Source organism: Sciurus carolinensis, chromosome 8 (assembly GCF_902686445.1).
Source record: "Sciurus carolinensis chromosome 8, mSciCar1.2, whole genome shotgun sequence".
NCBI classification, from domain to species: domain Eukaryota; kingdom Metazoa; phylum Chordata; class Mammalia; order Rodentia; family Sciuridae; genus Sciurus; species Sciurus carolinensis.
In genome coordinates, this window is record NC_062220.1 from 123,145,081 (window position 1) to 123,388,890 (window position 243,810).

At 46.2% G+C, this 243,810-nt stretch overlaps 5 protein-coding genes and 1 non-coding gene across 39 annotated transcripts; 1 reads left to right on the forward strand and 5 right to left on the reverse strand.

The window, feature by feature from the left end:
* Window positions 1-366: 366 nt before the first annotated feature.
* On the reverse strand, window positions 367-85,106 carry Gnb1l (G protein subunit beta 1 like). 4 transcript variants are annotated; one of them, XR_007109721.1, is made up of 10 exons: window positions 85,091-85,106; window positions 84,714-84,811; window positions 49,770-49,917; window positions 49,168-49,293; window positions 41,451-41,613; window positions 37,678-37,776; window positions 33,095-33,310; window positions 17,694-17,984; window positions 1,278-1,531; window positions 367-619 (listed from the first exon to the last, which is right to left on the reverse strand). XR_007109721.1 is itself a non-coding variant. In XM_047560043.1 (9 exons), exons 3-8 carry the CDS (start codon window positions 49,895-49,897, stop codon window positions 17,733-17,735), a joined length of 984 nt encoding a protein of 327 aa, XP_047415999.1. In that variant the 5' UTR covers window positions 49,898-49,917; window positions 84,714-84,811; window positions 85,091-85,106; the 3' UTR covers window positions 1,408-1,501; window positions 17,694-17,732. The 4 variants fall into 4 exon arrangements, 3 of the variants coding, with proteins under 3 accessions (XP_047415999.1, XP_047415998.1, XP_047416000.1); XM_047560043.1 differs by lacking the exon at window positions 367-619 and having other exon boundaries at window positions 1,408-1,501; XM_047560042.1 differs by lacking the exons at window positions 367-619; window positions 1,278-1,531 and having other exon boundaries at window positions 15,924-17,984.
* Window positions 60,981-61,087, reverse strand: LOC124992061 (U6 spliceosomal RNA). Its single transcript, XR_007110058.1, has one exon. It is a non-coding gene; the product is annotated as a U6 spliceosomal RNA (small nuclear RNA).
* On the reverse strand, window positions 79,430-85,130 carry Rtl10 (retrotransposon Gag like 10). Of its 5 annotated transcripts, XM_047560038.1 has the most exons (4): window positions 84,962-85,091; window positions 84,714-84,811; window positions 84,397-84,483; window positions 79,430-82,681 (listed from the first exon to the last, which is right to left on the reverse strand). In XM_047560038.1, the coding sequence occupies exon 4, from the start codon at window positions 82,468-82,470 to the stop codon at window positions 81,280-81,282; it is 1,191 nt and encodes a 396-aa protein (XP_047415994.1). In that variant the 5' UTR covers window positions 82,471-82,681; window positions 84,397-84,483; window positions 84,714-84,811; window positions 84,962-85,091; the 3' UTR covers window positions 79,430-81,279. The 5 variants fall into 5 exon arrangements, with proteins under 5 accessions (XP_047415994.1, XP_047415992.1, XP_047415996.1 ...); XM_047560036.1 differs by lacking the exon at window positions 84,397-84,483 and having other exon boundaries at window positions 85,091-85,130; XM_047560040.1 differs by lacking the exon at window positions 84,397-84,483 and having other exon boundaries at window positions 79,430-82,471; window positions 85,091-85,128.
* A 16,766-nt stretch (window positions 85,131-101,896) lies between these two features.
* Window positions 101,897-168,447, reverse strand: Txnrd2 (thioredoxin reductase 2). 5 transcript variants are annotated; one of them, XM_047561825.1, is made up of 19 exons: window positions 168,325-168,446; window positions 164,524-164,592; window positions 157,361-157,417; window positions 156,763-156,907; window positions 156,030-156,104; window positions 154,211-154,289; window positions 153,535-153,597; window positions 149,300-149,370; window positions 139,913-139,932; window positions 138,984-139,075; window positions 138,356-138,530; window positions 125,894-126,030; window positions 122,420-122,515; window positions 121,966-122,058; window positions 119,991-120,062; window positions 119,689-119,786; window positions 115,970-116,176; window positions 115,530-115,637; window positions 114,462-114,722 (listed from the first exon to the last, which is right to left on the reverse strand). In XM_047561825.1, the coding sequence occupies exons 1-17, from the start codon at window positions 168,428-168,430 to the stop codon at window positions 116,053-116,055; spliced, it is 1,572 nt and encodes a 523-aa protein (XP_047417781.1). In that variant the 5' UTR covers window positions 168,431-168,446; the 3' UTR covers window positions 114,462-114,722; window positions 115,530-115,637; window positions 115,970-116,052. The 5 variants fall into 5 exon arrangements, with proteins under 5 accessions (XP_047417784.1, XP_047417781.1, XP_047417780.1 ...); XM_047561824.1 differs by lacking the exon at window positions 115,530-115,637 and having other exon boundaries at window positions 168,325-168,445; XM_047561826.1 differs by lacking the exon at window positions 115,530-115,637 and having other exon boundaries at window positions 164,524-164,589; window positions 168,325-168,442.
* Window positions 168,448-184,427: 15,980 nt separating this feature from the next.
* Comt (catechol-O-methyltransferase) lies at window positions 184,428-192,918 on the forward strand. 2 transcript variants are annotated; one of them, XM_047561829.1, is made up of 5 exons: window positions 184,428-184,537; window positions 184,969-185,257; window positions 186,223-186,416; window positions 186,776-186,907; window positions 191,026-192,918. In XM_047561829.1, the coding sequence occupies exons 2-5, from the start codon at window positions 184,969-184,971 to the stop codon at window positions 191,224-191,226; spliced, it is 816 nt and encodes a 271-aa protein (XP_047417785.1). In that variant the 5' UTR covers window positions 184,428-184,537; the 3' UTR covers window positions 191,227-192,918. The 2 variants fall into 2 exon arrangements, with proteins under 2 accessions (XP_047417785.1, XP_047417786.1); XM_047561830.1 differs by lacking the exon at window positions 184,428-184,537 and adding an exon at window positions 184,607-184,625.
* Window positions 189,082-242,900, reverse strand: Arvcf (ARVCF delta catenin family member). Of its 22 annotated transcripts, XM_047561819.1 has the most exons (20): window positions 242,746-242,900; window positions 237,107-237,160; window positions 213,628-213,854; window positions 205,166-205,324; window positions 204,448-204,974; window positions 202,949-203,448; window positions 201,836-202,019; window positions 200,861-200,978; window positions 200,387-200,558; window positions 199,691-199,708; window positions 198,550-198,621; window positions 197,002-197,129; window positions 196,626-196,776; window positions 196,153-196,351; window positions 195,957-196,068; window positions 195,770-195,860; window positions 195,335-195,388; window positions 194,906-194,991; window positions 194,209-194,328; window positions 193,554-193,692 (listed from the first exon to the last, which is right to left on the reverse strand). In XM_047561819.1, exons 3-19 carry the CDS (start codon window positions 213,835-213,837, stop codon window positions 194,221-194,223), a joined length of 2,889 nt encoding a protein of 962 aa, XP_047417775.1. In that variant the 5' UTR covers window positions 213,838-213,854; window positions 237,107-237,160; window positions 242,746-242,900; the 3' UTR covers window positions 193,554-193,692; window positions 194,209-194,220. The 22 variants fall into 22 exon arrangements, 20 of the variants coding, with proteins under 20 accessions (XP_047417767.1, XP_047417772.1, XP_047417771.1 ...); XM_047561812.1 differs by lacking the exon at window positions 194,209-194,328 and having other exon boundaries at window positions 190,823-193,712; window positions 195,257-195,388; XM_047561820.1 differs by lacking the exon at window positions 199,691-199,708.
* Window positions 242,901-243,810: the final 910 nt, after the last annotated feature.

The window sequence follows — 243,810 nt, forward strand, 5'->3', positions numbered from 1 at the left end:
ACCTTGGGAGATCTTCTTGCAAATGGGGCTCCCCAAGTGGCCCTGCCCTTCTGAGACATGGTTTCTCATACATTTCTTGGTACCCACTCCCTGCACACATCCAGTCTTCCCTGTCTACTTTTCACTCTTCCCTCCCATTCTAAACTCAATTCCTCTCAACATTCCCACCCCCATTTCTAAATAGATCTTTTATTCATATGGGGTTTCTAGATCTTTCTCCAATACAGTTTCTCTTACGATATTATCATACAGTGAAGGTGGAAAAAATAGCCAGAGCTCCCCAAGTCCACCTGGCTGCATAGAGCCACAGATTGAATTTTTCACCATTGGTCAGTACATCCCCAAGGGCATAGCAGGGACCTTCATTACAGTGCTGAGTCTCAGAAACCCTGGACTACCCCCTCCCCCTGCCAGATCTCCTTTGTGATAAGGGACAACCTGGTAGACTTGGGGACACAGTCCCTCTTCCTTGATGTCCCTGAGAGCTTCCCTTTTTTGGTCAGCTCCTGCTAGGTCTGCAGGTGAAGGTGGGGGCTGTGCCTACAGAAGCCCAGGCAGCACAGAGTGGCAGGCAGTGTCACTGTTGATTTCCAGATTCAGAGCTGTGTGAGCTGTTGGTCTGAAGCAAAATAGAAAAATATGAAAACAGCCACTTCAATGCAAATGATCACCCTTCTGATGACAGTGAGTAAAGTCTTAAGGAATGAAGACAAATGAGCCCCTTTCCTGAGCAACTGACCATTCAGAAAGCTTTAGAAAGTGCTGCCTCCTGGGACAGTCTATAGGGACTGCACTTTGGGAAGGAGGGGCTACCCCAGGCTCAGGCCTTCATCTCAACATTCAGGACACAGCCTGAAGGGAGATAGAGGTGGGGGATTGAGCCACAGGGATCACAGAGGCAGAGTGGGGAGCAAGCAGGTCATACGCTATGGCAGAGCCACAAGGTAGACACTAACACATACATCCCCAAACACAATTACCCAGCTGGAAAGGAACGCCTTGCTTCAAAGAGGACTGCTTTTGGTATTTCCCCAGCACCCTATGGAGGAATTTCATAGTGGTCCCTTCTGTTTGGCTGAGTGGTCCTCCTTGTCTCTAATGGTCAAGTCCTCCATCAATGTGAGCAGCCAACCTGTGTGGGGTAGCATTTACAGGCAGGACCCAGGACCTATTTCAGGAGAACTGGACACCTAGGTCACAGCCCAGGAAGTTTATCGTAGGGCTGGACCCCTATTTTCCAGCCACCACCTGCTCTCTTAAGTCCCAAGATTACTCACAGAGCCTCCAGGCTTCCAGGAATCCTTAGGAGGATGCTGCCAGGAAAGGTCTTGGGGTTAGCCGGGACACCTAGGGTCATTGTAGCCTCCTTGCTTAGGCAGTGAGGCTGATCTGCTTCTCGAAGTCCACTTAGCTCCTCTGACTTCAGCAGCTGTTTCCCTTGATTTCCGTGTTTCCCAAGCACATGTCTCACATATCTCATCTCCAATAAGAATTTAAGTGTCTGGAAGATAGAGATCCTATTGCATGATTTCTGGTGAATAAAAATACCTGGATTAGATACCATTTTACACCTATTAGGATGGTTACTGTTTTTTATAAAGGATGTAGGGATATTGAAACTCTTGTGCACTATTTGGAATGTAAAACAGCACAGCCACTGTGGTTCCTCAAAAAATTAAAAATAGAATTATCTGTGATACAGAAAGGTCACTTCTGGGTATATACCCCAGACAATTAAAAGCAGGGACTCAAATATATGTGTACATGCCCATTTTCATAGCATCATCATTCATAACAACAAAGAGATAGAAGCAACTCAAGTGTTCATCAATAGATGAATAAGCAAATGGGTCTATCAACACAATGAACTTTAAAAAAAATTTTTTGGTTGTTTATGGACCTTTATTGTATTTATTTATTTGTACGTGGTGCTGAGAATTGAACCCAGTACCTCACACATGCTAGGCAAGCACTCTACCACTGAGTTACTACTACAGCCCCACAGTGGACTTAAAAAGGAAGGAAATTCTGACAAATGCTACAACACAGGCTAACTTGACATTATACTCAGTGAAATAAGTCAGTCATAAAAGGACAAATACTGTATGACTTTACATATATGAGGCACATAGAGTAGGCGAGTCTATAGAAACAGAAAGTAGAATGGTGGGTGCCAGGGACTGGGGGAAGGGAAGAATGAGAATGCTTAATGGCTATCTTGTAAAGTTTCAGTTTTGCAAGATAACAAATTCTGGAGGTGGTGCCTGCTGCATGACAACGTAAATGACCGACACTTAAAAAGGGTTAAAATGGCAAATTTGTCACTTACGTTAATCTTGGATTGATCAATTCCTTCCCTGTCTCTAAACCATGTTTTATTTTTTTGTTTATGAGTTTCCTTGTTTTGCAATACTGGGGATTGAACCCAGGACCTTGCATATGCTAGGCAAGTACTCTATCATTGAGTTGCACCCCCAACTTCTTAGCCAGTACTTTTTAACAGGAGTCATTTTGTCCCCCAGGGGCATTTGGCAAAGCCTGGAGACAACTATGGTTGTCACTCAAGGTGGGGGTTGCCTCTGGTATCTGGTGGGTTGAGGCCAGGGATACTGCCCAATACCCTGCAATGCACAGGGAGGCCTCCTCACAGAGTCATTCAGCCTAGGTGTCACAGGGCCACAGTGGAGAGGCCTGTATGGACCTTTCCAGAGAGCCATACATGGTATGGACAAGCCAATAGCTCAGAACCAAACATTCTGATCCCAGAAGGCCCTCAAGTCCCACTTGGCATGTAGCTTCCCCTCCCAGTAGGAGTTGCTTCTTTTTCTGGATCAGAGGTGCTCTGGGGCACTCTCTGCAGGTCTCCCCTTGCCCAGGTGGAACTTGATTTGCCAATGAAGCCAGTGCTGAAGTGGGGATGGCTGCAGTGGGGTGGCCTCAAGGGGCTAAGAAGGCTGACAACCCTAAAGGGGGCAGAGAACTATTGGTGCCATTCCCTGGAGATGACATCTCCAAGTGCCCCTGCCCTTTGCAAGTCTTGCTGGTTCCAGAACAGAAGGTGTACGTGGGGCAGGTGTGGATGGAAGTTAGTTTGCATCAACTGTGATGTTGGCACCTCTGAGACCATCTGCAAAGCCCAGCGGCGTCCCCAGAATGGTAGAGCTCCCAGACAGAGCTCCTTGACACTTGTGGCCTGGCTGTGTGCCTCCCTCTCTGAAATAGTCTCTCTGTTCCCTCTTCCCCATAGTGCAGTACTCTAAAGATTAGTTAGAGACTGAATCTTTAGGAGGAGGACAGCAAAGCCACTTAGTTGCTCAGGAAGAACCCAGCCTGCCCTTGCCCAGGACAGGCAAAGGTACAGAGCTATGGGTGGCTGAAGTCAAATCATGGGCATGTCACACAATTCTGGATGGTGAGAGACACAACTTCTGCTCCAAAAAAGTTTATGTTCCATAGGGAGGGACAGATGACTTCCTCAGGATGCCTAGACCTCTGTGGGGGTGGAGGGACAAAAGGGCTCAGCAGAAACAAGTTCAGGGCAGGGGTGGGCAAAGGGGACCTCTGTCTTCCCTAGAACCCAGCCTGCCACCCTGCTCAGGCATCAGGTATCACACACCTGAGGTTCACTGGAGGAGTGGGCAGCTGCTTCTCAGGGGCAGCTTACATGTGACACAGCAGGTGATGAAGTTGGTTGGGCAAGGCTTGGAACATAGAGGCAGAGACACATGCTCAGCATCCATGGTAGCGTCTGCCCAAATCAGGACATAACCCAGGTGTGCTTCAGGACGTGTGTGTATGTCCCTGGAGCACAACTCAGCAATGAAAAGGAGGGAACTGCTGAGGCAAGAGGACCTGCAGGAGTCTCCATACATTGCACTGAGTGGAAGAAGCCAGGCCCTGGAGGCACCACACTGTGGGACAAGGGCAAAAACACAGTGATGAAAGACAAGCCATGCCAAGGGCTTCAGGGGTGGGAAGGGCGAACCACAGCACTACAGGATTATACCAGGTAATGGAACTTTCATCAAAAACTTGTAAAAATTCACAAAACCCTATACTAACACGGGGAACTTTATTGAACAAAAGTTCTCTCATATATTAAGAATGACTTGATGGGACTTTAGCTTGCTCTTTGTCTTGTTTTGACCCCATTCTAGTGTGTTTCCTTTTCCTTCTCCTTTCTTGCTCTTGTTTGAATATGGTTTGTCCCCTCTGAAACTCATGCTGAAATTTGATTGGTGTCACGGTGGTACTGGAGGTGGATACTTTAAGAGGTGATAGGTCACTAAGACAGACTAATGCCTTTCAGGAGTGGGTTTGTTATCTCAGGAGCTGGTTGTTTTGCTTCTTGTATTCTCTTTGCACATTCCTGCTTGTCCTTCTGCTTTTAACCATGAGTTGAAGAGGCACAGGCCCTCACCAGATGTGGCCACTCAATCTTGGACTTGCCAGCCTCCAGCCAAAATAAAACTTTTTTTTTTTTAATAAATTACAACAGAAAATGGATTAAGACATCTCCATCCTCCACCCTCTTGACTGCTTTTGCTGAGTGTCACAGTGTGCTTTAGGATTTGTCTTCATTTCTTTTGCAGCGCTGGAAATTCGACCCTCACACATGCTAAGCAAGTGCTCTACCACTATACTACACCCTGGACCCAGAATTTGTTATTCTAAACTAGGAAAATAGCATATTCCTGTTCCTTATTTCTAAAGTAGGTATGGGGATCTTTAGTTTCCTAATCCAACTTATTTCCTTTGGGTCACTGATTACTGTTGCTGAAGCTGGGCCTGGTTTGGCTACTGGACTGGGCAACTATTTTTTGTAGACAATCCTTCTTTGGGGTAGATCAAGTTCTACCTGGTCCTTCCATATAATTCAGACATGTGACATTCATCTACTGTCTTGTCTCATCTACTCAAAGAGACATACATCTCACAGAGCACTTCTGTCTACTCTTATTGGATGGAGTTATCTCCATGTTCAGGCTGGAAAAGTGAAAATTCAGAGGTGTTCCAGGAACACACCTCATGGATAAGTGAGGCTCCTGAGGGATGAAGGTGGCTATGTGAACCTGAAACTCCCTGACCTCCCAAATGCTAACCCTTCAATGTTCTGGAGCCTGGGAAAGATTGGTGAGAAGGACATGAGTTTGGGGTGTGACTACCAGAAAGACCTTTGTTTAATGCTGAAGGTACATGTTTTCCCTTCATTTTGGGTTATGTTTGAAATTTCCAAAACTAAAGAGAAAGATAATTGTTCAATAAATGCTCAAGATTTATAAATTATGTTGTATAATAAACAATTCTCTGTATACTCACACTCGAACTCAGCTGAGAATCCAAATTCAAATATTATGGATGTAACAGTAAATTTCTGCTGACACTTCTTTTTTGTTTCCCCTTGCCCCAATATTTAAACATTGATTGCAAAATTTGTTTTATAAAATCACTAGCAGGCTGGGTGCAATGGCATATCCCTGTAACCCCAGCTAGTCAGGAGGCCAGCACAGGAGGATTGCAAATTCAAGCCCAACCTGGACAACTTGCCAAGACCACATCTCAAAATAAAATAAAAAGGGAGGTATAGCTCAATGGTAGAGCTCTTGCCTAGTGTTTTACTCAACTTTTTGTCACTGTGATCAAAAACCTGATAAGAACAACATAGAGGAGAGAAATTTATTTAGGGCTCATGATTTGTGATCTCAGATCATAGATGGCCTATTCCATCACTCTGGACCAGAGATGAGGCAGAACATCATGGTGGAAAGGCATGATGTAGAAAAGTAGCTCAAGACATTGCAGTCAGGTAGCAGAGAGAACATTTAGTTAGGGTTAACTAAATATATACCCCGAAGTCATACCCCAAGTGACCTATCTCCTCCAACCACACCTTATCTGACTATAGTTGCTGCCCACTTAGTTAATCTCTATCAGTGGATTAATGCACTGATTGGGATAAGGCTCTCATAACCCAATCATTTCACCTCTGAACTTCCTTGCATTGTCTCCCACATGAGCTTTTAGGTGATACCTCCTATCTAAACCATAACACCTAACATGCTTAAAGCCTTGACTCAATCCCCAGCTCTGCAGAAACAAACAAAAACTCATAAATATTAAATGAAAACAAGATTAACATATCCAATCTGAAAATATCCTAAACATTTTAGGAAAGACACATACACAGTTTGAGAATGATTCACTAAAATTGGTTCCAAAAGTACTAAACTATTTTTTTCCTATTATTTCTTAGGTGTGTTCTCAGGACCTTGCCAGGAATTGGCATTCTAATCAACCTGAGAGTAAGAGCACCTGCCAGGTCTATGGCTAGGGGGCACCGTGGAGGGACCAAGTGCTGTCATTCAGTGAGGTTGACCCACCCCAGCCTTATGCACTTTTTTCCCAAAAATCTTTTGAAGCAAAATACATGTAATATAAAATTTACCATCCCAGTCATTTCAAAGTATACAGTTCAGTGAGATTAAACACGTTCATTATGTGGTACAACCATCACCACCATCCATCTCCAGAATACTTTGCATCTTCTAAAACCAAAACTCTGTTCCCATTAGACAATAATTCCCTGTTCCTGCTCCCCGGCAAACCACTATTCTACTCTCTGTCCGTGAATTTGACAACTTTAGGTTCTTCCTATAAGTGGAATCATAACAGTATTTGTCTTTTGGTGACAGGCTTATTTCATTGAACATAAGATCTTCAAGGTTTATCTATGTTGTAGCATATGTCACGATTTACTTCCTTTTTAAGGATGAATAATATTTCATTGTTTGTAGATACACCACATTGTTTATTCACTTGTGGTTGGAAACTTGGGCTGCTTTCACCTCTTGGTTATTGTGATTAGTGGTGCTATGAACATGGACATATAAATATCTCATTGTGACCCTGCTTTCAATGATATGGGGTATATACCTAGAAGTGGCATTCTATTTTTAACTTTTTGAGGCCCCACCATGCTTTCCCATGGTGATTCCACCATTTTACTTCCCATCAACAGTGCACAAATGTCGTAATTTCTCTACATCCGTGTCAACACTTGCTAATTTCTGGTGTGTGTGTGTGTGTGTGTGCGTGTGTGTGCATGTGTGTATGGTACTAGGGGTTGGACTCAGGGGTGCTTGACCACAGAGCTACATCCTCAGCACCTTTTACATTTTATCTTGAGAGACAGTCTCACCAGGTTGCTGAGGCTGGCTTAGAACTTGTGCTCTTCCTGCCTCAACTTCTTGGGCTTCTGGGATTACAGATGTGCACCACATCACCTGGCTTATTTTCTGTTTTTTTTTTTTTTTTCTTTTGATAGTGGCTATCCTAACAGGTATGACATAGTAGTATCTCATGGTTTTGATTTCCTTTTCCTTAGTGATGTGCTTTTTGGTTATTCCTACATGGTCTCTGGAAACATGTCTATTCAAGTCCTTTGCCTATTTTTTAACTGATTCATTTTATATACATATATATTCATTTATATATATATATAAATTTATATATATATATATATATATATATATATATATCCCTTATCAGATACATGAGCTGCAAATATTTTCTGCAACTCTATGGGTTGCTTTTTTTAACCATTGATAGTATCTTTTTTTGATAGTATCTTTTGATGCACACAATTTTTAAATTTTCAAGAAGTCCAATTTGTTTTGTTGCCTCTGGCCTTTGGTATTGTATCCAATAAATCATTGTTAAATCCATTGTCATGAAGCTTTACATTTAGGTCTCTGATCTATTTTGAGTTAATTTTTGCATATGATATCAGGTAAGAATCTGGCTTCATTCTTTTGCATGTGGTTATTCAGTTGTCTCAGTACTATTTGTTAAAGACTGTCCTTTCCCCATCGAATGGTCTTGGCATCCTTTAAAAAAATCATTTGACAATATATGTGAGGAATTATTTCTGGATTCTGTATTCTATTTCATTGGATTATATGTCTGTCTTTATGCTACACCTTACCACACTGTTTTGATTATTATAGGTTTGTAATAAATTTTGAAATCAGAAGGTACAAGTCCTCCAGATTTATTTTTTCAAGATTGTTTTGACCATTAGGGATTCCTTTGAGATCCCAAGTGAATTTTAGGATAAACTTTTCTGTTTTTACAAAATATATCATTGGGATTTTTAAAATAAATATTGCATTGAATCTGTAGATTGTTTTGGATAGTATTGATATTTTAACAATATTAAGTTTTCTAATCCATGAATGTGGATATATTTATCTTTACTTATGTCTAATTTCCTCCTCCCTCCCTCTCTTCTTCCTTCCTTCCTTCCTTTCTGAGATTGAACCCAGAGTGCTTTACCACTGAGTTATACCCCTAGCTCTTTTTGAACAAGTTTTATTTTGAGATAGGGTCTTGCCAAGTTGGACAGGCTGTCTTTGAACTTTCAATCCTCCTGCCTCAACCTCCCAAGTAACTGGGATTACAGGCATGTGCCACCCGGACCAGCTATGTCTTTAATTTCTTTTGGCAATGTTTTGTAGTTTTTAGGGTATGAGTTTTTCACTTCCTTCATTAATTCATTCCTAAGTACTTTATTCTTTCTGATGCTTGAGTCTCTTTTTACAACAAAACTTCTTGTTATGAAACTATTTTTTGGGGGGGGGTACTGGGGATTGAAAATAATGGTGCTTTCCCACAGAGCTACATCCCTAGTCCTTTTTTTTTTTTTAGACAGAGTTCACTAAATTGCTAGGGCTGTCCTTGAACTTGTAATCTTCCTACCTCAGCCTCTCAAGAAGCTGGGATTACAGGCGTGCACCACTGCGCCAGGCTTATGTTGAGGAATTCATTACTACAGCCCATCTTTCATATTTACTTTCAGTAGTTGACATTTTGGCATCTCTTCCTGAGATGTGCAATTCTTTGGGGTTTATGTGGATGAGAGATCTCAGTTCATATGGAAATACTGCCCTGATATGTTAGGATGACAAACCTTCCTTCCTTTTTTCATTTCAGTTCTTTTCATTGTAACACACCTAATTGGATGAGTGAGGGTCATAATGATCACTGCCTCTGTGTGTGTGGCCATGCAAACCTGAGTGGGTGTGCAGCTGGAACCTCCCATCTTCTGATGGTGTGTGAGAACCATTCATACATTCTTCCTGTTTCTGGAGTCTCAGTTGTTTGTGCTCACTTTTTCTGGCTACATAAAGAAAAAGGATGAGCCTTAGTTTTTAAAGTCTGAAAACACTTAGACCTTCCACCAAGATTTGAGATCTGTGTTCCTTCCTCTGACTTCAGGGCTGGTCATAGAAGGTTCTGGGCTCTACCAAGCTTGCTGGCTTTGCTCTTAGAGCCCCCATGTAAGGAGTGTTGACTCCCCTGAGAGGACTTTGAAAGGACACACAAAGGCCCTTGTGTTAATGGTCCCCACTAAGCCCAGCCTTTTGGTGGTCCCTGCCAAAGTGCCTGGCACATGAGCTCAGAAGCCTTAGTGGAAGTAGATATGCCAGCTCTGGCTGCCACCATGTGGAACAGAGACAAACCACATACTTGGAGTCCCTCCTGAATTCCTGAATATAGCCTTCAGGTGCAGAGAATGACTGCATCACATTGCAGAGTTTTTGGCGATATATCAATGCAGTCACAGATAACTACAACAGAATGAAACCAAATGACTCAATTTCTCAACATTCTGCATCTATAAAAATATAAATAAAAGCATCTCTCGGTCATACTTGTCTTATGTAAATATCCCAGCATCTTTCTTCTATACATTTAAGTTTTTCCTGTTTGTTAGTGAGAATTCCTAGTCTGTCAGTTTCACCCATCTTGACAGACTATAGTGAAGTCACCTTGATGTGTGAACCATCTTGGCCTCACGGAAGAGGCCCTTGGAGCTCCAGTGCTGCTCTGACATCTTGGACCACATTCATATTTGTGGCAGTGACCGAGTTCCCCCATGTCTGCTCATCACATGGAATCTTTTTTTTTTTTTTATCCCCTTGTGGTACCCAGGATCAACTCAGGGCTTCGCACACACTAGGTATGTGCTCTCCCCTGAGCTATATCCCTAGGCCAGCAGCTATTTTTTAAGATAGGGGTCAACACAAGTCTCTGTGAAGGACCAGCTGATGTTTGTGGTTCTGAAGTCCCCATGATCTCTGATGCTGAAATACAAGGGCAGTTGTGGCTGGGACACAGGCTGTAATTTATTGTATACAGTAGGCAGCAGTGGATGGATGCACTGTTGATCGTAGTGTTCCTCCCTCCGGCAGTAGGGATAAAATATGAAAGCAGCCCATTTAAAGGCCATGAACAACCACTACTTTTTTTTTTTTTTTGGTGGCCATGTCCTACCTCTTCATGGTCCATAGTTTTATCCCTTAGTTGACCTTTGGAGTAGAGCCTTGAACCTCTATCAGAGATCTGGCCAGCCTCAGCCTGGGGGACCATCTGCTCTGCTCAGCAGCAGGTGCCTAGTCCTTCTCATCTGACCCTCCTGCCTGGCTTCTTCACAGGAGCTCACTAAGAACCAGCACTGGGGATGGGGGCTGAGCTGCAGCTCACTGACCTGGGTAAGCTAACAGTGAGAGGGGGAATCTCAGAAGGGCCTCATCTGCTGAGTTTCCCAAGAGGCCCCCCATTCCCAAGGTAGATGTGGAAACCACCCCTGGGAAGTGGATGCTGGAAAACCTGGTGTGAAGAGGTGGGGAGCAGCCACATCTTCCCAGAGCTGTGGAGCTGGTGGGGCTGGTGGCTTGGCTGCATGGTTTGCCTGCACAGGGCACAGGTGCACAGCAAGTTCAGCTTTAATGTTGTCATCAGTGCCAGCTTGTTGTCTGCCATGCTAGGTTTCCATATGAAGTTATAGCTAGTTGAGAATCAAGCGTTTCTAAAGAACCCCCTGAAGGGATGTTTTTTCTTTGTGCAAACAGTCTTTTGTGAAGAGGGAGTTCTGCAGCTTCTTGGCAGACACAGGTGGGAAACACCTGAGTGAACATCACTACGTGAGGAGTGTGGAGACACGCACCACACGTCAACACAGCAAGCCCCAGGCAGTGGTGGTGGCTTCCCTGGATGCATTGCTCTGGGAGTCCTTCCTCAGATAATTTCATGGTGTCAACTAACTTAGCATCCAAGTGTTGAGTCCAAGCCAACATCTGTGGGGTTACCTGTGGCCAGATGCAGGGTCCGGTATGCCTATTCCCAGAGTTCATGACTGGGATCCTGTTTGGGACACTTGAGGGGAAAAGGAGAAAGCACTCCCAGGGCCATTTTTCAGGGAGGGACAGTGTAATGCTGAGTATGTGCTGCCCACCTGCTGGGTGGATAATGACTGCATCCATGTCATAGGGTGACCATAGGGCTGAATGAGTGGCACATAGTAACACTTAATATTAAGGTAGGAGGTCCTTGGTACTGGCAGCAGATTCCTCTGAAGGCAGAATCCTATCATGTAGACATGCCAGACTCTGCCTTGGTGCCCCTGTCCAGAGCTGCACACCTTCTACTGTTCCTATGAGGAGCCCCTACCCTGTACCAGAGGTAGTAGCTGACGATGCTGGATCTCCCTGGTAGAGCTCATTAGCTTTGTAGTCTGTCTGAACCCCACCCTGGGTCACCCAAGTCACTAAACAGAATATCCCAAGACCACCTTGCTTGCTGTGAAGATATACTACTATTCACAGTGTACTGATGAGGGAGGCCTAGGGCAGGTCCTGATCAATCCCCTGGAGCTGAGAGCTCCATCCTGCAGCCACAGGATCTGAATTTGAATAGGAGCCCAGGCTGCTGTCACTCCAACTGCAGCCCTATATGGCCCTGAGCCGGGATAGTCATACCACGACTGTGTTCTTGACCCACAGAAACTCTTCCAATAAGAACATTAGGGAGCTGGGCATGGTGGTACACTCCTGTAATCCCAGCGGCTCAAGAGGCTGAGGCAGGAGGATCACAAGTTCAGAGCCAGCCTCAGCAAAAACAAGGTGCTAAGCAACTCAATAAGACCTTGTCTCTAAATAAATACAAAATAGGGCCTGGGGATGCAGCTCAGTGGTCAAGTGCCCTGAGTTCAATCCCTGGTACAAAAAAAAAAAAAAAAAAAAAAAAAAAGAAAGAAAGAAAGAAAGAAAAAATAAATAAATGGTAGACTACACCAGATTCAGTACTGAATACAAGAAATGTCTATTGCTACCTCCAAATACAGGTTTTCTTTGGTTGTGGGTAGCCTCCCCACATTGGAATGTTATGGGAGAACATTTGGAGAGGCAGATAAATGAAATCTGTGCCTCTCTCAGTTGATAGGCTGGATGCACTGGGAAATGTCTTACTGCATGCTTGAGGCTGGGGTCCAACATACTGCCTCCAGAAGCCATCATCCCCGGGCTCATCCCAGGGACACTGCACAGAACTCCAGGTTGCCACCTCCAGGTGTGATGGGGAAAGGGAAACAGTGGCCTGCCCAAGTCTTGCTGTGTAGTCTGTGTCTATGAGATGGATGACCACCATCCTCTCCACTTCCCAGGAAGGCCTTACTGACTAATCCAGGGAGTAGCAACACCTCTAAGGAAAATAGGCTGTTTTTATTATGGTAAAGTGGCAACTGGAGAAACTCCACTTTGTGGCATTGAATGGGAGGACACCTGGGGACCAGAACATCACACATGTGGCTCAAGCCCATGACCAGAGATAAGAACCTGGGAGGCATCTCCCCTGCCTAGTAGACTGGGTTCCCACTTTTCAGGCTGCTTCCTTTAAACAGATCAGTCAAGCATTTGCCTGTAAACTTAAAGCAACCCACACTTTCTTTATATATGTGTGTGTGTGTGTATATATATATATATATATATATATATATATATATATATATATATATATAAAATTAGTTGTGCTCTTTTTGCCTGACTCTCCATTCCTGTTTTGCATGATCTGGGGATGGAGAACTGTCCTCCTGACTCATTGCACCCTCCCTGCCCAGGAGGATCTATAAGTAATAATCCTTAGTTTGGTGTTTCATCATTTTTTTTTTTTTTGGTGTGTGTGTGTGTGTGTGTGTGCGCGCGCACACGTGCTGGAGATCAAACCTAGGACTTCATGCATTCCAGGCAAAAGATCTATCACTGAGCTACATCCTCACCTTTTTGTGGTGAATACTGAATTTGAACCTTCCATCAGAAGAACCAGGATCCTGGGCTTTTTCCTTTGGGATGCTAGGGTAAGGGGCAGGGAGGGACCCAAGATTAGGTTCCCAGTGCCAGAGCAATGGTCATCAGGTGGGACATAAACTGAACAAACATCAGTCAAGACTCTTGGATTCCAGTGCTCTCATAGCATTGGCTTAACTGCTATTCCAGGCAGCTCGACTGAGCAACCAGAAGTCCTGGGCCACCAGCTATAATGCTTTGGAGGATATGAATCTGCCTGAAGGGTAGGACCCAACCTGCCTTATCCACCCATACAGGGTTCATGGCTGGTTTGTAGGAGCAAAAACCATATCAAGCATGCAAGTTTTAGGGGCTGTTCACTACCTTTGTCCCTGAACATCAAGATTCAGCCACAGGACTGGGGTTGTAGCTCAGTGGTAGAGTGCTTGCCTAACATGTGAGGCCCTGGGTTTGATCCTCAGGACCACATTAAATACATAAATAAAATAAACTATATATATAAAAGATTCAGCCACAAGATGTGACCAGATAACTGCTCGACACTGCATGGGCCTCAGAACTGACCCAGGCTCCCAGTCAGCAGTCTGTTTTACCCTGCTTGTGCCCTTAAGCAGTGGGCGTGGGGGTGTGGCTCGGCAGTAGGGCACTTGCCTAGCAAACAGGAGACAAAAAAGAAAAAAAAAGCAAGGGCCAGGGATCAGATGCGAGGTGTGTGTCCCTGCCAACACCACCTCTTTACCATCTTTTGTCTCCAGGTGAGACGCTGGCAGTCCATGAGCAGCAGCTCTCCTTAGACATTTTAGAAGAGAATTAGAAGAGAATATTTCTGCATTTAGCAAATTTCCCACTGACTCACAGCATTCTTGTTCCTTTGTCTGGAACACATGCCTCATGGCTGTTGGCCCTAATCTTTTTTTTTACCTCCAGAGCTGGGGAGTGAACCTAGGACCTCTACCACTGAGTTATATCCTCAGCCCCAGCTCTATTCTGTTTATGTGACTATAGTGATGATGCCAAAGACAACAGGGACATAAATGGAGGTAGGGTGGGGTGGCAGAGGCCCCCCCATGGGGTCTTGTGCCAATTCCAGAGGTTCTCAAGAATGTACCCAACACCCAGGGGCCTCAGGGTCAGAAATGAGGCAGGGCAGATGCTGCCTCAGAGGCTTCTGGAGGCCTGGGAATAGTACAGGCAAGGCTGCAAGAGGGTGACCATTTGTGACACCTGCCCCCCACTTCTGCTGTTTATCTCATCCTTCCAATGCCATTTTCTCTAGAGCACCCATTGAGGATGAGGATGACAAGGACAAGGATGGGCCATTAGGGCTGGGGTTGTAGCTCAGTGGTAGAGCTCTTGCCTAGCATGTGTGAGGTTCTGGGTTCGATTCTCAGCACTGCATATAAATAAAAAAAATAAAGGTCCATCGACAACTAAAAAATTTTAAAAAGAGGATAGGTCATTAGGTACTGTGTTCATGACTTTGTTTCAGTGAGGACAAAGCTGTTAGAGCTTTTTGCTCTTTGGCATCAGCAAGGTCTAACCTGTACATGCTGTCACCTTTTGGTTGAGTCACCAGGACAGGCTAGTGTGCCCTAGATTTCCCTGGTAATGGCCTGGAAGCTTTGCAAGAGGTGTTGGGGTCCATGGGTGGAACAAGTTTCCAAAATAATTGCCTACAACCAGGTGCTGTCTGTTTATGGCTGTGTTAGCTAACAGTGCTTCATGTGGAGCTAAACTGATCCAAATTCTGATCAAGGCACCAAGACTGCTCCCAAAGATGAGGCCCCTGATCCTGGTGGAAGCTGCATTTGCTGCCCCAGGAGCACAACCTCTCTTTGGAGCTTTGGTTTGACTTCTTCAACAAAACTTCATACATCCTTCAATGTCTCTAGATTCTCAGCCACTGTCATAGGAGAATTAAAACCTGACAATTGTGACAGAGTTGACCAGCACCCACAGCAAGGCTGTCCCAGCACCATCCTTTGGTGCCTAAGAGATCTAAGTCACTGCATCCTAAATCAGGTTCGCTCCTTCTGGACATTTCAGTGATGTGAAAATGTCTCTGGATATGTCCCCCAACATCCTGGCAGCTGGCTACAGGATGCTCAACATGGGCTCTGGAGATGTTCTGGACATGAGCAGCTACCTCTAACAGTGCTATCTGGACCAGACCAGTGCCCAAACAGGGAGGCCTGGACATGGGTTTGCCTTCCCCAGTCAACACTAGGACCTCCTGGGACAGTGTGGTAGCCCCCAAGGAAGGCTGGAAAGAGAATGAGCAGTATACACAGTTGGCAGTATAGGGGGCTTTCTTTAAGGAAACCATACTCCCTCCATTGGAGGGGTCTGGGTCTGTGATCAGGAGGCTATTGCCTCTTTTTTGATGACCCAGGTCAGACTTCTGCTTATTAGATCTAGAACACATCTGCTTATGTGGATCAAGTCAACTTTGTAGGTGTCTCATTGATTCAGTCTCCAGAGACTAATGTCAACTGGTCCCATTGTAGGTCTCTGCCAGGGAGACTCTTCTGATGGAGGCTCTGACTCCACTGCCCATCTTGGGAACCACTCCTGTCTTTGGCAATTAAGTGCCACCACTTGGCCCCTCCTACACTGGATCCAGTGATTCTCATTGCATTTAGATATCCCAGGCTAGAAGCATCAGTTCTCACTGTAACTTCATGCATTTATCTATTTATCTACCTATCTATCTACCTATCTACCTATTTATTTATTTTGGTACCAGAGATTGAACTCCAGGGCACTCAACCACTGAGCCACATCCCCAGCCCTATTTTGTATTTTATTTAGAGACAGGGTCTTACTGAGTTCCTTATTAGCACCTCACCTTTGCTGAGGGTGGCTTTGAACTTGCGATCCTCCTACCTCAGCCATGTGAGTAGCTAGGAGAAGAGAAACCCACCACACCACCTGGCTCCCATCTTAATTTCTTACCTACAGAGAAGAGTGATCACAGAGTACTTTGAGGATGATGGGCCTCCCCAGTAACTTCATCCTTCCATCATGGGAGTGAAAGCCTTAGGACCCTCTAGCAGCAGGTAAATAGATCTTAGGTGACAAATCCCTTTTCAACATTCCAATCCTCCAGCCTCTGGATCCCTTCCTCTTCTGTATACCAAGGCAGTTGGGCACTTCAACTTCACATATGTGGACACCTTTTGGGGTCCATGTTTCAGCCAACCTATTACTAATCCAACTGTGGGCCCTTTCTAGAAAGCCCCTGAAGCTGCAATGCAAAGCCCGGCTCTCTGCTCAGAGGGCCTGTATAAATGAATGACCTGACCCATTTCATACTCCAGTCCCTGGACCCCACATCCTTTATTCCCAGTTTCATGCATGTTCTCCAGATTTCTGTTTATAAATAGGAGATACCAGGCCATCCTATTGCAATATGTTGCTCTCGGCACAGGACACACTTTGCACTTCACCCTCTGCTATGCTGGGAGTAAAGTCTAGTTATAGCACTGAGTTCCAGAGGGGAGGGGGGGTCCTGAATGTTAGTGCATTGTAGGGCAGCACCTGGGGGCTATGCCAGTTCTTCAGGTAAAAGGGGCTGGCTGCAGGTAGGACTGGCAACTCTTCTGGCAATAATGGCAGAATGGAGAGGTCTGAGGTCTCCTGTTTCTTTGAGGTCTGTCGGTCTACTCCATCCCCACCTTTGAGGTCCCATTTCTTCCCAGTTGATTCTACCTTAGAGGGTGCTCACCAGATCTGAGCACCCTCTTGGCTCTGGTTGCCCATTCCCAGTTTGTATGGCGTTGCTACTTTATGCACATGTAGCTGCACTTATCTCCATGGTTACCATAAAGAGCCAGTGGCCTTTCTCACTTGATACCCCTATGCCTTCTGTCAGGCTCACTTGGAAATGGCCCTGACCTAACCCTGTTTACAGGGGGATCCTGCATCTGGCCTTGCTCTATGCACCATGAATTCCTTCTGTCCTGAACACGTTGGCCACCTCCCATTGGCCCCTTTTTCACCTCACTCTTCAGGGATTTGAGTTACATTCTTTTCCAGATTCTGGCCTCTGTCCTGAGTGACAGGAGCTCCTGCCCATCTCTGGAGGGAGGAACCCTGTGGACATCTGTAGGAGGCCACACTAGGGGTTCTGTAGCCAAGGTCCAGCCCTCAACATGCTTAGAGTTAGTCAATAGCAAGACTGAGGAATAGGCTTGTTCAGGGGGGATCTGAGGGCTCTGACACTATGTGGAGGGCAGGTGTCAGGGGATGTCTCCTTTGATGGTTCCTACCTTGAGCTTGCAGGTTTTCAATGGAAAATTTATTGTAAAATCCCCTTAGCCTGGCAATATGGCCAGGCTTCAGCCACACCTCTCACCAGGTCACAGGTGCCAGGTATCTGGCTGGTCACCAGAGTTATCATCATATGGACATTATGGTTTGTGAAAGGAATAGCAAGTCTCATAAAGAAAGTGAGAACTCCATGCTCTTTGGACCAAAAGTTGCTGGTCCTCAGAGGCTTTGAGGGTCAGTTTTCACATGATTGGGTCAAGGCTGGAGTGAGATGCCCACCTTCTGTCTTTTGAGTCTTTCAAGAAGAGAGTAGCCAAGTTATGTGTGTGGATACAGAGACCAAATGCTGATGCGCTGGTCCTTGGATCCTGCGGCCAACAAGCCGTCAGCAGCAAAGGCCACACAGTGGACAGAAGCACTGTGGAAGGCCAGCACAGCCAGTGGCTTCATTGTTCTCCAGTGAAATATGCGAATACGATGGTCCCAACCTGCCGTGGCCAGAATCTTGCGGTCTGGCCGGATCATGATGTCAGCAATTCCAGGATTGGTGAGTTCATGGATGTGGCGCACCTGTAACAAAATTGTTAGACTGTTCCTAAGCCTGTGGTAGACCTGGTCATAAGTATCCCATTGCCGTGTCCCCTAGTTGAAACAGGAGATAGCCATGGGTTCCCAGACAGCCATGTGCTCCCTGTGGCTGGCCACCTCTTCCTCCTATTCTTCCATGGAAGTCGTTTGCTCTTGGCCATGATGGGGGACTTCAGAAATCCCTCTGGGTAGCCTGAAAACCTGCAGAGTTGCTCCTTCCCTGGACCTGCTCTGACTTGCTGATGTGGGTGACATCAGCAAAGAGCCCTTGGGTCAGCAGACAGAGAATCCCCAGCCTTCAGGGGAGAGCTCAACACAATTGGGTCCTGGGATCCCTCGTAATGAGAATATACTGCACCCCGTATCCAGTGAGAGGCCACATTTCTAACTTGAATGCATCATGAAGTCAGTATTTTTCCTGGAGGAACCTTGGCCACTACCCCAATGTTCCAGGGGAATAAGAAACACAAACTTCATCTTCAGAAAGACTAAGAGTTAAGTGAAATACAGAAACATGGAAGGGGGAGGCTGGGGAGATAGCTCAGTTGTTAGAGTGCTTGCCTTGCAAGCACAAGGCCCTGGGTTCAATCCCCAGCACTGCAAAAAAAAAAAAAAAAAAAAAAAAGAAAGAAACATGGAAGGGGTTAGAGAGCTACCAAGCATAGGAACCAACAGGGTGCAGACAGGGTCCTGTGGTTTCAATATGTCCCCCAAAGTTTATGTGTTGGAAAATTAATCCTGAAATTCATATGTTGATGGTATTTGGAGGTGGGACCGTTGGGAGGTAATTAGGATTAGATGAGGTCATGAGGATGGGGAAATTGTGATGGTTGCTTTATCAGAAGAGAAAACGACTTGAGCTAGTATACTTGCTCTGTGTCACCATGGGATGCCTTCTGCCATGGCGTCATGAAGCAAGAAGGCCCTCACCAAATGCTGGCACTATACTGTAGGATCTTATAACAACCAAAACTGTGAATTGCTGTTATTAATAAATTATCTAGTCTCAGATATTTTATTTTAGCAACTGAAAGTAGAGCAAGACACAGATAAGGGAGAGATAATACTGAAGGTGGCAAGAGAAGTCATATATATAGTAGTGCTCCTCACTGAGCTGTGGGTGAAACCTACTCTCTGGTTGGTCCTGATAAATGGGCAGAGCACTGGACAAAACAAGGAATTACACAGGTATTTTCTACCTGCATGGAGTTAGCAGAGAGTTGGCCTCCTCTAGAGGCCAAGTGCCCCCACGTTCCTTATTGGGTGAATGGGAAGCCTCCTGCCTGATCCCTCGCTGAAACATGCCTCCTGGAGTAAGGAATCAAAGCTGCCTGTCACAACATGCTATGGTTTGAGTATATTTAAGTATGTGCTCACTAAAGGTTTCTGGGTTGCAAGCCTGGTCCTCAGTGTGGTGATGATGGTATGGAATCTTTAAGAGTTGGGGCCTAATGGGAGGTCATTAGCTCAGTTGGGGATGTACCCTTGAAAGGAATTTTGGAACCCTAGCCTCTCTGGCTTCCTGTCTGGTAATATAATCTATTCCTCTACACAGGCTCCCACCACTGGGCCCTCACTGAGGACCATCCAATGGGGTCACCCAATCTTGGACTTTGAACCTCCCCTCCAGAACTTTGACTTAAATAAACTTCTTTATAAAGTTGGCCTACATGACAGGTATTTTGTCATGTATTAGTAATGAAAAACTAACTATTACACAGCATTCTTGGTTATGTAGAACAGTACCATGCTTTGCAAGGTAACTGGCATCTCTCTTCCCACACTTTAATGACAAAGGCACTTTGCTAACATTGTGACACCATTTCTTCCACCAATTGCTTGTACATGTGGTCTGGCCCTGGGCACCATGAACTCTTTGTATCAGCCTCTTTTCTTTTCTTTTTTTTGGTGGGGGATACTGGGGATTGAACTCAGGGGTGCTCCACCACTGAGTCACATCCCCATTTTATTTAGAGACAGGGTCTCACTGAGTTGCTTAGTGCCTCGCTGTTGCTGAGGCTGGCTTTGAACTCATGATCCTCCTGCCTCAGTCTCCCAAAATGCTGGGATTAGAGGCATGCTCCACCATGCTCGTCTCTTTTTTCCTTAAGAGCCTCCTAAGAGAGTCATAATATCTTCAGTTGAAAAATCACTATTTCTACAAAGATAGCACAAAGAAAAAGGAGGAAAGAAACAGGAAAAGCAAATGACAACATTCATCAAAGGCGATGGAAATGGTCACTAAGCAATTTATTCATAAATTAACAAAATAAAACTTAATAAATTAAATTACCTCTATAAAACAGAAAAATACTGAGGAGATTGGAAATAGCAGAGCTCAGGAAATAAGTGGAAGAAAAAACTCAAAGAAATGAAGGGGAATCAGAAACAGGAGTAGACCCTGAAAAAAGAGAGGAAGAACATGGAGGGTAGGAAAAGATGAAAAGTGAGAAAAATTAGGAAAACAAAAAGTTCAAACGAACAAGAGAGAATATGGGAGGATAATGAAAGATGAGATGTTGGAATATTGGTATTCACTGATTTAGAAAAGCAACATTAATTTCTTAAAATTGAAGTATTATAATCTAAATCCAAAGAAAGACTATATTGCAATCAACATTAAGATATGCTCTAGCCAGGTGCGGTGGCACACACCTTAATCCCAGCAGTTCAGGAAGCTGAGGCAGGAGGATAGAAGTTCAAAACCAGCCTCAGCAATTTAGAGAGGCACTAAGCAACTCAGCAAGACCCTGTCTCTAAATAAAACATAAAAAATGGGCTGGGGATGTGGCTTAGTGGTTAAGCACCTTTTAGGCTCAATCCTTGGTGCAAAAAAAAAAAAAAAAAGAAAGAAAGAAAAGAAAAACTATGTTCTAGTAAAATTACTAGACCTAATAGCTAATAAAGTCCTTTTGGTAGCCAGGTAAAAAGATAATATTGATTATGAGGGTAAAGTGTAGGCTGTCCTCAGAATGTTCTATGGCTACATCTGTGCCAACAGACAGTGGAGTAATGCCCACAGGGGCTGAGAAAGCAAGTGTGGTCCAAGAATTTTATATCCAGCCAAACTGTCACTCAATAAAAACAATACATAGACATTTTTGAACATGTAAGAACTCAAAGAATATTGCTCCCATAAGCTCTTCTGGAAGAACAAGAAGATTAGTTTTACTCATATAAAAGATAACTGAAGAACTATGGCAAATGGTCTGGCAGATAGTACTGAGTCTACTTACCTGCAGGATTAAGTCTAAAACATGGGGATTATGGCTATAGAACTGGTTATGTAACAAACAGAAATATGGGGGGGGCAAAATGAGAGGAAATTATTAGTTAAGTTCACTTGATTTGCTCATCGTTTGTCATACAGAGTCAAAGACACAATAGTCAACCTCCCACTTGAGAGATTATCGGACATCCCACCATAAATAATGAAAAAATCAGCATTATTTCTTTCTTTTCCACCTGACATGAACTACCTTAGTTTCTTAGTAATTTGTTCTGTATATTTGCATAAAATAATAAAAATACAAATATCCTCAACAATGTTATGGTCAGATTCCAGAGTTAAATCCAGATCTCTGCTATGTATGAGACTCCATAAGGGTGACTGGCAGATATACCAGGAAAATGCAAACAAGAGAAATAGGAGCCCATTTAGTAATAGAAAAATTTAATTTAGAGCTAAAACACTAAGACCACATATGACACTTAAACAATGATAAAGAATACAATTCGGGCTGGGGTTGTGGCTTAGTGATGGAGCATTTGCCTGGCATGTGTGGGGCACTGGGTTCGATTCTCAGCTCACATATAAATAAATAAAAAAATAAAGGTCCATTAAAAAATATTAAAAAAAGAATATAATTCACAATGAAGAACTATGACTAGCAAATAAATAGGTTTATCCTTCATAAAGCAAAAACAATAGGAAAGTGGCTACAATAGAGCAACTAGTACCACACTAGTCATCTCACTGTAAACAACCATAAAAGTGAACAAAACACACAAGGTAACTGATTATAGGCAGATAACAGGCAGAGGAGGTCTGCTGATGAGCGAGCCTCCCTAACGCCCAAGGGTGTTTGCCAAGGGACAATGTTCTGGCCACAAATTCCAGGTAGAACACAGCAGTCATGTTAAGCCGAGGTGGCAGAGATCAGAATTTGGGGAAGCTAGAGGGCTGAAATCTAAGGGGATGAGGTGGCAGAATGAATGGAGCTGGGGGTGTTTTGGAGGTGCTGAAGACTGGGGGTTCCTCACAAGTCCCTGTTCAAGGACTGGGCTATGCATGCTCAGAGAACACTATGTGGAGCTTAACAGAGTGTGGCTGCTGCAGGGTTAGGTGGAATTGGTATGAGAGGTTAACAATGACGGCCTAAGACCAATTGAGATGCCAGAATAGCCTCACTATACATACTATAATAAAGCTAGAAACCAAACCTTGGCAAGGTCTGAAGCGGAGATAGGTTTGGGAGTTGAGTTCTATTACACTAAAGGAATTGGGAATAACTTTTCCACAAACCTGCCTTAACAAAGCACAAAGCCAAGCCTACACAAGTTCAAGGTGAGCAGCAGTAACTGAAGTGCTTACTAGAAAAAAAGGTTAACATTCTTGAGAGCAAAATAACAGAATTTGGAGTCTCTATAATTTATCATTTATGTTGGACACACAAATATCATTAGATATGCAAAGAAGCAGGAAATAAGACTCACAGTCAAGGTAAAAAAAAAAACAAACCCAACTAGTTAACAAAAACTGATCCCAAAATGGTATAGATATTGAACATAATGAAGACTAGAAAGAAGCTATTTAAATTTTTTTTAAATTAAGGAAAATGTATTCAAATAATTACAAAAAAAATTATCTGAGTGAGTGAGCAGATAGGAACTATCAGTAGAGGAATAGAAATTATTTTAAAAAGAGAAAATAAAGAATTGAACATCTCAATAACTGAAATAAAAAATTTACAGAATAAGCAGCAGATTGGGATTATATTCTCATTATTTATTTATTTATTTATTTATTAGGAAATTATTTTCTATAAAGTCAGTGAATTAAGAAAATAGATCAATAGACATTATCCAATCTGAAGAAAAGATAAAAGGAAATGAACAGAACCTCAGGACCAATGAGACAATGTTGAATTGTCTAAACTTACTTACTGAAGTAACAGGAGGTTAAAAAGAAATAAAAAGGGTAGAGAAAAATTATATGAAGAAATAATGACCAGTAATTTCCCAATTTTAGTGAAAAACATCAATTTACAGGTCAAAAGCTCAGCAAAATACAATCATAAGAAAAAAACACACCAAAGCAAATAAGTTGAATTACTGAAAACCACTAATAAGAAGGATAAGGTCTGGGGATATAGCTCAGTTGGTAGAGTGCTTGCCTTGCAAGCACAAGGCCCTGGGTTCAATCCCCAGCACCACAAAAAAAAAAAAAAAAAAAAAAAAAAGAAGGATAAATTTTGGGCACAGCCAAGGAATATTGGACACATTGTATACATGGCAATAATGATAAGAAGAAAACAGCACTTCTTATCAGAAACAATGGGCCAGAGCTGGGCGTGGTAGCAGATGCCTGTAATCTCAGTGACTCAGGAGGCTGAGGCAGGAGGATTGCAAGTTTGAGGCCAACCTCAGCAACTTAGTGAGGCTCTTAAGCAACTTAGCAAGACCCTATCTCAAAATAAAAAATAAAAGGGCTGGAGATTTGGCTCAGTGGTTAAGTGGTTCAATCCCCAATGTCCCACCCCTGCCAAAAAAGGGGCAGCAATGGAATAAATTGCCATAAAATTATCATCTGCAAATTCTACATCCAGGAATCTTGAAAAAGGAAGAGGTGCTGGGGGTATATCTCAGTAGGAGGGTGCATTCTTAGCATGTGTGAGGCCCTGGGTTCAATACCTGGCACCAAAAATAAACAAACAGGAAGGAGAAATAAAAATGTATTCTATATAAACAAAAGCTAGAACAGGTGTAGTAGCACATACCTGTAATGCCAAACTCAAGAGGCTGAGTGGGGAGGATTGTTAAGTTCGAGGCCAGCCTCAGCAACTTAGCAAGATCCTGTCTAAAATAAAAAATTAACAAAAAGGCCCAGTGGTAGGGTGCTCCTGAGTTCAATACCCAGACCCAGTACTGCAAAAACAAAACAAAAAACTAGGGAAATTTTTTGCCAGCAGAACTGCACTACATTTCTTGGCTGTTCTTCCAGTTAAAGAAATTTAATTTTATAGGAGGAACACTATAAATGGTAAATTAAGTGAGTAAGTATAAAACACTGTATTTTTAAATTTCTTATTTTTTTTAAAAAAACAACTGATGCCTTAAAACTAATATTGTAAGGTGGATTCTGATATGTGCAGAAGTCAAATATATAGCAATAGCAGCAGTAAGGACTGGGGGTGGAGAAATGGAATGGTACTAATATATGATCATTTCATTTGTGAGGTGGGATGTGGACAACACTGACTATACAGACTTTGATAAGGATGAATATTTTTAACTCATGAGTAATCACTCAGGAAAAAAATATACAAGAGGTATAGCTAAGATGCCAAGAGAGAAAATGAAACTAAATACTAAAAATGAAAGGTAGTCATGTGCTACCTAATGATCTTTTGGCCAGTGATGGACCACATATTATGATGGTACATGCCATGGAGACCTAGGTATACAGGTATACCACCTAGGTTTGTGAAAGTATACTCTACAATGTCCAAATAATGATGAAAATATCCAACAATGCATTTCTCAGAATGTATCCCATAATGCACAACTCTATTTGATTAACATTAGAAAAGGCAGGAAAAGTACACAAGAAGGGTCAGAAACAGAAGGGACAAGTGGAAAACAAATATCAAAGATGGACTTATTCCCAAATGTTTCAATAGCTACATTAAATGCAAATAGATTGAATGCTCCCATTAGAAGGAGAGATTGTCAGAAAGGATCAAAATGCAAGATATAACTACATGCTGTCTACAAAAGATACTTTTTTAAAACATGAAGAGATTAAGTTGGGGTTGGTGATGCATGTCAGTAATCCCAGTGACTGAGGCAGAAGGACTGCAAGTTTAAGGCCAGCCTCATAAACTTAGGGAGACTGGGACTCAAAAAATAAAAAGGGCTGGGAACATAGTAAAGCACCCGTTGGTTCAACTCCCAGTTACAAAACAAACAAAAAATAAAATAAAATAAAATATGAAGACATCAAAATAGGTTGAAAATAGAAGCATGGAAAAAGATGTACCATGCAAAGAACAAACCTAAGAAAGTTGAAGTCAAAGTGACTTTAAGACAAAGGACATCATTAGCAATAAAGGAAGATATTTTAGGACTAGAGATACAGCTCAGCCTAGATATTTTAGGACTAGAGATACAGATCGCTTACCTAGTATGCATGAGGGCCTGGGTCCTCTGCAACACACACACACACACACACACACACACACACACACACACACACACACACGGACATTTCATAATGAAAAAAGGGTCAATGGAGGCGGTAATCATCTGAAGTGTTTATATATATAACAACAGCTTCAAAGATCATGAAGCAAAACTAGCAGAACTGAAGGGCGAAATAGGCACATTCACAATCACAATCAGAGATTTTAAGACCCCTTCTTCAGGAACTGGTAGAAAAGTAGACAAAAAAAAATTGGTAAGGATGCTGAAGACTTAACTACAGACTGCCTGGAGTGACCTAACTCATGCTGACAGAAGACTCCACCCAACAACTGCAGAACACCCGTCCTTTCCAAGAACATGTGGTCTACTCCCCAAGACACACCACATGCTGGACCAAAAAACAGCTTCCATAAATTTCTAAACACTGAAATTGTACAGGATACATTCACTGACAACAGAATTAAACTAGATTAAAAATATCTATAAAATCAACAAATATTTGGAAATTAACTAATATACTTCTAAGGAACCTATGGATCAAAGAAGAAATTTCAAGGGTAAAGACAATATTTGGAACTGGATTAAAACAAAGATACAATATGTCAAAATCTGTGGGACAGGCCCATGCGGGAAGGTTACTAGACTGGGAGTTGACTTTTCAACACCCAGCACAAGCAGAATGTAGAAGTAAGGGCCCAATGGCTGACTTTCCAGAGCATGGCACCATCCATACCCAGGTAAACAAACCCAGAGGCTACTGGTACTGGCTACCAACAGGCCCCACCAAAGGAGGGCCTCCTTGGAAGAGGGTCTGAAATGAGAGAATGTCCTGGGCAACTTCACAGTACAAAATGCAGTCACCCAGCTCAGTAAGATGTATCTGTAGCTGAAGGGCCAGGAAGGATGAAGGAAAAGGATCGAAAAACTAAAATTGATAAAAGTAGTAGTAACCAAAAGAAACTCAGTCTGAGCCATACTAATTAGTACAAACAAATAGGCTTTTGGGCAAAAGTCCTTTCTGGAAATAATGAGGGTGACTAAAAACAGGACCAATTAACCAGGAAGATTATCATTTTAAACTTGCATCTTCCTAAGCTAGCTTCCAAATGCATAAAGCAAAAATGGACAGGAACTCAGGGAAAAGTAACAAGATGGGCACAGCATGAGATCTACCTTCAGGGACCCTGACCAAGCCCACAACCAGGCCTCTGTGCCTGATCCAGTGTTTATGTGTGCAGCTGTGTGTCTAACAGCATGAGCACTTTCTTTTCAAGCACATATGGAATACTTATGCAAACTGGACAGGCCCTTCAAATTTCAAAGAACTGATATCATTCAGACCTTGTTCTCTGACCACAATGTAATTAAGTTAGGATTTGAAAACTAAAAGATAACTGGAGTTGGGGGGAGAATCAAATAAAACATTTGGAAACGTAAAAACACTCTAATCAGCTGGGCAGTCAGAAAACAAATAAAAACAGGGTTTGCCTACAAGTGAGGGATGATGAAGACGATGACATCTCATGATATAGGACCCAGAAAAAGGATCACCCAGTGGGAACACACAGGCAAAGGAAGGTTGTGAACTGACAGGTTACATAGAGTGACAGGGCAAACCCAGACAACACAGAAAAAAGGAAGAGACAGATAAAAACAGAAATGATGAATTAGAAAAATACAGACTTTCAAGATCAATAAAGATTGTAATCTCAGTAACTCAGGAGGCTGAGGTAGGAGGATTACAAGTTCAAGGCCAGCCTCAGCAACTTAGCGAGACTGTCTCAAAATATAAAACGACCCTGAGATCAATCCCCAGTGCCAAAAAATAAAAAGAAAAAAAGAAAAAAGAGAGAGATAAGATTAATAAGGCACAATATTGTGAATATGGCAACAATTTACATATTCATTATGAACAACTACAAAATGGTCATTAGGAAAATACCTTAAAGATTTTTATTCCTATAGACAGATTCCTAGAAAAATCTTCCCTTAAAATCAGAAAGCCAAAATAAATCCACAAAAATTGAACCATCTCTTCAGAGAAAATACCTGCCCTAAGTGCTACAGGCAAAGATTGACCATGGCCACTCAAGCAGATTTCAGACTGGTTATAGCTCAGTGGTAGAGTATTTGCCTACCATGAATGAAGTTCTGGGTTCCATCCCCCAAATAAAATAACAATGAAGCAGATTCTTCCTGCCCAGAACTATTTAGCAATTAGATGAGAGAGGGGTTGCTTGACTACCAATTTTAGGGTTCCTGGCCTTTCCATACCATTTGCATAATCAAATGAAAGAAGAGAGCAGGTACTGGCCAATCTAAGGCCCTGAACAACCCCAACTAAGCACAGCAGAGTCAGAAGACAACATGCTAAATATTAGGTTATTTTAGGACTTTTTTTCTTTTGAGACAGGGTCTTGTTATGTTGCATAGAATAGGCTGGTCTCAAATTCCCTGGTTCAAGCAATCCTCTTGCCTCAGCTTCCTGAGAAGCTGGGACTACAGATGTGTTCCACCACACTTTATTTGGTTGCTATTAAAAAACGAACAAACAAACAAACAACAACAAAACCCTGAACAACGAAACTCACTAAATTAAAATTCTTGGAGAAAAGCCTAACCAGTCTGATAGATGTAGTAAACGCATTTGGTAAAATCCAGTACCTATTCATGATTCAGATTCTTCCCCCATAAGAAGGAATCTCACCTGATGAAAACCTGTCAATAACCTGCAACAAACACAGCCTCCCTGTTGAACCAGCCCAGTCTGGGATGTCACTGCCTTTACATGAGGCAAGTTCTGGGTTCTGACCTGTACAATCAGCACCTCAACTGCTTATCCTTCAATCACCTTATCACCTATTTTATATCTCATGGCCAAGGACCCTGTCAGCTCAACCTTCTCTCTTCTAGTCATCTCTCCAATGCCTGGTTCCACCTATTTGTGGACCTGCCAACGTCCCCAGCCTACCAGCCCTGACCACCCCTCATGAGCTCACCCTTCTCTGGCTGGCCATCTCAGCCAGCACTGTCCCTGTCTACAGGACACTTTGCTTGCCTTCTGTTGATCTTATCTGTCAGAACCCTAGCTCTAGGAAATCTGTGTGCTTCCTGTCTATGCTTGCATACAAGCAATTGAACAAGTGTTCAACTCTGTGACCATAACCCCAGATGGGCCCTCGGTGTACAAAATGCCCAGCTGCTGGGCAGTCCCCTCCCCTCTACACGTCCCCCCTTTTCCCCACATGGCTACACATACTAGCTGCCCTCAGGAGCATTCCCATGACCCATCTGATGGCCCATGCTGGGTAAGACTATGAGGCAGTGCAGGTGTATGTGGGGTGCACCTGCATTTGTCTACAGACACAAGCCCCTTCCCTGATTCCTAAGGCAGAATAACTGTTGGCCCAGGGAGCACTGGAAGGTGGGAACCAGGACAAAAGGCTGACTTGATATCATCTTTTCCTTTTCTGTCCCGTGAACTCTGCCCTGGCTCAGTGATAGGGAAGGGATCTCTCGGTAACAAGCAGTAGGCCTGGCTAGGAACCCTTACTCAGGGGCTCAAGGTCACTTCCTTGCTATTCCCTCTTTCTACAAATTTCCTAACTGTGTGAAGTTTTCCCAGGAGAAAAGTGCTGCTTTTAAACCTGACCCCTGCTGCTCCAGGGCAAGTAGAAGGGTTCAACAGAATCTTGAACCATGGTCTTCACAGGCAGGGCAGAGGGCAGCTTAACACCAGTCTTCTCATGCTTCCACACTGGTGATTTCACCTGTGAGGGACTAAAAGATCCAGCTTCTGCCTAGGAACTTGGCTGTACTGAGCAACCAGCTGAGTAGCCACTGCCCTCAGGGATAGAAGTGACTCCACATCCACCATAGCCACTCCTGAAAATGAATGATGGCATCAGGCAGAGACAGCCTGGCAGGACAGGGTTCCTGGTAGCCAGTGAGGGAGACACAAGAAGTCTGTACAGAGACCTAAACTGGAGAAAGGTCAGCATCATCCTGGGGGCTGTATTCCCAAGGATGAGGAGGACCTGGCTCCAAGGGAATGCAGAAAGATTGGCCAGAGCTCTGTGCCCTCATCCATGTCTCCTATTAAAATGGGCACAGGAATTCTGGATGCATGGGTAAGCTGGCCCTGGGCCCTGCAGTCTCATTCCTGGCTGCCATAGGTAGCTGTGCTACTGCCATTTAAAGGGAAGCCCCTGGCAGAGCCAAAGAGAGGGAGGGGAGCAGCCACCACTGTGGTGCAGCCAGAATGTTGACCGAGTATAGCATGGGGAGAGCACAGTGGGTCCATTCCCAGCCCAGGGCTGACTGGGGTGGAGAAGCCTCATTATTACTTAAAGACCTAAAAATACTACTGGCTGTAAATCAGTCCCTGCTTCAAGGCTGTGGGCCCTGCCCCAAGTGTGAGAGGAAGGAGCAAGGCCTGCATACCACCTGTTTTTGACGACAGCCAAGGCACAAACCTGATGGCTTATGGGAAAGTCACCTGGGTAAGGCAGGCCCACAGCTCTGTCGTCACCAAATGTCTCCAAGGCAACCCCTGGGTATCATCCTGAGCAAGTAGCCTCTTGGTCACCACAGCAGCCTCTGACCAGGCCCTGGCCTGGGGCAAGACCCTCCAGAAAGGATCTCTGGCCACCAGTGGCTCTTATAGCACATGACCTCAGGTGCCAGGAATGCACAGCTTTGGCTGCCATCTGGTTCTGATTACCCGTGCTCTGTTGCAGGGAACCTCATCCATGTCTGCTCCCAGCGCCCGCCTGGGAGAGATTGATTTGGGCTCATTAGAGGTTTTAGCAGAAGGACATGAGGAAGGCACATCTGTGGTATGTGGCTCTTAGGCCAAGGCAGGCAGCCATGATGTAGCACTATGGCATAGATGAGAATGCCTTTGGATGCTGAGGGCATGAATTATCTCATCTGCTCCCAGGTATCAAGGCTGCTCTCAGATGGCTCACATCCTCAAAACACCCTAGTATGCTTACTCCCCAAAGGCCTGGGCTTTAAGGAAATTGAAATTTCCAGGGCCTATGGGACCAGCACTGGATATGCCATTAGGTAAAGCATAGAATATCTGCCTTTACCCTCTCCATGGGGCTGTTCCCTCCCCTCCCAGGATCTCTTTCAGCAGCAGGAGCAGTTGGTGCTCAGTGGGGGTTGGGGGAACTCTCCTCTTCCTTTGATGTAGGAGGCTCAGCCAGACCTGCCCAAGGCCCACCATCACCCCAACCACTTCCAAGCTGCAATTCCTGGTTCCCTTCTGCTTTAACTTTTCAATTCATTAATTCCTGCTTCCCCCTTCTGCTTTAACTTTTCAATTCATTAGTAGAATAAAAGTTCATCTCTGGACTGGAACGTGCCCCATAAATTTAAATCTTAAGTTCCAGCAGCTGTTTCCCAAACATGCCAAGAAAGACCAAGTAGATCTGGGCCAGGACGACCCCTTCCCAGAATACTGGGTGCAGAGAAGCCTGGGTGGGGGAGCCACAGAGATCTTGGGGAAGCTGCCTGGTCTTCAGCTCTTTACAAAGTCAGGCTGATGAGGGTCAAGTTACAGGGGAATGAACACTGGAACCCATGAGGGGTGGCACTGCTGGGTCTCCCCCATCGGGTTTGAGGAAAAGGAGGGAGGGGTATGAGGGAGACCTCCCCTGCCCCTGTGCCTACCTGGTAGTAGTTTAGGACATGCAGAGCCAGCACGTGGAGTGGCTCAGCCTTCAATTTGTACAAATGACTTTTAGCATTATGGTTTTCACGCCCAATCACTACCCAGGTCCATGATTCTAAGGCCTTGGAGACCTCTTCCTGGGTGGGTCATGAGAAGCTCTGCCCTCACAGCAGGGCTTCTGAGGGCCTCTCAGGGACACTGATGGACTAATAGATGGACAAATATAACAGCTTACTCTGAGTTCACTGTGTGCCTGTCATAGGCTGGTCACCCAGGGAAAAGGTTGTACACAGGGGATGTGAACCTATATTCTATTTTGAGTATGACATGCACCTGCCAAACCAGCAGGCCCCACACTGCCATCTCTCCCTTTTCCTTACTGGGGTCTAATTGGGCATGACCCTGCAGGGCTCTGCTCAGATACTACTCAGCAGAGATGCTAGGTCAGCCTCATACCAAGGCAGTGTGCACAACCTCATGGGTTCTGCTGGCCCCTCACTATAGCTCTATCCTCCATTTCCAAAGGGGCAGTCCAAGATCTTCCCCTGCTTGACTTTGGTACCTGTCCCTAGGCTATCACTCTGTCTTGTCCTCTCAGGAACCCCTTTTAGCTTTGTTCCATGTCAGCCTCCTTACCCAAGACTCCTTCCCTATCCAATGACCCCTGCCCTTGCTATCCTTACTTGATCCCTCTTCCATATGACTTTAGGATGATGCCCCTAGTTGCACTCCAAGTTTGGTGGCACCCATAGGGGCCTGGATGCTGTTTAGCACCATCTGTACCCCTACATTTACTCAGGGTCCACCCCTGATTCATGTGCCTCAGGACTTTGCCAGTGCCTACTCAGGGGTAGGCCTAATGGGCCAAAGGTGAGCTCATTCCCCCTGGCAGCAGGGTCTGGGCTGGAGAATGCTGAGTTTGCTGAAAAAGGCCTCCCTGTCTTGGGAGGGGCCTTGGCAATGTCCTCTCTGTGCCTCCTGGAAGAGTGTGGGAAGCCTGGAATACCACACCCCACGGAAGAAGGCAGGCATGAGCCCTGTCCTTGGTGCTCTGGGTTCAAAAGCCCCAGTGGGGCTGGGAGCTGGGCCTGCTATGGCTTCTACTACCAGTCACCCCAAAGGACACACAACTCCCACCAGACCTGTTTTCACAGGGCTACTTCCAAAGTTTCTACTTGCTGGTAGAGGCCAAGTTTGCCTCCTGAGACTCCTGGCGAATGGGGTTCTTTGCCCACCCCCAGAACTATTATATACCTAGGCCTCTCTCTGGCAGGGCTTGTGGCCTGCAGCTCCCCAGAAGACCTGCACCAGAGAAAGGTCTGGGCATGTCTCATATACCCCCAACCCAACCCAAACCCTCCTATCTCAAATGAGGTGAAGCATGCAGGCCAGACTACCCTGTGCTGGGCACTGTGGCCATAGGTTCAAGCCTGGATAACAGGTAATCCTCAAGCCATACCAACTGGAACAGTCTATAAGATATCATGGGGAGATTTCCAATAACCCCCACTCAGACCTGAGGCCTCATATCCTGTACAGTATGCTTTCCTGCTACCCATGAGCCACAACCTCCCTAGGGTCAGCTTATAGACCATTACTGGGGGCTATGGCTTAGTGTAGTTTTTCAGAGTTTGGTTTTTGATTTTTTTTTTTTTTTTGATTAATCAGCTCCTTACTGACAAAATTCCTCTGAGTTTTCACAAAGGGGTTTGAGTCTGCCTGGACTCTACGTGCCTTTCTCTAGATGGACAAGACGTGATGGCTGTTAACCCGAGATCTAGGAGAAACCCAAACCATGTGAATAGCTGGCCCATGCCCATGCCCCTTTCCCCCTGCGCCAGCCGTGGACAGGCCCTCCTGCACCACCTCCAAGTGATTAATTAGCTAGGGATCTGCAGCAGCTCCTCTTCATGCCTAAATATTGTTTCAGCCTATCATACTGTTAGTGCAGAGCAGGATAAATGATGTACAGGGCCGGCACACTGACCTGTAGGGCCTGCTGCCCATCCAGGCTCCAGACAGCCAGCTCCTTCCCTGCAGAGCCTGAGATGCCTCTGGCCTTCTGGGAGTCAAAGTCAAGGCCCATGACAGGCTCCCCATGGCAGGCAATGCGGCTGCACACCTTCCGCTCTGAGATGTCCCACAGGGCCACTGATCCGTCCTCATAGCCGACCAGAAGGAGAGGGCGGAGGCTGGTGTCAGCCTGCAGGGAACAACGGAATGGTCAGCTCCCTGAAGTTCCCTACCTTCAGTGAGTTACAGGAAGACAGTGCTCTGGAGACAGATTACCTCTCCTGCTGGGCCCAGACTTGGGGTAGACCAGCCTGGGAGTGGTTTCCCATGCTCTCAGGACAGTCTTGAGGCTTTGTACACCCAGTGTCCTGCACCCCCGTCTACTGGGTGACTAATACAACACATATGGGTCTTGGCAGGGCTGCTGCTAAGCACCTGAGGGTCTGGAGGGTTCAGCCCTGAGTATACCAGCCAAGCCCACCAGGCTTCACATGGCCATGCTGCTTCTTGCCAGTCCCATGACACAGCAGCTGCTGGTATTGCATATTGCCCAAAGGGGCATATCTGGGTATCTGCCAGTTCCTTGGGGCTGATGGCAAACTATCTAACTGCCTCCACTCCTCAGGTCAGAAGCTCAAGGCCACCCCTCACTGGGGTTGGTTACCTGTCTATAACCACCAGCCAGGAAGATTGCAAACTCCATCTCAATGAAAAATGAACTTTCTGTGCTTTGTCAATGTGGCTGCGGAAGCCCCCACCTCTGGAAGCCTGGTGTGAGTGGGCTCTAGCAGTCCTTGCTATCATGATGAATGAGGGAGAGGGTCAGAGGGCTTTGCGCCCTGGGCAGATGCCTCGTTTATTTAGCCTCTGAAACAACTACAGAAGAAGAGCACAGCAGGATTCCAAGTCACCCTGGGGGATGCAGCCATCAGTCCTGGCCAAGAGCAGCTACCCAACAGAAACCTTGCATGGTTGGGCAAGGAGGCCTGGGTTAACTGGAGTCTAACAAGTGGATACTACATCCTCAAACAGCACAAGTACCATGGCTTTCCTCAGTATCAGTAGAGACAGGCACAGTGGAGCACACTGTAGTCCCAAATCCTACTTCAGAACTTTAGGCAGGAGGATAACTTTGAGTCTAGGAGTTCAAGATCAGTGTGGGCACTATAGGAAAAATTAAAAAAATGCTGGGGCTGGGAAGCTAAGGCTGGGGATATGTGATGATGGGAGCTGGGGAAGCCAGGCCTGGGGCCACTACAGGTCAGCTCTGATCTGGAGGGATGGCTGCAGCAGAAGTGGGAAGGACAAATCACCAGGCTTATACGTAGACACAGCAAACCTGCCAAGGCCAAAGTTGGTCTAGAGGCAACATACACATGTCCCCAGAAATGGCTTGTAAACAGACTGCATCCTGATGGTAATTCAAATTCACACATACAAAACAGGAAGAAAGGAGGATCCTGGAAGGAGGTACTGGCAGCAATTCCCCTGAAGCATCATCTGGAGTCATGCCCTGCTCCCCTGCCAACCCCACACTGTGCTCTTCAGCTCAACCCAAAAGGCAGGGCTGCCTAGGGTCTCTGAGTACATGTGCCCTGTGCACTGGCCCTGCCTCCACCTGGCAGAGGCTCTGGTGGTGCTGCTGTGCTGTTCCTGTAGTTTCATCACAGGGAAGAGTTCCCTGCTGGTGCTTTTCAGACCACTTGCTTGGAAATGATTTGTGCAGACTCATGTCACTCCTCTCTCAGATATGGACATAGAGTGTGCCAAAGTAGAAACCCTCTATATATTACAAGTCTGTGTGGGCAGTCAAGCCTCTCTAGATGTGCCTCCCTGAGCCAACAGCTGTATCTGTATCCAGGTCAGGGTCAGGGCCAGGTCGGAGAAGTCTGGAACTCTGCATCCAACCAGGAACACACACCAACCCCTGACATCAGTTGAGGTGTATTTATTTGCTGGATACTGCCCCAGAAACCACTCTACAGAACTTGCTTGGGGGTTCTTGGATCTACTCCCCTAGACTAGTGCTTTATGGTGGTACCTACCCCCAATTTTGGAGCCTTAGCCAAGCCTGCCCTTCCCCTTCCTCCATGGGATATTTTCCTTCTGTGTTTTCCTTTCTGTGTTTTCTGGTCCAGGGGCTTCTCTTCATCACTGAAATTGGTTCTGGCCAGTCTCTCAGTGATGCCTGTGGTCTCTTGAGGGCTGAGCACAACAGCTAATTCAAAGGCTTGGTATGATAATCCACCTGTCATGGTTCCATGGGGTGTCTAGAGAAAGAACCAGCCCGGCCTGGAGGGGCTTGCCTGGTAGTTTTGGTCCCTCCCAGTCACTACCACTGGTCCAGCACCTGGCCTTCTAGCTTTCTACTATGCCCCAGGTTTTAGACACCCTGGGTCAGACAGGCTATCATGGTACAGAGGCCTCTTTGGGGATCAGGAGCTGAAGTCATCCTGATCTGTATATCTCTGGTTCTCTCCTCATCCCCAGCTGAGATCTGGAGATAAGAACTCACTCTGTAGTCCCTCCTGTCCCTTGGCATGCAGCCTGCACATCACAGCAGGCCAGAGTCCCATGGGGAGCCCCCAACTCTCTGTTTCCCAACTCAGGTGGGGCCAGAGGGAGGGGGCCAGAGACTGGGGAACTGGGAAGTCCTTGCTCTGAGGGATGGTGCCAATGATACTGCCTCCAGCCTGATTTAGATCCCAATCTTTTATGCAATAATAAACAATGTAGTTCAGTTGCTTTGAAGAGCAAAATAATAGACCTCAGTGTTTCAGAAAAAAATATCCAGTCTGATTACTCTGCCATACTCAGGTTAATAAGTTTATAACCCAGATCATCAGGTTTGGGTAGAAAAAGTGGAACATTCCAAATTACTGTATGCTTTCCTCAGCTGAACACTTCATGTTGGATCCATATCACCAACAAAACCGTGATTTGTCCTTCTGTCAACTATATTAATTACCTTAACAAGTTTGTACATCCCTTTCTACACATTTTTCTGTTGGAATTTTTACATGATTGTGCAATGACCCATATTTCTCAGGGTGCAGAATAGAAGAGAGTACAGCTACGGGTGTCCTGCCCCAGGTTCTGGGAGCATCATGGTCACTGCCTATGGCACGTAGGGGTGAGTGTGGAGTGGGAGGAGGGGGTGTTTGTCTTCCCAGGAAAGTACCCATGAGCCTTCCAGGGAACCCTGTCTGGACACATTAAGTCCAATGACCTAGGCTCCACTGCAATACCTAAGGCCTGGCTGCAAATGTGACAGCTCTAGGCACTTCACTTTCATCATTTCATGAGTCTCATGAGTCTCTCAGAAGCCCCCACGTCCTCAAATTCCCTACTGGCTTCTCTCTAAGAGGCTCCAGCAGCAGAGGGAACACCCAAGATCAGCTTTGTGAAAATCTTGAATTCCAACTTGGACCTGCTCAGTCAAGAAACTGCAGGGGGCACCAACTGCCAGATAGGCCAGCAATCTTTCTGCTCAGGTGGATAGACAGAAATACTTGGGACAGGGTCTCTGGGGGTGTCTGCCCCAGTGGTTCTTGTGGGATATGCAGATACTTCCAAACTGCAGAGACTCATCTCATCTAACTCGTAGACAGAGTTCAAAGAAGCAACAGGCACAAGGCAGGAATTGCTTCTGTCTGACCAAGGACCAGCACAGGGTTTTTCTCAGCACCTAGGACTAGGAAGATGACCTGAGGTTGAGCAATTGTTCCTGAGATAGGTGCTCTCAGTGATCTGCCAACCATGGTTTCTGCAATGGCAAAGCAGTTTCTGGGATTCTTTGCGAATGGACACATTAGACCATCCACTCTGCTGTTCCAGTGACCCCAGGAGGAGAAACACTGAGCCAGTGATGACCTAGGCATATGGCTAGGAAGGAGGCCTTACCTCCAAAGGGGCTGCCTGGGGGAGGATCCATCCCAGGCCCTAGACTGAAAAACTGGGGTCCCAGTTTCTGTTACCAACACCAGGAGATGCCTCCTAACTCTCTCTAACCAGAAAATACAACTAAGAAGAAAATGACTGCAGATCAGAAATTCCCAGGTGGTGCAGGGAAAGTCAAAGTGTCAAGCCCACTCCTACCTCTAAGAGAGACCCAAGAATTAATTCCAAGCACATTGAGGGCCATGAGGGGTTGCCAAAGTTAGTTAAGAACCTGGGACCAAGGTGTTGAGGAGAGGGTTTGAATCCCCACTGGAAGGCAACTGACCCTACTGTGCCCTCTTTACCACTACTAGCAGGAGGGTACTCTGTGAGGTGAGCCCAATCAAGCCTGCAGAGTATAAGCACCAAAACCAGGGTTCTCTGTGAAATTTGCAGGAGCCCTTTTGAAGTAGCAGCATCAGCAGCTGGGAGTGTGGAGATGTGGGGAGAAGAGCAGAGGCCCGGCCAGGGACATTGGGGCTGTGGTAGCAGGTATACATATTCTCTGAAGGGGGATACTGTCCAATTGGTTTGACAACAAATCAAATCCTGAATGGGGCATGACTCACAGTCTGGCGGGTGTGGCAGCAGGGCGTGGCTGGTACGCACTTGCCTTACCTGCCACAGCCCCAGGCACATGGGCATGCCTGGCTTGGCATCTGCCTCTGGCTTCAGGGTGCACACCGACGTCTTGGATGGCATCTCCAGAATCTGAACCTGACAGTAAGAAAACAAGGTGATTTGGGTCAATGCCAAGTTGAGTTTGTGCTATACAAACAAGAGACTTTTAAGGCGATTAACCAAGGCTGCTGCGAGTTTCTGTCTGTTCCCCTCCCTGTGGGGACCTGGAAGCTGAGTCTCCTAATTAGGTTGCACAGGCTCGTGGGCTTGGGTGCTGCCAGGGCCATTGCGAAACAAATGTTCGCATCATTCCTGAGTGACCAGCCCATTACCAACTGATGGCTGCCTTTGGCCTCTCCTGATTTTGCCATCTAGGCAGAACAGGCCTAGCTCAATTGACCCTGACTTACCTTGGCCATTATTCCTCCTGTTTGTCTTTCTTTCCTGGCATAGGTTTTATACAGGAACCACTCTGAACCATCTAGACACATCAAGTGGTGCAATGACTTGCATAGGACCTAGGATCCACCACCAGCCTACAAATGAGCACAATATGTGGGTCCCTAGGGCAAGTTCATTTGGATCCTGGCTTTCCAGTCCCTGAGTACCTATCCTGCATAGATGCCAGGCCCTCTTACAACCAGGTTGGGAGACATACCTTGTGGCCAATATAGTCCAGCCTCATGTGCTGGCCTGTCAACCTGAGTGAACTACCCGTCTGACCAGATAGGCTAGGCTCTACCCAACTCTGTCCCTAGAAGATAGCCAAAGCCACAAGAATTGGACTTGGGCTCTGAAGCATCAATGGCCAGAGTCAGGTCCCTAGTTGTTCTGTGTCCCTGAGTCATTGAGCTCCCACATCATCTAATGGGGACAGGGCAGCACCTCCTCTGATCTCAGAGGAATAAGGGGTTCCCTCAAGACACATGTAGCATAGAGCTGGCCAAATGCTCCTCCTGCCTTGTATTTTGCATTGTCAAGTAGTTCTATAGCAAGTGAGGCCTGTTTGTACCTTCTGCCATCACTCTGCAAATTGGGGGGGGGGTCTCTGCTGGCCCTGAATTTATTTCTCTAGGTACTGATCAGAGTGGATCTCTATCAATAAAGTAACAAGCACATTGATATTCAGTCACCCTGAAAAAAAAAAAAAAGGCCAGCCAACACAGGCATCCTCTTGTTTGCACATTAGGAATCTAAGGTCCAGAGAGGTTGGAGGTATCAACTGGACAGAACTTATATACCTACTGACTCAGCCTCTCAGGCTGGGTTGGAGGACAATGTCTGAGGGTCCAGTGCCCATGCACGTAAGAGCTGCATTGCTTTCACCAACCGTCTAGCACAAGAGGCCTCGGTCCCTAATTCTGAATTCTAGTTCCACCATGCATGTGCTGGTAGGGCCAAGTCCAGAGTAGTCTCTGGGCAGGGTAGAGTACTGAGCAGCCTGGGTCTTCAGCTAGAGTCAGCCAATGCACCTACCACTGGCAGGCTAGGCTCTCTGGGCAGGATGCTCTCATCAAGGTCCCCAGTGCTTCAGTCTCAGCTTTCTCCTTGCAGAATCAACCAGTCACTGTGTGAAGAGCTATAGGTACAGGGTGTAGCCTGTAGGGAGCAGCCAGCAGGCAAGGGCTAGAACTGCAACCCAAATACAGTGGACAGGAACAGATGCCACAGTACATGCATGTGTAAGGAGGCAGAAGTTCACACAGCCTACATGTCAATAAAGGAGGGCCTGTTCCCATCTTCAGGCTCAAGAAGACTCCTCTGGTTGCAGTGAAGTGGGGCTCAAGGATAAGGGGACTCCAGCAGGTCAGAGGGCAGGTGTGAGTCATATAGCAAGTCTGTTCTTTGTCTAGGGAAAAGGGGAGAGTAAAAACCAGGGAGGTCCTGAGAAACTAAGCTGAAAATTGTGGGAGGGAGGATGGGGGAGTGGCGATACCATGACCCGCAACTTGTGTGCAAGACAGCAGAGAGCTCAGGGCCTGGGCACCTAAAGTAAGCCCACATCTACCTGGTCTGGGAGCCCCAGCCCAGGCCTCTGAGGGGTTACAGGAGGAATTCCTGACCTGTATTCAGAGCCTCCTACAGAAACCAAGAACTTTCCATCTGGCACCCGACTGCAACTTTTGTTTCCAGAAGGAAAAATGTTGAGTTTGGGCAAGTGTGGCCACCCAGACGGCCAAGCACGGCAGGAGCATGCTCCCCAGGCATTGTCTGGGCACAGGCCAGCAATACTTTTCCAGGGCCCAGTCCAGGCAGATTCCAGGTGGGAATGTGGAAACAAACCATTTTCCCAGGATATACATAGTCCCCAGACTGGTTGCTCCTGAAAAATACCAATACCACCTGTACTGGGAGAGCCAGGGGCCAGGAAGCTGGTTAAAACCATGTAGAGATGGATAGCCTCCAGGAAGAAAAATGGTAGGCTGACTGTGTGCTGGCCAGTGACCTAGGGGTGGCTGAGATGAACACAGAGGATGGCCAATAGCACCACCTTGGGGAAGAGCTTTCACACACTTCAGGATGGCATTATGTGACTATGTAGCTCAAAAGGATCTGGCATGAACTGTTCAGGGGGAAGCATGCCCCTCCTTCTCACATTAATAAAACTTTTAACAGGTTTTTGGCAAATTGGCAAGAAAAGTGTATGTAGTTCCTAATTGGTGATTTAAATGCAATCATGAACAAATAAATGCCTGTTCCTATCTCATTATTTATGAACTGGATCTACTTGAAGACAAAATGACTTTTCTTGGGTGGGGGCCAAGTCTAACTAAGTACATGGGGCTTCATCTGCCAGCACCAGTAGGAGCCACCCTGCCCAGCACCACAGGCCACAAAGGCCCACAGGCCCACAGGAGACAGGGTGATAGACGAAAGTTCCCTCCTTTTCCTCTCCTACCCTCTGGGCCCTGGAGCAGCTGTGCTGCACACTTACCAGGCCAGACGATCACCACTCTCAGGGTTTTCTCCACTTTCCCTTCATCTCCCCCAGAAGCTGAGTCTATAGCCCCACCCTACTCCTGTACACCACCCTCCACCCTGGTTTCCTGCTCCCTGCCCTTCCTCATGTCATGGATACCCCTTCCCTTGGTGGACTCTGCTTCCTCTGATCCTGGGGGTTTGGATACCACTATGCAGCTGACCAATCCCTCATCACCAATGCCTCTGGTCACTCTATGACTTCCCTGCTCCCATTGAACCCTATCTTCCTGCTTACCTGCCCCTGCTGCAATTATGATTGCTGCTGTAATGCCCTTCCTCTAACTTCACCGGGACCTTGGTCTCTTGTCCACCACTTTTTCCCATCCACCTAAGCATTCCTTCTGCTCTAGTCTAATACCCCTGAGGATGTGAGCGGTTTCTCCCCCAAATGCCCTTGGAGGCCTTGGGCCTAAATATTTAGCCATTCCAAGCACTCCTCCATGGATAACAACGTAACAAGGGTAACAAGGCCTGAGATACAGGCCCCTCTTTCTGGGCAGGCCCCTTTTGGATTCTTATCACTCCCCTGGGAGAATGGCTTACCACCAGGGCCACCTCACAGGTGAACAGACCAAGGTGGAGCCAGCCATGCACTAGTTTGAGGTCACTGGAGCTACAGTGAAGTTGATAGTTCCTAGACCTGCACCCAGTAGCTCCACAGAGTCCTGCAAGCAGCAGTGTGTCCCCTCACCAGGGGACACATACCTGATGAGCATACCTGTTAAAAGCCCAGAGCCCAGAGCCAGAGGCTCTGTTCTCATGGAACAAGGAGCCTCAAGGGTCCTCACCTCATCATTGTCCTTCCCTGGCACAGCAAGCATCCAGCGCAGCTGCTCCTCAACCAGGATGGAGCTCCTGCAGAAGCCCACACTTTTCAGGTGCACGGAGTCCACAATGGTGTTCCTGCCCTCTGCCAGGTCCCACAAGCACAGCTGCAGGTCCCGGCCCTGACTGGCAAATCATGAGGAAATGCTGTGAGACGTCCAGTGAGCACAGACAGGCACACCCACTTGGACCAACATTGAGCCTTCAGTCCCCCAAGGTCAAAGGTAAACATGTGTCCAGAGACAGCAGCTGTTATGAATGTCAGATCTCCTGGTATTCACAACTGAGTCTGCATCCAAGGCACCCAATGTCAGGCACACAGATGTTCCTTGTGGCTTTGGGGAAGGGGGTTCATGACCATGCATCTGCTAAACCTCTGGACACCCCCTCCTCCCCCAATAAATTTCAATGTATGTGCATTTAAAACAACCAGCCAACCAAGCAGCATATCAGAGGCCCCAGGAAGGATGGTGCACTGTGACAAACTGGATAACACACTCGGGCGAGAGGGTAAACAGAAGTCAACCAAAGGAATTTGAGGAAGTGTCCCAACTGTAAAGTTAAAGATAACCCTGTAGAGACATGGTGGTCCAAATGGTGACTTGGTTTCTCACAGCGGGTAGGTAGCAGTTCTGAATCCTTAGTACGTGTCTGGCAGGATGAAACAAATACTTAAATCAGTGGTGGATGGCCAAAGCCTTGTTTGCCTTTCACAGAGAGTTATTACAAAGCAGGTAAGCCTGATAGACCTGTGGGGCTGTATCAAAGTCAAGAGGTCAGTATGAATGTGTATGTAGTTACATACATGTGCAGACATGGAGATAAATGTGGATATGTATGCGAGTGTGGGTGGCATGTCCCCAGGTGTACTAGCACTGCCCACTGGGAGACCTAGAAGCAATGAGCACATTTGTGCCCCAGGTTCAGTTTCTCCTATTCTCCAAATACAGGATCCAGGTTTCTGGAGAAATAGCTGATTCTAGAGCTGGGGTAAGGGAAAAACAAAGATGAATTTCAGCATCTAATGCTAGAAAGTAAGGAAGTACTTTTTAAAAAATAAAATAAAGGATAGGGGCACATGAAAAGGATGTAGGCCCCAGAGGTATAACAATTAAGTAACAAATTTTGATAATATTATATTTTAACCCAAAGAATGAAGCAAATCTCCCTGAGCCCCTTCTTTTGAGTGAACATATAAATAAATGTGGAAGTAGGAACAAACCTTCCTTATAGGTTCCATAGTTTCAACTACGTAGAATTCTACCAAAAGGAAAATGAGGAGAAATGATAGAAATAAAAGGTCCCCATGAGAGCCAGACATGGTGGCACACACCTGTAATCCCAGAGACCTAGGAGGCTAAGGCAGGAGGATTACAAATTCAGTCAGCCTCAGCAACTTTGGAAAACTTGTCTCAACAGGGTGGGGAAAGCTGGGGATATAGCTTAGTGGTAGAGCACCTGAGTTCAATCCCTACCCCCTCCCAAATAAAAAGCCCCCCATGAGAATATTCCAGTATAGCCACTACAGTGGCAGAATCCACTCACATTAGTGGGTGAAATCTTAAGGAGACATAGGGCATTTGTATAGGCTCAAAATGTCTTCCCCTAAATATTTCTTAACTGTGTTGGTTTTAACAAAAGCCTGCATGTTCTTGAACCTCCTCCCATCAGGATTTAGAACACAATTCTCCTCACATGAGTGTGGACAGGACATAGTGATCTGCTTCTCAGGAACCCAGGGAGCAATACAGGATGAGGACCTCTTATCCAAAATTCTTGGGACCATAGTATTTCAGATTTTAGTTTTACAGATTTTGGAATATTTTCATACACTTCACTGGTTTGGCATTCTTAATCCAGAAATATCAAACTTGAAATGCTCCAAAATCCTAAGTATCTCGAGAGCTGACATGACACTGAAAAAGTTTCAGACTTCAGAGCACCTTGGACTTTGGATTTCTGGATTAAGGATGCTCATCTGTTAGATGTTGACAGTAGGCCACAGCAGATACCTCCCAACTTAAGTGATCAAGGTCAACTTCACCTACAATGAGTCATGGAGATGCCTTCTTGACAAGAAGGGCATTTGACTCTGTGGGTTTCCTCCCCCAAACCATGACTCTCTTTTAATCCTGAGGAAACCGGAAGGGCATCCTATGAAACACCTGAGCAGTGCTTTTTAAAAATGTCAAGGTCATGAAAAATAAGGAACAGAGAAACAATCTCAGTCCAGAAGGGACAAAGGACCCAGGAAAACTCAGTGGACCATGCTGAACAAGAAGACATCAATGAGAAACTGAAGAAATTGAACAAAGCTGGACTGAATTTCTACATGTACCAACATTGTGTGAGCAATCTTATGTGAGATGCCCATGCTTCAGAGAGCCTGGCACTGTGGAGGACAATCTCCCTATGCTGACCCAGAGCAACTCAGTCTCAATCTTTACTTGATGTCTGGAGAACTTGCTAGACTGAAGTTTAAATGTACCTGGACATTAGGAGAATTAATACTCACATGGCTTTCATGATGCTCTGCTGGATGGTAAGGTCCAGCATAAACCTATGACAACAAGGACAACAGGAAGGTGTCCTTGACACAAGGAAGCCTAAGATGGAGAAGGCAGTTATGCTCACACCTGGAGATAGCAGGTAGACCAGTGTGTGTACCAGGCAGTGAGCAAAGGTACTAATCTATTTCTCAAGTACATTGTTTCTCTGTATTGGTGGGGTCTGAATCTGTGGATTCAACTAACTGCAGATTAGAAATGACTTTGGAAAAAAGTTTGTGTCTATACTGACCATGAACAGACTTTTTTCTAGTCATTATTTCCAAACAATACATCATAATAACTACTTGTATAGCATTAACATTGTACCAGGTATTATAGAGATGATTTAAAGTATACAGGAGGAAGTGCATAGGTTATATGCAAATACTACACCATTTTATAAAAGGAATTTGAATATCTACAGATTTTGCTATCTCCAGGGGATCCTGGGACCAATCTCCTGTAGATGCCAAAAGATGATTGTAACTTCTTACATCAGTTTTGTACTCGTAAGAGAATTGTGAGAAGAGTATGAAGGCCTTCTGCTTAGTGACTTACTTATCCCAGCTCAGCCCTTCTCCAGCCTCTTGTCTGTTCCATATATATATATACTTGTGCCCATTCTCTCCCTGTGCCCCTCCTCAAACAAGGACACCACCTCATCACCAACATCCCCCCTCTAGAGGTAGCCCCCGGAGGCACACTGTTCCAGTGTCTTAGTGCTGCCCATCAAGCCCCACATGGGATGCACACTGCACTGGCTGCCGGTACTCATTTGCCTCCGACAGCCTGCCACAGTCCCTCCTTTTCCCACCTATCATGTCCCTGGCATACCTTTGTTCCTTAGAGTGATGCTGCCTAGTCACAAGTCACAAGCCACGTTTGGGGGATGGGAGACAGACCATGAGGACAATGCTGCACCTGTCTTAGTCATCTATCTAACCAGGGGGCACATGATACAATTTGCCCACTGCTGGGGATAGCAATCCTGTCCACTAGGTCAAAATGGTCCCCACTAGGCCTGTCCACAACAAAGCCACCATTTCCCCTTGTCTGATTATGATTCTGTAGGGGAAGATATTCTGATGTTATGACAACCTAATCCTCAAAGGACCTCAACCTAAGTACTCACTAATGCCACCTCCATGTCACCCTTCTCCCCTTGCATGTTTGTAACTCTCTTCCCTGCACAGGAAAAACCCCAGTTCCTATTATTTTCCAGACATTTACTGACATGCCCAACTTGTGAGGTTGTTTGTGTGATATGATTGACCTCCAGACTTCCCAACCTGCCCACCTTCTTTCCCAACCTGGCACCATCCTTTCCTGTCTGTGACCTCAGAGGTCAACATGGCTGAATCTGGAGGGGAATGAGGGAAGGGAAAATGGGGCCATCAGGTTTTCCTATGGAAACACGGAACACACTAGCAGTGAATTCCAGAGAAACTGGATCTACAAACGAATGGTGACAAGAAAGGGAGGGGCCTTTCATGGTAAGATTCCGCCATAAGAACCAGAAGCACAGACCAGGAGGGGCAAGCCTGGCAAATGTGACTCCATTAAAATGAAGAACTTTGGTTCACTGAAGACACCATTAAGTAAATGAAAAATGTAAGCCATCGTGTTGGAGAAAGAATTTTTGATATAAAAATTCTATCATATCTAGACTATGAAAAAGAACTCTATACATCAGTAAGAAAAAGGCAGTCAATATGACAGAACAGGCAAGAGATCAAAGAGGTATTTAAGAGAGTTTATTCCCAATGGCTGATAAACACAAGAACAAGGTCCACTGTGATTAGAAAACTCAATTTGAACTGTACTCAGAAATAGCCCTGTCCTGAATGGAAGCAGAGGAATGAGGTGCTCTTGCTCAGGGGTACAGATGAGTATCTGCTGACAAATCCAATGTGTGTAGGCACTATGGCCCAGATATCCCAGCTTTAGGTGCAGAGTTCCAACCCATAGACATGTTTGCATCTGGCACCAGGAGACTCAGACAGGAGTCATCCTGGCAGTTTCATTTACAACAGCCCCAAGTAGGCAATCCAGATTTTCACCTACAGGAGCATAGTAAACGATACAGGCAGATGCATCTAGTAGGTACCAAAAAAGAAAACAGCCACAACACAACTAATTGTGGCTATATGTACCATGGTAGACCTTGCAGAGATGAGGACAAGTGACAGAAATCAGGCACAGAGGAAGCTGTTCCTTATGGCAGTTTTTATTTTAAGTTAAAAAAAAAAAAAAAACAGAAAAAACTAATCTATACTTTTTTGAGACACATATTAAGAAGGAAAAGCAAGGGTTGAGGACATAGCTCAGTTGGTAGAGTGCTTGCCTTGCAAGCAAAAGGCCCTGGGTTCAATCCCCTGCACTGCTAAAAAAAAAAAAAAAAAAAACAGCAAAGCAAGAACAAGGCATAGGACCACCCTTTGCCATTGGGGAGGGCAGATAGCACTTATAAGGGTGGCAGGTGGGATTGGGGGAGTGGGGTTGCAGGACTGGCAACACCCAGGTGCTGCCTCTTTGATGATGCAATGGTCTATATACTCATTCTTTCACATTGCTCTAAGTATGTTACATTTAAGTATAAAAAAAGTAAAAGAAATGTCCTGCTGAGGCAGCTGTCATGGCACAGGTGCAGGTAGAGTTGGGTATTATCTTCTAGTCTCCCCAAAACATGAAAGTGCATGGCCCACTTCAAGGGCCACTTGGAGAGACTTGACTTCCAAACTCAGCTGATTACAGGCCAAGTATAGCAGGGTTGTAGTCTCTAGAGCAATGTAAACGCACCTGGGCATTCCACACCTGCAGTTGCCATCTGCAGGCTTCCTGACCCATGGCCTGGCCTACTTGGAGAGGAGCCCTACTCAGAGAGGGGCCCTGCCTGGAAAGGGCCTGCTGAAGCACCATCCTAGCTGGGAGAAGAAGCACCATCAAACACTGGCCCCAGGCTGCCCTCTGAGTATGCCTCCCATGGCTCCAGCCCAAAGGACTGCCCAAGGTCACCCAGGCATCTGGGTCCAGGAGGAACAGAAGGCCACCAATGGCCTATCTCTCAGCTAAAAACTCAGGGAGAACATTTACAAATGACCACTCCTCATGCAAGTGGCTTAGTGGCTATATGGAAATTAGGTCTACTCTGAAAATCAATGAAAGATCAAAACTACACAGAGTTCTCTATGCCAAAGTGGGGAGAGCTGGGGCAGCTTGGTCAGAAAGGAGTTAAGCTCCCTCAGTAAGGACTCTACAAGCACAAAGGTCAGAGCCATCACCTTCTTGGACAACTCTGATCCCTCAGTCAACTGCCAGTCATCTTTGGGGTGGTGATACAGCCTGAGTCAGCCACAAAAGTGCTCTGCAGGGCTGGGTATGTAGCTCAGTTGGTACTTACCTAGCATACATGAGGCCCTGGGTTCAATCCCTAGCATCACAAAAAAAAAAAAAAAAAAAAAAAAAAAAAAGTGCTCTGTAGACTGTCAGAGGCCAGATAGGCCTTGTACTCTGGGGCCTAGACTCCACAGCACCCAGGAATCCTGGATATCAAGTCTAAAACAGGAAGACAAGCCTGTCCTTCTGGAGTTCTGGGTCATGAAGGTAATGGCAGATGAATGCCTGAATGTGAAGGGTGCCAAGTCCCAGAGGGTAGCACAAAGCCCATGAGGGGTCATAGGCTGCTCAAGAAGGTAGCAATTTCACTTGGTGTACTTCTGGGCTGACAACAGTGGTACCTGTGCAGGGGCAGATATTCCTGTGATTGAGGACAATGGCCTGCTGTGGCATGCAGGTAGCCCTGGGAAGAGGACTTGTTGCTAATTCCCTGCATATTCTCCCTCTCCCCATGATGCTCTGTCCTTTCCTCTCCCCATGGAAAGCCTCTTACCCATCTATCTGCCCCTTCCTGCTCCTGCCTGGCCTGCCTAGTGTCCCTGGTTCCATCATCTCCACAACACTGCAGTGACAATGCCAAAATGCAGTCCCAGTCAAATACCAAGGGTTGCCTCTGGCTTGAGGTTCCTGAGGTTGCCCAGCCCTAAATCCCTCATATCCCCTTATGATGCTCACTGGCCAGGCTCTCTGTGGCCTCTGCACATGTGGTCTCCTCTACAAAGAGATCCTGCTGGGTTGAAGCCACAGGCTGGCACCAAGCTGCAGGAAGAGTCATCCTTATACATTTATCAGGTTCTTCTAAGTAGTTACCTGTCCAGATAGCACCACAGTTAAGAGTGTCGGGTGACCAGCAGCCAGTACACCCTGAACACACTGCCTGGCAACAGACCCTTGTACCAGAACCCCCCTCTTGGGCTAGTGAATATCTCGATGGGGATAGGCAACCTCTATGGTCCTTTCCAGCTGTAGTGAAGCCTACATAAATGATGCCCAAGTGATTTGTAGGAGACAGAACATGTACACAAACACACACATAGTCTCTCACACATGGGCCCAGAACTTTGGAAGGAGACTAAATGGGCAAAAAGCACAGGAAATGCTGTAGGGCCTATGGGTAGGTAATTGGCCCCATCACAGCACCTACTTCAGAAGTACACCAAAACAAAAGACAATGTGACAGTTAGGTGGCCTATTATAACTTAATAAAAGGTCACAAGGCCAGGGCTCCAGGTCCAGTCTTTGACTTGCTGTGTTCACTCATTTCCTTACCTACTCTTAGTCTCCAAACGTATACTTCATTCCACTCCCTTCCTCTCAATATGTGGTGCTGTTACCTCTGCCTATCTCCAAGCCACAACCTGGTGCCCTCCATGAAGCCTGGCCTTCACCACCTCACACCCAGACTGACAGCAGGCCCTTCAATGTCACCAGCTCCAGCTTTCTGATCTCCTGAGGTATCACCTCCCAGACCCACCTCAGAGCAGCAAAGGGTCCCAGTGAGGATGATGGTGCTTCAGAAATCACATCTGCATGCCTTCCCAAGGACAAAAGGTTGTCCCTGCACCTCCGCATGGTGGTTAAGTTGGCCGCTGCCCCCTGACCTCTTTAGGTCACCCCCATTCTTCTCTAGCAGCCAGGTGGGAACCTTAAGAGCCTCTGACAGGGAGCTCTTGCTTCCTGCTAGATGGTCTGATGGGACTCCTTTGGGAACTTACTCACTGCTACTATGACCTACCTGAGGAGCTGTGGTCCCTGGGGCAGTGTCTGCAGCCAGGTCACACTCTGACCCCCATGGCCATCCAGGGTGGCGACTGCTCTCCGTGTTTGCAGGCTCCAGATATGCACCAAGCCACTCTGAGACCTGTTAGAGAAAAGCCAAGCATAGGTTAGAAACAGGTGCTAGAGTCAGGTAGACATTCTGAGCTCACTCTGGGGCTGACCTGGACACCACACACAGCTGGTAGATATGGGCTCTTCAGTAGATAAAGAATTTAAGTGTTAAAAGCTGACAGCTTTAACTGTGAACCAGGGTAAAACTGACTTCTTTACAAGATAGGGAGGAGAGGGCCTTTGCCTGGGAACTTGGGTGGTATGTGCTACTCTGAAGTAGAGGGTGGGCCATGCCACAAAAATGTAAAGACCAAGTAGGAGCAAGACCATGTATCCTGCTCCTCCTAGGGGTTCCCAAACATATCAAACAGTCTCTAAAAGTTCAGTGAGCATAGGTGACAGTTGGTTGAAACTCTCTGCCAGCACCCAAACAAGTGATGGGCTCCATGCTAGCCCATGACTACTTGACTTCACTCCTGAGCTTAGGTAGAGGCAGCTGCTACTCACCCTGAGAAGAGGAGAGGGCACCCCTGAGCCTGGGTTCCTCCACAGAAATGAAGAGCATTCACTGCTGACTGTGTGCCTCGGAGGACAAACTGGGGATCTGGTGGTGGCGGTAAAAGGGGGGCTGCCATGCTAGGAAGGGTGTATTCACCTGGAAACAAAGGAAGACATATGAGTGAGAGAATCCTCTCTCCTTCTCCAGGAAGGGAGCCTGGAAAGAGGTGTTTGGGACACTGCCCTGCTTAATGCTCCTGGCCTTCCTCGGAGAAGGAGACTCCCTGTTCCCCAAAAGTATTGAATGGTCCTGTGGTTGTAGAGGAAACAACCCTTGCATGGGCCACTGGAGTCTCTGCCATAGGTTAAGAGGTTCACCATTTCCCAACAGCCAGCTTCTTCTAGTTGCTTCTCCTGGGATCTGGGAACCCTCCTTAGACATCCTAACCCCATCCTGTCTGTTAGCCTCTGCACCCAAGTTCCCAATCTGTACCTTCCCTGGGCAAGTACAGAGCACTCATGCCCACCCCTGGCCATTATGGCCCTGGGTGTCCTATACAGAGACCCATGCTGTCTCCAAGGCTTCCAGTCCACTGCCAGTGGTGAAGATTCTTTTCTTGGAGCTGGGGGTATAGCTCAGTGGTACAGCACTTGTGTAGTAAGTGTAAGTGTAAGCAATTGTACAAAAAAAGATCCTTTGCTTAATTCGGGCTCCCGAACCTTCTCCCAGGCCTATCTGTGCACTTCTTTGTAAAATCCAGTTTCAGCAAGAATTCTGCTAAGTTAGTTAGGCAAGAATCCCCCTCTATCCCCGACCCAATCTGCCTGCCCTCCATATCTGATTAGGTTTCTCAGCATCTCCAGATGATGACTCTGACTGCTCAACCCTGCCTTCAGTGAGAGTCCTGTTAGGTTGGTTTAGTCAGAATCCCCCTGACCCCTGATGTTTCCTCTTACTCATTCATCCTCATTCTGCTCTTGACTATACATTCCTACCTAACTGTATTCAAAGTTGAGACTAATTTCTCTTCTCTGCTGCTGTCTCATTGCCATGATCCCTGTACCTATCTAGACAGTCCTGAATAAAGTTTGCCTTACCATGCTTTAATGTCATTCAATCATGTTTTATTTTTGCTTTTGTTTTGTTTTGTTTTGACACTGGCTGTACCCTCTGGCTGCCCAGATTCTATCAATCACACCTGTATTTCTCTGCTCCTGCCCCCTGAACACTGGAGTTGCTTGTCCAGATACTGTGCCAGACTGAGTCCTATCCCCATCCAGTGTCTCCCTCAAAACCCCTCCCCTCTTCACCTTCCTGAAAAGTTCCATCCTTGAGTACCTCTTCTCTTCCCTATGGTAATAATGTGCCAGAACATGCTGCCACTTCTGCCCCATGGCCAGCTTAGGGAGCAGGGCCTGTGAAGGACTACTCCCTCCCCTAGCACCCACTCAGCAGATATGTGCTGAACAGACAGAAGCCACACAAGGTCCCAGTGGGACTGAAGGAGAGGTGTCCTCCTCACCTCTAGAGCAAATAGCCTCACTGGGTCCTGGGATGAATTGTCACAAATTTCTAATTATTACAACCAAACTGTGAAGAAGCAGCACTCCTTGACTTTGGGAAATTTGAGACAGGAAATAGTTTGGGTGAGCTACCCCAGGCCCTTTGGGCTTAGGTTTTAGTGCTCTAGAGCCTGTGTGCCATCACTAAGGAGCACAGCAGCCAGCACAGCAGTATATGGACAGAGGCCAGAGCAGAGTTGCCTAGCTGCTTCCCATGGGGCTGCTGTCACAGATAAGAAGCCACTTCCCAAATTGTAGGGTCTGTGTTTAAGACCTGTTAAGATCCACCCCACAAAGGAGAGGCTTCCAATGTTCCTTCAGAGCCCACCCCACTCATTTAACCCTGCAGAGCCTTCCATGCCACCTCAGTCCCACAGGTAGATGCTCTTGACAGGCAGGGGTAGCCCTAGAGCTAGAAGTGACCTGTCCCAAAGGCCAAGGGCACATGTGTCGGTGCTGAGTAGAGGGTACAGAGGAAAAGGGCAAAAGTAGATAGCTGGAGGGCTACAGCAGTGTGTCTTGGGGGCCTTTTCCACTTGGCTCTGGAATAGTCCCAAATCCACCCTGTGCAGGCAGCACCCAATGGGGAGGAGTAGCCCTGCTCCACTGGGGAGGCCACCACAGCCATCAGAAGGACTGTGGCAAGTAAAACAAAATGGGAGCAAAGAAAATAGAAAGAATTCCTTCAAAACCAAGCTTTGGCTGGGAGGCCAGAGCAGTGTGTGAGAGGAAGGTAGAGGCCATACAGTTGAGGTCACATACAGCACATGAGTAGATAGAGAGAAAGAAAAGGGGAGGAACTCTTGAGTGGGCAGCCCACATACAGCACCTTCTTTCAGCTATGTCTCCACCACCAAGCCCTGCTACTTACCCACTAAAGTCGGTCCCCAAAGCTATTCTAGGCCCTTATCTCTCTCTTTCTACAAAAGAAGGAGTAGGTTCCAAGATGCACAGAGCATAGAAAGTAGGCAATGGCCAGAGCAAGGGTCTCAAAAGATCACCAGAGGCTGGGCAGAGTGAACTGCTGGGCATAAGAGGCTAGGGCTGCAACCCACAAGGCCAGGTCCAGGAACAGACTCTAACTCCAGGGTGAGTGTCTGCCTTTCTTGGACCTCAGGTGGCAATCCAACACCAAACCTGCTTCTCTCAAGGGCTTTCAAAAAGAATGAGGTTGCTGGGAGGGGGTTTTAGTCAAACAGCCCCTCTCACTTTTGGCTAAAAGTCAACTAACTTTTCCCAAATGCAAGGGTGCTTCTTGCAGGAGGAGAGAGATCCAACCCCACATTACTCCCAGGACTCACACCCCCACTTTGGCCCTTGACAGGGCTGTAAACACTGGAAGGACTGCTCCCAGGCAGGCTGGCCTGGAGGACAAGCTCAGAGTGGTAGCTTTTGGGCCCTGAGAAGTGGATGCCCTGCCAGATCCAAAGCTGTAGGTCTCAGTTCAAAGGGGCCCAAGAATGCTGCCCCCGCTTAAGCAATTCAACCTACAGGAAAGCACCAAGTCAGGATGAGCATCCCTCCCACCATGGTAGTCCAGGCAGCAGGCTCTGACAGGTCATCTCTGCACAGGCTCTCATGTGTAGCCCAGACAATGTTGGAAAGTGTGCACACACATGCATGTACACAGGGCACATACACATGTGCATAACTCACGCATAGGACACATACAGGCACACACATACACTCATATTCACATGCATACATGCTTAAAGTCTTAAATTCATTTTATATATATATATATATACATATATATACACACACACACACATATATATATACATGCTTATACTCACATATGCACACTCACACACCCACAGATGTATACCTATATGCACTCATACATGTACTCATGCACACACTCATGCAAATATACACATAGCTACACATTCACAATTCATACGTATCCACACAGGCTCACAAAAATACACATTTCACATATATATAAGAATGCACACGGGCTGGGGAGATAGCTCAGTTGGTAGAGTGCTTGCCTTGTAAGCACAAGGCCCTGGGTTCGATCCCCAGCACCCAAAAAAAAAAAAAAAAAAAAAAAAAAAGAATACACACACACACACTCACAGACGCAGCATAGTGGCCTCAGGCAGTGCCAGCCAAAGCCCGGCCCACACTTGCCACCTGCCTGCGGCCTGGTGGGAGTTTCCAGAACCTCACAGCAGAAGACTCACTGTGAGGTGATGAAATCAAGTTCTCCTCTATTGTTTCCCCAGAACTTCAGGGAACAAACCCGTCACGTTGTTACAACAGCCAAAATGCTCAGGCCAAAATGATGCATTAGCAATTAAGGGCTCCATCATTTCAAGCAATTAAAATAAACGCTTTATTTGAAAACTAATTAATTCTACCTACATATTTTTCCCATGACAATATCCTATGATTATTTGATTTATGACATCTAATTATTCTTTATTAATCTAATTGAGAATAATCGCATTATCCTATCTTCTCTGGCACCAGGCCTCCTGGGGTGGAGGCTGCAGCCCCTGCATACAGCTTGTCGGCAGTACCAGCCACAGGGTGCTATGCAGTGCCTGGTTCTAGCCCTTGTCTTTTCTTCCCAAAGGGCAAAGGAACAGGAAATTAATCCAGAGCACAACTTTGGTTCTTCCTACTCTTCAAAATGTCAAAGTCAGACAGATTCTTGCAAAAATTAAAAGGAAAGAATCTGATACAATCTGTATAACTCTGACAGACTTTCTTAAGGTACTACAAATACCCTGAAAGTCCCACAGGCCCTTGGCTATGGCACACAATGGACCATGATAGTATGCTGTTGAGACACCACAGCAGCAGCAGCCCAGCAGGCCTCAGGGTTATTCCCTTGGAGAGGAGACCCCAACAGTGGGTGGCTGGGGACAGGTTGCATCCCACCTTTCTAGCCTGGACAGGCATAGCAGCCAAGGTGATCCAAGGACAACCCCAAGAGGAAGGTAGAGCAGGTATGCAAATGACCAGCATGCTGACACAGACCTGTAGCCCATGGGGGGTTGGGTACAGTCAACTCAGACAGATTCATGCAATTCAAGGCAGATAAGGCAGGACCTGAGGTGTGGCTGGTACTCAGAGACCACAGGCCCAAGACATTTTCTTCAGGTTGTTGAGGTTTAACCCATGTGCCCCATAGCCTGACCCAGAGAGGCAGGCTAAAGATCATCCCTAGGCACCTGTGCCACAATCAGGGTTGCATTGTCCTGTGCCCAGCACTCTCATTTCACTATAATAGGACCACTGTTCACTGGGTAAGTTTGGAAATCAGCAAAAAACACCAAGAAGCAAGCCAAACCGGGGCGTCACCACCCAGAGACAACCTGAGCACTGCCCCTGCCTGCTGCAGTCCACCAGTTTCGTGTGTGTGTGTGTGTGTGTGTGTGTGTGTGTGTGTGTGTGTAATGACACCAAGACAGACTACATAGGATGCAGGAGCACCTCCCATGGAATCCTCCAGGCCCCATCACTGTATATGTATGTGTATATGTATCCACGGATTCAGTAGATGGCACTTTACAGCAGGATGGATGCTTTGATGGGTCCTCCACAAGTAAATAAATAAAAATGTTGAAAACATAGAAAACAAAATTTCCAGTGCAGCACAAGTTGACACAAAAGGTCTGAAACCTTCAAAGGCCAAACACTAAGTAAAAAATGCAACCTAGTGGGGTCTGCGAAGCCTGTAGCTGGCACCTTCTCTGAGTGACCTGGTAACCTGGGATTTGGGTTCTGATGGCCTCCGGGATAACAAAAGACAAAGCTTAGGGCCCTCTCAAGATAGTCTCATAGGAGAACCCCAATAAAGATGAGAACCTACAAGGATATATGTTCACTTCATGCTTAAGCTAAACCAGAACTAAACTTGCATCATCCACAAGTGCCAGAAAGATGCTGGCCTGAGGTTTCACCCTCAATTCACATCACCTTGGAAACTCTCCAAAAGTCTTCTCAGAGACTCCACCTTCCACCCAGGTGTCAGTGAAATCACAGATATAGTCTTGTGGTCAGAAATCATAAAAACAAACAAGGACACAGGGCACCATGAGTGAGAGCCATCAGAAACAAAAGGAAGTAGAACTGGATGAACAGAGCAAAGCACTCGGGTATATAAAATAAGAATGTTTCATAGTTTTAAGTAAATAAAAATAGGGAACTGTAGCTACAAGTAGAAAGCAAGACAAAAAATCACCACAGATTTGAATAGGATCCAATTTGGTAAAAGGTTGCTGGGGAACTGATTTGCATTATGCCAAGGTGTTACTCTCCAGATTATTTACTAATCGCAAAAAGAAAATATCTTTACAATGGAGATATCTGGCTGTCACCACCTTCACCAACTGATAGAAGGTGGCGCTGCCAATAGCAAACAACAGGCATCACTTATCTCCTGACATGATGCAATAAGAAATCATGGCACCAGCCTTGCATATCTGTGCCAACAATGTTCAACTTGAACCTGGTCATGAGGAAACAATCAAATACATGCAGATATGGGACATTGGACAAGATAGCTAGCTTAGACTCATGAAAAAGGTCAAGATCAGGGGGGAAAAAAGCAAAAGAGAGAGCACAACCAAATGCAACATATGATCCTAGATATTAAATTAGATCCTGGATCAAAAAAGGGGGGACTATAAAGGACATTTTTGGGACTTTGGGATAATCTGAATATAGACTACAGATCATGCATAATTATTTTCTTGAGACAGACAACAGCATTGATATTTCATATAGAAGAATGTCTGATTCCTAGATGTATGCTAAAGGATTTAGGTGTGAATAGTCATCATATCAGCAATTTATTTCCAAAACGCTTCAGAAAAAACATCTCTTGACCTGCAACTATGTACGTATAAGTAATGTTGTCCCTCAGTATCTGTGGGAGATTGGTTCCAGGACATCCCCTGGCCCTACGATGTGTATATCAAAATCTAAGGATGCGTAAGTTTTTTATATGGTTTAGTATTTGGGTGGAACTTATGTGCATTTTCCCATATACTTTAAATCATTTGTAGATATTTAGAATACTCAATATAACGTAAATGCAACATAAATGGTTGTTATATTATTTAGAGGATAATGACAAGGAAAATGCCTATACATATTTAGTACAAACACAAATGGTTGAATCCACAGATGTGAGACCTATGAACACAGGGGGATAACTATGTACAGGCACAGAAATAAAGCAAATGTTGCAAAATGCTAACAATTGGTGAATACAGGCATTTGACACCACATTTGAAACTTTTCTGTAGGTTTAAAAGTATAACAGCATCCTAGGGGACAGGGATATAGATAAGTTCATATTAGACTCATTCAGAATACACAGGTCAATGCAATAAAAGAGCAAACACCAGAATGGGGGTGGAGGAGCAAACCCAAAAAAGAAAAATGAGCAAAAGACTTGAACAGATACTGCATAAGCAACATAAATGTCCAATAAACATAGGAAAGGATGTTTAAGCAAGTTAATAATCTTGAAAATGCTTGTCAAAATCACAATGTGGTATAATTATACTCCTGACCAATTAACAAAATATTAAACAGTCTGTCAAATGCTGAAAAAGATGCAGAACAACTGGAAGCCTTCTACCATGCTGAAAGGAGCATAAATTGAAACAACCATTTTAAAAAACAATCTGGTACTATCTTGTACACTTTGTGACTCTTAAATACACTAAAGAAATTCTCAGATGTGCACAAAGAGACTCGTAAATGAATGTTCACAGCAGTATTGTGCATAGTAACAAAAACTAGAAACAATCAAAGTGGCTATCAACTGCAGAATAGGATTAGTTTAGTAAATTCATATACTAGAATACTTCATAGAACTGAAAAGAATAAACTCCAGTCTTACATGGATGAAGTTCAAAATCCTAATTCTCACCAAGAGACATTACGGAAGTGGAAAAAAAAAAAGAGGCTACAAATAGGAAGAAAACATTCATAATACACATCTGTTAAAGAACTCATGTTCAGAATATACTACTGACTCAGAATATATGTCAATAAGAAAATGAAAGTAAACAAAACGCTAAAATTAGAGCTAGGCAAAGGTATATGAGGCAAACAAATAATAAGAAAGGGTTGAAATATTAATATCACACAGCTGAATTCTAGCCAAAAAGCTTTGATTGACAAACCCTAACACTTTGAAGTTTGTGTTCCACAATGAAGACACAACAACTTTGAATATGAATTCAGTAAATAACAGATATTGCTTTTTAAAAAAATATTGTTTTAGTTGTAGAGGGACACAATACCATCAATATTTATTTATGTGGTGCTGAGGATTGAACCCAGTGCCTCACATATGCTAGGCAAGCACTCTACCACTGAGCCCCAGCCCCAGCCTGAAATCACTTTTATAAAACAGAAACTACAGAAGATGCAAGGAGTTACAGAAAGAAGCTTACTAATGATTAGAGATTATGACATATTATTCTTAGTACAAGTCAGAAAAAGTACACAATAATAATGAGATGACCCAAACAACACAAATGACAGGGAAGAGATCATGAATCTATGTTCAATGTACACTCTGATATACAGCCTATACCTTCTTCTCAAGTGCTCATGAAACATGTAAAAATTATGTATGAGGCCACAAAGAAACATCAGTGGGTTTTATAAAAAAAGAAATAAGTATCAATAAGATTGTATGATGCCAATGCAATAGAATATGGATTAACAAAGTAAATACCAAAAGGCACCCCCCAACTAGAAATTAAGAACCATTAATTAAATCAACTCTTAAGTAAGTGAGGCATAGTGGTGCCTACCAGCAATCCCAGGTACTAGGGAGGCTGAGGCAGGAGGATCACAAGTTTGAGACCAGCCTGAATAATCCAGACCTGACTTAACATAAAAAATAAAAAGGAGGGCCGGGGAGATAGCTCAGTCGGTAGAGTGTTTGCCTTGCAAACACAAGACCCTGGGTTCGAACCTCAGCACTGCAAAAAGAATAAAAAAATAAAATAAAAAAAAAAATAAAAAGGGTTGGGGATCTATCAAAATGTATAAATGCATTCTACTGTCATACACAACAAATTAGAACAAATAAAAAATACTAAAAATAAAATTTTTAAAAAGGGCTGGGTATGTCACTCAGTGGTGTAAAAAAAATCTGAAAATGGAAATGCTTAAGCAACATAAATGTCCAATAAACACATGAAAAATAGTCCATAGGTGAAAACTGACTCTATGATGTACATCTAACTTTGTGAAATTCCTGCTAACACAAACCATTTTTCCAAAGATCCTACCTATACTCAATCCAGGATATGTCTAGGATATAATCCCAAATTATTGAACATTCAAAGAACCAGGAAAACTGAGAGCAATTCTCAAGGTAAAGACAATTTATAGATGTCAACCTTGAGAGGACTTAGAAGTTGGAAATATCAGAAAAAGATTTTTGTATGTGTGGGGGGTTGTTACTGGAAATTGAATCCAGGAGGGCTTTACCACTGAGCTATATCCCCAGCCCTTTTAATTTTTTTACTTTAAGGCAGGGTCTCATTAAGCAATTTTCTTATTACTGCTTAGGGTCTTGCTAAATTGCTGAGGTTGGCCTTGAATCTCTGATCCTCCTGCCTCAGACTCCAGAGTTGCTGGGATTTCAGGTGAGCACCACTGTACCCCATTCAGAAAAATATATTAAGGTAGTTTTTATGATTATGCTTCATGAGGCAAAGGTAAACATTCATGAATGAACATAGTTCTTTTTTTTGTCATCTTTTTTTTATTGTAAACAAATGGGATACATGTTGTTTCTCTGTACGTGGCGTAAAGGCATACCATTTGTGTAATCATAAATTTACATAGGGTAATGTTTGATTCATTCTGTTATTTTTTTCCCTTCCCCCCACCCCTCCCACCCCTCTTTTCCCTCTAAACAGTCCTTCCTTCCTCCATTCTTGCCCGCCTCCCTAACCCTAACTCTAATCCTAAAACTAACCCCTCCCATGCCCCATTATGTGTCATCATCCACTTATCAGCGAGATCATTCTTCATTTGGTTTTTTGAGATTGGCTTATCTCACTTAGCATGATATTCTCCAATTTCATCCATTTGCCGGCAAATGCCATAATTTTATCATTCTTTATGGCTGAGTAATATTCCATTGTATATATATACCACAGTTTCTTTATCCATTTATCAATTGAAGGACATCTAGGTTGGTTCCACGATCTGGCTATTGTGAATTGAGCAGCTATTAACATTGATGTGGCTGTATCTCTGTACTATGCTGATTTTAAGTCCTTTGGGTATAGGCCAAGGAGTGGGATAGCTGGGTCAAATGGTAGTTCCATTCCAAGTTTTCTAAGGAATCTCCACACTGCTTTCCAGAGTGGCTGCACTAATTTGCATCCCCCCCAGCAATGTATGAGTGTACCTTTCTCCCCACATCCTCGCCAACACCTGTTGTTGCTTGTATTCTTGATAATCACCATTCTAATTGGGGTGAGATGGAATCTTAGGGTGGTTTTGATTTGCATTTCTCTTATTACTAGAGATGTTGAACATTTTTCCATATGTTTGTTGATTGCTTGTAGATCTTCTTCTGTGAAGTGTCTATTCATTTCCTTAGCCCATTTGTCGATTGGATTATTCGCATTCTTGGTGTAGAGTTTTTTGAGTTCTTTATAGATTCTGGAGATTAGTGCTCTATCTGAAGTATGATTGGCAAAGATTTTCTCCCACTCTGTAGGCTCTTTCTTCGCATTGCTGATAGTTTCCTTTACTGAGAGAAAGCTTTTTAGTTTGAATCTATCCCAGTTATTGATTCTTGCTTTTATTTCTTGTGCTATGGGAGTCCTGTTGAGGAAGTCTGGTCCTAAGCTGACATGTTGAAGATCTGGATCTACTTTTTCTTCTATAATATGCAGGGTCTCTGGTCTGATTCTGAGGTCCTTAATCCATTTTGAGTTTAGTTTCGTGCATGGTGAGAGATATGGGTTTAGTTTCATTCTGTTGCATATGGATTTCCAGTTTTCCCAGCACCATTTGTTGAAGAGGCTATCTTTTCTCCATTGCATATTTTTGGCCCCTTTATCTAGTATGAGAAAATTGTATTTATTTGGGTTTGTGTCCGTGTCCTCTATTCTGTACCATTGATCTACCCGTCTATTTTGGTACCAATACCATGCCGTTTTTGTTACTATTGCTTTGTAGTAGAGTTGAAGATCTGGTATTGCGATACCCCCTGCTTCACTCTTTCTGCCAAGGATTGCTTTAGCTATTCTGGGTTTTTTATTCTTCCAGATGAATTTCATAATTTCTTGCTCTATTTCTGTAAGGTACATCATTGGGATTTTAATTGGAATTGCATTGAATCTGTATAGCACTTTTGGTAGTATGGCCATTTTGACAAAATTAATTCTTCCTATCCAAGAACATGGGAGATCTTTCCATCTTCTAAGGTTTTCTTTAATTTCTTTCTTTAGTGTTCTGTAGTTCTCATTGTAGAGGTCTTTCACCTCTTTTGTGAGATTGATTCCCAAGTATTTTATTTTTTCGAGGCTATTGTGAATGGGGTAGTTTTCCTAATTTCTCTTTCTGAAGATTCATCACTTATATATAAAAATGCATTAGATTTATGTGCATTGATCTTATATCCCACTACTTTACTGAATTCACTTAAAAAATATGGAATGCTTCACGAATTTGCATGTCATCCTTGCGCAGGGGCCATGCTAATCTTCTCTGTATCGTTCCAATTTTAGTATATGTGCTGCCGAAGCGAGCACTGAACATAGTTCTTGACAGAGAAATAGAAATTACCTTTTAAAAAACAGACATTTCAGAATTGAATAATACAATATCTGAAACTAAAAAAAAATCTGATAATAGAATGGCAGATGACTGAGAGAACACAAAGATTGATCAATAGAAATTATTCAGAATAAGATCAGAAAGAAAAAAGATTGAAAAAACAATAGGACTATTAGGGATTTGTTAATACAGTAGAAGTCTAACATTTAGGATAATGGAGTCCAAGAAGAGAGAGAATAGAGCAGAAAAATTACTTGAATAAAAAATGTCTGAGTCTGTCATGGTGTTGTTTGCCTGTAATCTCCCTACTCAGGAGGATGAGGCAGGAGGATCACAAGTTCAAGGCCACCCTGGGCAACTTGTTGAGGATCTAAGCAACTTAGGGAAACCTTGTCTCAGAATTAAAAATTAAAAGGACTGGGGATGTGGCTCAGGTCGTTAATTGCCCCTGGGTTCAATTCCTGGTAAAACAAAACCAAAAACAAACAAACAATTAAACAAAAAACATGGGAGTACAGATCTCTTCAACATATCAATTTCAAAAAAAAAATATCAATTTCATTTCCTTCAGATAAAGACCCAGTAGTGGAATTGCCAGATTATATGGTAGTTTTGTTTCTAATTTTTCCAGAACTCTCCATACTACTTTCTATAATGGCTGCACTAATTTATATTCCTACCAACAGTGTAGGAGAGTCCTTCTTTGTCCACATCCTTGCCAGCATTTATTACTTTTTTAAAATAACCACTCCAGGGTGAGATAATAATGGTTTTAGTTTGCATTTCCCTTCTTTTAGTGATGTTGACCAGTTTTTCATGTTCTTGTTAGCCATTTGTATTTCTTCTTTTGAGAAGTGTCTGTTCTGATAATTTGTCCAGTTTTTAATTATATTACTTGTTTTTGTATTGTTTTAGTTGTTTAGTTTCATATGTTCTGGATATTAATCCCTTGTCAGATAAATAGTTTGCAAATATTTTCTCCCATTCTACTGCTTGTCTCTCCACTCTGTCGAATGTTTCCCCAAAAGTTTGTGTTTTAAAGGCTTGTTCCCCAAGGTGCTGCTACTGGGAGGCAGGAACCTTTAGCAGTTGGGACTCTGTGGAAGGTCCTTAGGTCATCGGGTGCAGGCCCTTGAAAGGGAACTGTGGGATCCTGGCCTTTTCCTCTTTCTTTTATGCTTCTTGGCCCTGAAGTAAACAGTTTTCTCTGCCATGTGCTCCCCCACCACTACCATCTGGCACACCCACCAGAAGCCCAAAGCAATGGGTCCGCCTAATCTTGGACTAGAACTTCCAGACCTGTGAGCCAATAAATAAGCCTTTTCTCACAAGTTAATTACCTCAGGTATACTGTTACAGTAACAAAGTTAACTAGTTATATACATCATGAAAGTGATCTAGTTTCATTCTCCTGCCTATGGATATACACTTTCCTCAGCACTCTTTATTGAAGAGGTTGTTCTTTGTTTAAGTTTCCTTTCTTGGTACCTCTGTTTCCTATTTGCCTCCACTGGCCTGTGTGTCTGTCTTTATGCCAGTACCATGCTATTCTGGTTTCTACAGCTTCATTGTACATTTGGAAGTCAAGTATTATGATGCCTCCAGTTTTGTCTTTTTGCTCAGGCATATTTTGGCTATTCAATGTCTTCTACAGTTCCATAGGAATTTCAGGATTTTTTTCCATTTCTGTGAAGAATATCATTGATATTTTTATAGGGATTGCATTGAATCTGTAGGTTGCTTGGGATAATAAGAATCTTTTAACAATATTAATTCTTCCAATTTAAGAATATGGGGTGTCTTTCCATTTTTTAGTTTCTTTCATCAATTATAGTTTTCACTATAGAGTTCTTTCACCTCAGTTAAATTTATTACAAGGTATTTTGAGTTTTTTGTAGCTACTGCAAATGAGATTGCTTTCTTGACTTCTTTTTCATCTAGTTCATTATTGGTAAATAGAAACACTACCAATTTTGTGTGCTGATCTTATATCCTGTAACTTTAATGAATTCATTTATCAGTTCTAACACTTTTTTGGTAGTATTAGGTTTTTCATGTCATCCATAAATAGGGATAGTTTATCCTCCTCCTTTCTAATTTGGATGCCCTGTATTTCTTTATCTTATTTAATTGCTCTAGCTAGGACTTCTAGTACTAATTTGAATGAGAGTAGTGAAAGTGGTCATCTTCGTCTTATTGAAGGTCTTAGAGGAAACACATTTCCTAGTGTTATGCTGTTACTTATGGGTTTGTCATTTACTACCTTAATTGGGCTTAGGTATGTTCCTTCTGTACCTAATTTATTGAGAATTTTTATCATGAAGGGTTGTTAAATTTTACCAAATGCTGTTTTCTGTATCTATTTACACAATCATATATTTCTATCATTCCATTGATGTAATATATCAAGTTAATTGATTTGTGTATATTGAACCAGTGTTGCATCCCTGGGATAAATTCCACTTGATCATTGTGTAAGATCTTTTTGATGTGCTGTTGGATTTGGTTTGCTTCTATTCTGCTGAGAATTTTTGCATCTGTGGTCATCAGGGTATTGGTCTATAATTTTGGTGGTGCTATATACTTGTCTGGGCAATAAGTTTGTAAGAATGAGAGGTCGAGTTTTTGTTTTGTTTGGTTGGGTTGGGTTTTTTTTTTTTTTTTTTTTTTGTATTGGGAATTGAATCCAGTGGGTATTTTACAACTGAGCTACATCCCCAGCTCTTTTACTTTTTTAAAAAATTTTGAGACAGAGTCTCAATAAATTGCCAAAGTTGGTCTCAAATTTGTAATCTTCCCATCTCAATCTCCTGAGTAGCTGGGATTACAGTTGTGCATCACTGTTTCTGGCTAGGAGATTTTTTAAAACTACTGATTCAATTTCATTGCTTGCTTTTAGTGTTTAAGTTTTCTATTTCTTCATGTTTCACTCTTGGTAAGTTATGTGTCGAGGAATTTAACCATTTCTTCTAGAATTTCCAATTTATTGGCATATAGTTTTTCATAATGTTCCCTTAATCTCTTTTGTACTTCTGTGGTATCAGTTGTAATGTCTCCTTTTTTTTTTTTTTTTGTCATTTCATTTATTTGGGTCGTCTCTCTTTTCTTATTAGTCTAGCTAAAGATTTGTTGATTTTGCTTCTTTTCAAATAACTAGTTTCAGTGATTTTTGTGTCTCAGTTTCATTTATTTTTGCCTTGTTCTTTCTTTCCCTCTACTAATTTTGAGTTTGGTTTGATTTTTTTTTAAAATTTATTTGGTCTTTTTAGATATACATGACAGTAGAGTGTATTTTGGCATATTATACATAAGTGAGGTACAACTTATTCTAATTAGGATCCCATTCTTATGGTTGTACATGACATGGAGTTTCACTGGTCATGTATTCATACATGAACATAGGAAGGTAATGTCCAATTTATTCTACTGTCTTTCCTACTCCCATCCCCCTCTCTTCCCTTCATTCGCCTTTGTCTAATCCCATGAACTTCTATTCTCTCCCCTTCCCTAATTATGTGTTAGCATCCACATATCAGAGAAAACATTCAGCCTTTGGTGTTTAGGGATTGGCTTATATCACTTAGGATGATAGTCTCCAGTTCCATCCATTTACCAGCAAATGCCACAATTTTATTCTTTTTTATGACTGAGTAATATTTCACTGCATATATATATATACCACATTTTCTTTATCCATTCATCTGTTGAAGGGCACCTAGGTGGGTTCCATAGCTTAGTTTCTGTGAAATGAGCTGCTATAAATATTGATGTATGCAGTATGCTGATTTTAAGTCCTTTGGGTATAAGCCAAGAAGTGGGATAACTGGTCAAATGGTGGTTCCATTCTACGTATTCTGAGGAATCTCTATACTGCTTTCCATAGTGGTTGCACCAACATATGAGTGAACCTTTTTCCCCACATCCTAACCAACTTTTATTGTTATTTGTTTTCCTGATAATTGTCATTCTGACTGGAGTGAGATGGAATCTCCGTGTAGTTTTAATTTGAATTTCTCAAATTGCCAGAGATGTTGAACATTTTTTCATATTTTTTTTATCATTCATATTTCTTCTTCTGTGAAGTACCTGTTCAGTTCCTTTGCCCATTTATTGATTGGGTTATTTGTTTTTTCAGTGTTAAGTTTTTTGAGTTCCTTGTATATCCTGGAGATTAATGATCTGAGGTTCAAATGGCAAAGATTTCCTTTCATTTTGTAGGCTCTCCACATTCTTGATTGTTTCCTTTGCTGTGAAAAAGCTTTTTTGTTTGATACCATCCCACTTATTGATTCTTGATTTTACTTCTTGTGCTTTAGGAGTCTTGTTGAAGAAGTCAGTTCCTAAACTAAGATGATGGAAAGTTGGGCCTACTTTTTCCTCTAGTAGGCGCAAGGTCTCTGGTCTAATGCCTAGGTCCTTGATCCACTTTGAGTTTTGTGCAGTGTGAGAGATAGGGGTTAAATTTCATTCTACTACATATGGATTTCCAGTTTTCCCAGCACCATTTGTTGATGAGGCTATCTGTTCCCCAACGTATGTTTATGGTTCCTTTGTCTAGTATGAGATAACTGTATTTATGTGGGTGTCTCTGTGTCTTCTGTTCCATTGGTCTGAGTTTGATTTTGCTTTTTTAGTTCGAGTTGTTGCACTGTTAGATTGTTTATTTGAAATCTACTTTTTTGATGTAATCATTTATTACCATTAACATCTTAGTACTACTTTTGCTGTATTCCATAGGTTTTTTTTTTTTTTTTTTTGGGTGCTGGGGATCGAACCCAGGGCCTTGTGCTTACAAGGCAAGCACTCTACCGACTGAGCTATCTCCCCAGCCCCCATAGGTTTTGTTATGCTGTTTCAAATTTAATTTGTTTCAAGAAGTTTAAAAAAAAACTTTTAATTCACTGACCCATTCGTTATTCAGGAGCCTAGAGTCTAATTTCCATATAGTTGTATAAATTCCACAGTTCCTCTTGTTGATTTCTAATTTTATTCCATTGTGGTCAAAGAAGATAAATGATGTGATTTCAGTTTTTAAAAATGTATTGAGATATGTTTTGTAACCTACCACGTGACATATCCTGGAAAATGTGCTAATGAGAAGAATGTGTATTCTTCAGCTATTAGACAAAATAATCTATGAAGTATGTCAGGTCCATTTAGTCTATAATATAGTTTAACTCCAATGTTTCATTGTTCATTTTCTGGGTAGATAATCTGTCCATTGATGAAAGTGGGATGTTTAAGTTCCTAACTATTATTGTAGTGGAGTCTACCTTTCCCTTTAGATCTAGTAATATTTACTTTACATATTTAGGTGGCTCGGTGTTGGGTACATACACATTTTTTATTGTTATAGTCTTTTGTTAAATTGATCCTTTTATTATCATATAATGACCTTTGTCTCTTTTTACAGTTTGTTCCTTTTTTCTTTTTTTTTGGTTTTGGGTTTTTATGTGTTTGCAGTGGGGGGCAGTTGGTGCCAGGTATTGAACCCAGGGGCACTTAATCACTGAGCCACATCCCCAGTCCTTTTTTATATCTTATTTTGAGACAGGGTCTCACTAAATTGCTTAGGGCCTGGCTAAATTGCTATATCTAGCTTTGAACTCAGCATCCTCCTACCTCAGCCTCTCAAGCTGATGGGATTACAGGCATGTGCCACTGCACCTGGCTCTTTTGACTTAAAGCCTGTTTTACCTGAGTATGGCAATTGTTGCTCACTTTTGGTTTTTTGTTTTGTTTTGCTTTTTGCAGAACTTGGAATTGAACACTGAGTTACATCCTCAGCCTTTTTTTTTTTTTTTTTTTTTCCTTTTTTTAAGGTACATCCCCAGCACTTATTTATTTTTTTAAATTTTGAGACAGGGTTTCACTAAGTTGCTTAGGGCTTGCTAAATTGCTGAAGCTGACCTCGAACTTGCAATCCTCCTGCCTCAGCCTCCCAAGTTGCTGGGATTACAGGTATGCAGTCACTGTGCCTGGTTTCACTTTTAGTTTCTGTTTGGTTTCTTTTTCCATGCCTTCATTTTTAATCTGTGTGTATCTTTACTAGTGAAGTGGGTCCTTTGTAGGCAGCATAGAGCTGGGTCTTATGTTTTCATTCATTCAAGTAGTATTTCTTTTAATTTGGGGAATTTAACCCATTTACCTTTAAAGTAATTATTGATATATAACAATATATTCAAGTCATTTTGTTCATTGTTGTCTGGTTGTTTTGTATATTTCTTGTTCCTTTCTTCTTCCCTTATTATTAATATTTGTGATTTGATGGTTTTTTTGTAGTGATAAGGTTTGCTTTACTTCTACTTTTTTACCTACTCTACTAGTGAGTTTTATAATTTTGTATGTTTTCATGTTGGTAGTTATTGTCATTATACTTCTAGTTGTAAAACTTCCTTAAGCATTTCTTGTAAGGCTAGTCTAGTGGTAAGGAATTCCCTGTTTTAGCTTATCTAAGAAAGACATATTTCTTCTTCATTTCTGAAGAATAGCTTTGCTAGGTATCGTATTCTTGGCAGGTAATTTTTTTTCTTTCAGCACTCTGAATATATCATACCATTTTCTCCTGCCTTCAAGGTTTCTGCTGAGAAATCTCTTGGTCTAATGGGGATTCCCTTATATGTGATTTATCATTTTTTTCTCTTGCTGCTTTTAGAAATATATCTTTGATTTTTGACAGTTTGACTATAATGTGCCTTGGAGAGGATCTCTTTGGGTTCAGACTAATTGGGGTTCCTTGAGCTTCATGGATCTAAATGTCCAAATCTCTCCCAAGACTTGGGAAGTTTTTAGGTAATATTATGTTAAATATGTTTTTTGTGACTTTTTCCACTCTTGTTCTTCTGAAGTTCCTAAAATGTGAGTATACGTTTACTTAAAGGCATCCCATAAGTGCCATAGGCTTTCTTCACTTTTTCATTCTTTTTGTCTTTCTGTTAATCCTAAAGATCTGTCTTAAAGTTCAGAAATTACTTTTTCTGCTTGACTAGCCTGTTGTTGTGGCTCTCAGTTGTATTTATTTTGTATTTATTTTATTCACTGAATTCTTTTGCTGAAAGACTTCTGTTTGATCCCTTTTTATAGTTTCTTGTTAAATATCTCATTCGAATCATAAAATCCTTTCCTGATTTCATTAAACCATTTGTCCATATTCCCTTGTATCTCACCAAACTTCCTTAAGATAATTATTTTTAATTCCTTTTCAGGTACTTCATAAATTTCCTTTTCCTTGGGTTCTGTTACGGGAGAATTATTGTGTTCCTTTGGGGGTAACATGTTTTCTTCCTTTTTCATGTTTCCTGTGTCCTTATGATGATATCTGTGCCTTTTCCAACTTTATGGAGAGTTTACTGCCCCCACCCTGGTATGGAGGCTTTTTCCTATGGATACATGTGAGAGTGTCAGTTCAGTATGATGTGTTAGAATTGATTCTGAGTAGAGACAGTAGTGTGGTTTCTGTACAGTTTCTTCAACTACATCCTCTCAAGTGATCTCTGGTTGTTTGTGGGTGATTGTAACTGTGGTGGTGTGGTGGGCTTTTGCTAGGAATAAGGCTGCTACCTGGCAGGTTGTTAAACCAAACATGGGGTCCACAGATGCTGCCGGCCAGTGGTTGTGTGGCAGGCTCTCTACTTGGTTGGCTAACAGGTTGGGTTTGCATAGTTATGGGCTAGCTAACTATGTAGTAGGCTCACTGGAGAGGAGGAGTTGCCACCTAGATGGCTGTCAGGCTGGGTTCAGGTGTACCATGTTGTTGCAAGCTGGTCAGCTATGCAGCTGGTCCACAGGGTACAGGATGAGGCTGTTACCTTGATAGCTGTCAGGCCATGCACAGATGTACAAAGAAGTATCAGGTCCCTGGTTGTGTGTCAGCTCTCCCTTTGCAAGTTCAAAAGTTCCCTGGGACATGGGGTACCAAGAGGATTTGGAAGCCAGGGTCTCTGCCTTTTTTGATAGACCTGGGTTTTCAGTAGTTGGGGTTGTGGTTCTGCAGTTACTCATATGAGCATAGCAGAATGATAGCAGAGTCTCAAGAATGAAGATACACTGTGGCCCCTAGTCCTCTAGGTGACAGGCATTCTAGCAGAAGATCCAGTTTCAAGATGGCAGTAAGACATAGCAGTTTAGGTCATGGTAGTTAGTGTACAATGTGAGATCCTATGACAGCCTTGTGAACTGTGGGCAACTCTCCAAATTGTAGGAAGTATTAACACACACTTCAATGTGAATAAATCTCGAAATAATCATACTGGATGAAAGAAGCCAGAAAAAAAGAGTGAATACTGTGATTCTATTTATATAAAATTCTAGGAGATGCTAAGTGAGCTAGAGTGATGGAAAAGCTGATTAGTGAAGACTTGAGGATGGGAAAATGAGGGAAGGGGAAGAGAGAAACACACAAAGGGACAGAAGGAAACCTCAGGGACAATGGACACACTCATTATCTTGGGAGTGGGGATGGTGTCACAGTTGGTGAAAATTTTAAATATGTGAAGTTTATTGTATATAATTATACCTTGGGTAAAAAAAAAAGCCATTAGCATTAAACAAACCAATTAAAAATATACAAAAGATTGGAATAGTCATTTCACCTAAGAAGATAAAGATCGCAATTACAAAAAGATGCTCAACATTAGCTGTTAGGGAAATGTAAATCAAACCCATAATGAAATACCACTACATACCCATTTGAATGGTTAAAATTAAGGGGAAGAAAAAGAAAGAAACCAAGGGCTGGCAAGAATGTGCAGCAACAGGAACTTTCATACATCGTTGGTGAGAATGCAAAGTGCTGTGAGTACTCTGAAAAACAGCTTGGCAGTTTCTTACAAAAATAAATATGTGTTCTACTACCCAACCACTCTACTCCTGGATATTTAGAAAAAATGAAAACTTATGTGCAAATGAAAAACTGTACATGAATGTTTAGTTTCTTTCATAATCACCCCAAATAGAAAACAACCCCAACGATCATCTTTAGATGAGTGGAATACTATTCAGCAATAACAAAAAAACTACTGATATACACAACAACGTGAATGAGTCTCCAGAGAATTATGTTGAGTAAAAGTCTACAACTCTACAGTTCTATTTAGATGGCATTCTGAGAAAGGCAAAAAAGAGAGTATGAGGACAAATCAATGGCTGCCAAGGGTCAGAAAAGGGGAAGGGGCTCACTGCCAAAGGCCGCAAGAGGGAGGATTTTGAGGGAAGGGGCAGTTTTCTGTGTCCCAATTGAGATGGTGCTGGCAAAGATAAGTGTTAAGACTCATTGTAAGTGTATCTAATAATAAAATATTCATGAGTCCATATCGAGGTAAAGAAATAACTGAATAAATTTTAAAATGAGGAAGGAAAACAAATTTCCCATGCAGAATTCCACTTTATGTAGCTATTCCTCTCTTAAGGAAGGAGTGTACAACTGTTACCCTTCAAGTATGGACTATGAAGTGACTTTTTTTCCTAAGAGTACAGTAAGAAAAGGGGGGAAAACAGTAATTTTACAGTGGAGAAACCTGGTAAACACTACTCCACCAGGTCATCAAGGTCAATATCAACAGTGATAAGTCATGTTGATGATATGAATCAATGATATGATATGAAAAAAAGAATGGCACTTTATCTTTGTGGTATTTCTTCCCCAAACCCATAAGCTCAGTCTAATCATGAAAAAGTAGATGACAAAACCCAACTGAGGGACTTTCTACAAAGTACCAGACTTTTGTGTCTCAAAATTGTCAAGGTCATTGAGGATAAGGAAAGTTGAAGAAACTCACAGTTAAGAAGAATCAAGGGATTCATTCTGTTATTTTTTTCCCATTTGTTTACAATAAAAATGAATTAAAAAAACAATAAATAATTGTTCCGTCAAATCAACAACAACAAAAAAAAAGAATCAAGGGAGACAAAAGACTAAATGTAACATGAGATCCTGGGCAGTATCTGGGAACAGAAAAAAAGGACATGAGGTAAAAACTTGGGAAACCTGAATACAATCTGGGTTTAAGTCATTAACAATGTATGGATACTGGTTCCTTAGTTATACCCAATGTAAGATGTTAACAAGGTCAAGAGGGCTCAGACAGGCTTCTATGTACAAGTTAACAGTGGGCCCCTGCTCTCTTGGCCATTTTCTGAGAGGCTATCTTTCAAATAAAATATGTGCTATCCTTGTGCTATTTTTCTTGTGCTATAGTTAATGGTGTTTAATTTACTACTAACATTATGAAAACTCAGGTTTTTGGCTTTAGAGACAATACCTAATTCTGCTCAAGGTGACTATAAACAGATTAAAGTTTTCAATTTTAAGTGCTTCTCCTACATAAAATAATTCATCATTTTATTTCTGTCCAAATGTAATTTATTCAAATTATCAAAAGTGCCTCCTCATTTGGTGAAGCATATTAGCAATGACTTTTATCATTGTTTCTTCCAAAAGACACCTTTTTCTAATGTAAGCAGAGCATCAGGGCTGGGGATATAGCTCAGTTGGTAGAGTGCTTGCCTTGCAAGCACAAGGCCCTGGGTTCAACCCCCAGCACCGCAAAAAAAAAAAAAAGTTTGTAAGCAGAGCATCATGCCAGGCAAAGAAAGAAGGCCCATGTTGTCTCCTTTAGCCTACTCCACTTTATCTGTCTTTGAGATAGACTTAAAACCGATCAGGTTTGCAGGCCAGCAAGGACATGGCAACAAGGCTCAGGGCAAGCATGTAAGTGGCATTCAAGTAGGAAGCAGGGCTTCCTCCTACCTCCTGATCCTCTCCCAGGCTACACCTGGAACAGGAAAGGTGCTCCCTTTCCTGTTGTCCTCCCCTTGTCTTCCTGATAAGAACAGACAACACCCTCAGAACTGGCCCCACACTATGGCCTCAGCCAGCATTTTCACTCTTCCAGCCAGCCCCACACAGCTCACCCCACGGCACTGCATCACAGATAAAGCCCTGGGATGTCTAGGCCCGCTCACTGGCACACTGCACATTGCCGCTGCGTCAAACCAGAAAACCCAGAAACACCCCTCCCCGTCTTTGAAATGCGTGGAGATCCAGGGGAGTCAGTGGGCATGCATATAGTCCATCAGAAACCAGCTCCAACTCCTTTATCAAAGTCTGCCCACGAGGGATCCCAAGGTCAGTATCACTTCCATGGCCTTAGCTCTGAGCCCAAGATGAGTGGGAAGAAACCGAGAGATAGTGAGGCCCCTGAGGAGTGGTCCTGCCACTCCAGGCCAGACTTGCCTATGTGGGTTATAGAAAGACTGTATTCCAGATGAAAACAAGAGAAGGTACAAGCCTATTGGGATGACAAGATCACTATGCCATTACCTGCCACCTATGGCCACAAGAACTAAATATGCTCCCAGGTCGAGAAAAATACACAGTACACCCTGCTTGGGCACATGGGCTGCCAGAGCCAGCCATGAGGGACACCCAGTTCTCTACTGGTATCACCCAGCTAAGGACCAGCCTGGGAAGGATCTAAGTAAGCAGTCCCACCACAGCATCAGCCACAGCCACAGTCCTGCCCATGCCCACACAGTTCTCCCTCCTGGGTCTTAAGCGCGGGAAGCAGGTCTGGCCATAGTAACTCAGACTACACAAAGAAACCATTTCTGGAATGGGGCTCTGTTTGGCAATTCAGAGTCAAAGGCGCACTTCATAGCTCCTTTCCAAATCCTATGCATTGTCAGGGCCCTTTCCCCTTTGAAGCCTCGCTGAGTGATTGAAGCGTCTACTTTCTGAGGGGCAGATAGCACTGGGCTGGTAATCTGACTCTAAGCCACGGGATAAAGGTAGTTTGTTTCCTCTCAGCCCGTCTGTCAACACCTCCTCAGTAATTAGCCCTAATTATTACAAAGGGCCGGCCTCCCATTCGGTTATTAAATCAGAAATAGTATCATGGTCGGGCATCTGTCAACGCCCTGACTGGCGACCTTCGATTCATTGAATCCTCTGTCAGTATCCACCTTGGGAAGCGCCCAAGCGGGCAGGGAGGTAGCAGCTTCAAAGATGTGGATCCTGGGGAGGAATTCCGGGGATGCAGGGAAGCAGGGAGGGTGAATGCTTTGCAGCCCAATACCAGTGCCAAAGGTGGGAGCTAGGCACCTTCCACTGCAGGGCAGTGAGGACACACCCAATCACAGTCACTCCCACCTGCCAGGGCTGACTGATGTCAATCTTTGTGCTTATGGAGGGGGGTGGGAGTTGATAAGGCCCTCAATAGCTCCTTCTCCTGGAGGACAATGTGGCCCCCCAGGCCTGCATCTAGCACATCCATTTCCAGAAGAGGCAAGCAGACTGCAGCCTTGACTGACAGCTTGGCCTGAGGCCCAGTGAGGCCCTGCACCAGCTCAGTAAGTGTGTTCAGGAAAAACACCTAGAAAGAAGGCCAAGCCTCAGCTTCAGGGAACCCTATTCTGAGGCCAGGCAGTTATCCTGGGCACCACAGTAGACAGGGCATCTCCTGAGAGCTGGTATATCCAAAACAACAGAACTTGGACTGGCATAGTGGCACATGTCTATAATCCCAGTGACTTGGGAGGCTCAGGCAGAGGGATTTCAAGTTTGAAGCCAATCTCAGCAACTTAGTGAGACCCTGTCTCAAAATAAAAAATAAAAAAAGACTGGGGATGTAGCTTAGTGGTAAAGCTCACCTGGGTTCAATTCTCAGTCCCAAAAACAAAACCAGCAAATAACTTGGGTTCTAGTCATAGACATGATTTCCATGCTGGAGCCAACTGTAGTCCTGAAGGACCTGCTGGAGGAAGTAGTCATCCTTCCTGCAGGGCCTGGGCCTGAGCCTCTCCTTTCACCCAGGGAAAATGGTCTGTTTGCTCCACCACAGAAGCCTTTAGCTACCACAAACCACCACTCTGGCTACCTGAGAAGATGCTGCCACTCTAAGCAGGTCAGCACCTGATACAATGCTTGAACACCTGACTGGGTCTGTACATGCCCCTTCCAGACAGGCCCCACTGATTAGGGGAGGGGGGCAAGTTACAGCCCTGTGTTCCTGAATGGTCTCCTCTGCTGAAGACATGGCCCAAGTGGGCTAATGTCAAATAGAATTGATAGTAGTCCCCCTGCCAGCCCAAGGCCTGCTCTTCTCCCCAGTGGTGACACCACCAAGTCCCTGTTGGGTATTCAACCAGCACTGAGATCTTGTGGCTACCATCATGCTGGCCAGCTGAGGTAATTGGAGTGACCTCATGGAGACCTAGGTATGGGTTGGTTTTCTTCCTTGGTGAGGTCTGGAATCCTCTTGGCTGGAGCATGTGAGAGGTTATGGGCTGGTCAGCTTCAGTTGCAAAGGCAGCCTGTAGTTTTGAGGGCACAAGTCACAGACTGGGGTCAGAAGAAATGCAGGGTGAGGGGCTGCTGGGTTGCAGGAGCAGGTAGGGGGGTATCTCTCCATGAATAGGGGACTCAAGCTGAGGCTGAGGACATCCATCAACCAGGAGCAGGTTTGAGAAGCCTGTGAGACAGTAGGAAGGAAGCCTGACTGAGGGGGGATTTTTAGCAGTCTGCCTCCAGGCACTTATGGGCAGAGGTAGGAACCCAGCCAGCAATGGGTCACCAGCTTTACTGTGTCTAGAAAACATGGGGGAAAAAAATTAGTGCTCTACAGAAAGCATGACCATTTCCATGTGCTAAAACCAGCTGCAGCTCACCATGGTGAGGATGCCCAGTCCACCAGAGGCCACTGCCTGTCCCATCAGAGAGAAACACTCATGTAGGGTAGGGTTGGGGGCCAATCCCCTTGGAGATATGCCTGGGCAGCTCAAGGGAACATAGTCTAACTTATAAGAGGGACCCCTAACCACAATGGAGGTGACACATTCTGACAAATACTTGCATATCTGGTATCTCCCATGGTAGAAGCCATCTAAGGTGGCAGGAGTTCATCACACTCCTGGGGACAGTGTGGCCAGCTGTGTGCCTTATGGACTCCAGAGTACCCATACCTGGTGCACTTCTGGTTGTGCACATGCTCACACATTCCACGGCAATATGTCTACCACACCCATATTAAAAAAAAATGAGGGTGAAACTCAGCCTCCCTGAGCACTGTAAGCAGGCACTTCCCTCACTGAGGGATCCCTACATGCACAGCATGCAACAAAGGACCCACCTCTGTGGTTCACACAAACCATCACCCAGCCTCCAGGATGATGCAAGATACTCTGGCAAAGTGTCCCCACTGGGACCCCATGATGTGGTGGGCTCTCAAGCACCCAGTCATGCTTCCACTGTCCACCTGCCCTCACAGGGATAGGGCTACTCCAAAAGCCCAAGACTGGGCAGCATAAAGACACAGAGAAACAGAAACAGAATGGGGGTGGTGGGTTCAGACATCCCTTTCCACCCATCTAGTGGCCCAGTCACTGGAAGGACATAACAATCTGGCAAGTATATACTCACTCCCACCACTGAACCCAGTCCCGTACTGTGGGACCCCTGAGACCAAGAGGGAAGAATTCAGCTGCTGAGGAAACCCTGCAGGTCAGGGCTCTTCCACTACTGGCCACCCAGTGTCTCCTAGTGATGTGTGGTCCCTCTACAGAGGACACTATGGCCCAGAAAAAAAAAAAAACTATGGGAGCTCAGGGCTCCCTCTATCCTTTCTGAGCTTGGCTAGGCTGCCCATAGGCATAGCACTTCCAGGGACCTGCAAGGCATTACTGGAGCTGGGCGAGGGGCTCACTAGCACCCATAGTACCCTATTGTGTTTGTGATCAAATGTTTTTAAAATTAGCCAAAACAATCTGGAGAACAAGGGCAGTGGTGGACATTTCTCTACCAGAAAATCAGCACTACTTATAAAGTCAAAATAACTAATATGGGATAGACCAGACCAGAGTTCTATTGATTTGTGAGGCTAGGATGGCACTGAGTGGCTGATGGCCTGGGCAGTTCCATGCCTTATGGAAAAAGGAGAAATGAGATCCTCTACCACTCAAGATATAACAGGTTATGCTCTGGAAAACACAAGCCCCCAACTTAGCAGCTTAACACATCAAAAATTTATTTCTTGCTCATATTACCCATCCATTGAAGTTGGCAGAGACACTCTGCCCATCACAGGCCCTCAATGATGTCAACAGACTCTCCCTCCACCAGTTACACTGATAAGCAGACTCCAGGTTTATTGTAAAAGACAACACCTTAGATAATGTCTTTGAGCCCCATGAAGGAGAAAATTCCTTAAATTTAAGTAAATTCACGGGCAGAAGAGACTCAGCAATCCTATGCCTAGGCAAAGGCATCAGGCCCTGGATGAACCCTGTATATAGCCACAAAGGGCTCTCATAATAGCAGTCCAAAACTGTGAAAATGAAAAACAAAACCAAAGAAACACATATTGAACATTGTTATTAGCTGAATTTTGCTCCCCTAAATTCTTATGTTAGAATCTTAACCCTCAATTCATCAAAACATGACTATATTTGGAGAAGAGGTCTTTAAAGAGGTGATTAAAGTAAAATAATGTCACTAGGGTAGGCCCTGATTCAATATGCCTGGGGTCCTATAAGAGATTAGGAAAGGCATATAAAGAAGGACTGTGTGAAGACACAGGAAGAAGACAGCCACCTACAAGTCTCAGGCCTCAGGAGAAAACAACCCTGCCAACACCTTGACTTGGGTTTCTTGTTTCCAGAACTGTGAGGAAATAATTTTGTGTCTAAGTCACCCAGCTTGTGGTATTTTGTCATGGCCTACGCATATTAACTCAGCCATCTTCCCATAGGCCCATGCCTTTTTCCCGCCTTTCTTCCCTCCATGGCAACACTGTTCAGTGGCTCACCCATCTCAGTACTGAGTGACCCAGTTCACAAAAGGACCCGTGGCTTCCTTTGGCCATAGTGGTCTAAATGGGATGATTCATATCCTTTGTGGCTCACTGTGGTCTTTCCCTTGCATCTGTGATTATGAAAAGAATTATGTCCAGATGGAGATCCTGACATGGGTTACCAAGGGAACCCAGAAGGCAGAGTATATCCCAGACCATCCCTACTGGATATGTGGCATGCACAAGAAATCAGTGGTAGCCACTCCAGTTGCTAGGACATTGGAGGCTTTTGTCACTGCAGCACAATCTGACTCATGCCAAAAGACACTGCCAGGGTAAACAGTTTTATCTGCTTTACCCCATATTGTTGGATCTGTGGGCTATCCCAGTTTTGCTGATAATAATGCAATGACATCCATGAGGCAGTCATAACAGCTCAGGCCCTAGGCAAGGCACTGCAAGAACATCATCTTCATTAGACCCTCCTGAATGCCCAAGGACAAAATATTTTAATAGTCAGGTGAGGAGGCCAGATGTAACCAAGCACAAGTCCACCCTTGGAACCCACACACTATGGCGGCACCATGCCACAACTACCTGTGGTATGAGCCTCCGTGCCTATGGGCAGGTATGATCAGAGTACATGTGTACCCAGAACTGTTTGGGTAGAACTGAAGGGTTTTATATACCCACCAACAGCAAGACAAAGTCTGCTTCTCCAAACCTTCACCTTTAGCAATTCTGCCTACCTAAAACTTAAAATCCTGGAATCATAAGAAAGAAAAAAAAAAAACCACCCATAATTTTCTGCAATACTTTTATTACTTTTTTAAAATGTTGCTATATTGATATATTTAGTACATCTGGAATATACATTGGCCCCAAGAGGTACTAAATATTCAGTTTTACTATTTTCCAGATGGTGAACCAGTAGTTCCAACTGATTTTACTAAACAACTCATTTTACCCCACATCAATTTGAAATAACTGAAGAATATACTAAATTTTCCTATTTATGTGGTTCTATTTCAGAGTTCACTATTGTCTGTTCATCTCTCCATACAGATACCCAACTTTGAATTATATAGTTTTATAAAATACTCTCAACATCTTACATGACCTTTCATCCTCAGTACTTCCTGTTTTAAGATTTTCCTTGGAGACAGATACTTTTAAAAAAACCCCTATGCTAGCACCTTCCACATTTTATCTTTAGGGAATAAAACCTCTGGGTATTTCTAAGAAAGGTGAGGAACAGACACATGGAAGGCAGGATCAGTACCTACATCCATCCCTGAGCATGTCTAACATCATTTGCCCTGTATACAGGTGCCAGCGGGAGCAAATGACCCAAGGTCTCCTTACATGGGCCATGCATGCATAGCCTTCTCTCAAGACCTTTGGTTGCCTTCCTTCCCAAGGAGTTGGAGAGCCACTCAGTAATTGCCTCTCACTGGCAGGTGCAGCTGCTTCTGGTAACTAAGGCATCTTGCAACAAGGGCAAGTTATAGTCCCCCATTCTTTCCTCCACACCATCTACATAGGCACTCAGAAATGGACAACCTTGGGACTGCTGCTGCAATGCCCACACTCCTTTTCTTTTTTAGACAGCCCAATCACAATGAATAGGACACATTTTCCAAATTAAAAACAGCTCATATGAACTCTCCTAAGTATTTGTCTTCCCTGCCTAGATAGAGGTATGGTGGACTATAACCAAGCCTTGAGGAGCTGCCCTCAAGGATATCAGGATATCGAGATTTCTAAATGTCAATCAAGAAGGCACATCAGATTCTTCTGTCAGGTTGCTTGTTTTGTTATCAGGTTTATATCTGCTTCCTAAAAATAGCTTCTCACCTACTTCCAAGATTTCCAGCTGAAATAACACACATAAAACCATCTGAACCCGGAGCCTTTTAAAATAAGTAACCAAATAAAATAATGCCAATTTCTACTTTTCTGAAAATATCTTACCAGATGTTTGCTTGTTACTGTTTTTTCCTAAAATAACTGGCTGATCTCAATTTTAGTGTCCACTTTTTTCATCTTACTTTCCAGGAAGGCATCTTTTTTTGTTGTTGTTTTTTCACAAAGGTAAAACTGAGTTTGAGACTCTTGTGTAAGCACCTGAGTAGGCACACACTGTACACTGGGATGACTTGAGCCCCCATCCTCAGGTAAACTTGGTTTAAAGGCGCTTCCACACTCAGCTGTCACTAGAAAACCCACTCCGTGCAGAACAGGTCTTTCTTCATTCCAATCCCTGGCCAAGGGCCTCCAAGCTCTAATCTGATGCCTGCTACTCACTTTACCCACAGCTCTCAGAAGTCAGTTCTCAAGGCCATCCTTCACCTGCCAAGCCTCCCATCCCCTCCCATTAGGCCCCAACTCCTCCCACCAGATCCCTCAATCCTCAAAGTACCCAGTGGGAACCACACCTGTGACACTGACCTGGGATGCTTAAAGCTGGGCCTCTGTTGACAAAACAAGGAATTCTATTAAGCAGCAACCACCACATCACACATTTAGCAGTGGATCCAACATATCTTTAATGAGCACCAATTATATATGAGGGACACAAAGCTAAGACTGAGGTCCCTGCCCTAGAGGCTCACAGTCTGCTGGGAGATACAAGTTATTTACATCAATGGGGTTTTAAACGCTGCATCAACAATAGGCAAGAGTACATGGGGGAGGGCATATACTGCTTTAGAAAAGGGAGAGGGGGCAATAAAGAATGAAATTGTTATTTACAGGAAAATGGATAGAACTTGAGAATATTAAGTGCAATATTCCGAACTCAGAAAGTCAAGGGTTGTGTATTTTCTCTCATGTGCAAATTAGAAAAAAGCAAAGGTGGTGGTGGTGGTCAGGTGGGAATCTCATGTAAACAGAAGAGAGCAGAGAAAGACCAGGGGAAGGATAGGGAAGGGCAGGTACTAAGGAATGAAACTGACCAAATCATAGTTATACTGTATGCATACATGAATATATAACAATAAATCCCACTATTATGTATATTTATAATATGTTAATTTTAAAAAAGAAAAGAAAAAAGGGGAGACAGCCAGGTGTAGTGGCATGTGCCTATAGTAGCCTCTTGGGGGGCTGAGAAGACTGCTTAAGTTCAGGAGTTTGAAGACAGTCTGGGCAATACAGCAATCCACCATATCAAAAAAATTAAAAAGAGGGGTGGGGGGCAAGGAGTAGCACATAAACATTGAGATCTGTGCCAAATTCTTAAGAAAACTGGTGTGGCCATGATATTAGTATACGGAGGGAAGAATGCCTAGAGTTCAACCTGGCAATGGGGCCTGGATCCCACTTTCAGCTGGCTTGGGCTGCTGGTAAATCCACAAGGAAGCCAAGATGCCATCTTACTCATTCAGGATTCAGGACATTGATTGCTGCTTCCCCATTATATACAGAGGCCAACGTATGAAATCAACAGTGCCCACTGATGGAAGAATGGATAAAGTAAATGTGGCATTTTTACATAATGGAATATTATTCAACCATAAAAAGAACAAAATAAAGCAACACAGAACTAGAAAACATTTAGTGAAAAAAGCCAGGCACATAAAGACAAATACCCTATGTTGTTGTATGTGGAAGCTTAAAAAAGTTGATTTCATAGAACTAGGGGCTGGGAAGGATGGAGGCAGGAGAGACGGATGGAGGTTAGATAACAAGTACCAAAATACATTTATGTAAGAAGTTGTTCCAGTATTCTATGACACAGCAGGGTGCCTAGTTTATAATAATGTATTGTATAAAGAACTAGAAAAGGAGTTCAAAGGTTCACAACACAAAGAAATAATAAACACTTAAGGAGATGGAAATGCCAATTGTCCTGATCATTACACATGTACACGTGTTTATCAAATTATCACACTATATTCCATGTAAGTATGCACAGTATTTTTAAAAAGTGGCCATTTCCTCCACACAGCCTTTCTTAGATTCCAACCGGGAGCTCAATATGCCACAGAGAACAGGAATGTTGGGGGTAGGGGACAGAAGCACAGACACAATGTAGGGACCATGTCCAAATAGGACAGACATGACAGACCCAGTCCAGTCCCAGCTACTGTTGAAAAATGCCAAGGGTGGTGTTTTGTGGGAGTTAACAGGTAACATGGGTGGTGTAAATATCTGAGGGGGCTAATCTACAGAACTATCCAACTAGTGGGAATGGGCCCAGTAAGACAGTACTCCCAGACAAAGGGTGAGAACACAGCTGGAAACCCAGCAGGAGCAAAGAATGAGAACACAGGACAAAGGCCCTTGTTCTGCTTGGGATCGGGGGTACTGCTTGTGCTCCAACAGGGAGAAGTCCAAAATGGGTACATCTACTAACCTTGCTATGAAGTTGTCTGGAGTCATCTGGGGACACCACTCTGTCCTGACTGGGGATTGTGGAGCTCCTTAGCAACACCAGCCACTTGATCACAAAGTGCACTATTGCTCCTGCTGGGGCTATGTTCTGAGCCCATAGATGCATGCTGGCAAACAGGAGAAAATGGTGTCTCTTCTGAGGTCTCCACCACCCCCTGTGGTGCATCTAAGGATACATCCTGGACTTCCTCAGTCTCAGAAACTTCCTCCTCTATTTTCTGGGTTTCTGAACCCTCTGGGTAAGCTATGTCTGTTGTCTGGGCAGGGGCATTAGATTTTGAAAGTGTATGGACAGGTGTGGGGTTTGCCTCCTCTGGCTGGAAGGCAGCTAGCCCAACAGGACCAGGATCAGGGCTACAAGCAGAACTGGACAGTGAAGGGACCTCCTGGGGCCCAAGGGTGCTCTCCTTCACCAGAACATTTCTGGATGTAGAAAGGGGCCTAGACACAGCAGGGGTGGCCAGAGCAGCTGAGACAGGCCTAGGGGGAGTGCCCATGTTGAGTGCCAGGGCCTCTGAGAACCTAGCTAAATACTCTCTCACCACAGGCAGCTGCGGGGCCACTGGTGGCTGGCTTGAGGCTGGGGGCAAGGGACAGGGCACTGCAGCATGGTACTCAGCAAAATTGTTTGGGTCTTGAATAACTTCCTCAAGATCCTGGCAGAACAGCTCATAATCATCAGGCAAGGGAAGGTCCCCATCAAGGTAGGGGGCTGCCCATGCCCTGGCTCGTCCAGTCAGGCGTCCAAGAATCTCACAGACACGGCTTAGGTTGTCTTGGTAATGCTCAAAGCGGAAGGACATGTAATCGCCTAGCTGGGCCAAAAAGCGGTCCAGCAGCCATGGAGAGCCGTCAAAGGTGCCTGGGTCCGAGCCGGGCACCCAGTGGAAGTCCATCCTGAGGGGCCAAGGGCCGGGCATGCGTGCAGCCGGGACGCCCCTTTCTGTGGGCTTACCACCAACAGAATCACTAGTTGTGCTCTTCTGCTCCATGGTTGTGCGTACACACACGGGGTCCCCACAGCAGGGCCGCTCAATCCAGGGATCCACAAGGGGAGTATATGCCACCCCAGGAGAGGCCTGGTCCATCTGCTGCCAAGGGTGTGCGTTGGCATAATTGGCAGCTGCCCGGATGGGAATGCGAGGGCCCTGCCGACGGCGACGACCCCGAGGCATGCTGGAAGCAGAGGGGAGAAAGGAGGAAGAGCTGGCACAAGGAGGGTGTGGACCCAGGCAGCACAACAGGATAGGGATCGGCTGGACAGGATGTGGCAGACCCAGCAGTTCCAGGCAAGTGCTGAGGACCAGAGGAGCTGACAACTGCGACCTCAGGAGAGCAGAGGTGAGCCGAGGGGACTGTCAGACGCAGACCATCATCCAAGGCAATCTGTCCAAAAACAAGGTGAGGAAGAGCAGGAACTAGGCCCAACCATCACAGGCTGGCAGGAGAAGGCAACAAGCAAGCAAACCCCTGGCACCCAACTAAGAGCTCTGAGTAGAAGGAAGGGCCTAGGGGGTTGGCCTGGGATGTCCAAGAAGATAGGAAAATGTCACCTGTGACTTTCAAGGCAAAGGGATAATGACAGATGCTGTTGATCTCAGGAGAATAAAAGGGGTCAGATCAGAACTACTGGGGAATTTCAGGACAATGAGAGTAAAAACCTTTACAAGAGTCCTCCATTTGAGTCGAACATTGACCCCTCCTCCCCTGCCATCAGCATGAGGCTGGTACTACTATGGTAACTAAGGAAGAATGGTGAAGGGACTTGTTCTGCAGCTACACACCAACTAGTAAGTAACAGAGAAAGCAGTGGAATAGGGTTGTAGAGGCCACAGGCCTAACCACAGTATCATACAGCTTATAGACTACGCTTCAGTCTGCTGAGTAAGCTCCCGGCTCCCCCAAACACTATAAACTAAGTACACACAGTATGTCTTAAGGTTCTTGCACATCCCAGCACCAGGCACACCCAAAAGAAGCAGGGTCCCCAGCTATTACTTGCTCCCTCCAGCACTGTCCTCTCTCATGCTTTTTACTGAGTATCACCTACAGGCAATGCTACCCCTACCCCAAACACATCTCCCTACATTTGCTATCCCAGTCTACAGTCAGCACCTATGAAACCATGGAATCCCTTTTACTGCGTCGGCTCCCACCATTCCAATCACCCATGCCGAGGGCCTGGAGAGACCCTCTCACAAGGCTGAACTGGCCTCCTTCCAAGCAGAGGTCACCAAGGAGGCCAAACCATAGGCAACTACTGTTCTCTTCCAGGACAGGGAATCCTCTGGGGCTCTCACTCTGTCCCAGTTCCCCCCCAGGCTCTCTAGAAATAGAGACGCACTCATGACCTCCATGAAAGTCTCTCTGCTTCATCCCTGCATACATATCCCAATCTTCTACTAGTTCACACCTAGGAGCACCATGGCCTACACCCATCTTTATGTCCAGTTCCACATATAGTAAACATATCTCAGGTTCCTCTGTGGAGGTACGATTATGTTGGTCTTTCTACCCAGTACCTCCCAGGTGGTCTGCAACACTCAAAGTTTACAGGACTACCAGCACCAAACTCTGCCACCCAAGCTCTCTGGAATGCCTCAGAAACATCCCCCATTTCACCCTGAAAGCCCAGCCACTGACCCTGGCTTCCCAACCTACTACAAGAAAAGATACACTAGGCCCTGCAGCAGCAGTACCCCACAAGACAGCCTATGAGAGGAGTTCATTCACGAGTTCAGTCCAGTTTTTAACTGAGTTCTAAAACCGCAGTATCTATAATTCAGGCCCTAGTGCCTGCCACCTGCCTAAGAATAGGTGTCAGGAGACCACCCACTTCAAAATCATATTCCATGCCATGGGATGATCTTAGTACTACCCAGACCTCTGTCAATCCTTCTTCCCTGTCTTCAACTCCCACCCACACTAGGAAATTTAGCTGTCACCCTGCTCACTCACCTGCATACCTGTATGCCCCTTGCAGCCTCAGGGAGAGGGATACCCTGTACCAGTCAGACAGCCCTGCTTTGCTTTAAGCCTTCCTAACATTGGACCAGACTCTCATCATTTTGTAAACCTTGGCCCTCCCATGCCCACCTCACCTATCGGTATGTTGGTCCCTCTTGCTTCTCTCCCCTCCCTGCAAGGCACTGGGGAATTTCAGTCCTTCTCCTGAACTGGACAGCGCTCTATTAAAAAAGCAGGAATCGTGGCGCGTGTGTATTTACCTCCGCAATGCCAAAGGTAGTACCTAGAATGCTGAAGCCTTCTTCACTCCTTAGAAACCCAGGGAAAGAAAATGCCCAAAGCCTCAAAGCAAGTCGAAGGCAAACGACTGCACCGCTCGCCCGCCCGCCCCCAAGCACCCGCCATGCAAGAAATATGAGCTCAAAGCCCCACAGTAATTAATCCCAAGTACCTGCAAATACGCGAGGCACCCGCAGAGAGGGTCCAGGGATTCGAAACTGAAGACCGCAGGGACGGGCCTCTCTTGGAGAGCGAAAATCCACGCGGCTCCTAGAAAGCAGAGAACAAGAGGAGCCTGAGCTAGGCAAGGCGGAGGCGGGAGCGACGTCCCGAGACGGCGGGAACTGTCCCCAAATCTCCGAGTGCTCCCCAGCCCCCGGCGCGGACCGAGAAACTGAGCCCGGAGGGCCCGAAGCACACCAGAACCCTGGCCGCGGACGCCGAGCGCCCCTCCGTGGACCAGGAGTTGAGAAAGAACAAAGAGGACTAAGCTGGGCGTGAACACAGTATTGCCCCGCCGGCCTCCCGGGCTCGCGCAGCAACACTGACCCTTCAGACAAAGTCCTGGACGCCCGCTAGTACGAGCGAGAAACCCAAGAGAAAACCGCGTCGTGCAGCCACGCCCCCAGCGTGCGCGCGGCCGCCCCCTACGTCCCCGCTCAGGGTCCCGTGACAGCCCAAGATAGCCTCCCTGCCCTGCCGCGCGCGCGCCCTCTCCCCTCCGCGTCTGCGCCTTGCGCCTTGGGGCCTCTGCTGCGCAGGCGCTTCTGGGTCTTGCCAGCGCGGCAGCGAAGCGCGGGGCGTGATGGGAGCGCGCGCCCTTTACCACGCCGCGCCAAGTGCCACGAGAGCAAGCAGGGCCGCCTGCGCAGGCGCAGGTCGGGTGAGCTGTAGTCGCCCCTGGCTGTAATTCCCTTGGACCCTCCTGCAACTAAGATCTAGAGGCGGACCAATGCCTTCTCAGTCCGCGGTACTGAATCTGTTGGACACTGATGTGAGCAGGACTGCTGGATAGCCAGGATGCTCCTGGCGGGGGGAGGTTTGGGTATAGAGGGGCTGCTGGGCCTATACTTAAGAGCTTCCCGAGAATGGCAGGCCCACAAAAGTATTACTCACCACCCAGTGCCCGTGCTCGAAACCTAGTTGGGACATGGATCTACATACTTCCAGCCTAGGTGCGAGAGGGAGGGAGGGCTGGCTGCAAGGACTGGCCACCTGAATGCGTATGGTCTTGTTGTGGGTGTGTGTGTGCTGCCCTGCTCCAGCTGAGGCTGGACCCAGAAAAGAGGGCATACTGCCAGGGCCTTGCCACAGGGCCATAACCAGTCCAAGTGTACCGCCCAGCATTGGTGAGCCCCGTCAGAACCCAGACCCTTCGAGAGCCAGGAGGGGATGAAATCCTGTACTCTTCCTTTGCCTGTGCACAGGCTGTCCAACACTACTTCCCTGCAACTTCGCGCTACCTAGAGAACGGATGGGAGAGGATACCAGCACCCCAGCCCAGTACCTAATGATCATGGGCCAAGGACCTGGATGTAGGCGGGCAGAGGTTGGGGGGTGGTTCTAGGGTTAGGGGCAGCAGAATTTGCTGAAAAACAAAGCTTCTAAAGGCACACACAATATATCAGCTCCCTTTTGGCCCTGGTCTAGTGACTCCTTTCATGAAAGATCTCTGAAATGTTATCTGCATTTACACCCAAACTCACTTGCTTTGATCCTTGAAACGCGAATCAAAGATCACATTGTGCCTTCTCTGGGTCTGTGGGGCTTTCAGTCGTCTGGGCCAAAAATAATAAAAGTGGCACCCAGCCAGGAAACGCCTCCTTGAAGTGTGAATGAAACTTGGATTTTTCGGTTGTATCTTTCCTAATTGACCTGATAATTTAAACTTCCTCCCTCGAGGGAGAAGGGCAGTTCCTGTGAATTCAGCTTACCTCAAGCTCCAGGCAGCTCAGGCCAACTCAGGGCCTACAGCAGAGTGGGCAGCAGGCTTGTGCAAAACACTAATCCAACAAGACCAAAAAAAGAGTCCTTGTTGCTTTTTTGTTGTTTTAGGCCATTCTCCCCACCACGTGTATGTGTGTGTGTGTGTGTTGTGGTAAAATATACATAACAAAATTTACCATCTTAACCATTGTTAGGTATTCTATTCAGTGGCATACATACATCCATATTATTGTATCATCACTACTATTCCCAGCCCTTTTTCATTACCCCAGAAACTGTATCTCTTAAACACTAGCTCCTCATCCAGCCCACCCCAACCCCTTGCATCCACATTTTACATGAATTTGACTATTCTAGGTACCTCACATTATGTGGGCTCAAGATATTTGTGGCTGTCATATTTCACTTAGTATAATGTTTTCAAGGTGCACTCATGTTGTAGCATGCGTTGGAATTTTATTCCTTTTAAAAGGTGTTGCGCCTATATACATTTTGTTTATTCACTCATCTCTCCATGGACACTTGGTATTGTTTCCACCTTTTGGCAATTGTGAATAATGCTGCTGTGAACATTGCTGTACAAAGTTCTGTTTTGGGTCCCTGATTTCAATTCTTTTAAATACTTACCTAAAAGAGTGGAATTACTGGATGGTATAGTAATTCTGTATCGCTTTTTTCCCCCTTTATTGTATTTACATATTTTTATTGGTTCTTTTTAGTTATACATGACAGTCGAATTCATTTTAACATAATTATGCAAGCATGGAACCTATCTCATTCTAATTTAGATCCCAATAGCTCTCCTTCCCCTTCCCTCTCCCCCACTCTCTGTTCCCTTCCTTCTGTTATTCTTTCTACCATTTACCCATAGTTATTTTTTTAAATTAATTTCTTGTGGATGTTCACAGTGGTGAGATTGACTGTGGTATACTCATATATGTACACAGGATCTGTATCACTTCTTGAGGAACAACCAAAGTGTTTTCCATTTCCATTTTACATTCCCACCAGCAGTGCATAAGGGTTCCAGTTTCTCCACATTCTCCCCAGCACTCGATTACTTTCTGGGTTTCTCAACAATAGCAATCTTGATGGACATTATGTGGTATCTCATAGTGTTTTTTTAAATTTTGTAGTTGTAGATAGACGGCATGCCTTTATTTTATATGTTTATTTTATGCGGTGCTAAGCAAGCGCTCTGCCACTGAGCTACATCCCCAGCCCCTCATAGTGGTTTTGATTTGCATTTCCCTAAATGACTAGTGATAGTACCTTTTCCTGTTATTGTCCATTTGTATATCTCCACTGGAAAAAAAAGTCTACTTAAATCATACCTATTTTTAATTGAACTTTTGTTTATTTTTAAGTTTTAAGAGTTTTCTATATATTCTAGAGAATTATATGTATATAGATATAAATATAGATATATATTTTGCTAATATTTCTGGTTGCCTTTCATCCTATTGATAGTGTCCTTTAATACAAAGAATTTTAAAACTTTTTGTGAAGTCCAGTTTGTCTACATGTTTCTTTAGTTGCTGTACTTTTGATGTTCTAACCAAGAAATCACTGCCAAATCCAATATTGTGAAGCTTTTGCCCTATGAATTTCCTCTAAGAATTTTATAGTTTTAGGTTTTAAATTTAGGTCTTTGATCCATTTTGAATTAATTTTCTTTTTTCTTTTTTTTTTTTTTTTTTTTTTGCGGTGCTGGGGATTGAACCCAGGGCATTGTGCTTGCGAGGCAAGCACTGTACCAACTGAACTATATCCCCAGCCCTTGAATTACTTTTTGTGTATGGTGTTTGATAAGGGTCTGGGCTTCGTTCTTTTGTATGTGAATATTCAGTTCTTGCAGCACTATTTGTTAAACAGACTTTCCTTGCCCCATTGAATGATCTTAGTACCCTTGTCAAAATCATATGTGGTGGGCATAATGGTACACTCCCATAATCCCAGCAGCCTGGGAGGCTGAGGCAGGAGTATCACAAGTTCAAAGCCAGCCTCTGCAACTTAGCAAGACCCTAAGAAACTTAGAACTTGCCTCAAAATGAAAAATAAAAAGGGCTGGGGATGTGGCTCAGTGATTAAGTGCCTCTGGATTCAATCCCTGGTACCAACAACAACAAAAATCATTATATGTGAGGGTTTATTTCTAGACTTCCTATTTCCATTGGTTTATGTGTCCTTTATTTTTTAACTATTATTATTATTATTATTATTATTATTATTATTATTATGTACTAGGGATTGAACTCAGGGGCACTTTACCACTGATCTACATCCCCAGCCCTTTTTTACTCTAAGAGTCTCACTTAGTTGCCCAGGTTGGCCTTTGGAGTAGCTGCAATTACAGGGATGCACCACTACTTCTGGCTATGTTTCTCTTAATGCCAGTACCACAATGTTTTGATTACTATAACTTTGTAGTAAGTTTTCAAAGAAGGAAGTGTGAGACCTCCCAAGTTATTTCCTTTTTGAGATTGTTTTGGCTATTAGGGATCCCTTGAGATTCCATATGAATTTCAGGATAGTTTTTTCTATTTCTGCAAAATCACCATTAAGATTTTAATAGCAACTCATTGAATCTGTAGATCAATTTGAGTAGTATTGACATCTTTACAATATTGGGCTGGGACTGTAGCTCAGTGGTAGAACACTTGCCTAGCATGTATGAGGCCTTATGTACAATACTTTAACTCTGGGGGGAAGTTATTTTAGTCTTTTATTTTTAGCTTTTATTTTATGCCTTTTCTTTTTATTTAGGTTTTCTTTAATTCCTTTCAGCAACTGGGGGGGGAAGGTGTTACTGGGGATTTAATCCAGGGAAATTTACTACTGATCTTCATCCCCAGCCCTTTTTATGTTTTATTTTGAGACAGGGTTTTGCTAAGTTGTTTAGGGCCTCACTAATTTGTTGAGGCTGGCCTCTAACTTTCAATCCTCCTGCCTCAGCCTTCCAAGTTGCCGGGATTACTGGGGGCACCATCACCCCCAGCTTAGTAGTTTTAATGCTTTCAAGGAACTTCAGGGTTTCTAGGTAAGATCATATCATCTGTGAACAGCAATCTTTACTTCTTTCTTTCCAATTTGGATTTTCTTTTCTTGCCTAATTATTCTAGCTAGGACTTCCAGTGCTGTTTTAGTCAGCTTTTTTGCTGCTGTGACCAAAAGACCCAATAGGAACAATTTTAGAGGAGGAAGCTTATTTGGTGCTCATGGTTTCAGAGGTCTCAGACCATAGATGGCCCATATCTTTGCTTTAGGCCCCAGGTGAGGCAGAACATCTTGGTGGAAGAGTGTGGAGGAGGAAAACAGCTCAGGCCACAACAATCAGGAAACAGAGAGAGCTCTGCTCACCAGGGACAAAATATAAAGCCCAAAGGCGCATCCCCAGAGACCTACCTCCTCTAGCCACTCCACCTGCCTACATTTACCACACAGTTAACCCATCAGTGGATTAATGTTCTGATAAGGTTAAAGCTCTCAAAACCCAATCATTTCACCTCTAAACTTTCCTACATTGTCTCACACATGAACTTTTGGGAGACACTTCATCTCTAAACCATATCAAGAATAGATGTGGCAGAAGTGTGCATCCTTGTTTTGTCCCCTGTCTTAGAGGAATAGTTTTTAGTCTTTCATCATGGAATATGATATTGACTGTAGGTTTTTCATGTATGAGCTTTACTATTTTGAAGAAGCATCCTATTGTTGAATATTTTTGTCTTGAAAAGTGTTGAGTTTTGTCAAATACTTTTTATGTATTGAGATGATCACACAGTTTTTTTTTTCTTTTGCTCTACTAATGTGATGCATCACATTGACTTCAGTACATATATTTCCAAATAATTTTAACTTGCCTGTGGGTTGGGTCCTTAATAGGAAAGCCACCTTTTCAACCACAGAGTGGGGAAGCAAACTTTGCTGAGAGCCCAACACATGATGACAAATTTCTCAAGGATAATAAAGCAAGAATGAGTTCATTTCACAGATGGCCAAGACTTAGCCAAAGACTAACAATCTTGAATTTCATACCCAACCCCCAGCCCCTCCTTTGGAAATCCTCTTACTTGTATGGGCTGTTGGATGTGTTTGAACTGTAAGAGTCAGTGAAGGTGGTCACCCAAAGGACGTTGGATTGGACTTTGGCTCTGAGATGTTTCAGGCTGGTGTCAGCCCTGTGGCCCCCTACAGCCAGGGGCAGCAAGAAACAGGCATAGGCAGCAGAGAGGGTTGACACTCCCCAAGGACTATCAGCCCCCTAGCCCCCTAGAGCTACAATGTGTGATTAGTACTGAGTTAAGATGAAAAGTGGCTAGGCACAGTGATGCCTGCCTGTAATCTGAGCAACTCAGCCTCTGCAACTTAGCAATACCCTCCTGTACTTAGTGAGACCCTGTCTCAAATAAAAGGGGACTGGTGTTATACTTAGTAGTAAAGTGCCCTGGGGTTCAATTCCCAGTACAAAAAAAAATGCATTACATTTATGGGTGGGAGACATAAAAAGAAAATCTACTCATAGCAGAAAGTTTTGAACCTATAAGACTTCAGCAAGAGATCCAGTAAAAGGATACCAAATCATTTACATAAGACCACCGTATATTGGTATAGTTGTTCTATTTTATTTTTAGTTATTGTTGTTAATCTCTTAGTGTACCTAATTTGAAACTTAAACTTTATCAGAGGCATGCACGCAAAGTATATGTAGGATTTAGTATTACCCAAGATTTCAGGCATCCACTGGGGGTCTTAGAACATATCCTCTAAGAATGCATTGTACAGTCACATTTGTTTTGTACATGTAAACTACTGGCATACACAATTAAGCTATGAACATTGCTTTCCACAGAGTGCCAGTATGCTCTATTCTTCACAGTCACTGTTCCAGTTTCTTCTCCATAGTTCTATTTCACTCATTCTGGAACTTCTAACAAATAGAACCCAATAGTATGGAGTCTTGTGTCTGACCTTTTATGATCAATATAACATTTGTAAGATTCATCCAAGTTGTGGTTTAGTGTGTATCATTTGTTTTTATTGTTATATAGCATCCCATTTAATGTTTACACAGTTTGCATGCCCATTGTTTTATTGATGGACATTCTGGTTTCTGGTTTGGAGCTATTAGAAAGAAAGCTGCTATGAGCATTCTTGTGCAAGTTCTTTTTTTTTTTTTTTTTTCTTTTTAAAATTTTGTTCTAGTTAGTTATTTATACACATAAGTTTCATTTATTTTGGATAATATCTAGGAGTGGACTTGCTGAGTCACAGGATAGGTGCATATATTTAACTTTATAAAAAACTTCCAAGAGTTTTCCAAAGTACAGAAACTTTTATACTTCCCTTAGCAATGTATCAGGATTCCAGCTGCTCCACATCCTTCCCAGCACTTGATATGGTCAGCCTTTTAAATTTTAATCATTCTGACAGGAGTGGAGTAATATCCATTGTACTTTCGGTTTGCATTTCCTGATAACTAATGGTGCCAATGCTTTCACATGATTGTCATCTTTTATTAATTTGTAAGTTATTGCATACATTTTGAATGAGTCTTTGTCAGATACATTCATCAAAAATACCTTTTCCTGTCTCATTAATGAATCAAAATCAGTCTATAAAAAATAAATAATTTAAAAAAATTTTTAAAAGAAAGCAAAAAACCTTTTTTCTACTGTCAATTGCATATTCATTTTCTTAACAGTGTCTTTTGAAGAGAAGTTTTCACATTTGATGGCTTGAGATTTTAGTACCCTAAGAAACTTCTGCTTCCCCAATGTCATGAATATTTTCTCCTATGTTTAATTTTTAAAGTTCTACTGATTTATCTCTTACATGTTAATCTATGGTGTATTTTGAATTGATTTCTTTGTGTGATATGGGTTGAAGTTCATTTTTCTCCATGGATACATCCTATTGTTTTGGCACCATCTGTTAAAATTTGGTGGGGAAAATGGTGTCTGTACTGAACATGTACCGTCTTGTATTTCTTGTTATTATTTCCAAAACAATACAGTGTAAGTATTCTCTTCCTCACTGAATTACCTTGACACTTTTATTAAAATTCAGTTCCATTGGGCTGTGGGTGTAGTGTAGCTCAGTGGTAGAGCATATTAGCATGCACAAGACCCTGGGTTCAGTTTCCAGCACCAATAGAAGATAAAGAGTTCATGAATATAAATGCCTTAGGATTTTCCATGTACATGAGCATCTTATCTATGATTAAAGATAATTGCAAACTTCTTGAATATACATGTGCATATTCAGTCCCTTGATATCTACAGGGTATTGATTTCAGGATCCCACCTTGGATACCAAAATCTGGAGATGCTCAGTTCCCTTATATAAAATGGCATAGTATTTGCATGTAACCTACCCATATCCTCTTGTATACTTTTTTTTTCCTTTTAATACAGGTTCTGACTATGTTGCTTAGTCTCCTCTCAAACCTCTAGGTTCAAGTAATCTTCTTGCCTCAACCACAGTCATACCCATCTCTTATTTCTTATAGAAATCATCTCTAGATTTCTTATAGTACCTAAGACAATGTAATTGCTAGGTAAATACTTACACTGTATTGTTTTGGAAATAATAACAAGAAATACAAGACGGTACATGTTCAGTACAGACACCATTTTCCCCACCAAATTTTCCATCCACAGTTGGTTGAATCTGTGGATGTAGAACCCAATATACAGAAGGCTGACTGTGCATAGGACATTTCTATATAACTGTCAATCTATAATGTGTGCATCATATACACATATGTGTATATAAACACATGCATATTTTATATATATATACATATATGTGTATATATATATATTTTGTTGTTGTTGTTGTTTTCTTTTTGCCTAATGATAGCCAAGATCTTTAGTAACAAAGTTCAACAAAGGTGGTGAGAGTGGGTATCCTTGACTTATTCCTAATCTTAGAAGGAAAGTTTGATCTTTCACCACATTAGCCATAGACTTTTATCCTAGATGCCTTTTCAGCAGGTTAGGGGAGTTTCCTTATAGCTCTAGTTTGTTAAGAGTTTTGTTTCTAGTTGTTAAGAGTTTTGTTTTCACATAAATGTATGTTGTATGTAAATGTCATAGGCTTTTTATTGATTTCATCACAATATTTTTATTTATCATTCCATTAATGTCATAAATTTTATTGATTAAATGTCAAATATGAAGCCATCTAGCATTCCTGGGATAAATCGCACTTGACCATAATGAATTCTTTGCATGTATTGCTAGATTCGGTATGCTCATATTTTGTTAAGGACCTTCACATCAGTGTGTGAGGAATATTGGTTTGTTATTTTCTTTGCTGTAACGTTTTTGTCTGGTTTTCATATCAGGGTGATAATTTGGGAATGTTTCTCATCTATTTTCTGAGATAATTATCATAAAGATTGGCATTATCTCTTCCTTAAATGTTCTATAAAATTGATCAGTGAAACAATCTGGGAGCTCCAAGATGGCGGATTAGAGGGAGGCTGCATTCCTTGTTGCTCCCTAAATTAGGATTCAAGCAGAGGAAATATTATTTCTCTGTGAGGCAGTTGTTGCTGCCCACTGATCTTCTGCTGTTTACCCCATTCATTTTCCTCAAACTGCCAAAGACCAGCATATCACCTACCTTTTGAATGTGGGATCGCTCACTGACCACCACCTATCTTCCATCATTTGCCTGTTTGTCTGCCTCTTGCCTGCCCATCATCCGCCTTTCACCTACCCATCATCCATGGCCCATCACCTAACGTCCACCCGCCCATTGTCCATTGTCACAGTACCCACAGGTTTGGTTACATGTGGCTGCTGCCATCTCGGGAAAATAGCCAGGGCCTTCAGGTTTGCCACTGCCACATCTTGGGGTGTGGCCACCTCAGTCTGGGGACTCAGGTCAGGGCCTGGAGATACATTGGGGTACCTGCAGGTCTGGTTGCACCTGAAGTCTTTCTGCTCATTGTGGTAGTGGCTGCCATCTGGCTGCCTCTTTGCAAGGTTGCTCCTTTGTGTGAGAGCATCCCTGGTGATCTCTCTGCAAGTTGAAAGGGCATTGAGACCTTGGGACTGCAGCAAGACAGGGCCTAGGAAAGCCAAAGCCCAGGTCTGTCAGATTGCAGCCAGATTTGTGTGGGTCAGTCTGGGTCTGGCAAGCCTGTGGAAAGTCCAAGACTAGGGGCGGTTCCCTAAGGGGAAGCATGGGTTGAAGAAACTGGAGAAAACTGGGCTCTCTCCAGTTCAGTGAATCCTGAAGTGTGCAGAAATGGAAGGGGCCAGCTACACAGGTGGGAAGACTGTACGAAGGTGTAAGGGCAACTTGCTAACGGTTCAGCCACTGAACTGGTCCACCAACCAATGGACTGGTGCCAACATCAAATTTCAGACAACCCCATCTATTGGCGGCAAAAGGAAGTTGAGAAAATTTTTGAAAGCCAATGGAAGTAATCATTCAATTTTCCATTGAGACGTTCCTCCTGATTTTTTCTTTTTTTGCCCTCTCTCTCTCTCTCCCACTTCTACCAAATTTGAATCTAAGTATTTTTCATGCATCAATTTATTGAGGAATGGGATGTCTGAATACTACATGATGGTTTTGTTGTGTATTCTTATATTTTTACTTTTAAAAAAATCTGTACATATTTTTTTCTCTCACTACCTGTCTCCCTGAATTCTTTTTCTCACTTATACTAACATTCAACCTCTATTAATTCCTCCTTTGCTCTTACTATAAATTTTTACCTCTATCTTCTCTTCCTCTCACTCATAAACATCACATCTTACACTACTTCTGTTCTCTCATTTGAAATGGTAAGCCCTTTTAGCAAACTCATTGTTTATACTGTAAACAAAAATTGAACACTTCATTACTGTCTATTGTGACAAAACTGTAAATACCTTAATAGGAGCCGTTTGGTTTAAGGTGGTTTATCATTTGCATTGGGTGCTGTTAATACTGATGTCCTTGTTAAAGGTACTAGAAGCCTTCAGGGACACTATAATACTACAGGGTAGAATCTTTACTGCCTCAGCTCCATCCGTTAGATGAGAAGACACACAAACAACATGAAAAAACAAGAAAACAAAGTGCCTCAAGTAAACCAAGAGTTTCCAACAATAGAATCCATAGACAACATAGTAGAAGAAATGTCAGAGAAGGAGTTTAGAAAATGCATAGTTAGATTGATATTCAAAATAAAGGATGGTATTGGAGAGGAAATACAGGAAGCGAAAGATCACTTCAATAAAGAGACAGAGATTACAAAAAGGAATCAAGCAGAAATCCTTGAGATGAAGGAAACAAGCCAAATTAAAAATTCAATGGAAAATATCATGAATAGATTAGACCACTTGGAAGACATAACCTCAGACAATGAAGACAAAATATATACTCTTGAAAATAAAGTTGACTGCATAGAAAAGATGGTAAGAACCATGAACAGAACTTCCAAGAAATATGGGATAACACGAAAAGACCAAATTTAAGATTTATCGGAATAGACGAAGGCATGGAGATACAAACCAAAGGAATGCACAATCTTTTCAATGACATAATGTCAGAAAACTTCTCAAATATAAAGAATGAAGTGGAAAATCAACTACAAGAGGCTTACAAGACCCCAAATGTACAAAATTACAGCAGATCCACACCAAGGCACATTATAATGAGAATGACTAACATACAGAATAAAGATAGAATTTTAAAAGCTGTGAGAGAAAAAAAATCAAATTACATATAGGGGGAAACCAAGTCAGATCTCATCTGATTTCTTAGCCCAGACCCTCAACACCAGGAGGTCCTGGAATAACATATATCAATCTCTGAAAGAAAATGGATGCCAATCTAGAATTTTATATCCAGCAACATTGAGCTTCAGATTTGAAGATGAAATAAAAACCTTCCATGATAACAAAAGTTAAAAGAATTCATAACTAAAAAGCCTGCACTACAGAACATTCTCAGCAAAATATTCCACGAGGAGGAAATGAAAAAAAGAAAAACAATGAAAATCAGTAAAGGGAGGAACTACACTAAAGGAAAAGTCAACCAAAGGAGAAACCAAGTCAAGTTAAAAACCAAAAATAAATCAAAATAACCGGGAATACAAACCATACCTCAATATAACCCTGAATGTTAATGGCCTAAACTCATCAAACAAAAGACATAGACTGACAGATTGGATTAAAAAGAGACCCAACAATATGCTGTCTTCAAGAGACTCTCTTCCTAGGAAAAGACATCTACAGACTGAAGGTGAAAGGTTGGGAAAAAAATCATTACTCACATGGACTGTGTAAACAATCAGGGGTTTCCATCCTCATGTCAGACAAAGTGGACTTCAAACCAAAGTTTTTCAGAAGGGATAAGGAAGAACATTTCATACTGCTTAAGGGAATCATACACCAACCAGACATGACAATCATAAATATATATGTCCCAAACAATGGAGCATCTACATTTATCAAACAAACCCTTCTCAATTTCAAGAATCAAAAAGATCACAATACAATAATACTGGGTGATTTTAACACACCTCTCTCACCACTGGATAGATCTTCCAAGCAATTTAAAATAGAAACTAGAATTAAATAATACAATAAATGATTTAGACTTAATGGACATATATACAGTATTTCATCCATCATCGAGTGAATAAACTTTCTTCTCAGCAACACATGGGTCCTTCTCTAAAATAGACCATATTTTATGCCACAAAGCAACTTTCAGAAAATACAAAAAAACAGAAATACTACCCTGCATTCTATCAGATCATAATGGAATGAAACTAGAAATTAATGCTAAAATAAAAAATGGAAGTTAATCCAACACCCGGAGACTAAATAGCACACTACTGAATGATGAATGGATAAAAGAAGAAATCAAGGAGGAAATTTAAAAAATACTTAGAGGTAAATAAGAACACCAGTATGACATATCAAAATCTGTGAAGGCAGTGCTAAGAGGAAAGTTCATTGCATTGAACTCATACATTAAAAGAATAAAAAGCCAACAAATAAATGACCTAACATTACATCTCAAAACCCTAGAAAAAGAAGAATAAATCAATACCAAAAGCAGCAGAAGACAGGAAATAATTAAAATCAATTGAAATCAAAGAAATTGAATCAAAAGAAATAACTCAAAAATTGACAAAACAAAATTGATAAACTCTTAACAAAGAGAGAGAGAAAACAAATTACTAAAATTCATGATGAAAAAGGAAATATGAAAGATACTATTGAGATTCAGAAGATAATTAGAAACTTTTGAAAAATTTATACTCAAATAAAATAGAAAAACTTGAGGACATTGACAAATTTCTAGAGACATATGATCTACCCAAACTGATACAGGAGAACATTTTAACATACACAATTTAAACAGATGATTAATTTCAAGCAATGAAATAAAAGATTCCATCAAAAGCCTACCAAGAAAAGCCCAGGACCAAATGGATTCTCAGCTGAGTTCCACAAGACTGTCAAAGAAGAATTAACACCAATACTCCTCAAATTATTCCATGAAATATAAAAGGAGGGAACCCATCTAAACTGATTCTATGAGGCTAGTATGAACCCTTATACCAAAACCAGACCAAGACACATCAAGGAAAGAAAACTTCAGACCAATATCCCTAATGAACATAGACGCAAAAATGCTCAATAAAATTCTGGAAAATTGCATACAAAAACATATTAAAAAGATAGTGCACCACAATCAAGTGGGGTTCATCCCTGGAATGCGTGGTTCAACATATGGAAATCAATATATGTAATACATCATATCAATAGACTTAAAGACAAGAATCAATGATTATCTCAATAGATGCAGAAAAAGATTTGACAAAATACAGCACCTCTTCATGTTCAAAACACTAGAAAAACTAGGGATAATAGGAACATACATCAACATTGTAAAAGCTGTCTGTGCTAAGCCCATGTACAACATCATTCTAAATGGAGAAAAATTGAAAGCATTCCCTCTAAAAACTGGAAGAAGACAGGGATGCCCTCTTTCACCACTTCTGTTCAACATCATCCTTAAAACTCTAGCCAGAGAAATCAGACAGATGAAAGAAATTAAAGGGATACAAATAGGAAAAGAAGAACTCAAACTATCACTATCTGCTATGACATGATTCTATCTTTAGAAGATTCCAAATATTCTACCAGAAAACTTCTAGAACTCATAAATGAATTCAGCAAAGTAGCAGGATATAAAATCAATACCCATAAATCAAGTGCATTTCTATATATAAATGATAAATTCACTACAAGAGAAATTAGGAAAACTGCCCCATTCACAATAGCCTCAAAAAAATAAAATACTTGGGAATCAATCTAACAAAAGAGGTGAAAGACCTCTACAATGAAAACTACAGAACACTACAGAAAGAAATTGAAGAAGAATTTAGAGGATGGAAAGATCTCCTATGCTCTTGGATAGGCAGAATTAATATTGTCAAAATGACCATACTACCAAAAGTGTTACACAGATTCAATGCAATTCCTATAAAAATTCCAATGATATTCTTCATAGAAATAGAAAAGGCAATCATGAAATTTGTTTGGAAAAATTAGAGACCTGGAATAACCAAGGCAATCCTTAGTAAGAAGAGGGAAGCAGGAGGCATCCACACTACCAGATCTTAAACTATACTACAGAGCAATAGTAAAAAAAACAGCATGGTTTTGGCACCAAAATAGAAATGTAGACCAATGGTACAAAATAGAACACACAGAGACAAACCCACATAAATATGGTTATCTCATACTAGACAAAGGTGCAAAAAAATGCGTTGGAGAAAAAAGAGCCTATTCAACAAATGGTGCTGGGAAAACTGGAATCCATATGTAACAAAATGAAATTAAACTTCTATCTCTCATCCTGCACAAAAATCAACTCCAAATGGATCAAAGACTTACACACTAGAACAGAGACCCTGTGCCTAATAGAAGAAAAAATAGGCCCAAATCTTCATCATGTTGGCTTAGGACCTGACTTCCTCAATAAGACTCCTAAAATGCAAGAAGTATAATTAAGAATCAATAAATGGGAAGGATTCAAACTAAAAAGCTTCTCAGCAAAGAAAATAATCAATAACATGAAGAGAGCCTACAGAATGGGAAAAAATCTTTACCACAGGCACCTCAGATAGAGCACTAATCTCTAGGATATATAAAGAACTCAAAAAACTTAACACCAAAAGACTAAATAGCCCAATCAATAAATAGACTAAGGAAATGAACAGACACTTCACAGAAGAAATACAATTGACCAATAAACATAAAAAATTGTTCATCATCTCTTGCAATTAAGAGAAATGCAAATCAAAACTACTCTAAGATTTCACCTCACTCAGAATGGCAATTATCAAGAACACAAGCAATAATAAGTGTTGGCGAGGATGTGGGGGAAAAGGTGCACTCATACATTATTGGTGGAACTGCAGATTGGTACACCACTTTGGAAAGCAGTATGGAGATTCCTAAGAATCTGGAATGGAACCACCATCTGACCCAGCTATCCCGCTCCTGTTTATAGTGAAAGGACTTAAAATTGGCATACTACAGTGTTGCAGCTCAATTCACAATAGCCAAACTATGGAACCAACCTAGATGCCCTTCAACAAATAAATGGATAAAGAAAATGTGATACATTTACACAATGGAATATTACTCACCCCTAAAGAAGAGTGGAATTATGGCATTTGCAGGTAAATGGATGGAACTAGAAAATATCATGCTAAGTGAAGCAAGTCAATCCCAAAAAACCAAAGGTGGAATGTTTTCTCTGATAAGCGGATGTTGATCCATAGTGGTGGGTGGGTGGGTAAGGAAGAATGAAGGAATTTTGGATTTTGCAAAGGGGAGTAAGGGAAGAGTGGGGCAGTGGGGATGGGAAGGATGGTAGAATGAGATAGACATTATTACCCTATATACACGTATGAAAAAATTTTTTGAAAAGTAATATATACATGCATGTCAACATTACATGGTACCCCATTAATATGTACAGTTTTTATGTTTTTATGTAATAAAAAAAGAAAAAAAACAAAAAAAGAATGTGGGCCTGGAGTTTTTCTTTATGAGATGTTTTTTTGTTTGTTTTATTTTGTTGTTTGTTTTTGGAGTACTAGGGATTTAACCCAGAGCCTTATATACTAGGCAAAAGCTCTACCACTGAGTTAATAGCCCTAGCCCTTATTTTGAGACAGGGTCTTGCTAAGTTGTACAGGCCATCCTTGAACTTGAAATCCCAACTAGCTGAGATTATAGTATTTGTCACCACACTCAGATTATGAGATAGTTTTAATGAAGAATTTAATTGTTTTAATAGAGGGCTACTCAAATTTTCTACTTCTTGTTGAGAAATCTGTCAATTTCATCTCAATTGTCAAATTCGTTGAATTAAATTTATTTGTAATATTGCTTTATTATCTTTTGTCAGTGTATGTGTGTGTGCACATGGGCAAGCTTGGGGATTGAACCCAGGACCTCATGCATGCACAGCAAGCACTCTACCATTAAGATACACTCCAACACTTTTATTATTCTTTTAATGCCTATAACTTTAATAGTAGCTTTTCCTCCTTCATTCCTGATACTAATTTTATTTTTTCAGATAACAAACATTTTATTTTGTTAATTTTATTCATGATTTTTCTACTTATTGATATCCACTTTTACATTTATTATTTATATCCTACTTATGTTGGTCTTTTTAAAAATTTTTTTTAGTTGTTGGGTTTTTATTTTATTTATTTATTTTTATGTGGTGCTGAGAATCGAAACCAATGCCTCACACATGTTAGGCAAGAACTCTACCACTGAACTACAACCCAATCCCTTATGTGGTCTTAATTTGTTCTTTTTCTGGTTTAAGGAAATTGCTTGTTTGCTTGAGGCCTTTTTGTTTTTGTTTTTGAGATGGGGTCTTACTATAGTGCCCAGGCTGCTCTCCAGCTTGTGGTCTCAATTAATCCTCCTGCCTCAGCCTCTAGAGTCATTGGGTTTACAGGTGGGCACCACTGTATCCAGGAGCATTCTTATAATATTAAACATGTACTAATTTTATGACCTAGATACATCATTCCTATATGTCCAAGAGAAATTAAAACATTAGTTTACACAAAGGGTACATCAACATTCATTGCAGTTTCATTGCTAATAGCCCAAAACAATTCATGTCAAATATTCATCTATAGGTGAATGGATAAGCAACATTGGCACATCTGTTCCATGGAACATTACTTATCCAAAAAGGAGAAGGAATAGTAGGAGGAGAGGAGGAGAAGGAGAAGGAGAATCAATCAATCAATCAATCAATCAATCAATAAGGTATTGATACACAAAAACTGAATGAAAGAAATCAGACTCAAAAGAGTATATACTGTATGAGACCCTTTATATCAGATGTTCCAGAAAATGCAAACTCATCTTTTATTGACAGAAAGCTGATCAGTCCTCACCTGGAGCAAGGAAGTGGAGGAAATGAAAGACCAGCAGGGCATGAGAAAATGCGGGGGGAGGCAAGGGGATGAAAAGTTTCTATATCTTGATTTTTGGGGTGACTTCTGAGTGGTTATATTTGTTAAAATTTATCAAATTGTACCATTTATATGAATATGATTTAAGCTCAAAAACATTACTAAAATTTTTAACATAACTCTATCATAGCAGCTAGTCATTACAGTACAAAAGAAAAGTGACCTATTGAAAAAAATTAAAAATGGGAAAATGTGTTCTGCAAATGTCAGTTAGATTTAGGAGGTTGATAGTGTCTTCAACTCTGAATTTCTTAGCTGTATATCAATTGCTGATCAAGGTATTAAAAATCTCTGTGTGAATTCATCCTCCTATCTATTTATCTATCTACAATTCTGGGATCAAATCTACAGTTTTGTCATTTCTCATTTTAATTTTGCAATTCTGGTTGACTGCAGTGGTATAAGCTTGTAATCTCAGTTGATTCATAAGGCTAAGGCAGGAGGATTTCAAGTTCAAAATCAGCCTCAGCAACATGGTAAGATCCTGTCAAAAAGGACTGGGGTGTAATTCAGTGGTAGAGCATCCCTGAGTTCAATCTTCAGTACTGAAAAATAAAAAAAAGAAGCAATTCTGTTAGTTGGTACATATATTTATGAGTGTTAGGCTTTCCTGATGGATTGAGCCTTTTATTATTATGAAATGTTCCTCCTTTATCTTTGGTGCAATTTCTTTTCTTGAAGTCCATATTGTTTGATATCAACAAAGATACATCAGTTTTCTAGTGCTTTCTTTTCAGATGTATATATATACATTTTCCATATGTTTACTTTTAATCTGGATGTGTCTATATGTAAAGGTATCTCTTGTAGATAACATATAATTGGATTTGGTTTTTTAACTCATTTATTTATGCAATTATTAATATGATTAGGCTTAGGTCTACCATTTTACTACTTGTTTTCTATTTGTTCCTTTTTTTTATATTTATTTATTTTTTTTAATTGTATACAAATGGGATACATGTTGTTTCTCTATTTGTACATGGAGTCAAGGCATACCATTTGTGTAATCATACATTTACATAGGGCAATGATGTTTATTTTTTTCCCCTTCCCCCCCACCCCTCCCACCCCTCTTTTCCCTCTATACAGTCCTTCTTTCCTTCATTCTTACTGCTCTCCTTATCCCTAACCCTAAACCTAACCCTAAACCTAATGCTAACCCCTCCCACCCCCCATTATATGTCCTCATCCGCTTATCAGCGAGATCATTCGTCCTTTAGTTTTTTGAGATTGGCTTATCTCACTTAGCATGATATTCTCCAGTTTCGTCCATTTGCCTACAAATGCCATAATTTTATCATTCTTCATTGCGGAGTAATATTCCATTGTATAAATATGCCACAGTTTCTTTATCCATTCATCAACTGAAGGGCATCTAGGTTGGTTGTTCCATTTTTTATTAATCCTCCATTCCTCCTTTTCTGGCTTTTTTGGGACTTTTCAATATTTTTTTGTATTCTATTTTATTTCCTCTATTGATTTTTTTTATTTTTATTTATCTTGCAGTGCTGGGGTGGAACCTACCACTGAGCTACATCCCCAGCCCTCTACTTGGCTTTTTAGATGTACCGTTTTCTATTTCATTACTCTTTTTTGTGCCATCAACAATATGCTTTTTGGGGTTTTTTGTTTGTTTTATTGTTTGTTTTGGTATTGAACTCAAGGGCAATCAACCAGTGCCATATCCCCAGCCCTTTTTCATATTTTATTTAGTGCCTTGCTAAATTGCTGAGGTTAGTTTTGACCTCACAATCCTCCTGCCTTGGCCTTCAAGCTTCTGGGATTACAGGCATGGGCCACTGTGCCCAGTTTACAATCTATTTTTAAGAACAAAGTCCAATTAAATTTTCATATGTTATTGTATGTTTCTGTTCTAGAATTTTCATCTGGGTTTCTTTTATAGTATCTATTTCTCTGCTGAAATATCCTCTGTTCATTCATTGTAATATTTAGTGGTTGCTCCAGAAGTTCATAACACATCCTTAATTTGTTATAACCTGCTTAGAGTTAATATTGTATCACTTCACATTAAATTGAAGAGTTTTCCACTCATATGATTGCATTTGCAACTGTTTTGCTTTTGACATTTTTTCATTACTATAAGCTCAAATGTATTTTGTTATAAATGTTTTAAGTAATCAGTAACTTAAAGAAAATAAAAGGAAATAGCATTTTTTGTCCATCTGTATTTTTACCACTTCTTGTGTTTCATTTATTTCTGTCGATCTGTTTCTATCTGGTGTAATTTCCCTTCAGCTTGAGATCTTCTGTAGCCATTCTTGTAGTGCAAACTGTTGGGAGGAATTATCTCAGCTATCTTTATCTAAGAATGTCCTATTTCTTTCTTGGGTTTGAATAATATTTATTGCACATAGATTTTCAGGTTGACTTGTTTTTTTTTCTGTCAATATATTTTGTTCCTTTGCTTCTGATCTATGTTTTTTTCTGATGCAAAGTAGAGTATTTGTGATATGTCCTTATTTCTCTGTTTGAAGGATATTCCATTAAGCTTTGGTTTTCAAGAAGTTTGGCTATTATGTACCTGCCTTTGTTCATATCTCCCCCACCCCACCCCACCCCACTCTCTTCATTTTTATTTTGAGACGGAATCTCATGTTGCCCAGGCTGGTCTCAAACTCCTGGGCTCAAGCACTCTTCCTGGGCTCAAGCGATCCTCCTGCCTCAGCCTCCTGAGTTAACTGCTCAGGAGACTACAGATGCATTCCACACCTGACTTGCCTGTGCTTTTCTTTCTTTTTCTTTCTTTCTTTCTTTCTTTCTTTCTTTTTTTTTTTTTTTTTTTCTTTTTCTTTCTTTCTTCCTGGTACTGGGGTTTGAACCGAGCACTCTACCACTGAATTACATTCCCAGACATTTTCTTTTAAAAATCATTTTTTTTTTGAGACAGGGTCTCACTAAGTGGTCAAAGCTGTTCTCAAATCTAAGATCCTCTCACCTCAGCCTCCCAAGTTGCTAGGATTACAGGCATGTGTCACCACACCCATCTGCTTGTGTTTATATAGCTTGGGGTTTGCTGAGATTCTTAATCTGTAAATTGATGTTTTCTACCAAATTCATGAAATTTTAGCTATTTCTTCAAAAAAATTGTTTTGCCCTGTTCATTTTTTTCCTGAAACACCATTATGTTAGATTTTTAATATATAGGTCCCTGGTTTTTGTTGTTATTTTAATTTTTTTTTTTACTCTCTATTTGATTGGAGAACTTTTAAAAACATGTCATCAAGTTCATTCCCTTGTGGTACATGCCTGTAATTCCAGCAGCTCAGGAGGCTGAAGCAGGAGGATCACAAGTTCAAAACCAGGCCCAGCAACTTAGTGAGACCCAAAGAAACTCAGTGAGACCATGTCTCTAAAGAAAATTAAAAAAAGGGCTGGGGATTTGCCTTGGTGGTTAAGCGCCCCTGAGTTCAATCCTTAGTACAAAAAAAAAAAAAAAAAAAAATCATTATCCTTTATTCTGCCATTTAAAATCTTTTCTTAAGAACAAAGTCTAGGGCTGCAATTGTGGTTCAGTGGTAGAGCACTTGCCTAGCATGTGTGAGGCACTGAGTTCAATCCTCAGCACCACATAAAAATAAATAAAAATAAAGGTATTGTGTCCATCTCCAACTAAAAGATTCTTAAAAAAGAACAAAGTCTACCCAGTCAAATTTTCATTTATTATACTTTTCTGTTCCAGAATTTTCATCTGAGTTTCTTCTACAGTATCTATTTCTTTTCTTTTTCTTTTCTTTTTTCTTTTTTGGTGAAATTCCCTCTATTTATTGTGATTTTTTTCTCTTCAAATACTTAAACATCTAATAGGTATTTCAAAATTTAATGCCAGGCAAGTAAGGTGGCAGATGGCTATAGTCACAGCAAACTGGGAAGCCAAGACAGGATTGTAAGTTTGCAACCAGTCTTAGCAACCTAGTGAGAACCTCAGCAATTTAGTAAGATCCTGTCTCAAAATAAAACCAAAAAAATCTCTTTTTAGAATTCTTGTATCTGAGTCATCTTGGGGCCAGTTCCTATTGACTGCTTTTTTTTTTTTTTTTTTTTTTTTTTTTTGTGGTGCTGGGGATCGAACCCTTGGCTGCTTTTTATTTTGGCTAAGAATCACATTTTGATGTGAATTTGTATGTCTAGTTTTTTTTTATTGCATTCTGAATATTGTGAATGGCATTTTATAAAGATTCTAGATTCTGTCCTCTTCTGAAGTATATTGAATTTTGTTCTAGCAAGCCTTCTACTTTAAGTTTATGTTTGTTAGGATGGATCTATTGCAGTTTTGTTTTTAGTCCTAAGGTTAATCCTTTAGTCCTGGAACACAATTTTTTCCTCTAAGGCATGGACTTTCTGTGGTTTTAGTGGTTTTAATTTCCATTAGTTTCAAGCTGCTTTTGGTTGATCTTCAGTGCCTTCAAGCAGTTTTCTTTCTTTTTTTATCTAGATTTGTTCATCGCTATCTGTGAAAAAATTAGCCCTAATATAAGTTACTCAGTCAATCAGCACCTCTGTACATTTGTTTTACAAGCATCAGTCCAGTTGTGCCTGTCTTTGTGGTTAGATATGCAGGGTGCCTGACAAAATGTTTGTAGAAAGTGTGTTATGCTGCTCATTTCATATGGTAGGTGGTCCCCAGCTCATCAGAAGTAAAAGGAGGTAAGCTGAAGGAAGTCAAGGTCAAGTACAAATTACACCCCTATTTCCACAAACTATGTACAGAATATATGACCTTAGATATTGCACAAGAAAGCACCAGGGACATTTTAACACAGAAAGTATAACATAGGGCGGGTGCAGTGGCACATGCCTGTAATCCCAGGCTTGGGCAACTGAGGCAGGAGGACCTCGAGTTCAAAGCTAGCCTCAGCAATGGTGAGGTGCTAAGCAACTCAGTGAGACCCTGTCTCTAAATTAAAAAAAAAAAAAAAAAAAAAAAAAAAATATATATATATATATATATATATATATATATATATATATATATATATATATATATAAAATAGGGCTGGGGAAGTGGCTCAGTGTTTGAGTGCCCCTGAGTTCAATGCAAGTTCAATCCCCAGTACCCACCTACAAAAAAAAAAATGTATAACATAGGGGCTGGGGGTATATCTCAGTGGTACAGCACTTGTCTAGCAGGCATGAGACCCTAGGGTTCAGTCTGTATTACTACAAAAGAAAAAGAAAAAGAAAGTATAACAGTATGACATAAAATCTTCATGTCAGGCTTGATAGACTGACATGCTTTACAAACCTACTGTGTATGAGGGACCCTACTGGGGATAAAGATGTGAAGAAATAAGGCCCCATTTGGACAAGAAGGGAAAAAACCCTTCTAGGGTAACTGAGAAACAGCATTCCAGGGAAGCCCTGAACAGGTGAATCTTAACCAGGGCAAAAGAGTGAAGAAGGCACATCTTTGGCTAAGGGAACAACAGCATAGACAAGGACAAACACCAGACAAGGCCAGATGTATGCTACTAAAAAATCCAAATAAGAGGAGTGCCCCTTTCACTGAGTGCCTCTATGGTGGCAGACATCTGTCCTCAGAGCAGCCTTCGGAAGGGTGGGGTGGGGTAGAGCTTGTCTGAGCTGGTGGAGGCAGGACTCATTCCCACCATGTCTGGGCCTCCTGGTACAGTTTCCCGCCCTGACATGCCTGGGCACTGGGGAGCTGACAGGTACAACACTTTTTGAGAGAATTAAGGCACAGGATGGGAGACTGCCTCGCAAAGAATAGACTGATGTGAACAACATACTCCATTTATACACTGCCTCCCCTCCCAAAGACTTTGAAAATCAAATACTCCCCAAGCTATGGAAACCAAACCACTGGCTGATTGTTAGAACTTTATTATTATAATCACCCGGCCCAATTTCAGCCACTGCAGGCAGAACAATGAGCCATTGAAGCCTTGTGGAGGTTTCACCTCCCATCTACCTTCTCCAGCAGGCAGGGACCTAGTGCTGGGGCCTCAGTGGGAAGGGTGGTGGTGGCAGCATGCCCATGTCCTAGTTTTTCCATAGCACACAATAGTGACTCTGGGGGGGCATCATTCATCAAGTAGGGGACCTGAAGAAAACACATCTGGACGTTGCTTTGCTCCCCTGACACTTGTCCTGTATCTTGACCCTTGTAGGTCCGAAGCTAATTATACCTGCCTTCGGGAAATGTATAGGTATGAAAATTCTATTAAGATGCTAGCGCATATGAGGACGTGTGTGCCTTGCCCAGGGAGACTGTGGGATGCTCTTGCTCCATGTTGGGGTGCTCACATGTGTGCCCATGCTCTGGGAGTCCCAGCTGGGCTAGCAGCCAGCAGTTGGGTCCATGACCAGTAGTTGGGGCAGAGAGCTGTACCCAGATCACTCCCAACCCCCAGCTGCTAACATAACAAGGTCATAATGTGTTTTCTTTGTGGTTCTTCTTTATTCCCAAGCCTTTGGTGTTATTTGATCATCAGTTATTATCCCAAAAGATCTGATTTTATTAGGAGAAAAACAGTTCGATTTTATGGAACCACAAGCTCCAATCACTGTCCCATGAAACTCTAGAGGCCAGGACCTCGCCAGGCTCGAGCTGGGTCTGCCTGGCCTATCACTTCTGCTGTCGCCACTGGCTTTGAATTTCCTCCCTGGGTAGGGGCTCCAGCAGATCCAGCCAAGCAGCCAAGGGCCTGGTGTTTTCAGAGCTTGCTTACATTCACCAGGGCTGGATTTTCTTTCACCTCTGTGGGTGCTCTGTCCCTAGTTGGGGTCAGCTCTAAACACAGAAGGCATTTGGGGGCAGGGGAGTCCTCTGGTTGCCCATTTGGAAGGCCCCGAGTACCCCTCAGATGGGGCTGGGAAGGCTGCTGGAACCCTGGCTTGGGTTTCGGGATTAGGGTAACCCGAGTACTATAAACCGCATCAGGGCTGGATTAAGAAGGCTCGAGTCTAAGACGCTTTACTGGGCCCCCGGGGGATGTGGAGGGCTCCTTACTGCCCTTGTCACCACAGGTGCTTGGCTGGGGACCAGGATATTCAGGGTTCCTAGAATCCCTAGAAACCTGAGAATTCTTGGGGAGTGAGGTTGTACCATAAGGGGGATGGGGGACAGAGAGGGAGGACAGCAGAAGCGAGGCCCCAGCAGGTCCAGAGTGCACAGGTGGTTCTGCAGGAAAGTATGAAGGCCTGCAGCTGTCAGGCCCAGGTCTGAAGACCATGGTCCTGGTTGTTCCACCATCAAGCTCGGAGGGATCAAGTAGCAACATCTGCTATTTAAAGAGTCCCAAAGTCCTATCTCTCTTCCCTCCCAGGGTTGCTCCCTATCCCAGGTGTTTACTGCAGCAAGTTGGGATACTCTGTAGACCCAGGTCTCTTGTGATGGGCCATGGTGGGCATTAGTGTGACATGGCACAACACCATGCATGGACAGGTTGCAGGTGCCTGAATCCTTAGCTTCTGGACAGTGCAGGGAGGTGTGACTATAGGCATTCTTGTTTCCTAAGAACCTATACCGCCGGCCCTAGTGGGTGCTGGTCACATCCTATGGAAGATCATGTTTGCTGCATGTCCTTGGCCCTTGACAAACCTTCACCTTGTTATAGTGGATTCTGGAGACAGGAGCAATGACCACAACCATGAGTGCTGGGCTTGGAGGCTGGCCCTGTGATCAGGGACCTAATGATCAGGTGCTGTTACAGGTAAGGCCCAAGGAACATCCAGGTGTGGCAGTCTGGAATCTCATCTCTTTAGCCTTCTGCCTTCCCAGACAACCATCACTGCGATGTCTCTCCCATTTCCTGCCTCTTGGTAGTTCTTTGGGGAAGAATTTTTTGTCCAGTTATCTCCGGTTATTTCACAAGCTGAACATTCTGGATAGTAGTTGGATAAGCCCTTGCCAGCCTGCTGCCTGCTTTGGGTAGCTCCTTCCCCAGCCTGTCCAAGGGGGACATCAATCAGCTGGGCCCCTATGGCTTAGCCCTGTGAAGCTGGGATACCAGGCGCTATGGGAAGAACAGAATTGGTATCTACACAAATCCAGGGGAGCCCCCTCACAAGCTGGAAGAAACCTAGCAGAAAAGCCCCACAGCAGAGCATCAGGGAGCCCCCTCAACCTGGACATGCCAAGGAGCATGGGGGGCAGGCAATGTCTGTGCTTGGCACCCCCTCTTGCCTGCCTTCTGCACATTTACTTATGCATGTTTCCTTATGCCCCTGTCTGGCACAGGAAGGATGTAGGGCAGCTCCTAGGACTGTGCAATGATCAGTCAGAAAAAGCCCAGATCTAAGAAGGTGCCAGAAAGAAGAGAAACAAGGATGGGACATAAAATGCTACCCATGCAGGTTCGCCTGGTTCTGGGCTTCTACTGGCACTACCACTAAAGGGAAACCTTCTCCGGAGGGAAGGGGCAAAGGAGGCATAACTGGACCAGCTCAAAGGCAGAAACCCCTTTCTCAACCTAGGGTCCTCAGAGAGGAGACTTTTGTGCTGGGAGCCCCATCAGCCTAGGGACCAGAGTCTGGAAACCTCTATCAGCAGTCAGCCACCTCCTTGCATAAGCACAAGGGAAAGGTAGAGGTCAGGACCCTAGGTAGACAGGCAGTAGGGTTGCTGGCAGCATGGGTGCTAAGGGTTGGCAGGGCTCAGACCTATAGAGAACTCTCCAGGTTAGGCCCCAAGACCAGGCCCTGCTCAAGCAGTCCCTACTCTAGGATATCTACCTGACTAGAGGAGAAGGATAGTATCCCATCACCACCCCATCTCCATTCTAGTACCCAACCCAGTTTGGATTGGGCTGAGGCTTTCACACCTGGCAGGAGGCCCACAACTTACAAGTTTAGGGTCAGGAAGTTTTCCTCTGAGCAGAGGTTGAGGGTGGGTCCCCAGGAGCCACACCTGGTTTAGGTCCCATCTGAATGGAGAATTTGTTCACACATACTCCACAGGACTGGGTCTATGAAGGAACACACTTGAGCTTCCATGGATCCTGGTACTCAGGGCTGGGCTCCTATTGCTGTTGTCCAGCATCTAGTTGTTGTCCAGCATCTAGCTGTTGTCCCCAGCATCTAGTGCCCAACTGCCAGTCTTGTGCACCCACCACTGCTGCTTCTTGCTCTCTGGTTGGTAGATATACCCACCTCCATGTCTGTCAATGATCATCCCATATTGTCTTCCCCTTTTACCCTGAGCAGGACCAAGGGTAGGCTAACTTAAAAAGACTGGCAGATAGGCAGAGGCCAGGACAAGGGAGTCCAACAGGTTTGGTCAGCCTTGGTAAGAAGAGGCCCTGGGTGGAGGGGAAGTGGCTCCAGAGGCATACAGGGTGAAGTCAGGGAGGCAGGAGCAAGTCCCACCCACGAGTCTAGTGCAGACACAAACACACCTCTCATGTGGAGTGAGTGCCCTGAGCAGGAGGCCAAAGGCATCTGGAGTCTGAATAGGGTATGGAAGGCTTAGTAATGTGTTCTTGTGGAACTAGGTCTCCTGCAATGGCACTGCCTCCCTGACACACTACCTGGCCATTTCAGGGTGTCCCTCATGCAGGTCCTGGGTGGCTTGCATTCCCAGGTAGCTCTGCACCCAGCAGGTGAGTAGCAGGTGGGAGCCTCGGCCTGCCCCTATGGGCCTGCTTCAGAGTGGGGAGTAGTCTGGACCCAAGTACTGGTGGCACCTCCAGACTTCTGGGCACTGAGGCTGAAGTAGCCACCTGGTGAGGTGAGTCATGTGTGTCAAGATACTGTGGGACACACAAACACACAGACCTCAGGGACAAGCTCAAACCTGAAGGCCATAGGCACAGATACTCTGAGTTGCAGGCACTGACAGATGCTGAGCTGCTCCTCACAGGAACAACTCTGCTCACATGTGAGCGTTCCCAACTAGGGCAGAGATCACTTCCAACATTCAGGAAAGCAGAGCCAAAGCACATGCCCTCCACTGCCACTGAGTGAAACTGAGGATCCCAACAGTGCTGTAGGATTCTTGGAGTGGTGATGGGGGGCTTCAGTCTGAACATCTGTCTACTTTGAGATGATGACCCCCTTATATACCCTCTGCTATCAGCCCAAGCGCCCTCCTCAGAGACTTCTCTGGACCCTGCCCTATACTACTAGTACTTCATTCAGCCTTCACAACTGCTTGCCACCCTTCCTCTGTGTGCTTACCCCCCAGGGAGCCTCAGGACAGGGTACAGGGTGGGAGTGGCTGGAAGAGGGAAAGGGTGTGGTGTGGCAGAAAACGATGGGTGATTTCTCCTCACTTCCCAGGGGAGGGTGAGGAAGAGATGGGCCAGCGTGGCCCTGAGTATAGCACCCCGCCCCCCCTTGTCTGCTCCTCTCCCTCCCCTGTCCTTGCGCAACCTGGAGCCACAAGCAGAAGTGTGCAAGACATCGCCAGGGGTAATTGCAGGTTACATAGAACAATCTGAGGAATTAAAATCATATTTTCATTGCACCATAAAAACATGCAAAGGCAGCAAGGAGACAGCCCTGGGGCCAGGTAGAGAGCACCTGGCCTGTGGCGCTCTGGCCCCTCCTTGTGTTTTCCTGGGAGGAAGGGAAGGGCAGGCTCTGAGCAGGGGCTGGCCATGCAGGGATCCTGGAGACAGGGCAGTAAGGACATCCAGGACAGAAGCCATCCCTGGCATAGCATATCTGGCCTGCTCCTGATGCTGGTCCCACCTCGATGCTGGGCACAAGAGCCCAGGGTGACAAGCCCATTGGAGCTGTCATGTGTAGACACTGCATGTTGGGGTTCTCCTGATCTAGTCCTGGTCCCACAGCTGACTATGTGGGGGTTTGGGGCCCATGCCTCACCAGAGCAGGGTCCCCTGAACCTGTTTCAGGGCACTGGACCCTATGGCCAAGCCAGTGTATAATGCTCCAGCACCCAACCCTGAAAGTGGCCCTGGTGATGATGGTTCCTAGGATCTTTGTGGTAGATTTTCTCCTGCAACACTCAACTGTGAGATGGACCAGTCCCCTGTTCCCCATTTCCCAGGAGTGCATAAGCCCCTGTGCGAAGGGCGTCAGTGGACCTAAGACCATCTGTGACATGAGATATAGATATTTTGGTCCCTCCTAGGGGTTAGCACAAACCAGATGAACAGGTTGGACAGCACAATGAGAGAAGTTATAGGGACAGGTGTGCTGATGTAAGATCTGTTCTTGGGGAAAAGGTGTGCAAGAAAACCACCTGGGGACATGGATGTGTGGGGGCACTCTGGTTGCCAGTGACAGACATTTCTAGCTGACTGGGTAGGCAAGGAGGGAAAAGGCCCTCACCCCAGAGAACTGCCTGGTATATGTGGAGGACCCCACACAGGCTGTATCATTTCTATCACCACAGAAAGCACCAAGGCCATTGCCAGTTCCTTGTCTGCCCCATGATAGAGGCTGCTGCTGGGGCAGAGTAATCCGTGGACCCCTACCCATCTTACCCCCAGATGGGCCTCCCACATGCTCCAGGCAGCAGGGGTTCACTGACCTCTTTGCCTCTGAGGCAGACAAAAAGCTCAGGTTAGAGGATCCTTCCCCGCAGGATCTACAGCAGGGGCGCGCCACCAGCCGTGCGTTAAATGGGACACGGCTGATCTGGCTCTGCACTTGTCAGGAGGGCCCAGCCCAGCCCAGCACTTGGCATCTTAATTGGGCGTCTGAGAGCTCTCGCACACGCTTCACACTGTGAGCCAGGCTCCCGTAGGCCCATTAAGGTGCAAACACATTCCTTTGTTCACTGACAAGCAGGGTCCCATCCAGGCTCCCAGGCCGGCAGACTAAGTGATGTTTTCTTAAGGAAGACACGAGATTAGCTGCCACTAAAGCCTCAGTACAATGCCGGGCCCTGCCCATCGCTGTCAGCGCTGTCTCTCTATAATGTGATTGACAGGCGCTCCCTCAACCCATCAAGCCTCAATGTGCAGGATTAGCCAGAGTGCAGCCAACGAGCTGACTTGGAGGCCACGATGGAAATGTAATGAGGTGGCTGATGTTCAGGGACAGAAGTCTCAAACACCCCTGCCAATTCATTTCCTTCTGCCACTTGCCCCCACCCCTGTCCAGTATCTACTGAGGATCTGGGCTGTCCTCTTTGCTTTGAGGTACAAAGAGAACTCAGGGCTAACCTGTGCAGAGGGGTCCCCAGAGAGATCCCTATGAGAGGTCAGGCAACTGGGAGACACAGTAGGGGACTGTGTCCTTCCTGGGGCCAGAAGGGTCAAAGGGTCTGCCCCTCCCACCCACTGGCTGTTGGGAACTTGAATGCTCTGTACTCTGGATAGTCCCAGTTGATCATGGGCTTCCCTTGCCAGCAGGTCTTGGAAACTACTCTCATTTGATGAAGGGAGTTAGGGGGCTGGCCAGGCCCTACCTTACCTGAGCAATCCTGGGTGTATGTCATAGGCAGAACACAGTTTAGGAAAACATCCTCTTTATTTGTACTCCACAAATGCCAGGGGGTTCAGGCATGGGCAGCCCACAGGGTGGGTTTCTGCCCAGGTCATCATTATCTGGCATCAAGGGTTAGGCAGGGGGGCTGTCCCAGGTAGAAGAGGAGAAAGGGACTGACTACCCCTAGAGCCATCCCTGCAGGGCACACCAGCCATCTGTGCAGACACATGCTGTTCCCATGCAACCATCTCCTGAGCTCTCCAGGGGAAGGGCAGAAGCTCGCCCAATCCTCGCCTTCTAGTCCTGCAAACAACAGGTGGGGTCAGCACAAGTCACCCCTCACATTTGCTTAGTCACATCTCCCACAGTTGCACACGGGACCCTCAAGGGATGGACTGGAGATGAGCTCCCGAAGAGATGTCCCCCTCCCCCTACCACCAGTCAGTGTGTCACAGGGAACACTGCAGTGCAATAAAAATATTTTGAAATGATAAAATATTTGTAGCAGGCTCTTAACAAAACAGTTCTGTGAGGTGTAATATTCTGATAAGAGTTTCCTCAGGATAGGTACTTTGTATGTCTATATCAAAGGCAATCCTGGTTCTGGTAGTTGTGGTGGAGCTAAATGACAGAATGCCCAGGCAAGGCCCCTGGTCAGGGCCTGCTGCTCATTGGACCCTTCAGCAGCTGCTCAGACCATGAAGTCTGCCAAGAATATCTCAAGGGGGAGCTTACTGCTCTGCCTACCAACTCTGCCTCTGCTCTAAAGGAAGAGGGGAGGGGCTGGGGAGATAGCGCAGTTGGTAGAGTGCTTGCCTTGTAAGCACAAGGCCTTGGGTTTGATCCCCAGCACCCCCCCCCCAAAAAAAAAAAAAAAAAGGAAGAGGGGATCCAAAGAAAGGATCAGGAGGGGCCCTATGACAGTCATAGGGGACACACTAGGGTGGGCTGGACTGTGTACGCCCCAGGGCCCACCCTGCTGGGGCTTAAAAGGTGCTATGTCAGACTGACAGGGGACAAGGCCCTGGCCATACGCATGCCTTGGCAGCGGGCAGGGAGGAACTCACTAATTTTTTCCTCCCCAGAAGAAAACTGCAATGAACACAATACCCCTGAGACTTCCGGCCATCCATTCGGCCGGCCCAGCTTTGCAAAGCTATAGCAGAACCAGATGTGCAGGGCAGCAGCTGGCCATGTATGAGACAGCATCTCCACCTTCTGGGCAAGAAGGAAATGAGTTAGTGCTGGCACTCTATAAGGGCAGGAACAGGTGGCCCACTTCTTGCCAGCAGCCCACAGGGATCAGCAACTTGAGGTTGCCCAGAGGATACTACAGGTGTGAGCTTGTCCTTTCAAAACCTGGACATGGGAAACATTAATGGCCAAGTAGGGATCTCTGGGTACCTAGGGCCACCAGGGCTTGGCACAGGGAGCAGAGCTCACCTGTTCCAGGTAGCAAGGTAGATATAGCCTTACCATGAACTTGGAGGGAGCTCATCAGGGTGCCTCCCACAACTCCGAATCATATGTTCACCCTCAAACCTGCATACCTGGATCTGGGCTTTTGAGGAAACTTGGCAGTGGGGAACAGCATGCCACGGACCCTTGGGCTTGCAGGGATGATGGCTTAACCTCAGCAGCCGGTCACAGTGGGGTCCAAGCCCGAGCGCTTGGAAATGCGTAGCTTGACCACCTCCTCAGAGCAGGTAGGGTGGATGCCCACTGTCCTCATCACCTGTGCATAGGAGGCCCCACATCTGCGTGCAGGGGTTGGCAGAGATAGGCAAAGGAGTCTTTCAGCACAGGGAATTGTGTTTATGCCACTCTGACCCTGGGAAGGCTTTAGAAGTTCCCCTGCCTTCTTCTCCAGCCAGCAGCCAGAACACCTGCCTGTATAAGTTGTACTTGATCACCTCCTTCCCAGAGAATGTCCAGTTCCCACAGTGGCCAAGTAGCAACCCCGTTTGACCCACCTCCCTTCCAACCTCTCCCTGGCTTTTTATGGCCTGGCCTCCTGCTGCTGCTGCAGTCCTACCAGGCATAGTCCCATCTAGTCCTTTCCCAGGGCCTGCCCCTTCACTCTGTCAAGACATGGTTCAAATTCCCCATCAAAGTAAGTTCAGGCCCACTTCTCTTTTTGGTGGTGCTAAGGATTGAACCCAGAGCCTTGTGTATGCTAGGTAAGTGCTCTACAATTGAGCTACATCCCCAACCCTTGAGCCCATTTTATATTGCTGCAGACTGTACCTGCCTGGCCTCCTGCCCAGCCCAGTTCTACTTAGACTTCTCATATGCAGCAGCATAACATCAGTGCTCTGAGCACTTGCTGCCCAACACAGGGAGCTGGCTGCTCTGTGGGTAGCTGTACCCTGAGCCCCAGCATCCTGCCTACAAAGAGTGAATGCATAATGGAGCATGGGGGAGGGGAATCTGGTCTAGTCCTGCCACTGGCCCTATAAGAAACAGCCTTCGCTACCTCTGGACCTTCTGAGACCTGGCCCTCACCCAGGATCCCAAGCCTACCTGCCAAATTCTACAGACTGAGGGCTGCTGTGGGTATTCACAGCATCTACTCATGACCCCTGTATTACTACACACACTCAGCATGCATTGTTCATCTACTTGGGTGAACAGCATTACGGATGCCTTCTAGGGTTTCCATTGTTTGTCATTAGACAAGGTTGCAATAGACAACTGTCTTTAACGTGCACTTATGTGTTGGAATATCTGGTAGATACATTCCTAACTCAAAACAACAGGTATGGGCTGGGGATATAGCTCAGCTGGTAGACTGCTTGCCTTGCAAGCACAAGGTGTTGGGTTCAATCCCCAGCACTGCAAAGACAAAAACAAAAAACGATGTGTACATTACAGACAGAAAGTCACTAGTATGCAGGTCCACTCCATGTCTGCAATATCAGTTTTTTTTTTTTCTTTTTGGGGAGGGGTACGGTAATGGAGATTGAACCCAGGGGCACTCAACTGCTGAGTCACATTCCCAGTCCTTTTTATATTTTATTTAGAGACAGAGTCTCACTAAGTTGCTTACAGTCTTGCTAAATCGCTCAGGCTAGCTTTGAACTTGCCATTCTACTCAGCCTCCTGAGCTGCTGGGATTATAGGCATGGGCCACCACACCTGGTTGGAATACAAGTCTTTGAACTACACTAGCTTGCTTCAGAGCGTCAGTGTCTCCATTATGCAGACACTGGAAAATGATCACTACTGGACAGTACTAAGCCCTTTATGCTTTACCAACCAAAGTGGTTCAAGAGTGTTTTAATTACATTTTAATAGTCCAAACTTTACATTTCAAGACACAGTGTGCTTCTATTGTTTATTATTATTTCCTATGAATTGCCTATTTATATTGATTTATAAGAGATCTTTGCATATTAAGAAAATCAACTCTGCTGGGTGTGCTGAGGCACTCCTGTAATCCCAGAAGCTATGTGAGGCAGGAGAATCACAAGTTCAAAGCAAGCCTCAGCAACATAGCAAGGCCCTAAGCAATTTGACTCTGTCTCAAAATAAAAAATAAAAAGGGTTGGGAATGTGGCTTAGTGGTTAAATGCTCCTGGGTTAAATTCCCAGTACCAAAGAAAGAAAAGAAAACCAGCTCTCTGCAGTTGCATTATTAAAAGAGGCTGCCAAAATTTAAAGGACTTTTCCAGAAATTATTCCAGAAACTGAGTGTTGGTATGGGCATCAGTATGTCAGAGCATGTGAATGGCAAAGGCTTCGTGGGACAGACAAGTTCATAAGTGTAACTAAGAGCCAGTCTTAAGGGTAAGGTCTGGGTATAGGGAAGGGCAGTGAGAGGGCTGGGGCAGGAGAGCAGGGCCAATATGTTGAAAGGCTCCATGGACAAGATAGAGGGTCTGGGCCAGATGTTCTGGGCCCTGTCAGACCCAGAAGTCTCCCAGGCTAGAGCGAGTGCTGTGGACGGCCCAGCCTACCATTACTTGAAGTGTCAGTAGACTACCTTCCAAGGGTCACTCTTCTTGTACCCTACAGGCTCCAGGAGAACTCTTAGCAGAGGGTACATAAGGCTCCTGGGGTTCTATCCAAAGGTTACTAAGGACTGAACTTCCAAATGACGACTCTGCCACAGATGGCCCTGTAGCTTAGGGACCACAGACATGTGTTCCAAGGACATGAGCCTACTCCAGACCCAACCCTCCCTGTTATTCTCTGTTATGTCCTGGGAGAACCTGATCCCTATAACTCAAGCCAGTGCTGCAACACATGGGCTAGATGGGCTATGGTGGGGCCTGAGGCTCTCAGCCCTATGACAGGGTGGCCAGGTAAGAAGGCCTAGATAGCCCATTGGGAAGAGTGGGGTTCCCCAGAGCATCTATCCCAGACTCTCCATCTTACCCACTGAGCCTTTCAACATATTGGCCCTGCTCTCCTGCCCCAGCCCTCTCATGCTCTTCCCTACACCCAGACCTCTTACCCTTAAGGCTGGCTTTTAGTTACACTCATGCCCCCAGCATACTTGGGACCCCATCTGTCCACATAGCCTTCTCTTTGTGTTAAATTGTTCCTATGCCCTTTGACCCCTGCTTCATCCACAGACAGCTCAACTCCAGCCCCTCTGCCTAAGAGGTCTGGCAGAGAGATGATGGATCATGACCCAGCCTCCAACTGCCTCAGACAACCTACCCTACCCAGAACCACTGCATAGCTTCCTTAGATCTTGGGATCCCCAGAACACATGGCATGAAGAGCTTGGGATGTAACTCAGCAGTAGAGTGCTTGCTTAGCACACACAAGGCCCTGGGACCCTAGCACCACAAAACAAAAACAAAAATACAACACAGCTTTAGTCCAGGCAAAAGCCCAAGCTCCAAAAAACACAAAACTACTCCAGAGTGGCTCTTTCCTGGCTCACTTGAAGCCAGGATCTTGCTCTCAACTGCCTAAGGGTTCAGCTAGGTACGCAAAGACCTAATTCTGCTTGTTTGGGCCTTGAAAAGGCCCAAACAGTGACCCAGGGTCACAGTGATCCCCAGGCAGCCAGCCACAGCAGACATGTAGCATGGCTCTGCCTGAACAGTGTTTGGCTGGAGAAGAAAGCTGCCTCTCCTCCCACTGAACCTGCCATGTCTGAGTGGAGCCTAAAGAATCTGTGTTGCAAACATGCACAAGACCACATGAAAGCAACATGAAACCCAGCAGGCTTTTTTCCACTGTAGTGCTGCCAATACTAGGAGGGACACCCAGTCCGAGCATCGCATAACGGCTGACATTCCTCCTGACTTACTTGATCCCCAGAGCGAATCCTTGAGTAACTTCACCAGCGTTGGGACCGAGGAAGTGCAGGCCCAGCACCAGCTGTGGGGACTCCCTCAGGCACACCATCTGAAAGACACAGAATCTCAGTGGCAGCCTGAATAGAGGAGGGACCCAACTATGTCCTACCTCTGGGGGCACTAGTGACCCTGAGACATTCCCACTGCTTTGCTAGAGGAGTACCACAGAACTCACCCACCTCTGTTGCCAGCTCCTTCCCTCCTTTCTTCCAACCCTCTGTACAACTCAGCCCTGGACCCAAAGGACACTCACCTTTACATAACACTGGGATGCATCCCGTTCAGCCACTGTGAACTCTAATGGTTTATAATATGCGTGATAAACCTGGGTGACAAGATATAAGTTCCTGGAATTAGCAGCCACAGCAAAACCAGTCCTATGGGTGTTTTGTAGTTCCAACAGGAAGGATACAGGGAGTAGATGCATTCTCGGGGACACAGAATTACTTGCTTGGCCCATTTATGGGGTGAAAATACAGCCCAACTGACTGTGGAGTGTGTTCCCCTCTCCCATGCACAGGAAGCCAGCATCTGGAGCCATGCAGTCTGCAGGATAGACCCTCTCCTGTTCAGGACCTAGACCTGTAACTATATGCGACAGAATGGGCATTGGGTTGCTCAGGTACTGCTCACCATGATGTGTCATGAGCTTGGGCCAGGGACTGGTGCACCCCCACAGAAGCAGACGTGGGATAGACACAGATTCCCCAGGATATTGTAAATTGGAAAAGGTAACTGCAGCAGTGGTCAGTGTGGGGGTTGCCCAGACTGCTCACATAAGCAGGAACTGGCTGATGGGCCTCTGTTGGGCATTCTGGCCTTGGTTTGGCCTTGACTTCAGTGAGGAGGAGGGGTCTGATACAGGGTGGCCAAGGGATAGGGCAGGCTACGGTCACACTGGAGCTGTCGAGCAGAGGCTTTCAGCACCCACGAAAACTCGACAGCACATTTGGGGCTGCAGCTGAGTAAAAAATGAGCAGGGCCCTCACATGTGCTGCACAGCCATTATTAATTAATAGAGTTTCAGAGAATATTGTTCTAAGTAAGACAGAACTGAAAATAAAACAAACAAAGGGTATTTGACCATTCAACATCATGAAACATAAAACAACATTATAAAATGCCATGAACATATGTCCCAGTATACTTATGATGAATCAAACAAAAATAGCAAATAAAGTGCTGGAGGGAAGGCTGGCCTGTCAGACGCTTCCTAGTGATGGAGGGGCTTAAGGTACAGGCAAAGCCCAGGCCCTGGAGCCCAGTGATTCATTCCTGAATGGCACAGACCTCCCTGCCCAGGCCACATGGGGTCTGGTTTCCACTACCGCTTGCAAGCTGCTGTAGTGGGAAGATGAAACCACACGGAAGGCTTCCAGCTTCCACAGCCCGGCAAGTTTCAAAGCCTCCAGCTTCCCTTCAGAGCACCTAGGCGTATTCTGTGACCACCCTGGGGGCTGTAGCCCACCTGCCAGGGCAGATCCCAAAAAGTACTCTTGCCCTGTAAAAGCTCCTTTCTTGGGACGAATGCATGAGTCTGGGCCACTGGGGCCTGCAAGGACTGGAAGAATCTGGGAAGAGGATTGGAGGCTTGAATTGGGGCATGATGGGGTCATGCCTGCTGGAGCTGCCCGGAGAGTCCCCAGAGGTATAGGTAGGAGGGGATGGGTAAACCTGGGGTAAGAGACAGAGTAGAAAGAAACAGAGGTCAGAAGACACCCCAAAGGAGCCATTCCAGGTTGAGAGAGACACATGCCCCTGTGAGATGGTGAGAACCAGAGAGGTACTTGGGCCCTTGGGTCTTCTGTGACAAGCACTCTTCATGCTGGAATGGGGCTGGCATTTCAAAGCTCTGAGACTCTAGCAGGGAGCTGCTGGGACCATGGAGGGGACCCTTGATGTGTTGCACACCTTGGTATGGGGGCTAGAGGCTGCTGGACCACGCAGGCTCAGAATGAGGCATCTTGGGGCCCTTCCATAGTCACATGACATGAGCAGCAGATGGTCACTGAGATCAGAGGAGCTCAGCCCACACCAAAGCCGCCAGAGGCCTCTGCCTCCCACTGCACCACAGCCATCATTCAGGGTTTCCATATCCTGCCGTGCCAATCCACAGCTCCCAGGAAGCAGGGACATAAACACCCCTGTTCACAAGGCTTACATCCAGCGTGGGACCATCTGTGGGGGTGAGGGCCACATATGCACCATCACTGCCCATAGCCCCCTACCTCAATATGCTCCTGTCCATGGCGAGCCACAGCCTCCTCTTCTGATAACCCCACACAGCCATATTCCAATGGAGTGAAGACAGTAGTGGGAACCTAGAAAGCAGTCTGGAGTCAGGTATGCCCCCAGACCCCACAAATTGAAAGTCTCTATTGTGTAATTCAAAGAGTAGTGATCACAGGCCAGGAAGGCTCCAGTCACAGTGGCTGGCAGGCTACAAGCACAGCAAATGGATTCATTCACAGTTCTTGGGCTGCACTCTTGGATTAAACCACACACATGTGTTCATATATGTGTACAAAACACTCACATATACATACCCACTTGCATATGCATACACGTACCATGCAAATGTAGGCATACAAGAGCACACCGCCCCCCTATGCCCTAACCACTACAGAAGATCTAGCCTCAGCTTTTTCCAGGATAGACTTGGGGGTCTTTAAGAGAACTCACATTGTTATAATCCATCAAGTCTGAGGATTGTCCGAAGAGCCGCTGGGCCAGAAGTTTCCCCGCCATGATAGCTGTGGGTGTTAGCTCAGGTCGCCCCTGATGGAAGGAACTCAAGGTTACATTAGTACCACATCCAAGGGTGCACCAACCATCACCTTCCTCATGGGCAGCTCCCTGTTGAAATTCCCCAAACACTGTTTTCCACAGAACTGCAGTGAGTTGAGAGTTTTCCCCACTGAAGGTTGATTCTCCCATGGTGAGAATGTGGAGGAATGCCAAGGCATTCATTGGTTTCTTATTCTCTCAATGGCTGCTCTGGGGAGGAACCTATGTTTATAACCCTCTTTCCACGAAAAGAAAATGAACTGCTAATGGGCTCAGCCAGGTCACCTTCACTCACTCAAAGATTCTCTCTGAACCCCTCATTCATGTTAATTAACTCAAAGGGCTGTGCCCATGACAAAACTCAAAAGAGATCCTTGCTACAGTTCCCATTAACTGGGATTACAGCTAAAATAGGTCCCAAGTAGCCCATATGCTCCTGATACACAGCTTGAAGTGCATGGCCCAGCCCATGACAAATCCCAAATCAAAGTATCATTCTAAGGGATATTTCTCCACCTCAGGGTGTGCCCTGTCTCGGGTTTTCTTGCACATGTAGGTCTGGGATCTGTTGCCAGTCACTTCTACAGCAGGAAATGCAGATGTTGTTTGGCATTCCAGAAATGAATAGAGATCTGCAGAGATAAACTCAGGAAAGCAGCCTGTGCATTCCACCAGGCCTGACTAACTGCGGAAACATCCATGCACACAGCACACAATATCTTATTAAACAATATCCCCTGCCCCCAACCCTCAGGGCTCTTCCCAGCTCTGGTCTAACATTGGGAGTTAACTCTTTGCACTTTTCAAAATAACCTTTGAAACTGCAAAAAATGCCTTTGTATTTGTCGTGTATTTCTGGCAATAGAGTTCAAAGTATTATAGTTTCTCTCACAATATTATAAGCCCTGCAGATTGGGAGCTGCATGTTAGTGCAGATGAAGGAACTTCAACTAGTAGGTGCAAAGAAGGCTTCATAGGATGCACAGAGGTGCTGGTAAGAAAACAGGTGCTATCTTAGGGTGCAGCACTCACAGGATTCAACAGAAGCCTGCAAATAGATCAGCATATCCAAACTGTACACAGGCAGAAACCTAGCAATAGCACTGCCCAGCTAAGTGGGATGGAGTCAGTCGACATAGAAACCATTATTTTGGTGGGTCATATACTACCCAGCAGGGAAGGGGATGGATTCTGATAGCAAGTCCCATCAGAGCTGTCCCCTAGTCATCCTCCACCTGGGGAGCCTTGGAACATCTACCTGGCAGGGTGTGGGGGTTGCATCTGGTAGCAGTGGGTGCCCAGTATCCTCCAGTGCTCTACACACAGTTTCCTGAACTTGGGTCACAGAGGTTTGAGGTGCTTGAGTGGCAGTAACTTGGCGCACATCTGAGCATTGGCAATGGCTGGTGGGTGATCCTCTGGTACACTGGAGGCATAAGGGACTCTGTTGCCCCAGCAGGAGGGATTGGTGTGGGGGCCAGTAATAGGCAGGATTAACTCATAACAGATAAGCAGTCTGGTCCCCAGGAACAAAGGAAAGCCTTGCCTTGCACAGCCTTCTGCCCTGATGTTTCTACATGTATGCCAAGCTTTTCCCTGGTGTGAGCCTCAGCAGAGCCCAACATGGAGGAAGTCCTTTAGCACTGATAATAATGCCCATAGCTCTGGGATGTCCCACCCAGGGACCTGCTGTTCTCAGATACTGGCTCCCATTCCCTCCAGGTTTCTTGCTGGCATTTCTCAAAGTGGTTTCCAGGGTGGTCCAGGGCAGGGTAGTGTCTGTACCCTCCTGAGGGCACTAGTATTCCCACCAAGTCTGCTCTGCTCCAGCACAGGGGTGGACACCCACTAGACCCCCTCTGTTAACTCCTTCCAGGTCTCTCCTGATTCCTAGCACTACACATCTTTTGACATCTGAAATAGTGTACTTACTATCATCTATGACCCTTTCCAAGATACATCACCATGTGGGTGTGACATTTGCTCCTGCAGTGTCCCCAGTACCCAGAAAAATGCCTGGTATGCAGTGGGCACTCAAATAATACCTGATGAATGAATGTGCATTAATATATTGGGGTGGGTTGAACAGAGACTTAGAAAATTCATGTCTGCCTGCAATCTCAGAATGTGTCCTTATTTGGAAACAGGGTCTTTGCAGATATAATTAAGGTTGCAGTGGATTGGGATGGGCCCTAAATCTGATGGGGAAATTTTCTAGGAGACAAATAAGGGTAAAAAGACACGTACATGGAGGAGATGGGGTACACACTGAAGTGATGTGGTCAGGATTCAAGCAACTCACAGGGTCATCAGAAACTGGAGGAGACAAGAAAAATCCTTCTCTGGCAGGTCCTGGGGAGTGCAGCCTGGCCTACACCTTTGTTTCAGACTTTCAGTCCCCAGAATGTGAGAGATGAATATCTGTTGTTTTAAGCCACCGAGTTTATGGTGATTTGTTGTAACAAATCAGGACATGAACACACACATGGATGACATTGGCATATCTCACTGCAAAGAGGTGACAGGGCCTGGGAATGCACAGAGCACCTCTCAGCTTATTAGACCAGGGACCTCCTGAGGCACCTTCCCCTGAATACATTAAAAACATGCAGGTCAGGCCAACTGCTCCTGAGGATGTGGGGACAGTGTCCCAAGACTGACCATGCAGGTTTCTTGCTGAGGGCCCATAAAGGAGAGGGATGGTGACTAGATGCCTCTCAAGCTAGGAGGGGGGCCCAGAGCCTTCCACCAGGGTCTCACTAGGGAGGTGGTACAGTCCCTACTTTCCAGGGGACATAGTAAGGCAGGGAAGTAGCTGCAGCTACAGACCTGGTGGATGGGGGCAGACTCCAAAGTCTTTGTGTCTTCCTTGGATTGAACCCCCGACCCAGGAAAGAACAACACTGGTCCCCACTCACAGCAACAGTAAGAAGCAGAGCCCTTGCTCCGGTGTGAAAACCTAATCAGGGATGGAATTGAACCTGTCTGCAGATCAGAGGGAAACATGAGGTGAAGAGGGCAGAGCCAGGAAGGGTTGAACTGAGCCTGCCCTTCTATCCCTGTGGGGACAGAATGGCCCTAGGGCCACATTCAGCAATGCCATTTGTGAGATTTGGCTAATTGAGCTTACAGTTATTTTTTAAAGCTATCCCATGCTAACTCTCCACAGAAAAGGAAAAGTTTTTGAAAGAGCTGAGTCTAACACCCAATTCTTTCTAGAATGCACCCTATCAACCCCTAAGGTTTGGCCCAATGCCTTTGTAATTGAAGAAAGGTCTCTTTTCCATGTGACAGGAACACAGCCCAGCTGGGATAGGTAGGTGGGGGGATACTGACCACAGGGGATGGACAGAGGGGCACAGGTCATACCTCAGCAACATCTCCAATGGCATAGATGTTGGGGACAGAGGTGACCTCCTGGGCATCAACAATGATCTTTTGATTCTCAGGGTTTATATTCACTCCAACTTCCTCCAGATTCAGATTTCTCGTTTCTGGAATTCGACCTGAAGGAAATATAGAGATGGTTGAAAGATTTTCTTCAGCAGTTCTAGCCTAGATTCCTTTTATTTAAAACATTTCTTGGAGCTGGGCATGGTTGTGGTATACCTATAGTCTCAGCTACTTAGAAGACAAAGGGAGGAGGATCACCGGAGTCCAGGAATTTGAGGTTAGCCTGGACAACATAGTGAAACCCCTGTCTCAAAAAAAAAAAAAAAAAAAAAAAAAGGAGGAGGAGGAGAAGGAGAAGGAGAAGAAGGAGAAGAAGAAGGAGGAAAAGGAGGAGAAGGAGGAGGAGAAGAAGGAGGAGAATGAGGAGAAAAGGAAGAGAAGGAGGAGGAAGAAAAAAATTAACACACTTCTCAAAATGGTCTTAGAAATGGTTAAATGTGGGCTGGGGATATAGGTCAGTTGGTAGAGTGCTTGCCTTGCATGCACAAGGCCCTGGGTTCAATTCAATCCCCAGCACCATCACCACCAAAAAAAAAAAAAAAAAAAAAAAAAGGAGGAGGAAAGGAAGAAAGAAATGGTCAATATAAAATACAGATGGTCTCAAAGGGCTCCTGGCTTTTGCAGTTTTGCAGATAACCGACTTCATCATGGAATGGCGCAGGGGGTGTCTGTTATGAACATTTATCAAATGATACAACTACACTACTGCATATGGTGGGATGTCACCCATTGAAGAGGGAAGCATCTCAGGGGCTGCCTTCTGGCATGTGGGGAAGGAGCAAATGCTTGAAAATGCAATTGCTGCCCAGTGCTAGAAATGACTCCAGAATCTTCCATGGAACCCAACCCAGCCTGCACCACCACCAGTGATGGCAAGAATAGTTCTGGTACTGACTTCATCTTGAGAAACCAGCCCTTCCTTGGGAACAGAGTGGAGCTGTTGGCAACTAATGCTCTGTCCTTGCCTTGTCATTGCTGCAGCCCACTGCCATTAGGCACCAAGAACATAGCCCCCAGACTTTGTGAGTCCAGCTGGGCCTCCTTTGAGGGATACCAAATTACTCTGAGGGCCTCTTTCTCATCTGGACAGACTGAGGCACAGTTGGATGTGTCCTGGGATGAAGTCTCAGTTGATGCTCAAGTCACCCCTCTGAGGGTGTGTGCATAGGGCCTCCTTTTCTACTAACGACACCTTCTTTATTCCTTTGGTTGTTTTTTTTTTCCCCAGTACTGGAGATCAAACCAAGGACCTTTGTGTGCTAGTCAAGTGTTCTACCATTGAACTATATCCCTAGACCCTTTCCTTTGGTTGTAACATGAAGAGGTAGCATATTATTTTTTGTTTCTGACAATGAAGAGGAGGTCTGGCCCCCACAACCCAGGGTAGGACAACTTAGGCCCTAGAAGTAACCCTACATGGAACTGAGACCCTTCAACTGACATGCTGCCATAGACAATGCTTCCTGGAGGTGGGCCCTGGGCCCTTGGTAGGCTCTGCTTTGGACTACTATATGCTAGGAGATGACTGCCTGGGGTTGCCTGCCCCTCCATCAACAAGAGAACCTGGACAAGTCCCTTTTCTATGAGCTTTAGTGTTCTCATCTGTAAAAGGTGCCAATGTGAGATTCAGACAAGATGAGGCATGTGGCTCACATGGAGATTTCTCCACCATCCTGCCTTAATGGTCACAAGGGAAGGCCATGAGCCCATTAAAGAGCCCAGTTAGTCTGCCTGAACTTTAGCACAGGGAGTCCCTATGCTGATGAGTCAGGGGGGCTCCCTAGGTTAATCTGAGTGGCTTCTTGGAAGGAGTAAGGAAAGGCACACAGCAAGGCAGTGAGTATGCAGAGCATCCTTGTGAGGATGGAGGAAATGCACATGAACATACATGTGCTCACATAACATACACAAACATTTGCAAAAGGAATCAATGAAAGTATAAAAGCCCTATCCTACAGAAAGGGAGAGAAGAGGACAGAGGGACAGATGGAAACAAGACTGGTCTAAACACAACTTGTGACACCTTTTCTTTTTTAAATTCTACACAATTATATATTAAGAAAATAAAATTGTATTAACACAGGAAAAAATTCCTAAAAACCATAAACAACCTAAAATGAATTAACCTAACTTCATATAATGTTGGTAACAGAGCACACACAAAAAAAAGTATTATAGTTGTACCTGTGGGAGACTGGTTCCAGGAACTTCTGCCCACTCCCACCAGGGATAATAATGCTCAAGTGCCTTATACAAAATGGCATAGTGTTTGCATATAATCTACCCACATCCTCCTGTACGCTTTATCTCTACATTATTGATAATATCTAATACAATGTCAATGCTAAATAATTGTTACACCATATTGTTTAAGTAATAATGACAAGACAAAAAGTCTGTACATGTTCAGTATAGTGAAGCAGCACAGTATTTTAAACAAGTATTTTCCATCCATAGTTGGTTGAATCCATGGACAAAGGTTGATATTTTTTTGGTACCAGGGATTGAAACTCAGGGTCCTTAACCACTGAACTACATCCCCAGTCCTTTTTTTTTTTTTTTTCAATTAAGAAAGGGTCTCACTAAGTTGCTTAGGGCCTTGCTAAGTTGCTGAGGCTGGTCTCAAACTTGTAATCCTCCTGCCTCAGCCTCCTGAGTTGCTGGGATTACAGGTGTGTTGCCACTGCACCTGGCTCAACTACTGTTGAAGAGATAGAAGGAGCCCATGTTTCCATGGGGCATCCTTAGAGGATTATATCCTAATAGTGATACAAGCCACAAAGAAGTCTAATGTGTCATTCAAAGAGAACAGTTAAGACCCTGTAATTTCAAATTTCAATTATAAATCACAATTTCTTTTCTAAAATATGAAGTTCTGGGCTCTGATCTAGCAGCAAAAATGACGGAGGGACCCTAGCCCCAGAATGGGATCTCTAAATGCCTCCCACCAAGATCAGACTCTGCCTGGTCTAGATGGCTTGTGGATGAGACAGAGTATGATCAAAGATACCACACAATAGAGAAGGCCAGGCAGCTTGGAAAAATAGCACACCCCAAAGGGAAAATACCTATCACCCAGGGCACTCATAGGAGTGGTTGCTCTGTCCAAGTAGAGTGCAAGCCCCACGACTGTCTTGCATTTTGGGGTGTGGGATGTCTCAGTCTATGTGGAGCTCCAAGTGAGCTGACTACCTGGCACTTCCCCACATGGCCCTTCCTGGGAGGAGCACTCTTCTCTCCACTCTATTGGGCCCCCAGGACTCCCCTGAAGCATTCACCATCCCCTGTTACTAGGTGCCTCTTAGAGGCAAGCCCCTCATATCAGAATGGGTTCACATTCCTCGCTGCTAACAGAATGAGTGGGCGGTTTATGGCCATGTATCTCCATAATCCAATAGTATGTCCTGAAGTGGGTGCTGTGTTACATTCAAGTCAACAAGAACCAGCAATGAATATTTGCAAGTTCATGCTCTGCCCAGACTCTCAGATCGGGCCCACAAACTCCTTATCAGGCAGCCTCACAGGTGGTGAATGAGCAGGGTTGGCAGCCAGGTCTCCCAGCCACTCCGTGTCCCGAAGTCCTCTCCCACATGCCCCAAGTGGCTGCCTAGCAAACAGTTCCAGTTTTGAGACTTCACAGTTGAGGTCTCAAAAAATAAAAGGAGCTGGGATTTGGGGCAATGTCTGAATCACATCACACATATTTGGAGCCTACTAATCTTGCTTTCAGATGAAAAACCAGGAGGGGTGGTGGCAGTCCCTGGTAGCATTGGCATGGCTGTCCCCTCTAGACTTCACACAGCTCTGGGCCTGCAGGCAGAGAGGCAACATATGGGCCTTGTCATAGCTGAGCTGTCAGTAGAGGTCCCTTTAGCATCAAAATCTGAGGAGTATGATCTGGCTGAGCCTAATCCAGCAGGAGTAGGGTGCTCTTGGCTCCCAGTGGTTCAAGGTGATTCCCCAATGACAAAAGTGATTTGTCGTTAGAGGTATCATTTTATCAGTTCTTGGAGTCTCAGACAAAACAGAGTTCAGCAGGCAGCAGTTGGGAAGTGGGTGGCACCCACCTGAACTTCTGGGAAGATGAAGCCCCTATGTAAAGGAAACTTTAAGTCTCCAGCTGCTGCCCCAGAGCGGAAAGTCAAAACACAGAGGCTCAGCTAAGCCAAGTTGCTCAAGTTCATGGGAGGCTGGCTCCAGCCTCTTGGCGCTGCTAGGCCACAGGAACTGGGTGTCAGGTGGGTTGGCACCAGTCAGGATCAGCCCAGACTCAGTGGCGTGAGACTACATCAGAGGAAGGAGCTGGGGCCACATGGGTAGGGCTGGTGCATGCAGAAGATATGGGTCCCTCAGGCTAGGGGCCCACAGCTCAATTGTTGGGTCCCTCCCCATGCTGGTCTGTCCAGCTCACCAGCTGCTTCCTGGTGACAGCTCTGTGTTGGAGCTAAAGCAATTAGCTGCAATGCTGGCCACCTTGTGTACACATACTCCCCTGTATATACATATATATGTGCACATGTATGTGCATATATATGGGTATATGAGCATACAGAGATTATGTGTGTGTATGCACACATGTGAGAGCATGTGTACAGCCTACTACTCCTAAGCTACAAACCAGCACAGTATTTTACTCTCTGGACACTGTATGCAATTGTAACAATGGAAATTATTTGTGCATCTAAATATATTTGTTTGTACCAGTACCACCACAAACAATTATTGCATTACAATGTTATAATAGCTATGAAGAGGTCATTATGCAATAGAAAATTTTCAGTTCTATTATAAACCTTACAGTCATACTGCTGATCAAAATATTTATTGATTGATTGGTACTGGAAACTAAGCCCAAGGGCGTTTTGCCAGTGAATCACATCCCCAGCCTTTTGTATCTTGCTAAATTGCTTAGGGCCTTGCTAAATTGCTGAGGCTGACCTTGAACTTGCAATCCTCCTGCCTCAGCTTCCCAAGACACTGGGATTATAGGTATGTGCCATTGAGCCTGGCTAAAATGTCATTACATTTAAAAGCAGTTGCAGGAGTTAATGGAGGTATTGAACCAAGTGGTCTCCACAATCCATTTCAAGGACAGGACTTTTTAGGACATATTGTATGTGTACATTTGGGAAGTATGTGAGAATATGAGTATGTGGGAAATAGATGGCTGGCTGGCTGGAAGAGGAATGGACAGTGTGGCAAAGAACTTGCCCAGCATATTCTGTTGCATGCCTATTGATGCTTTCAGAATAGATGGTAAAAGGAGGGAGGAAGAGAGAGGCCAAGACAGGCAGTGAAGTCCAGCTTTGAGAGGGCAGCTATGGGTATACCAGTGAAGTCCAACCTTGAGAAGAGCAGAGTTTAGAAGTTATGTTGGCAGGGGTTGACCCTAGTGGACAGAGAGGCCAGCTCCACCCAGGTGCTCCACATCGTGGGGCCATGTCTTAAAGCTATGACAGGCCCTGCCAGCCAGGACACTGAGACCTGAGCCCCTATTCTGGGCCTGGCTAAGTATAGGACTATTAGTGGCTACAGAGGAGGCAGGGTGGCCCCATAACCTCAAACATACCCCATAACCACTTGAAACTGCTCCCTTATACTCAGAGCAAGGTCATATCTCCCTGCTGGTGCTGGGGATCCACTCAGGTGTTGTAGGTACCCCCTCAGTTTGGGGCTGAATCTCTAGTAGATGAGGAATAGGTGCCAAAGTCAATAAGTAGGGTAGCTTTAACCATACTGGGCCTAGTCCCAGTGGGCCCTACATGGTGTGAGAAGCAAGATGCAGGTCAACATGCCCTGAGCATCTCCCTGACAATTTTTCTCTTGTCTTATGCAACTATAAAGGTCACTCAGCCAATTTTTTTGGGGGAAAGAGATCCTATGTCTGTTATTCTGCACACTGTGCTCAGAGTTTTCTCAGTCCCAGCTGGGTCCCAGGATGCCAGTTCTAGGTCTCCTTGCAGGGGCCTTTGTACTTTTTGTAGCTCCAGCCTCATGGCCTCAACTCTAGAAAGCCCAGTGTGGTATTTGTCAAGAAATATTGAACAGGGCTGGGGATATAGCTCAGCTGGTTGAGTGCTTGCCTCGCAAGCACAAAGCCCTGGGTTCAAATCCCCAGCACCACAAAAAAAAAAAAAAAAAAAAAAAAAAAAATATATATATATATATATATATATATATATAGAGAGAGAGAGAGAGAGAGAGAGAGAGAGAGAGAGAGAGAGAGAGAGAGAGAGAACAGTCAACAGTCTCCACCTGGGGTGGGATATTTAGTGATTTCTGAGCCTCTCCTTCCCAGATACCACCAGGCTAGACACCTAGGGCACTTCTTTGTTTATGGTTGTTTGGTTTCTTGGGACAAATCCTCAGAGAAGGGACAGCTGGACAGAAGGGTGAAGCTTCCCAGTCATTCAGGATGGCTTCTCCTCCTTCCCCTTCTCCTCCTCCTCATTCTTCTTCCTTATTGGTATCAGGGATTGAACCCAGGGGTACTTAACCACTGAGTCACACCCCTAGCCCTTTTTTAATTTTTAATTTTGAGACAGGGTCTTGGTAAGTTGCTCAAAGTCTTGCTAAATTGCTGAACCTGGATTTGAATTTGCAATCCTCTTGCCTCAGCCTCCCGAGTTGCTGGGATTACAAGCAAGTGCCACTGCACTTGGCAGATGGCTTATTCTTGAACTACATACTTTCACTGGGGAAGAGGGGTGGCTCAGAGGTTTCTCTCATACTGTTTTAATTTATACTTCTTTGATGATTAATAAATTAAGTACTTTCTGGCCACATGTTTACTAACTATTGTTCTTTGGTAAATTGCCAGTTCTTGCCTTTTCTCATTCATTGACAGACATCTTCATTGATTTTCCTGATAAGAGTTTCTTATGTAAATGATATATAATGCTCTGTCGTATTTTCTGCAAATGATGAGGGCATTAAAATTCCAGGTATAAATGGACATTCTCACTTCCTCCTCTGAGTAAATAGGTGGATGAATCTTTGATGGGGGATATTCAGTAAGCCCTATGCTAAAAACTCTGGCCACTGGAGCTGCCTTCTTTCCCAGGCCCAGCCATGTGATCTGCCAATAGGACAGCCCATCACTCTAGCTCAGGGACCCCGAAGTGGGCAGGATTTGGCCCCTGAGAACCCTCAGAACAGTGGGGAAGGACCAGATCTCTTCCAATCATACTGGTAGTCCTACCAGCTGCTGATGCTGGCCCAGGGGTAGTCCATCCACCATGCCTGCCAGTCGGCCCTTCTCCATGGAGGGGTCAGAGAGGACTGTAGGCCAAAAACCACCCAGAAGGCAGGCATCATTCATTACTACCTGCTCTGCTGGACACAAGTGATCCTCCCTTCCTCTTCCTTCATCCTCTCCCTCCTCCTCTTCTTTTTCTTGAATGGCTTCTTCTCAATGACTCCCAGGTCCCCTACCCACAGCTATGAGACCCCAGGGGCAGGTGGTCCCTGGTAAGCTTGGCCTGGGAAGGTATAAGGTTCTCCAGACCACTATGTCCATGCTCTATAGTACCTATCAGCTCCTTCCCAGTGTCTGAGCACTCAGCCATGGGGGCTAAGTCTTCCTTCATGGACTTCAGGAGGCACCATACCCTGATCCACCTATTCCCTCTCACAGGGCTCAAAATATTTCTGTCATGAATTCCCAGACTTGGGGAACTCCATTCTGTTTAGCCTTTGACCTTCTCTCTGGCTGCCTGGCATTCTACAGGGGGAGGGACATTCTGCAGGGACTTGCATGGACTGTGTCTGTAATGTTGGGGAGGCTTGACTGAATACAGTTGAGCTAAGACGGTCACTATGTAAACACAAGCAACCAGTCCTGGGTGGAAGAGTCACAGGCTGTGGCCCCTCTGGGCCAATGCCCTTCTTGGGCACTGAGGGATCCCCACCACAGTCTTCCCAGCCTCCCTGGCCATGGGTCAGGAGTATATACTACGTGAGGTGAAGTGTATATACATGGGGCAGCTCCTGTGGCAGCCTTCACACAGAGGCCAGATAGACGTGGAGAAGCCAAGCTACAGTGCCCAAAAACCAGGGCTTGCTGGCTGCCCTTACACCATTTCAGAGACTCAGAAGTGGGCGTATGACACTAAGTTGTCTAAGACAAAGGTTGAAAAAGAGGAAATAGCCTCAGTGGCTAGGGGTGAGAATCAGGCTGATTTCTTCACCCTGGTTTCACCTGCCAGTCTTGAGAAGTTCTCCAGGCAGACCCCACTGCCCTCCTAGGCATTCAGGATAGCAGGAACAACACCATCCAGGCTGCAGACCCCACAGATGCCACGAGGCCCCTCTGTTACACACTGGCTCTTCCCACTACTGGCAGGACTCTGGTGGCCCAGAGATGGATATATCGGATGGAGTCTTTGTCATCTTTCTAAGAAAGGGACAGAGAATCATCCAGAGGGACCTGGGATGTTGAAAGGCACATGACAATCTCAGCTCTGGGTTTTCCCAAGACTGAACTCCAGAAGCATTCTTTCCCTTCTTTAACACCCAAAGTTCAGCTAGAGCTTAGGCATGTCTACACTGCAGGGGCATCTGCTGGGATGCCCATCCTGGTCCCTTTCCCCAGACAGCTGTGAATTCAGGCCACAACTGGTTAACTTGATGGGCGAATTCGAGCCCGCAGTGGCCTGTGTGCAGGCTGACTGTCTTCACTCAGCGCTGTAATCGGCACATCTGCAGACAGGAAATCCTCCTTGCTGAAGTTCCCAGTCTATTATCTGAGACACCTGGTGTGGGCGGGTGATTCAGAGACAAACAATGAGGGGGCCCCCTGCACAGCAATTAACTGCTTTAACTGCTAATGTGTTTAATCCACCAAGTGGAGATCAAGGCTATGCCGAGGAAGAGGCTGAGTCCTCTTCAGCTTCCAGACTTGCAGCACCCACTTCATGATGCTAACATGAAGGGCTCAAGGGCTGCAGGACACAGGCCACTCCGAAGGTCCATTGCAGTGTCTGGGCCCCTTCTGTGTGTGTTCTTGGAGGCAAAAAAGGCATCCTTTCCTTTTCTGTTTTTTTTAAACACCTATCAAAGCCCAGCTTGTTTGGACACAATGCTTGCTGCTCAGGACAAGAAGCACCATCCAAGGAGATGCTAGTGGTGCCAGATATGCAGCCCCCCAAGGCATTTTATTTTAACCTTCTGGAACGGATCATCCTTTATTACAAGTAGAAATAATGCTTGTTTAAAGGCTTATCAGTGCAAACCAGCAGAAAAGATTACCAGTTGTTAAACTGGGAAGTGGCTCCTGAATGTTTACAAAACCTGGCTCAGAGGGAGCAGCAAAGTCAGCACATGCCTGTGCTTCCCCCTCCCACCTCCCAGAAGGCGTGCCAGAAACTGCTGCCGCCACTGCCACAGCCCTGGGGAAGCAAGGTCAAAGGCCAAGGACTGTGAAAAGCTTACATCCCCAGCATCAATCACACCAGGCAGACTGTCTGGGGGATGCTCTTTTTGAAAATACAAAATATAGAATGGACTTTCAGTGGGGGAGGGTGTGTGTATGCACCATGGCAACTCTGCCAGGCAGAGGCCTTATTTGTCTCCTGTCAGGGACCTTCCTGGAAGATGAGAGGACTCGGGGTTTTCCAAAGGCATGATCCTTGGCTCTCTTGAGCCACTGCCATCCAACAGCATCTACTGCATTGCCCACCCCTCCATTCAAAGGTGAGATGAGGGTTCTGTGTGCCAATGGTGGGAATACAGAAGACAAAGGGGAAGGCTGGGGAATGGGTAGGAAACAAGAAACTGGTCACTGATTAGAATGGAGTTTAACACTTTTTGCTCCAAAAGGTGTACCTAATCCTTTGTAGTGGTCATCATACTGGACTTGCTTAAATTTTACTTCTACAATTTGACCAAGAACATTTCCTTTGGTAACTGGTCAACTTTGGGTCAAGAAGTGCTAAAGTCACTCCAGGGCATTTCAGATCCCTGTTCATCCAATGTACTCTTGTGTTCACTATATATAAGTGGAAGGTCTGAATACTTCATTTCGATTTTCATGTATTCTAAACAACTCAGGAAAAATAGATGCTTTTTTTTTTTTTTTTTTTTTTCCAGAAGCATATTGCTCTGTGATACAGCTTGGCTCCTTTGGGAGCCCCATCTTAGGGGATGCTGGGACCCTGGTTAACCCAGCCTTGACAAGAACTGATGAAACGGTATCTTGGGCTACTTGGTAAACACCACTTTCATGAGGCTTCTGAGAATGACCTGAGTTCTAAGCCCTCTGGCTCACATCAGGGGGACACAGACAAGGCTCAGCATAGTGAGACTCGAGAGAACCAGAAATAATGGGAGAAAGCAACACCTTGACTGTTCTGTCAATGTGCAAGTTGACAGAACAGTTAGGAAAATTAGAAGCCAAAACTAAAAAGTTCTCATATTGAGTTGGGCAGGAATGTCCTCATAGAGGAAACAGCATGCATTCCATGACTCTTACCAATGAGAACCTATAACCCTGACTAGGTGCAGTGGCACGTACTTATAATCTAGTTACTCAGGAGGCTGAGGCAGGAGGATTGCAAGTTTGAGGCCAGTCTGAGCAATTTAGCAAGCCCCTGTTTCAAAATAAAAATTAAAAAGGACTTGGGATATAGCTTAGTGATAAAGTATCCCTGGATTCAATTTCCAGTATAGGGGGTGAGGTGAGGAGACAGCTTGCAGGTCTCCTGAGGGGAGCCCATTCACAGTAGCTGTGGTGCCCTAGTCCCAGCAGGCCTATGACTCAGATGGCATCTGAGCTTTCTACTCCCCCGACTGGGTTCTGGGTAGTCCCAAGACACCTTCACTCAGACCCAGGCTCTGGGCAGGGATCTCCTCTGGCTGCATCCATACTCTTCACCCTTTTCCCAAGGTGCACAGCCAGGGAGGCCATGTGTTTAGCAATGTCAGCAATGAGCTACTTATACAGTCACATCTGTTCAGCCTTCATCCTCATGAAAAACTAGACCCATCACTCACAGGGAGCAGGTAGCTAGTTCATGCCTACCGGGTAGACCTTCCTAGGCATGCCTCTACCCTATCACTGGATGCTGCCTTTGGAAACCTGTAGACCAAGACTTCTGGAAAGTCCAATGAGATCCTGAACCTAGCATCTGATGACCTACAGGATCCAAAGTTGCCCACTGGAAGCATCAGAAGACATTAAAAGCCTAGTTAGAACTGGAAAAAAAAAATCTGTTTTTGTTGTTGTTGTTGTTGTTGTTGTTTTTTGTTTTTGCAGTGCTGGAGGGTTAAACCAGGGCCTCACACATGCTAGGCAAGTGTTCTGCCTAGCTATATTCACAGTCCCTGTATCATTGTTATGTTATAAACACTAGCTTGTGGACACACATGTTCATAACAACACTAGTCATACTAATCCAAAGATAGAAGCAACCCAAGTTTCCATCAGCAAATGAATGGATAAACAAAATTGTTCAACCTTAAAGTGGAGGGAATTCTGTTACATGCTACAACATGGACAAACCTTGAAGACATTATGCTAATTAAAACAGGCCAGGCACAAAAAGACACATGCTATATGTTCCCACTTACATGAGAAACCTAGAGTCATCAAATTCATAGAGACAGAAAAGAGATGGTGGTTGCTAAGGGGCTGGAGTTATTGTTTAATGAGGATGGAGTTTCAGTTTGAAGATGATGAAAAAGTTCTGAATATGGATGGTAGTGATGGTTGTACAACAATGTGAATGCATTTGATGCCATTATACTGGACGCCTAATGGTTAAAACTGCAAATGAGGTTGGGCATATAGCTCAGGGGTAAAGTGCTTGCCTAGCATGAGTGGTGCCATAGATTCAATCCCTGTCACCACACACATAAAAAAAAGGTGAATTTTTAAGTTATCAAGTTATAGTTTGAAACTAAAATAAAAAACATCTATTTTGTAAAAAACAAAACAAAACAAAAAAATAGCAAGGCTTAAATCTCACAGGAAATGTATAGGATTTATATGTTGAAACTTCAATGAACATTCTATCACAGGACATGAAAGCTAGAGGACTCACTATCTTTACTAAATGATAATAATTGGCTGATAACATCTGGGTCTCTTTTTTTATTTGTTTCTAGAACATGACAGGACAGAGAAAAAAAAGATAGAGACACACTGTGCCCACCATAGCCAGATGTGGATAATGTACCTCTACAATGTGGGACTTCTACAATGAATGGCCCAGGCAGCAGCCAACCTTCTTTGGAACCTGTAGAATGGTTGGTGGGGAGCCTTGGGAGGCAAAGGGATGGAAAGGTAAAGATTTCTGTTCCAAAGGACAAGGTTCTGTTGGTTTCCATGGGTTTCAGGGAGATCAGAGACAGTATGTGTGTGGCTCGATGTACCCTTACCTATGGCCCACAGGACAGTGTCAAAGATGCCTGTGTCCTTCTTGCCAGAGGTACGGTCCTCCCAGGTAACCTGGAGTTGGCCATCTGGGAGCCTCCTGATGCAGGTGGGGATGCAACCCCTCAGGAACTGGGTGCCATGAGACTCCATGTGCTCCATGACCAAAGAAGACATTTGCTGTGAAGCACAAGAGGACAGGTCATGAAGTCCAGGTGGCAGTGAGATATAGACCCCAGAGGTGTTCAGCAAGGAGGGACTAAGGAGTTGAAGGTCTTCGAGATGGGGACAGGGCTTCTGTGACATATGCTCACCACTTACTTATGGGACAAATGGAAGGAGTGACCCAAACTGATGGTCCCTGAGGCTAGATTTGGTGTTCCCACAAATGTCCCCTCAGTCTGGCAGGAAGAATGTATGTGCAGCTGTGTGCACACTCATGCACACAAACCCTTCCTTCCATGTTCTAGCAAGTGCATTTTTATATTTTCTGAACAATCCCCTGTTCGATTCTAAAGATACAGACTTTATTCCAAGTCCACAATTGTACCTGCCCAGGGGCGGGGGGCAGAAGGGAATTCAGTCCTGAGGGAAGCAGAGTAGCAAAGCAGGAGTCAAAGCTGCTTGTACTACCTGGTCGAAGCCCCGAAGGGGGATGCTGCGCATCATGACAGTGGTGTCCAGTTTAATTCCCGTGAGGAAGCCAGCACACTCCAGGGCCACATCTGTGAGTGCCAGGCTAAGGAACACTAAGAGATCATGACTCCAGGAAAAAAAGAGGCAAGACCCCAGACCCCTGCTCCAGCATCCCACACCCACATCCATCCATAGCCAGCCCCAGGGTAGGCTCCTATCATAAGCTGCACAGCTCTTCCCATCCCAGGTCTTAAGTGCACAGCCTGGGGGATAAGGGCTTTGCCAGTTGGAGCATCAAGTACTTCCAATAGCACCCAAGGACTAGGCTGGCCTGTGTCTCCATAGGTCATCTGTTCTGGCTTTGGAGTTTAATCTCAGCCTCCAGGGATGGGCCTGCATCCAGGAGCCAGGAAGGGGTCTAAGTAAAGGTGGAGAGCTGCTGGCCAGGCACAGGAAGAAGAATCTCATGGGTGAAAGACACAAAGCTGCTATCTTGGGTCTATATTCTCAGCTAGAAAGCTCCAAAGCTTTCATCTTCCCTCAAACATCCTCCATCCTGACCCTGGGCTCCCACCGGGGCTCCTCTCTTGACCCTCTCTGGTTTGATTGTTCCTTCTGAAGGAATGAGGCCAGAGCAAAGGTGTTCTCAAGGGAGGACTGTTTAGCTGCCTCACAGCCGTGTCCAGCTGCCCCAGCTGGCTCCACTAGCTCAGTGTGTGGCTCAGGAAGAGTCTCCAGAAAACCCTAACCCTGGAAGGTCAGTCTCAAATTGTCTTTCTCTGAGGCATAGACCCTCAACCCTGAGAGGTTCAGTAAGCATCCAGTATGAGGCAGCAAAGTGCCCACTGGGAAGAAAAATCATCAGGAGGACTCAGGAGAACAAAAGTACATGTCCCAAGACAACACTGCACGCTAACAAAGGATACAGCTGGCCCCAACCACCAACCTGTTAGAGAAACAGAAAGCACGTGAGGTGAGTACTGTGTGGCCCACATGGCACACAAGCTGTTATCCCAAGGGTGGGACAGAGAAGAGCCCTTCAGCACTCGTGCCAAACACTCAGTCAGATAATGAATGCTGAGGCTAACTGTTCAAACAGCTCATACTGAGGTACACAGCCCACTTCCCAGAGGCTACGGCTGTGAAATACAATACAACAAACAGTGTTATTGAACCAGCAAATTGCCTGGTGGTGAAGGGTATGTGGTCAGTGACAAACAGCACCTGTCCTGTGAAAGGCCCTGGGTAGCACCAGCATTCTGTGGATACTCTGAGAAACATCCCTCAGAAGAAGCACAGAACTTTTCTCCTGCCCTAAAATGAATTCTGCCTTGAGGCTCCTGGAGCCTTCTGGGGCCAGGAACATGCTCTACAGAGCAGTAAGGCGAGTGGGGAGTTCTTGGGGGAGGCATATTCTGTGAACAGAACACTTTAGATCACAGAAGGTACAGCTGGAAAACCCATGTCTGCCTGTCTGGACCTTTGCACCTGGGTTGAGGGCCAGAAGAGTCAGCTTCCCAGAGCAAAGACTAAGGGTACCCAGGTTGCGAGGAGGCAGGACAAGATGCTGGGACCATGGAAATATTTGTTCTAGTAGTTTAGATCCTTTCCTGTGGTCAACTCCACATTCTATATGTATGTGCACACATGCATGCACACATACTGACAAATAGGTACACACATAAAGTTTGGTCACATGCAATTCACATGCACACACATACAATAAACTGCACACATGTGGACATGCACATGTGTGATAACTGGCGTGTACACATATGCAGCCACATAACACCCTTGTACATGTATACTTACATGCACACATGTGCACACATTCACACAGACATATGCATGCACATATTCAAGAGCAGGACTCAGAACCCAACAGAATGAGCCAGGGTGGCTATGCGTGGGTGGGCTTGTCAGATCACCCCTTCAGTCTTTGAACAAGAGGAGGTGATGTAAGGATGGATAAGCCCAATGTCAGCATTAATCCTGGCAGGTACTAATGATATAATTCCATTTCAAAAGCAGTGTATCCCTTGGAATACTTCTATAGGTGCCCTGCGGGAAGCATCTGGCATGCAGCTTCCTCAAAGGAGCTGGAACAGAACCACACTGACAGGCTGGGTACAAGGTGGTCCTGACTTGTCACACATTCACACTCAAAGTATAAAGAAAGTAAGGGAGGACCCTGGAAATTTCAGCAGATCAGGAGAGCAGAAATGCATTCCAGGCCCCACACAGGGTCAGCAATGCCTAAGCGATAGACACAGGGGCACAAATGTACATCCACTTGTGTGCAGACTCACACGTAGGTATAATGCACATATCTGTATGCATAAGGTACATTACCAAAGTTACAAAACCTAACTCTTTTTGATGTATATGGTGAAAGTTACCACCATCTTTCCCGTATTTTTAATTGGTGCATTGTAGTTGTACATAATGGTGAGATTTGTTGTTAAATATTCATACATGCACACAATATAACAATATAATTTGGCCAATATCATTCCCCAGTATTTCCCTGTTCCCTCCTCTACTCCTCCCCCTGGTCCCTTTCCCCTACTTTACTGATCTCCTTTGGATTTTCATGCAATCCCACCCCTAACCTTTCTTTTCCTTTTTCCTCTCCAGCTTCCCACATGAGAGAAAACATGTGACCCCTGACTTTGAGTTTGGTGGTATGAACCTTTCTTTAAGATATGAAATTATGAGTTACTTAAAATACAAACAAATCTAGTTACTATAGATATATGACCATAAATGCAAGATTGCAGTTGGGAAAGTGCAATAGCACTTAACACACAGTGCTTTTTCTTCCCTGCTTCCAACAGAGGCCATGCTATGGGACTCCTGCATCCTGCCAAGCCATGCAGGCAATAGAGGAACAAAACCAATGTGGCCCGCATATTGGCAATTGGAACTATTCATCTTGGAACCTCTTACTAACCCTCCTTGGGGAGTGGGCCAGCTGCAATCTACAGTCTGCAGGACAATGGGTTGGGTCAATCTCTGGGCCCTCCTACTACACTAGCAGAAAACAATGTGGTCTCCTGACTCTAGTAAAAATATTTTGTTTCTACAGTCTACGTGTGTTTCTCAGACCTCCTGCACAGGAAACTGAATGGAAGAGGCAGGCGTGTGGGGAAACTGGATCCCCAGATCCTCCCTTGGAGTCCTCTCAGCACCCTGTGCCACCTACCTGCTCAAATAGCCAGGCGGTGGGCAGAAGCTACCACTTTATGAGTGACCCCAGCCCTCAGGCTGCTAGCTCTAAATTGCCAATTGAAGGCAAATGTATGGGGAAAGCAGATACCAGTCAGGCATATTCCTAAATAAGACTCTATGACCATACTTGAGAGGCTGAAATCTCAACAAAAGTTTACTTCCTGCTTAAATGGAAAGTAACTTTGGGCCTCATATCTTATGAGTAATGATTCATATTGGTTTTTAGTTCCTCTCCTCCCCCAGTTGATCAAATAATGAGAATGTTTATTCTTGGAAGAATGCAGAACATGAGAACTTAAACAGAGAATTCCCTTCACACCAACTAAAGTAAGAAAATTCTGGGGCAAAAGTGGGTACATATACACAGAAATCTTGAGATCATGAGGAATGGAGAGTTCCAGAAGTCGGGTAACTATGAATCAGCTTCTACTGGCCAACTGGACCTGGAAAGAACTAGAAGACAGATGAAGACCAGTGGGGCCAAGACTGCTACAGAGGTGCAGTGACCAGTTAAGGACATGGCTAGCCACAGGGGTAGGGTAGTGCTGGCAGAAATTAAGGAACCAGCTCAACAAACCTGAAGGGAGGAAGCTGGAACCTTGGACTTATCACTTTATTAAAAGACACTTGGCTGGGGGTCAGTGGAAGAGCACTTCTACTACTAGGGGTCAGTGGTAGCATGCACAAGGCCCTTGGTCCAACTCCCAGCACCACATAAACATACAAAAAAATCCCCTAAAACCAGGGTGTCTGCCCACCCACACCAGAAGTCACCATCCTGTACCCTGTGAACATAGAATCCAATTTTTCATGTGTTTCAGGAGGCTGACTTTTGGTGCACCAGTGTTTTCTACAGGCATAACTACTATGAGATTAGTTTAATCACAGGGCAGGCTTTCTGGTTCAAAATCTAAATGGGGGAGGAAGCAAAAATAAAAGCACAGGCCTGCAAAGCCTACGTTTACAGAGTCCTCCATCTGCCTCTTGAGCCTGAAGGTCCCTGATCCACTCTGGGAGGCACACCCATACAAGTGACAATCTCACAGGGGCACCTGGCCCCCTGGCAGTCCTTCCAGCACAGGAAATGCCAGTCAGGTTGCAGAGCTTGGATACCCCAGAGAGGCAGCACCAGGGAGGGGACATCCTCAAAGCTTCTGCCCCAGCGGGCTCTAGGCTTGCCTAGGACCTGTCAGTGCCATCCAACCTCTTAGAGACCAACATGGGGCCTGACAGAGACTCTGTGCTAGCCACAGAGTAATAAATGTTACCTCAGACAGATCCTGGCTTCATAATATTTTAGCTGCAAGGACACACACAGACTGATGGGTAGAGAGACTTAATAGTCTAGGAACCAAGTCCCAGGCAGATAACTGGTATCCCTTTCACTAGACACAAAGCACCTCAAAGGAACCATCTAGGCTAAGCAGAAAATGTAAATATTAAGCAGCAATGATTTTTCCTAAAAAAAAAAAAAATGTAGTTCTCCCTAAGATAAAATTTATCTTTTTCCCTCTTGTACTTAGGAAGAGAGAAAAATAGTCATGGTATCCGGCAGACTTCTGAACTTCATGATAAGAGGTCAAACAAAAGCTCCTTCTAGGACAAACTGAAGTGTTAAATCAGTCCAAGCTATAAAAACACTCTTCCTGCTTCATAGAACCCAGAAAATCTAAGGACAGAGAACCCTGAACTGCTAATGTGACCACAAGAGAGTGGACAGTCCTGACTAGTTTTGGCCTCCTCCTTCCCAGGGCCAGAATGCAGGCCAGGCAGTCCCTAAGTGGGGCTGGGAGCTGTAGGTGAGGTTGGTTCCATGTTCTGTAAGCCTCTTGGGGACTTGGGCAGGGGCTACCCAAGTGGACAGCAGGAACAAGAAGTTCTTGGTTGCTACCTGGAAATAACAATTCAGTTATTGGACTTTAGAGTAGGTCCAATGTAGGGAAACAGCCTCCCTGAGATAGCTGTCCTTTTTCTGATCCCAAAGCTTCCAGCTCAGGGCTCAGCTTTGTAGAAAGTTGACCTCCAGACACAGCAAGCCCAGACAAAAGCACTTGTCAGCTTCCCAGGAGGTAAGGAGGGGTCTGAAGTAGAGTAGCAATGATCCCTTGCTTCAAGATTAGGGTATCTCAGCCCTGAAATGGGTATTAAGAGAAAAGGTATAGCCTAGGACTTTGGAAGTACAGGAAGGAGAAATCAAGGATGCTAGAGCTGGGCAGGTTGGGCAGCCAGGACTGAGTTTCTACCAGGGTGCAGAGGAGCAGACAGGAAAAAGGCAAGGTGTAAGGTTAGAGGCACAGCTTAGTTCCTTGTCCTCTCTTAGTCATCAGATTCCCTTCATACCACAGCTTTTTCTTGCATTTGAATCATGATCCCAATGCTGCCTCCTTAAAGGAGCTTTGAGAAGCAAGTTCCCCTTTATCACCCTGTCCAACCCCTCCACTGCAATGGCCTTGTTTTCTGCAATGGAATGGCTCAGCCATGCAGGGCCACACACCCACTCCATACCCCTATTTCTCCAGCTGGTGGTGGATAGCTATCCACAACAGCTTATCCCACTGACCATTCTTCCTGAAGGGGCCCCTACTTGCCCAGGGGACCCTGTCCCTCCCCCAGAATTATCCTCATGTCTTTAACCTATTCTGGACTTTGACAGAGAAATAATGAAACTAAATAATGGAAAGGGCAACCAATCTGGGCACAAAGCTGATATCCAGGTGGCCAAAGCTGAGCTTGTGCCAGCCTGGAGTCCCACCCAGGGCTTTGCACTGGCCAATCCCAAGCCCCCTAAGGTGGGAGGACAGTTCCTTTTCCCAGAGGTGCAGCTCTGAGGATCTAAGGCAACCAGGAAGGCCCCTGACCCTACCAGGCCTAAGGGTCCTGGGTCCCACCCACCCACAAGCAGGGTTGGTCATCTTCACAGATACTGACCCAGGTGCTCAGCCCACTATGGCTAACAAATGTGGCCATTTGCCAGCACCCAACTGTTGAATGAAGGGTATCACAATTCTGTTTCCTATAGACAGGGCTCAGGCCCCATCCCTGCCATCTCTCTAGCCATAGGCTCCCTCTCAGACATGGATGTCCTCCAAGAAGCAGAGATGTAGGTGGGGGTAGAGGGTGGGCATGTTCCTCACATAATGCCCAAGGATAAGGGCAGCATGGAATAGCCTTAGGAGGCTGAAAGGGCCACAGGGCTCAACTCACTTCATGGGCTCAACTTACTTCATAGGTGACTAAACCTACTGGTCACTGTATTTCATGTGGACAGACCTCAAAGAAAGTTCTTGCAGTTGCCTATGCCCATACGAGTAGAGGGATGGAAGCCTTCGTGGGGCAGAACTCACCAAGGACATGGGGTTGGGGCAGAAATGGCCCATTCTCAGTACCGACATGTCGACTAGTAGGTGTAGTGTCCACTGCAGACAGAGGCCGAGGGAAGCTGAGCATCCTCAGCCACTGACTGGCCTCCTGCATGGGGCCAAGTCAAAATGTCCCCACCAGGCTCCAGGGCACTCTGGGGCCAGAGGGGCATCCCTGGGGTCCGTATTAATTTCAGCTCCATTTTAAAGGCGAGTTAAAATAAACATGGGGAATATTTATAAGGCAAATAAATCTGGCAGAAACAGCCCCTCCAAGTGTGAGCGGAGGCCTCCCCCTTAGCCCCAGCCCAAGCTGATAAAATACAGAAATGCTACTGTAGACCCTCCGGGCTTATTTTGACTGCTGCAGAGGAATGTAACATGTAAACACTGACTCCCATATTACACTGTTACAACTTGCATTAACAGCACTGGACAAAAGCCGCATTTTCACAGAAGCATCGTACAGGGATATATCTCCAGCTTAATTTTTAAAAAAACCATTTCCTCACATAAATCATGCTCAGAACGAAACGGGTGACTGATACATTGCAAACACTTTTTTTCTTTAACAATAACATATCTAGATTCCTTCTAAACGAAAGAGCTTTAAAAAAAAAAACAAAAAACCTTCGATTTTTTTTTTCTGAAGAAAATAAACACTGCAGTTTCTTTCCTGACCAAAATATCTGGAGCCTTGTCTTCCTAACTGAGTGGGCTGTCTCTAGAACATGGTCACAGAGGAGAGGTCCCTAAGCCCTGTGCCATCTCACTGGAGGCAGGTCCTTGCTGGGCTACACTACTGTGTACACCCACAGTGCTGGACTCCCTCCCCATTTTCTGATCAGGACTCAGAAAACGCTGGTCTTTGCTTACAGTTCAAGATAATGACCTGAGCTTATGGGAGGCCTCAGCCTAGATAGAGGAGTCCAGCAGGGGCTGGCCTCCTGGGCTATTGCATCTTTAAGACAGTTTCATGATGGGTCCAGCACAGAAAGCCTTAGGAAGAGACTGGAAAGCATGAATAAATTCCACCAAGAGAAATCAGTGTGAAAGAAAACAAATCTCGTAGGTGAGGCAGGCCTTTCTGAATATGTAATAAATCTAAAAGTCATTAAATGTAAAAAGAGATTTAAGTAACATTTCAAAAAATGGAAAACCATTTATATATCACAAGTTAAAAGATGTGAGAACCTGAGAATATCTGCACCATGTATGACACAGGATCCCATTTCTAAAATACAAACCTGCTGGAAGATAAGAAAAAGATAAGGGAATGGGGAGGAGTTGGGAACCAGCGGGGCAGAGTAGAATACACTTGTAATCTCAGCAACTAAAAAAACTGAGACAGGAAGATCTTGAGTTCAAAGTCAGCCTCAGTAACTTAGCAAAGTCCTAAGTAACTTAGTGAAACCCTATCTCAAGATAAAATATAAAAGGGGCTGGGGATGTGGTTCAGTGGTTAAGCACCCCTGGGTTCAATTCCTGGTACCAAAAAAAAGGCCACCAACGACCAGATAGAAAGCAGGTCAAGGACCAATCAGGTGATTCACACAAATGTGCGTACACTCACATGCTCACAGGCACACTCATAGACACACACTCAATTTCAAATAAAGTCAGTATATATACAAAAGGATGACTGATTGTGGCCCATATAACCTACTTGACAGTAAAAGAGGAAAAAGGAAAAAACAAAAATAAAACAAAAAACAGATAAGGGGGCTAGGTGTGGCAGTACATGCCTATAGTCCCAGTGACTCAGCAGGCTGTCAGAAGGATGGCAATCTCCTACTACACACACACACACACACACACACACACACACACACACGGGACCAGTTAAGGGATTGGGGATATAGCTCAGTGGTATAGGGCTTGCCCAGCATATGATGTGCAAGGCCCTGGATTCCATTTCTAGCACTGCAAAAGAAAACAAACAAACAAACAAAAAAAACCCCACATGAACAAAAAAAAAACCCAGAAATTACAGCATAAAGGAAAAAAGGAAATAGTGATAATGTGACAAAAATTTAGGCTGACTCTAGAGCTCAATGGTAGAGTGCTTGCCTAGTATTTATGAGGCCTTAGGTTTTTCAAATAAAAAATTTGAAAAAAAATACACTAAGTCAAAAGATAAACCATAATTGGGGGATCTTGTGGGAGGCAGCAGAAAGGTAGACACAAACCAGAATGAGCTCAGCTGTAATCTCAGGGAGGGGATGCAAGTGCCATAAGCAGCAGGTATCATGTCCTGTTCCATATCTTGTCTCATTCCTTTCTATTTTACATCTTAAAAAAAAAACTGATGCATGAGGAGTAGTGGCACATGCTCAGTAGGCTGAGGCAAGAGGATCACAAGTTCAAGGCCAGCCTTGGCAATTTAGTACCTGTGGAACAGGGTATAGCCAATCATGTGTAAAGGTTGAAGGGCATCTGCCCTTGGACCCAGCTTTTCTACTTATAGGAAAGACTCCTATAAAATGTATAAGACCTCCTCATTCCATCAGGACCAGAAATTAACTGGTGAGGATATGGAGACATTGGAGCCCCATTACACTGTTGGTGGGAATGCAAGATGCTGAAGCTGCTAGGTAAAACATTTTAGCAGTTTCTTTAAAAGTTAAAGTTTCTTAAAAAGTAGAGTTACCATAAACACAGCAAATCCACTTCTGGGTACATACCCAAAAGAATTGAAAGCAAGGACTCAAATAGATATTTGTACACCCATGTTCACAGCACCATTATTCATAAAAACCAAGAGGTGGAAGCAACCCAAGCACACAGTGGATGAACAGATAAATAAAATGTGATGTATACAATGCAATATTATTCAACCTTAAGAAGGAAGGAAATTCTGACACATTCTTCAAGGTAAGAAAGAAACTACTTTAGATACTCACTCATAAAAAGGCAAAAGCAACTACACTACAACATTTGAGGGACTCCAGACCTGACTCCAAAGATGCCATCTCATTAAGCGTGAAATACTGAAGGCAAGTAAAACACGTGACACATACAGACACTCCCCCATGTACACATGCATGTGCACACACTTGTATGCACAAATACATTCCAACGCACACACATACACACACACACACACACAACCTGCACACACCTGCTGCATTCACACACATTTGACTGCCCACCTCTGGGACACTTTTCCACCAGGATTTCCTTTTGGGGAAGTTCCAAAATGGCCAAGCACGGCTATCAAATAAGCCTCTGCTGCCCTCTGGTGGCTTCTCTTTTCCCTGCAAGCTGGAAGTCACATCTGTAGGCAACAGGAAGGGCCTAGACCTAGGACCCCTGGACCAGTTGGGCTGGATTTACTTAATGAATGTGTGCCAACTGCATGCTACTGCTATCACTTCTTCAACTTGGGTGTGGCATCTGAGGCTTTTGGATCTTTTTGTAGATTTCAAACAGATGACAGTGGGGACAGTTGATTGAGGCCCTCCCTGATATCCCTAAAGACTCTAGGGCTCTGGGGAACCCTGCTGGACAACAACTGACCTAGATAGTAAATGTCTGACTCACTTTATGTGATGTTTGTGCTACCACTTCTAAGACGGCCACAGCACACAGCATCAACAGCCCTGCAGAGGGGCACACATGATAAAGAATGCACAGAGAACTGAGCAGTGCCACAGACTCGAACACAGACACTCATGCTAGTGAGCAGAAAGAGGATGCCATCCTTGGAATGCTGGGTCTTACGTTTTTCCAGGGGATTCCTTCAGCCAGAAGATGTCATCACTTGTAATTCCATATTCCAAGGCACCTTCAATCTATCAAGGAAAAGAGGGTTAATGTGACAGAAATGCCATTTTGTCTGTACCAAGGACCTCCTCAAAAGAAATGCCTCTTTTGAAGAAACAACTCAACCAGAACCACCCCCAGCCCACACATGGGGAAGGTTTCTCTGCAAATTTGAACAATGACATTGGTTTTCAGGTTGTAGCTCTTTGGGGATAGAAAGTGACCTGTCTATACCAAATGCAGTGTTCTGTCTGCCTGGGTAGCTCTTTCTGTTCTCTGAAATTTCCCATTTGACCTTGACACAGACAAGAGCATGGGGTCTAAGATGAGCATGGCAGCTGTAGGGGCTGCACAGACACAGAGCTGGTCCTTCCAAGACTGTCTGGGTACTCAGCAAGGGCGATGGGGACATGCAGACCAAGGGAGCAGTGCCTTGGGTCTGGGGCCCCAGACTGTGAGAGAAGTGGGTCAGAAAATCATAGATCAAGGATTGGGGTTTAGCTCAGTGGAAGTACTTGCCTGGTAAGCTCAAGGCCTTAGGCTCAATCCCTAGTCAAAAAAGAAAAAAAAAAAAAAAAAAAAAAAGGAGGCAGGAAGGAAAGAATATCAGAGATCAGAAAAGCTCTTAAGTGTCCCAGTGACAGGGACCAGGTACCAAAGTAGGAGGGAAGGAGAGGATAAGCACCAAGAGCTGAGAATAGGCAGGATGTAGGGAGTGCATGGTTCTCCGCAAGGACACCAGGCTGCTGACTAGACGCACTAGATACCCTCTGAGGCCAGTCAAGATGAGTTCTGTGCCCAGGAATCATACAGATCCATTGATGAGGGGCAGCTAGGCAGGTGGGGGAGTCCCAAGGTCAGGCATCCTCTTAGTGACCTATGAGAGTTAAGATGTGCTGGTGGAGAGGAAATGGATTTCAAATAGTTTACAATTCCAATTGGCAATAAATAAAACAATAAATAAATACAAAAATAAAGTCATGAATTTCTCCAGTTTGCTCAAGGAAAACCTAAGGGTCTAAAAATCAAAGGGACTTAAACACAAGTAAGCCTTGGCAGGCACCCAAGGAATGCATGGCAGTGACAGAAGTAGGCAGTGAGGACAGTTGATCAGCCACTGAGCTGCCTTTTCCAGGACCTGAGAACTGTAGCTCCACTTCCCTATGGGTAAGCAGAGACCCTAGCAGTCACCCCATAAGGTACAGTGCAGCAGGACGGAGCAAGCCAAGGAAGCATGGGTGCATATACAGCTCTGCCTAGCACCCCTAAGGAGCTGAGGTGACTATGGACCTTGGGGACTTTAAGCACAACCACCAGGAGCCTTATTGCTGGCTGATGGGATCACTTCAATCTGTCTACTGTAGCAAACTTGAACAACGGCACTGTGTCATCCTACAGCCAAGCAGCCTGCCTAAGGGCTACCTCTGTGCACAAGTGTTAGTGCTGCCCTACAGACTGTTCTTTTTGGTCTGGCAGATTTCCCCTGAGGACTGGAGAAACTCGCATTACTCTGGTCTTTTCTCTTCCCCATTTCTAGGACAAGCACAGAACAGAAGTAGAGGTTGAGGGTTTATATGTTGACACGTCTCTGTGCCCATCTGAAAAGGAACCCCTCATTCTTCCTCCATCCAAGCTCCACCTGGGTATAAGTCAGAGGCTGGTGTGGCCTCCAGGACCATGACACATTTGGGCTTCATGGGCTTTGTTGCAGCTAACATGGAGGTTGAGGGCTGGTAACATCCAGGTCTCTGAGATAATTATGAGGATGTAGTCTTAGTCAAAGTCCTGTTCCTGCTTCTTACTTTCCCTGTAGCAGCTCCCCCACCCTCCCACCTACGCTACTCTGGGACCCCTTCCTCAACTCTGCACTTTTATTTTGCAGGGGTTGGGGTACTGGGGATTGAACCCTGGGGTCCTTAAAAACTGAGTCACATCCCCAGCTCTCTTTATTATTTATTAATTTTTGGTACCAAGAATTGAACCCAGGGTGCTTAACCACTGAGCTATATCCCCAGCCCTTTTTATATTTTATTCTGAGACAGGGTCTCACCAAGTTGCTTAGGACCTTGCTAATAAGCTGCTGAGGCTTTGAACTCCCTTTGAACTTGCCGTCCTTTTACCTCAGTCTCCTGAGCCACTGGGATTACAGGTATGCACCACCACACCCAGCTTTTATTTTTTATTTTGAGACAGGGTCTCGCTAAGTTGCTTCAAGCTTCATTAAGTTGCTGAGGCTGGCCATGAACTTGTGATCCTCCTGCCTCAGGCTCCCAAGTCACTGGGATTATAGGCATGCATCATTGTATCCAGCCAGATTCAACCTTTTCAGAACTCTGGAAATCAACTAAGAGCTCACAGCAACATATGGAATGCTGAATCAAGAAAAACAGCTGGAACTCAGTAAGAACAGCATCTCTATGAGAAAAGTTTAACTTATTCTAGTTCTGTCTCCCAGCTCAGAGGCAGCCTTGAAAACTAATAGCACCAGAGACAGCAGGACAGAGCTGGGAACCTTTCAAAGCCTTTTGCCCAAAGAACACTAGCACTGGGTTGTGCACACATTAGTAAAGACTAGGGAGACTCTGAGATCTCACCTTGGGCTAACCTTGATCTCTGCATAAGCAGGAAGCAAAGCCTGAAGTAGAATTATTTACTGCCCAGCTGAGTGTTGAAGGCACCCTACAAATGCACACAGTCCTCAGCAAAGACCGGTAGGTTTCATGGTTCCAGGTGTTAAAGGAACTCTCTCTTGCCCCATCTTTCACTGAGTGAGTGGACTTCAGTAGTTGCATATAACAAAGAATAAGTACTTTATCAAATGAGTTCAGAAACATCACCAAACAACAGAAATAACAGAAAAATTCTAGAGGAGAAGGAGAATCAAACTTCCAGCATCATCATATAAAGTTATTTGAAAAGTTCAGCATATTGCAAAAAAATCATGAGAATTGTGAAGGAATTGTGACCTTCATACACTGCTAGAGGGAATCTAAATGATAGAGCCATTTTTAAAAACAGTCTGGTAGTTTCAGCAAAAGGTTAAACATAGAGTGACCATATGATCTAAATTCCTGTCCTAAGTAAATACACAAGAGAAATAAAAACTAAATTCCCTGAAAAAAGGTTTACATAGATATTCACAGCAGCATAGTTCATAATAGCTAAAAAGAGTAAACCACTGAGATATTCAGTGTGGACAAGTGGATAAACAAAATGTGATCTACACATACACTGGAGTACCATTTAAGCTTAAAAAATAAAGAAAATTCTGGCACATGCTACAACATGAATGAGCCTTGAAATAAACCAGTCACAAAAAGACAAATACTGTGTGACCCCACGTTTTTTGTGTATCTAGAATACTCAAACTCATAGAGACAGAAAGAAGAACGATGGACATCATGGGCTGGGGGAGGAAGAGATGGGGAATGTTGTTCATTGGATACAGAGAATTTGTTTGGGATGATTAAAAGGTTCTGGAGATGCAAGATGGTGATTGATGGTTGCACAATTCTGAATGTACTAAAAGTCATTGAACTGTACTTATAAAAGGGTGAATTTTATGATATGTGAATTTTATTTCAAATTTTAAAAATGGGGGAGAAAAAGGAAGATGAAGAAGGCTTAAGTTTTCAATGTCCCAACATTCTGAGGTTAAAGAGAAAAGGAAGAGTCAACAATGAAGACTAAGAAGAGACACTAAGGCATGATGTGCTGGCAAGGAACTGCAGTCCCAATTATCAGAAAACTGAAGAGGAGGGTCACTTGAGCAAAGTAGTCAGGGCCAGCATGGGCAAAACAGTGTTTCTTAAAAAGAGAAAGGGCAAAAGGGAGGGAGAGAGAGAGAGGAAGGGGGAAGGAAAGGGAGAAAGAGGAGGATGAGGAGAAGGAAGAAGAAGAGAAGAAGGAGAGAAAAGTAGAGGAGGAGGAACACTAGCATGAAAGGAAAACAGGCCCAGTGATAACCCAGGAGCTATAAGAATAGTTCTGAGGATTTAGCAATACGGGAGATCACTGGAGACCTCCAGTTTCAGCAAAGTGGATTCAAGAGAAAACTGAAAAGGAGATAGGGATGTACAGAAGAAACAAAAGGGTAGAAGCTCTGGTGTGGGAAGCATTAGAACACACAGTAAGCTCAAAGATGAGGAATTTACTCAGGGGCACAGGGGAAGATGGGTTTTGGGCACACTCACATGTGTGGGGTACCTTGGCCGTCCTCCAGTAGCAATGACAATGTGGTCAGCTGAAAGCAGAGTCTGAGAATAAACAAAGAAAGGTACAAATTATACTATATTATATACTATGATCACCCAACAAAAGGCTCGAATGCTGCAGGTGCTACAGGACAACAGTACCATGCACTGTGGACCCCTGCCAGTAGCTCAGAGTCACACAGAGCATGGATCTGTCAAAGGTCTGTCAGACAGGAGGAGGCAGGTGGAAGGACAGGGTGATATTCTAACTCCAGGCACTTCACAATTTATAAGTACCCAGCAGGCATCTTGTCTCCTCAAATCTCCACGAAATTCTGCAAAGAGGTTGTGACCATGCTCTCTGTCAACCCGTCACCCTGAATAGCAGGGCAACTTGACATGATGTGCATCCCATGCATGAACTGTTAATTTTTTTTTTTTTTTTTTGGCAGAGCTAGGGTTGGAACACAGGATCTTACACATGCTAGGCAAGCACTCTACCACAGAGCTACACTCCTAGCCCTGTTTAATCATCTTTAAGAACTGTGACCTCAAAGGAAGTTTGTGTAATTCCAGGAGTGCTTATTACTAGAACAACACTTAGACTGAACAAGACTGGACCCCAGGTCCTCAGAATGGCTAGAGAGAAGTCATGAGGGGTGAGGTGAGCACTTACCTCTTTCCCACTTTTTGCAATGCCACAAACAGTGTGTTTATTGATGAAGCTGGCTTTGATGTTAAAGTACTTGACTTTTCTGCAAAACAAAAATAAGATTTTCAACATTTCTTCTGCAAATTAAAACTCAGTGATCAGATTAGAATGGACATCACTGTACAGACTGCTAAAAGATAAGCTCTGGGGCTGAGAAAACCTTAGTGATAGAGCACTTGCCTAGCATATGTAAGGCCCCAGGATCCTCCCCAACACTGCTAAAAAATAAAACAAATGAACAAAAAATAAATAAATAAAACAAAAAAAAAAAAACCCCAAAACCAAGAGCCAAAAAAAAAGGCAAGTTCCAGCCCAAGATCTGGTGCCTATGCTCAAGTGTTCATCCAAAGATGGGCAGAATACCATGTTGGGAAATATGAGGGGAGGAAAGGCATCTTGCTGATCCCCCATGCTTCCCTGGGACATGGTGACCATAGGTGTCAAGGCAAGGACAAAAGTCAGTTTATAACTGTCTTGAAAGTCCATGTTCAAGGCCTGGTAGGCAATGACACGGGCCAGGTCTTATGGCCTTTGCATGTACCAACAAGAAACAAAGGTGCCTACCATGTAGGTGTCACCCTCTCTCCCTTTATGAGTTAGTGTTGCCTGCAGAAGGGACTTAATGTGGTTGGTGGGGTCAAGTAATGGTCAGGTGCATGATATGCAGAAATGACCCACACTGCCAGGAGCCATGGTACACATATGTAATCCCAGCTACTCAGGAGGCTGAGGCAGAAGGATTATGAGTTCAAGGCTAGCCTGGGCAACTTAGTGAAAACCTGTATCAAAATTTAAAAATAAAAAGGACTAGGGGTATAGCTCAGTGGTAGAGTGCTCCTGGGTTCAATTCCACTACTGCCAAAAAAGGAAAAAAGAAAAAAAGAAATGACCCATGCTAATTATAAAGGCCACACCACCCCAGTGAGTTCTTAATAGTTTGGAGATGGCTTTGCCTCCTCATTGTGCATTATCTCTGCCTACAAGTTCTGTGCCTTCTGGGCCATCTGAGCTGTAGGAAGCTCCTATACACGCGTCCTTCACTTGCCATGACAACAAAAAATAGCCACGTCCAATGTCACATAGCGTTATTCATAATAATGAAAAACTGAAACAACCCAGGTCCCTGCTCTCCTCCCTCTAGGGGTGGCTATGAATTGGGCCTGCTTGGCACCTGCCTGGGAGCTGCCTGGGGCCAGGAAAAAGGATGGCAGAACCTACTACCTTCAGCGAACCAAACTTGGGAATATGGAGCCCCACATGGAAGAGACAAGACACAAAAAAACTGCAACAAAAGGTGGCTTAGCTTTCTGGGAGGGTGACTGCCTGGTGAAGCCCAGACAGTGGGCAAAGGGGCCAGCTTCCCTGGTTCAGCTTCCCTGGCTTGAGTGGAAACTGCTTCCCACTGTGGAGTCCCAGGAAGACCCCACGTCTGAGGTCTCTGTCCTTGAATGCCCTCTTTCCTCCCCAGGCTCTGACCATTTGGATACATATCCCTCTTTCACTCCTCATTGTTCCTGGGTTCTACTCAGTTCTGAGCCTCCAGGGCATCCCCCACTTCCCACAGCAGTTATTCTGTCTACTCCTTGTCTGTATCCCCACCCAAGAGTATGGACCTCTTGTGCTATCTTGGCTATGTATCTAGAGCCTATCAGGATGTACTCTGCATAATCAGTAAGTGCTTGTCCAGGTATGAATTGACCTTGTAAAGGTCAGCGGGTGGTGGGGTGTCTGCCCACTGAGGGCCTCACTACACAGCCGCTAAGGACTGGGGAAGCTTCATTACCTATCCTGCAGTTGAACACGGTGCCCCCAGTTCAAGGACTTCACATGGTTTTGCACAGCTTCTGCCATTTTCCTCCTGTTGACACAGAAAACAAAATGTAAAAACCATAATAGAAGTGTTAGCTCTGGAATCTCACAACAGACTAGATGAAAATAGGACATTTACAGACATATTAAGAAATGGAAGTGTGTTTACAGGGGTACAATGTGATGCTCTTCCCCATGGGGCATCACGGTCTGTCACCAGAGTTTGGGATTATGAATCTTTACAATCAGGAACAGAGGCTTTGGCTCACAACCATTCAAATGTAGTGGTTCTGCATCTAGGAAGTCATACCTTGCAGGCAACATCCTGTCTCAGTCACCTCTGTGAGAACTCAGAGAAGAACCATGTGCTACCACCTCTATCAAACTTCTTCCTGAAAGAACTAAACTGAAGAGGCTTTTTGTCCCTATACTATTGGCCTTTGGTACTGAATCATTCTTGGCAGGGCTATCCCATGCACTATAAGACATTCAGCAGCATCCCTGGGTTTTACCCAGGAATTGAAACACAGAAAACCAAAAGTGTGTCCAGAGATTGCCAAATATCCGGGGATTCAGGTTCAGAGCTAGCCTTAGTTGAAAGCTCCTATCATATAGCTGCTCCCTGTGAGGATTAGTAGAGAATAAATCTCTTCTCTACTAAAGAGTAGCAGAAAAGAATTGGGAACTTCCCATTATGGGCTCCTCACCAATCATGCCGGATGGGCTGAGCCACCTCCCAGCCATAGTGATGGGCATCTTGGATCATGCCCCCCAGCAGTGCTGTCTGATGCATCAGCTTCTTGGGGATGCAGCCCACGTTGACACAGGTGCCCCCAAGACCCCACCTGGTGCCTGCAACATCGGGAAGAGCACTTTTTTTTAGTAGTGCCAAGGATCAAACCCAGAGCCTTTCACATGCTAGGCAAGTGCTCTTTCACTGAGCCATATTCCCAGTCCTGGGAAAATCACATTTGAATTCATATTCAGAGAAACGCAGGACTCCTGCTCTATGGTGTTTAGAATCCCTTTAAGTGGTCATTGTTTTGTAACACAAACATGGCCCAGGTGAGCCTTACCATAGGAATTTTCTCTCTGTAACTGTTCAGAATCATTTTTAAAAGGAGGATAAAGAATTTTTTAAAGTAAAGACAGTTACATTTGAAATACAGTTTACATCTGAAATAGTACACTCCAGAAAACAGAAGGGGACAAATTATTTTGTGTCAGTCACACTCTATATGTGAACTGGGTTCCATCTCCCAACCCCTTCTCTAGGACACAAAGTTCCCATCAGGGGCTGCCTACCTTGGGGAGAGGGCTCCACGTAGTCGACCACAGCTACCTTTCTTCCCAGTTGAGCAGCTAGAAATGAGAAGGAGAGCTAAAGGTGAGCACAGTAGGGAAGGAAGCTAGAGGTTGGGGAACAGGGGCTCTCAGGGGCCCGTGAGACCAAAAAGAAGATGAGGAAGGTCCTGGGATAGCTTCTACCCTCACAATGGCCAAGCTAATAACGCAAGTGACTCCATCCCATCTATCCCAGTATCCTGGCCCATAAGGCCACATTGCCTATTAGCTTTACACCAGTTTCTTGGCTTTCCTGCTGCCCAACAAGCTGTGTTGCTCAAAGGAGGGAGCCTTTAGGTCTCTTCTCAGACTGCAGCCTTCACACTACCTACCAAGATGACACTGGGATCAATTCCCCCTTGGCTCCTGCTCAAGTAGTTTCAGGGTCAGATATTCAGCATGAGTCCAGTGCCCACCCCAATTACATAAGGGAAGTATCCCCAGGAATAGCTAACCTCCCTGGGAGAGGCCCCCTGATCTCCAACTCTCCTGGGAAGCCCAGGCTGTTCTCACTGGTTCACCTCTTCTCCAAATAGTGAGAATGAACAACACATTGTGGGACCTCTGCCTGTGACCTGCCCTCATCAGAGCTTCCTACGGGGTATTTACTGCCTCCCTCTCAGGTTGAAAAAAATCAAAGTTTAGGAGGATGAAACAGCAGGTCCAGGGTTGGTCACTCCCCAGAAGAGAAGGGGAGACCCAGAGTCTAAACCATATTCCCTGCCATGTAGCCTACCAGTTGACCTCCCAGTCATTAGCAGGGTATTGAGGCCCTCAATCCTCAGGTTTTGAGGCCAATGCAGACACCATTTGTAGGGTCAATTGCAGGGCATTCCTTTGATTTGCCTTGGGAAGTACATTGGTAAACCCTGGGCCCTGGACTTGACTATCTCTGAGAGCATGGGGGGCTTAGGCTTCATGAATCCTTAAGTGTTCAAAACATAAAAGAACACAGAGATCCATGGCTATTAGAAAGCAAGACCAGAACAAAAGTTAAGAAGAGTTCTTTTTTGTTGTTGTTGCAGTATTCTACAGCCTCCTGAGTAGATAGAATTACAGATGTGTGCCACCACACCTGACAGGACAGTTCTTAAAAACCCACTTTGCTCAAAATCCAGTTAGGCACAGTGTTACATGGCTGTACTCCCAGCTACTCTGGAGGCTAGGGCAGGAGGGTTGCCAAGTTCAAGGTCATCCTGGGCAACTTAGCTAAATCCTGTCCTGGGAGGGGGTGATTTTCACTCAACTCACACTCAACTTAAAAGGTTGGGCTGACAGGAATCATTAAAATATCAATGTCAAACTCCCAAATCTGAACATGATGAAGCAACAGGGTCCAGATTTAGCCTCCCACCTGAAACAACTAAAAATCCAGACACAATTCATGAAAAAATAAATTTTAAGACACTGGACATTAGGCAACAAAGAACCTGAGAGGAAATTAACAAGGTGAACTTGACTAGAGTTTCCTGGACCCAACATTGCAGGTAAGGCAGACCCAATGAAAGAGAGGAGGAGTTGAGATTCTCAGGAGTTCAGAGTTCATGGGACAGAAGACTAGAGAGGGGAGAACCACACAGAAAACACCAGAGATCTAGTCAGCACATGCACTTGAGAAAACTACCTGTGAGTCTGAACTACCAGAAGGATTAGAGTGGATAGTACTTGCACAGGGCAGGAAATAGTGCCTGTTCCCAGAAGCCCGATGGGGGGAAAATTCTTGGGACTCTGCATTAGTACTAAGGAAGTTCATGCTTCAGGAGTTGAGAATAATTAGCCCTAGAAGGATTCTGGCTCCACACTCACCCAACAAATAATACGCAGAAGAACGGAAAGGATCAAACCCTTTCTTAATAAGCTAAATGCATCCAGAACAAACCTCAATATTTCTAGGAGTAAAAAAAAAAAAAAATCCAGAACCCAACAAGGTAAATTCAAAATGTTTGATATTCAATCAAAAATTACTAGGCAAGCTCTTTTGCTTTCTCTCCCCTTGACTTGCTTTCTTTCTCCTCCTCGCTTCCCACTCTCTTAGCACGCATCCTTTCTCTTTCCTTTCTCTTTTCCTCTCATTTTCTCTCTTACCCTGCAGGGAGACACTCTGTTTGCTTAATAAACTCCCTTATGTGAAAAAAAAAAATTACTAGGCAAACTTTGGATTGGGCAGAGAGAAGAGTAGGGAGGGGACGGGACACAGGATGGAAAAGATGGTGGAATGAGATTGACATCATTACCCTAGGTGCATGAATGATTGTACGAATGGTATGACTCTACATCAAGTACAACCAGGGAAATAAAAAGTTGTGCTCCATTCATGTACAATGAATCAAAATGCATTCTGCTGTCATGTATAACTAATTAGAACAAAAAAAATTCTAGGCAAACAAAGAAGCAGGAAAACACAACATACAACACAGAAAGAGGGAAACAGTCAATGGAAACTAAGTACAGACATAAATGTCAAAGGAGCAGTAAGACAGGCATAATTATTCCATATGTTCAAAGAGTTAAGGAGCAACATGGAAGATACAAGGACCCAAGTTAATTTATAGAGATAAAACTACAATACAGAAGATGAAAAATACACTGAATGGTATTAATGACAGATTAGACATTGCAAAATCTATTGTGAATTTGAAAACAGGACTAGAAACGTTACAAAATGAAACTTTACAAAATTTAAAGACTTTTTAAATTTGTTTGTTTTAATGAAAAGAGCACCAATGACCTGTGGGGCAACTGCAAGTAGCCCAATATACTTGTAATTAAAATCTCCAACAGTGAGGGAAAACACATTTGCGAAAATGATCACAAATTTTCACAACTTAATTAAAACAATAAATCCATAAGCAAGAAGCTCAACAACTAAAAATATATATATATAATAAGAAAACTAATCAAGGTTCACCAAAATTTAAAACCATTGCTAGAGGGTTGGGGATGTAGCTCAGTGATAAGAGTTCTTGCCTAACATGCACAAGGCTCTGGATTCAATACCTGGTACCACAAAGAAAGCAACAAAAACAACCAACAACATTGCTCATAAACAACGAAGAAAGAAAATTCAAAAAGCAGTCGGAGGAAAAAAGACATACTACTGAGAAACAAAGATAAAATGGCAGTATATTTTGTTGCCAACAAGCAAGCCAGAGAACCTGCCTAGATCCCAGCTGACTGGAATTGGGTGCCTATACACCTAAGAAATAAATGATTTTAAAAGGAAAAATGAATTTAATTGCAGTTTGGGGAGAAGCAGTTAATCTGTCTCTGCTGGTCTGATAGAAGTGGTCCCATAGGAGCAATTACAATTTATAAAATCATAAATCAGAAAATATATATGTAGATTTAGCTAGGTTGTGCTAATAAGAAATATGTTACAATATTAGTTTCCTTGGTGACAGCCCCAGGCCAGAGGGTAGTTTCTCAGTTTTCATTCTCAGCATGAAGAAACTCTGGATGTAGAAAATCAGTCAACAGGAAGGTGAAAAGCAAAAAAACACTCTGGGGCTTTTAATTTCAAAGAGGCTGTGGTATAATTTCTCACTGGAAATAGTACAAATGAGAAGACAAAGGGGCAAAATCTTTAAAGTACTAAAGAAAAAAAATTGTCAGGGGCTGGGGATACAGCTCAGTTGGTAGAGTGCTTGCCTTGCATGCACAAGGCCTGGGTTCAACTCCCAGCACCACCCCAAAAAAAAAAAAAAAAAAAATTGTCTACCTTGAATTCTATGCCCCAAGGAAATGCCTTTCAAAAATAAAGGCAAACTGGGAGTGGTGGTGGGGTATATCTATAATCCCAGCCACTCGGGAAGCTGAGGCAGGATCAAGTTGGAGGTCAGCCTGGGCAACTTAGTGAGGCCCTGTTTCAAAATAAAAATAAAAAGAACTGTAGATGTATCTCAGTGGTAGAGCACTTGCTCAGCATGTGTAAGGCCCTAGGTTCAAATATCTGTACTGAAAAAAAAAAAAAAAAACTAAAAGAATTCATTACCACTAGAATCATGATGTAAGAAATGTTCAAGGACATCTTCAAGGTAGAAGAAAAATGCAGGGTTTGGTGGTGGACGCCAGTAATCCCAGCTACTCAGGATGCTGAAGCAGGAGGATTACAAATTTGAGGCCAGCCTTAACAACTTAGCAAGACCCTGTCTCAAAATAAAACTAAATTAATTAATTAAAAAGGCTGGGGCTATAGTTCAGTAGCAGTGCCCCTGGGTTCAAGGGTTCAATCTCCACCACTGCGGGGGCAGGGGGGAGGTAGAAGAAAAATGATACTATGTGAAAAATGTCTGTATGCAAAGAAATGAAGAACACTGGAAATGGGAAATACATGGGTAAATCTGTAAGATTTTCCTCTTATTATCTTATTCATCAAACTTTTAAGTGTTGAAGTTTGAACCCAGGGCCTCTTGCATGCTAGGTAAGTGTTCCAGATTGCTACATTCCTGGCGACAACCCCAGAGCCCTTAGTTGGGTTCCTGTTTCTTCTGCATCTTCAGAATTTCTAAGAAATACAGGCTAACTTTTGAGTTCTGGAGAGCAGTCAGGAATGCTCTGAAAGTAGGACTTGTTAGTCAGAAAAATTAATGGCTTAGATAAACTCAAAAGAAACAAGCAATGGTTTTGAATGTATAAAAACTTGAACCTTTAAGAGTATTTACAGTCACAATTAAAAAGGCAAGTAATTGAGGTTGAGGGTGTAGCTCAGTGGCAGAGTACTTGCCTAGCACATGGAGGCAGTGGGTCCAATCCTCAGTACTGCATAAAAATAAATAAATAATAAAGGTATCGTGTCCATCTACAACAAATAAATAAATAAATAAACCAACCAACAAAGGCAAATAACCAGAAATTTACTTGATTACATGTAGAGTATACAGCTCCAGATATAGAAGAAAAACTTGAAGATATGAGCATGTATATGTCTGTGTGTGTGTGTGTGTGTACATGGGGGAGAAAACAATTCATTTTAAAAAATAGGCAAAGGTTCTGAGTAGACATTCCTCAAAAAAATCTAGAGGTTAGGGTTGTGGCTCTAGCCGCTTGCCTAGTATGTGAGAGGCACTGGGTTTGATTCTCAGCACCACATATAAATAAATGAGTAAAATAAAGGTCTATTAACATCTAAAAATATTTTAAAATAAAGTCTAATAAGCACAAGAAAAGATACTCAACAATGCTAATCATTAGAGAAATGCAAATCAACCACAATGAAATACCACTTCATACCTACTTAGGATGGCTGTAATAAAAAAGAAAGATAACAAAGAGTTAGTGAGGATATGGAGAAGTTGGAACCTGATGGTGTCAATGTAAATGGTACCAGTCACTTTGGAAGACTGGCAATTCCTCAAAAGGTTAAACATAGAGTTCCCATATGACACAGCATGTTAACACTATAACTCCACTCCTAGGTAAATACCAAAGAGAAACAGTAACATATGTCCACACAAAAACTTACACATAAATTTTCATAGCAGCATTACTCATAATAGCTGAAAAGAGGGTTTAAATGACTCAATTATCAGTCACTTAACAACTGCATAGACAAAATATGATCTATCTGTACAAAGGAATATTAACCACAAAAAGGATCCAAAAGCTATATCATGGATGAACATGGAAGACAACATGCTAAGTAAAAGAAACAATGACAAAGCACCATGTATGATCATATTTTTATGAAAAGTCCAGAACAAGCAAATCTACAGAGAGACACGAAGTAGCTGAGTGAGGTTGCCTGGAGGAAGGAGAAGAGGCAATGGTGGCTGACTACTAATGGCTACAGAGTATTTTAGGGTGGGGAGATGAAAATGTTCTAAAATTGATTGTGGTGCTACTTGAACAATTCTGCGAATATGCTAAAAATTGAATAATGTACTTTAAGTGATAAATCATATGGTATGTGACATATCTCAAAACTGTTATATGAAAAAAGGATAAATCCAGCAAAATATGTGAAAGAGCTGTATAGTGAAAACTACAAAATAATGCTAAAAGAAATGAAAAAAGTATGTAAATGAGAGATATATCACATGAGCCAATTCATTCAATTTTAGGCATTACCCAAGAGAATTTTAAATGTATATCCACAGAAACATACCTTCAAATGTTTACAGCAGTTCTATGTGCAATAATCAAAAACAAACAAAGTGCCCATCTGCAAGTGGACTACTGTTCATCAATAAACAGGAACAAACTGTACATGCATGTAGCAACAGGAATGAGTCTCAAAATAAAGATGCAAAGTGAAAGAAGTAAAAGAGTAAGAGCATATATAACATGATTCCACTTATATAAAACTTTAGAAAATACAAACTAATCTCTAGTGAGAGAAAGAATATCACTGGGGTCCTGGGAGGGTAGGCAGGAAGGGATCACCAGTCAGACTACAAGGTTCCCCTATAGCACTTTAATAAGTCCCAGTGAACTGCATTACTAGATTATCAGTGAACTGAAAGGTAAGGTCTCTGGATGTATTTAGAGCAAGTCTGTTCATCCACCATGTCTTTACGGAGCACCTACTGAGTACCAGGCCTAGGTCCAAACTTAATTTGCAGAGCCAACAGTGGTCTCTTTGGGAAGGCAAAGCGCTAAGAACAAGGACAGGGGAGCCAGGGACAGGGATTGTACAGTGGAAGGGTGCAGTTTTAAGTAAGGCCATCTCAGCAAAGACTGAAAAGAGATGAGCAAGCCCCCCAACTAACCTGGTGGGCAAACAACAAACCAGCAAATCAAGTTGCCAGGGCAAGAAGCATAGAAGCAACTTGTGGAAGCATGTGCAGAACAGTATGAAGGAAGGGTGGTGGCAGTGGGTAGCTGCTGAAATTAGATGGGTGAGGTCAGATCCTGCAAGGTCCAAGGACTTCCACTTTGACTGAAGACTGTGCTCAAACTTCAAGCACTGCTGTGGCTGTCATGTGTGGCACATGCCACACCAAGCCATGGTGGAAAGCACAGGACAGCTAGGAGGTTGCTTGGGTGACCAAGCAAGTCAGTTGCAGAGGTGATGTACTCCATTTGTGGATACTCAGGCTCATTCCCACAGTGCCACCCTCTCCAGGGAACCTGAAAGCTTCAATGCCCTGCCGTGCCAGTGGGGACATAAGACCCAACATACATACCTTCCTTGGCACAAGCCAAGCCACCAGATCCCCCACCAATCACCAGAAGATCATAGTCCTGCTGCCCTGCTGGGGAAGGAATGAGAGATGAGAAGGAAAGAAACCAGAACCAAAAGAGCCCCCATGATCTCTGAAGGGCAAAAAGCTCTGGTTAAACATGGTACAGAATTTATTTTATCAGCACAACACATCAGCATCACAAATCAGAGCAGAAGTGACTCCATACATGTCTTCTGCACAAAGCCAGAATCTAAGCAATGCGAGGCAAAGTTGGCAGCAGGTGTGCATGAACACCTTTGCAGACCACTCCCCCTAACACCACCACCACACACACCCTGACAGCACTTCTCAAAACTTATCCTTCAGTGTTCTGAGTCAAACAGAACTAAAATATTTTCCTTGAGTTCATGTTCATTTCAATTGTAAAGGTGATCCTTTGTTAGAAGTTAGCAAGAAGAAAAGTATAGTCCCCACCACAGGGAAGTCCGGGATACACAGAGGTATCTCAGTGTGCCAGACTGCATGCTGAGGTCTGGGAGGGAAAGGACCCTGGGCACCAGTACAGCTGCCTGAGCTCAGGCTTCCTCCCTGGGATTCCTTTTGGGTTTGCCCAATGTGGCCTCAGAGGAAGCCTACACCACAGCTCACTCACAGCACAGAGGGCTGCTCAGAGCCTTTCTGACCTGTTGGCCCTCCCATCCCTGCACTCTGCAAGCTGCTGTATGAAATGCAGGCAAGAAACAGCCAAAGTGGGTGGGTAGAGATGAAGGATGGAGAGGAGGAAGGAGAAGGGAGAAGAACTCTAACATGAGCCTGAAATTGGGGATACCCAGCACTAGGTATCAGGCCACTCCTTTATCAAGGAAGGAATAACAGAAAAGTACCAGGGTAAGGGCATTGTGGGAATGGTGACCAGGGTAGAATATAAACAAACAGTGCCTTCAGCCCCTCTGCAGACATGAGCCTGCCTGAAATGCCATCCTGAAGATTTGGCCACTGTTCCCCGGCAAGGACCAGTGGTCCCATGACCAAAGTGCCTGCCACTCAAGGTTAGGGCATCTTTCCCCACCAGCATCAAAACCTAGCATCTGTGGGGAGAAAGTTGCACCTGTCTTCGCAGTCACCAGACCTCTTGGTCTGGCAAGGATACAGAGGATATGCTGGGGCTCCCATGCCCCTCATGGTCCCTGACTGTGCTAACAGGGCCTGTGTTCTTACAGGAATACAGAACTGGAGGCTTGCAACCAGCCTGCCCTACAACTAGACCCACTCGAGGTTCTGTTCAGCAGCCAGCATTTGAATGTGTGTACACAAAGGAGTCACAGCTAATTCAAGCAGCCAGTAGAAAGCACACCCAATTCCATCCATGTTCAAGGATCCTGAAAAGGTCTAACAGGTTGTAAATTATTCTGATGGCTTTGGTATGAGCCAAGAGAACCAAGGACAACTGGTGGTGGAAGCCACAGGGCTCTAGGAAGCACGAAAATACAGGTCAGGGTCTCTCTCCTCTCCTGCTGCTTGGTATGGGGTTGCTGCAGGGGTGGGTGTGGAGGTCTTAAAGGGTTGAGGGTGGGGGCAGCAAGGCTTTGCCTTGGAGGGTCCTACTTTCCATTGCAAATACCTGTCCTTCCTGTAACCAGAGCAAGTTGTCCAGAGTTGTCCTGCCCTAAAGTCCTCTGCCTGCCCACTATCAGCCAGCAGACAGGACTGGCTGCTGTGAACTGTGGACTTATCTTGGGTCATTTGCTATTTCCCTGTGCGTACTTCTCAGCCTGATTAGCACTTGAAAGAGGCCCTGCAGGAAAGCAGTTTGCAAGTGCAAGATAATCTATCTTTAAGTACTTGGGAGGCTTTGAGTAACCTGCTGAGGGCAAGGACTCCAAAGGTGGATGGGGTGGGACTGGGCAGCAGGTATTACCTGATGGGAAAACTTACATCCTGGCCTTCATCCACTTGGACCAAGTACTACCTCCCTGCCCACAGGGCTTGACCCCAGAATGTGTGTTTGCCTCATCTCTACTTTCTGACCACATTATTCTTTAGTTTTCTGCCCCTTTCTGGATCCAGTGCCTGGTACTGGGCCAGCAAAGAACAGGAGCCCAGTGAGTGTGGCAAAGACCAAGTGGTGCAATTCTCCAACAAGGGTAGGAAGACTTCCAGGAGGTTCCTGTGCAGCTGTTCTTCCTGCTTCAAGCTCTTTCCTGTCAGTAGGTGTTGGGGACAGGTGACTCCAGCAGTGTTGTCATTCTAGTTCCCATTTAGGAGTTATATCAGTCATCCCCTCAAGCTCAAAACAGCAGATGTTCCTTCTCTAAAAGGAGAAGCTGTGAGGCTGAAATGGAGGAGACTCAAGATAGGACTCTGGAGTCATCATGGGGGGTTGGCACCTTCTCGGGCCTAGTTTATGACTACAAAAGGCCCTGGTGGCTTCCAACTACTGCCAGAATTCCCTGGGCTCCAGGAACAGAATTCTCAGGGCAGCAGTGCCTCCTGACCAGCTGGAAATGAAATGCCCTGCCCCAAGGCCACAGTTACCTAGCAGCCTGAAGAGCCCTGGGTGTGTGACCACAAGCACAGCTCCTATTAATGATCGTTTAACGCCACCAAACAGGGTGGTAACTTAATACTAGTGCATTTAATCCATGAGTGTTCCTACCTGACATATGCAACAAGAAGGCTCTAAAAGACACACAGCCCTTTCCAAAGTTACAGGAGTTAGCAAAGGTAACCTGCAAGAGCAGTCCTAGGTCCCTCAGGTTCCTCCAGGTTTTTACCTCAGGAGGTAGGTGGTGAACACCTCCTGGGGCTCTGTGGGGACACCTTCACCTTCAGTCCCAAGGCATCCCAAGGTCCCAACACTAACAGCTCTGCCCATTCATATATGCAGTCAACTGCAATTCCTCCTGAATTAACTGCTGGCCAAGAAGCAGCCACTCTGCTTCCCAGGCAGCCATTTCTGTAACAATGCCATAACGTGTCCTTACTCACACCCCCAAATACTCACTACCAGTGGGGAGAGTTGAGCTCTGTCACTGGAGTCCAAGAGGCAGTGCTGGGGCAGTGGGTGGGGTGGGGGTGGGGGTGTAACTGTGCAGGTTCATGCTTGGGATTGGCATTACCATCCCAGATGTGGTGGAACTGTTGCCAGTTCTGTAGGGTGCAGTGTGAACTGTTCTGAGTGACGTGGTGTCCATCCTCTGCACATAGACTTATTGTGGTGGTGAGTTCTTTTAAGTTTATATCAAATTGTCTGCTTTTAGCCTGCAGTGCTTTTTCAGATTCTGATGGGGCAGGACAGCTGCAAGACAACTCAAGTCCCAATAAGGATCTAGATTTCGGGCCACCTGAAGTTAATAAATAATCATTAACTTGGTCAACGAGGCTCAGTCCTTCCCCAAGGCTCTTGGAGGTTGCAGGTACAGCTAGCACAGGAGAACTGCCGGCAAGCCCACCAACCTCAGCTTCCCCATCTGAGCAAGTCTGACTTCTACCCTGTGTGACCTACTCATGGATCATGGGTAAGTCTCACTCCTATCCTGTGCTCCTCCCAGGCGTGCGCTGACACCCCCACATCAACACCCCCAGTACGGATACCCCTTCCCCACGACGGTAATACTCCCATGTGGACACATACACTACCCGTGGTCAGGGCTGGAACGCCCGCCCCCCGCGGGGACATCCCCAAGTAGACACCGAGTAGACACCGATGCACGACACCCTGTTCCCGGTCACGCGGACACAGCCACGTGGACTCCCCCGCCCCCAGCCTCTGAGCCTCTGTCGCCCCCAGACCCACCCTACCTGCCGCGCCCCGAGCCGCACCCCGAGCCCCTCCCGCCAAGGCCTGCGTCCGCCACCGGAAGCGCCGGCCAGGACCCCGCAGCGCCGCCGCCATCGCCGCCATCATTTCGGGACCTCTCAGCTGCCGGGGCTGCCCTCCGCGTTGCCTGCGCGCGGCGCGTCTGGCAGTCCAGGGCGCGCAGCCTTGTGCGAGGTGAGTAAGCTGGTGAGCTAAGGGATGGCCTTGTGGGTGGGGGATTCGGCCCGCGGTGAAGGGGTCGGATCTTGCGTTGTGGTGGCGGGGGTCTCCGGACCTGGGTTGGGGATTCCAACCTGAACTGGGGAATTTGGGCCGGGGTGTAGGAATCTGCTCTTGGGCGTGGGTCTACGGACCTGGGTTGGAAGATATATTTAAGGTGGGGAGTTTGGGATGAATGGGAAATTTAGATAGCCGTTAAGGGACCTAATATTGGGTGGGGGTCTCTGGACAGGGACTGGGTGCCAGACTCCGTGTGTATGTGCATGTGTGTATGTGTGTGTGTGTTTGTGTGTGTGTGTAGGAGGGAAGTGGGTATTTGAAGTTCTGTGCTGGAGTTGGAGGCCCGAGTCAAGGGCAGGAAATCAGTTCTACCATGGTTGGGGATCAAGACCTCCAGACTGAAAGGATGGGGCCTGTCCCTGGAGCAGGTCTTGACCTGATGATGTGGCAAGGCCAGGGCCTGATCCTTTGGAGGGTCCCACTTGGTCCTTAGGGATCAGAACCTCAGAGCAGAGTTTTAGGGAACCAGGAAGAGCACAGTGATCTTCTCAATAGATGACCACTTGGAGGCCTTGGGGACCCCCCCACCCCCATGGCCTTTCCATGCAAGCAAAGGACTTCCTAACTTGAAAGGGGCCCACTGGAGAACAGGATCCACGAAGGCTGAATCTGTGTGTCATGCAGGAGCCTCCCCACACCTGCCCTGCTAGCCGATCAGTATTTCAGATTTTTCCAGCCAGGGGTTTTGGTGCCCTGTTGTATTTATTAAATATGATTTTTCCATACCTCAGTACTTGCTGCCCCCTGGAGGGACTCTGGGGGACTCTGCAAGGCTCAATGAAGAGGACAGCATATCACAGAGAAATACAAGAAGACAGGAGTTAATGGCAAAAAACATAATTTACTCAGAAACTAGTAATAGTAGGGGAAAAAGTTGAGCTCCATTCTTATTTGTGCAGAGGTGACTGAGTGTTTCTCAGGGGTTAGGGGGAGTGTGGGCTGCAATAGGGTCAGGGACTTAAGTATTTGTAAATACTTAAGTATTGACAAATATCAGGGAAGAAAGATTGGTCCCTGGGGAAGCCATCTGGGTTTGCTGCTGGGAAATGGAAGTTAGATGCCTGTCTTCCCATAGAAGCTGGGAGAAGGTCCCTGTCTTTAGCTGTTGGCTATAACGAACAGGAAATTTGTTTAGCATTCTTGACTTTTCTCAGGCAGGCACTTTGAGGGGGTTAGGGCTATCCTAGGGATGTAGGCATGGCTATTAGAAACTTAGTATTTAGAAGGAGCCTAAATGTTTGGAGTTTGGACAAAGAGGATCTTGTCAGTGCTCCTCTTGTTAAAGAAACAGAATGTTCCATAACCTTTTGTTTGTGAAGGACTAGCTGAAGGAGGATGAAGATATTTGCTAGATGACAAGTGATCAGGTATTTAATAAGGGCATTTCTGTGAAAATAGAAAAATAAAGATTAATGGTTACAGTTGACCTATAAACCCAGCTTTTTTTTTTTTTTTTTTGGTACCAGGGATTGAAGTCAGGGATACTTAACCACTGAGCCACAACCGTAGCCTTTTTTTAATTTTTTAAGACAGGGTCTTGCTAAGTTACTTAGGGCCTCACTAAGTTGCTGAGACTGGCTTTGAACTTGTCATCCTTCCCCATGCTGGGATTATAGGCATGTGCCCAAATCCAGCTTTTTGACTAGCAGTGTGTTGAGATTTCTAGGTGTCTAACTCTTAAGTGTCTTTTAAGTGGTAGAATGTTGACAGCAGTAGCAACTTGATGGATTGCCCAGGTTTTGTAGTCTGAGTGTATGTGGTGAAGGCATAGACATCAGTGTCAGCATTATAGTTATTTCTTGGAGCAGAGCATGGAACTTGCAGGAGTTGGAGAGGACTTCTGTGTGGCTCATGTGGCACAGCTCCAGGCATGAAGGTTGCACATAGACTATTTAGTGTGGCAGTGAGTTCTTTGAAGTTTATATCGAATTGTCTGATGTCTTAGCCTGCAGTGCTTTTTCAGATTCTGATGGGGCAGCACAGCTGCAATACAACTTGAGTCCCAATAAGGATCCTGATTGTCAGGTTTTTGTTCTCAGTAACACCAAGTCAGGACGGAAGGAGAAAAATCGAAAACAATATTTTGGAGACCTGTAGCCAGACATTGAAGGAAAGTGTAACTGAGTATTTAAAGGCCAACAAAATGCATAAGAAGGGCTGGGGATATAGCTCAATTGGTAGAGTGCCTCTCTTGCCCAAAGACCTAGGTTCAATCCCTGGCACAGAGGAAAAAAAGTATAAGAAGTTAAGATCCAACCCAATTTACAGGTAGATCATAAACCTTCAAAGATATTGAAAAAGATCACAATCTGATAACCCATAACGGTGTATTATACTTCTCCATCAAAACATAAAAATAATCTCTCTTTGAGCAAAGATAATCAAAAGCACAATTTTTCCCCCCTGTACTGGGGTTTGAACCCAGGTCCTTGAACATGCTAGACAAGTGTTCTGCCACTGAGCTAAACCCCCAGCCCTAGAGAAGGGCTTTTTGTTGTTGTCGTTGTTGTTGTTTTTTGCTGGTGCTGAAGAGTCACAGTCTCATGCATGCTCATCTTCTGCATGCACTTTTCTGCTGAGCTACACCCCCAGCCCCTATACCTAATTTTTGTTTTGACCCCAAGTGTCACGAACCCATGAAATTCTCAACTGGAATTCTGGAGAACCTGGCCTAGCCCAGTGGCATGGTCTCAAAGGTATTTAAGCGGGGCTGGGGAGATAGCTCAGTCGGTAGAGTGCTTGCCTTGTAAGCACAAGGTCTTGGGTTCAATCCCCAGCACCCAAAAAAAAAAAAAAAAAAAGGTATTTAAGCAATGCCTTCAGAAGCCTGTGCCTCAGAGTAGCCTTCATAGACCTTTCCATGTATTGGAGATGAAACACTTTGGCCTGTAGTTGATCATAAGAGCTTTTAAGAAAGCATCAGACTAAAACAGCTATTTGTGATGATTAAAGACTGAATATGAGGTGATTAAAGATTTAATAACAGTTCTGTACAAAATAACACAAAATTGTGTTTGTGACCCTCAATATTTTATTTATATATATTTTTTTGCGGTGCTGGGGATTGAACCCAGGGCCTTGTGCTTGCGAGGCAAGCACTCTACCAACTGAGCTATCTCCCCAGCCCAATATTTTAAATAATAATTGGAATTATGACATATGACTGCTAACATTATATGAGGACATATAAGGAGCATTCACAAATTTCTTGGGACTTTATCCAACTTCCGAGGTCCTTAAATTAATTTTTTCCCATACAAATATAACCTGGGAAAGGTTAAACAACATTTTTTTTTTTCTTTTTGCAGTGCTGAGGATTTAACTTATGGCCTCATAAACTCTACCATTGCACTATATCCCCAGTCCTAACTTGGTTACCTATTTTATTGAAATGACAATGAAAAATCATTGAGATCATTATGACAGGGATGGAGAATGTAGCTTAGTTGTAGAGCTTGACTGACATGAACCGAGGTGGGGTTTTCAATCTACCATACTAACAAAAGATTATGACATAATTAAAAGATAAAAGTAAATGTAAACAATAACCTGAATGAGAAAGACTAACTCTCTTAATATCGAGAAGACTGTTGAGAAGACTTAGGTAATCAGGATAGGATAATGATTGCATGAAACACAGGAACTTATTTTGATATGATAAAGAATCCATTTATACCCTAGGCAGATTGTTCAAAAAGTAAAAAAAAAAAAAAAACTGAGCACAGTGGTGCCTGCCTGTAATCCCAGTGACTTAGGAGACTGGACAGGAGGGTCTCAAATTCAAGGCCAGCCTCAGCAAATTAGCACAGACCCTATCTCAAAAACAAAACAAGCGGGCTCAGTGATGCACACCTTAATCCAGCAGCTCGGGAGGCTGAGGCAGGAGGATTAGGAGTTCAAAGCCAGCTTCAGCAAAAAAGTGAGGTGCTTAGCAACTCAGTGAGACCCTGTCTCTAAATAAAATACAAAATAGAGCTGGGGATGTGGTTCAGTGGTGGAGTGCCCCTGAGTTCAATCCCAGTACCAAAATAAAAACAAAAAACAGTAGGTGCTAGGGACTGGAGACAAATGGGGGTATAGTTTAGGGTAGAATACTTGCCTAGCTTGGTTAAGTTCCTGAATTCAGTTCCTAGCATGGTTTAAAAAAAAGCAGGCCAATAATTCAGGGAATGTTTTGTTTTGTTTTGGTACTGGGGATTGTACACAGAGACACTTTACCACTGGACTACATCCCCAGCCCTTTTAAATTTTTTTGAGATAAATTCTCACTAAGTTGCTGATACTGTCCTGGAACTTGTGTTCCTCCTGTCTTGGCCTCCTGAGTCTCTGGGTTACAGGCATGTGCCACTGTGCCCAGCAAGTTTGTTGTTTTAACAAAGAGAAAAACAAACTCTAGTTTTTTACATCAGTACACGGTTGATAGTAAAACTCATCTTAAAAAAAAAAAAAAAACTTTATATGCAAATCCACTTAATCCTAGCCAACTTTGAGCTTGAAACATAAAATCCCTTTTCTGCAAACCTACAACTTTCTATATCCACTCAGGATTTTTCTTGTACTTTCCCTCTTTCTTATTTCACTTTTAGATAAAATTTCTCTCCTCCCCTTAACAAAAACACATTCTACATTCTTGGCAAAGTTTTCATGTTAGAACACATCCTGTTTTGTTTGCACAATTGTTTGCCTTTACTTTTTTTCTCTATATATTTTTATACCTTTATTTTATTTTATTTTGTGGTGCTGAAGATTGAACCCAGTGCCTACCACTAAGCTACAACCTCAGCCCTGCTTTTACTCTTATTTTTAGTAGTTTTGTCATTATATATATAAAATGATGTATATTTTTTTCCCAGTGGTAGTGCTGGGATGAAACCCAGGACCTAGGCAAGCACTCTACCACTGAACTATATACCCCCAGCCCATAATTTTTGACCATTAGTAACTTGTACCTTACAGAGAAAACAAGGAAGTGGACAATTGCGAATTTATTATACACCAGTATCAGTAGTAGATTAGCACATTTTATGAATAAGAGACTGAAAACACAGTTCTTGTCCCTAGTAATTAGGACAAGGTTTTGAGAAAAAGGAAAAAGAAGTTTTATTGATTTGCTAGCAAATGAGAAGGCAGCAGACTCTTGTCTCAGAGGTGATTGCAATTCTATCAGGGGGAGCATAGGGCTTTTAAACAGGGGATACAAAGGCTGAGTTCATATGTGCGTATCAGCACTCATAATTCATATCCAAATGGTAGCCTTGAGAGATAACTGTTTCTTAGATCCCCTGGTACCAGCTCCCTAGTCTGAATTTCTTCATTCCTGTGGTCAGTGAACCAAAGGAAGGACAGATAACTTGGTGTAGGATAGGAGGACTTTTAATCTTGCTTTCCCTGAAGTTAGGGGGAAGAGGAAGAAAAAAAATCTCAGTTTTAAAATAAACTACCCTCTCAAACAACAAAGTTCATATTCAAAGCACGAAGTGGACCCACAATACATGAAAGGGACTGTTACAAATACACTATCTTATAACAGCTAGAGGCATTGCTTTTTATAGTATAATTTTTTTGTATTCATGGTCCTGGGAATTAAACCCAGGAGAACCCCCAGTCCTTTTATTTTCTTTTTTAATTTTGAGACAGAGTCTCTCAAAGTTGACAAGATTGGCTTCAAACTTGTATTCCTCCTGCCTCAGCCTCCTCAGTAGCTGGAATAACAGGTGTGCAACACTGGTCTGTAGGCATTTTTTTTTTTTTAATGTAGAAAGAACATTATTTCTTCTTGAACTTATTAACTAACCCAAATATCTAACTTCTCTGTATCATATAACAATAAGAAGCCAGGACTGGGGGTGGAGCTCAGTGGTAGAATGCTTTCCCTGGTTTCCATGGAGCAGAAAAAGCCAAAAGCATATAAACTTAGGCTTAATAATGAGTGTTTCAGCACTTTGTCTTCTTTTAGGAATTATTTAGGGCTGGGTGCAGTGGCACATGCCTGTAATCCCAGTGATTTGGGAGGCTGAGCAGGAAGATTGTGAGTTCAAGACCAGCCTCAGCAGTTTAGTGAGAACTGTCTTAAAATTAAAAAAAAAAAAAAAAAGAAAAAAGAAAAGGGCTAAGGATGTAGCTCAGTGGTAGAATGCCCCTGGGTTCAATCTCCTGTACTGCCAAAAAAAGAAAAAGTAAGAAAGAAAGAAAGAAATTATTTAAGCAGTGGAGGTGTGACTCAGTAGTAGAGCAAGTGCTTAGCATGCAGAAAGCCCTGGGTTAATCCCCAGCCCCCCAAAAAAGAAATTATTTAGCTATTCAATGAATATCTATTATGTAACTATCTTAGCATAACACAGGTTACAAGTTATGAAAAAGATTTTTGGAAACTTTTTAGGCAGACATAAGACATAATTCACAAAATACAATTTATATGAGAAATTGTTCTCTCTTCTCCATTTATATTTTTATTTTGACTTTTTCTTTTTTTGGAGGGGTCCAGGGTATTGAATCCAGGTATGCTTTGCCACTGAGCTGCATCCCCAACCATTTTTATTTTTTATTATGAGACAGTGTCTCACTAAGTTGCCGAAGCTGACCTCAAGCTTGGGATCTTCTTGCCTTAGCCCCCTAAGTCACTGGAATTACAGGCATGTGCCACTGTGGCCATGTGTTTCTGACAAATTAAGGGTTATCTGCTCATTGTGAGGCTAAAGCTTTCCACCAGTATTTATGGAGAAAAACTTTTTTGCCCTGATATATGATCTTACAGAGGTCATGGTCTAAATATCTATTTCCAATTAGGTTTTTCAATTTTTTTTTTTTTTTTTTTTTTTGTGCTGGGGATTGAACCTATGACTTTAGACATGCTAAGCATGCAGTCTACCACTGAGTTACATTGCTACCCTTCCAGGGAGTTTTTTCCTTCTTCTTGTTCAGCTTCAAGTGGTTGCTTTTAGGGAACCCTGTGTCCCTTGAGAGCCCCTGTTGGGGAAAGGGGCTTAAAGTTTCAGAGACTGTCCAGAGTTGAAGAACTGGGATGGGAAATGAAAGATTGGGACAGAGGGGTAGAAGAGATGGGGGCTTGAAAGAGGATATATCGAATGATGTAAGGAAGCCAAAAGGAAGATAGAAGATGGTAGAAGGAGGAAGGAGGGGGCTGGGGATATAGTTCAGTGGTAGAGCATGTATGAGACCCTCAGTTCAATCCCTGCCCCTTCTCCCTAAAAAAAAAAAAAAAAAAAAAAAAAAAGGATTGGGACGGGGGTGCATGAGTAATGGAAAAGGAGGAGCCAGCTAGGGGAAATCTTAAATTTCCCAAAAAAGCCATTGATGTTCCAAATTAACCTTGGTAGTCATGTCAGCACGGAGAGGACAGAGTTATTTTTGGTAGTTTTATTTTCATACATTGAGTAGAAGTAGTGACAGAGTGTACAGAAGCTCAAGTAGGAGTGTGTAGTTGACCAAGAAGTTCCCATGGGAGGAGCAGGAAGAAATAAGGAGAACTAGGGGCTTCCAAGGATCGTGGAGGGAGGATCTTCCAGCCCTGGATGAATCATCACTTGAAACAGAGCCAGAAGACTTTTCAACCCCAAAGGTGCTTAGCAAAAAGCCTCCACTCAGCCACTGAGGTGGTGCACATCTGTAATCCTAGCCCCTTTGGAGACTGAAGCAGGAGGATCACAAGTCCAAGGCCAGCCTCAGTAATTTAGTAAGGCCCTAAGTGACTCAGTGAGACCCTGTCTCAAAATTAAAAACAACAACAAAAAAAAACAGCTGGGGATGTGTAGCTCAGTGGTAGTGTGCCCCTAGGTTCAACCCCTGGGGGGGGGGGAGAAGAGAGAAGAGAGAAGAGAGGAGAGAGGAGAGAGGAGAGAGAGAGGAGAGAGAGGAGAGAGAGAGAGAGGAGGGAGGGAGGGAGAGAGAGAGAGAGAGAGAGAGAGAGAGAGAGAGAAAGAGCGAGAGGAGAAAGAGAGAGGGGAGAGAGAGAGAAGAGAGAGAGGAGAGAGAGAGAGAGAGAGAGAGAGAGGAGAGAGAGAGAGAAAGAAAGAAAGAAAGAAAGAAAGAAAGAAAGAAAGAAAGAAAGAAAGAGCGAGCAGTTGTTCTCAGCCATATGGCATCAGACATTTGTTTGGCACCTTGGACTAGGAGGGGGGTTCACCATGGACTGCCCAGTTGAGCAAGCAAACCTGTGGTGGCACATAAGTTTTTGAGCATGCTCAGAGACCCAGTGGTCCTAATCCAGATCAGAAATGTGGTCTGGTTAAAGTAGTAAGGACAGAAAATATTTCGTGACTGCTGATGGTAGGGGAAAGAGCTAGGCTTCATTCTGACTTGAACAGAAGCACCTGACATTTTAAAGAGAGAATTAAGGAGTAGGAAGGAGGGGCTTGAAGAGAAGCGGAAATTGACGAAAGAAGGGAAGGATGACAAAGCACAGTGGCACACAACTATAATCCCAGCCACTTAGGAGGCTGAGGCACAAGGATTACAAGTTTGAGGCCAGCCTGGGCAATTTATGAGACCCTGTCTAAAAATAAAAAAGGGCTGGGAGTATATAGCTCAGTAGGTTCAATCCCTGTTATAGTCAATTTTTTTTGCTGCTATTTTTTTGCTGACTAAAAGAGCTAAGAACAATTTTAGAGTAGGAAAAGTTTATTTGGGGGCTCATGGTTTCAGAGGTCTCAATCCATAGAAGGCTGGCTCCATTCCTTGGGGCTTGAGGTGAGGCAGAACATCATGGTAGAAGAGTTTGGCAGAGGGAAGTGGCACACATGATGATCAGGAAGCAGAGAGAGACTCTACTTGCCAGATACAAAATATATACCCCAAAGGCATGCCCCAATGACCCACCTCCCTCAGGGGATTAATTCACTGATTGAGTTAAGGCTATCATAACCTAATCATTTCTCCTCTAAACCTTCTTGCATTGTCTTTCACATGAGCTTTTGGGGGACACCTCACATTCAAACAATAACAATACCACACCCAAAATAAAAAGAGGAAGAAAAAGAAAAAAGGGGGGCTTATTTTTATTTTGTTTATTTTTTTGTTTTTTTCAGGTCGGTCTATGGGAAACACATCTGGGTTTGCTACTCTAATTTATGAAGTTTACGCTCCTGGGTGGGGATGTAGCTAAGTGGTAGAGTACTTGCTTAGCATTATGTGAGACCCTGGGCTGAATCCCCATCATTGCAAAAAATAAATAAATAAATAAATAAGATAAGATAAGAAAAGAAAAGCAAGACTCCTACACTCCCACAGAAGCTGGGAAACAGGGAGCTCTGACTTCAGGTGTAGCTGCAACAGACTGGAAATTTGTTTGCAACCTTTTCTCAGGTAGTCACTTTGAGGAGGCCTAGAATCATCCTAGGAACGTGACTTTGAGCTGTTAGAAATTCTGTTCAGGTTTGTTCAGATCTGCATGGGCCAATGTTGAGGGTTCAATGTTGAGGAATCTGGAAGAAGTTTGCTAAGGGAGAAAATGTTTGTCAAGGCTACTGCAATGATGGGGCCTCGCTGGTAGATGTGACAGAACCATCCATTCTTTGAAAAATGGAATAAAGATGTCAGAATCAGAATTTAGTGGACTACTTCCAGTCCAGCCCAGAGCCCAGGGTAGCTGCTGGAGCATTGTTCAAAGTGCTCAGGAGATGCCAAATCAGAGCAAGCATCTGTTGTTGGTCTGTTGAGACTGGCCTATGGGGCAGGTGGCTGACCTGATCATCACCCCAGTACATTTATCCAGGCTATTTTTTGTCCTCACCTTAGAAAGACCCCTATTCTCTCTTTCCTTTCCACGTATGGATCCTCCAACCTAAGGCCTGTGCCTTGCTGGGTGCCAAGAAGACAGCCATGTTCCTAGTACATGAGTCTTGACCAGAGTGGTTGGCTCTATTGTGGGGTTCTCCCGAGAAGCAGGTGCCAAGGCAGGATCAGGTGTGATTGAAGAATGCCTGTGAAGGATGGAAGGGCATGTTAGACCATGATACAGGTCTGACCATTCTTGTTCCGTTCTAACCTATGGAGATCCAGCTCTTATTTCCTTAGACAGGTTATGGTCTCTCTTGCAACAGCTTACCTCTGCTGTGACTTGTAAGAACAAGCCATTGACAACACATGAATGAGTGAGCTACATTCTGCTCCCATAGGGCTTTACTCAGGTGACAAAGAGGCTGAGTTCTCTGACTTCCTCATCTTCCTTAGTGGAAGGTGTGAGACAGTGATGGAAGGGGTCATTGTCCAGAGTTCTACAAAAGAGAGAGGCCAGGCTCCCTGCTACAGAGGCCTGGAGACCGTGCCACAATCTGGATCTAATAGGGTATTTTGTAGCCTTTTTACTTCTAGTCTCTTCCTTAGATAGTCTGAGCCCAAGTGGAGTTAAGGGGTCAGCCCCTGGTCCACAGAAAGGACTTGGGGGTATAGCTCAATGGTAGAATACCCCAGGGTTCAATCCCCATTACCAAAACAGACAAACAAACCTATAGTAGCTCTCCTGGGATTACTGACCCCTGCCTTAGTCCACTTTTATCTTACAGGACCAGCCCCTCAAGTTCAGGGCTCTCATACCTGCTCCATATTTTGCTGTGAGTTTCTAGCCCTGTTCAGCAATCTTCAGGCAAGGCTCTCCCCAGCTTCCATGGAGGATCTGTACGCAGAGTGGGGCAACTTCTCTCTTTCAGTGCTCATGCTTCACCCCTTTCCCTGCTACTGTTCTGCTTGTCATCACACCTGTGGCTCTATACCTGTCTAAATGCTGGGCTGTCATTCCCATGAGGGTAGGACAAGGCATGCCCAAGCAGCAGCTGTTCTCAGGGTGCTGTCATTGGTTGTGTTCAGGAATGTAAAATACTTTTCAAATGGCAAGTGCTGCTGAAAAAAGACCCATTGCATCCATGTGTTGACCTGCTGTGGAAAACGGGGAACATATAGCCCTTTGAGTTCATTCTCAGGGAGGCTGACTATGACCCTTCCTGGAAACTGCCTGAGGTCACCTGTGCATGGCTGAGACTTTTCTTCCTGTTGCCTTTGGTAGCTGCATGCCCAAGCACCACCTCATCCCTCCTTGAAGTTCTGAATCAGAAGGACATGAATGAGCAGAGACTGGTGTGTTTGCTGCTCTTCAAACTGGGGTGTGGCGGGATGCAGCATAAGTAGCAGATTTCAGATCTTTCCAAATGAGCCAAAGTCACTTTGAGTTATTGTTCATGAATTTTTAAAAATGAACCTATAAACCAGGTCATTTACATATACATACATACAACAACATACATTTGTTGTATTTTAAAGGACTTTTGATTCTGTTGGTGCTTCCTTGCAGTATATTTGTGAAAAATGTTTACATCTCTTTAAGGAAAGACAGAAGATGTATAGCTCAGTGGTAGAGCCTTGCCTAGCAGATATGAGGGCCTGGCTTCAATCCCCAGCATGGCAGTAATTAAATAAGTAAATTTAAAAAAAAGAGAGAATCATCTAGGGATGTTAAAGATGAAAGAAAATACTAACCAGCTAACAAGTGATGAACTGTCTGGCTATGAAGCACAAAGAGAAACACAGAAAAGCATGGGCTGCCATTCTGGGCTCCAGGACCTACTTCGTGTGCTGGGCATGGGGTTTCTGGGTTGGGCACAGGGCTTGCCAATGTTGTCCTGAAGGCTGCATCATGAGGCCAGCTTCACACATCTCGGATGGACATCTTGTGTTTCTCACACACATACTTATGTCAGGCAGGTGCTAGGCACTGTGTGGACTTTTTTGGTGTGTGTGTGATATTGAACCTAATGCCTCACACTTGCCAAGCAAGTGCTCCATCACTGAGCCACACCCCCAGCCACACTGTGAGGACTCTTATTGTTCTTGTCCTCCATCATCCTGGAGACCTGGGACAATTACCCATTTTACAGAGGAAGAAATAGGCTTGACTGTGGGAGGATGTGCTGAATCCTATGGTACTACCCTTAAGACTGGGCTTGTGGCTGCCCTACCTCCAAGGTGGCCTCTGAGCCTCCCCTCTCAGCCTTCTTTTCCACAGATTGCTCAGTCTGCAAGGGCAACATTGACCTTGGAGGAAACAAAGCACAGGAGCTAGTGAGTGAGGGCAGAGGGTATCCAGTGCAGCAGAACCCTGGGAAAGCTTGCATCCAAACCTAAAGGACCCTTTGACTGCAAGAGACAACAGTAGCCTGACTGAAAATGACCTATGCAGAAAAAGTACAAGTTTTGTTTGCAGGCACAACATCTTGGCTCTCTTCCTGCAATTTCTTCCCCTTAAGGCGGCAGCTGAAGGCACTTAGAAGGTGGGCACTCAGCAGAGATATTGAGAGGCTGTTCTAGGGGGAGGTGGCTGCTACGTAGACAAACCTGGAACCTCTGTGTGTCTGTTGGGGGTTGGGGCATGGGATGGCACAGATCTGGAAAGTCTGGGAGCACATGGACATGTGGAAACGGTGACTCAAGCCCCTTGAACTCATCACCCCAGACAGCTTCACATTGAGTGTTTGTCCTGTCCTGTCCATGTCTGTTTAGGAAAAGGCCATGATAGTGAAAATCATCTGCCATCTGTCCCATATCAACTGTGGGCCTCATTGTGGGTAACTGTAAAATCCTTTGGATTGTCTTCAGAAGTGGAGTTGCCCAATTTCCTGATTCTTGGGAGCTACTAGAGCTGCTGGACATGCACTTGGGTGAGAATGGAACAGGGTCTAATAGAGTTCCCCCATCTCACCCAAGTGCAGATGTTTGTGCCAGACTGAAAGTGAAACACTGCCACAACTATTTGCAGAGCTGTTGACTCTGAGGGTCAGTAGCCTATCTTGACCCAAGGGTAACTGCCAAGCACCCTCTCCCTCAAAGTACGGGATCTTTTATGTTGCTTAAACTGGCCTTGAACTCCTGGGCTTAAATGATCCACCTGCCTCCACCCTGCAAGTGAGTAGGACTACAGGGATACACCACTATGGCTTTCTAACTGTCCCCAGGCATCTTAATTGCCCTCTTCAGGTCTCTGGGAGGACAGATAGTGATGGGAGTTGATGAGGGTTCACAGTTTGTTCTTGCAGGGATACTACCTAACCAGGCTTATGAGGATTTTTTTTTTTTTTTTTTTGGCGGTGCTGGGGATCAAACCCAGCGCCTTGTGTTTGCAAGGCAAGCACTCTACCGACTGAGCTATCTCCCCAGCCCCGGCTTATGAGGTTTTTAGGGGATGTTTGGGTGTTCCTTTTTTTTTCTGTTCTTTTTTTGGTACCCGGGATTGAACTCAAGGGCACTCAACCACTGAGCCACATCCCCAGCCCTATTTTGTATTTTATGTAGAGCACCTTGCCATTGCTGAGGCTGGCTTCGAACTCCTGATCCTCCTGATTCTTCTGCCTCAGCCTCTCCAGCTGCCGGGATTACAGGTGTTTGCCACCATACCCGCAGCTTGGGTGTTCTTCTTGCTGCTTTGGGAAGGAGGACCTGCCCCTTGCTCAGGTGCATATGCCATTTATGCAGAAAGGGATGTGGCTAATCCCTGAAGGCTGTTGATGCACATTTTAAGGGCCCATGGCAAGGTAGACCTTGGGATGGACAGATTCTTGCTGTGATAAAAATAGCCTCTTCCCCTGCCTCCAAGAAGGAAGATGGCATCTTTCCAAGGGGCATACTCTACCATCAGGCACAACTGGTGTGGACTGCAGTTTTTAGGCAGCCAAGATGATCTGGATGGCAGAGAGAGGTCCTCCTGAATGACTGAGTTCTCTGGGGAACTGGAAGCTGTAATTGTTTTTCTTGGTCTTGCTTCCTTATGGGGAATGGTATGTCCATTTTCCTTTTTTGAACAAGGAGGGCTTGGAGCAGGATTTGTTTTTAAAAATTTTATTCTCCTGCAGTGTTTTTCTTTCATTTTCTTTCTTCTTCTTCCTCCTTCCTCTCCCCTCCCCCTTCCCTCCCCCTCCTCTTCCTTTTTTTTTTTTAAATATTTTTTAGATGTTGATAGACCTCTATTTTATTCATTTATTTATATGTGGTGGTGCTGAGAATCGAACCCAGTGCCTCACACATGCTAGGCAAATGTTCTATAACTAAGCCACAAGCCCAGTCCCCTCCTTTCTTCTTCCTTTTTTTTTTTTTTTGCTGTGCTGGGAATGAATTCAGAACCTTGTGCATGGCAGGCAAGCACTCTTTCACTGAGCTACATCCCCAGCCCTCTTTTAAAATTTTATTTTGAGACAGGGTCTTGCTAAGTCACCCAAGCTGGCTTTGAATTTTTGAACCCCCTGTCTCAACTTCCCAAGTAACTGGGATTATAGTCATGCATCATCATGTATGGTTGTTTTGCTTTTATATTTATCTTGGTAAAATATAATGGACTTATAATTTACTATTTTAACCATTTTAACTGTTTTAACTAAGTGTACAACTCGTTGACACATTAAACCAAAATTTTTGAGACCAAGGAATCTATGAAATAATAGGGTTTATTGACCTGTGATAGATGCTAGCCAGAAAAGGAAAGGATTAGTCCTGGGACACATTCCCCCAACTCAGCATTGGGACCAGGTAGCAGTTGAAAATGTCTGTCAGATAAGAGCTAAGAACTTTTTTCCCATGAACTCGGGGTGGAGGGGCGGGGGGGGGGGTGCTATAGATGAAAAGGGCAGGATAACTCAAAGGAGGCAAAGTATTAGGATAAGATAGTTTATAAAGAGAAGTGCTTGTTGCTTCTGGATTGGTTGGGATTAACAGTTCAGAAAGCTTATGTGTAAACAGGCCTTGGTGTGGGGTGGGGGATGGGACAAATTCAGTCTGTTTTACCTCAGCCTCTCCAGTAGCTGGGATTACACTGTGCCATGCCCTTCTGCATTTTTCATGCTCTTGTGATCAACCAAAGGTGTAATCTGGAACCAGATTCAGTGGTGCACATCTATTAATCCCAGTGACTAGGGAGACTGAGGCAAGAGGATTGTAAATTCAAGTCCAGCCTAGACAATTTAGCGAGATTGTGTCTCAAAATAAAATAAAAAGGCTGGGGATATAGCTTGGTGATGAATGCCTCTGGGTTCAGTCCTCAGTAACACACACAGAAACACACACGGAGGACAGGGAGAAGAAGGAGGAGAGAGGGAGAGTGGGGAAGAAGTAGTTGTAGTTGTAATCTGTATAGGCCTGTCCCACCCTCCTGCCCAGAACTCCTGAGCAATTAAAAACTCTAGGCAATGACCAATGACTGCACAGTGTCCTCTGATACCCAGGATGGCATTATTCATACTTCCTCATGAGTGGGCATGACCCAGGGCCAACCCCAGGTGGTCTGTAAGACCTGCATCTGGTTTGCCTTGATTGTTCCAGGTTTCTGACCTCTGAGCATTTTCCTGTAAGCTATGGGTTGCTCATATTGGCCCACTGTTCTCTTAGATCATCTCTTTCTTATTGATTTTACATGTATCTTTGTTACTAGCACTCTATCATATATATCATTCCCAAGTTTTATCACTGGCTCTCCTGGGGGAAATATGGCCTGAACAAAATGGTTCCTTTTTCCTTCTTTTCTTAAGGTTCAGGTTCATGTGCTACCATAACTTACAGGGCAGTGCAGATGAGGACCATGGAGACTTCCCCAGTGTCACTCGACACTCTACCATTACATCTCTGAGGCTTTCAACTATCTCTTCTGAGGCTGGAAAGGTGAATTGTTACCTTCAGCCAGATGGGGAAAACCTGGGCAAGGCTGGCCTATGGGGAAGTGGCTTAGATAATTGAACCTTGATCATTTCCAGATTAAGGTTTTTGTTAATGATTATCCAGAAACAAAACTGAATTCCACACAAATATTTGCTTGGCTCCTAAGCTTAGAGAATTCAAGTCTAGACCCTTTCCACAGCCATGAGAATTAGGAGCCCGACTTTGAAGCAGCTTTGAAGATAATTTGGCTGATAGTACCACCTGTTAATAGTAAGGAGTTCTGCTTCCTCAAATGTTGAAGTTGGAACATTAGAGAAACATGCTGAGGCAAATGTAGAAAGCAGGTTTTATTTATAAGGTAGTCACAGACTTCAAACGGGAGGGAGAAGGGGGTCATAGCTGGTATTCTGGTATCCCAAGAATTGAGAGCTCCCTGCCCCTTTTATATAGACTTTTACTTTCTTTGTTCTCCTGCTCTCTTCCCTCTTACCTCTCTTGTTCCTTTGTATGTGGCTCAGGCAATGCCAGTGGGATGGCCAAAAGGTAAGAAGCAGATGGGCAGGGGGAAGGGCCAAATGGAGTGATCCAGGCAGGAAGCAGCCCAGGAGGCATTAATTAACAACTCCCTGTTTGGAACCTTTTGGGTGGAGTAATCTTGATAATCAAGATGCCCCTCCCCTCACCACACCCCGCCTTTGCAGATGCTGGGAGCCCTACCTCTGCTGTTCGCAGTTGCTTCATTGGGTCTAGTGCTGCTATCCCTGCAGCTATTGCTGAGACACCGGTGGTGCTGGGGATTATTAGCCATCATCTGGACTGAGCGGGTCCTCCAGCCAATCCGCAACCTGATCATGGGTGACACTAAGGAGCAGCGTATCCTACGCCACGTGCAGCAGAATGCAAAACCTGGGGACCCCCAGAGTGTGCTGAAGGCCATTGATACTTACTGTACGCAGAAGGAATGGGCCATGAATGTGGGTGATAAGAAGGGTAGGTGACCTCTTCAGCAGGCTTTAAACATGGAAATGGGGAACCCTGGTCAGGCAGCACTGCCTGTACAGAAGAATCCTCTTAAGCGGGTGGGTGGTTTGGGAGCTTTGGGACATGGTTAGGTGGGAACTGGAGACTCCTCAGGATCCCGAGTCACAGGACCCAACTTGTTGCTCCCCCTTCTGGGGCAAAGATTGTTCAGAGACCTGGACATCCATTGCAGGACTTTGTACCCAGACCCTTGCCCCAGGGGGGAGAGATATTTTTCACAAAATGTGCTTTGTAAGGAGAGATCCAGCCAGGGAAGGTCATTTTCCAGGGGTCCCACCTGGGGGTGGGAGTCAGGTTCTGCAAAGTCCCTACCATGAATGTCTCCATAGATACTGGTCCCTGGTGACTTCTCATGACCCTACTACTTAAGGAGGCCACAGGAGGGATTTCATTCAGGACCCCACATTCTCAGGGTATAAGGGTGGTACAGCTTCCCTTGACCTCTGTCCCACAGTGTCATGGGACCTGCCTAGGAACCAGTCAGGTTCTGAGTCAGCTTCTCCAGGCACCTCCCCCAGGCACTTCCCCTGGCCTTAAACTGTGGCCCAGGGCACAGTGTATGTTCTGCCTCACCTGGAACTGAGCCCTGAGGACAAGACTTCATAGCCCCTGTCCAGCCCTCTCAGATTGTATAACTCTTGAGGAAGCCAGGGAGGGTGGAAAAAAGAGGGACTGGTGTGTGCAAAGGCATGGAAGTCTGGAGAACTGTGGGAGTTCTAAGAATGTGTGCAGTGAGGACTAGGTCCTCGGAGCTGGGGACTTTGAGGAAGTTAAAGACCCTGTCCAGCAGTGGTTAGGGAGGATGGGGAAGAAAGAGGGAGCTGTTGCTTGGTCTGGAGAAAGGTGGGACCTATGTCTAGGAATTAAGTTCCCCTTTGTCTACCCACCTCACATATTCCCCAACTGTCCCACAGGCCAGATTATGGATGCTGTGATTCGGGAGCACAACCCCTCCCTCGTGTTGGAACTGGGGGCCTACTGTGGCTACTCAGCTGTACGCATGGCCCGCCTGCTGCCACCTGGTGCACGGCTACTCACCATGGAGATGAACCCTGACTTTGCTGCTATCACTCAGCAGATGGTAGATTTTGCAGGTCTGCAGGACAAGGTGCGGCATGCCTGATGCAAGTGACAGATGTGGACCCAGAGGGGAGGGCAGGTAGGGAGGGCCTAGGGCACACCCAAAATTGTTGCAAGCATTGAACAATTTTGAAGCATTGTTGAAGCTTTGGCTGGGTCTCTTGCTGCTTTCCAGGTCTGGGGTCATGAAAGGAACCCCCAGGAGCTTGGGAAATGTGGTTTTGCCTGGAAATTCCCAAGGCTGCCCCAGGAGGGAGTGGGCAGAATCCCAGAACTCAAAATAAAACTAATGGGGACAGTGTGTGGGTGCCTGGTGGGGTGGTTGCAGGGAGCATGATAGGGGGCTCCTGTGTGTTCCGAGGGCATAGCACCAACTTACTGTTCTAGGTCACTGTTCTGGTTGGGGCATCTCATGACCTCATCCCCCAGCTGAAGAAGAAGTATGATGTGGACACATTGGACATGGTCTTTCTTGACCACTGGAAGGACCGATACCTACCAGACACACTCCTCTTGGAGGTGAGTTACACCTACCTCAACAGAACAAACTCCTATGCTGGCTGTTGCTGCAGGGACTTCTGGGACCACCCAGGTTGGTGGACCTCTGTCTCTCTGAAGAGCCATGTACCCTGAACAAATCCTGCCGAGGGCAGCCCAGTGGGCATAGGTGGGCCCTGGGGACAGCCTTGGGTACTGGGTCAGTCAGCTTTCCAGCACTGTGACAAAATACCTGGGAAAATCAACTTAGAGGAGGAAAGATTTTATTTTGGCTCACAGTTTCAGAGGTCAGTCCATGGTCACTTGACTGTTGATTCTGGGCCTGTGGTGAGGTAGAACATCATAGAGGGAAGCATTTTGGTGAACAAAGATGCTCACCTCATAGGAAGTAGAGTGGGAAAGAAAGAGAGAAGGGGAGAAGGGGCTGGGGAAAGATATTTTGTTCAAGGACACACCCCCAGTTATCTGCTTCCTCCAGTTAGGCCCCACCTCCTAAAGTTTCTACCACCTCCCAGTAGCGCCACCATTTGGGGAACAAACTTTCAACACATAAGCCTTTGGGGACATTCCATATCCAAACTATAATAGGCATTGAACTCCAGCCAAGGTGCTACCTAAGGTCAGGGAAAGCAGAGGACGGTGGAGGCCCTGAGGCAAGTGGAGATGGGAGGAAAGGGGTTGCTGGGTCAGAGATCAGGTAAAGTAACCTGTTGGGAGCATGGGTGTCAGGTTGCCCGCATTGGGAAAAGGTTCCATCAGGTAGGAGCGTGAGCACCAGGACCCAGAAATTCGGGGCCAAAAGGGCACAGGACTGAGGAAATAGGGAGAACAGCTCTAGTGACCACAGCAACTTTCCTGATTGAGTATCTGCTGCTAGTAATGGCTCAGGGGAAGCCAGTGTGTCCTTAAAATCTCTCTTGAGGTTTCTATTGTGCAGTCCCTCATTCCCTCCAACTCCTCCCAGACTCCTCCCAGCATTATGCCCTTCACTGGCCTCCCTGCCTGGTATAACCAGCATAGGGTTGTCCTTCTGCAGCTGTCCCAGCAGTTGGACACCCTGCTTTGTGCACTAGGACCCTGAGTGTGAGGGGCTTGGTCAAGCTCTAGCAGGGCAGAGCCATTGTGACCTGGACACAGATGGGAAGGGACCAACACTAGCAGAGGCTTATTAGGTAAAAGGGCACAGAATGTTCTGGCAGTGAGAAGAGTTAACGGCATGGAGGGCTTTGAGCATCTGGAAGGATCCTTGTTGGCCCTGTGAAGAGGGGTGACATTGGGAAGGGCATTTCAGAGACCCCCCCCCTCCCAAAGTCATTTTGGAAGTTCCAAGCCCTGTAATTGAAGAGGGCAGGAAGTTCCTGGAATATGGACCAGAGGACCTGCAAAGGGGGCAAGCAGTGGGGAGCAGGAAGGGACCTGCAGGCCAGGATAGGGCACCTGCAGGGATTTCATCTGGGCATAGGAGGCCCACCTGTGGCAAAGGGGTGTGATCATAGAAATTGGGTACTGAGGGCAGAGAGCAGGCAACCAATCAGAGGGGCCTCATTTGGGTGAGAGCATGCCACAGGGAAGTCTGCATTACAGTGAATGGATTTCAGCAGTACTTAGTGTGTGATTAATTACAGGGGCCTGCTTTTAGAAAAATAGTGAATATTGCAATTTAGTAGCTGGGAAACTAATAGTTTTCTCAGTGCTGCTGTTCAAAGCTGGTAATTATCACAAAAGAAGAGAAAGCATGAATTGGGAACAGCTGCACTTTGTAAGCATGCAGCAGACCTGCAGTTGGGGCTGTCTGGCTTCCTGGCATGTGGAGGCCCAGCCATCCCCTCTACTTGGTTGGTTCTGTAAGCAACATAGGAATAAGAGACAAGGGGCTCAGGGACAAGTGGCGATTCAAAATCAGGTGACTGCTTTGAGGAGGAGGTCACAGGCCCTTGTAACATGGGTGTCTCCATAGGGCTGGTTGAGCATCCCCACAACATGATGACTGGCTTTCTCTAGAGCCAGAAATCAGACAGTGAGAGACATAGATAGAGCTAGATGGGGGTGGGAGGTGGGGAGCACACAGAGGAAGCCAAGGCACTTTTTTTTTTTTTCTCAAGTTGTAGATGGACTCAATATCTTTTATTTATTTTTATGTGGGGCTGAGGATTGAACCCAGTGCCTCACATATGCTACCACTGAGCTGCAACCCCAGTCTCACTTTTTTTTTTTTTGGACCAGTTTCCTAAAAGACATTGGGCCCCTAACACCTCCAAAGGTGACCAAAACTTCACTCTTCCTTTATGACATGATGAACTCATGAAATTTTAGTATCACTGATGTCATTGGTCTTACTAAAGTTCATCTTGTATCTCTTGAAGCTGACACCTGAGTCTTTGGCTGACCCTAAAACTCTAGGGGCCCAGGCAACCTGCTCATGTTGTACTATTTCCTGCTCCTTCTTGGAGCCTGAGCACAGGTGCTCTCCTGAGTAGTTCTTTGTTCTAGATATTTTCAGCTTACTCTGCTAGGACATTCCTTTTTTCTTTTTCCTAAGAGGAAATATATCTTGATTCATAGTGGTACTTTCTGTGCAAATTCCAGGTCATGGGGTTGTCCCCTGGCCTAACTGACCTTACAGCTGCTTTCTAGTACTCTAGACTGGGTGGTCCTCAGCTTTCTTCCACAGCCAACAGGCTGAAAAAGATTACCCACCACCACTACCACCACCACAGCAGCTGAGATTGCCGTGTGACTGCTGAACATAGGGCACATCCCTGCTGAGGTCCAGAGTGACATCCATCCATTTTTAATCAGAGACCTCCCTCTCCTGCCTGTGATTTGAGATACCCAAGGTCACTTGTCTTTGTTGTTGTTTTGGCAATACTGGGATTGAACCCAGAGCTTTACCCATGCTAGGCAAGTGCTCCACCACTGAGCTACATTCCCAGCCCTTTTTATTTTTTGAAATTGTCTTGCTAAGTTTCCCAGGCTAGCCTCAAACTTGTGATCCTACTGCCTAGGCCTTCCAAGTCACTGGAATTATTGGTGTGTGCCCATTGTGCTGGCTTTGTTGTTTGTTTTGCAGTACAAGGGATCAAACCCAGGGCCTGGGCTATACCCCAGTCTGGGTTGCTTGTTTTCACTTTCAATGTTTAAAGCTGCTTTTTAATTTTTGTTTTGTAATTATGTAGGGGGGGGAAAAAAACAACCAACAACTCTCCATGCTTCCAAACTCAACTCCCAAGTTGTGTCTGTGGGTCCTTTTGCACTGTTACTCCCCCACCAGGGTACACTTCCACTCAGTTTTCTCTTTTATTATTTATAAATATTTATATATTTATTTTTATTATGTGTGCAGATTCACCTCTCAGCTTATACAAAACATTTTATGGAGTTTCTTTTCTGACAGCAAATTCTGGGGGGGGCCACTACCTGTGGCAGCATGTTCAGTAATGACTCCTTCATCCTGCAGACAGCCTTGTTATCGTCCCACATTCCCAGTACTGGTGGAGAATAGAGATCTGTAAAGGCAGGAAACTGGGGATATCCAGAGAAGACCCCCCCCAGTGGGCAGGCTTATCAGTGGCAATATCAGCTTGCCCCCCCGAATCCTGCAGTCACTGGGTCTTGTCTGTCGTGACTGTACCAGCAGCCCAAGCTGCCTGGGGCACTTCTCCCTTGTAGGGGCCTGTGTTCCTGGAACTAGTTATCTCAGGAGCATGCTCTGGTTCTAGCATTTCTTCTACCTCCTCATCCAACAAACATTTATTGAGTGTCTGCTGTGTGCCACACGTTGTTCTAGGGGCTAAAGGTGGACATAAGAGTGAATGGAAGGGTGGAGATGTGGTTCATTGGTAGAGCATTTGTCTAGCATATGTAAGGCCCTAGTACTACCAAAAAGAAAGAAAGAAAAAAAAAAAAAGGAAAGGAGATGCCACCATCATCTCAAAACACTGATATTCCAGAGACAGGACTAGGACCTAGAACAACCATTTCTGACACTAGTTGCTCTGGAGAGAAAATGAGGGAATCAGAGACCTGGTCCCCAAGGTGAGGCATAGACTGGGCATGAAGCAGTATGCTGGGAAGGACACCTGGTTTGGGGTGGTTTGCCAGGCACTCCTGACATTACTTCATCTGTCTGTCCCCTGTAGGAATGTGGCCTGCTGCGGAAGGGGACAGTACTTCTGGCTGACAATGTCATCGTCCCAGGAACACCTGAATTCCTGGCACATGTGCGTGGGAGCAGCAGCTATGAGTGCACACATTATAGCTCATACCTGGAATACATGAACGTGGTGGATGGCCTTGAGAAGGCTATATACAAGGGCCCAGGCAGCCCAGTGCAGCCTTGATTACTTACCCTGCTCTGGGCTCCCCTGCCAAGCCTGGTCCTCCAAAGGGCAAGATAGACAAACTTTTGCTAACACCATTTCTATGATTCTGGGAACTGTCCTCAAATCCAAAGCATACTTTAGGCCTGTGAGGCCTGGGCCTTGCACATAGTGACCTCTCTGTAATAGGTTCATTGTGTGAAAATACTGCTGATAAAGCTAAATTGAGGGAAGTAAGGATATAGCTTAGAGCATTTGCCTAGTGTACATGAAGCCCTGGATTCCATCCCTAGCAACACACACACAGACACACACAGAGACCAGATTGGGGCAGGTGGCATCTTTGATGGTGTCACTGACCAGCAAGTGGAATTCGGGGCTGGGGTTGTGGCTTAGTGGTAATGTGCTTGCCTAGCACGTGTGAGGCACTGGGTTCAATCCACAGCACCATATAAAAATAAACAAATAAAATCCTTTAGGGTTTCTACATCATCCTCAGGCATTGACACTTCCCAGGAAGGGATGTGGAAAATATCTGGAAACTGCTGTGCCTTGCACTCAGGATGTTCTCAAGGCTTGCTGTCACCAGGTGGCAGCAATGCCTTAGTAACTACCACAACTAACAACTCACATCACACTTCTGACTGCTGAATTTTCACGTTCTTTTTAAGAATGAATCATAACTGCTTTACTAAAATTGGCTAGCTGCAATAATCTTATACTAAAATCATGTTTAAAAGATAAAATAGAAATTAAAGTTTAAATATTTAGATACAAGATAACTGAGTATTGTTCTCAACTGCCACACTGCTCCCTCTTTCCCAGTACCCTCAGCTTTAACACCAAACATGCCAAGTTCTTCTTGATGAAATGCTTATGCTACAGGCTGGGCTCATGGCTGGCTGGGTCCTGGGTCCCCAGCCTGGGGACCCCTGGCCACAGCAGTGGAGGGGGAACCAGCCCTGCTCAGTATTGCTCCTCCTAGCCAAGTCATGGGCACCTAGTAGCCCTACAATGCCATCTGCCTGCCCAAAAAAACAAGAGAGAAATTGGCCAGCCTTCATCCATCTCTAAGCAGGTCCTGGGTAGAGGTGAACACAGGGCTGTGCAAAGCGCCTGACCCCCTGGACCCACATGTGGCACTGAGTGTAAGTACCTCCCTTCCTAGTCCCACTCAGCTTGATTTAATGTAAAGGAAGGCAGACTCAGCCTAGCCAGGCATTTCTGCTGGTTGCCCAGCTACAAAGGGGTGAAGCAGTTAATTTGTATTTCCCTAAATACAGAGCTGCTCCAGCCCCCAACGTGGCTCTGAGGCCCCAATTCCCCCAAGTGATCAGATAACTGGCCACCCAGCAGGGTCCCAGTTCCTATACTGGATACAAAGATAAACCCTGTCTGGGCTGAGCTCACCTGTGCCAATTCCTGGTTTCAGGGCCAGCTAACCACCCATAAGCCAGCCCACTCCTCTGAGCATAAAGAAAAGGGATTAGCAAGGAGACAGGTTGAATGGATATAGAGAAATACCCAAAAGGCAGGAGCAGACCTTGCACTGATCAGCCTGTACCCACTCAGGGCTGAGGGAGAAGCCAGTGGCTTGGGACAAGGGAGCTGAGCCACACAAGACAGAGAGTCCCTTTGTTGCTTTTTTTAATTTTTAATTTTCTTACAAAAATTTAGATGTTTACCAATACAGTCGTATTTTGGTTTCGTTTTTAATGCTTTTCATCAGTGTTTTTCTTCTGTTTAAAAGTCACAAACAGCAGGCACTGAACAGCATTCCCTCAGGGGCTGCTGCCAGAGGTCAGTCCCGGAGGTTATTTGAGGTTCTGGGCAGATGCAGATGTGGCAGTCATGGCAGCCTCAGCTAGAGGCAGCTCAGGGAAGGGTTCCACTATATGGGCGTCTCACACATCCACAGGTCTCAGAGGGCGGTGGAGGGGCAAGTAGAGCCTGACCTCCATCTAACTAACCCTCTGCCTGGGTCAGCCCTCTTGGAGCAGCCCCACACCTACAGTGTGCCTTCCAAGGAGGATAGGACTTGGATCAGGGGAGGGCCTCCACTCTCCATGGCCCAACTTCTTTTCCCAAGTCTCTCCCTCCCTGCTTGGCTGCCTGTCCCCAGGAGCTGTGCCTCAGATCCATATTGCTTCTCTGGGACACTGGGCACAGTGCTTTCCTATTCTGCCAAAGGAAAACCAGCTACCCTCCCCTGCCACTTCACTGGGCCCCACCCCCGCCTTCTCCCACTCACGCTCACACACAGCACCATGTCAGTAAACAGCTAACTTGGGCCTAAGGAATTAGGTCAGGAGAGCAGAGGGAAGAATGGACAGGGTGGGTCAGGAGGGGTGTCCAGAAGGTCAGGCCCTGGCTCCAGTGAGAGTCTCAGTCAACCCTTGATGCCAGAGGGCTCCAAGCTCCATGACAAGAGTCTGCTCAGGATGGCCCTTCTGGTGATCCCTAAGAACAAATGGTTGGGTCCAGGCCCTGTAGAGCGAAGAAAGACGCTGCAACCAGTAGCACAAGTAAGTGGTCAGGACCGATTAAATGGTACAGGGCAATGTACAACCTCTGGACAGAATAGCTGCCTCCACTGGCCGTGTGGATGCAGATGTGGACAAAAGCAGCTGCTATGGATCAGGAGGTAGGGGCCAACCCCCAGAGACTTGACACTAGGACCAATCCTGACTTGTTGGATCTGGTGGAGCCCTGTGTTAGAGGAGTTTAAGGCTATGGGGGATCATCCCTGCCCTGGATCCATCTCCTCAGGATCTTGATTTCACAGTGCCTGGGATGGGTCTATGGGCCCTTGGAGAACCCTTGCTCAGACCTCAGTCTGGCTTTTCCTAGGGTGGGCATTTGGGCCTGTTTTGCTTACTGGCAGCTGGGGTCTTGCCAGGGAGCAACAGGGAGAGCAGAGCATGCGGCCAACAGAGATTAACAAGAAGCCCTGCCCAGAGGATGGGAAAACAGTTGGACAAACAACCAGATGAGAGAACATACCAGGCATGCAAGCTAGACCCAGGAGTCAACAGGCTGAGGTTTAGTGTCCCCCACGGCGTCCACCAGCCTGACAGAGGGCCTGCTGGGCCCGGGAAGAGGGGCCTTCCTGCAGGGGTCAAGCTGCAGCACACAGATGGGTGGATGGATAGGAGGGTGGCAGAGGCAGAACAAAGCACTGTTAGTTGCAGCTGAAGGGTGGGGCTCAGCTGGCCAGTGGGGTCAGGGCCAGGGCAGTGTGAGGACGGGTCTGCCAAGGCAGCATGGAGGAGCTCAGCTGGCATGGCTCACATAGGCTTGGGGTGGCATGTGGACACACACAAAGGCCTTCACAAAAAGCCAGGGGACTGGCACAGAGCAGGTGATCGGTGCTGCTCTCTCCACTGGACCACAGCATGGACCACACGCATGCAGAGAAGGATGCAGACTCACTTTTTCAGGCTTCAGTCCAGTGCAGTGTGTGACTAGGCAGAGCTCTATCTCCTGCCTCCTCCCTCCCAGCAGGTGAAGCTCTAAACCCAACACTCAAAGGCTGACTGATATGAAGGGCTGCTTCCCAGACTTGGTTCCACTGCCCAGCTGTCTACGGATGAGTGTTACCCTAGCCATGCCCCAGGGACCAGATCAAACTTAGTACTATCTAGCAGCCCCTTGGGCAAGCCCTAGACATACAGCTGGTCACCTTCCCATAGCCACTTACTTTCAATGGTTCCTTCTCTGAAGTCTCCCCTACAGAGTCACTGCCCAGTGTCCTCTGCTCCCTTTGGTCCACGGTGGAGTATCCATCTGTGAAGTGGGTTAAGGTGGAGGGGCATGAGGGGGGCTCTGAGAGGCCCACTCTAGGAAAAAGTGATCTTGGTCTCAGGCCAAACACAGGAGACCCCAGGGACAGGGAGCTTTTGCAGAGGATCCCCATCTACCAGATCCTTGGAGACCCATCCTGGTGCTAGCTCTCACCAGCACCTGCATTATAGTCCCTGGGCATCCCTGAACCAAACCTTCTTCAGGGAGCAGCTCCATGGAAGTCCTTCCCAGCACTAAGCACACTTACCCCGAAAAACCAGCAGGACTGTCTCAGGGCCCTCCCTTCTCCCTGAGGAGGAAACAAGTTTGCAGCACCTGCCCTCACCTGGGCCAAGTGCCTCCATGGGGATCACATCCCGGCTGCCTGGTTTCTCACTATCTGGAAGGCATAAACAGATGACTGGTTACAAGAAAAGGATAGGCAGCCAGGGTTGGGGAGATGACCAGGCAGACAAGCCCATGACAGGACTGACCTCAATGACCTTGAGTACTGTTGCCACTAATGTCTTGACATTCTGCCCAGCCTCTGCCTGCTGGCACCTACTACCCAGCCTGGTACCAATGAAGACAGCATGGACAGGGAATACCCAAGAGGATGAGAGCAGGGAAAGGGGCCACCAAATATGGAGCCATCTTAGTGGGAGAAGACCTGACTTCCTTTCCCACCCAACCCTGTCACAACCAATGCAGGTGGGGAGTACTCTTGAGCTACAGGGATGGGCTCTTGTACCATCCACCTTTTCCTCTGGTCTGTACTCACCAAGACTCTTGTCTACCAGAGGCAGTGTGCTGTCATCGAAACCTCCGGGACTAGAAGCTGCCTTGGGTGCTTTGGCTGCTACAGCAGCCGACTTAAAGAGACACAAAACAGGGGGTGAGGTGGGATGCAGTGCCCTTGGAAACCTGACATGGTAAAATGAGAGAGGTAAGGCCAGGGTGGACCACACCTGAAAGCGAGCCTTGGTCCAACCATCCTTCTGTAGGGCGCCCCGTAGCTCCTTGTAACTCCACACAGTCTGTAGTACATGTGATGCTGCTTTTGCCTCCCGCACTGACTGGCTGCAGCAGGATCAGAGGTGGGATCAGAAGTCTTCCCCCCTTTACAGTCCCCCAACCCCACCTCCTGGCCCTGACCCCACCCACCTGGCCGCCCCTAAAGCCACCAGTGCGGGCACTCCACGGGCCTGCAGGAGTGAGCGCGCATTATCCAGGCTATCGGACACAATCTCATGGATGGTGTTGAGAACTGCCACCACTGTGTCTTCTTCCAGGCGGGCCCCGGGGTGGGCTGGAGCCTGTGCATTGCGCACGTTCCGCACTAGTTCTGCCATGGCATAGCTCCCTAAGAGTCAGGGTCAGATGTTAGGACACATCTCTGCCCAACCATGTGGGAAGGAGCAGGGTTGAGGTAAGGGACATTGCCGGGAAAACCCACAGGATGCCACAAAGACCCCTGGAAGCAGAAGGCTGAGCTTCAGGGAATGGGCCAGGAAGACAGCAAGCTCCTGTAGCTGGGACCAGCCTAAGATACAAGGTGGTCCTGGATCCCTGAACTACCCACCCCCAAACCAAGTGACCAGAAGTAAATAGTCTGCCTGGTTCTATGTGTGGCTCACCAATGAGGTCTTTGTTGCGCCGGTCCAGCGAGAGGTTGCGTAATGCAATGGCTACAGCACGCACCACCTTGTCAGTCTCAGACTGCAGCAGCTCCACCAGCACTGGCAGCCCACGCTCCTTGCGCACCATGGTGCGGATGTATGTGGCCCACTGTAGTGGTGCGGGTAGGGAGGTGCGCTGCTCAGTGAGAAGTTGTTCCTCACAAAGCCCTGTCCCAATAGCTCAATACACCTCTAGCACCCAGGGTGTGTACCCTGAACTTCCCAGATCTTGGGGAGTCTCTGTATCCCCCCACACCCCACCATCTTGGGCAGGGATTGGGGAAATTCCCTTTCTGTCCAGGTTTTGCCCTCCCTGCCAGAACTGGCCCCTCACCATCCAGTTGCCAGCACTGAGGTTTTGTAGGGCGCCTGCTGCAGCCTCCAGGGTGTTGAAATTCCGACTCTCCGTGAGGAGGGAGAGGTAGAGACGTACCACTTCTGGCTGGTATAGCAGCTCAAAGCCTGGATACAAGGGCAACCATAGCCCATAGTCACCCAGAACCCCCAACCCATACTCCCAGAGCTGTGGTAAACTGGGGCCAGGGATGGGTGTAGAGGAGTCAGGACATGTTTTCTATCAATGTATTGAACCCTACAGCCACAAGGGAAAAACGTTCCCATTTCATAGAGAGGCAAATGGGTTTAGTCAGGAGGTGATAGGTTTGGGTGAGGACACTTCTTCTTCAACCCTGCTGCCAAAGAAATGGGACTGTATCTGCCTGGCAGCCTGAGCATACCAGGGGACTTGTGTGGGCAAGGAAGTGACAACCAGGACATGAGACTAGCAAATAGGCCCCACCTTCTCCAGCAAGTAACTGAAGTCGAGCAACCACACCAGTGATCCTAGCAACTGGGCTTAACATTCCTGGCAATAGGGACAACCTTCTTGTGCATCCAGGCCAGGGTTCCTGGCCACCCTCCCTAGGAACAGGACCCTCCCCCCATCCTCACCACAAATGTGACTGAAGCTGTGAACAAGGGGTCTGTCCCTAGCAACAGGGCCTGCCCTCCCACCCAACCACTCTAAGAGCTCCAGTAATTAATGTCTTAGCCTGGCAGCATGGCTGTTCCAAGATGGTATTCTGCACAGGGATCCAGAGTCAGGGGTGGAGGCAGCATTCCAAGCCTGCCTGTCTCCACATTGGCCTCTGTCTGGGTCAGGACATTACTTCCCTTTCCCCTATCCTCTCACATTTCATCACCACTCCCCTGTCCTCAAGTCTTACACTCCCTCTACTCTAGCTGGGCTTACTACTCCCCAAAGTTGCCAAGCATATTTTCTTCTGAGGCTCTGTTGCTCTGCCTGGCATGGTTCCCCACATACCCACCCATCCTTCTACCCCACTTGGGGGCATCTGGGTTCTTCTAGTTTGCAGGGCTGGCTGGGCCCAATCAGGGCAATATATTCTTTTACACAGGCTAGTTCTGAGTACAGAGCACAATGCCAGTATATATACAGGAATCCAGCAGACAGAGGACATGAAGGGTGAATAGCCCTGCCCCTGTCTGAGTCCACGAGTGGAGCATTCTTGTGCCTAAGACCTCTGGTCTGTGCCCTCCTGGCTCTCAGCTCTCAAGGAGTGATACTGAAAGCTCTGCCTTCATTGGGGGCTTCCCTGTGACTGGCCTATTTTACCTCCTGAGTGAATGATCAAGAGCCTGGCCTGTATCTTCTCAGCTACACTACCTGAAATAACCTGAAATAACCTGTGGTATTGATCCTGATTCTGAATCCTTGTAAAGTGCTCAGGCACTGGACCCTTCCATGAAATCCCATACATATTGGGCCCATTTCCCCATCTAATTTATTTAGGCCTGCTTGATGGCATAAGGCTTTATCAAATGCTCATGGCCACTCCTGACTCTGCCTCTGCCTACTTACCTTTTGCAGCCTCATTTCGCTTGGGCAGGTCCAATGTGTCAAAGTTCCGGTCCATCTCACCATCCTTCTTTCCTGAAATGGAAAAGCAGTGTGAGGTGAGGCAGACTTCATGGGGGACAAGAGTATACCAGGAGGGTTAGGTATAGTCCTCCCCTGCCAAAAGCTCAAAGAGCACCTTTAATGTCCAAGCCTGAGAACTGAGAGGCCCTGGGTATGAAGCACTTGTTCTGAGATTTTAGTCCGGGATAGGAAAGTGGGGACTAAGGACATTCCAGCACTGCCCTGGGCACCTAGGCCTCATTTCCCATCAGATTCTGAGAATGTACCATGAACCTTTTCATAGCTCCCTTGTGACTCCCTTGTGAACTAAGGGAAACAGGAGCTCAGGCTGAGTGGTAGTAAGGTACAAGCAGAGAAACTGACAGGGACAAGAGACTTGCTGGGATCATGCAGAGACAGGACTAGGGCCAAGTCCCATCCAAGGGGAAAATTCCCCCAGTTAGGGGCCGGAACAGGAACACAGCCTCTACCAATCAGAACCCCCCATACCCAGGCTGGGTTCCTATAGTAGCCCTGGGCACCTAGGCCTCATTTCCCATCAGATTCTTGTGCAGTCCTGGCTTGCACACCTCCAGGACAATAAACTTGCTGTCTCTAGCCATCTTCCTTTTCTCAGGAAGATGTTGCCTTCCTCTTGGAAGGCAAGAAGCCAAGCTCAAACGACCTGGGGTTCCTGCCCTGCCCATCCTCCTGGGACCTATGTGCATCCCATGAGGGATATATCTGAGCCACATCATAGGGGCACATTCTGCCTTCTGGGTAATGAACATACCCCAGGCCTTGCCCACTTTCTGCTCTGCCCTGGCCCTGCTTAGGTAACTGAGTCTGTTTCAGAGGGTAGTCCCTCCCTCTCAGACTCCCACAAGTCCAGTGCTCACATTCCTGCCTTTGTCATGTCCATGTAGTTGTCATGGAGATGGCTGCCTTTTCATGGGACTGGGGTGGGACAGGGCCTTAAGGCTGGAAGGCATCCCAGAAGTCCACTGTACCCACTGCCCTGCAGATGTCATGGAAAAAAAATATCTGAACCATGGGGACAGGCACCTGCCAGGCCTGGACAGCAGGACAAACAGGAACTTACCTTGATGGAACCACTCCTCTGGGCAGCCGGAGGAAGCACAGGAGAGAGGAGATGAGCCTCAGCAGGTAGCACCCTCCCCATGCCCTTAATGTTCCTACTGTATACCCTGGGCCAAGAAGGAACCTTGCCCCCAATTACTCTTTGAGGCAGAGAACTCACCAGGGGGACAGGCAAGGTGAGGCCTGGGATCAGCAGGGCGATGAAGGAGGTACACTGTTCTAATGCAACTGCTGCTGGGGGATGCAGGTTCCTGGAACCTGTACCCCACAGGTAATTAAGGGGGACAGTGTGCAGCAGGGGCCTAGACCAACTAGAGTTGGGTATACCTGCAGGGTTTGTCAGGACGTGTAGGTGCTCTGTAAATAGCCAGGGGGTATCACCTGTAGCACTTTCCAAATTCACAGGCCCACAGAAACCTTCCCTAGAGTTAAGGGACAGAGTCTGGGCAGTGTATAGACACATGGATACTGCCCTGGGGGGCCCACAGTACAGGGTGAAGCCCAGGCTAGGGTTTGAACCCTGGCCCCTGTTAGCTGTGTGACCCATGGCAGTATATCTTCCTCAGTTCCCTGCTTCCCTGCCTGCCCATGGAGGGAAGACCAGATGTTCTCCAGCCTCTGTGGTGGTGTGTCATAGATATGGAGAGCCTTTAGCCCAGGGAAAGTCTAGAGGAGCATCCCAGTCTCACCCACCCACCTTTGGCTTTCTTGCCACCAAAGCAGCTGGCGTCATCCCTCCTCCGGCGCTGGGAGCCTGCAGCACTGCCTGGGGGCCCAGGCTCAGCCTCCTGGTACCTGTCAGCCCCAGGTACCTCCTTGTGCACATGGTAGGACAGGTTCCGCATGATGCACACGCAGTTCTCCACTGACTGTGGGAAGAGGTGACCTGGTGGGGCAGGGCCACGGGTCTGGGGGCTGCTAACCATCCCAGGACCCTGTGCATGGAGGCAGCCTTCAGGAAAGACTGGCCGCAGTCAGTGTGCCAAAGAGGGGCTACAAGAGAAAGCCCCTCTCTTAGGAAGAAATTGCCAACTGTAGGACCATGCCCCATTCCCACTGTGGCCGCTACCAGGTGGGCCATGTCCAGATCCATACCCATGGCCCTTTGGGCCACCCCAGACAGTTCCAGACCCCTGGAAGGAGGCTGCAAGACTGTCCCTGCCCTGCCCACCTTGTTGTCTGTGTCCTTTCTGCCCACAGCTGACTGCAGGGCATGCAGGAGTGCATCCACCAGCCCTTCACATTCCCGGAGTCGTCTCCTGGCCTCAGCGCCATCTGAGCTCACATTCCTGTATTGCCAGAGAGCAGGTCTGGTGACCCCTAACCCCCACAAGAACTTCTCCAGCCCCAACCCTGGCCCCAGGGGCTTGTCTTCATCTGCACAATTGGCCCTGCTGCTGCCACAACAGACCCACTGGGATAGGATACAACAGCCTGAAGCACAGTGAAGGAGGAGCAGGAAGTCCTGACTACTTCAACTCCAGGTTGGCTTTAGCTCAGCATATCTGTAGGGCATGAGGGGTCTTCCTTGACTCCCAGTTGAATTAGGAAGGGTCAAAGATGGACCTAAGGAGGCTTGAATCCATCCGTTCATGGTAATTCTGCCCCCTCAACCCAGCAGCAGCACTGGGCTCCAATACACTGAGAGGTCTGGACCCTACAGGGCCATGGGGGCATGACCTGATGGATAGGGATGACCATGGGGTCTAAGGAATCTGCCTGTGGAGTCTATGCAAGGCCTCCCAGAGATGGGAGCGGGAGGGAAAGGGTCATTAAGGTGGAAGGACAAGACTCAGGCAGAATGGAGATGAGGATTCTGCTCCCGCTCCCTGGCTATCATGGTAATGGGAGGATGGGCAGAGCTGGAGTGGTTGGACACTGTAGGAAAGGTGGACAAGGTTGCCCTCAGGAGTGAGGATATCCCCCATCAGTCCCACTTCCCATTCACAGGACTTATGATGCGGCTCTGAAACTCCTAAGATCCAGGTGGTTCACTGTCTTCCATGCTCTCTGGGACTCTGAGAACATGGCAGCCCCCCAGCATAGGGCCCAAGTGTACATGCAGGCTCTGGCACCTGCTTCTGCCTCCCTGATGGAGCACCCAGTCATCCTGTGGAAACAGCCTAAGCCCAGCCCCTACCCACACCTCAAGCAGCCTGATGTGTTCTTGAAGACAGTCGTCCACTCAGCATCCCGGGGCTTGGAGTCCTCGTTGGGCTCTCGTTCCCAGCCCGAGTGGGGCACGATGACCTCATGGGTCAGTGTCTGCAGGCCATGGTCAATGATGACCATCTTCAGGGGTTCGTAGGATGACAGGTTCCAGAGTGTGCCTGCAGGGCGCCGCCGACCAACCATGCTGACTACTTGACCCTGCCCCCCCAAAGGACTATGCTCAGGACCTGCCCCCACCCTCATTCCCCAGTCCATAAAGGAATTTTTTGTTTTGTTTTATTTGGTACTGGAAATTGAACCCAGGGGCACTTACCACTGAGCTACAGCCCTACATCTTTCTTAAAATTTTTGAGACATGGTTCCCCTAGGTTCCCCTAAGTTGCAGAAGCTAGTCCTGAACTTGCAATCCTGTCTCAACCTCCCAAATAGCTGGCATAAGTCAAAGCACCCAGCTCCACATAGTCAGTCAGTATAGTTTTTTTTTTTTTTTTTCTTTTTATGGACTGAGATTGAACCATGGCCTTAGCACATGCTAGGCAAGCACACTACCATTGATCTATACTCCAGCTTGCACAGAAAGTTAGAAAATAGTAAAAAGTCAGGAGAGGTTGTGGGAGACCATCCTGGCCGGAGCAAGACGTGCAGGCAGAATCCAAAGGTGGCTTCCAGATGGGACAGAAGAGCTGGGGTGCAGAGGAGGGGAATGGCAGGTGCCATCTCCTCCAACCCATTCCTGCTATGTGGGTAGGTGGTACTAAGGTTCCTGAGGCCACCAAGCTATGCAAAGAGATGATCATATGACCCTGCCTGCCCTTCAGGTCCTACAAGACAGAAGCCCTTCTACCCTACCGTCATGGGGTGGGAACCAGGGAGGTGGGTCCTGGTGCCAGCACCCCTGCCTATGGTAAAAGAGACTGGGGATCTGTCACAGCATCTGGGCTGGATGTCTACTCCCAGGGCAAACAGTACCAGCAGGTGGAATTCCTGACCTCCTGGGTGCTTTCTCCCAGGTGGCCTCACCCCTTCCAGGCTGAGCTTTGCTCTCCTCTCTTCCAGGGGGAAGCAGGCATGACCAGGTCCCACTCACCAGTGACCAGCTCACGGACCTCGTTGTCACGGGCTGCCCGTAGCAGGCGCACCAGAGCAGGCACACCGCCACAATCCCGGATTGCAGCCTTATTGTCGGTGTCACGGCCATAGGAAAGGTTGCGCAGGGCTCCGCAGGCCCTGCGACGCACTTCAGCCCGAGGGTGGTCTAGCAGTGCCACAAGCAGAGGCAGCCCGCGCAGCTGTCGCACGCGTCTCTTGACACCCTCATTCTCGAAGCACAGGTGCTGCAGGTAGGCAGCTGCATTGGCCTTCACAGGGTCCACAGGGTGCCGGAGCATGGCCAGCACTTCAGGTAGCTCAGGGTCCCGCCAACGTGGCTCCTTGTGGGCACTGTCCACTGAGGGTGAGCGCCGCACCACCCGGTCCAGGCTGCCTAGACTGCCACGCTCTGGCTGGGCCAGTGGTGCTGTCGCTGCTGGGTACAGAGGCCGCTCATCAGTCAGTTCACCAGCATCATCTGCTACATCCTCATAGGCCCTGTGCAGGCGAGCAGGGCAAATGAACACCTTCACAGCAGCTGCCAGCCCTGCCCTGAGCTGCCCATCACATTATCCAGGAGACTATAAATGCCTGGAGCAGGGCTGGGCTAAGAGAATCTACATCTTAGTCCCAAGCATGGAGTGGAGGCCAAGAGTCATGCTCCAACCCAGCAAGAATTGACTCATAGCCAATGACAAAGGCAAATCCCAGCCAAAGGCCACTGGGACTTGAATCCTTCCCAGGATGGGGAGTTTGCTCACTCCTATCACCAATCCTGCACTAAATGTGTTTCCATGCAACATCTTTCTGTGATAGGGGGTGAGGAATCTCACCCACTTTCATAAGATCATCTGGCTAGTGCCAGGATGTAAGGGAAATAAGTGACTTTCCCTTCATGTGGTCATTCTAGTAAGACCATCTGAAGAGCATTCAGGCTACTAGCCCTTCAGAATATGAGATGTCCTTGGCTCTCAGTAGTCCAATGGGTTGTTGTCATCAAACTCACTTCCCAGAGTAGGGACTGAAGCTAGGAGGGTCAAGTGACTCGCCTAAGGTCACATAGCAAATCCAGACTCAGGCTGTGGTTATGTTCCCACTCTGCAGATATAGGGCATATGGACAGATCCAGGGGCTGTGACAGGAAGGACTAGGGATAATGGGTTCTGATTATTTTGGTGCCTGGGAGAGACTGAAGCACAGGGATAGTCTGGGGCTTTGAGCTCAGACCAAAACACACTGAATCTCTTATGTTTGGGTATTAACAGCCATCTGTTTGGAACAAAGCAGGTGTCACCAGCTTCTCTTCCATCCAGACTAATATCTACCATCCCAGGATTTGTCCTTGCTGCTGTCCTTGAGAAGAGCCAAGGCTGATTCAAACTAACTTGAGCATGACTAACTCAGCCCTGGCAGCTTGACTAACTGTGGAGTATTCTGTGGTTTGGGAAGAGAAAGTGGACTTCCAAAGGAAGCAGCCACAGGGAACAGGGTGCTCACCTGGCACGAAGGCCCCGCCCACACTCAGCTCTTCTCCGTGTGGCTGTGCCATAATCGGGCTCCAGCTCAGGGCCACCCTCATCATCAGCAGCCAGGCTGCGTGTGTCATCCTCCAAGCCATAGGGCTCTGCCTGGAAGCGCTCGGGCAGGGAACGGCCACTTGATGGTCCAGGCTCAGGACCCATAGGGAAGGCCTCCCGGCGGCCAGGCAGTGTGAAGCAGCCATCACCAGGTCCTGGGCCAAGGGGGCCAGTGCGTGCGGGCCGTACCCCTAGACCTCGAGACAGGCTGCCATAGCTGGGGCCATCACGGAGCTCAAGACCATCAGGAAAGCCACTCCCACTACTGAGGTAGGCTCGGGAGAGTGTGGCTGCTGGGCCACCACCACGCAGTAGGAAATGCCGATCCAGAGGGCCATCAGCAAAAGGGCCAAGTGGAGGGCCACCATCCAGCAGGGGTAGTCCATCTGGACCCAAAGGCACCTGGCGTACTGTCCTCGTGGTCACTGTCTTGACAGTCTTGGTGACCTGGTGGATAGGCCGATAGTGGGTGGGCTGGGCAGTCCAAGAGGCCTGGACAGTACCCTAGCAAAGCCATGGTGGCCACAATTTTCCACCCAAACGGGTAGCCCCTGGGGGGTTGACTCACATGCCCACACCACAGAGGGACAACTACAGGATTCCTGGCTTGTTTTCTTACCGCCTCTGCCCAGCTGTACCTTGGTTTCAGTGCGCCGGGTTGTGCCATCTTCAGATGTGACAATGGACACATGGGAGGTGGGTGTACCAGGGTCTTCCTCCACTGTCACTGTCTCCTCTAGCACCTCAGGTGCCTCCGGCATTGTGGCCAGTGATGCCTGGCTCCCTGGGCTCTGTTCCTGGGGGAAAAGAGGCACATATCAGGGGGCAGGACCTGCTGCTCACATGTCCCTGGTGTATAGGTGCCTGATTCTCCATCCTAGGGCCTCCTTGGGTTCAAATAAATAGAGGCTTGTGCCTCTCTGAGCTGCAAGGCCTTGGCTACTGCAAGTCTTTCCAGGCCTGAAGAGGTCCTAGGTGGGACATGCAGGACATCCTCCTGACATCACCTGTCACTCTTGGCTGGGCCCTCAAGGTGTTCTGGAGTCTCCTCCCTATTGCACTCCAGAAGACTGGAATGATAAACCTTGGGTCACAGTTTCAATGGCACTCACTGACTCCTGTGGCCCCTTCCAGTCTCCTGCCAAGTCCAGTCAGACACCCTCGCAGGACTGAAATACCCAGATCCCAGAATGCACTGTGTACCCAAAGCACCAAAATATTCTTGCTCCTTCCAATTCAGACACTCTTGAGGGCAAGGCCTGGCCTCACCTCAGTCAGGCCTATGTCTGGTGCCCCCTGCTGACAGAGACCGGGATGTCATATCAGAGACTAGAGATAGTGGATTTGCAGTGCAAGTCACCTTGCCATCACCCTCTAGGGGGTGGGGTTGGGGACACTGAAATTCTAGGCAAGACATCTCTAGACTTATGCCCTTCTGAGACTCATGTGCCTACTAGCTGACTTGCCAGTGGGGAAGCTGAAGCTGAAAGAGGACAGATCAGTCCTGCTCTGCGGAGTGGCATGGGGACTTAAGCCAATCTGCCTTTGGGCATATGTACCCCAGGCCCCGCTATGGTTACATCTAGGGATTGGCATCTGCCAGGATGGGCAGGGGCTGAAACCCAAACTGTGGTGGGTGGGCAAAGGGGGAGCACATTCCTGGGCAGCCAGGGACAGTTCAGTAGGAGAACATGCCTTAATCTATAGTCTAGGCCTCATGACTCACAGAATGTGCTCCCTGCCTTGGCCCCCTGAGGCCTGCACAGAAACTGAACAGAGGCCCAGGGAGGGATACAACACATACTGCATCTGCCTGGCTCCAGAGTCACACTCTACCCTTCTCTGGTGGTGGGAGGTACTCTAGGCAAGCTGCCCAGGGCTGCCCTCTGGGACTGCCTCCTGAGATCTTCAGCACAGGAATCTGTCCCTGTCCTGGGGGCCCTAATGCATGCAGAACAGAGGTCTGGGTAGGGGCCTGCACCAACATGTTAGGACAGTGCATCCCTCAGGATCAAGTGAAAGAGGAGAACAGTAGCATAGAATGCTTTCCCCGCTCCCCTAGAAGCAGGTCCTCAGAAGGTAAGAGATAAAATTATAGATAGGGAACAAGTCTGACAGAGGGGAGGGAGTTTACTTCACTACTGTTAGCCAGGGGATTTCAGGCACTTGTCTGATAAGGAATCCTCTGAGTGGCACTTTACCTCTTGAGGATAAGGTCTTGATGGCCACCAGTCCAGTCTTGGTGGAAAGTCTGCTGGGACCTGGCCAGAAAGAAAAGACCCCATTCCCAGAGAAGAGAGACTGAGGTCCAAGATGGGAACAATTGGTAGAATGCCAAGCAGGGAGGCCTGAACTTTTCTCCAAGGGCAATGGGAGCTGGAAAGGTTCTAGAGTAGAAAGTAGGCACAGGGCAGCCATCCCTACTAGGGCCTGGGCTGCTCCATGTATATCTGGTAACTGTGTGTCAGGCTTCAAACTCTCTCTGCAGGGCCCTGGGACAGCTCTAGTGTGGGAGCCAACCAAGAAGGGCTGCCTTCCTGGAGACGAGGTAGAAGGGAAGAGCAAGACTGAGGAGACTGTTGCCCAGGACACTGCCAGTGGGATATGGCCCCTTAGATTTTCATAGATTAAACACAAAAAGAGTCCATACTAGCTAGGTGGCAGGGTACTCGGCCCATACCAATCAGTTCACTCTGTCAATTACATGCTGTTCATCAGCCCACCAACCCACAGACCCACCAGAAAGATGTTCCAGAGGCCTGGGCCACAGAATAGACTTGGGCATTCCTCTACCATAAGCTTCAGTTTCCCTATTTGCTGCCAGCTCTGAGACCCCCATAGTTGGGGTTGGGAAAGGACACTGTGGTACCTCATTACCAATTTGTGGCCCATCTCCCTCCTCCCACACTGGCTATGGTGATGGTTTAAAAGTGCAGAGTTGGGGTGGTTAGGAAAGCCAGGGCCCCTAGTAGTTACTGGCAATTCTGCAGTATCACCACTAAATCAGGGACCAGCAGCAAGGCAGTGGGATTCCAAGGACCCAAGAGTCCCTGCTGGCAAATGACCTCAGGGAGCTAAAAATGGGCAATGACTTCACCCAGGCAGGCGGAAGCATGAGTCAGCTGGCGCTAATGGAAAAGCCCAGTCCTGCTACACATGCCTAGGCACACACAGACAAGGATCTGGAAACACACACAGACACGTGTACCTGATTTCTCCAGTAGGAACATGTGCATGTCCACAAGAATGTGAGCACTCAGCCTAGCTCACAGTTCTGAATATATCAATTTGTGGCATCTCCTAAGCACACCCAAAATGCACAGTACTTACTGCTCTCAGAGGCATATGCTAGAATACCTGTATTGTCATGTCTTCCACTGTCTTATCCAAACCCTTACCCATGTGGGGCCTTGAGATGTGCTTTCAACATGCAGGGACCAAGCCATTCAGGCATCCACTATGGGGGTCTCAGAGCGGGCAGCAAATAGGGAAATTGAAGCTTATAGTACAGGGATGCCCAGGTTAACTCCATGGCTTTAGGGCTCTGTAACATCTTTATGGGAGACCTATGGAATGGTGGGCTAATGACTAGAATACACTTGACTGGGGTGCTTGGATCCCTGTCTGGCCCCAGTGTCCTATTCTGAGGTTTCATGATTCACATCCACCTGCCCACTCTCAAGGAACCCTGGCCCTGCAGTCCCACATTACCTATGTCCTAGTCCTGATTCTGGGCTGTTCCCCTCTACACCCCAGACATAGGCACCATCCTGGACATAATAGCCTTGTCCTCCCCCATTCCCTGTGTTCTGCCAATGATTTACTGTCACCCCCTCCTTGGTCCTGGCCTTATCCTTTTGCCTCATAAAAGGACCATGTCCTGTGGGGCTCACATTCATCCTGGGGCTCTCACATCTGTGGTGGAGCAGGTCTATAGCCCCTGGGCCTGACTTGGAGAGGGGCTGCAGTTCAGTTCTGGGGTTTCCCATGAGCTTCCTTGGGCCTGTAGGAAGGGCTAGAGAGTGGCTGATGAGGCAGACCTACTCACCACTTCTCTCAACAGGATCCCTGCAGACACAGAACTAAGTACAGCACAAGAGCCCTGGGTCCCATCAAGCAGACACTTGGGGTTTGTTTTCCTCATTTAGAAATGGAAAGGGCACAGGTTGCCAGTCCTACCTATGTAGCCAAATGCAATGGAGAATAGAAAAGCAAGATGTAGATCAATGCTCAAAGGCCTATGCACTTTACAGATAAGTCTGTATAGTGAAGAACAGACTATAGGGGTGGGTGTCCCATCCAATGCAAGGTCTCCTAGCAAACATAGGTTAAGGTGAGAATGCACACTTGGAGACAACGACACCTGGGCTAAGTCTCCAGAGGGCAAGCAATGGCTACCCCTGAATGGACAAAAGGATGGAGAATTCAAACAGTTCTGAATCCCTCAAAATGACCCTCCCAGGTGGAGTGCAGCACAAGTCAGACTGGCTGGCATCTCCCACCAGGCAGCCAGACCTTGGCCACCACAAAGCACCCTCTCCCTTAGTGCCCATGGCCTCTGCCCAGTGCCTGCGGGGTGGGAAATCAACCTTCCACAGTAGCAGTATGCCTGCCAGGGTGTGGCCCCAGACAAGTGTGCTGAAAGACCAAGGAAATACAGTGTCCAGCAGGCTGGGAGAGCAAGCCATCACCTAACCCAGTTTCCCAAAGCCCAGACCTCAGCCACAATGTGTTCACAAATTTGCCCCTGGTCCCTCCGTCTCTGGATCAGTCAGTAGCCAGATCTCTGGAGCTAGAAATGTGTAACAGGCAGGAATCTGGCTATGGGAGACACCCCTCCTACCATAAAAGGGTCTTACATGGGGTTGCTCCTCTATTCAGTTTGTATTCTCGACTATTATTGAACCCTACTCTTCCTGAGCAGAGTACAGGTTGTCAACTGCCTTCCACTCCACCCAATACTGGGAGGCGGCCAGCCCCGTTTTCCTCTGAGACCCCTCCTGTCTCCACACGTGGGCAGGACCAGCCTCCACCCCTCCCCTCATGTGCTGCTGCTGAGGCAGAGCTTCCATTAAAGCTCCAGAATCTCCTTCGCAGGTCCCCGGAGTAGGAGCCCGCGCAGGGCTATAAAAGGGAGGGGAAAGGAAGGGAAGGAGCCCAGGGAATAGGAGGCCTTCTCGGACTTTCCCCTGCAGATTCAGCCTCCCTCCGCACAGAACAGGGATACTCAGGAAAGTCCTGGCCCCCTACCCCGGTACCTCGCCACCTGTCCTGTGCGCTGGCTAAGGTGCACCAACCCAGGTCCTGGCTCCTTCTGAATGCAGGATTGCCCACGTTGGAACCCCGCGCGCCGGTTCCGGAGACTCGGTGGCCTCAACCCACTCTGCACAAACCCAGGGTAGTGCGCTCACTCTTGCCACCCCGCCTGGCCCAGGGTCCCGCGCAGCCCAGCCAGGAAAGCAGACAATAGCTGCCCTGGGCCAGCAGCTCCTCGTTAACAAAAGCGGGTCCTTCCCGGGGAAGTCCGGCGCCCCGCCCTCCGGCGCCAGCCCTGGGACCATGCCCTTGGTCCCCGCCCGGAACCGAATTCCCTCCAACCTGTCTGAGTTCGGCCGGCATTGGGCCGGGGCTCTGGGGCGCGGGCCGGCGGGGGCAGCGGCAGATGGACCAGGCTCGGCTCCGGCGCCTCGGCCGCTTGGGCTCGGCGGACTCGCTCCCCGCTGGGCGGATCTGGCGGCGGTCAGGGCGAGCAGCCAATCGGGCGGGGCCGCGCCCAGGCGGGGCGGGGCGGGAGCCACTGGAGTGGGGCGAGGTTAGGAATTCTACCGTCGGGGGGCGGGGCTCTGCAGCCAGGCTAGGCCCGGGTGGTCCACACGTCCCTGGCAGCTGATCGTTCCTGGCAGCTGATCGGACTTCATGTCCCTCCCATAGGGGGTGGCATATTCCATCCAGTGAGTTTAGCCAAGTACTTCCCAGGCTTCGGTTTGCCGTCAGTAAATGAACACATACACCCTTCGGCCTGTACAGTTAAGAAACTGAATTCCCACAGGTCAAAAGCCAGCCCCTACTTGGGAGAGGGTGCAAGGACATCCTCATTGATATAATCCACTTATCCTGGTTATGACTCCATTTTCTCGTTCTAGGCTAATGGAGACAGTAGTTATATAGCATTGTTAGCGCTGCAACAATTCTCAGATCTAGTCCCAGCCCTGTGCTTAGCCCCCACCCAGCACAGGCCTCCAAGGAAGGGCCCCCATAGAGCTCAATGAAGACCTGGTGAATGGTCCTTCCAGAGGCCCATTTTGTGTTTTGAGTTCTCTCCATCAAGAAACCCAGTGTCTTCCCACCCTTAGAGGTTGTCAGAGTGGGTCAAACATTGGGGCAAGTTAACAACTCTTTTTTTTTTGTGGTACTGGGGATTGAACTCAGGGCCTTGTGCTTGTGAAGCAAGCACTCTACCAGCTGAGCTATCTCCCCAGCCCTAAGTGAGCAACTCTTGAGTGAGCTTGGGTAAGAATCTTAATCACTTTGCCAAGTGTGGTGGCATAAGTCTGTATCCCAGAATTCCAGCGACTGGGGAGGCTGAGGCAGTAGGACTGCAAGTTCAAAGCCAGCCTCAGCAACTTACTGAGTTAAATAAAAAATTAAAAAGGCTGGGGATGTGGCTCAGTGGTTAGGTGCCCCTGGGTTCAATCCCCAGTACCAAAACCAAATAACAAACAAAAACAAAAACAAAAACAAAAAACAAAAAACAGAAACAAAAAAAATCTTAATCTTTTTGATCTTGGATCCTCAGAAAAAGTTCAAGGGGCTAAGCTGGCCTCAGACCCTCTCTCTTCTATGTTTCTGATCTACTGGGAAGTGGTGGCTGAAGTGGGGGGATCAGAATTGCCAATTAGGGGTTCTTTATCTCATGAAGTCCCCCAGCAGCCACACCTAAGAAGTCTGACTCTATATGGGGAAAGGAAATTCAGGAAAGGGTCAGTGAGGGTGACCTTCTTGGGTCACTTGCCACAGAGGCAAGACAATGGCTCCTTCATCGTGTATGAGAAAACAGGTTCTGATATTAACAGAGCTGGGGCCAGCCCAATGAGGCTTTGTGGGTACAGCAAAAAAGGGGGCATAGGCCTGGGCTTCCTGCCTTATGGGTACTTTTCCCTTGCCCCTGTTCTGAAAACAACCTGTCTTGCGGCCAGTCCTGGCTTCCAGGATATGCCATGTACAGAGGTTACACTGCCAGCATGATCGAGCACTTTGGGTGTCCACTATGTGCCCTTTTGAACCCCAGTTTCCCCACTTGGACAGGAGTGAGTTTATTTGACCACTGGTCTCCTGCATCCTCCTTTTTTGGCTGCCCAGGCCAGGGAAGAGTAGTACACACTGCCTTGAGGGAATGTGGTCCCAATCCTGAATTAAAGCTGGTTTGGTCTTCTCCCCAACTGCACCAGCTGCTATTGCCCCAGCTACATGCCCATTTGGCTGAGCCCAAGGCAGGTCCAATGGCTCATCTGGCCAGGCCCTCATGATGCCCTTCCCCACTAGGTGAGGATCAGCCCTGCTCTGGCTAAGTGTCGGAAAGGCAGGCAGCCAAGACCGTGGAAGAAGCCAAGGGGACCAGGACAGCAGTAATTTCTAGCTCTGGTTCCACAGTCTTGGCCCCCAGCTACCTGCCTTGCTGGCTCTAGATTTCAGCTCTGTTCCTCAGGTTCAATGGCAGGTCACCCAGTACCTCTTGCTGGGATTAATCTGAGAAGTAGGTTTGGCATGGAGGCAGTTGGGTCTGGCTAACCCAATGCCTCCCTAGTCCAGCTTCAGCCCTGGGAACACATGCTGTCTCTGATTCCAGCCTAAGATAAAAAGGGCAGGGTAGAGGAGGGGTCATGGCCTAAGGTCATTCAGGCTTAATCCCCAGGAGGGAAAGGTAACTCTAGACTGTGGGAACATCTTTTTACCAGGGCATCGACCCTCTAAATGCCCTCTGTCCTCCCACACTACTTATCTGTGGGCTGCAGAACAGGGCCTATTCCGGGCTGGTAGGGCTGGACTGAGTGCCTGGAGCCTGAGGAGCAGTCTCAAGGTCACTGGCTGCCATTGTCCCCATGTTGCTCATCTAGGCTATTCTACTTCCCCTGCTAGAGTTTAGGGGTATAGGCCTCACTCTTTGGAACTCCTGGTGCCTGGAGGTTTTGGAGGTATCCCTTGCACTGACTCCCCTCAGTTCCAGGCTTCTGTGGCTGGTTATGCCACGTGCCTGAGACCACTCAGACCCAGATGCTTAGAAAGAGAGTTCCCCAGTGAGTTAGGGGCATTCTGAAGACAATAATTTGATTCTGACTGTGTACTTGTACAGGGTCATACATTCTATAAGTAGTTTCATGAGTGGACAAAAGAACCATCACCTGGCCACTGTTAGGCAAGGCCAGGCTCAGGAGTGATCACTTGCCCAAAATTCCTCAGCCTGACATAGGCAGATATTCACCAGACTTCAGGCTCCGTGAACTTCCCCACTCTACCCTCATGACCCATGGAGGGAAGGAGGATGTTGGGAAGACCTAGGCAGTCTGACTTCTGTGGAGCCCTTGTTGTTCCACTGGTTAGGAATAGGCAGGGTGCCACACCTCCTGGGGATGAGCAGGTGCCTAAAGCATAGTCTGAGGGCAATAGACAGTGGGGAAACTGAGGCTCCCATGTCACACTCTGAGCTGTAGACAGAGCCTGGAATCTTGATCAAGCCTTCCCCTGGAGCTGACCTACCATGCAATGAAGAAGAATATCATGGCAGGGAGACTCCAGAACAGGCAAAACCAGGTCACCAGGCTGTCCAAGGAGCTGTTCAGATCAGAACCTGTTCAGTGAGCCCTGAGAGCTCCCTCAGTGGAGTGTGCTGATCTCAGGGTCAAGTTGTATCATGAACATCCTTCATATAGTGCCTAGCATACCTAAGTGGATATCCAATCCCCTTGGGATCTTTTCTTCCCTCTCTAAAAGCCTCAACAGGTCTTATAACAAGCCATTGTACACTCATTTGTGGTGTTCTAAGACCCTTAGATTGATTCCCCAGTTGGTTGTTTTTACCCCCTCCCATTCACTGGGCTGTTACCTGCAGGACCAGCTGTTGCCAGGCCATTGGTAGGGGCTGCCCACTGCCCATACCACCGCTGCCTACTCCAGGCTGCTGGGCACGCTCCAGCTGCAGGGCAACATGGCGCCGTTCCTGCTCCAGCGCCCGTGTCAGTCGCTCGAAACGGGCCTCCTGCTCCTTCACTGAGGCCAAGATGCTGGCAGCTGAGTGCACATTGCAGTCCTCCATGATAGGGTGCCAGCTAGCTGCAGGCAAAGCAGAGCAAGCTAAGGGTAGGGTGGAGCAGTGGCCTGATAAGGCCACCATAGGCCTCTTGCCCATCCCACTCACACATCATACAACTCAGTCCCAGACCAGAGCATTCAGCTCTCTGGAGGGAGGTTGCATTGATTAAATTCTAAATTAAAAGTCATTAATCCCAGGCTGGCCAGAAGCAGCTGGCTCATTCCCAGTGAGGCCTGGGGTTCTAACCCAGGCTTTGTTTCCTGCCAGGTCATAGCAGAACCATGGACTGTGAGTGTCTTAGAGCCTGCTGGGCAGGGCAGGAAGAGCTGGTGTGATGAGTGTCCATTATTTCCTAGGCCCACAGCATATACCAGTTCATCTCTATTTCATGGGACTATCCCAGCCCCACCTTATAACAGTGGGCAAGGCCAAGACCATCTGTAGCCACACAGTTAGTGTGCCAGAGCTGGTGTGGCCAATGGGCAGGGAGTAAGAAGCCAGTCTACTGCTGTCAGGTGCCTGGAACACCTACACAGGTGTTGGGTGACCACTGCCTCAGCTCCCAGCAACACTAGCCCAAGGACAGTGGTCCAACATCCATTTACAGCCATTCCAGCCTAAAACAGAGGCAGTATCTGTTTCACACAGCTAAGTGAAAGCTTATTAAAAGCCTGGCTGAGGTTCTGGCTAGGGCTACATAAAGTTTAGAGTCCCTCTGCCCGCAAGTGGGCCATGTTGTGAGAGGGCAGGGGTCCAAGCATCTGAGGCCCAGTACTTAGGGAGGTCAGGCCCACCCAGCTCCTGGCTCAGCACTGCCCCCAGGGGGCCCAGAGCCCCAGGGGAACAGGCTAGGAGCAGTGGAGAGTTGGCATTTGCAGTGACGAGCCAGCACTTTTCCCTGCTGCTTGTTCCCTGGATGACCAGTGTTTGTTTTTCATGGGCAACAAGAAGCAGGCCAAGTATGCAGAGCTCAAACCCTGGCTCAGAGCCACAGGCAGGGTACAGCCATGTGGCCACAGTGCCTAGAGCTTGGTGTGTGGCTTGATGCCCAGTGTTGTTTGGGGTCTACTCCTGGCTGATCCCACACTGGCCCACTGAGGACAATTCTGCTAGAACTGTTTACCCCTGCACCAACAGTGAACCTGGGCTTAGAAAGGGTAGGCCCCTGTGTAGGAATGTCACACGCAATGACTGACACAAATAGAGGGCCAGCTCTGCTGCTCACTGGCCTGAGATGGGGCCAGCTGCAAGGACAGAGCCCCCAGAGAGGAAGAGTCACTGCTGGGCTGGGCCACATTAGTGCTGGTTGGGTCAAGGACATAGCATACTTCAGAGGTGAAATGACACTCTGGGGCCCAGTCCACCATGACAGCAAGGGAAACCAAGGTCCAATGAGGGCAAGAAACCAGCATAAGCCCCAACATCTACTCTTCATTTCCCCAGCTCCTGTCACATAAATAAAATGGTCAATGTGATCTTGCAGGGATGCCCGTGTGGGAAGAAGAGCTGTTAAATCAGCTATAGCCTGAGAATGAACGACATTGTAGGGAGGAGAGGTGGTAGCCTCACTGGATGGAGGGGGGTCACAAGTGAGGCAAAGCCTGGGTTCTCTGGCCACCAAAAAGCACAGCACAAGCACAGAAGGGACACTCTGTCCTCCTGTGCACATCTGCCAGCACCCAAGCCCAGCCAAGGTCTTATGGTATGGACTGAGCCTGGTGGTACAGAGTATGAGGTCTTCCTGCCTGGGAGGAGACAGACAACTCAAGTTTTCAGCCATGTCTTATTTGCCCATCTCGGCTGAAACTTAGAACCAAGAGGCAGAAGGGACCTGTAGGCGGTAATGATCAGGATCCATGGGACAACTGCTGGCTTTGTGGGCAGAAGGCAGCTTCCTTCTTTCTTTGTGCAGAGAAAGACTCCTGCCTGACCTCTAGTTTTATCCTACCACTTCCCAAGTCCCATCTAGCAGGTCCAGGCCTGGGTTACAGACACTTGGGGACAGTTTCCCTACCCTAACCTCACCCTCCAACCATACCCCAGCTCTGGAGTCCAAGCAGACCCATACTGAAAGGGGCCTGCTGACTCCAGTTGAGGGCTGGCTGGGGGCCCAGAATTCTGAGGCTACAGTGAAAAGGTGGCCAAACCCTACACTGGCTTTCCCTTTGCCCAATTCAGATCACTTAGAGTGAAATGATGATGTATCTCCTGGGTAACATACCTAAACACTGGCCATATTAGGGGTAGAGAGTCCTAGTAATGCCCACAGGAGAGGAGAGGACTGGATGCTGAGTCACAACTATCTGCCTAAGCCTGTGTGCACACTTTCTCTCTGCTGAACCCTGATAGTTGTGGGCACCTATGTAGAAAAGAGAGGTCCAGCATCCCACACATGCAGGCCTCCATGGGTCCATGCACAGAAGTGCATGTAGACACAGGTGACCCAGCACCCCAAAGTAACTCAAAATGCTATTTTTATATTAAAACAACAAATGTGGTGTTATGGAAAGTAAAATGTAAATGAATTTTTAAACTGACCACAGAGGTTTCAAAGATAAATTCCATCAGGGGATTGGGGCACCAAGATGTAGATCCTGGGTGGGGATGGCATCAGGTATGCTTTTGCTAGGGTCCAGGGAGGTCCTCAAGGACAGGTAGGAGGAGTGATGCTGTGGGGCCTTGGTTGATCCTAACTCTCCTCCCTCAAGGCCTCCCCTCACCTGGAAAAGCCCAGCACTGCCTGCAGCATGGATTCCATAAGACCCCATAACCAGTTTCCCAAACAGGAGGCTACTTCCTGCCAAATGTGCCTACCCATAAAGTTGAATTAGAAATAAGACAGGAACAACAGTGGGCACCCCAGGAGTGACCATACATCAGGACCACATGAGAACATGAATATCCAGACCAGAAAACATTAGAAATCTTGGAGGTGGGTTGGTAAGGTCAGGACTGACATTAAATGTTGAAAAACTTAACTGTAAAAGAAGCACACTGGCTTGAGTGTTTAGTATTGAGCTGAGAGCATCCCTCCATGGTCTCACAGAACACTGCTGGACAAGGAGTTGCACAGGAGAGAAGCTTGGATGGAAAAATAAGTGGCCCCAGGACACATGAGCAGGAAGTGGGAGCCTAGAGGAAGAGCAAATCACAGATGGGTATGTAGGAGGATGGATAGACAAATGGGTAAATGGATGGGAAGATAGGGGATGGTGGGAGATAGATGGATGAATGGAAGGATAGATAGGTGAATATGGGGAATGGACAAATGGATAAATGGATGGATTGGTAGGTGGGTGAGTATAAAGAATGTCAAACTGGTGGGTGAATGGAGGAATGGATGGGCAGGTGAGGAATGATGGTTTGACAGATGGGTGAATGGATAGATGGGTACATAAGGTAATAGTGGGTTTGTGGATGAATGGATGAGAGGATGGGTGGAAGGTTTTGACGGGTGGATGGATTGTTAAATGGATGGATGAGTGGGTGGTTAGAAAGAGGGATGGAAGAATAGGAGGATGGATAGCAAAGGGAATAAATGAAAGAACAGGTGTGTGCATAGGAGGATAAGGAGATGATTATATGAGAAGATGAGAGCTCCATGGAAGGGTGAAGGGAGGATGGACAGTTAGATGAGCAGGTGGATAGATGGATAAAAAGATGAGTAAGAAGACAAGACAAGATGGGCTGATTAGAGGCTAGATAGATGGGGGATGAAGGAATAAGTGAATAGTTAATCAAATGGATAGAGCATGCTCTGGGGCAATGGGGTCAATGTAGTTTTGCTGGGAAAGTGAAGGCATCATCAGAGGAACTTGCAGGTAGGAGCTGAATGCTTCCCCTGAAACCAAAGCGTGATATTTGACATCTTCTTGCTGACCCAGACATTCCTCCTTAGAAGGAGTCCAGCCAAAGCACTGCTCTGGAAAATCAAATTATGGGGCCCCTGTCCAAGCTGGGTTGAGGAATTAGAGGAATTTCCTAAGGGTCAGGCCAGCAGGAGAGCAGGCAGCAGCTCTTGCCAGTCACCTATCAGAACCCAGGAGGGAACTGGTGACATCAAGCCTTCTTCCACTCCCCACTCTACACTCTGCCAATCTGAGGAGGAGGACATGGTACCAGAAAGTAAACTGGTTGTAGTCAAACTCAAGTCCAGTGATGACAAAGTCCATATTCTCTTCCTAGGAGGACATTGTTGGGGCTCTGTCTCCCCACCCCCCAACAGGAGATTTGTTCCCTAATTGGTTGGCCAGGCCTTCTAGGGATCCATCATTGCCCCTACTGGGATCAGATGGTGCCCCAAGTTTCAGGGATAGTTTCTGGCCAATCCACCAAGGATAGGCACTGTGCCCAATCTAGGAAGGCAGAGGAGTGCAGACTTGGGTAAAGGGTTCACACAGGGCAGAGTCCACTCATGACAGAGGCCAGGACTACAAGGTCTCTGGCAGTCAGTGCAGGCCTTGGGGTGTCTGGCAGGGATAGGGGATGGCTGTTCTCAGACTCTCAGCAGTGGAAGAAACTGCCAAGGAAAAAGGAACCAGCAGGACTTATAATAAAAGATTTCTGTACATCCTGCCCCCCCAAAAAAAGGCACTGCATAGTATGGTCATTTTTTAAGGAGTGACACCACTAAGAACAACATATTTCAGTTGGAATAAAAGGCCTTGGATTTACTTTTAGACTGTGACTTCAGCACAGTGGAGGCTGGTGTGGGATATGTGGGACCCACTGCACCCTTCTTTCTACTTCAGTGCCTTTATAATTTTCCATAGTAGAAGTCAGAAGAAAGTAAAGTGTAGTGGCACAAGTCTGTAGTCCCAGCTTCTTGGAAGGCTGAGGCAAGAGGATCACTTGAGCTCAGGAGTTTGAGGCTAGCTTGGGTCAACATAACAAGGTCCCATCTCAAAAGAGAGAGAAGAAAGAAAGAAGGATAAGAAAGCCATACAGAATATCAAAACATAATTGAGCTCAGTTGGTAGAGTGCTTGCCTCAACTGCACAAGGCCCTGGGTTCAATTCCCAGCACCACCACCACCACCACTACCACACACATACACATGCAAAAATAAAATAAAATAAAATAATTAACATGTTAACATGAAGTATTTTTTTAACATCTGGCAATAAAGTAATATCCTTACTCTGAAAGATGCTCTAATAAATCAGCAAGGAAAAAAAATCCAACTGAAAGTGGTGAAGAAGACATAATGCAATTGGAGGTAAGATTCACACATGCACATGCATACACAGGAAAGGACTATAAAGATCTGCATCTTGAGGCCAGAGTGGTAGCTAGGGTGTCCCCTGTACTGGGGTTGCTCCATGGCACTCACACAGTTCTGTACATTCCTGTGTCTACAAAGAACATGATCTATGGTTATAATTGGAGTCTAAGAAAAGAGGTTGCAGAGCTCTTGGTAACCACTCCTCTTGAAAGAGCCCCTACCCACCACTAATGGGTGGGTTGTGCTTCATTGATGGGACTTCTGCCAGCGGGTATATATGGCCAAGATGATGGCTGAGCCACCCTGGAGACTCCCCTAAAGGTGGCACCGAATGGCATGTGCCCAGTGACTGCAGTCATGTAAAATGTGCAAAGTAGTCAAGAGAGCTTGCAAAAGTGAAGGTGTAGGGGGCCAGGAGATAGGAAGAGCCTCTCTTTAACAGTCTTCATTGTAGAATAGGAAGAGTGGTCAGGTCCCATCACTTGGCTTCCAGGGAGAAGTATTTTTACTAGAATATCCCTGAGGATCTGGCTTGGATTGTGCTCACCCTCTCACCCAGCTCCTGTTTGGCTCAGCTAAGGTCCTTCCTTTGTGGGTTCCTCCTACCTGCAGAGAGGTTACTCCATCTTCTCTTTCCTTTGGGAAGCAAAATCTGTGCAAGTGAGAGCAGGGAGTTCAATTCACAGGGCTCATCCTATTAAGACCACATGTCGCTTACACCAAAATTGGTGGAATCTTGATATCCATGTGTCTGACTCTATTGGGCAGAGAGGGATTTTTTAAAAAAAATATTTTTAGTTGTAGATGGACTCAATAACTTTATTTTTAATGTGGTGCTAAGGACTGAACCCAGTCAGTGCCTTACATTTTCCAGGCAAATGCTCTACCACTGAGCCACAACTCCAGCCCTGAGGGATATTTTTTTTTTATTGTTCATATATATATATATATATATATATATATATATATATATATGGGATTGAACCCAGAGGTTTTTAACCACTGAGTCACATCACCAAATCTTTTTTTTTTTTTTTTTTTTTGTGGTACTGGGGATTGAACCCAGGGCCTTGTGCTTGACAGGCAAGCACTCTATGAACTGAGCTATATCCCCAGCCCTTTATTGGCTTTTCTTAAGAATTGTTGTCAAAAAGTACTTTATTAAAAAATTAAAAAAAAAAAAAAAACAAGAAAGGAGGCTGAGTGTGGAGGCACAGGTCTGTAATCCCAGCAACTTGGGAGGTTGAGGCAGGAAGATCACAAGTTTAAGGCTAGCCTCAGCAATTTAACAAGTGCTAGAATACTCACAGGCTTCATCTGCTTGCCTGCCTTATCCTTAGGTTGTCCATCCTCTGACACTCCAAAAGGCCAGCCTAAGTTCCAGACCTCAGGCTACCAAGTTTCCAGCTCCCTGGCACAGTGTGTCCCTGCCTTAATCTGACCCCTAGTCAACTGTGTCAGCCCTCCCATGCCCCTTAGTGAGGGGCATAGTGAGGCCCAAGCAACATAGTGAGGCCCCGTCTCAAAATAAAAGGGCTGGGGATGTAGCTCAGTGGTTAAGTGCCCCTGGGTTTAATTCAGGTACCAAAAAAAAAAAAAAAAAAGAAAAGAAAAGAAAAGAAAAAAAGAAAGAAAGGAAAAAGAAAAAAGAAAGAGGGGGAAAAATGACCACAGAGCACGGAGGCCAGGGAATTAAGCTCCCCAGGGGCGAGGGTGGTGCCCACAGCCTGTAGCTTGGGGGATGCAGAAGGATTTTCAGGCAGCCAGGAAATCCATAATCAGATTCAGCACGGAAATTAGATTTCCCAAGCAGAGGAAGAATGCCACACTGGACCACAGTGGGGGTGGGGTGAGGGGAGAGCCCTTGCAGTAGTTACCTAGTAGCATCTACTGATCACATGTGAAAGGGCTCCTAAAAAAGGCAAACCCTTTGTGGGTTCTTGTTCTGTATTAATAGGCACCCTGGGCCAAGGGTAGGCCAGGAGCAAGGCAGGATTGGTCAGCCCCAGACCAGGTGGCTTCTGAGCAGGAGGTCCAGGAGTATTAAGGGGCATGGGAGGGCTGACACAGGAGGCTGGGGGTCAGATGAAGGCAGAGACACACTGTGGCTAGAGAGCTCGAAACTTGGTAGCCTGAGGTCTGGAACATGGACTGGGCTTTTGGAGTGTCAGAAGATGGACAACCTGGGGACAAGGCAGGCATGCAGATGAAGCCTGTATTCCAGTGATTGTCCTCCTCCATGGGAGGCCTGAGTCACAGGGGCCACCTTTGGATCCCTGGGCCTAAGATTCCCCCTCAGGCATGCCACAGATACCTGACCCCTGTGCCCTTTGAGTCTATGTTGTTCCTTGGGACTAGCAGCATCTCCATGAGATCAGGGAAAAAGGGTGGACAGGAGTTCCCCAGACCCTAGGCTGGGATTTAGTGCAGCTCCCATCCCAGCCCCTTCTGTGCCTGATCCAGACTTTAGCTGCACCCAAGGGTACTGCAGGTAGATCTATAGGAAATGAGAACCCATATCCTCTGGGGTCTCTGCAGCAGTTGGTCTGGGACAACTCCAAGGCCCTAAGGCCCCAGGGCTGGGAGCTCCAGGCACAGAGGCTGTGGGGGCTACCAGCATATAGTGTCCTCTCCCTACATATTAAGCCTACCCACTTCATCCATGACAACAAAGTCCACGGAAGTGGGAAGGAACTGGTACCCCAAGATGTCCCATCAAGTAGAGTCAGGCATGGTGGTTGGGGCAGTCCATTGCCTCTACTCCCTCCCTTGACAGGTACTCAGTCTGCAAGATGCCCTATATGGGTCATCTCCACATCTCAGGGAGAAAGGAGTAGTGTAGGGGATTATGAGTTCCCATGTATACAGCTGAGTCCCACCCTTCTGCACTCTGGGGTGGGGTAGAGACAAATGCATTCCTGAGGAGGGGTCAGAAATTCACAGTAAGGCTGGGACTAATCACAAACAAGCACAGGGCTTGGGATCCCCATTCCTACTAATATCCTGATGGTCTCACTGAGACCCAGTTAGTGACAAGTATCCTGTCAGGCAGAGGGGCTATAGCTAGGCAGGTGCAGCAGTTACCATGTTGGCTGCCAGCCTATGTGCACAGTGTCCTAGGCCTGGAACCCACCCCCCTCCACATACACACACAGACAGTAGGTGGACCCTTTCTGCCAGGCCCCTCCATCACCATGGCAACACCCAGGCTTCTCTGGAGGGACAGAGCGTCTTTGTGGTGACACAAAGCCTCTTTGAGAGGTGGTGGGGGTGCAGCCCCTAGAAGCCTATGACCAGAAAGTCTCTGGGGACAAGGGAGGCTGTCCTGGCCCAGACTCTCTTCCCTGGGTTGCAAAACCAAAGAAGCCATGGTGGGAATGCCTGATGACTAGGAGCTGGGATCAGGTACCATTTGCTCCAGTTGGCCATAAAAAGGTTCCTGGGTTGCATGGACCTCACAGCCCAGGAGACACAGCAAAGGCTGTGGGCCTCCTCACTTTCTTCCACATTCTTTTAACAAGGAATGTTTTCTGCCTAGATGGTCAGAAAAACCTTTGCAGGGGGAACTTGTGCTTGATGGAAAACATTCAGGATTGGTTACAGGGACAGTGATAGGCTGGAGGCCCAGTGGGAACTGGAGTGTAGGAAGTTGTTGCAGGTAGGGGCCACAAGACTTGCAGGTAGGATGGAGGGAGGTCTCCAGGTCTTTTGGGATTGGTTATGGCATCTGGGCCCCACCCCAGCTCGCTGTCGTCTTCTCTGGTCTTGGCTCCCCCTGCTATAGGGATCCCTGGCTTGGCTGGCCTGCCCTGGGGAGAACATGGTCCATCCAGCTGTGCTGCCTGAAGCAAACTTGCTAGAGCCACAACCCCAGGACAAGTTTGGACAAAAAGGAATCTCACCATGGATTGGCTTGATCCAGGGTTAGAAAAACAGAACCCTGGGGACAATATAGGTCCTGGGCACAGTGAGAAGGACCAGTGCCCCAGGAAAGATCTCAGCATGGCAGCCCTGTCTGCATTCCCACTCCACAGTGGAGGCAAGGGGTGGCTAGGTCACATTTCAGTAGACCCCTAGTCTGAAGCCCTTCCCTGTCCTGGTCTAAGGGTCCCTACTTACCCTGACTGCTGCTGACCAGGCAGTTGGCAGTGCCCTACATGCTGGGCTCCATGCCCGGGAGGCCCTCACCAAGTGACCTCAGTCTGACCCACAACAGCTTTGCTAACTAAGCTCCTGGTGTGGGTCACAGGTCCTAGTGGCAGCAGGAGGTGGCACTGGCCCCAGGAAAGATCTGTCCCTTTGTGAGCAAATGTACATGGGCCCTGGGGAGCAGGGTCAATGGGCCACCCCAACCCAGCAATGCCTCTGAGTCAGCAAGTACTCTCTCCAGCTCTCACAGAGGCCACCACCTCATCCCTCCTGTCTTGCTTTCCCCATTGGCATTTGTGCTATCTGCTGATGCCTGCAGACACCAGGACGTGACTGTGGAGACCCACTCTTCAATAACACCTCATCAATCCTCCCCACAGTCATGTGAGCACAGCCAGACTGTGCAGGCTCACACAAGACAAAGTGTTGGGGGTGCTCTGATCACTCCCAGTTAGGAGTCTGATCTCCCAGGGAAGATGGGAGTCTAGGCGGGACTGTCAACATCCTTCGAAAGGTAGTTGCTTGGTAAGAATGAGGTGTGGGGATGTCAGGCACAGGCACAGAGGCCTAACTCCAGTGGCTCAGGAGGTTGAGGCAGGAGGACTTCAAGTTTGAGGCCAGCCTTTGCAATTTAGTGAAACCCTGTTTCAAAAATAAAGAAAAAAAAAATAGGACTGAGGATGTAATTCAGAGGTAAAGGGCCCCTGGGTTCTATCACCAGTACAAAAAAAATTCCTTGGGGCCAAAAAATTCCTCGGGGTCCAAGTAGTGGGACTCCCCCTTTCCTGGCCCTGCCTGTACAGGAACCACAGGCAAATTTGGTCAGATTTGGGAACAGCATGGAGGGACCTGGGGATAGCACCTCTGACTTCCTGCTGCCATGGCAGAGGCTGCTGTGGTGGAAGTACGAACAACTAGTTGTAGACGTATGGGAGGTTCGAGTGGGTAACTAAATGGAGGGTTCAGGCTGACAACAGAGGTTTGGACCTGGACAGCTGGAGGGAAGGAGCCCAGACCCTGCACTACAGAGTGCATGTGGAGATGTGTTAGGCTAGACAAGTCAAGGGCCCACTGGATATAGGAGGTTCCAGGACAGAGATTAAGGCTGGAGACAGAGAACCACTGTCGGCTCTGAGATAATGAGGTGCGGAAAACAAATAAACAAACCAAACAACTACAAAAAACATAGCACCATGGCTGAATGTTGTGGTGCATACCTGTAACCCCAGCAACTTGGGAGGCTGAGGCAGGAGGATCATGAGTTCAAAGCCAGCCTCAGCAACTTAGCAAAACCCTCAGCAACTTAGTGAGACCCTGTCTTAAAATATAAAAAAGGGCTGGGGATGTGGTTCAGTGGTTAAGAGCCCCTGGGTTCAATCCCTGGTACCAAAAAACGAATAAACAAAAAACCCAACAAAACAAAACAAAAAATTTTTAAAAAGGGTTGGGGAGTACTGGCCTGCAAGTCATGCACAAGGTCTGGATTCAATATCCAGTGGTCAAAACAAAACAATCCAACCCAAAAATCAGCACTACCTCTTAAGAGGCCTCCCCTTAACATCTTTTAGAACAAAGAAATGGCATTACTTTCCATGCCATCAGCTGTTACGGCTTTGGAAGGGACAGAAACTAGGACAGCACTGAGAGCTCAGTTTCAGGAAGGTGGCAGAGCTGCCATCATTTGGGTAAGTGACCTGTCCACCTGAAAGTCCAAAGATCCTCAGAGAAAAGGTGCTTCTCACTAAGCCCTTGCAGCTCAGCAAATCAGGGTAGCAGTCAGGTCAACAAGACTTGACCCAGTCCAGTAATGGTAGTTCATCCTATCCTGGGCAGGGTGGTTCCAGGCACCAAAGACCTGGGTCCCAATACTCTGCCCTTGCCCAGGGTCCTGTGTATGTCCTGTGGTAGCTGCTGCCAGGGCCCCAGGAGGATAGCATTTCCTTTCTAAAACCTGAGGTAGATGTTTCCATGCTGCTTACAGTCCTGTCTCCCCTGCTCTGGAACCAGTTTAGCTCAGAGTGCCCATGGCAACAGGTCCAATTGCCAGCAAATGAACAAAGTACTGCCTTTAATATGCAAACGAGAAAGTGGGAACGGGCAGGGAGCTCTCTCCACCCACCACCCAGGGCAAACTTCAAGCCCTGCAGTGCCCCCTTCTGGATCCCTCCCTCACACATACCAAGAGAGCTTTCTGGTACCTGGATTTGTCTGTGTCCAGCACCTGTCAAAAAAAAGGCAGGAAGCCAGGCATGGTAGCACATGCCTGTAATCCCAGCAACTTGGGAGGCTGAGGCAGGAGGATTACAAGTTCAAGGACAGCCTCAGAAACTTAGTGAGATCTTAAAGCAACTTAGTGAGACACTGTCTCACTGAGGATATGACTCACTGGTTAAGCACCCCTGGGTTCAATCCCCAGTACAAAAAGAAAAAGGCAGAAACACTGCAGCAAGAAATACTATCGACTATCAAGTCTGGAGACCTTTTCAAAGCTAACCACATGCGGACAACCATCCGCACCGTCATGCTGCACACAACACACAAACACACAGAGCATGCCCATCCACAGGGACACACAGGTGCCCTCACAGGTACAACTCCCATGCACAGGAATTCACACCCATTTGTACCCATGTGGCCCTGTCTACTCCATGTGAAAATGGGTGGTAGATGATCTGAAAGTCCTGACAGTCTTTTTTGGTGTGGAGGGGAGGACCAGGGCTTGGCCATGACAGCTCTTGCTGAGGGTTGAAGTTCTGGGCAGACCTCTGTTGCTGTTCTGAACAATGGGCAAGGGTGCCTTTTGCCCAACCAAGACTGTCCTCAGCACCACAGTCTGCAAAGAACCTCAGCCTCTGATCCCTGCCTGAGGGCCCTCAGTGACAGACAGGGGTGGCTGGGCCCATGGACACTGAGTGTGCACAGGGAGAAGCAAACAAATAGCAGTATCCAGTGCTTTGAAGACCCTCTTGTTGTAGGAGGACTAAGAAAGCTGTCTCTTGCTGAATCACATTGAGTACAATAACTAGCACAGATTTGGGGAGTTGCAGGTATGCACCCCTCAAATGGTTAAACACAGTGTTCAATGAAATAAGAACTGACCATAATGAAAAGGAGTCATCATAGTCAGGAGCCCATGGAGATTTATAGAAAAACAAGACAGAGGCAGCAAATTGCAGAGAGGATGCTGTAGAACACCAGCACACAATGTGGGGCAGAAGGTGACAAATCAAGATGGCCTTTTAAAGCTAGCAGAAAATGACACAGATGACAAAAGGGGGATGGCAGAAGATGTAACATGAATTCCCAGAGTAAGGATAAGCTGACAAGGTTCTACTGACCACAGAAACATGGCAAGGGGGTCACAGAAAGGGGGTCCCTCAACATGTTGGGGTTGGACCCTGAGTTAAAGTGAGCTTTTTGTTCAGAAAAGGTGTCTCCACCCATTTCTGCTGTTGCTAATAACAGCAGATGGGGTAAGTTATGAAGAGGTTTACCTTGGCCCATGATTCTGGTCTAAGATTGAGGGGTCATATCTGATGATGGCCTTCTTGGCAGGGTCCTGAGGCACAGGACATCATATGGCAAGATGCAGAGAATACAAGAGAGCAAGCAGCCAAACTAGTTTTTTATAGCTGACTCACTCTTAAGATACCTCATTAATTCATTAAAGCACTAATCATGATTAGATTAATCCATTCATAAGGGCAGAGCCCTAATCACCTCTTAAAAGGTCCTACCTGGTCCCACTTTTTAGTATTTCACAAATAAATTTCAACACAAAATTTATTTACTTATTTATTTTGGATACTGGGGGTTTAACCCAGGAGCAAAATTTACCACTGAGCTACATTCCCAGACCTTTTTTATTTTTTAGAAATGGGGTCTCACTAAGTTGCTTACAGCCTCACAAGTTGCTGAGGTTGGCCCTGATCCTCCTGTTTCAGCCTCCTGAGCCTCTGGGATTACAGGTGTGTACCACCATGACTGGTTCAACATGAATTTTGGAGGACATAAACATAAGCTGAGGAAATCATGGGCATATCTTTCTCCAGAATTTTATAATTCAATCTGATACAGTCACATTTCTGTGATGTGTCTGCTTCATGATGTAGAAAGAAGGTTTGCCAGGTCCTGATCTGCCAACCTCACTGAGGTCTGGGTCACTCTTTTTGCCAGGATGTCCATAGCCCTGGAGGAGCCAGACACTGCCCACCCATGTCAGCTTCAGGATGCTTCCCACTGCCTGGCTTACATCTCAGATGCTCTTTTATGGTAAGGAAGAACTGATGGCTTTGTTAAATCTTCTTTTTTTTTTTTCCCTCCGTTTTTGAGAGGTATATTACTCAGGCTGGCTTCAAATCCCTGGATTCAAGTGATCCTTTTATTTTAGCCTTCCAAGTAGCTGGGGCTACAGGTGTGTGCCACGGCACCAGCTAATACCTTGATGTCTTTAACCTAGCTCCGAAATTCTTTAATGAAACAGCATGATGAAGTTTCTGGATTTTCAGGGTCACGATTCTATCGTTCCCATAGTCAATGGCTTTCTATCTGGAGGCAGTGAACACGTCTCACCAGGAACCCTGGACTCTTAAGGAAGCAGTTTTGCTTTAAGAACCAAAGAAGAGGAAAAACTCAAAGATCTGTAAGGCCTGAAAAAACCAAGGGATCCTGTGCTTGTGCTGCTGGAATTTAAATCTGGGGGTGGCCACCACCACGAGGTGGTAAGAAGCACACAGCTTGGGCATGAAGGCAACATTCTTTGAGGGAACAACTGCTGAGACACGGGACTGGTTCTTCCTGCAAGGTCCTACTATTTCGAATTCATCAAGACAGCTCCAGTTGTCTGGAACAGGTCTCTGTCAACAGTCCACGTCAGCATTTTTACTGTCTTAGGAAATCAAGGATCTGTGAGGTGATGACTGAAACACATTAGGTGTGAATCCAAGAAACATAAAACAAGGTCCAACCAAGTCAAATAATAACCAAACAACAAAGAAAAACAAAAAAACTCTCATTTTGATATTCTTTTTCTTTGGATTTTAAAATAAAAGGTTGGTAAGAGAATATTACAAAACAATTATACACCAAAAAATTAGATAGCCTAGATAAAATGAATAATTTTTTTTTTTTTTTATGGTGCTGGGGATTGAGCCCAGGGCCTTGTGCTTACAAGGCAAGCACTCTACCAACTGAGCTATGTTCCCAGCCCAATATATTCTTAGAAACACAACCTACCAAGACTGAATCGTGAAGAAATAGAAAAACTTGAACACAGTAGTCCTCCCTTATCTGTGTGGAATGCATTCCAAGACCCCAGTGAATGCCTGAAACCACAGAGAGTAGTTGGGGTTGGACCCTATTTCTTTTTTTTTTTTTTTTTTTACTAAGTTTATATGTGTATCAGTAGTATTTAACATAAAATAGTCACAGTAGGAGAATAACAATAACTGATAGCACTGAGCAATTACTCTGTAATAAAATTTACGTCAATGTGGTCTCTCTCAAAATATCTTACTGTACCATATTCACCTTTCTTGTGAGAATATGAACTGATACAATGCCTACATGATGAGGAGAAGTGAGGTGAAAGACATACTTAAAATGGTGTGCAATTTAAAACTTATGAATTGTTTACTTCTGGAACTTTCCATTTAATATTTTCAGAACAAGGCTGACCACAAATAATTGAAGCACAACTGTGAACTGCACACAGTGTTGCATGCCTACAGTTCCACCTATTTAGGAGGCTGAGGCAGGAGGATCATGAGTTCAACGTCAGCCTCAGCAACTTAGTGAGCCCCTGTCTCAAAAAATTTTAGAAAGGGCTGGGGAATGTAGCTCTGTGCTAAAGTACCCCTGGGTTCAGTCCCCAGTACTGCAAAAAAAGAAAAAAAATCTAAATCTTTCTTGGCTACCATCTAGAATGAAGGACTAGCTGGAGGAAACAAGACCATCTTGGCCTCTATTGAATTTAGGCCACAGCTAGGCAGCAGCTGGCACATAGTAGGTGCTCAATTTATTTCTGCTGCACCAAGGAAGCAGGGATAAGTCAGCAAATAGTGCCCAGTCCAGCAGAGTAGTGCAGTTCCTGTGCTCAAGAACCAGAGTTTCTATCCTGCACTGACATGGAATTTTGTAAAAAACTCCAGAAATATCAGGAGAAAGGCTGTGCAGCAGGGGCTCAGAAGGTGCTGCCTTGGGATCTCTACATTTAGAAAGCTGGGGGAGGGGTTGTCACCCAGGTAGTCTAGAGAACTGATTGAGGTGGGTTTAGATAAAAAGTGAGATTGGCAGTGTCACAAAGACCTGCATAGTTTTTATACTGAAGGCAATGGGGAACCTCATGATGGTGGTAAAAGGGAAGATCAGAGAAATATTTGCTGAAAGAGTGGTCAAAACAATCAGGTCCAATGCAGGAACTTCTGTGGCTCCAGCAGAAGCAGACCCCACCAGCTTCAAGGAAGGGGATAGGGGACACTTCCTTCACTCCCACCTAGTTTTCTTCTACCCACCCAACCCTGCTCAAGCCTGCTGTCCTCACCTACCAGGGTAGTGGTGGCTCTGGGAGGTCTCCACCATCAGTGCAGGTGGGGAGCCTCTGAGTAGGCTGGAGACAAGTCACCAGGAACAAGACACAAAAAAACCCCAAGGCTCATGGCCCAGGGCTCTTCCAGGGCACAGGCTGTCTGCCTGGGCTACTATCACAAATAGCCTCCTCCTCTACATCATGCCTAGCTACTCTGGAAATCCCTGGATCTGAAAAGATAAAAGTCTGTGACTACGAAGGCTTAATTTAAAATTAACCAATGCCTGTTTCATGGTTTTGGTAAATAAACATCTGGAATTATTTCTCCAAGCATAAATACTCGGTGAATTAGTTTCTTCACACACAACAGCTCCTGGTAGATGGGCAAATGCCAAAGAAATGTCACTGTGAAGACTGGAAAAGGATGATATACTTGCTTGGGGCTGGTCTGGCAGGGACACCTGCTCTGCTGGCAGAGCTTTGGTATCTCCAATGTAAGATGCTCCCCTCCCACATACTGTGAGGCCCCAAGAGGGAAGATGGTCTTAGTCTCACATAAAGCCCTGGCCCAAGCTATCCTGCAGTGGTCAGGATAGCTGGGTGGAAGCCCCAGCAGAGGGGAGGTAGTATTTTGGCACATTCATCTTCTCCAGGGCTCTAGAGAGATGGACTGCCTCCCTGAATAGCAATGATTTCCCCCCTGGCCAATCTTCCCTAGGTGGGAAGGACAAGGTGAAACTTATAGTCTATACCCACTTGGCCAGGGGTCCTGGGAAGCCCAGGGCTAAGGGACTGCCATCCCACAGTGTGTTCAGCAGGGTCCCCTCTCCGGTAATCCCTGTTATCCTCAGAAGGCACAGTGTGTGGCCCAGGGTGCTTAGCATCTTCCTCCTTCCTGTCCTTGTGCCAGGGGCCTGGCCTCCAACCATCTGCTTGCCTCCCTATCTACCTCCTCTGGCATTTCTGTCCCCCACCCCCATATCCCATATCTCCCTATCCCCTCACTTCCCCCTCCATCCCTCCTTACCCTATATTCCGATCCTTTCCTTGACTGTACCCGACTCTGCCCCCATTCTTGCTTCCTCCTCACTCTATCAGATATCTGGACAGAGTCTCCAGCAACCGACTCTCACTCATGGTGAACAGACCATGTAGTCCATGGCATGTTTTGAGGGGTACAGTAACGCCCCTGAGCAGAGCCCTGGAGCCCCTATCCTAAAATGGGCCTCTGCAAGGGGATGAGAAGAGCTGAGGGCCTCTAGATATGTATACAGGAGATTTAGCTGTAGGGCTGCCACCCTTACTGCCAGGGTCTATCAATGACTCATCTGGGAGGTGGTCATATGCAGGAATGCTGGCACCACCAGACTGCTGAGCCCCGTGGGGACTGTGCTGGGGTGAGGAAGGGTCCATGACTGGGAGACCAGGTGGTGAGGTTCATAAGCAGAGAGGAAGGTCCCAGCACCTACCCAACACTATGCCTATGGCAGGTTCTGTGGGGACCAGCCCCAGACCCAGGATAGCCCAGGTTCCTGAAGACCTACCATGTGTGGCACTTGAGGCAGACTCCATAGGGACTGGGACCACGCCCTGGCCCAGGCCCAAAACAGGCTGCATTCCTCAAGACCTACTGTGTGTGGTGCCTGACACACTTGGTAGGAATCAGTCTCAGGTTCAGGGAAGCCTGGGTATCTTGATATAGTACTGGGAGTGTTGTCTCCTCATCCATGCTTACCAGGGGATCTAGGCTCCCATTCTATAGATGAGGAACAATGGGTGGGGAGAGGGTTCCTAGCTGGCAGTGTGGCTCTCTAGACTGCTTTCCCAGAGAGACCCATCCTCTGTGCAGGTCCCAGAATAGGTTCTATCTGCAGAGGTGGACCTGGCTATTTCTTGTAAGAAGGGCTGACACGGGGTCACAGGCTATTCTCCTAGGCTTTATTGGTGTGTGATCCTCCCTGCCCTGCCAGGACCTCAAGGTCAAGCACAAGTTGTTCAAATACAGAAAAGTGGCTTGGAGCACGAAATGTTTATTGCAGCATCCCTTAGGATGGAGAAGAAATGGAAATATTTTGAATGTCCATGATGGGATAAAGGACAAATTTTCCAAGCCCTCTGGGGAAAGTGCAAGGGACAAGGGGGAACAAGTCAGGTATGTTAAGGAGAGGCAGGTCCAGCACCCTGAGGCATGTGGGTGGAAAGAGGGAGCCCATCCTCTTCCCACTCACATTTGCCACTCATCGAGACATTAGCAATAGGAGATGCCAATGAGGGAACACTGGGGAACTAGGACCACAACCCACATCATGCTTAAAAACCATATGTCAGAGGTGGCGCATGCTTGTAGTCCCAGTGACTTGGGAGACTGAGGCAGAAGGATCGCAAATTTGAAGACAGTCTTCTAAGCAATACAGCAAGGCCCTAAGCAACTTAGTGAGATACCATTTCAAAATTTAAAAAATTAAAAGGGCTGGAAATGTCACTCAGCGGTTAAGCACCCTGGGTTCAATCTCTAGTACCAACCAACCAACCAACAAAACAACAACAAAAACCAAATAGCAGAGTATATGGCTCAGTGGTAAAGTAACTGCCTAGCACGCATAAGATTGTTTGATTCCCTATAAAATAAACAAATTAAAATAAACAAACTATAAAATAAACAAAATAAAATAAAAATAAAAACCACATGGTAAAGGACAGGCAGTGCTGGAATGTGGAGGTATGACAAGTATGATTTCTTTTTCCTCCTTTCTGTATTTTCAACATTTTCTAGCACATAATGATCTATTAAAAATTAAAGGCAAAAAGAGGGATGCTGGCACCTCAGACTTGGTCTCTGCTAGTTGGCCTCATTGTCTCTTGGGCATACCCAGGGAAGCCTAGTCCACCTGGATGTGGACATAGAAGGCACATCTTGGCATCACGAGACCATGGCCTTGACTCAGGGCCTGGTGTTGGAGATGGATTATTTGAAAAGGGAAACCTGCTTTGTGAAGGTTGGGCCTTGCCTGGGTCTGATATTCCTCTGCCTGTATAATTCTAGACTCCTCAGTGGGCCCAGGCATCAATTTTTCCATCTGTATACTCAAACCCCTCTAGGGACTGTGGCCAAGATCCTGACCAGCTGGGATGGGCCCTGGGGGCATGCAGCACCTCCTTCCAGGGCACAAAGGACAGCCCCAGGGAAGACACAGCTGGGAGCCATCTGTGCAGCCTCATTATCTCACAAAATGCAGAGGGCAGCAAGTACATTCAGACTCCTGAATGGCCTAATATGAATTTGAAGGGGAGTGAAAGTATTTTGAATATAAAAAGTTTAACTAAAGACATATTTTAAATACCCAACTCATCAACTGCAAAGTCAAGATGACCAAGATAAGCCACTGCATGCCCCATTCTACATCTTTCCAACCCCAACAAGGGACAGCTGTCCTTTCAGGTCAGTTCTGGGCCAAAAAACGCTGGGACTCAGAATCTCCAAGTTTGAGCTACTGAGGAGCATTCCACAGGGGTGTCCCTACCACATAGGGCTGAGCTGATGACTGCTGGCCCCCCAGCTGAGGGTCAGGCCAGGACAGGGGCACCCAGACTTGGAGGAAGTGAGGCCCCTCACGCAGCCTGAGTCCAGGGGCCTTCATGAACAGTTCCCCAAGGACAACCCAGGTAGGGAATAGCTAGAAAGTGACTATAGTCAGAGTGACAGTATGAGGCACCAGGGGAAGGGCATGAGGAATAGGGAAAGCGCTGGAGAAGACAGCAATGAGGTTGGGGGTCTGTAAACATGGAAGTGGGGGTTGAGGGCACCAAAATAGCCACCTGGTAACAACATGTGAAGACTGCCCAGGAGAGCCCTCAGGCAGAACACAGCTAGGGTCCTCGGCACTGCATAGGCTATACCGCTAGTCACAAATCATCCTGAGCAAGCGATGGCATGGTAAATATAGCTGACTAAACTGTATTAAGCTTTCCAGTTATGTAGGCAAGGTACTTGTGTGGCAGCCAGAGCAACTAACTATGAATTGTCCACCAGCCCCTGTAGCTGGGACACAAATAGGACATGTATGAGGGCTTCGCTTGGAAGTGCCTCTACCTTGAATCATGAGATGCAAAAGCTGGTGAACCTTGAGGATGAGGCCAATTGGCTTAACCCCTCCACAGCATGACAAAGCTCCTTGGTCAAGGGTGTCCCCAGGTGAAAGGTCATACAAGCTGATACCAGGAGCCTCAAGCTCTTCACTGCAGAGTGGATCAGGAACTGGGGGCTATGGGGACCCTGCAATGACTCCAGCTGTAGCCAGAATGTGGCATCTAAAGGCTGGACACCTACAAAGAGGTATAGGTTGCATTCTGGGGTTCTAGGGAGGGTCCTACCACAGCAGGGACCAAGCCCTCTGCTCTTGGTCAATGGGTCCCAAGTATACCACAACCCATGCAAGGAGGGCCAGTCTGCTCAAGCAGCATGGACTTCAAGGGAGTACCACAGAGATCTCAGGGAGAGCAGCCTGCAGCAGTTCAACACACAGTCATAGAAACACACCTGCAGAATAACCAAGACTCTGAGAACAAAGACTGATGCCATGAAGTTTCTCTTACTTGGTCTTTTTAACTGAAGTAGCAAACACTAGCCGGGGACTGACTGCCCCACACCAGTGATAGCAAACCTGAGGACATGAGGACATCATAACATTTCTAATTTCTAGTGACATAAGACATTAGGCAAGAAATGGTTCAGTTGCAAAGGAAAAACTAAGTTAAGCCCTCACTTGATGTTTATGTCAAAAAAATTCTGGATGGATTAAACACTGAGTGTTAAAAACTAAAGTACGTACATCTAGAAGAGAAGACAGACATGTATTTATCTGGCTATATGCTGAGGAGGAACAATTAAAAAAAGGGAAAAAATTCAACATTTTGCCACAAAGTATGAAAAATTTCTGAATATCAAAAACTGTCAAAAACAAAAATTTAAAAAGATGAGAAAAATGTGCAGCAGGCAGGGAGATGAGCAAATAATTAATAATCTTTAATACAGAAAGGCTTATATCCAGGGCTGAGAAACTCATCAAAACTCCAAGGGAAACCCAGTACAGAGAAAGGCTGATCTGGTGCCTGTTTCTGAGAGAGCATAGGAGGGCTGGCTCTCACCAGCCCTTGTCACTTGGGCCTGGCATCTGCATATGCCTTCCCATCACATGGCCTCTAGTTCCCCATCCCCAGGAAGCCCCACCATTCACCATCTCACAAACCCACAGTTAGTCACTGCTTCTCTGTTTATTGTCCATCTCCTCAGTCAGACTGGAAGCTCCTCAAGGGCAGGGCTGGGCCTGGTGTGGCTGCAATGCCCAATGTTGGGCATGGGGCTCAGTGAGTGGGAGCTGTTACCAAAGCTGAGTGTAGGACACATATGGTTGCTTATATCAGACTCTGTCCCAACTTAGCTTTGAGATCTCCTTCCTAGTTATGGGCAGAGCTATACCCCAGGGCCCAAAGACAGGGAACCAATAAGTATGGGTCTGGGTTCTACATGCCAGTCTGTGAAATGAGGTCCACCACAAATGCCATCACCCATTCATGTAATGCCTAGGTCAGACATGAATAATCAAACACTCCATAAGCACAACAGAGGTAAGGAAGGAGGAAGGAGAAAAAGTGTGTCTGTGTGTCTGTGTATGAGAGATAGAGATAGAGAGATAGAGAGATAGAGGGAGAGAGGGAGAGAGGGAGAGAGGGAGAGAGAGAGAGAGAGAGAGAGAGAGAGAGAGAGAGCGAGCGAGCTAGCTATGAGGAAAAGACCAGGAATTGGAAAGGAAAGGAGTGATGAGCAGGTGATCAGGGCCAGGTAGCCTTGGATGTGTTTATCCCACCACCCTCCTACAGACATTGTTACTAGAGTTGACATCTGATGTCTGGCTAACCTGGCCTCCCAAAGAAGTTAAGGGGGATAGGGGACAGACCCTCTTCACATTGTTGTCCCCAGACACTATTACCTTGTGCCACAAGCAATGTCATGTTCCAAGTCCTGGACACTCTGTCCCAGTAAGCCCTGGACAGCCTGAGCCTCATCTTCCCAGAATCCCCTGCATGGTTCAATGACCTGAGTACTGAGATACTTGGCCAGATATTGGTTCTCCCACACAGCAGTCAGCAACAGACTTAGCTCCCACCAGGCTGACCTAGACTGGCCTGGTCAGCAGCTTCCCATACCCAAGGTTCTTGAGAACAAGGAACAAGAAACCAGGCCTCTCTGTTCCTTCCCCTACATCCCTTTGTACAGAACACTCAGGCACCCAAAGACACCCAAAGACCTGGGGGTTCCTTGGTCTGCTGCCACCACTTCTCCCAAGCACAGTATTACTGAGTGATAAGTGTCACTAAGAATCCAAAGGGCTGTCATCAGTTGAGCCTCCCTCCCATTCCTGGTAGGGAAATGGGCAGACAGCTGACTGGGAACTGGGCATCTATACTGGAGAATAACTGAAGAATAACTAGGTACACTCTTTGTAGCCATCACCCACTCTACCTAACAGTAACCATCACAGTAGTATCTTCACAGGGTATTAGATGCCATCAGGGTGTCCCTTTCATTTGAAGGGTATTGGGGGAACACAGTTATCCCTCGGCCTCCCAACCCATTTACACCTGCCCAATCCCACATCTCAGTGAAGTGTGGCAGCTATTATTAACAGATGAACACAAAACACTGATAACACCACTGGCAGGGGCTAGCACATGTAACCTCTAGCTGTGCTAAAAGCAGAATATCATTTGCTAGAGTTAGGGGTGTGGCTCAGTGTCTTTGGATTCAGTCCCTGGTACCAAAAGATAAAAAAATAAAAAAAGAATATCATTTGCTAGAGTTGTCTTCAGTTGTTCTTGCTTTATAATGGCAGAGTAGTATGGTTGTGACAGAGACCACAGACCTGAAAAGCTGTACCAGTCAGGTGCTTCAGTCTCCCAGGAGCTACTGTGAGCTGAACACCAGGCTGGGCAGGCTGTACTGACACCAGACACTGCAAGGGCTGGTGTTCAAGACAAAGTGGATGGGGATCAGAACCAATTAATGTCCTGATCATCATTTACCAGCAATCTGGTAGGCTGGGTCCACCAGGGGCTTGTCCTCAAGTTAGACATCAAACTGGTATTGCTGCCCACAACTGGGACCATTAGGAAATCCAGCAGGGGTAGCAGAAGGTTGCCATATCCAGCCTTTATAGTAAAGGTTATAAAGCTCAACCAAGATGAAGATGACCAGGAGCACACAGTGCCTGAGGTCACCATCCATTCTCCACTGACCACACTGGCCAGGTCCAGCAAGACACTATGCTGTTCTATGTGGGAAATAGATATGCTCAGGCCAAGCCCAGGCCACTTACCTGTCTCTAGGGGAGATCAGCATGTCCTAATGCCCATCCTGTGGGCTCTGGCTCCTGCAGAGAAACCAGAAGGCACTGTGTAAGGCTACCCCTGACTAGAGTGAGTTCTTCAGGATTAAGGTGTACTGGTTCAGACTATCCCCAAATCAGGATGCTGTCATTCTAAGCCCTGAAGTCATCCTGCAGAGCTCCTGACTCATAACCACATACTTGCGTGCACTTTCTTGTCCCCATGTCACTGGCACTCCAGTTTATATCAGGTCAACTTCTCTTTTCTTTCTTCCTTCCTTCCTTTCCTCCTTCTCCCCTCTGCAGTACTGGGGATCAAACCCAGGGCCTCATGCATACTAGGCCATATCCTCAGTCCCTCTTATATTCCTAATGTTGTTGAGAATTCAGAGGTGTAGACTGACAGTGACCTCTTTCCGGAAGGCTGGACCCGTTTTATCCTGATAAGCAGCATACAGAAAGAACTCCTGCACAAGGGACAGACAGGATCAAGGTTCTGCTGGCCTACAGAGGTGATCACAGTCCCTCTACCAGTGTGGTCCTGCTCTTTCCACCCTAGAGTCCACTCCTGTACTATGGAATAGTATCTGCCTCTCCTGAGGCTCCCAGAGGCGAGGCCAGTCCAGATCCTGTGTCCTCCCAAACAGGCAACAGCTCCCCAGACCCCAAGACACCAGTGGCAGGTAGGCTATTGACCCCAGAGCTATGTTCAAATATGACCTGGGACCTAGCCCTTAGGCCTGGGGTGACCACATTGTAGAGGCCCGAGTTGGGAACAAGGAGGTGCCTGTGCCTCACAGCCCACAGCCCACAGTCCTGCTGTGGGGAAGAAGGAACCACACACTTCCTATCTCAGTCAATAGCCTGGGGACACATTCTCTCTCATTATATCCAGGCCTGGAGACACTGCCAGAGCATTCATGTCGTAAAAATGAGAATGAGGATGGCACAGACAGGCAGGGAGGGATGGACCTTGGATGGGAGGCCATGTTTGAGGAGAAAGCTGGTAATGATGGGAGCTCTTTTGCTTCTGGTTCCATGGTATTTTCCAGATTGTTCTGAGCCTCTACTCAACCTGTGTGGATGTGGCCTATTTGGGTGTGTCAAGGATGACTTTCCCTGCCTCAAAACAGTCCCTTCATCATGAGGTAGGAGTCAGGGTAGGAACATGGGAGATTGGGGGTTAGAACATGGAGGTCAGAGACAGGAATGAACTGAGGTTCCAAGCTGCATGAATGCTCATGTGCACATTAGTGTGCATGTGTGTACCTGTGTACCTGGGAGGGGCACGGATAGATGAAAATGCTGCTTTTACCCTGAGGTCTGAGGCTCAGGAATCAGCTCCTCACTCTCAATATGACATTTCTGGGACACATTTGCTTTTAGTTTAAATGTTCACAAAAATTTTGTCCCATACAGAACTGTGTGAATTAATTGTCAACCCTGATATCTGACAGCCTCTCTCTAGGACTTGCCATGTGCTGCTGCTTTGTGTGACATAGGCTGTCAGTCAACATCTCACTGACTCCTACTATGTACCCTGAGTGGAACTAACACCTTATTTTACAGAAGGGGAAACCAGGTCCAGGACAGGCAGTGCTGCTGGGCCAACACCTGAGCTCAGGTCTTCCTGTCTCCGGAGTTCCCCAGGATTTCCACCCAGCTGGGGATGGCATGTCCTCAAGAAGAATGTGGCTCCTGCCTTACAGGGCATTCCAGGAGGTGGTGGGGGGGAGCAGAGGTGAGGAGGGAAAGGGGACTGTGGGAGGCAGAACAGTGGTAGCTAGAGGGAATGTGTCTCCGTCCTAAGGGTGCCCTTGTCACAGTGGCTCCATACAGGTGAGGTCAAGGCAGAATGACTGTAGCTAGCTAGCCTGAGGCAGTAGATAGAGAAAGTGATTTAACAAGTAACAAAACATGCTGGGTGCAGTGGCAAAGACCTATAATCCCAGTGGCTCAGGAGGATGAGGCAGGAGAATCACGTGTTCAAAACTAGCCTCAGCAACAGTGATGCACTAAGCAACTCAGTGAGACCCTGTCTCTAAATAAAATACAAAACAGGGCCTGGGATGTGGCTCAGAGGTTGAGTGCTCCTGAGTTCAATCCTCGCTACCCACTCCCCACCAAAAAAGAAGTGACAGGATACAGATATGAATACAGATCTAATGATGAGATTGTGGGGGCAGGAGACATTCATTTGGAGAAGACCCTTTTAACACTCTTTGAGGATAGTCTATAGGCTCAGGAGTCATCCATCTGGCCAAGGACACAGAAACAGGAATTCTGTAGTCAGGAGAGCCACCAATCTTATCAGGTTTCATCTAAGACATAAGGATAGCCTGATCCTACTCTTACCATGGCTGCCCCATGCTGGGACTTCCCACTAAACTGCCTAGACACAGCCAAGTGCTGGGGTACTACTGGCCCCTGCCCACTCCCCACAGAACCACCTCCAATTCTGGGAAGGTTTACAGTTCTGATGCAGTGTCTGTGGCCCAATCAGAGGACACGGAGGGCCCAGACTGGGGCATGAGCCCAGTCCAGGCTGCAAGGACCAGTCATGCAACCAGACCAGTGAGTTACAGACCTAAGAATATGACCTGGATAAAGCAGCTCCTATAATCCCACATTGAGTCCATGGTGGGGAGAGGACCTGGACTGGGCATGCTGGACAGGCAGCTTAGCCACATGACCCAGTGAGATCAGGTAGGTCTGAGAACTTGCCCTATAGTGGCTACAGTATGAACCTGGCAGGCTGTAGCCCTAGACAGACCTCCTCCAATCCTGCTTTGGGAGCAGAGGTGGGACTGAATGCAAATAGCAGGGGATATACCCTTCCAGAAGCCAAGGTGGGCATATGTAGGGACCACCCCTTAGCCACATAACCCATACCTGTACCCTGTTGTGGTGACAGGACCAGGTTTAGAAAGATGGCTGGGGTTCATGTCTGAAAGAGGCCTCACTTTCAAGGTCAAGCAGGGACACTGTTCCATTCTTCACTGTTCCTACTATTTGGCCCTAGAGTCTCCAACCAAGTATAAGGAGCACCTTGAGGCACCAAGGGGCTTGCCCAGGGATCTTTGGCTCCTTTCCAGCCTCACATCCTTAACAAGTAACCCAGAGGAATCAGAGCTCTGGCCTCCCAATTGGGCATCCGAGGAAGGGTTCTAGCCCTTAGAAGAGACTGGGCAAAGCTGGTCTTGCCTGCCATGACCGTGGTCCGAGCTGCCCTCTGGTGGTCATGGTTGGCTTCAAGCTGCTTTACAAGAGGTCAGGAGTCCCTCAAAGGGCAGGAGAGGAGTCAATGAATGACTCGGAGCAGAAAGGAAGACACCTGTGTGTGTGTGTATGTCTGCCAACTCTGACCTCATCTTCTCAATCTGAAACAGGCTGATAGGTGAGCCCCTTAGCTGGGAAGGTCCACAAAGGAATCCCTGACCCTCTATCTTCCTAATTCTGGGGCTCTTACAGAGTAGCCCAAACCTCATCCTGGTCTTAATGAAAACATGTTGTAAAAGAACAGAAATTGTCTCTCAACAGGAGCCACTACCTCCAGAATCTCTTGTGGCCCACCTGGTCTCCTGTGGTGCTGCCCCAGGGACCCCTACACCCTCCATTCCTGGCCTCTTCTGCAGAGTGGGCCTTGACTCCCACTGAAACACTGCCCCCTTCCCTTGTGTTGGGGAATATGACAGATGTGGGGGCTGGTTAGCTCTGGCATGCCTGGTATCCTTGGCACAGCTCCTGGCTCCTTCTTGCAGGGAATCTAATTGCTCCTGCTTGCCTTGTGCCCCCTAGGCCTCTCTTGGTGTGAAATGAACTCACCCTGAGTCTTTGTGAAGCACAAACAGGGATACAGCTGCAGCCCTACTCTCATGAAGGAGGCTGAGAAATGCAAAGGGTCTCTGGGACTAGGAAGAGACCTGAAGGACCACCTCTGGAGGGGGTGTCAGAACTAACATAGGGAACCAAGCACCTAAATGTAACAGGTGGTGGGAGCAGAACTCTGTTTTAGCAGGACAAAGGGCTGAATGGAGCTCCAGCCTTGGACAGCAGGTCCTCATGTCTATAAAAATCCTGAGAAAGGCTCGGCTAGGAAGAGCCATGTGGAGGATCATCCTCCTCACCAGTCTTGGACTTGAGTTCTTGTGCTCAGTCATATGCTGGGCCCTGGTGGACCCCAAACAGAAAGTTAGGGAACAGCAGGGAGCAGCACCTCAGTTGGGTTGGGACAAGGATGAGAGGAAAATCTATGCCTTTCCAGATCCCAATGCCTGTACCACCTGCTCTGGAACTGACTGGACATGGTCCCAGAATGCTGGACCAGAGAACTCTACCTCTCGTGTCCAGCACCATCTCAGGTCCAAAGATACAGGGAGCACAAGATAAGCAGCACATGCTCTGGATGGACCAGCTCTCTGGGTCCTGGAATAGAGGCAGAAGGGTAATAGTTGCCAAGGGGCTGGAGGTTCCCAGTGTACCTTTGGCTGGGATTTGGGGGATAATTTGCCCTGAGAGACATCTTGCCCATCACTCTACCACTAGCCTAATACATTCTGGTGTGTGCACTACAATGTGGAGTGTGCATGACCACCTGGGATTGTTAGTTCACAACATTACCAGACTGGTGTGGTGGCAGAGGCCTTTAATCCAGCAACTTAAGAGGCTTGGGGAAGAAGATTACAAGTTCAAGAACGGCCTCAGCAACTTAGAGACCTTGTCTCAAAAATTAAAAATAAAAAACGTCTGGGAATGTTGCTCAGGGATAGAGTGCCTCTTGGTTTAGTCCCCACTAAGAGAGGTGGGGGGCAAAGAAGAGTCTACCTACCCTAAAGGTTGACACCCAGGGGTTTGAATAAGTCTGAATTTACAGGGAAGGAGCCAGAGTTCCTCAGTTCGATTTTCACTGATTGACGACATAGATCAGAAAGGATTAAACGAACGTATCCAGGACTAAATTATTTAAGAGTTAAAATGGGAAAGATGGGGAACTCAGTCTCCTGCCCAAGGCAACTCCTAAGCAAACCCACTTGCGTACGACGAGAAGGGGGCAGGGATGACGTGGGGAAGTGATCCAGACCGGGATACCGGGTAGGAATCCCCAGCGGCGTCTCTCGCTCATTCCTTAGGCGGCAGAAGCAGTGCGGTGCGGGAACATCCCCTTGCCCTGGCTGTGGCCCTACGCTTCCCAGAGGCACACCACCCCTTGAAAGTTCCCCGGCCTCGTCGCCCCTCGGGCCTTTGGAAAGTTTCCGTGGCCGCCCGGTCCCGGCTTCGAGGGGGCCATAGTCGTTTGGGGTGGATATCGCTGCGGAGCTGGGGTGTACTCAGCTGGGGCGCGCGATGCGGGGCGTCCGGACCAGGTCCCGCAGAGCCCTGAGGCCGAGCACAAAGGGACCCGCCCCCGCGGGCCACCAGACTCCAGCGCGAAGGCTAGGGCAAAGAGCCCATGAGGTGGAGTTGGCCCCCGAACCTCCAGTCGCGACCCTCAAGGCCCAAGAATACATTCCTCCTCCAGTCCAATTCGCACTCTAGCTCCCAGACCCCGCCTCAACACCCGACCGGACATGAATCTCCCACCCTCCGGCCCAGCCCTGGGTTCCCGACCCCGCCCACCAGCCCGAGCTTACCTGGAGCGCAGCGTGGGCGGCTCCGCAACGCGGCCCCCGCCTCCAGTCGAACGTCCCTGGGTGTTTCAGCGCGCGGAGACTGGCGCTGCTAGGGCGCCGCGCGGGTCGTGGTCCACAGGGCCGCTACTTGAGCCGGTGCAGGAGCAGACCCCTCCCTCCCCGGCCCAGCGCTCAGACAGTCAGCCAGCCCTCCCCGCCCCTCGCGCGGATCGTGCGCAAAGCTGCCCTGGCCGGCTACGCGGCCCTGCTCCCCGCCTCATCCAACTGAGAATTTTTCCATTGGTCGAGAGGCCCGGCGCGGCCCGGCAACCGATGCCTATTGGACCGGTGTACAGAGAAAACGGCCTACCATTGGTGTCCAAGGTTGTCAATTTGGCCAACGACCGGCCCCCTCGCGGAGGGGCCGAGGCCCCGGCACCTGCCTGGAACGCTGCGGTGGCTGCCGAGGTTGGGGAGGGCTCGGGACTGCCCCCTCCAGGCCGCCTCCTGAGGACGTTCCCAGACCGTCCGGCCCCAAAAGCGGGGACTGGAATGGCCGGTGACCCTTCCGTATACTCCGGCAGTGTTGTCTGCATCACCAACCCTGGTTCTCAGCTATCCTCCAGCGCCGGGCGCTGGGCTCAGATCCCTTCTACTAGCATCTAATTGTATTCCTCATATAACCCGTGAGGGAGAGTTCTGCTACTTACCTCCATTTTATTTACATTTTACTGACGAAAACCTGAGGCTTGTAAAGGTCCTTGCTTTAGGTGACCGGGGGTTGAACCCAGCTGTCCTACTTCGGGATCTGGGAACTCTCCCACTCTCACCACCCCAGGGTAACTGCAGCAGGGGCGGAGTTGCGTTCTTGGCTTAGGCTCTGGAGTGGAGGCGGCACTGTTTCCGAGGGCAGGAACAGAGTCCTCGGTGAACTGGTATTTCACATCCCCCACAAGGCCTGGTTCTACAGACCCCTTGGGTTTTCATCACCCTGCAGACCCTCCATGGGTTTGCCCTTTCTCCCCTCGTAGTGGCATGGACACAGCTCTCAGCCGGGATATGAGGAGTTGTGTTTCTCGCCACTCC

Excerpts from the sequence above, each read along its gene's own strand:
- Gnb1l (XM_047560043.1), bottom strand. The coding sequence starts at position 49,897 with ATGGCAGCCCCCCTTTTACCGCCACCACCAGATCCCCAGTTTGTCCTC. Across the intron at positions 41,614-49,167 it reads CAGGGACCACAGCTCCTCAG|TCAGGGCCGGGACCTGCAGC; the intron begins GTAGGTCATAGT and ends ATGATTTGCCAG. Across the intron at positions 17,985-33,094 it reads ATGGGCAGCAGGCCCTACAG|GTGCGCCACATCCATGAACT; the intron begins GTCAGTGTGCCG and ends ATTTTGTTACAG.
- Comt (XM_047561829.1), top strand. The coding sequence starts at position 184,969 with ATGCTGGGAGCCCTACCTCTGCTGTTCGCAGTTGCTTCATTGGGTCTA. Across the intron at positions 185,258-186,222 it reads GAATGTGGGTGATAAGAAGG|GCCAGATTATGGATGCTGTG; the intron begins GTAGGTGACCTC and ends ACTGTCCCACAG. Across the intron at positions 186,908-191,025 it reads CAGACACACTCCTCTTGGAG|GAATGTGGCCTGCTGCGGAA; the intron begins GTGAGTTACACC and ends TGTCCCCTGTAG.
- Arvcf (XM_047561804.1), bottom strand. The coding sequence starts at position 213,837 with ATGGAGGACTGCAATGTGCACTCAGCTGCCAGCATCTTGGCCTCAGTG. Across the intron at positions 196,777-197,001 it reads TCAGTGCTGGCAACTGGATG|TGGGCCACATACATCCGCAC; the intron begins GTGAGGGGCCAG and ends GCACCACTACAG. Across the intron at positions 196,352-196,625 it reads GCGCAACAAAGACCTCATTG|GGAGCTATGCCATGGCAGAA; the intron begins GTGAGCCACACA and ends CCTGACTCTTAG.
- Rtl10 (XM_047560036.1), bottom strand. The coding sequence starts at position 82,470 with ATGCCTCGGGGTCGTCGCCGTCGGCAGGGCCCTCGCATTCCCATCCGG.
- Txnrd2 (XM_047561825.1), bottom strand. The coding sequence starts at position 168,430 with ATGATGGCGGCGATGGCGGCGGCGCTGCGGGGTCCTGGCCGGCGCTTC. Across the intron at positions 156,105-156,762 it reads CAGCCCATCCGGCATGATTG|GAGGAAAATGGCAGAAGCTG; the intron begins GTGAGGAGCCCA and ends CTGTGTCAACAG. Across the intron at positions 139,933-149,299 it reads AAGGAATCCCCTGGAAAAAC|GTTGGTGGTTGGGGCCAGCT; the intron begins GTAAGACCCAGC and ends TTTCTCTAACAG.